Source organism: Oryzias latipes, chromosome 12 (genome assembly GCF_053564925.1).
Source record: "Oryzias latipes strain Hd-rR chromosome 12, Olatipes_Hd-rR_3.1".
Lineage (NCBI taxonomy): Eukaryota > Metazoa > Chordata > Actinopteri > Beloniformes > Adrianichthyidae > Oryzias > Oryzias latipes.
In genome coordinates this window covers 25,253,530-25,472,324 of record NC_136248.1, presented here as the reverse complement: position 1 = coordinate 25,472,324, position 218,795 = coordinate 25,253,530, and the positions used below count along the sequence as shown (strand labels likewise).

Below are 218,795 nucleotides of genomic sequence, written 5' to 3'. Positions count from 1 at the left end.
TAAATAGAATTTAGTAAATCTGAACCTTCATTCAATGCCAATGTTAGATTTTACAAAAATAGATTTGGAAAGTTAAGGTTGCATTTGCACATTATTATTATATGCATTATTATTATTATTACGATTATTTACAAGTCACAAAATGCCATGTTTGATTTGGCGTTTTTGCATTTTTAATTCAAGTAATGTTTTGCGAGATTTATTTGAATTATGCATCTTATTAGAAACGGGGTGTTTTTTTAATTTTGAAAGGAACTTGGAGGTTGACCTAAGGTATGATCTGTGTGATAAAATGTCTGAAAATCAAACCGCTGAAAAACACCGCTCCATTTCAAGTTTACATCAAAAAAGCTTTAGTTTTTGATGAGCTTCTCTATAAGCAGTAATGTTCAATAAGCCTTCACCTGGAATGAGACAAAGATCCCTGATAAAACTCAAACATGACTAATTAAGTAGAGAACAAGACATCAGTTTTGCAGGAATCAGGGATTCTTCTCTATATCCAGGTGTCTGTTGTCTACATTTATTCAAAGTACCACGTGCCTTTTGTGAATTCTACTCAACGTGTCCTTTTCGTGTGGCCCGGCAAAGCATACTTTCTCAGGCTTTTCTCGTTTAATAGTGTCTCAAAAATCTGCCCAGCAAATATGAAATTCTGGTTTGTGTTGCTTGAAGAAAGTTAGTTGATCTTCAGACTATTGTTGACCCTGAAGGAGATAACATAACCTCAGGTGCAGACTATTTCCTCTCTGCAGAAAGGTTTCTCTATAACATCAAGTGGAGAAAAAGTAATACCTCTCACAGCCTCTGCTTTTATGGGCCGCCCAGAAAGGTCAGCTGTAAGCTGAAAGCCACGAACTCTTTCTGTGAAGCTCATCATAGCGGCTGATGACAGAGAAGTGTTGCCTAAACTCATGAGTTTTTTTTTTTTTTTAATTTCAGTGAAAAAATGGATGTGTGGTTTGAGAAGCAAATAACTTCAAAACAAAAGATGGGTTGTGGTTATTAAAAAGTGTTAGGACGGAGAACATACGCAGAGGAAAACCCATGTGAATTACTATAGTGTGAGTAGCAATGCAAACATTTTTTTAAATCAAAATATCCTGTAGGACCCTGGGGTAAAACATAATTGATGGTTTGCACAGAAGGTTAGGAATATGGAGTTACAGCATAATATTATCCCTGGCAGCTCTGCATGTGAAGCCCTGCGGTTTTTCATGGCTGCCGTGGGTAGCAGCCTCTCATTTTTCTGCTGAACATCCAAGCAGACAAAGGAGTAAAGAGGGTTCCACTGTGCTGCGGAGAACTTAAAAAAAAACAAAAAACGCGTTGAGGCCAATGGCTCCCTGTGGTTTTTGTGAAGTGTAGCAAGGTGCTGAATAGTAAGGTAGTTTGTATTTTTCCTGTGGCTGATAATTCCTTAAGGACGCGTAAAGTTTGGGTTGTTAGATGTGGAGCATAGTGTTAGCTTCTGGAAGCCAAAAGTTCGGAATAAAAATTAGTTTGTGCAACTCATGGTAGCTGTCATGGAAAAAGCTTACTAGCCTGAAAATAAGAAAAGAACACTAATCTTCAGAAGAAAAGCACCAGAAAGTTGCAGCAAGTCAGTTTTGCTTAAGAAATGTTGCTATATCAAAATCTAGTTCCATACAAACATTTAAAAAGAGGAAAAATAATACAAACAAACTTAGATAGAATTACTTCAAATTGAATGTTATACAGCCCAATAAAACATGTTTTGCTATTTTTAAGCAAATGGTTTGTATTTTTCACTATGTACCTAATTGTAATTCCTTTTGATTACAGTGACATAAAACGTGTTTTCAAAGTGGAAATGACTCATTCTGCAACAAAATGTGAACAAGATGAGAATACAATCTTTGTACAAGTTGTCCCATCTTAATAAATCCTCTCAAACTCTAACTAGCACATATTCTTTGATCCTAAATCTGTATGTTTGATTTTAAAATAATGACAACGTATTAATACTTATTGAACTTTAAAATGTAAAACAAAAATTAGAGTGCATTTTAAGTCTTAAATCATGATTTTCTATTATCAAAAGCATGGAGGAAATGATTTTTGACTCATTTTAATTTTTAGTTTTCTTATTTCTAGATCCTAACAGATACTGTGGCAGTATTTTAATCCTGAGCTTAGACGTCCTCATCCGATCCTGGGGTTCAGATCATTTGGACACCAAACTGGAAACAAAGAATGTAGGGTGCAAAAAAAAAAGAAAGCAGAAAATAAAAGACAACAGAGACAGAAAAACACTCCAAAAGAACAAACATTGAGCCAGACAGTGGTCTCAACCAGAGACACAGTTATGGAATACACTGCCATAGCATAAAATACTGTGAAAACTATTCTACCTTCAAAACAGCTCTTAAACAATTGCTGGGGAAAAAACAGCCCTGCAGACATTGATGATTTTATTGTTTTTCTTGGGTTCTTTAGAATCATGTTTTATTGTAAATAACCTTTGCAAATGTATTCATCACTAATATTGTGCTATTGTGTCGTGTTGTAAATATAATTGTTGAACCTTTTATCCTGCCCTAGGACAACGGATGAAATTTAGCTCCTGTGCTATTAAACTTTGGCATGTTTATGCTAAAGCAGCTGCTGAAACATTAATTAATACGCACTGTGCTAATTAAAAAATAAAAACAATATTATGGCCTCAGCCGTAACAGAAGGCTTTAAATTTGTTTTCAAGTATCAAATAGTTTGCTGTGTAGTGATGAATACTGGATTAACGTGAAAATGTATTCTAAACAGATGTTACATGAAGTGTGAATCATGCTGATGTTTGCTGAAAAGATGTAAGAATGGTTCCTGATAATACTTACTTGATAAATAATCTGCACTCGATGTGCCCAGAGTTGGATTATGGAAATTATGCAAGAATGAATACATAAAAGAAATAACTCAATAAGGGACATTTTTTAAAATTTGATTTTTTTCAATAAACTATTTTACTTTTTTTTGTTAATCATATTTAAATAATCGAATACTGTGTGTGTTGTGTATGCATTACTGCAAAAAAGTCCATCATTATAGGAAATTACACTGTTAAAAAGATGGCATCATCTTCTAACAACTTTGTTGGTTTGTTTTTATTTTATAATCAAACTATTACTTCATATCTGAAATGGGTTTGATATTTTGTTGTTCTGTTACTTTTTCAATTGTTTTATTCCATTCATTTAATTCTTGACATAGACCAATTAATCAAAATCAAATGACAACAAAAAGGAAAATCACAAAACCAGAACCAAAACTAAGAAGCAGAGAAGTCTTCTGTTAGCATCTTTTTTCTGATTTGCTGAAACAAAAAGAAATAAAAAAAACTAAGATGAAATAGAATTATGAATCTTATGTCAACTTTTCAGGTTAATTCTTTTTGTAATATATGTCTAAAGTCATTGCAAACAGCGGTTGCTATTTAAAAATATGGACACATCTTTTGATTCAAATATATTTATTCCCCTTGATGGTGATTCAAGCAAAGGGCAGTTGTGAAAAGTCAAGAAGAAAGTTCTATCAGAACCATGACTATCTCCCTTACAAACTGCCACAGACTGATTACATTGTGCATTTTGCCGTTTGCCACCATCAATTAAATAAGTCAGAAAATTGCTGCAGGATCAAGCATAACAAGCGTGCAGCTTGCATGCCCCTTTCTATTAACGGAAAACTTGTTAGAGCTGAGCGTTTTAATGACATCCCCACACACACCCTCACATCAGCTGGAGACCTTTCCATAGAATTAGATGAGTTCTGGCTAAAGAAAAAAAAACACTGTTCCTGTGTGAAAGTCATTATCTAGTGCAGTCATACTATCCTGTCATCACCTCCTCTGCTTTCACCTGTTTGCAGCAGCCTTTCAACATTTTTTTCATACTGACATTTCTGTCCTAAACATTTTTCTTTTGATGCAGGCACAAAAAAAAAGGAATTTAAATGATTGGTTTGTATCAGTCAGTTTTCAGCGATTAAAACAAAGGAAAAGACTTTAAAAATACATAGCTATATTAAATCTATTTAAGATATTTTTTTTTATAAATTGGTTAGAAGGTGTGGGACAGTGACAGTAAAGCGCTGAGGTCCTTTGCGGAAGGTAGCATAGCACTATACAAGTACACGCCATTGACCATTCTTTATTGTGAGCCTCTTTGGAGTTAAATGAACTTGACAACGTTCTCACAGCAGATCTTATTATCTCTGTAGCAACCAGGCTTCCCCAACCCCTACAAGCTATTTAAACTGCTCATGTATACGTTTATTGTTTGCTTTTAACAGGGAAAGTGATATGGACCAGTCCAACAGATGGAAATCTAAGTCTGCATACATATAATATAGAATCCAATCTGTTTGTTTATATATGCAGATTTTCATTACTCATGCTTTGATCTGTATCATCTCGTGTGTACATATCAGACATCAGTTTTTCTCAGCAAACACTCATAAGTTACAGCATCCACACAGAAAAATCCTCTGGCTACAATAATTAAAAAGAGTTACAGAGCCTCAAAGTCTGTGTGAACAGAGGATTGTCCTGTTAAAACAGGAAATTTCAAAAAAGCCTCAAAACCTTGTTCCTTTTAACAGACAGATGAACTGGATTTTATTTGTTGACATCTTTCAGCCCATATCTGTGAACTTATATGAATTCCTTGTGCAAATGCTGCTAATTAACAAAAAGTTTCCATCCTATTGCTGAGACTCTCTAACGAGAAACACATTTTCTTACTTTTATTCTGAAAACAATGTTGGTTAATATTAAATCTTTTAAAAAACTACCAATCGTGAAAAAAAAAGTTGAAGTTCACTTAAGTGATCCTGATAAGATGTTATCAACCACAAAGATAAAAACGAGTTTCTAACATTACAAGTGAAATTGGGTGAAACAGATATGATTATAACTTGTCAACCAAAATTTTCATTTGGGGAAGAAATACTCTGAAATGAAATACTCTGCTTAATTTTCTTTATATATGTACTTAACGAAAAGAAAAACACAGGAACATGAAAAAACACCAAAACCACTTTTTTTAATTTTTTTTTTATCAGAGTCGGCTTTAAAAGTTTAGATCAGACTGAAGTTCACAGTCAATAAAGGTGTATTGGAAAGTGTACATTAATATCCATGCCTGAGAATTTGACATTTTAATTAAATTAAGTGAAACATATTCCCTTTTCACTCAAAACAGTTAGAAGTGAAGTGCGATTAGCTTTAAAGATCTATTAAGGAAGCATTTAATTTTACGGTTTACATTTGATTCAGGCTTGACGTGTCCCCTACAGGCTACCATAGTTACACGTTGATGTAAAAGGAGGAAATAAATGTGTGTTTTAAACAAATTCATGGGTCCATAGTGATGAAAATATAACCATTTTCTCATTGTTTACCACAAAAGAATCACAATAATCTTTGCTTAAACTGTGTATGTAGTGGATAACAGAGTATTGTGCTTCTGTTTTCTGAAAACTGAGTTGTTATTTTTTAATAGACCATCAGAAGGTGAGATGTCAGTGAGTTAGACATGCAGTGTTCACTCAGCTGACTACATTTAAGAAATCAAACCCTTCTAAAGGAAGAATATTAAGGTACACAAAGTTTAAAAAATATCACAGAGAAGAGCAATTTTTTTATACATTTATTTCTCCAAAAAACTCCATCATGTTCTTTCCTTTTAAATTTTGAAAAAGCAGAAATACCTTTTTCAGTAGTTAAATTAACTTTCCATTCGCTGCTCCATCTATTGTCAGCTCCACTCAACTCAAATGGGACCTTATTTTTCATTGCTGCTTTCCATTTTATTTATACCATTAACATTAGTTCATAACTGACCATTAAATTGAAGCAGAGGAGCAGACCTGCATGGATTTTTGCAGCGGTGGGGAATCACTCTATTAGGATTCACTGCGGTTATCTCTGTGTGTGACCTTGACTATAATCTGCCATCTGGACAAAGTGCTCAGTAGAGCCTTCACACACAAATGTTTTTTGGGCAGGGGGTGCAAGTCATTTCAGTGGAAACTGAGTGTTGGTAAAATGCTTCATATGAAGTTCACCTTTACAAGGTCTTCTCCATCCATAAAGCTTCTGCCTGAACTTTGATATGAAGAATCACAGTCTAGGAGGCGTTACTAGCTATTTGGTCAGATCAATCGTGTTCCAAACCAGCGTTTAAGCCTTTTTGGGTTTGCTGACTTTAGCATTTTAATCAGTACTTTGAACTTAATGGTCTGATAAGCATAAAAACAGTTAGATTATAGTTCATGATTTCATAATATTTCTTGTTCTTTTTGACTCATAGCAACTAATTTTAGCATAAATCCAAACATATTTGTACGTTATGTTTAGCACAAATGCTACACGACAAACTACAATATGAAAATGAAATGGTTCCTGTGCAAGAGCATCCCGAAAATGGTGTTTGTGCATCAGTTTCTGACACCGCCCTGCATATCGTTATGATTGCTTCCCTAAAGATTGTTTTTAAATTGATAGGGGGTTTGCAGCCACAATATCAAGGACAGTGTAAACAACAACCATAAGACCCATGCAGCAGCAGCAGCATAACACCGTTTGCAGGACGCTAACGCACAGAAAAATCTGTTTTACTGAGGTTTTTTTAAGGATGTGGCTGATTTCTAAGCTTGCAGCCAGTGAACTTTTTTCTTGGTCTAACTTAATTTAAATGCTGAAAATGTGTGGCTTAATATAGCTGCACTTAAAATATTCATTGTACCACTTGGTAAGCATTCCTTTTTTACTATTACCCCTAAAAATAGGTACAACAAACAAAAAAATTAAACCTTGGTTGCATTTAAAATACGTCCGGGCAATGCAGCAATGTGCATCTTGGTCGCATGGATTATGTGCAGCCAACATGAATTTCCATCAGATTTTGTGCTTTTTTTTATAAAATACCTTATTTGGGTTACGATCCAGTACAAAAACAAAAAGCCCAAAAACTAAAAAAAAATATATATATAATAATAATAATAGTAATTATATTATATTATATTATTATATTATATTATTATTATATTACATTAATATATTATTATTATTATTAATTATATTATTATAATATATATATATATATATATATATATATATATATATATATATATATATATATATATATATATATATATATATATATATATATATATATATATTTTTTATCAAGACAAGATAATGTCTAGACATTGTCACCTTGTGCATAATATTTTCCTATACTATCCACAAAGGTTAATAAAAGTCAGAGGAAGGAACCTGGAGAAAGAGTTCACCTAAGACAATCTCAAGAATAAAAAAGAAAAACTTATATTTACACTTACCTTTTACCCTATAGGACCACATTGCTGTCTGAACATTAATGCAACAGAACATTATTTAATTTTGCAATATTGATGTGGAAAATTTTTTCTGATATAGCTATACATCTTTATCAGCTAAAGGAGTAACTTCAAATTGAGCTGTTATCTCCACAGACTATTTGACTATTCTGTATTCTGTTGGCTCAGCAGTAAAAAAAAAAAACATACATTGTCGTAATATAAGAAAATAAAAATTTAAAGGTAGAATTATTGATCTTTTTGACTTTATTTAAGATGAAGCTTCACCCCACTAAAATGTGTTTATACATTTTAGGAATCTAATGTAAAGCCTGGTAAGCTCTCCCATTTCTTAAATGAATTCCTGCCAGCTGGAGATCAATCTGATTACCAGCACAGCAGTGACAGATTGACTGGAGTCATGCTCAAGCAGCATGAATGCCAATATCCAGAGAGGTGTAGACCGAAGAGCATCCCCACTCATTTGCAATACTCAATCTTCTCCTCGTCACGAAGGCGCGCTAGCACAACAGCAACACACAAACGCACACAAGAACGCATCAAGCTGAAGATGGACCTGTACTGAGGAGCATTGATTTATCAGTTTCTGCCTGAGTTATGACTTTTAATTTCCTTTCCTATTTTTATGAGGGGTGTGTGTGTGTTGTTGTGTGTGTGTGGATCGGGGGGACTCTTATTGTTGAAAGGTGATCATATTGCCAGCCAGCAGTTGCACTTAATGGTCCATTTACTCACCATCTTTGCATAAACAGTGAGTGTTAAATTTTTCATGGTGTCCCTCTATCTCTTATTGTGCTGACCTTCTCAAATGGGAGAGTAATACCTTGGTTTCTGCCAATATAGGAAGCTCTGAATGTTTTTCCTCATCTTCCATCATATATGTCTTCCCTCTGTCTGCACTCCATCCTACCCATGAATGTATATATCAAGGGACTGCAACCTTTAATGTTAAAAGAACCATCTGGTCCAGTTTCTTATTAGCTGAAATTCAGTAAAAGCTACAAATTCCCAATTAAGAAAAATAAACTTTATGTTTTTATGTCCCTTTATAAAATGTTGTTTTGAAATATTTACAATAATTGTATAATAGTGATATAATATATGGATAAAGTGATATACCTTTCTATTTCTAACAATTGTGGTAATTCTGACAGCAGCAAAACAAGTTTCTTTCAAAATAAAAATACAATATCAAATAAAACAGATCTGCTGACTGCAGCAGATTTACAGAATTAAAAAGGCAAAAAAAAAACAATTATTCGTGATATTCTCAAAACATCATGACCTTGGTGCACATTCATTCATGTCCTCCTTTAACTATCAACTATAATCATGCCATCAATGGTATAGAATAAAACAAAAAGCATTCTAAAATTTGACTAAAAGCCAGACCAGGAGGAGGAGTGTTTTGGTGAATCGACCCCATAAGGGAAATAAATAACAGGGAATCTTCACAAAAACATGCTTTTATTTTGATTGAAATGTAATATATATATTCTAAAATAGAAAATTATGGAGTTTTTATATCAAAGCTGTAGCTTTTGCTCTCATTTTAGTGCCAATTGCACCATTGTTTTAATGCCCCTCAGGGAAATAAGCAAATTTAAAGAACTGCTGCATTCATACAATGTTGGAATAATCAAAAAAAATGACTGTCCCACTCGGAAAACACGCATGAATTTTAGAAAAACAACAAACCTTCCAAAACCACATGAATGTATCTAAACAAAGATCGATTTATTTGTAGTGTGCCATCTATGGTTAGACATCAGAATTACAGTTTGGCAGGCCAAATGAAAAAGTTTTACGTGCCGCATAAGTTGTTTGGCCACACCTGAACTAGACAGTACTGTGCAGCAGAAGATATGAATATATGCTTTAAGTTGAAAATCTAAACATAAGTGAACTTAAATAAATACATTTAAAGAGCCACAATGTAAGGATAATAGCTTTATGTCTCTCTGGAGCTACAGGTTACAGACCCCTGATGTAGATCAGTGATGCAGTTACTAATTTTGCTTTCTCTAGCAGATGTTCCAGTGCTTTTGAGTTTGTCTCCTTTCTGCACACTCACAGTTGCACTTAAACCACTTTAGTCATTAAACAGATGTTTGGGGGGCGTTATGTTGGTTTACTTCATGTGCAGTGACTGAATTCTCCCATAAGGTACAGAGGCAGCTGTGTTTGTCTGACTACGATGTTGGACCCTTCGGGACTTCTCATTAATGAAATGGATCTGTCTCTGCTTGTCATCCCCTCTAGCTTTTTCTTGCATCATCTCAGCCCCTTCTTTTGGTTTACCTTGTTTCCTGGTCTCTGATGTCTCATCTGAAGCAAAAAGCTTCTACTTTGTTGCAACACACAGCTTCCTTTCATCTCAATTGCATTTCCTCCCCCTCCTGACGTTTCTTTGCAGGTTCAGCCAGCAGTTGCATCCTGAGGCAGAGATCATGAGTCAAAAATAACATCCACTAGTTGGGGTGTTTTATTAATTTTTTTCTAAATGTTTGTAAGAACTTCTAAAAAAGCTTACAGAATCAATATGAAAAAAGAATCTTTTTTTCTCAAAGGTCATGTTTTTGCAATTGACTCCCCCAAATATTGATGTTAACTTTATAAACCTGAAACTCTCGTTTCGTTTGCTGTTGATTATCCATACTTTGGCTTACCATCGGCAAGAGGACCGCCATGGTGAATCCGTCTTTGCTGCTGTGGGGATGCAGGATTAGAGATGGGCAATGAGGAAACAGATGATCTGTGTTTGTTTTGAAGAATCCCAACTACCCTCTCTGGCAGGACTGATAGAGGGTCTGTTAAGGGATGCTGGCTGTCATAATGGAAGCCACCCACTGAGAATCGCTTGGCTGACCTCAGCGGGATGACTGAGCAACAGTTACAAATGGAGAGCACATCTGGAATCCAGCAGATGGTGAAGCGTCTGTTCCGTTCTCGGGCTTGGACTCCATTGCTGTTGATTCTGTCATTGGATTCATCAGGTTTGTGTGCAAACTGTGCGTCATTTGAATGCTGTTTTTAAATTCAATGAAAGTAGCATTTTTAGCATGTTCTTGTGGCAATTTTTTGATGATGGAGGTTATATATTAAGAAAATTAAGCTCGAACTAGCATTTCTTTACTCAAATTGTGGTGGATCAGAAGCAGACGAAAAAACGGAATTTTGAAAAGAGCTTATTTTTAACGTAGAAAATACGCTGGGCAGGCGTCAAGCTCCCTGCTCCGCTCTGCAATGGGGAAGGGATGGGGGAATAGAGAATGGGGGAGTGAGGTTGCTCCGCGACAATGGTCCTGCCCACAATTCAAACTGCCGCTATGCAGAAACTATGTCCTAGAAAATGACACAGGTTTGTGGATTTTGGCTAAAAACAGCACATTCATAACTAAAAGACTGCGGATGCTTTAGCCATTGTGCTATCCTAGGCACTTTAACATTGGGAGTGGGGTCATCTAGACCCCACAAGACACTAGACCTTTGTTCTTCAAAGATTTGTGATCTTCACTGGTGTCCATGGATTACATGAAATCCTCTTCACCTTTATTCACCTTTGTCATGGTAGGGATAACACGTCAATGTAAGGGTGGGATCATAGGAAAGCACAAGGGTTAAATCAGCAGCTAATCGGAGTGAGACTTTAGGATGCAGCCCAAATATCTGAAATGAAACATCTCCACAGAACAATTTAAATCAAATCTGGGTAAAATTAGTTTGAGAAAAGCCTGAGGAAAAGAAAGCATTTTTATGTCAGTGACACAGCATCAAAGATGAGGTTCTGGATGTTGGATTTCTTTGAGTGAATTGAAAACTCACATGAAATTTTACACTGCATCCTTGTTGCATCTTACAGCATGAAAATAAAAAAACTGGTAATCTATTTGAATGGCTTAACTGAGAACATTTTTCAATCTGCATCTGTGCAATCTATGTGTTATTTAAGTCTACAAACAAAAGTCTTTGTGGTTGTGCGAGTAACAGATGCTCACCACCTCCACATTGCGTGTTCCTGGGAATGATGCTAAAATAGAAAATGAATTTTCATAAAGGCTTCTGAGAAATTGAAAGCCTGATTCTAAGAGGAGTTTTTGCAAAAAAAAAAAAAAAAACCTTTTTTTTAAAGGATGGCACATCAGACCAATTCCAGTAATGATTCAGAGCTTATTGTTTCTTTAACATTTAATTTGATTCTAAATTGGACAATGATATCTGACCTCTAAGAAAAGCTTTAGTTTATTCTGTTCAGCATAACTACAGTTCTACACTGGACACTTTTCTGATATCTGAAGAGCAAAATTAAGCCTGAAGTGCGGCCGCCATGATGGACCTCATGATGGACCACTCAACAATGTCTCTAGAATGGTTGATTGGACAGAACAACATAAAATAAAAATTGTGTTGAGCCCAATACACCTGCCAATCAAAACAAAAACTGAGCTTGTCCAAAAACTAGCCGATTTGACCCGCCCACTCCCTGAAGCAATATGCTTTAGAAGGCTCTACACGTTTTTTATTTGGTGGGGATTTTTAGGACTAATGGGATATTCCTTGGCTGTATGCTGGTGTAGTGGTTAGCACTCTCACCTCACAATGAGAAGGCTCTTGTTCAAATCCCAGCTGGGATCTTTTTGCAGCTCCTCTTTGTGCATGCATGGGTTTCTCCGTGATCTCCAGCTTCCTCCTACAGACTAAAAACATGCACCTTGGGTTAATTGGTTTACTTTGTCCCTGGGTGTCAATTTGTGTGTACAGTATAATTGTGCCGTCTTGCAACAGACAGGGAACCTGTCCAGGGTGTACCCCACCTTTTCCCATAGCTGGGATAGGCTCCAGCAACCCAACACATCTGAAAGGGATTTGGCAGGTTTGGAAGATACATTTTTGAAACTTTTGAAACCAGCCTCTAGTGGTCATATGGGGGACTGCAACAAGTGTTCTTTGTGGGATTTCTTTAGATATGGGAACAGAAGGTGAGGGCTTGGCCTTAAACAAAGACGGAAAAGGGGATGGACAACAGATGAGACTATTTTACACTGTACATGTATGAGGAAACCTAGGAACAGTTTAGCTTTGCAGTTGTTGACATCTTGGGCATCAAATGAAGTAGTGCTACTCAGACCCAGAAGGTGAAACCAACAAAGCATAATTTTGTTGCAAAAAGCCTTTTTTTTCTTTTTGTTTTAGTTTTGTGTTGGATAGATTTTACTGTCACAACCTTGATTGTGTTGTTTTTGGTGCATAACTGAATTAACTTGTTTTGTGTTTGAGTCTAAACGTTGCTTTTTATTATTTCTTAAATTATTTAACCTGTTCCTTCTTAGTTTCAGACTGGATGGAAGAGGTAGAGAGAGTGAGGGGATGTTTGATGAAATGTGAATCATAATAACCTTTAAGGAATGGTGTAATCAGCCGCCTGCTTGAGTTTGTTTTTGATTAATTTAGATTTTCAGCCCTCAGATTATTCTTAATCAAGTTGGGCTTTTTTCTTATATGGCTGGGGAGAGAGGTGGAGCACTGCTAATCCCTGGGATGCGGAGGTCTAAAACCAAGGCTCTCTTTGCTTTCTCAGATTTAGAGGGATTAAGGGGCTAAATCTACCTGCTCTACACCTCCAGTCTTGGCAAACCCAAATGATGAGATATGAGAGAAAACCTGTGTGTGTTTCCAACTACCCTTATAGTAAGTAGTTGGAAGTGAGAAACTACACATTATACAAAATAAAGTCAATAAAATACAAATTGCAAGAAAAGTTTACTGAAATTAGATATAGAAACTCACATTTACATAAATATAACAAGACAGACACAAAAAAGTAACACATAAGGCAAGTATTCAATGCAAAAGAGGAAAAAAAATGTTAGTTACACTGGTAAAAAATAAACAAACCAACAAAATTTAAAGTAAAACTCTTGCCCTCACAGTCATAATGATAATAATAATAATGGATTTGATTTATCTGCGCTTTTCCGGACACTCAACGGACTTACAATGTGTCCATTATTAATTCACTCCTCATGTATACTTGGTGATGGTCTGGCTCTGATATATTCATACGGATTCCCACACCAGTGGAGCCGCCCTGGAGGCAGGGAGGGTGAAGTGTCTTGCCCAAGGACACAGCGACAGTTGACTGGGGGGAGCGGGGATCGAACCACTGACCCTTCGATCACTGGACGACCTGCTCAACCTCCTGAGCCTCTGCATTATATGAACTGGGGCTTAAATCCACCCATCTTCTAAACCCACTTTGTCCTAGTCAAGGTCACAGGGTTGCTGGAGACCATTCAGCTACTTTCTGGCAAAGGTGGAGCACATTCTGGACGGCATCCCCATCAACTGCAGGGCCATGCAACCACACCAAAAATACTATTTTTGGAACCACCAATGAACCCATGAAGCAAGTTTTTGGATTGTAAAAGGAAGCCAGAGTGCCAGGAAAAACTCCTCACATGCACGAGGAGAGCGTGCACATTCCACACAGATGGAGCCTAACTAGGATTTGAATTGTGAGGCCAGAGCTCTAAACACCACACTACTGTGCAGCCCCCCAAAAACGCCATCAATACAGCAGAACAAAATATAATATGTAAATAGACCCCTTGCATATGATGTCACAGCCACTGTGTTAAGGCACTCTCAGCCATTTTGGGAGTCAAATTGAAGCAGTCAAAAGGAGATCTTCACTGCCATGGATCTTTGTCCTGTCAACCTTTTGTTGTGCCTTAGATCAGTTCCCTCCGTGTTGTCTGCAAGATAAAATAAAGGCTGCAAGGTTGTTAGTAAGAGGTGATGGTGTGCATGTTAAAAGACTGGGTTACAAAATTGACAAAATACAAAAAGCATATTCCAATAATAATGATTCATCATCCACATGATGCAGGTGAGGATTAAGGAGACTAACAGAAACAAACACCTCTGGCACATTCAGGCTCTGCAGGAACCTGTGATGCTGCTTTCTCACATTTGCATGTTTTTGGGAAAAACTTTGAGTGTTTTCTGTTATTCCATCACCATTAAAAACAAAAGCAAGTACAGGTTCAAGTACAGTGTAACCCTTGTGCTATCCTAGGCACTTTAACATTGGGAGTTGGGTCATCTAGACCCACTAGACAGTGCACTGAACCTTTTTTCTTCAATGATTTGTGAACCTCACTGGTGTCCATGGATTACATTAAATCTTTATTAAATCACCTTTATCCACCTTTGTCATGGTAGGGAGAACACGTCAATGCAAGGGTGGGGTCATCTAAGATAGCACAAAGGTTAAGTACCAGCACCTTTACAAAAGGAACAGATTGGCACCTCCATTAGATAAAACCCAAACGGTACCAATCCCCTAAATATCACTTTTAAGACACATATAATGTGTGACCATGAGCCTATCTGATATAAAAAGTTCACAATAGAGTCTGCTGGTATCTGTAGACTGCCACCCTACCTGTTTTTCTGTGGCGAACCATTATTGTTTTCAGTCTTCATCCCATGGAAATCGGTTAAAAGAGACGCTAGAGTTAGGAGTGTTTCTGTCGTGACAACCAACAGCAACGCATTTGTACCATGTTGAGGTTTGGTGGCTATTTGTCCACATCAAAGCCACTGATTTTACTTGTCAGATATATGAAAACTATGTGTGCTTGACTCCCGAAATGGCGGACAACGGCGGGTGCATGATGTCACTGCAAGTGGTCTATAGCATATTTAAATGAATAACAAAAATAAAAGAATCATTTTGTGAAGGTGAAAGAATTTAGATGGGAGTTGCTCCAAAAATGGCTTCTTTTTTTTCAAGATTGTTAAATTTGTTTTATAATCAAAACTGACATTTTATTTTGGGAGACTCAGCCTATGTCTGCATTCTTTCCCTATCCCTCCAACTGTAGGGGCATTTTGAGGGAGGGATAGAGGGTGTATGAAATAGTTTTTTGTATGGGAAACCCCCATGGCAAAGGGGTTTGTATCCCTCCGCCACAAGGGATACTGTGCTCTGAAGCACAGAAATTTACATGTAAAAGTGAGTAATGGCTTTTAGTTTTAGCATGACTTTTTAATCGTATAAAACTGATGTTGCTATGCATTCTCTGGGCGCTGACAGCTACTCGCTAATGTGGATGACCGGCGACTTTTGATGATGTCATAGAGTGGGAGTGACGTCCGAATTAGAAGACGCATTTTTTCCATAACTCTACGTTTGGAGGGATAAATGTAGGGGTACAGGGAAGAATTCGGATTCTGCTTTATTTTTTGATTTTTAGAAACAATTTTTTCTGTCTTCCCAGTTAAACAAGAGCGATTTTTTTTCTGCCAAGACAGCTTGATTTGGAGGTTTTTAATGAAAATAAGTCTCACAGTAGGACAATAAGAGAACAAAACGGGGATATTGAGGCCAAGACTCTGAGTCTCTATGACCTCCAACCAGGAAACGTGCAAAGAGCACAAACATATTCACCATCAAGAACTGGCCATGGGTTTTTTTTGGCCTGATTTTTGAACCAATAATTTTTGAGGAAGAAAAATATTTGGCAGTTTGTTGCGATCTTTTGGGGGATTCTGGACTCCTACTTAAGATATAAACTTAGTATGTATAAGCACGCAGCTTTCACAGAATTGATGACTGGCATCAGAACCAAGTAGCCCTCTTTGCAGAAACAGAAGCTCAAGCACTTCCAAGAAGATCAGCTTTGATGAGGCGGAAGTTTGAGAGGTGGAATTAAAATACAAAGAGGGTGACAGTCTGTGAGATTCTGCATAATTGTGCGTGCAAATGGAGAAAAAGATGTTCTCCCATGGGAAATGGAGATGCGAGGCATTTACTGAGTCATCACAATGCACAACATGACACAGCGTTTAGATTAATCAGTGGAATTAGAGGTAATCCATGTGCACGCCAGGATTATTCTAAATCTCATTTGGGGAACGGCGGATCAAAAGTGGATGGGTATTTTTTAATTGTTCTGTTTTTGTGTGGCGGCTGTTAGATGTGTCGGTGAGGAGCAGCAGGATCGGGTGGGAGTCCAGACGGTTTTAATGTTTGGAGCAAAATGGTGCTTTCATGAAAGCTACTTTCCAATTTTAAGATGCTAATGTCTCCGCAAAGCCTCCAGCGTGCTGTCAGAGCTCCTTAAGTGTGACATGATTATTTCAGCTGTGATTGCTGAGCAAACGGCTGCAGAACATCAGTATTCAGACACTTCGTTGGGTCTGATTGCAGGCAGTTTCAGACGGCGTGTTTTCATTGTTGTTATCCGCTACATTTGTTGGGGATTTTTTCTAGTTGCTGATCAAGACCAACACTTGAAGTCTCATTTTGTTGCGCCTGGACATTGCTTCTCTGATTGGACGTGTGATCTTTTAATCAGAGGGCAGACGCTTCTGTTTGTTCAACATAATTCTCCCAATTTGTTTACATATTTTAACATCAAATCAAAGTTTTACAATAAAACACATTCTCTATTTTTTTTTTAATTTCACTGATTTGAAGATGAGTTGTGATATAATTGGAGCACTTTTGAATGAAGCAAGAAATGTGAAGTGACCTGACTAGTTCAAAGTCCTACCTAATAAAAAGGTTTCTACAGAGAGTGGGTGCTGCAGCTTAGAAAGTGTACTCTTGTGCATCCCTGAAATCACAGCATGGTTACTGCACAGCTCAACATTACCATTTAAAAGACAAGGGCAGCTTTAACAGACGTCTGATTGTTCAGTCACTCAAACTTTTTGACTTCGGTAGGAGCCTAAAACCAGCTCAAACATATTTCTCTGCAGCATTTTGCTTCAGGATTTGATTTCAACTTGTGCTTCAAACCAGGAGCATTTCTAGGATTGCGCCATTTTAGGACCTTAACCCCCCCACACATAATTTTGTCCATCATAAATGGGAATGCACATACATAGTTGTTAGTAATGTAAAGATAATTCCCTTTATTTAATTGAATGTGATGATATATGTTAATTTTGGTGCCTTTTCATAAACCAACCTCGAAATGTTCTGTTTCTGTTTTTGTATAATCCCAAAAAATCTTTCAGAATTCTTCCTTTTATTTTAAAACATCACAAATTTACAACAAATTTTTGTTCTTTGTGATTTATTTTAACCCTCTAATTATGGAAAATTCTAGTGGTAACAAAGTAACTTTAGTCACTTGTCACAATATTGGTGTCTTTTTAAGTTCCTCCAGACCATGTAGATATTTTTGTCATGATCTCTGTTGCTTGTTTTATCGTTTAAATTCATTTTTTGGGCTGTTTGTCTTTTGGTTTTGGTTTAAGTTCTGCTCATGCAAAACCTTTTATTTCTCCTGTTTATTTAAGACATTCTCCTCCCTTTCTTCCTGCCCTCCCTGAGCTTCTGCATTTGGGATATTTTCCATGACATCACACCGTTTGGGCTGGACTCTTCTTCAGCACAGAAGATCTGATTCCCCTTAATACTGAATCAGCCTCTAAACCCAAAAAGTGGATTAAAAAGCTTTTTGTTGAAGTGAATACATATAAACATAAACAATAAGATAGAGCTCCATCTCATATAATATGATTGCTATGGAGTGAGACGCCACATTTGAAGATCAGAAGAATTTTTTGCAGAGATGAAAAAGCTTCTGCTGCCTGTCATTAAAGTTCTTTCACCTCTGATCAAACCCTGTGATTTGACACAAAGCTTTTGCTTTAATCTGATTCCAAAGTGTTTTTCTGATTTGTCTGCCATCGTCTTCTGGCTTCGGAACATGGATGCAGCTGGTCTGTGTGCGACATCCAGGTTGGGGTGTTTCATAGGAATCAGTGCTTTTATGGGCAGATCAGTCCTGACTTTGTGTGGCTGCAACAAGGTGCAGAAATGCACAACTTTTAGGGATTTGACTTTTTTCACCCACACTGTTACACGCTAATTAAAAATGGTTTCCAGAACAGAGAGACAGACCGTAAAGCCAATGTTAGGAAGTGATCTGCTCTTTATCTGGGATAAAACACTTTTTATATACGTTTAGAAAAAGGCAGAGACATTAAGTCACTTTTTACTTTCTTTGGTTTTATTTGATTTCATGATCTGTTTGTGTCCTGTTTTGTTCCTGCGTCTGCCATTTTAAACAGGAAGTAAGGAAAGACAGGCCTCACCAGCAGCTTTTTTAGGGGTCTGTCTGTGTTTTTGTTTAGAGACATGAATGTATGTTAAATGATCAAACTTCAGCTGTTACTAGGATTTTTTGTAATGCTTTGTATAGAAAATACTGTGATGCTTTGTGTCATATTTTCCAAAGTAAATGTTGTAAAATGCCTCTTTTCCCCCCAACTATCAGCAGGTGTGAAGTGGGTGTGGCCAATTTTTTATCGAAACAGGAACTGAGAAGTGAGAAGAGGAAGAGTTGTTGGGAAAATGGAATTTACCGGTCAAAATAAACTACAATGCAGGGCATTCGGGTTACGTGACACTCAAATGAGCTATACACTTTATGTCAGTGGAACACATCATAACTTGAATTAATGGAAAAGTTTGCAACGAGTATGAGACTATAAAATATTTATTATTATAATCAATATATTTTAAAATAAATCTATTTATATTTTATTATTATTGTCAAAGACAAATACTTAAACAACTTGCTAGGATAAAAATAAAATGGGAAATAAATGACATTTTGAGGAATTAGTGTATTTATAAATGTACTGTTATATTTTTGAGGAAAACAAAGATGATTAGAAATATTCTCTTTGCAATAAAGCACATTAAAGAATAAAAGAAAAGAATAAGACTTTTGATCCACACTCTATACCTGTAGGTGGTGGAAATGCACCCCAAAAGTTGTGTGCCATAAAACAAAAGAAGAAGAAAAAGTGATGAAGTCAGTAATCAGTAAGCATGTAAATGGCAATTACTGTCAGGATGTCATCACAGTGGAAAATGTAATATGGAAAAGTAAATATTGTGCACGGCAAAGAGATACACTGAAAAAAAGGTTGAAGAACTAAAATTCCATGGAATATTGATTAAATTTAAAAAAACAAGCAGCATAGGTATAAAGAGAGGTATATTTAATTCGATTTTTTAGGAAGACACGCGTGATGGGATGATTACAAGTTGCCTTCAGTAACACAATTAATCCATTGAACCCTCCACCCACACTCCAGACCAGGTGGTGGCAGTATATGCACCATTCTGTTGTTTCCCAACCGCCATAAAACCACACAAGAAGAAGTAATAAATGGAGATAAGTGATTGTGATGCTGGTGAGCTGTGGCCCCTGGACTCTGCCCTGGTTGGTGAAGCATTTAGATAAAAGAAATTCTCTCAGAAGCTTCAACCTGACTTTTCTTGTAGTGGGGCTCTTGCAATACCTGCTAGGATTCAAATGTTTGGTATAGAAATCTTTGTCAGGAGGAGTGGTTAAAGTGGCAGAAATGTGTTCTCTTTGTTGTAGAAGAAGTTAAAGATTTGGTAGACACACAGGGGAACCCAGTCTGTCAAAACATCATCTGTATTTCAAATTATTAACCCCTTGTGCTATCTTAGATGACCCCACCCTTCCATTGATGTGTTCTCCCTATGACAAAGGTGGATAAAGGTGGAAAGATTTCATGTAATCCACGGACACCAGTGAAGATCACAAATCATTGAAGAAAAAAGGTTCAGTGCACTGTCTAGTGGGTCTAGATGACCCAACTCCCAATATTAAAGTGCCTAGGATAGCACAAGGGTTAAAGAAATTGATATTAGTTTTTATCAAACCTAAAGACGTTTTATTTCAATTTCATCCCCATTAAGTAAAACGGCGTAAATCCTGGCAGGTATCTATATTGTTGGCTACTTGACAGTTGATAAATCTTTATTCCTTCAGGACTTTAAAGGTTTTGATTTACAAACCTTCCTCTGATGCCCCTAAATCTACAGATCATTTACCCTTGTCTCAGTTTCCATTTTTATCTCTCCTCTTAGCCTGCTGCCACATGCCGTCATGTCAGAGTCCTCTGTCGCCTCTTAAGTAATTAAACCTTCTCCAGGAATTGCACTCTCAACCTGGACGGACCTGAGATCTTCATCTGGAAGAGGCCGCTCTGCCATAATCCGAGCATGAAGCTGACTGCAGCCTACGAGGGATCCTCTGCTGATGGTAGAAAGGTGAGTCAATCAGACCATTGTGTCTAAATCTGATGACATAAAAATCCCTTTGGGTAAATAAGATTAAAGCACTGCTGAGATATGGACACTATTCTTAGAGAATCTTCTTGTACATTGGTTTTAGAATAGCTCAAGGCTCATAAGCCAGAGCTGAGGTCATACAGTCTTAAAGAAACAACCTATTTTTTTTATTTACCCACATAACAATTTTGTGGTTTTCTTTTAAATATGTTGTTATTTATCCCCTAAAAAGACCCACTCTGATCATTTTTTGAGCTCTTCAAAAAGCATTCCCAGTGGTCTTTTAATTACGATTATGCCGTTTTTAGCCAAAATCTAAAAATGTGTGTCATTTTCTAAGACATAGTTTCTGTAGAGCAACAGTGGTATATCAAAAATTCACCTCACCTGTGGGTTGGCCTGGTGGAGCTATCCAGCCATACAGCTTTGATTCAGATGAGAAAATTGAAGACATACATGATCTAGTCATCTCCAAGTGGATGCATCAGAATGGAGCGGAACAGGGGGCTTGTGGTGTATTTCCAACAAACAAGCTCCTGTTTATACGGCCTTTCCCCCCCCCATCTGATTTAGAACAATTTGGATAAAATCATACTCAGAAATGCAATTTTAAGCTTATTTTTCTATTATTTGTCATCCATGATCCTAAAAATGCCAATAGAACATGTTAAAAACACCAAAAAGATCAATTTCATCAGAGTTGGTCTTTAAAGGTTGACTACTTGGAGCTTATGCTTTTTCTATGGCATGTCCACAGCAGGGACTTCATTAAACAACAATCTAGCTTGTAGCCACATAATTTAACTATGAAGAAAAAAGCAAAGACACAGCCAATACTTTGATTGTGGTGAAAAATTAAAAGCTTCAGGAAAAAGAAAACCCTGTTTGTCATTTATTCATCTGTCAGATATAAGCATTTGCAAATGGAAGAACCTCCATCAACTGCCTGAGGTTGGATTTCTAAAGCTAAGCATTTAACATCTTAACTTAATAATGACATAGAATGAGATCTCAAACAGATGCATGTTAATTTAGCTCACTCTAAAATAAAATGATAATATTCGTGACGACAGTGATCACTGCTGTGTCTCTGCCTTTGATTTTGCTAATATTTCTATTGCATGACTGTCATGTTTGGAATAATCCCATCACAGTCTATTTGGTTTTGTTTTCACCACTACTTGTGTCACATTTTTAAGCCTAAAAAACAACTCTGGTGCTATTTCAGTGAATGGCTGCATGTGTTGCTAACATCAGTTTGACCAACAATGTAACGTTGCGCTGGAGTTAAGAGATAATGGAGCCTTTGAAGATTTGTCCTTCTTTAAATTTGCACAGTTTTTAAGTCTTATCTCTGTCTCCTATATTCTTTGTTTACATAGATATGCAGCAAAGTGACTTGATTTGGGATAAAACAAGATCTACTTTAGGAGAAAGCTTTATTCAGGACTGAGACACGAGTCTCTCTCTGCTTTTTTGAGCATTTTTTTTCTCTTTTTTTGTGTCTGTGTGATCATAGTGATTCATATATAATCGTTCAGCCGACACATTCATCCACAGTAAATTATAGGCTTCTTTGAAGGCTATGATGTGGGATTGGATGTTTTGCCCAAGGACACAATGTGTGTCAAGCTTGGGATTTGAACTCTCAATCAACCAACAACTCAAAAAGCTTCACCGCAGAAAGTTTGCATTTACAGCAATTCCTAGCATTTAATATGTCTTTTGATTAACAAGTAGTCATTTTAATGGAGCGTTTGCCAAATGTGAATGGAAAACCTTTTTCCCCTGCATTTAATCATAAAGCAGTTATCGTCCTTTTGAAAGGTTTTTGAATCTTCGTGATTTCATGTGTCGACAACTCTCCAGCTGTGTTTGGCTTTAATCTGTGGCGGTTAAGAAATGTGGCCTTAAAGTGTGAAGGCTGATGAAACAAACATCAGATGACAGCGAGGTCTTCCCCTAAGGAATCCCAGCGAGCGGCATCATTAACCTGCTGATCTCCAGGGGCGTGTTTGAAGCCAGACTCACAAGTCAAAGCGCGGGTCAGTCACCTTCATTTGCATGTGACCAAAATCATTTGTGGAAAAAAACTCCTCTTTTAGAAAAAAAAAAGGAAAACTTGTTTTCTGTTTTCCACCTGCTGACCTTTGTCACAGCTCAGGTCAGGTGCAGAAAAACACCATTTAGCGTCTGTTTTCCAGTCCTGCTCACTGCTCGGCTTTCACCTACGACTTAAGAGCTCTAATGAGGCTGCTGTGGCCCTTACCTTCCCAGCACCAATCACCTGGACACTTAGCTTGTGAACACAGCTCAGCAATTTGTCATTGGAGAGTCAGATGTCTCCCTTAGAAGCAGGTGGGGAGAAAAAAACAGTGATTACTGCAGTTCAGGAAATTTCCAATGTGCACAGAGCTGCTGAAGGATGTCATTCGTTGTTGTTTTTTTTCAGAGCCAGCTGCAGTTGGCAGACATGTAGTGATGGCCCATGTCCCCCAAGAATTTAGTCATATTTAAGGTTTATTTTCTTATTTATTTATCTATTTTAAAAAATACCTTTTCTGAACTGGATCATTTCCTCAACACAGAAGTACCATGTAAAATTGTTCCGTTCAAGAGTTGCAGCTATTTAAAGACTCCAGTCGGATCTGTTGAATCACGGTGAGTCGGAGGGTTTGAGCAGCAAAACCAGTCCAACCAATGGCACAAACATGCAGCTGTGAGTCACTCTGAGGGAATGCTTCATCTAAACACCCGGGCCTGTGTTGTGAACCATGTGTGTTTATATGGAAGTTGTCCGCTCACTTCTGCTGGACGGAAAATGTGAAGCATAAAACCTACGAGTACCCATGGCAGGACTTTTTAATCAGAGTGGAGACTGCCGGACTCAATCTCCTGATGTATCTTTCTTCTGGAGTTATGGTCACAGCAGGTTTGCAGCCTTGTGTCAAAGTAGTTGCACAAAGGACAATTTTTAACCCCAAGAACTCCAACTTTGCAACAATTTTGTCATCTTTTAACACTCCCATCTTTTCAATTCAAATTATTTAAAGTATATGAAATAAAAGATGCTTCCTGTTTATCTAAAAGTATTTTTTCCTCCAAAAGGGTTAAAGTAGATGTTTTATTATACATTTTTTCCTAGGTTTATGAAGCTTAGGTGTGTAGATATATCTTATTTTATCAATGAAATATTGCATGCCCCAACTAGGCACCCATTTTTGCAAGCATATGTGGATGAACAGTCTCCTACTTTGCAAATAAAAAAAAAAAAAAACAAGGCTGGCACAACAACCGAATGAAAACAGCTGCAAAGACGACATACAGTTTATTCAAAAACATCCATCCGTATAAAAAATCCTTTTAATGGGTTTTGGAGACTGAAAGCAACGAAAGCGGTTATCAGTTCTGCAAGTGCAAAGCAGAGTCGCAGTTGCATTACAAATGAGGAGAAAATATGTTCATTACCTCACAAACGGAGAAAATCTGAGTCCCACTGGAAGAAACAGAAACCAGAAAATATTGTTTGTTTTCAATCTTGATTTGTCCTTTTATGGATTTGCACTGTAGACTCTTTTTTTTTTCTTTGACTCAATCTGTGGCAATTACATAACTGTCTTTTTGTGTTTTTTAAGCTACTTTTGCATTTTTAATCTCTTTAGTCTTTTAAAAATACCAAACTTACAGCTTGATTCTACAGCAAACATGGCAGTTTTTTTGTGTGTTTCTCTGCCTTTTTCTTGTCTCATCACTTCACTTACTAATTTGTCTTTGTGCCTTATAACTAATGTTTCAGCGTTTTTGTTAATTAGTACATTTTGGATCAACTTCATTTGGTTTCTATGTCATTTGTTTTGGTTAACTGTAGTGAATCACACCAGAGTTCATTTGCATATATTCATATTTTTACAATCTACATGAAGGATCTTTATTTGAATGTACTTCATATTTTTTACTTGATTTTTACTTTTTACTTGATTTTACTGTTTTAAATAGGTGTTTTAATATTTTTTTAGTTTAAAATGAAGTAGTTGGAGTGTAAAAAGGTTCAATTGAATTGAATTGAATTGAATTGAATTCAATTTTATTTTATAGCCCAAATTCACAACAACAGTCGTCTCGATGGGCTTACACCAATTAAGCCAAGTAAAAAGATGTTTTGTATTTTTGAATGTTCCAAATGTACACTGACCAAAAATATAAACGCAACACTTTTGTTTTTGCTCCCATTTTTTGTGGTATGAACTCAAAGATGTGAATCATTTTCCACATACACAAAATAACCAGTTCTCTGAAATATTGTTCACAAATCTGTTTAAATCTGTGATAGTGAGCACTTCTCCTTTGCCAAGACAATCCATCCCACCTCACAGGTGTGCCATATCAAGATGCTGATAAGACAGCATGATTATTGCACAGGTGTGCCTTAGACTGGCCTGTTTCCAGTTCCTTTTGATTACCTGGAAGTATAAGTCCTAACTTTTTCTCTTGGTGGAAGCAAGCTACACTGTTATGGAAAACAGCAGTGATGCAAGGCTTCGATTTTTAAACTTTACAACCTTTTCGAATCGTTTTCCAGGAACAAAAGAGATCATTCATACACCAGTACTACGCTGAATGCAACATTAAACAACAACAGATGTTTTTTCTTAATCACACCCTTAATGACTGGAGTAAATGATATTTCTTTGGAGGGCTGTGCTCCTGGTGGTGTGGTTAGTGCCATGCATCGAAGCTCTGCCACCATCAGTGAATGTGTCAGAATATGACTATGCTAGTAAAACACTTAGCCCTTCTTTGCATGCATAGCCTTTTATTTGAGGATTGTTAAAGGATAGGGCTAAGGAGTTTCATCTATTGCCTCCACGATGGACCACACAGATCTGCATCATAATTAAAATTAAAAGCTTGATTATAAAAGCTTGAGCCTCAGTCACATGCGAGCTTTTGGGATGGGAGCACTAGTGTGTTTTGCAGTTTCCCAAAGGGTCATGCGGCCACCTTAAGGGACCTCATGAAAATATGACTGTTGTGCGTGTGTGTCAATTAGTATTTGTGAGGATAATGTAAGTTGTACACACTTATGACATATGGGGGGATGCTGTTAGTGCCCCTATGCCACTCTAGTTGCAGGTGAGGTGTGCACACTGGCTCCTTGCTGACCACGGGAAAATGCTGCACCCACCAGGTGTGCGGGCAAGTGTCCATGACTCTGTGTTTAATTTCATCAATTCAAAAAGTCAGGCTTGTCCCACTTTTCCCACGAATAGGATTTCACGGGAAAAGTGTGCAGGATTTGGGGGGTTGAAATAAGGAAAAACCGGTATGACACGCCTGCAACTCTCCTACTTCACCCTTACTTACCCTTGCGTTTTGTACAAGTGTTCCACAGCATACCCGAAGAAAAATAAATGTACACAAGCATTTTCACTCCACAGGCTCACCGAGCGGTCTATAACCAAGATATTTTGTGGGGCCACAGGTTTGCCCATTTTATTTGTCTGCAAACAGCCGGCATTCACCAGTAGTTGCAGTTGTGACTAAGGCTTTAGATGAGAATTAAACCAGAAGCATCAGTAAGATAGTTTTTTAAGGAAAAGTTTGAAGCCCACTGAGCTGCCTTTGTCAGATCCATGGCGGGGAGGACAGTTCTATTCTTCTTGGTCTCAGTTTCCTATGAGTCACCTGCTTGATGTCCCACCCAGCTGAAGTAAGATGCACACTCAGCCCACATTGTCATATTTTTAGAACTCTTTTTTCCCCCCGCACCGATTGGCTAATCTATATTTCAGCGCAGCTGGGTGCACTTGCAGTTGAGAGCTGCAGCAGCACCATGAAGGCCCTTCCATGGTCTTGTCTTTCACTCACTGTAGGCTGTGATATCTTGTGGAAAGTTTTACCTGGTGAAGCTGCCCCCTGTTTTATTTTTGTGGGTTGTTGAAGTGAACACCAAAAGACGTTGAGGCTAATATTCACCTCCGAGTCTGTTCACAGATTCCTGAGTCATGTTGCCATTCCAACTAGAAGCACTGTGAGAACTACTTTTAAAGTCAAGCTGGATTTTACGCTCCGTGAGAGGATGCCACTGAGGTCAAGCTTCATGACATTTCATCCCTTCCGGATGTCTCCTGTAATCTAGGTAGTATTGTAGAATAGAGTGAAAGAGTGTTTTTTGTATAACTTGTGTAACTTACAGTGAACAAAGATTGGCCTTTTGACCCCTCCCTAATGCTTTTCTGCATCCAGCTGCAGACACACCAATGCAGCTCAGAGTACACTCCTGATAAACCAATTAGAATCAGACCCTGCATTTGCAGCAGGGTTCGAACACATTGGCAACATTGAAATTTGTATGACTCAGGGCAACACCATGTCTGTTCCTTAAGAGAGACATTGGTTTGGTCCAGCGTGCTGATGGTATACTAATTCTCTTTATAACCTGAATTGTGGAATTTGACATTTTATTAAACATTGTTAATCTTTTAATGTGTCATTTCTTCATTTTGTGGAACTCAATCTTGTCCCTGGAGCAGAACAGCAGAAAACCAAATGGGTTTTGAAGAAAAAAAACCCAACTGGGAAAAACACATTTGACACTAACTCACTCAAGGAGAGCTAGAAAGCATTAACCCTTTAACAGCAGACCTAAATAACACACCCTCTTTGACCATTTTTGCAATCAACGCAAATCAGCTGCTTCTGACATTGAGAAAACCAGCTGTGCACCGATATGCAACATTTTTTAAATGTTGCATATCGGTGCACAGCCGCTACTTTGGATAACAAAATCTGCTGAATTACATTGAAGCATTTCAGTGGCCCGAAAAATGTCAACACTGGAGCTAAAGCTTTGGTGTTCAAAAGGGAAAGATATGGAGATATATTCTTTTCAATATGATGTCCACGCATGTTGTTACATTTTGCATCTGGAAATAGAATTTAGTAAAAAACGTTCTTAAAGTGCACAATAGATTTGTGCTTCTTTTTTTCTTGAGTGAAACAAATGTGAGCATGCAAGTTATGACGGCTTCTTTCTCATATTTATTGAAAGAGTTGCTATAGAAAATTCTACAGTGTTACCCGGGCAGATCTATTTTGATATAAGAAGTATAACATTTGGGAATCTGGTTGGTCCAAGAGCAGTGACATATTGATTGGCTGCAGACAGGAGAAATGATTGGTTGATTAGTTGAGGTAGAATACCTTGAGTTTGTGCCTATACATGTGCATAGGAAGAGCAAATACTTTTCTGTCTGTTTTGTCTCATCAGGAGGTAGAGTCACAGAACAAAAGTATGGTTTAGATTTTAAAGACTGCTCCGACTTATGTGGCCTGACCACAGATTTTCAGTGAGAGTTCAGTTCTCTACCTCCGTGAGTTTCTTATAGGTTCCTATACCTCCTCATGGCTTAGGATAAATATAGCAGATATTATTTCCCCTCGTGGTTTGAATATTTATTATTGTTGGTTTGGCTTTAACCCCCGTCTTTTTGACATTTTTTGTATTAGATTTTCCCTCTCTTTAAATGCCTCTCCATTAGATTTTTCAGGAATATATTGATTTTACAGCCTTCTACATCATCATAAGAGGAACAAATCGCAGGACTATCAGAGGCTTTTCAGCTTAGTTTCTCCTCCTTTCTCAGGAGCAGAGTGAGAAATTCAGTCACAGACACGCTCAGCCGCCTGTAACCTCACATCTCTCTCCTCCTCCTCCACCTCCTCCTCCTCCTCCTGGAGTCTCTGCGCCGCAGCTTCAGTGTGGGGCTGAAGCTGAGGGAGCGCATTCTCTCCGGACTCTCATGAGCCTCCATCTCCAGCAACATGCACCCAACCTCAACGGGCATCCGCATCCTGATTCAAACCTAACCCGACGGGGGGGAAAAGTGTCAGCCTTCGCTCTCCACTGAGGTGACCCGTGCGTCAGGATCTTTTGGTTTTTCCTTTTTTGATTTTTGGTGTCGCCTCTCGTCCTCTTCCCTCCTCCTTCCATCTCGGTCCACTTGGTTTTTCGATCTGCACTCATGAATTCAGACAAAAATGTGAACCTCGGCAGAGACAAGGCTCTCATGCGGAAGAGAGCGCAGCTCCTTCGGAAAGGTTGCAGCTTCGAGATTACCAGGAGGTAGGTCCTTTCTGCCTATTTTCGTTTCTTTTCTTTTCTTTTCACGAGTGAATGACTTTATTTATGTCTGGGACGAGATAGGATCTGCTATAATGACCGCTCTGTCCGACACTCTGCGTGGTGGAATTCGCCTGGTGGTTTTCTGTGACTGCTCCGCGCGCGAACAGAGGAGGGATGTCCCAAAACATGTTAGGAGGAGCGTCTCGGATTCCCCCGTTTAACTGTATAAATAATACGCAGCACTTTTCGTTTTTTTTTTCCCTATGTCGTTTTCTTGTTTTGTCTGTGCGTCCATTACCGGACGCTGTGCGCACAGATGGATTTGCGCCTAAACGGCTGTGCGCTTAGTCTTCATTTTTCAAACAAATGTTGATATTTTCTCCGTTGTAGTGCGCAGGTTTTTTGCTTCAGGCGTGCAAAAGATGGTTCGACATTACCTGATGTGGTTCCATTCCAGGCACGCGCAGCAGGGCAGAGTTTAACACACATGAGGAGGGAGACAGGGTGAGGACATGGGGGGGGGTCTCAGTGACAAATGGACCACATAATGCGCAGCTGGTGGGGCTGCACTGCATGACAGGACTGGCTTACCCAGTAGGGGTACCCCTATGACATACTGTCAGCTTGTCTGGTGCTTTCCTAACAAACTACTTTTTGATGTACAATTTTCTGCATTTTCAATCAACTGTCTGGAAAAAAGTCAGAACTAGAGCTGCTTTATGTTGCACCAGAGAGCTTCTTCAGCAGGCCTGCAACTATAAGAAGGTGCAGTTTCCTTTGTTTTTCATTTGAGAACCAGTTTTGTTCAGAATTGGTCATGAATCTCCCTCCACTGGTCTGGTGATGCTGTGCTTTGTCTCAGTTTGTGAGGCGGAAGATTTCTGCACCCCGGCTGCCAAGTCAGTCTCTGTGTTTATTTTCTTCCTAAAACACAGTCCTCAAGGTGATCTGTGCATGCGGGGGTGACATTTGGCCAGCTCACCGCCAACCACTTACTTTCAAATTATACATCCCTTCAAATTAGCCTGATCTGCTTATAGACGGAGCTCGCCTTGTCTCTGCACTCCCAGAGTTTCACTGAAAGCTTCCTGGCAGTCTGTTTCTCAGGCAGGAAAGCTTCAACGGACAATCAATCAGTGCTGGAGATGCAACTGGATGTAGAAATGAATTCCCCTCTATAAAGACACTGAAGTAAAAGGGCTAAAAGATTGGTGTAAAACTGCAGACAAACAAACAAAAGACCTAGACGCAGTTTCATGGAGAGCATTCCTCCCTATGTGTTTCCCTCAAGCTCACCTGTAGAAGTGAGCGTTAGATGTTAGCGCTAAAAGAGTTCTTTGAGATGATAAATTGTTGCAGTTGAGGTAACATTTCGCATAAAAAAACTCAATCTGCCATCATCCATTCTGATCTCCTGCAGCTGATCCGTTAGTATACAATCACAATGCAGCTCATTGTTGTTTCCAGCCATGTTTTGGGCAGCGTATCATGATGACTAAGCCTTATCTAACAAAGTCAGCAGACTGCCAGCTGGCCTGCTCTCCTGGACAGCAGGTTACCTGCATAGTTGCAGGTGGAAGCAGAAACTTCAATAAATAACTGGAAACATTTATCAGGTCTTTTTCCTCCGCTTTGAAGGCTGCAAATAATTTAATGATTGTTTACTGTGGTCTCTATTTAAAGTCTGTTCAGAAATGGAATGACTACTATGATTGAGCTGAGTGAAACTGGACCCCATAGTGACATAATTTGGAAGTTAGAGAGCAAACGTTAAAATTTTGGAAGAACCTCTTATGAAAAAAAATCAGGTTATGCAGAAAACAATTAAAGCGACTCCGGTAAAGTTTTATTTTTTTAATTGTTGTTCAATTGAGCTTTTAGGATGCTGAATATAAAGTAATCATTATTGTGAAAAGACTGATTGATCAGAGAGAAATCTCTGACTACCGACAGTCAATACCGGTGAATCATTTGAAAATCACACATTTGAGAGCCACTGGTCTACTCCTTTTTCAGATACTCTCGCTTCAATGAGGCAATAGTAATAAATTACTAATTGCCTGATTGGTAGCCTGGTCTGCTGTTGCAGCTTAGTGAAATAAAACCATAGTTATGCCACAGAAATGTCAGCTGGACCACCACCTTACAGGTTAAACACCAGTTTAGTTTGAGGTACTGTACTTTAAAAGTTCTATACCAATTCAATTGGATACAAATAAATCAGTTCATTTACTACTTATTAAATGTATTTGAACTTTCTTTTGTGACATCTTTATACATATTTTATTTGGTTTAGTTAAACAGACCAGAGTTCATTTCCCACATCACACCGGTCCATGTGTGCATTTGTGAATGCACTCTGCAAAGTTCTGGTCCGGATCAAACAATTCTACTTCCAAACCCACTCGGCTTGGTTCGGTTTGCTTATGGTACAAATATGAGCTGTCCCAAACCAGCCCAACTCCAAACGTCAACAGCTTACAACAGCTGGATGTTAAAGTAATAAACAGCAGTTAAAGTCCTGCTGAAAGCCACAGACAAACCTGGAACACAGGAGATCCAGCACCTTCTTTCTGTTTCGCTAACTGCACATACTGTAGTGATACGCATTCTTTGCCATGTTTATTAAAAAGATGAAGAAACTCTTGAACAGTGGTGTGTTCTAATGAAAAAAGAAGGTATGAGATGCATGAAAATAGAAAGTTCTAGTAAATAAAGACATGTTGGTGGTTTGACAAACTTGTTTGGATACCTGGAAAAAGGTCAGCTGACTTTCCCGTGGTCTGTTGGGAATAACATCACAACAGAGGAAGTTTCCTCATGTAAAGTTGCAAAATGTCAATCTATGTTGAAACTGAATTAGAAACTTGGATTTCAGAAAATTGTAACTGCGTGGGTTCTCTCCGGGGTCTCCGGCTTCCTCCCACCATCCAAAAACATGTTTCATAGGTTAATTGGCAACTATAAATTGTCCCTAGGTGTGAGTGTGAGAGTGAATGTGTGTGTGTTTGTGGACATTCTACCCTGCGACAGACTGGCGACCTGTCCAGGTTGTCCCCTGCCTTCGCCCACAAGTGGCCGGGATAGGCTCCGGCAGCCCCGTGACCCCGAAAGGGAAAAAACGGTTAAGAAAATGAATGAATGAATGAATGAATGAATGAATGAATGTAACTGGACAAATTATATAATCTTTCTGACAAAAAGTGCAGCACACAGAACCTCCATGACTGGTTTCCACATTTGTGTTGTCCCGCCCTCTTGATTTCTTGGCAATGGGTGCAGCCGTCGTCACACATGCTTCTAATTCAAAAATGTAGGCCTATTTGCAAAACGTTTGATGAAAATATTAATTTAAGTCATTTGGCCCCAAGTTTGACTGTAACAGCTTTTAATTTAGCAATTTCCTTGTTAAGATCATGGCCAGAAAGAGTTCCTTTGGTCACATATGTGTTATTATATTATGTAAGAAGATGATTAGTGTGTTTATACTCAGAAAACACACAGACTACAAGTGAAACTTATGATGTAAGCTTTAAATATTTGTGTATATGTTTAGCTTTATTTATATCACGCAAAACTGGCCTTTCCTAATAATCTAGGAGTCAAAACTCCTGGAGAATACATTTAATCTGGACGTTGAACTCCTGCCGATTTGCTTAAATTCTAATTCTAATCCATTAATGATGAACCATCAACATGATGCCCGTTCTCCAAATAATCAATAGTTTGCATACGGTGCATAACTAGTCAAATGGAAAAAGTAACACAATGACAAAGTGATGAATGTTAAACTCTGGGATGGACATACCCTGTTAAAAAAAAAAAGCCCAGGATTCATATGCTAGAACAAGGACAGCAGTGGAGGTCAAATAATAATGTTTCTTTATTTTAAAGGTCTGCTAATTTTCAATGAGAGGGAATTTATTCATTTTTTTCGTCAATGGCAATATATGGTCTTTCCATATGAAAAGTTGTTGCAATAAAATAAAATCTTTTTTTTTTTTTTAAGTTCATCTTGGAAAGTTTGTTTTAAAACATCAGTACTACATTACAAGTGGGCCTAATTAAAAAAATAAAAGCATAAAACACGCCTTTTTGGGGAAAAAAAGTTAAATAACATTAGTTTAGTATTTACAAATGCGTGTGGCTGTAAATTTAAATTTTGAGTTTTACAGTTAGCTGACAGGATATTAAAGAATTTGGACATCTGGTCGTCATTATTCTGACTGAATGTGAAAATGGAACCAAACACAGACAAATCTGCAGAAAAACAAGCCTGATAGTTGAAGACTTGCACTTCCTGTTTAGGGCTAGTTACAAAATAAAAGCAAAGCAGAGGTTATTTTGATCACCTTTAGTTACAATCATTTTTCATGACAATTATAGAAATGATGTAAATCTATTAGAACCCAAAGACTTTGGGTTTATGATCTATTATCCTAAAGACCCTGCTGAGTTTAAATAAAAACAGTCATACATTTGTACATTAAATAAAACTTACATTTAACATAAATCCTCATACCTTTCTATCTTCATTTGAAGTTAGTTGGTCATTTATGTCCTGAACAGAAGAGGTGTTTCATGTTGATTTATTAAAATCCCTCCATGAATTACTCAAAATATGAAATATTTTTAAATTATTTGCACATGAAGCTGTTTTTCTCCATATGTAGTTTTTCATTTTCAGAGTACAAAAAAAAGTTTTGACATTCATTTGTGAAAATAATAAATAAGTTACCCTTCATAGAACCATGATCTGTGAATAGTGGGCATCATTGAGCTAAATATTCTTTGAAGGGAATTAATGATTATGTATAAACAATGTTTTTGTGGCATTTTGGTTTCAGACACTTTCCTATAGTTAAATGTCCCCTGGGTCAAACTGACCTGAGAACATCGGTGTTGTTCCTCAACACTCTGACATAACAGGAGGGTTAAATACAATGAGAATTTACATTTTTTGTAAGTTAGTATTGAAATAATATCTAACCACAGAGATTGAATAAGGTTTTCGTGTCTTGTAAAATTAAGTTCGAAATTAAATGAAGTTTCCTTGGGACAAAGTACATAGGGTTTCCATGGTGAACCGCTCCGGGCTTAGTTACTTTCTTTCTTAAAGATGTTTCAATTCGGAAGTCAATTGCTAAATATCCAAGGACCAAGCTTCAGAGGTTTGAGACGAGCACAAACGACCCCTCCCAGAGTTGTTACTTCGTGGGTTTTTTTATTAATCGTCTAGTTCTGCAACCTAAAAGAGACATTTGGTTCCGTTTAATTCTGACCAGAAACCACTGAGAGCCACAAAGTCCCACTTTGCTGTAATTGATGTTTTTGTGACCATTAAACCATTCATTTAACAACATGTAGCGTTTACTCTAATTGATTTATAACAGTTTTATACTTTTCTTTAAATAAGAATTTTAACATTAAAAATGTAAGAAAGCCAAGTCAAACATGGATTTTTTTTATCACTATGACTTTAGTGAACTTTCATCCTTTTTCTCCTTTTACTATCAAATATAAACATGACAACAGTAAAAACATCTGCATGTGATTTTAGCTTTTTCTAATAATAAACCACTCTGACAACAGATGAATCCCTTTATCATCAATGGTAAAAATGTAAACATTGATGATTGATGACATTTATTCAAACTGATAGCATTTTATATTAAAGCCAAAGAGCTGCAATGAAGGGATGAAGGAGCTGCATGTGGCTCCAGAGCCTCAGGTTGCAGACCCCTTGGCTAGTTGGTTGACGGAAAAACGGCTTCATCTAACCAATATAACCTAGTCAGCTGTTTCTCTAACTCAGCTCCTGTTAGAATGTTAAGTCTGTAGCAGTCCAAATGTTTAGGATTTCATTACCTTTGTTAACTCATTGCCCCGCTGTGGTCTGATTTAGAGTCACAGTTTTATCATAAACAATAACAAAAAAATAAATAAAAATAAAAACTTCCTGGGAAAAAAATCATTTGATCAGTTTTCACGATAAATAAGTCATTACTATTTATTGGAATAGTCCTTCAAGAAATAGGAACATAGATGTATGGATCCAGTCCCAAAGCAAGCATGGATTTTTTTTCACATTAATGTCTTAAGTTTGATCTTTTAAGATGCTGGACATCCTCCAGGAAGAACAAATCCTAACCTGATTAGTGTCTCTTCCCAACATTTTCCCTGACACCAGCAGCTTGTCTCTTAGAGGTCTCTGCCTGTCGCTGAACTCTGTGTGCGAATGAGATCAAGCATCATGGTGACGCTCAAACGAGCCAAGAAAGCCTTGGCTCAACTATTGAGTCACGCCGGTTCATGAAAAAAAAAAAAAAACAGAGCTGGGCTAGAATTATGACAAGGCTCCTGTGCACGTTAGGATTCAACAAAAAGGACGGCTTCCTGCTTTAATCGAGCCTTCAAAAAAATTCAGTGAGTTCAGTGAGGCTAACAGACCTCTTTGTGTGGAATCAGTTGAATCCTCATCAGTCTTTCCTGGAACATTTGAGGCTCATTTAGGAAAAGGCATGTGCTGGCAGAGAGCGTTTGGAGGGGAGAAAAGCCAGTCCATCGCTCAGCTATGATCCCAACATGTGCACCGTTTGTTTTTATTCTCACAAATCTCCAAACAGGAAGAGATAAGGAGTCTGCTCACATTTCAACCAGCGCAGATTTGGTTTGATTGCACGGGTGGGTTGTTTCGAGATGTGCTCTGCTCTTTCATCATTGTACCCAGCCTGGTCATGTCACGCCGCTTTTCCACGCCAGCCTCCAGCAGTTGATTACGGGAAGCAGTTCAGGACAGAGCAGTTCACCTGCAACTGCAGTCAGATCACATCAGAGGGTGCACTCTGCGTTTCTGCAGCCTGTGAACTCCACGGCCTCCCTTTTTTCCTTTTGTATTTGCCTTGACATTTTACCAGTGGTGTCTTCCTCAACACTGCCTGCGGACTCATGCAAATGTTTTGGTGACTGCAGCTTACAGTGAGCCGCACTCACACTGCTCTGTGCTGCGTTCAAGTGAAATAGAACAGGAGTGGAAAAAAAAGTCAATATGTATTAATAATTGCTCTCTTGTGGTTTTATCCTTAAGCCTTTGCAGATGCTTTACAACTTCATGTTAATACAAAACACGTGTTGGAGATGTTTTTTGGATTTTCCAGCAGCTTGTTTATGTTTTCTCCAACACACACAGCTGACAGCTCACCGGGGTTTCGCTTTGCATTATGGTCCATCAGGAAGGATCCAACAGGGGGCTGCGTGATGCATCCACTTGTAGACGTCTAGATCCATCTTCGTTTTCCGTGTCTGAGCTGCCATCTGGTTAAAAACTGTACGACTGGATAGCTCCAATATTGCTCGCCAATTTTGTTGAACCGCTAATGATATTTTGGGGTTGCGAAAGCCCGTAAGATAGTGGGAGAGCATGTAAACAGATGGGTGATGGGAAAGGGGGCTGGGCTTACTCCACACCAACAGCCTAAAATTAGTTTGTTCTTAGAAGAACAAGTCTGCATTTCCTAAATATTTGAGCTCTATATTTGAAACACAAAGTAAATGATTCAAAGTCTTATGTTTCTGACAAACAGCATTTTGCATTTACATAATTTATCAATATCATAGAGGCATAACAAAATAAATTTCTCCATACTGCTTGGAGCCTCTAAGTATTTCTCTATTTCAACCTTGACTTGCTTCTTTTTCTCTGGAGGACGTTGAGGTCGGGAGGTTCTCTCCTCATCTCTGCTCTCTAATTCTTTCAGCAGATTCTGAATGGGAGCTGGGTTCAGGCTCTCGCTGAGCCATTCAAAATATTGTTCTCTGGTAAGCGTTTTTTGGCCACTTGAGCTGTATTTTTGGGATCGTGTGCACGCTGGAAGGACCAGCTCTTTTCTGAAGGCTGCCAGGAATCTTAATGAATGCTTCTTTTCTTATGATGCTTTAACTCTCATGGAGTTTAGATGAGTTGTTAAGATGATCTTTAAAGCTTTTTGCTTGGCCTCATTTGGCAGACCTCCTTTTAGTTTCAGCTTTCAGTTTTGGGAGATGTTGAAGCATTTGCTGATCCTTTGTTTGTGATCTGGCTCTTCAATAAATAAAATTCAGAATTTGTTTTCTAAAATCAAGCCCTTGTTCAAGTACTTATTTTTAAATAATTATTATTACTAATAGCTATCATCCTCATTCAGTATGTCATTACCTGGTGAGCTTTAGTTTCTATTTCTATATTGAAATTTTACAACATTACCACATAGGCTATATTATTATTCATTTAATTTTAGGTTGTTCAGTTTAAGACAATTCATGACTTCCATTAGAATCTATTTTCTTGTGTCACCATAGAGACATACATCACACAATGTTTAATTTTTTTGTTGTAAATGTCTAAATTTCTGAAAAAAGGTGGGAATCCCCTAAAAAAGCTGACATAAAAGCAATCACAAACAATAAAAAAGACTGAGTAACAAACGTTTTCAAATTAATTTGGAGCAGCCCTTCTTTTATTTTGCTAAATATTTTTGTCTCTTGCCTTTAATTTCCACTCTGATTAAACTGAACCTGAAACTAAAGTGAAACATGCCATTACTAAACCTATGAAATCAAATAATTAGGATTTTGTTTTAATTAAAGTTGTTCATGCTGTTAGCTGCCATGGCTCTTTTCACAAACTCACCATGAGAAAATAAAATATCACTTTATGGCAATCAGGAAAAATAAAACTGGTGCTGTTTATTTTTTTTTTAAGTTATTAAATCATTCCCCTTTTTGGTCCTCTTATTACCCATGATGCATGCTGGTATTCAGAAATCTCCTCAGCGATATTAATGTTTCATTTGCATATTGAAATCATTCTTAACATGTAAACAGTCGACTTTTCCACATAAACTGTCAACACAGAGAAAAAGTGATGAGTTGAGTAAGGAAGGTTTTACAATTTGGTTGCATTTTCGGTACGTCGGTTCTGCAGTTTTCTTCGGGAAAAAAGCCCTCAGCTGTACGCTGCATTGTTTTCTGATCTCCTTAGAAGGTTATAGGTGGAGAAAATGAAACGGTTCTGCTTCGCTCAGCCGCACAGTCGGTCCCTCAGCAAGGTCTGGTAAACACTGGACTGTAATCACTCCCATATGTGGCTACATAGTTCAGCTCACAATGCAGCTCAACCGACTCATTTAGACCAGCAGATAGACCTAAATTACAAGAGAAAAACTACAATGAAATGAAAGAAAGAAATTGCATTCCTGTGCAAACTTATGGTCTTTGGAAAGAAATCTGCTTGCATTTAAGACTTTAAGGCATACCTAAACATTACCCTCCTGCCCCCAGGCACATGTACAGGCTGGAAAAACATTTCAACGATAGTTGATTTGTAGTTAAAGCTGCCCGAGTGCGGCCACCTTCAGCTGAACCACAAGCCACATGCACTCCAGATTCCTAATGTGAAGAATGCATTTTCTTTTCTTGTGTAGTTTTGTAAATTTCCTTTTTTTTTTCTTACGGCTGGCCCCCTCAGGGATGTGCAAACGAGTGAGTTGAAGTGAGTGTGAGTTGAACTTCTACCAACAACAACCCAGATCAAAGATTGTCTGCTGAACAATGTTTTAGACGTTCCCAGTGCGTATATGTCACATCCAACCAGCGAGAAGGAAATGAAGCCTGTGAACGGTTGCACAGAAAGTCGGTCAAAGCGCTGTCTTGGTTTAGGAGACCAAGATGAGAAACAGATAGTTTTCAAAAGTTTCTGCAGTTTTTTTTAGATATGCATCTAAATGTAAGGAAAACACTGTTTTTTTAAGGGAAACACAGGTGCTCCACAGCAATTTGAGGTTAAAGCATTTTTGGAATATCACTGACCAATGGAAAAAGAAAAACAAGAGAAAACTCATTCTTTAAAGGACCTGCAGTATATTGTGCTTTTCTTAAGCTTTTCAGAGTAAACTATATTCATTTCTATGATAATATATAATCTTTCGCACACTAAAGAACGTTTCTTTTGTAAATACAAGTTATTTTCGCAGTTCATTTTCCAACCGGAAGGTTTTTTTTTTTTCCTACCTGGAAGTAAAACGACTCGATCTCTGAAGCACCGCCTTTCGCTCTGTGTGGTTGCCGGCCATGACCTTGAGTGGGCCTCAGCAGCGTGTCTGCGTTTAACCCACGAAAACAAACAACATCCAAACTTTTGCAAAGATTGATGTGCAAATAAACTTTTTGCAGAATACCGCTAGCTTCGCGAAGAAAGTGGGTGTGTTACCCTCGCTGCAGTGCTGACAGGGCAAACTCTTCTTGGAAGGGGCTGTTCTCATTTGTCTACGTCAAAATGCACAAAGAGGACGCTTGTTTTTTAAGATTGGGAGGGGCTGGTGTTCAGAGCACAGGTTTTTAGAAAGTTGATTTCAGCTGATGTAGGCCCTCTAAAGCAAAACACGGGATGCTGTGTGTGGATTCTTTTAGATTGTTTCTTGCAAATTGTTTATTCAATAAGTTTCTTCAATGTCGTTAATTTACGCTTATACAGAGATGGATTCACTTTTTATTAATGGGAGGTCAAAGCTCTGAGCAAAGTCCTCTTTCTCCAGCACATCCAGGAATCTAAGTGTGCTTCAGGTTTGGACTGCATTAATCATTGTTGAAAAGAATGTCATTCCACCTAAATCATCTTTTCACTCTTTGGAGCTCTGTGGATGCTGACGTTGTCATCTTGAACCTATTGAATAAATCTTCTATTGGTGGAGTATTCTTTTCATTCAGGGTAATAGGCAGTCAGCTGACCTCGTTCTTTAAATTCATAATCATACTGAACATAGACCAGACCAACTGCAAAAGGCCCAGATCATCACACTTCCTCCACAGGTGTGCTCAGAAGATGTCTGCCTTGTGTTATAGCATCACTATAGAGCTGCATAAATATTAATTGCTTATCATATACAAGATTTTTTTTCCCAAATAGGTAAATGTTCCATTCTCTTAAGTTCTCAAGTTCCCTCACACTGCATATGTGGAAACAGTCATTTTTAGCACTTTGAAACAGACTTAAGTTCAACTTTTTGGCTCAAATTTTTACCAAATGCTGGTAATATTCATTAAAAAAATATCCAATTCTAACTCTTCCCCGACGATGAGGATTTCCTAATATAGTTTCTGCAGACACACTATACACAGTTATACACAGTACCTCAACCAAGGACACTTGGATTTTAGAAATAATATTAGGACGATCCATTCTTACCAGAGTGGTTATTCTGACTTTTTAAAGAGGCGTTTCACACTTAAAAGTTATTTTCAGTTCAACACCCTTAATGTTTTAATATGCTTATGAGTCAAATGAGGAACTGAAAGACCGAATAAACAAAGAAACGCCCTGTCAGATAGCTGAGACAGTAAGAGCATCGCCTAGGGTCAGAAACAGTGACGTAACGCAAACACAAGAGTTTCAAAACTTAAGAGACGTTGTTGTGAAACCGCAAAAAGTCTAAATGCAGTCTATAGCGGAAAACAGGAGCCTCCTCTTTATCTTCGAGTCTTTTTTACTCAAAGTATCAAACACTTAGCAAAGTTTTCCTTAAATAATATTTACAATAAATGTTTTTCATTTACACCACAAGTCATGCAAACTGTGAGAACTTTAAAAAACAAGTGGCTTACAAAATTAAAGTTTAAAAATAAATGATAAGCTTAATTAAAACCTTTTTGTCTTATATGATTTGTGTATTTATCCTTACATTTAGTAGGCAGCCAAAGAGAACAGTATTTAATCATTGAATTCCCCTCCCCTTTTTTTGTTGTTGTTTTTTTTTAAATTGCCTCCTTCCCTTCACTATTAGCTCTTTTTTTATTTTCCTTATAACGGTGCAGGGTTATAACAGCAGCTGCTGGTTTTCTGGTTGTCCATATGTCTATCTTTATACCTATACAATTATTTTGCATTATTTAGTTGAAAGGAAGAAAATGCATGTTTCCATTGTGTGTTAAAATCCAGGAGCACACAAGTCCCTGGTTTGGTCAACCATCCATCAAAGAGGAAAACGATTAAAAGCACTGAGACTTAAAAAATCAGTTTACAGGAGTTGCAACTTAAGCTGTTTTAAGCACTCTATCTCCACTCATTTGAATGTTGTAACCTACTTGGATCAGATGGTGCGCACAGTTTGTGCATCCTCTCTTTTGACATATTGCGAAATTAGTGATAATTAAAGAAAAGTCAGAGGTTTTCAGCAGATGATGATATTTGCAGCTTGCATAAAAATGCATAAAACTGTGCTTTTATTGAGAGAAAAAAGGAAGCCTTATGCTCTGAGAAGTTCTATAAAGGGCTTCTCATCTTTAACATGAATCTCCTCTTTGGCCACAAGAGGGCAGACTTTTTCTATAGAAACACCTGTGGTAGATTGGTCAAGGGTAAAGGAGACTAAAAATGAATGAATTAGACAAATTGCTTTAACAATTTAAAGGTATTCTGGCTTATAAAGCGTATGCTGGTGAAATTTAATGTATGGTAGCTTGTATAGGTTTTTGAACTCACAGAGTTCCACTATGCTGGAGAAGTATGAGCATGAGGAATCATCTGTGTTAGGAGCTTTCCATAGAAGATGGGATCACTTTTTTGTTTAAATGTTCTCAGGGGGAGGTTACTTTTTCTTCTCTTCAAATGTAACATTTTAAAAGCATATGTTTAAAAACGAAATGTGACATGCACACAGGGAGAGGGTCAAAGCAGAACGGCTTCCAAAAGACTGGCCGATCCGTATGGACAAAAGGTTAATTCAGCAGATCACATTTAATGAGATCACCATTATCAATCGTTGCAGCCTGACATTGTGACATTTCGCAGAGGCCACATGGTGACTCGCTGGCATTTAAGATGCAGCAGAAACAGGCCAAGGTCTGAATCAAAATCGTCAGTGCATGCGTCTGTTTGCCTGTGTGGGGTCAACGGGGAAAAGCTCTGAGGCAAATGGAGCAGCTCTTGCCGAAAAGAATCCCTGAAAATACCTGGAAACAGAGAAATACCTGAAAAACTTCCAAAATCCGCTTTTATGTATTCTAAAAACAAACTGCTAAAGTTTCCTGCTGTTTTATATATGTCTTCAAACCTTACTCTGCAGATTATATGCAACCAGATTATGTTTGACTTTTATGCAACTAAGTGACAGATTTATGTATTTTCTTTGTTGAAAATGTCATTCTCAGTTGCCAATAATAGGAAATTAGGAAACAAACATTGAAGAACATCTTATATTTTTGTGATATATCTGACTCTTTACAATCAATGGGAAAGTGGTCTTTTTGCAATTTCCCTCGTGGGGTCTCTTAACAATTCTAAACCCACAGTGCCCACAGTTGTTCATTTTATTGGCCCTATGGTTCACAGGATAACCCATGTCTACATTCACACTGTAGTAAATGCGCCAGGGTTCACTTGCAAGTGAATTTAAGTCCTTTTGGGTCAGGGTTCATGTGTTTTGCCTCCTATTTAGATTACCCAGGGAAATGACCCAGACAGCCTTTTCTTCAATAAACTGTATTCTAATGTGGCATCCCTGACAGTTGTTGGTGAAGGTAGTGTAAATACAAGTACTTGAAACAAAACAGTTTGCACTTAAATTTGTTTGTTTTTTTAAACAGAAAATGTGAAATTAAACTAAAAATTAACTTATGTTTCTGTTATAGCAGGCTTAACACATGTTACATGTTAACTAAAAACACCCATTAGTTTGCATGTTGCTGCAGATAAAACCCCCACTTTTCTGTATGAAATTATTCACTTTGCATAGGACTGTGTGCAGAATATTTGTTTAACTATCTGCCCAATAATTGGATGATCCGGCGTCGCCTGCTGAATGGAACCTCTTTCCTGTTAAATGTCTGCTGTCAGTCAGCTCTTTCTTGTGACATATGTGGGAAAGGTGCAGTGAGCCTGATGGCAGCCGTCCAGAGAGAAGCGCAGAGGGATTATCACACCACCAGGTCAAGAGCTCCTGATCGGCGTTGTGCAGCCCCATGTGCTTCAGTTGCACCTTGTTAGTGCCTGCAGATGATGTGTGCACCAAAAACACCACTGGCACAGGCACTGTAAAAGAAAACCTACACATTCTAATCCTACACCTACAGTTAAATCCTTACCTTTGAAGTTGCATTTTCTCCTGAGACCCAAGAGCCTGGGATAGTTCAGCACAGTCTGGCTCCACGCACGCTCATCAACCAGGCAGAAAAGGCTTAAGCTTGGTCTCTCCATCCAATTAATTCATACTCGTAAGAAGTGCTTATTTCTTTCATTGAAACTGATTCACCTAAATGCATATTTAAACCATGTTTTCAATCATCTTTTCTTATTTTCTTGACCAACGTATGGTGCATCCAGAACATTTTACTTTCCGTATACAAAAAATGTTTGCAGGATAGATTTTATGTGACTTTGCCTTTTTTTGTTACATTTTTTTCTGTATGTTAGCACCACCGATTAAGCATTTATGGAACACCATTAAAAAATTCATGCCTTTATGATGAAAAAGTCGCAAAGGAAAACCAAGAAAGAACAACTCCTGATACTATTTACACTATTGTTTACTCTACTGTATGTTGTCCACTTACATTTGGTCAAGGTGTTTTTTTAAAAAAACAGCAAGAACAGTTTTTACATTTTTATTTATTTATAAGTTTTCAGCTCTACAGTACAAAACAGTTCAATAAACATTATAATTTGGATTTGCATAGAATTTCTTAATACACAAACATTGAAGTAAAAAAAGTTTTTTTTTAAATAAAATATAAGAACAGTAAACTATTTGGAGTGACCAGTGTTTATCCATTTGTTTGTATCTTTGAAATAATATGTGGCATATGTAAATTAGCATATTGGACCCACTTTTTCCAGCATAACATAAACCAGCTTTCTTTGTTAAACATAATCATTTTTTTTTTAGCTGCTTTTTTCAAGAGCAACCTGAGTAAATCAACTTACCTCCATCCAACCCTACCTTCTGCAACATCCAATTAAAAAGCCAAATTTAAAATAATAACTGTATTGGGATATAGTGCAAGTTTATCACCGTTTCGTAAATAACGTACTACTTACCAGTACTTTTATGAAGGAAAAAAAGCCATCATAGAATCCAGTTTGAAAGCATCCTCCATGGAGTTTCATTCAAAATGAATTTGTTTCACTGTTTTTAGCATGTATGGAGCAGGTATGGAGATGTTACAGGTAATGTAAGTCTAAAATGTACAACTATAGTGTCTCGCAGCAAAATTGGGGTTTAAGGAAACCTTTTAATCATTTCTTTCCTACAACTTTATTCCACATTTTTAGTTTTGGAGTCAAAACTCATGTGTGTATTTGAGAATTTAAAGACATTCCCCAGCACTTTTTTTTTTGCATGGATTATCCCTCCTTACGTCTTTGGAACCCACTGAACCCCTTTCTGGACCACGGGGTTCCTGGAGCCTATCGCAGCTACTATTGGAGAACATCATGAATGAGTCATCAGTTTGTTGCAGGGCCACACCCTCACATGCTCACCTAGGAGCAATTTAGGAATATCAATTAACCTATGAAGCATGTTTTTGGACTGTGGGAGGAATCCAGTGTCTGAAGAAAAAAAACAGACGTCACATGGAGAACATGCAAACTCCACAAAGAAAAGTTCCAGCAGGGATTTAAACTAGAGCCCGATCACTGTGAGCCGAAAGGGCTAACCCCCACACCAGTGTGCGGCCCTCAAAACAAATCAGTTAGTCAAGAAGGGCATCACTTCCCTGTTTATCTTAATTTTCTTGGAGGAAGTCTTCCCTGTGTTCGCTCTGCTAGTCTGACCTCATGAGTTATACGGTTCCAACAGCAGGCACCTGTATGCAAAACTGCAGGATGACAAAGAGCGTCGGCGGGAGAGTTGTGTTTATGTAAAATGCATGATTGTTTTTGTGAGACTTATCAGCTCCTGGGCTCTAATTGGGGCGTTCGGGTGTCTCGTTTGTAACCCGATCGCAGGTCAAACAAAGCCTTTTACTGGTTTACTTTGAAAAAGACACTGAGGTGTTTCAGCCGCATTTCCAACCTGCTAATAATTTTCAAAGGATGGTCACTTTGAGAGGAGGAAAAAAAAACACACAACACCTCTTGGTGGCTTTGCTTCCCGCAGCAGGGAAGGCCACAGATGAGTGGTGGTGGATGGGGAGGCGGGTTGTTGTGTGTATTACAAATTAATGAGCAGCTGAGTGGTGTGAAGCCTGAGCCAAGCATTCCTGCACTATTTCATGCTGTGTGTGTTTTTGTAGACGGAGCTGCAGACTCAAGCCGTTGTACTGGTATCAGATTGACCTCAGTTCATATTTCAGCTGTGGTGTGAGGGAGTGTGTGTCATCACCAAAACACTAAGGAAACCACCACCACATTAACACAACCTTCAGTCAGTCTTGACATCTGTGTGTCTGCTCGCTTTAATTTCCTCTGTGAGGAAAGCTTTCCTAATTCTGTAACTTTTCCTCTAAGGTTTCTCCTCGAACTGCAGCTCCCATCGCTGCAAACGTTCTCTATAAATGCATTTGTTTCAGTTTCAGTCAAATTAACTGATCATATAGGGTTTTTTTTAATAATACATGAGTCATTTTTAATGGAAAATGGCCAAAAAGAATCTCCCAGCAGAACAAGAAATTAATGAGTTTATTTTCATGTTGCAATTTAAAGTATCTCGCTCCGTTATTTTGCCTATTTCTAGTACAAAAGAAATTCAAATTTCTGGATGTGATGTGTCAAATTTCCTCTCAGAAGAATTATTGAGAAGGAGGGTTTTAGGGCAGGGATGTTCAGTTTAGCTCAGTCTATTTAGTTTTGTTTAGCAATCAGCTATGTATTTGATGACGAACTTTATGTTGCTGTACTACTACTATTGCCAAGCCCGTTGAGACAAATGTGTTGTGATAATGGGCTATATAAATAAATTAAAGTCAATGTGCTTCATAGAAAGTGACATTAATTTACTAGAAATTAGACAAAAAGGATTCAGAATTTTTGCAGGAATTGATTTTCAGCTCTTTTTCATGTAGACGTTTTTAGACAGGCTTTTATTTTGTAACTGTATATCTACTTAACACCAATCCCTCTGACAAAACATAACCAGCCTAGTATTAAACCAGTGTTTCGTCATATGTGTTTAGGACAGCACTTCCTCTTTTGTCCTCACTGTTGAGTTTCCTCTTTTTATTCTGAGGACACCATGCAGGGAGAAGGTCTAGGCTATAGTCACCTTGTTGAGACTTCAGTATTTCTGTCATACTGAGGCGTGTTTTTTAGATTCAGCTAAAAACAAGGAGATGAATAACTTCAGAGACAGGCTGAAAATAAAAAAATAAAAATGCTCAAAATTAGAGTATGGGGATGAATCTTTGGTTACTTGTTGGCACAATACATTTCTGCTTTTAATAGTTTAAAGACCCACTCTGATGAAAATTGTGTTTTTGGTGTTTTTTAACACTTTCTTGTGGCATTTTTCTGATGATGGAGGATACTTGGTGAACTGCTTTTGGATTTTTGTTCTTACACCTGCTACACACTGGAAGTCATGGAGTTGATGTAAACTAAATTAAAGAAAACATTTTTAAGAAACCACTGAAAAGGCCTTCTTTGTAAAGACCCACTATGATAAAGTGTTTTTAAACATGTTGTTGGGTTTATTCTGAGGATGGAGGACATATAAAAAAAATTTGGCTCAAAATTACATTTGAGTTTTTCTTTATTCAAATCATTGTGTATAAAGAGCAGATAAAAAAGTTCCATTTGACAAAGATTATATTTGATGCAGAAAATATGCTGGGTGGGGCCACAAGCTCCCTGCTCTGCTCCATTCCAATAAATCCAGACTAGATCCATGTACGTCTTGGTTTTCCTTGTCTGAGCTGGTATCTGGAAGTGTTGGAGGTGTTAAGAGCTGTAAGCTAGCAGGAGAGCATGTAAACAGAAAGCTCTCAGTAACAGGCAGGAGGAGGTGTGTGGCGGGGTGTTGCCCGTAATTCTGAAATAACTAAAACAGGTTTCCTAAAATATAACTCCAGCACAGCTCTTTTGGCTACTAGTTACCACAGAAGGTATGAACAGGGTGTCTCAAGCTCAGAAAATGTATATTTATGTTTATTTGGACAGTTGACTTTGAAGTAAGTGGAGGCAGACCATTTTTTTAACAAGCCCCCTGTGGTTTTCTTGTGAACTGCACTGGCTCCAGTTATTTAAGTTTTTGTTTTTTTAACTTAACCAGTTTTCTATTTTAAAAACCCATAGACCTTTATAATATAGCTGTAATGAGACTTTTTAAAGTATTTTCTGGCACAAATAGGGATTTTTAGGTTTTTTCAAAAACTATTGAGCATTTTGATTAATCAGTTGGAAATTATTTATGCTTTAAACTGCTTTTATTTTCGGTTTAGTCTCTTTATCTGTTTTCCTGTCTTCCCTCGCTAGTCACATGAAAACTTGTGACTTAGATGAGACTTCAGTCTATTTTAGGAGATTTCAAAGATGCAGAAGTTTAGTTTTCCTCTTTTCCAAAACTAAGAAAAAAGAAAAGGCTATTTTTTTAATCAACATATTGGTTGGATATCTTCCCTGCAGTTATTAATCAAATTTTTTTTAAAACTGTTTCTTATGACTTTGTTTTGGGGCCTTAAAGAGACATTTTTAATCAAAAGCAGACTTCTCCTAACATTAAAGTTAGTTTCAGATCAGCAGAAAAGTTTTTATTAATGAGAGTAAGGAGACGTTGGAGAGGTGAGATGATGAGTGAAGGAGGACAATGATCCAACAGGTTTCTGAGCTAAACTGCAACAGAAGTGCAGAAGCTGAAGAAAAGGTCTTTTGTTTACCAGACAGCTAATTTTTGAACAATTAGGCATTTATTACATTAGAGTCTGCAGACATATGAGCTGCTGCACACTAAGAGGATATGGAAATATTGGTGAATTATTAAAGAATCTGCTCACAGCTGTGAGGTTCAGGCGGTGAACCCTCCAGAAACTGTGACTGGAAACTTACAAGCAAATCTGATCCTGATTTCACAGCCTGATTACTAACCGGCTTGTAAGCATGGTCCTGATTAGATGACATCTAAAACTAAGAGGAATGAGTTATAAGTGAGCAGATTATTATTACTTGTGTTTTTTTGTTAACTTGGATGCAGGAGGGGAAGTTGTCCCCCTCTGTGGTTGTCCAGCAGGGGCTACCAAGCTCAGTTGGATCTGCTCGCAACGCCTCATTCATTCTTGCTGGATGTCCAAATCACCTTAATTGGCTGCTCTTGATGTGGAGGAGGAGCTGTTCCTCCCGAAGGGCGGTGCTTTGCTCCCTGTTTCTAAGGAAGCTCATTTCTGCTGCTTGTGTCTGTGATCTGAACCGCTCATTCACAAATCCACAGCTGAGCGGTGTTTTCTTACTAAGCTCTCTCTTCACCACAGTGGACCACTGGAAACTCCCCACTATTAGAGATGCACTGATCCATCCTTTGCTTGTAAACATAACCTTCATACTTCAGTTCCTCCACCTAGAGAGTGGATCCTTCCTTACTTGGAGGGGAATGCCCTCTAAGCGGAGAACCATGACTTTAAATGTTGAGGTTCTGAACTTAGCTCCTTCACACTAATCTGTAACAGATGTGCTTAGAGCCGATGGACAAAGCTTGAAGAAGCACATCATCTGCAAAAAGCAGAACTGGGATTGTAGCTTTCCAAAGATCCTCATCTATTCTTTGAGCTGATTGCAAGTCATCATAGTCTTAGTCTCTGTGACCTAACAATGTAAAACAAGGCCCCTTAGAAATAAGTCAAAAATGTCTTACCCCATTAGCAGATTTTCTTTAAATAGGCAAAATAAAAAAAATAAAAAATCTGCCAGTGGGGTAAGAAAAATGGTCTGACCAAGAATTTCTATAAAAACAATTCTAGTCTCCAAGACATGTTTTCTCAAACTGAGATTACTTTTGCTGGAGAAAAATGTTTTAAATAGGATTATTTTCCTTTCATTACATAAAATACGACAATTTTTCTTGAAACAAGAATCTTTTTACTTTCTTAAGATTTGATTTTTTCACGGGTATGCTCTTCCTGCTGCACCCGGAGCCAGTACCTATTGAACTCTATGACTCTATGTTCTTTATGATTCCATGTTTATTATACATTACCGGTATGAAGCCCAATGAGACGACTATTGCTGTAGTATTGGGCTATATAAATCAAATTTACGGTAATTGAATTGAAATGAATTGAATTGAGTTCCTTCTCCGGCTCTTGCTCGTGAAGTTAGAGGATTGTTGTCATAGCGAGCATCAGTAGCCTTGCAGCCACAGCTATGATCAGCCGCCTTGACAATGGAGGTGTGAAACAAGTCCCTGTAAGACTTAACTACGCAGACCTTCCTTGGGATTGAAGCACTCCCAAAGTGGCAGTTAAAACTCCGTCTGACAGGTGTCTCTGTCAGATGTTCCCCTTGAATTAATGCGTGTGCAAAGTCTAAACATAAGGTGTTTTTAGGGCACATAAAATAAAACAAACTTGCATTTTGGATATAATAACTTGTGTTCATGCAAAACAGGGAATTTTATGAAGAGTAAGTTGAAAGAGCAAAATAAACACCAAAAATAAAATTAAATTAAATTAAAAATAAAATGATGTGTTTATGCAGTTTTTTGATTGATGGATCTATTTGTCTACCAGTGGGTGTATTGGAATGATGCATAGAGATGGGATTTATGACTCTTTGGAGAGAGCCAAATATTTGGAATTAGTTATTTTCAAAGAACCAGATTTCCTACCAATTATTGAGTTTGAATTATTTTTGAAATATCAATCATAGCTTCATTTAACATGTATGGACAAGATGTATAGTTCTGATATGGATTCATTGTAAATATTCCACTACCATAGCCCTCTGAGTTGATAGTGAGATCAATATTTACCCTATAATGAGTGTGCATATTCTTTGAATTATGTTATTAATGGAAATGCTATCAGAGGTCTGCAACTTTTGACACTATGGACCATCTGGTCAGTTTCTTACTGACAAAACCAAGTGAGACCCGCAAAATCTCACTAAACTGTTTTAATAAAAGGCAATTTATTTACTCCCTTGGTTTGATTAAACCAATTATTTGTATCATATAGCTTTTAAATATTTACAATAATCACATTATAAGAGTGTTATATCTTTCAATGGGCTATATTACAGTTTTGATTTCTTTTACTCTTACAGCAGCACGTAAACAAGTTCCTTTCAAAATAAAATTGTGTCAAAACAGCAGATTTACTTTCAGTTATCAATATAATGTAATTATGTAATTTAGAAAGAACTTTGCTTCTAAACAAAAATTAGACTGCTGTGACAGAGAAGATAAAGAACATGTGTTTAATCTTATTCTGATACTTACAATAATTGAATTGTCAGTTTTAAAGAATTGTCAGTTTTGACAATAGATATAGTCATCGTTTTACTTAGTAGTCTGCTGTGTGTATTTTGGGGGATTGATAAAACACATGAGGTCCCTTAATTTAGTGGAATGTCAGGAGTGGGTTTAAACAAGTTTAGTTTGCCACTACAAGATCACCTAATTTAAAAAGAAACTTGAATGACAAAATTTAACTAACAAACTCATATAACTCATGTATTAATGCACAATAATATAAAAATATCAAATCAGTCTCCATGAAAAGACTTCTTGTGTGATACTTTTGAAAACGAGAACATTTTGCACCCCACCGCTTCAATGCTGATGACTGCACGCCCTGCAACTGTCAGTCCCTCTTTTTTCCTTTTTCCACAGAGGTAGGCCTACTCTTGTGGATCGGGTTTAAAGGTGAGCTTCCTTTAGCATTTGTGTAAACGTGTGAAATTCAGGAGAGTCAGGGAGGGAAAATTGAACAAAAAATGTAAAAGATTCGGTTTGTGAACGCCACATCTCTATTGGAGCCCCCTTAACTGTAGTACTTACGTCACTGCTACAGGTTTTTTCCAAAGGCATTTTTTCATCTGCTTCTGATTCACAGCAATTTGAATAGAGAAATCCTCAGAAATGCTGTTTTAAGCGTAATTCTTTTTTATATATGTCCTCCAGCATGAGAAAAATGCCTCAAAAAGATGTTAAAAACACCCGGAACATGTTTTTTTGTTTGTTTGTTTTTGCTGTGGGTCTTTAAAGTAATAACAAATGGACATTAGATTTGAACTCATGTATCTGCACAAAATGAGTTTTTAAAGAAAAACTGAAACATTCTTTTTCGGGACTAAAGAGACTCCGTGGAGTTTATTCTTTCTGTTCCCTGGCATTCTGACTCCTGAACATGAACAAGCCTCCAAGGAAGCGCAGTAACTTCACATGTTGTTTGTAACAATACACAGATCTGAATAGAGCTTTTTGCTGCGCAGAGCCTCCAGCCAAACATGGGGGAAAGTGACTTGAACTGCGCCGTCTGAGTGAGGGAGGGGAGGAGAGAGATAAGACAGCAAGCCCGCTCCGGTGGGAGCGCCGTTCCGCCTCACCACTGCGCTCTGAGTGGACGCGCTGACAGAACTAGAAGGTGGTCGAACCATCAACCCGGGGTCAGCTTCTGCGGAGAGCTTTTGGTGATGTTCCTGCGCTTTTAGAGGCAGAGCGGAAGACAAGGACCGCTTCTTCTTCTTCTTCTTTCTGTTTTATTTATTTTTATTTGTTGTTGTTGCTGCCGCCACGTCCGCTGGACTGACACCGCATGGGGACATGAACAGCGCGGATCCAGCCTCTAACAAACTGTTGACTTTCAATCAGCGGTAAAAACTTCCCCCGCTCTGCGTGCATGCGTGTCGGTGTTCATCTGTTGAATGCATGGCTCTCTGCTTTGTCCCTGCAGCATTTTTACGCAGCGCAGTAGACAAAGCATCTTTTCTGCATCCATCTGTGGTGGAGCGCAATTCATTCGCTGATCGTTACTGTGTCTAAGTATTTTTTACAACATGCAGTAGTTTCTATAGACTACTTCATCTTGGTTTTGCTACTTATTGTTTGAGGAAAAACTGTGCGCCACTCTATCCCCCAGTCTCCAATTTGGAAGCGTTTACGCGCAGCTATTAGTAGTTTTTGCCTTCTTTCTATAGATTTACGACAAATAACCCTTAAGTGATCTGTCTTTTTGTCTGACAATAGACGCAGGCTTCGGTGTGTTCATGGAAATAATCTGAATTATTCATGTCATGCCTTTGAGTTCAAAGTAGAGTGGAGGCGGCGGCAGAATAAAGCTGAATACGGACATCTGGCTGAAATTGTACAGCAGCGCAGTTCAGATGTGATCCAAGGCTGCAGGGAGTGTTCACTTCCAGCTTCTTCCTCTTCTTCTTGAATCTTGTAAATGCCACCACTGCAGCTCCCCAGCAGATTAGGAGCAAAGCTCCTGTCAGACTGCAGCAGCAGCAGCAGCAGCAGCACAGAGGCGTTAGGAAAACCATTAATGTGGGGCTTCAATGACTGCTCTCAAATAAAACGTTTTAGGGGCTTAATGTTCCTGTCACAGCTTTTTGTTTTACTTTAACTCACACTTGTGCAAATTCCGTCGCTTTTATTGTTGCTTAATAATTCAGAGGATGGAAGAACATTGTGATTTGATGCAGCAACAAGGTTCAGATCTGCAGAGGCATCAAGCCTTGATCCACATGAAATTTACAGCTGTTCTTTTTCACTTACTGAGATATTAACTTTACATTTCTCCATAGAAGCTGTTTAGTGGCCACTTGTCACTGTGTTGTAACAGAGATTGCAATTTCTTCTGCAGAAGGTTGCAGCCTCATGAAAGCCTTCTTTCTATGGGTTTTTTTCCCCCTCTTTGCTCTGAGGTTTCAGTCGTTTTTCATTGGTGAACATCCATTAGGCGGCTGGACGGGGAATGCTTAGATGCTGGAGTGACACTTCAAGCAATGATATTGAACCATTATATTTAATTTGATGATTTCATCTTGTAGAAAGCTGCCTTAAACCAGCATGCAGGACTAGGAAGTCAAAAGATCAAACCAGTTTGTAGGGATTTCCATCCATATAATTTAAGATAAATGTGTTTTTGCATGATAAATAATTATGTTTTAACACTTTCTTAGTGGTGACTACAACAAATGTGGCACGGATGACGTTTGGATAGCAATAAAACTGCTTTACACATCAGTGAACAAGGTGGAATGACCTATTTCTCACCTGTAGACAGTGGTTATAATGGGTACTACACCCTGTATTTAAAGCACCATAACATGTTTTCATGTTTTGGTATCCGCAGATGCACTTCTACATTTGGAGAATCTCCCAGCTTCTTCTGTTTGAGCTGCTGAGTAATTCAAACTAAAAGAGGAACGACCATAACAAATGTGTATAGTTATCACGCATTGGTGCTCAGTCTCCAGTGTCTCAAATATGTAAACAAATATCAAAATCCATACAAAATTAAAACTTTCTGTTGAATTTCTATACTTTTGTGTCATTCTGACTTAAATAAACTTTACATTCCTTAAATCCATTCTGCTTGTAGATCAACAGAAAAAATAATCAAGAAAGAATACATTTTTGTCAATTATTTATCAGTGATGATGCATGCTAATAGTTCAGTCCTGTTAATCAGGTTACATTCAGATTCACTTGAACATTATGTAAATTCATTTATGGTTTGATTCAATACTAATAAACTTTTTAATTACCTTTTCAAAGCTTGTTTTGCTTGATAAAAAACATACTTTACACAACAAAACTTGCAGATTTGCAAAAGTTCACGGTAATGTTAAAAAACTTACAGCCACGCTGTTTTCTTTGCAAAGTAAAATTAGTTGGCAGATTTTGTGCATCAATGTTACAAGCACATATGGAAAAAAAATCCTTTTTTTTTCATGATGTCCAGTCCTACTGCCATTTAAACAGGGTTTTCTTGTTGAATCAGACCAAAAAAAAAGTTCATATTTGGGATGAGATATATGTGTTGATTTCATTTTGAAACCTCTGGGACTATAAAAAAACACATTTAAAGGAGGTAATGTTTTTTTTTTCCCAAGGGTCTTTCTATCCCATGACAATTTACTCATGCAAAAATAATTTGTCATTTCTTTTATTTTAACTGTATAGACTAGGCTGAATGGTGGTTCAGTGGTTTGCATCTTCACCTGGTTTGGATCCCAACTGGGACTTTTCTGCATGGAGTTTGGGTTTTTTGGCTTTTATGGGTTTTGTTTGGGGATTCTGACTTCCTGTCACAGTCCAAAAACAGACTTCATATAATTTTTGGCTTTGAATTGTCCTTTATGTGTTGATTTGAGTGATTTTGGTTGTTTCACTCTGTGTTACCCTGGCAAACTGTCCAGGATGTACCCCACCTTCACTCTTCAGTTGCTGGGTAGACTCCGGTATTCCCGTGACCTAAAGTGAGAATTAAGCGGATTTGAAAATTCATGGATCTATGTCTAAACATAACAGAACTCTTTTGCTGTTACTGTTGTTAGAAAAAATACAATCAGCTTGACAAGAGCAAGACGGCAGACATTTTTTACAACTATAGTAATAGGAAGGAAAGAAAAATGTATGAGCTTATTTAAGGTAGAAGACCATGAGAATCTGACCACCAAGTTCAGACAATCGAAGATAACATTGTTTGCTTCCAATCAAATTGTGCTGGAATAAAAAAGAATCGGATTCTTGGAGCTGCAGCCCCGTTGGCTCCTCACCAGCCATAAAGCACATTAATCTCTCTTGTTCTTTAATTGGGTGTCAGCACAGCTGAAACTTTTTACCTGTTTGATCTGATAGAAACCACCATGTGCACTTTTGCTGCTTGGCTTACAAAGTTTGGTTTAAAGAGAAAAACTGCACAAAAAGGAGTCTTTTTCAGTTTGGAAACAGCTCTTGCCTTTGGGCTTTTTAGGGCCAAGATTTGAGGTTAAAGAAAAAATCTTGACAGTTTTAAGTTTCAATTAGAACAACTTGAAAGATTATCAGGAAACCTTGTACGAACCCCCCAAAGGACATTAACTTCTAGATAGAGTGGCTTAGTGGGAAAGGTGTGTGGTAAATCATGTCAGTGCCCTCCTCCAGCTTGCAGTCCCTTGACCCCCCCCCCCCCCCCCCCCTGAAATGCCTAGAGTAAAGGTGTGTGACCAGGATGCTGAGCTGCAAAAATGGAGCACAAAAAAAGGAGGACAAGATGTGAGGCGAGATGGTGAGGACAGAGTGAGCAAGGAAGCGCTGATGGGTACATCCTGTTGAAGGGACACTCAAATGCATCCTTATACCCTGAGTGCAAATTATGTATTAACAGCCTCACTCTGCTTTCAGTGAAACCTCACCAGAGAGGTAACAGTTAGCAGAGATGTAAGCAGGGTGGAAGATTTGGAGAAAGCAAAAAAGCCCTTTCAAGAATTGCACATGCAAGCAATATGCAGAAACCACAAACCCCGCAAAACAAAAAAGTGCAGGTCCTGTTCTGACTCTAACAGATGATAAAGGATTGAAAATCATTTCTCTGAAAGCAAATTATGTATTCCCATTTTTCACAAATGCATTTTGTATGTATAGTTGACATGAATGTGTTAGATTTACAGCACTAGACTTTTCTGTTTTTTTGTTTTTGTTTTCAAGCGATGCATCCATAACCGGGTGCAAACCTTAAAGACCCACTTCAATCAAAATGGTGTTTTTGGTGCTTTTAACATGTTCTTGTAGCATTTTATCACGATGCAGGACATGTATAAGGAAGATTAAGCTTAGTATTTCTTTATTCAAATCGAGAATCAGGAGCAGACAAAAAAAATGCAGAGCGGGCTCCCTGCTCTGCTTTAATAGAGACCTCTTGGCAACGGAGACGGGAAGAGGGGGTGGGGTTACTCTGCCCCAACAGCGCCCCCACAACTCAGAGGCAACTTTCTGATGAACTCCTGCCACTCTGCAGAAACTATGTCCTAGACCAGCGGTCCGCAACCTTTTTAAATCCACGGTGCGGTATGGCGTCACACAAAACTTTCACGCACCGGTCCTTCAAATATAGGCGGATGAATGTTATAGCAATACTACAATGAAGGAGGAGCAGAGACGGGCCAAGACGATATCTGAGCTTTTATTCTGACACGCATGACATTGTACATCGCACAGGTGTCATCATCCTCACCCCTTCCCACACTCATGGTCCAAAAAAGAAGTACTGTCTATTAAATGTACCTTTTTTTTTTTTGGAAGTCAAAGGCTCCTCTTCTGTCTCCTTGCTGGGTATTTCCCCTTGGCAAAGAAACTTTCCAAAGACGTTTGTTTTTACTCATTTTGCCAGCTCCTGGATTTGATTTTAGCGGTAAACTATCACGTGACCGAGAAGAGCGCCTTGGCCTGCGTCATGAGTGACATATATGGATGTAACAGAGAACCGGGCAATTTTTAAAAATAAAACATCTTTCAGATTCCGAAATAAATAAAATAGAAGTAATGCATTTATTTATTCTTTCTGTGTGGCCCGGTACCAAATGACCCACAGACCGGTACCGGTCCACGGCCTGGGGTTGGAGACCGCTGTCCTAGACAACGATGCAGGTTTTTATTTATTTTGGCCAAAAGCAAAATCATAATTAAAAGACCATTGGGAAGCTCAGATATCGTCTGCAACAGACTGGCGAACTGTCCAGGGTGTCCCCTACCTTCGCCCACAAGTAGCGGGGATAAGCTCCGGCAGCCCCGTGACCCCGAAAGGGATAAAACGGCTGAAGATGACTGAATGAATGAATGAATGAATGGGAACGCTTTTAAAGTAGCTCAAAAGATAATTGGAGTGGCACTTTAAGAACTACTTCAACAAGTTTAAAACTATATTTTTGTTTGGTTGAATTCCTATATATTCATTCTGCAAAAGGAAACCAGAAATGTAACTTTGGCTTTGTTTGTTTTGACATCCACATGAATGTTGCCGTTAATGGTTCTGTCTAGACATTTGGTTTTGTTTTAATGGAAACAGAAAGTGGAGATGTAAAAACAGCAACAACACAGTTTACTCCTTTATTATAGGAGGAGGCATGTGTTTGTGGAATTAGAGAGAGGACCTGCATCTCAGTGCCATGTGGGAGGTGTTCTGGGATCCTGAGTGTGAGGGCTGTTTCCCTGTAATATCTGGTCCCTGCATACTCAGCACAAAGTGCACAATCAGCATCGAGTCAGACCTCCTCAGATGTGTTGGACTGCATTTTGTCTGTCCCACTTTGTTTGTAATTTTAATAAGCCCTATTTCAAGGTGTTGCTATGGTGATAAGTCATCAGCTGGGTACAGGTCACACTTGTGCTTTTTGCAGATGGTTTTTTGTGGCACCATGGTAAGATGGCCTCCAGCGTTCACTTATTGCTAGTGTGAGCTGCAGCTTCAATGCAAATCTGTAGCTATTGTTTGGTCCAAAAGAAAATGTGCTCCCCTCAAATAAAGGAGCATTAGTCTTAGTGCAGGAGTGGTTGCCAAAGGTGTGTTGGATTGGCACAACTACTAAAGATTGCAGTTAATAAGGGATAGCAGAGCCATGAGGCAAATTTCTTAAGTTACCTAGTTACTCTGTCTTTAGTCTAAGTCGTGAGCTTTAAGGGGACAGACAGAAACACGATTCCAAGTAAAAGCACCTTAAATGCAGGTTTCTTCACATGGTGTCGGGCTCACGGCTGCAACACCTTTTAGAAATAGACTTGGCCTGTGGCCAGAGACCTCAGGGCTGGTATAGGATCTGATGGAAGGACAATATCCTTCAGGATAAAGTTGCAACAGACAGAGAGGCCTCAACGTGTTGTAAATGTCACAGCTACAAACCAGCTTTATGGTGCAGTGACTATCCAGTCCTACTGTTAGTCACCTGGGGTTGGGAGCAAATAAGCCATGCAATGTAGATAAATGTCCAGGGGAAAGTATTATTGATAGAAAACAGATAGAAAACAATGTGGTAAAATATGTTTAAGTGAAGCATAAAACCAGACATTTAGCTATTTTGCACTGCTCCTCTTGCACCTTTTCCCAACTCCCAATACATATAGGTGTTTTGAATGAAATGGATTAAAGTAACAGAAATTCCGCCAAAACACCTTTATCCTAAGTATTATTATGTAAAACCAGTAGAGAAATGTCAGCTTCTATAAATATATAGATGGAAGTGACTTCATTTGAGACATATATCCTTGCAGAAATAGATGAATTATCAGGTGATGTAGTATTTTACAATTCAGTAATTTTTATTTCTGACTAAAAGGACAAAAAAAGACAAAAGAATTGTCATTTTGGAAGTTTTTAGTGTATGTTAAACCATTTAAAAACGGTTTTAACTTTGTTTCAAGCTTTTGTTCTTGGTTTAAAATTTACTACTGCATTATGCTTTCGACACAACTGCCCTTACAGGTGGATATGGGCTGTCTGCTGGTTAAAAATGGGCAAACCTGTACAGGCATGGAGGTGGCCCGCACAAAATATCAAGGTCGTAGACCGCTCAGTGAGCCTGTGAAGCAAAAATGGTCATCCAAATTTTTCTTCTACAAGCATGCTGCAGGGACAGTTTGTAGTAAACAAACAGCACGTAGGATGAAGTGGGTGAAACGCAGACACATTGTACAGATTTTTCAGATTTTTAACCTTTCCTCAGACCTGCACACTTAGCAAGGGGACATTAGTGCTGTTCAATTTTCTGGTTGTTGCGTGCTCCTTGCACGCAGCCTGCCAGTTAGAGATGAGGAAATTAGACAATCATAGCATAATTTGTGCTACAGGCATTCTACGGGCACTTCACCTGTACACCCTGTGCATGCGGCATTTGCGTGCGGTCATTAAGTGACCAGTGCACCTTACTTATGGGCAGGGTGGCGTAAGGGCATCGTACAACAGCATCACCCGTCCGTCATAATTGCTTGTGACTCACATTAGGACTATGGTCCATTCCATGACTTCACTTAAGGTGTCTGCCTGAATCTCAAAAGAACTGCAAGACACATCTTATGATGCCTCCCTCCTCTCTACGACCTGCCACAGGCCCGGACACGAAAAAACCCAGTACCTGTACAGGTCAACCCCCCAAACAGGAGCATGTGACTGAAGTCTTAAAATAGTTTCTATATTTTAACACCACATTCAAATTCCAACTTGTATGAAACTTAAAAAACTAGTCAATTTGTGATATACTTTCCACAAAAGATTGGTCAACATTCATCACTAACACTTAAGATATCAAGTTTCTTTGCGATAACTATTTGGGATTATATCAACAAAACTGTCCCATATGCTTTTTTGTCTTCTGAATTTCTTCCTTCACACATTGTTGCAAGATTTCACTTCTTTCTCTGCTTTCTTGGTGTGATCTTTGTGTTGAGGCGCTTGTGAAGGAATGACTTTACATCTTTGTGTTTGAGGTGTTTGCATAAACCAACACCAACAGGTGTTTTTTTTTCTTACTCAGCTTTCTATCTTCACTTTTAATCTTCTTAATGCTCTTGTGTACTCGCTTTTCTTTCCTTGTCTTTCATTATGTAAAAGGAGAACTAATTTCAGCATGACATTTCGGTTCTCTCTGCAGTGATGTGCTTCACAAAGTGGGAGTATTACTGATAGGATTTGACCTTTATAAGGATTTTTAGGCTCAGTTTAAGAATGTGTAAAATATGTGGAATTCTAACAAAATATAACAGTTTTTTTAAAACTCAAGTCAACCAAGTATGTTGCTTTGGCGTCAACTTTTTAAAATATTGCTTTGTGCTAAAGCCATAAGAACCAACGCCTTCACATTTTTTAAATTGTACTAGTGTAATTTCAGTGGATGATTATCACTCTAAAATATAATTTACCGTTGTTTAACTGTTGCTGTCTTTACTTTGTTTTAAGATAAAACAAGAAAAATCTTTTCTTTTTTTTTTAAGTTATTTTCTTGCGATGATCTCATATTTCATATCTGTATGTGCTTCTCTTTCCTATGGGCTGCAGATTTCTACTAGAGGACCTCTTTTGTTTTTTTATGCCACACTTTCCAAAAAATACCATTTTGTCACCTTTAACTTCCTAAAATGCAGCCACTCCCCTCCTGACCAGCACTCTAAATAGACGTGTACAGCTGTTTTCGTCTCTCCAAGGCTGCAGGTGCATTTCAGACTCTATCTTGAACTATAAATGTATTTTGAAACCCTGTGTGGGCCTGCCCCACCTTTTTAAATGAGCTTTTAGTTCCATTTTTCCCAGGTGGAGCAAGAAGATCCAACAGAATGCAGACTGAAAGCTTTCGGGTGTGAATGTTTTGAGGGTCGAGCTGGTCAAAGACTTTCTAAGTTTCAGATAGTATTAGATCCTTGATAAAAACCTTTATTTCTTTGGCTTTTAAATCCTACTTAAATGTAGACTCGTATATTTTGCACAACTTAAATGTAACTTAAGTTATTAAATAGTTATTAAATTTCTTTTTTCATGTCTGAGGCACAACTTTTTTTTTCTTTCTAAGTGCTCAATAAGTAAATGATTGAGTTTTATTTTGTAATGACATATAATAAATATTTTAAGAAATCCCCATGAGATGCCATGGAGTGGGTTTGGTATGAGCTTGTGCTTGGGATTGTCACTCTAATAGGTGTGCACTTGTTCGTGGTAGCATTCGGCTGTCTCAGCAAGCCTCCATTCATCACTTTAATTCAATCAGGGCGCACTCTCAATCAGAACCGGGTTGCTCTTGGCAAGTCATGGCGCCGCCGTTAGCCACCAACAAAAAAGCAAAGCAAGAAGGGGTGGGGGTAAATAAATTGTGGAATTAGTGGGATGAAAGCAAAAATAGGCATATTTCTTTGTTTTGTCTTTGATATGTGATGTCGGTTACGCAGGCCGCCCGTGTGACCATGTGCTTTCGTTACAGTTCTGCCTCTGAGGACTTGGGCTGCAGGCGTGGAGACTTCAGCAGGAAACACTATGGTTCAGTTGAGCTGGTGAGTCTCACCCAACATGCACTTGTTTGTGTGCTGCTCTCTTTGTGTCTGAGCATCTCCTCATCTTCCCCATTGATTGTCCTTTTTATGGCCCCCCTCCCTCCTTTTATTCTCTCCGTCTGTTGGCATGGACAGACAACAGAGAGGTGCTGATGAGTCATGACATGCTTGGCCAGCCCGGGTCGCAGCCGGTTCTTCTCCAGCAGTGACGTATGCGATGCTGTTTGCCGCTTTGAAACCGCATTTGTTTTGCCTGTCCGCCTTTAAAAGTATTACTCATTGTGTGCTGTGACTTATATTTGGAGTTCCTGCAGAGGTCTGTGAGAGGTTGATGCCAGCTGAGTCTGTACTTCCAGATAGCTCACTATGGCAGGAAGTCCTGCTTGGCGATTGTACCTCCAGAGTCATGTTGTGGGTTTGTCTGTGATAGCTGCACATTGGATGAGTGACAAATTAATTTTGAGGAGAAGCCACAAGTTGCATATCAGGACCAGCAGACAGAGGCTACACACTGATGTGACATATAAGTGCGGGAGCATGTGAGAAAACCATAAAGTGCTGCAAGGCAGGAGGTTTAGACAAGAAAAAAAAAACTGGCAAAACTGTTCCTGTATGTCACATGACCATTTTGTTTTTAAATTGCAGACTACTGTGTCCCTGTGGGGTGGGTTCTGGTCCTTGCCCCCGGGTGCTGGGCCTTGCCAAATTTCCAACAGTGGCCGAGCCTGGTCGGGCCACATTTACAACAACCCTCGTGGGCCCCATTCTCCCCTGGGTGCCCCCCTCCTGGGCGGGGGCGGCTGGCCCCTGTCTTGCTCCTTTCTGGACCAACCGTAGGCCTGGTGGGTGGCTGGCTGGAGCGCGGAGCGGGTCTCCCTTGGGGGATCCTGGCTCGTACCTGGGGTTGGGGCGGGGGGATGCCCAGAACTCCTGGGTGGTGATGGGGTGCTCGTCTGGGGCTGTGGGCGCCCCTGTCGGGTGGGGCCCGGCGTTGGGCCCTCCTGGCGCTGCGGGGGGGCTGCTCTCCTGGTTGGGCTGGGGTTGCACTCTCTTTCCCCCCATGACTCCCTACTCTGGCTCTGGGGGCCTCGCGGCGGTCCTGCTGGCCCTGGCCTGGGTGGCGGATGCGATCGCCCGGGGGGCGGTTGTTCTCTACCTGCTGCCGTGTGGCGTTGGGGGCTTCTGGCTGCTGCGGCTGCTGCGGCAGGGGTCTTGGTGTGGGGGTGGCTGGTCACTCTCCCTCCTTCTTTTCACATTCCACCATCCATTTTAGAAGAACATAAACACTCACCTGAGCACAGGTGTTAGCTCACCTTTGCACTAATAGATTGCGTGATTGAATGAATGAAACAATTCACACTAATTGGTTTGAAGGCATAAGTGTGCATGTGTGAACACTATCTGTATTGCGAACATGTTGACTTGTGGACATTTTTGCAACTAACAGGTGTGTTTGTAACGTTTGGGTGTGTGTGGACGGACCCAGCTCCTTTGGGATTTGTATTACATCTGAACCTTACCGTAATGATAAACATCCAGCAGTTTGTTGCTCTATGCCGCTTCATGGTTTTACCCCCCCCCCTCCTTTGATCACTCTCCCTCTCTTTTCTCCCCTCCTTTCCTTTTCCTTCCGGTCCAACACCAAAGATTTTTAAAAACGATCAGAACGAATAAAGTTTGGCCTTGATTACAAAAGGGGGTTTATTCAGACATACCTCTGGTTTGTCAGAAGATTCATAACCCCTGTTGTTAAAGTAAAATAGGTCCGACACAAGAGGCCTTCAGTTCTCATCTGTCTGCCCAGCTATTGGACACGACAAGTTAAAAAAAAAAAAGGAATTGCAGACCACTTGAGTTTTAACTTCTTAGCTACACTGAAAAAAGAAGTATGTTGGATTTACGTAAAAAAAATATGTACGTCGGTTGCGTGTAATTAAGTTATGTTTTTAAAACATTACTTTAGTATGTTTTTAAAACGTAACATTATGTTTTTTAAGCAAAGCTTTGGGGTCCTTGGTGGCCAGAAAGGAACCCCTGGTGGCTTAAGAGAAGTTATTTTATGTAAGCAATTCTTGACTGTCTGAATGAATTTTTGCAGTTTTTTACAGTGTTTTTCTCTTTCATATTGGATGCTGCATATTGGATGCTGCTCTGCTTTTGAAAAAGTTCAGATCATTAAGACATAAAACTACATTGAACTATCTTAATGTGTTTTCACAATAAAAGTATTGTTATCTGGAAAGGTTTTTGGCCCTAATAAACCACAAAAAAAACCATGAGTTTACTTTTTATATATAAAAGGTGCTGAAACTGTTTGGCCTTTTTTTCTTATGTATGTACAAACATTTGCTTCTTTTCTTTAAAAAAAAATGACAGAAACAAAAGATATAAAATTAAGTTCTTTGGCAACCTGAGGTTATGTGCGATGATATCTATGAGCTTATTAAGCTCTCATTAATTTTTCACCATCCACAACTAATAAACACCATACGGCCCTCCAGGAACTGACCTGCAGCAAGCTGACTCATGCTGGAAAGGATTACTGTCAATTATTTTACTGAATAAAATGCTGCTTCGCTGAAGATGTTTGAAATGAGGTGGTCTTTATTTATTTTATTTATTTTTTTAGTTTGACTTCTCCACATTGTCAGACTTGACAACAGATACCCCACAGCATCTGTGGGGTGCAGACAAAGTGTCAGCCTTTGTTAAGAAATGTTGTTAGGTCTGGTTTGCTTGAGTTTTCTTTCAATAGGAAGGCATTTGTTTGACATTTTATTGTTAAAATAGAACACTTTGTTTATTCTTAGGCTCGTCTGGATTGTGTTTTATATTGCTTTAAATGTTTGTATCAAACTATTTTTAAGTTTGTCTTGTTTAACAGTTTTTTGTTAAAACTAATCTATAAAATTCTTATCGGATTCCCTAATGGAATCCCTCTTTTAAACTGCATTTCTATTCCAAAAATGGCCATGAATTTATAGAAAAGAACAGAACAGAACAATATAGAATACAATAGAAACGTTAACATAATCTCTCTCTGAGAATGATAATTAGAAAAAAGAAAGGATTACACACAAGGATATACATACAGTAAACTCATACATTTATATAACGTTTAAAAACCAAAACAGGCTGTACCTTCAACAGAAAATTGATGTTTTGCTCTGATCTGTAACATAACAGAAGCATTTTTGAAACATATAGTACATTGCTGACAGCAACATTGCAGAAATTATTATTTTGTGAAATTTGATTGTCCCACTGGACGACAGCAGCTGTCATTCCAATCTTTCTCAAATCGTTCTTTTGGTTTGTTTTCCATGAGAATGTGGGCAACTTTGCTGGGGGGGCGGAGTTATATGAAAATACGTTTTTTTGCCCGATAACAAAAAACACAGAACAGAAACTTTGGACTTTCAGTATGTAAGTGGAAGGAGCATAGGTAAAAATATCTGCAGGTTTTTTTGCAATCCCCATTATGTGCGAGTATTATGGGTAAATAGGGGTGATGTAATGTAATGTACATTTTTGTGAGTCATTAAAGCCAATTGAATGAAGAGCTTTAGAATTGGGGGCTTCAACACAAAAAACCCTGAAGATGAAAATGTGATGGAAAAACAACAACAAAGCTATTAGGGCCAATGTGATAGTGAGAGAGGTGAAGAAAATGTGTTTTTTAATAATCAAATATTTGTAAGGATGCCAAGCTCATTTAATTGTTCTTTATTTTTCCATCTGTGTTTAATTTCATACTGTACTTCCAAACTGTAAAAGACACTGTTGTTGTTTTTTTAAACGTAATCCCTTACTTTACAGAATTACAATTTTAGAAACCAAAAATAAAAAAATCAAACAAAAGTTTCAGTGTATGAAGCCTAATAAAAAACATGTGGCCACTTAATTCAGTTGAATTTAGCAAAGTAAATTTTATTTGACCTTTTTTTTCTAATGTTTCTTGGTCTTGCAGCTTTCAAAAATAAAATTTTGAAGGGTTATTCTGTCATAATACAGAAATGTGAAAAAGGAAGGAGTAAACTCCAAAAATAGTCTATATAGTAAGAGAACTTTTACTCAAACAGTGGCTAAATACTTTTTTAAGAAACATTTCAATAGTTCTTTACATATAATTTACTGAATACAAATTCAAAAACAGGAGCTATTCTTTTTTATTTCCTACTGTGAAGACCACAGCCCATGTTATTGTGACAGAAAAACAGAAAATAGCAATCTTCTTTCTCTGGGTATTACTGTCTCATAAAAACTTGACCTCCACTGGACAACATTTGAACAAAGTCTGGACTCAAACAGGAAATATTGATCCAAAGCATGGCCTCCCTAATAAGACCAGCATAAGCAGAGCTCTGACTCACTTTGTCTGTTTTATATTGGGTGTCAGCGGTTGAAGTTACCAATATGTCTCCCTGTAGATTCCTTAATAAAGATGTGATTCACTCCAGTCCACACACACAAACACACACACTGCGTGTCAAGGCATACACTGCTGTGATTTGATATGAAAATAAAACAAGTTCTTTAGTAACACATGAAACACAACTGCTGTCTTTTGATAAGAATTTATTAATATATTCTGTATGCTCAAGCTAAGAAAATTGTTGTTAAAAAAAGACAAAATGATAATCATTTCAGTTGTTTTATGGTTCAAAATCAAGGAAGTACGGTGGCCCTAAAGTGCAACAAATCACTCAATGCAAAAACATAAAAATCACTTAAATTAAGAAAAATGAGAAAACCAGTACTAAAAAAGAAGCATTACATTTTAGAAATCAAAACAAAATTCCAGAAAGTAAAATACAAAACTACCCCATCTGAAAAAACAAACAAACATATTTTTAGCAATCTAAATGTAATGTTAAAACATAAAACAAATAAAGAAACCAGAAAAAGTAGATATTATGGGACATCACAGATTAAATAATGACAGTTTTGAAGAAAACGGAAAGCGAAAGGATGTTTTGCCCGAACCAATTAGTTGATCAATTACCAAACCTTTACAGTGGCTGCGACCAGAAGCTTAAAGAAATATGGTCTGTCGGATGATGTTGTCATGCCAAATAACTTCCAATGAATTGAAAGGTGAACGAATGTTATCATCCAATCAATGACGTCCTATAATAGCTACCTTTTCTGTGTGTCATTTATTTTGTCATTTTTTACCATTTCATTTTGATTTCTGGAAATTACTTTTGTTTTTCAAAATTTTTCATTTTTATTGTTTTTTTTAATTATATTTTGTTTTCTAAAATGTAACGCTGCTTTTTTGTTATTTGCTTTACTTTTTTTATTGTATTTTTGTTTTTAATATGATTTTACCTTGAGTGATATGTCAATGTGATTTTGACTTCAGTGCCACCGTACCTTGTTGTCCTCCAGCTGGTGATTGATGGAAAAAACATCAGATATTTGTATGATTTAACACCAAAGACTCAGCAGTGATCTAAAAAATGATCATTTCTTTATAGAAATGCCCACAAAATAATTTCCAAACAACATGAAATACATTTTCCTTCTGTGTGAAGGATTGTTGTCAATCCTTCAAAATGATTCCATCCCAAAAAAACTTTACTTATCATGATAAAGTTGTACATTTTTGCAAAGAACTGCAGGATTCTTTTGCTAGTAAAAGGAAGGTAAAAACATTAAAAGGGGTTTGAAGTTCACCAAAATGTGAAAAATTCAGCCTCCTGCACTGGTTGCAGACCCTCTTATACAAACTGGCCTTTTGTTAACATGAAATGCCGCCGTCTCTGGGATCAGCAGACGTCAGCTTGTTCTTATCCTCTGAGCCCGGGCATTTAAAGTCTCGTGTTCAAACATTTGAGCAGAAAACGCCTCTGACAGCATCTGCCTTCATGTTGGGAGACAGATGTCACAAAGGCGAAAACTTCAACGTGCGTTATGTGCAAACACTGAATCCTGGAGCAATTAAAGCCGTTTTCATTCTGACACAGGAGCACATGTTGACGTAAAGGCGGCAAGAGAGCGGCTGCCTGACGCTAGCAAAATAAAACACTTTGGAGGTAAAACCCTTCATACGCAGGCTGATATTGATTTTTTTTTCTCCCTGTGTAGGCATGTGCATCTGTTTTGTTTGGTGTGCCGCAGTGCACAGCCATGAATGCAAATGACGCCACCATCAGAAATTTGCTTGTGTGTGAGAAAAACACTGTTGAGGGGTTAGCTGTCAGTCCTGCACAGCAACTGGTGAGCAGACCGTTCCACTCCCACCTGCCCACCAGTGTTAATATCAGTGCCTCAGAGGCTTTTGACTGTGCTGCCACATTGAATTTATTCCCACTCTTGATTTGTGCCTCACACTGTGTTTGACTGCCTCTCTGTGTGCCTTCGAGCTGCATAAATTAGGCTGACAGCAGCAACAGTGACCACACGCACTAATTACAAGATGATCCAAGCCTGATGTGTTTTTCCGTCTGTTTTTGCAATGCACCAAAGGAAATGTTTACGTTCAACAGCTTGAGACAAAGACAAGGCATCAAGAGCTCGAGCGCTTATATTCATATAGGAAGTAATTAAAATTCATCTTAATCTATACTGACCTCACAGAGGAAAGATTAATTAGCTGGAAATGTTTGTCCAACCTTTTGACTTCCATGTTGAAGCTTGTTTAGAAACAAGAGTAACTGGGGTAAGATGCAGTTCACTGAATAGCCACTTGGGGCTTTCTATTCAATTAAGTCTATACTCACTCCCATGTCAAATGGCTCAAAGAAATATGTGCACCCTGATTTCACAGGGACATTCTACCTTTCATACCCTGGGGGTATTTTTTATTTATTTATTTTTTCTGTTTAGTTTTTGTATTTTTGTAAGAAGTGGCACACAAACCTTCAATGCTCAGCTTCAGGTTCAGGGTTCTGCGAGACATCTGATCACCTGTGGCTCAAATGACAACAACCACAGAAGCTGCATCCAACATCCATTAATTAGTTGCTCAGAAACTGCTTATCCTTGAGTTCTTATATAGCCACACATTGTCCACAAATTTCCTAATGGGAAAATTGCCAAAGCATTCAACCCTCCCTAAGCTAATTAAAGTAAAGCAGGAGGTAAAAAAAAAAATTAAATAAAGTAAATGTTTTATCTGCTGTTATTTATCGGCTTGCAGCTTTTTTCCACCACAGGAACTCAAACATTAAAGACCATATTTTTAACAGGTTCTTGTGACATTTTTCTGATGAAGGAGGACATATATTAAGAAAATTAAGCTCACAATTGCGTTTCTGAGTATTTTGATATGCAAATTTTTGTGAATTAGGAGTAGATGAATATTGTCATTTGGGTCTTTAAAGAGTCTGCTTATTTTAAAACTTTATCTTGTTTGGTTAGTGACAGCGTTTAGCTGAGTATGTTACTTCTTCATTTCGCTTGTATATATATTTATACAGTGGTGGACAAAATTGTTGGTACTCTTTAGTTAAAGAAAGAAAGTCCACAATGCTCACTGAAATGACTTGAAACCGTCTAAAGCACATGTGTCAAACTCGAGGCCCGGGGGCCAAATGTGGCCCTCCATGTCATTTTATGTGGCCCGCGAGGGCATAAAAGTTTTTAATTTCTTAAAATAAAATAAAAAATTAGTGTGCATATATTCACATCTAGGGGGAATTGGACTTGAAATATGGGATTGGGCAACTATACATTAGGATTTAAACACTGTCCATATAACCTAACCTGACAGAATCAAATGTAAAAGGATTTATGCTAGAGTAACAAGCAAACATATGTTTCTATGCAACTGTAAATGTCACTTTAAAAAGTTATAATACATAGATTAATGAGTAATTTTACATTAAGGAGTAGTTACATTTATTTTTCATTACATTTAGTTACATCTATAAATTATATCTGGCCCTTTGAGGACAGACACTATGCTGATGTGTCTCTCAGTGAAAATGAGTTTGACACCCCTGGTCTAAAGTAACAATACATTAAAATTTATTGAAAATTAAATAATCAAAATCAGCCAATAGTTGTTTATTAACAGAATTATTTATAAAAACAAACTAATGAAATGTGCCTGGACAAAAACGATGGTACCCATAACTTAATATTTTGTTGCACAATCTTTTGAGGCAATCACTGCAGTTAAACGGCTTCTGTATTTGTCAATGAGCCTTCTGCTCCTGTCCACAGGTATTTTGGCCCACTCCTCATGAGCAAACTGCTCCAGTTGTCTCAGGTTTAACGGGTGTCTTCTCCAAATGGCATGTTTCAGCTCCTTCCACAGATGTTTAATGGGATTCAGATCTGGGCTCATAGAAGGCCACTTCAGAATAGTCCAACGCTTTTCTCTTAGCCATTCTTGGGGGTTTTTGGCTGTGTGTTTTGATCGTTGCCCTGTTGGAAGACCAATGACCTGCGACTGAGACCAAGCTTTCTGACACTAGGCAGCACATTTCTATCCAGAATGCCTTGATGATCTTTAGATTTCATTTTACCTTGTACAACTTCAAGACACCCTGTGTCAGATGCAGCAAAGCAGCCCCAAAACAGAACTGTGCCTCCTCAATGTTTCACAGTAGGGACAGTGTTCTTTTGGTTTTATGTTTCATAGAGCTGATGTGCCTTACCAAAAAGCTCCAGTTTTGTCTCATCTGTCCAAAGGACATTTTCCCAGAAGCTTTGTGGCTTGTCAAGAAGCATTTTTGCAAATTCCAGTCTCACTTTTTCATGATTTCCTTTCAACAATGGTGTCCTCCTTGGTCGTCTCCCATGAAGTTCACTCTGGCTCAAACAACGAGGGATGGTCCGATCTGACACTGATGTACCTTGATCTAGGAGTTCACCTTTAACATCTTTGGAGGTTGTTCTGGGCCCTTTGGATACATTTCCAACTATCCGTCTCCTCAATTTGTCATCAATTTTCCTCTTTCAGCCACGTTCAGGGAGGTTGGCTACTGTCCCGTGGGTGTTAAACTTCTGAATAATATGTGCCACTGTCGTCACAGGAACTTCAAGCTGCTTAGAGATGGTTTTATAACCTTTACCTTTACGATGTTTGTCTATGATTTTGTTTCTAATGTCCTGGGCAATTCTCTCCTTGGTTTTCTGTTGTCCATGTTCTGTGTGGTACACACCTTTTCACCAAACAGCAACGTGAATATTTGTCTCCCTTTAAATAGGCAGACTGACTGATTATGGGTATGAAAACAGCTGTGATGTCAATTAAAGGACACACCTGAGTTCATCATGACCCCCTGGACAATTAGTTCTCAGTATTTTATGGAGGTACCATCATTTTTGTCCAGCCCTATTTCTTTAGTTTGTTTTTTTTCAATAATTCTGTCAATCAAAAACTTAAACTGATTATTTAATTTTCAATAAATTATTATTTATTGTTACTTTTGAACGTTTCAAGTCATTTCAGTGAGCAATGTGGACTTTCTTTCTTTAACTGAGGGGTACCAACAATTTTGTCCACCACTGCATGTATATATCTATATATACATAGATATAGATATATATACATATAGATATATATTTATATATATGAGGGAAAATTAAATGAATGTTAAAACTATTATCTACTAAACTATAAGAACGAGAAATAACGAATAAGAATAAGAAATTGTGCAAACTGTCTTTATTCTGAATTATATATTTTAATGGTAAGGAAAAGAAATCTGCATTTCTATTCAAAATCCACAAATTACAGCTGGTGGAGAGTAGATCTTAATTCTTTCTTGCAATCCTTTTTTTTTCTTAATTTTTTGCTTTCATGTCACTTTTTTAATACCCATCACTGTCTCCTTACGATCTGGTACCTTGTCTCCGCTTGTGTGCTTTCAACAGTGTTTCATAAATAAAATAATGCTTTTAAAAAACCCTCCAAGCTCTCGTGAAAAGAAAAGACGAGCATGGCTCTGCGCATCCTTCTACCATTCAGTTCAAAGATGCTGTCGGTGCAGGTGCATTGCCAAAGAAACACATTTCAATAGAATCTATTATTCTTCCATTTTCCTTAGATTTATTTTATGTGAAGGGAACCGTATATTAAGCAGATCCCAGTGTTGAACGGAAAAATCCCCCTGCAGCTCCTGCACCACCTTAAATCTATTTAACTCTACATGACCCTCCGGTGGGAGTCCATATTCTGACGCCTTTAGTCCGAGTCAGCACGTTAGTCATAGATGCTGCTATATAAAAACATATATATCAATTTAGTGGGGTCTGCTGGGCTTTGACTTCTCCACAAGTACAGATAATTGGGTGCTGTCAGCAACTACATGGCTAACAAAACATTTTCTTTGATTCCAGCTCAAGTTTTCTGTTCCACAGCTTATTATTTTTTGTCAATAATGCCACATTATGCATCATTACCTGCACTGGAGGTTTGCTTAAACTTCTTTGCCTCTGCATGTTTACCCTTGGCCAGCAGTGATGTAAATTGCATGCTTGCAGAGAAAAGTAATGTCTAATCGTGTTGGGGGAAAAAGAGAAAGAGGAGAAACGATTCGGCTTACACGAAAAAGCCAGATATTTTGTAATCCTGTGTGCTTTGTGGAACATAAATAAATAAAAGGAAGCGGGCAGGATGTGGAAAACTATAGATGTTTGAAGCGAAGATAAAGGAAGCTTTAAAGTGCACAATCAATATGTCTTAAAGCTCTGAAATGATTTTGAAAAGTGAAGATCAAAGAGTCTCTGTTTGTTGAAGCATCAAGCAGGTTTATGGAAAAACAAAGCAGAATCCACATTTGGGTCGTAATGGATTTGCTGAAAGAAAAGAATGGATTATTTAAATAAAATAGAAAATTAAATTAGCTTTGCTCTGTAAAAATCGGACTCATCAGAAGGTCTGACGTGATATTTCTGTGGATGGATATCTCTGGAACCTTTTCCCTGAACCCGTGTTCCAGCTTTTCGCTGTCTGGACTTTCAAATGCTGTCTGGTTTTTACAGTTTAAGAGAACATTTGGTTTTTCTCTGCAGTGGGTTGCTTTGAGTGCTCACAGATAATTAATATATATGGGGATTTTTTTCCGTTGAGTGGACCAAAGCTGCTCTTTAAAGCAATTATTAGGCACCCAGTCGACAAATCTGATTGAAAAGCAGAAAAATAAAATAAAAATATTGGCCTAAACTTATCATTTTTAAGGGGAAAAATAATTCTAAAGACAATTTTTTCAGAGACCCCTATTGTTACGTTCTGATTAACTTGATTGACCTGTTTCACTACCAACTGAGTTAATGGGTGTTTTTGATTAAAAAAAAATTTTAAATTCTGCCATGTGAGATACTTTTTATTGTTCTTTTATGTTGCAAAAATATTAAACTTAGAAAACAAGTTTTTCTCAACAACATTTTGTCAAGATGGTAGCCTATCATATTAGCAAACACTTATCTGTCATCGTGTTTTATGAGAAAGTTTCCAAAAGTAAATCCCAATATTCCTGACTTAGACGTCAGACTTCTAAACTTTTTCATTTATTTTTATTTTTAAAGCAAGTTTTCTTTTGGGAAATATTAACAGAGTGACTGTCACCCCAAAAAAAACTCTGGATTTAATTCCCAGAAGTCAGAAAGTGCAAAATTGTGAAACTGAAATGTGAGTAGAGAACTGAAAAAAGGGACCTACATGGCTCAGTCAGTACAACTCGCCGCAAAGTAATTTAATATTTGCAAAGAATTAAAACCTTTTTTTTAGACATTCAAGATATTCTACACCTTTCCAAGCTTTTCTCAAAATTAGCACAGTCAGGAATTTTGTCTCATTAAGAGCTAGGATCTAGAAATAGGGAAATTATTATTAAAACAAGTCGAAATCCTTTTGCTCCATACTCTTGACAAGAGAAAAACTTAACTTAAAACTCAAATTGCACTGTTTTTGATTACAGTTTATAGATGATATTCTAAAGTTGTGTAAACAAGTTAGACATTGATTGTCATTATTTTGTAAACAGAAATTTAGATTTATGTTCTAAGAATAAGTGCTACCTTTAGATTTTATGAGGATTTATTAAGATGGCATTCTTATGCAAGTATTCTAAAGCAGTACATGAATGATCTGGGTCTCTGCGACGCGTGGCGCTCATGTCACCCAAGCACTAAAGGGTTCACCTTTTTTTCTCCAGTTCACTATTCACACTCCCGTTTAGACTATTTATTAATCAGTAACTCTCTTTTAAAAAATATTCAAAGCTCCAATATCCATCCAATTATTATCAGTGATCATGCACCAGTCTCTGTAAACATTTCTAGGGAAAAATCCACACCCTCTGGTACAACCTGGAGGTTTAATACGTCTCTGTTAAAGGACCAGGAATTTCTTGAATTCTTTAAAAAAGAGTGGGCAACCTTCTTAGACTTCAACAATACTCCAGACATCCCACCGTGCGTTCTTTGGGAAACAGCAAAGGCAGTCATGAGAGGGAAAATCATTTCTTATTCAACGCACAAAAAACGCAAAGAGAAAGCAGATTTATTAGAATTAGAAAATATAATCAAAACCCTGGAGACTGCTTATGCTGCTTCTGCACAGGAACACATTCTGGGAGATCTGAAAAATTCCATACTCTTGACAAGAGAAAAACTTAACTTAAAACTCAAATTGCACTGTTTTTGATTACAGTTTATAGATGATATTCTAAAGTTGTGTAAACAAGTTAGACATTGATTGTCATTATTTTGTAAACAGAAATTTAGATTTATGTTCTAAGAATAAGTGCTACCTTTAGATTTTATGAGGATTTATTAAGATGGCATTCTTATGCAAGTATTCTAAAGCAGTACATGAATGATCTGGGTCTCTGCGACGCGTGGCGCTCATGTCACCCAAGCACTAAAGGGTTCACCTTTTTTTCTCCAGTTCACTATTCACACTCCCGTTTAGACTATTTATTAATCAGTAACTCTCTTTTAAAAAATATTCAAAGCTCCAATATCCATCCAATTATTATCAGTGATCATGCACCAGTCTCTGTAAACATTTCTAGGGAAAAATCCACACCCTCTGGTACAACCTGGAGGTTTAATACGTCTCTGTTAAAGGACCAGGAATTTCTTGAATTCTTTAAAAAAGAGTGGGCAACCTTCTTAGACTTCAACAATACTCCAGACATCCCACCGTGCGTTCTTTGGGAAACAGCAAAGGCAGTCATGAGAGGGAAAATCATTTCTTATTCAACGCACAAAAAACGCAAAGAGAAAGCAGATTTATTAGAATTAGAAAATATAATCAAAACCCTGGAGACTGCTTATGCTGCTTCTGCACAGGAACACATTCTGGGAGATCTGAAAAATTTAAAGCTGCGGTTAAATGACATCATTAATAAACAAACACAATTTCAAATACAAAGGCTACGACTTGAAAGATTTGAAAACTCTAATAAATCTGGCAAATTTCTGGCTAATCAGCTTAAAATTAACAGAGAAAAATCATCAATCACCTCTATTATGGACCAAACAGGAAATGTCACTCATGACCCGGTCAAAATTAATAACGCATTTGAAAACTTTTATAAAAACCTGTACACACCGCAGATCAATCCGTCAGAGCAAAGTATTGACTCATTTCTTAATAATGTAAACCTACCCAGGCTAAATGAGGATCAAATCACAAACTTAGATTCTCCGCTCTCGCCGTCTGAACTTCATGAAGCTCTGTTACTTATGCCCAATGGTAAAGCACCAGGGCCTGACGGCTTTCCTGCTGAGTTTTATAAAGAATTCTGGGAACAACTGGCACCAACATTTTATAAAACTGTCACATCTATTAATGAGAACCAATCAATGCCACCTAACATGAACTCAGCCAGCATAATTCTTCTTCTAAAACCAGACAAAGATCCCACTAGTCCTTCAAGCTATCGCCCTATTTCTCTAATCAATGCAGATGTAAAAATTATCTGCAAAGCACTAGCACAGAGAATAGAAAAAATCACTCCTCACATAATTCACTTCGACCAGACTGGATTCATCAAAGGCAGACACTCGGATGATAATGTCCGTAGACTAGTTAATATAATAGACTTTGCCACCATTAAAAACCAGGAAATGACGGTACTATCGCTGGATGCTGAAAAAGCCTTTGACAGAGTTAATTGGAAGTTCCTTATTGCTGCCCTCTATAAGTTTGGTTTTGGAGAAGCATTCATCAATTGGATCAAAATATTATATCACAACCCCAATGCATCAGTTAGAACTAATAAACAGACTTCAAACAGGTTTTTTCTTGGAAGAGGAACCAGACAGGGCTGCCCACTCTCTCCTTCTCTTTTTGCTATATTCATTGAGCCTTTAGCTGCAGCAATAAGACAGAATGAGAGCACTATAGGAATAAAAACCAAACACAGCCATCATAAAATTAGTCTTTATGCGGATGACATATTACTGTTTTTAAGGAATTTACATTCTGTAAATGAAACAGCAATGATCATAAATGAATTCTCCTCCATATCAGACTATTCCATTAATTGGAATAAGTCTGTTTTATTACCACTCAACAGGAATATGGAACAAAGACTCACAATTCCAGTTAAAACAGGAAATATCAAATATCTGGGTATCTACTTTTCCCCCAAACTATCAGAACTGGTGCAGCTAAACCACACCCCATTACTGAAAAGCATACAGGACGATCTAACACGCTGGACCAACCTGCCTCTGTCCCTTATGGGCAAGGTAGCCACGGTTAAAATGAAAATCTTACCCAAAGTTAATTATCTCTTCTCAATGATTCCCACACAACCGCCATTAAAATGGTTCAAAACATTAGACTCATCCATATCAAGCTTTTTATGGAACAACAAACCTGCAAGAATTAGTCTAAAAACTTTAAAATCTGCAAAAAGCTGTGGAGGATTAGAACTACCTAATTTCCACAAATACTTTCTTGCAAATAGATTACAATATATCTTAAAATGGTTAAAAAATAATCCAGAAACCAACTCATGGTTAGACTTGGAACAGGTGTTATGTGGAAAGATCAACCTGTCACAGCTACCATTTATTAGCCAAACAGTTAAAAAACAGGATTGTTTCAAAAGCATTAATATAAATGCCACCTTAACAGCCTGGTGGGAATTTCTCAAAATATCAAAATCATCAATTCAACCGTGCAAAATGACACCCATCTGGAACAACCCGGACATCCTTATTAACAAAAAAATGATTCACTTCCCAGCTTGGCAAGCAGGGGGCATAAAACAACTAGAGCACGTAATTATTGATAGAAGATTCATAACCCCCCAGGAACTTCAAGACAAACATGGAATAAATAACTTCTTGGAATATCAGCAACTTAAATCAAGTATTACTAAAAAGTATAAAATTAAAGACGACGATTTAAAGCTACCAGATGTAGTTACCACTCTGATTAATTTTTCAATGAATAGAACTCTCTCCAAAATATACAAACTTTTATGTAATTTAGATAACAATATTGCCCTTCCAACAAAAAAATGGGATGCAGATTTGAGCATCAGCACAGATGAAAGCTTCTGGTCAGAACTTTGTCTAAACACCTTTAAACTGACAAAAAGTCCAAATCTGCAGCTAATCCATCTCAAAACTCTTCACAGAATTTACTACACTGGACAGAGGATGTTCAAGATGGGTCTCAGTAACTCAGACATTTGCGAGCACTGTGATAATAATCTACCCGACAGCTACATGCACGCACTGTGGTTCTGCACTCCTGTCCAGGCTCTCTGGCAGCAGGTATGTGCCGATTTATCAGTCTGGCTTAAGGTTTCAATCACTGCCTCACCGTCACTTTGTGTGCTTGGTGACATGAGTGCCATCGATATAGAAGAAGGATTAGCATCTATCATTTTCATAACTCTTTGTATTGCCAAAAAAACTATTTTAATAAATTGGAAAAACAAGAAAAATATAAACATAAGTCAACACAGAAATCTGCTGTTTGATCATATCAGCTTGGAAAAAATGTCAGCCCAAAGCTCAAGTAACTTTGAAAGAATTCAGTCTCTCTGGTCTCCTGTGGTTGACTCCATGACTTAGGGGGTGTGGGGCTTGGTCGTCGCTGCTCCTTGACCTTCTGCCGTGGTTTGGGGTGGGGGTCGGGGCTTCCGGTGCCTGGCGGGGGCGGTGGGGGGCTCCGTTGGTCGGGGGGTCGGGTCCGGTGCCTGGGTGGGGCGGGCTGGGGCGCTGCGTGGTCCTCTGGGCTTGGGTGTGGGGGTGCGTGGTGGGGGGGTGGGGTGGTGGTCTGGCTTGGCTTGGGGGGGGTGGTCCCTTTGCCTGTGCTGGGGGGGGTTGGCGGGGGGCCCTGCTCGGGTGGGGGGGGCCCAGCGGCGCCGGATGGGCTGCCCATCTGCACCTGGGGCTGGGATCGGCCCTTCCCTGGCTCTGGGACGGGACGGGACAACCCTCTCGGGGCCCCCGGTCGCTCTGGGTGTCACCCGCTTCGGCTGCGGGGTCTGGGGTGGGGTGGGGGGCTTGTCGGCCCTGTCCTGTGGGGGGGCGTTCTGGGGGGGAGGGGGGGGCCATTATTAGTACGGGTCGGGGGGGCTAGCGGGTCGGGGTCTCCGCTGAGGCAATCAGTGGTTGCCTCGGCCGGTTGGCCTCCTCGGTCCCGTCGAGGCCTGACCAGAGCTCTTCTAGGGCCGGCGTCTGGGGGTGGGGGCCTGGGCTTGCTCCGGGGGGGGGCGACACTTTCTGGCTCCGCTCTCTCTGTGTGGGGTGGGTGGTGCCGGGCCTGGAGTGTCGGCGCCTCCGGGGGTGGGCCCCTGGGCTGGGTGGCCCTGGCCCCTTTGCTGGGGGTGGGCTGGGGGACGGCTGTTTGACCACCGGGGGACAGTCTACCAGCTGTCCCCAACTTACCCCCTTCCTTATATAACCTCATATTAGGGTGAGGGGGTGGGGGGTCTAGCCTGCGATGCGCCTTGGGGGGGGGCTACTTGGGAGTGGCCCCCCTCCTATGGTTGCCGTATGGAGTGGGCCCCCCCTCTTTCGGTTTTATTTGCACCTTAGACATGTAGGGTCCTTGGTAGGGGGGGTGCTTGGACATCACTGCAAGCAAGCAGCAGATGTCCTCCTGGCACCCTACCCGCCAATTTTAACCGCACCTTAGACATTTAGGGGCCCCTTGGTGTGGAGGTTGAGGGGACATCACTGTGAGTAATCAGGAGATGTCCCCTTAGTGCCCTACTCGCCAATTTTAACTGCACCCCCCTAAGTACACACACCCCTCCCCCTTCAATATATACATTCAAACATAAACACACACACATGCACACAAACACCTTCTCAAACACCCATACACGCACACACATTTTACAAGGAAGGTGGGACCTGGGTCCATCTGTCCCCTACCCCTTCCCTGGTGGGGGGTGCGGGCCCCTTGGCGATGGCAGCCGTGTCCCTTGGGTGCCGGCTCCCTGGGCCCGGGGGTGCTCTCTCTGCACGGTGGGGGGGTTCATATTACACCTGAGCCGGGGGTGTTCGTGTCCCTGGGGGGTGGGTCCTGGTCCTTGCCCCTGGGCGCTGGGCCCCGCCAAACTTCCAACATGGCCGAGCCTGGTCGGGCCATATTTATAACATCCCTTGTGGGCCGCCCTTTTTTCCCCGGGGTTCCCCCCTCCTGGGCGGGGGCGGCGGGCCCCTGCCTTGCTCCTACCTGGACCAACCGTGGGCCGGGTGGGTGGCTGCCTGGAGTGCGGAGCGGGTCTCCCTTGGGGGGTCCTGGCTCGTACCTGGGGTCGGGGCGGGGGGATGCCCGGAACTCCTGGGTGGTGGTGGGGTGCTCGTCTGGGGCTGTGGGCGTCCCTCTCCGGTGGGGCCCTGCGTTGGGCTCTTCCGGCGCGGCGGGGGGCTGCTTTCCTGGCTGGGCTGGGGCGGCGCTCTCTTTCCCTCTGCGCCTCCCTGCTCTCTGGCTCTGGGGGCCTCGCGGCGGTCCTGCTGGCCCTGGCCTGGGTGGCGGTCTTGGTCGCCCGGGGGGCGGTTGTTCCCTGCCTGTTCCCGTGTGGCGTTGGGGGAATTCCGGCTGCCGCTGCTGCTGCGGCGGGGGTATGGGTGTGGGGGCGGCTGGGCGCTCCTCCTCCTTCTTTTCACATTCCACCATCCATTTTAGAAGAACATAAACACTCACCTGAGCACAGGTGTTAGCTCACCTTTGCACTAATAGTTTGCATGATTGAATGAATGAAAGATTTCACACTAGTTGGTTTAAAGGCATAGGTATGCGTTCGTGAACACTATCTGTTTTGTGTACATGTTGACATGTGGACATTTTTGCGGCTAGCAGGTGTGTTGATAATATCTGAGTGTGTGTGAACAGGCCCCGCCCTTTTTGTACTACATTTGAACCGTACCGTAACGATAAACAACCAGTAAACCTGTCTGCTCTATGCTGCTTCATGGTCTTACCCCCCTTCCCCTCCTATTATCACCCTCCTACCCCCCCCTCTCTCTAACGTCCCTCTCTCTTCTTCCCCTCTTTCCTTTTCCGTCCGGTCCAACACCAAAGATTTTCAAACACGATTGAAATTAATAAAGTTTGGCCTCAATTACAAAAGGGGTTTGTTCAGTCACATCTTTGGTTTGTCTGAAGATTAATAACCCCTCTTGTTAAAATAAAATATGTCCAACACAAGAGGCCCTCAGCTCTCATCTGTTTGCCTAGCTGTTGGACAGGACAAGTTAAAAGAAAAAAAAAAAAAAAAAGATGGCATTCTTATTTTGTTCTTATTTTGTTCTAAAATGAGTCATTTCCACTTATTACACTAGATTTTTGTCACTGTAATCTAAATGAACTACAATTGGGAACAAACGAAAACTTAAAACATATACATTTCAATTTAAAGTAACTTAGCAAACAGTTTTCCCCTTTTTGAACGCTTGTGTGGAACTCCTTGTTTCTAGATTTTGATATCTTATATAAGATTTCTTCTTTAGTAATGACTTACTGCATGGACAGATAACTTTACTGCTTTTAAGGGATTTTCTTCTTAAGCGTAGTGTTCTTTTCCTGTTTCTATGCTACCTCTTTGTGTTCACACAGGTGTTTGTGATGTACATATTATCACTTCAGACCCAAATATTGCTGTAAGTCTTTTGTGCAGCATAAAAATATTTAAATCTATAAAGGATCTCATTCGTCCCTGTTAATTCTGGAGTTTGGCTCCAAACGTCACTGCCAGCAGTTAGAGAGCATTAGAACCTACTCAAATGAGCAGCTCAATGTCTTCGGGGATATTTTTTTAAGTGCAGTTGCTCTATAGAATTGAAAACCTGTCAAGAACAAGAGGGAAAAAAATGAATAATAGAAAAAAAAGTGTTGCTTTCCAAGGAAATGTATCACATTTAGCTATTCACAACCTGGTAAATCCCATGTGAGATATTAGCCTAAGTTGAGTTAAACGTTGTCATATTATTCTAAATGACATATTTTAACTTTTTTTTTATTTAGATTTTGTTTGGCTAGCATTTTATGCATGACTTATAGACTGGCTCTTGTAACCAGCAGACTTAGGCTATGGTCACAATTCAGTGGTGTCATGTATCTGAATAAAAACTTTGGAATCAAAACATTATACAAATGATTTAATTCCCTTACAAGCACAAATGAAAAAAAATGATTGTATAAAAATTAAAAGGATTATAAGTGCCATTATGTTCCATTGTTCTCCTATTTATTCAGTCAAAATTGAAAGTATGTTATTATTAATAATTTACATGAGCAGGTTTTGCCCACCATGAGAACAAAAATGGCTTGTTTACATTTTTATTTAAATTTGAATAAGACTGAAAATATTATTTGCACATATTTATATAGAAACACAGTTTCCTACAGTTCCACCCCTGCTAACCCTGAACAGGATGTGTTAGGGAGGGAAAATGGACTGCTGGGTAGATATTTTCCGATGCATTGCACGTCTTTTGTGATGGTGATTGCACCAGGAGTGCTTGAAGTCACAGAGAAGCTTCAACTGTGCATTACATAATTTTTTTTTATGGAGAAAAAGATAAATGGGACTTTTATATTTAGAGCCAGAGGCGTCGATAGTCGCTCATCCCGTTTCCCATCTGGATGATTTGAATGAACATTCCGTTTAACAAAAAAGTTTAAAAATGGAAAGGAGGAAAAGGGAATAAAGAAGAGATTGCATTTTGGTAATTCCTCTTTTTGAACCTCTTTCCGTTTGAACTGAATGCTTCAATTTCATTTTCAAAAATCTCTTTTTTTTGTCTTTTGTCTCTTTTTCTCCATCATAACCCCCCCCCCCCTTTCTCTCTGCCTTTGCACCTGCCCCTCTCCCTTTCTCATGCTCTCCTTCCTCCTGCTCTGCTCCTCATTCTCTGTTTCCAGCCTTTCTGCAGGATTGTGAGAACGCTCTCATTAAGTCACAAAACTATTGCAGTCGAGAAAGTATTGATCGAGTTTTCTGACAAAGACCGCTACTTTATTCCTGGGACTTTATGTCATTTCCCAAAGTGGAAGCTAATAAAGCTGTTGCATAAGAAAGACTAATGTCTGTAAAGCTGCTCTTTTCCCAGGGGGGGTTATGCACTGGCTATTCGTCTTTTATTATTATCCTTTCTTCATTGCCATTACACATTACACATTTGCCCTGCTTTCACTCTGACCACGTCTTTCTGCCTCCTCTCTTCTGGCCATTATTCCTCTATCGCCCCCAGCACTAACAAGGTGTTTCATGGGTTGTTTGTTCAGACATAGAAGCCTGAAAGGGTCCCTCTATACCCCGCTGGCTCCTGCTAGCATCTGCGGGTCCACAGGGACTCGTTGGAGTGCAGCTTCCCCGTCTTTCCAACTCTTGGTTGGAAGTGATGGCTGTTCATGTGTGCGCCCACACAGCCTCCCCAGAGCACCCCATCTCTCCCCTCCAAAGCTTTTTCAATCTTTCTCCCCCAAATCCTATTTGCACCCTTCATAACAAACCCTCATCTGATGTTTCTTCTCAAGTGCAGCCGCATGCATACACCAGGGAGGCAGAGCACAGCTTTGTCCGACTGCGGCAGTGGTTTCCTCTCCATTATGCCGCTGCCGGACAGGTAATGTCGCTGGAGGCGAGAGAAATTGAGGGAGATGAAGTCCCTTGGCCTCGATATTTTGTTTTCCATTTTCTTGCAGGAGGCAAGAACAGGCGACAGCAGTAAATATGTTTGTTCTCAGACCCATTAATATGCGTCAGACAGGAGAAAGCGCTGCCGTTTCTGTTGCCACTCCAAAGGCGGATAATTATTTCACAGAAGCCTTTTTTTTTTATCAGAGTTTCACACCTGCAGTAAACATACTGAATTTACAGGTTCCTTGTACACAGTGAAGTTCACAAAGTAAACACAGCTTGCAAAACTTTTGTTTTTTACTGCCTGTATGACTGCACTTTTGTTTAGTGGCATTTAAATAGTAAAGTTTGGAAATTAATAATAATAAATAACACTTGTGATTTAGCTGTTTTGCAGCATATTTCAAACTGATTCATGTATCAAAAATCCTAAAATTAAAAGCAAAATTCACAAGTTGCTCAGTTTTCTAAATGACAACATTTAGAAAAAATTGAGTTAATTGATCTGTCTCTTGGGTTTAGTTTGACTGACTTTATTTGCTACCAGCTTAGACAGTTCTGTTTTAATATTTTCATTTTTGTGTGTCACAAGTGTTGTTTTTGGTTTTAGTTTAGCTGTAAAAGGAGATGTTTAGCACTGCGACTTTGAATAATGTAATGAAAGTAATACCTCTCTGGGCTGCGACAGCTTGCCATTAATTTGCAAGCACCAAAAGTCTCATTTGGTGAAGTTGGAATTTAAAAAAATATATAAAAACAAAATATTTAAAATGGATGCAATGGCCCCTGCGACCTGTGTTTGCTACCCTCATGCAGAAACAGCTGGGATAGACTCTGACCCCCATGGTCTCATCCTGTGACACATCCTGTGACACAGGATGAGACCGCTATAAAAAGGATTGATGGGAGTTTTAAAGTCCCATTCCGATCATCTGTTGATCTTTTTTAAAAAGTGTTCCCAGTAGTCATTTAATAATGTTTTTGCCGTTTATAGCCAAAATGAAAAACCTGTGTTGTTTTGTAGGCCACCATTTCTGCAAGGTGGCAGTGGTTTATTAGAAATTTGCCTCTGAGCAACCCCGCCCTCCCTTCCCGTCACCAATAACTGGGTTCTCTATCTACACACTCTGCTGATAGCTTACAGCCCCCTACCTCCTCCCCCCCAACCTAACATTGCGGGTGCAACAGATATGTCGAGCAATATTACGAATATAAAAAGATGTACATGGATCTATTTGTTTGCAAGTAGTTTTTCAAACAGCATTTTTTCGTTTGCCCCTGATTTACAATGGTTTGAATAAAGAAATATGATTTCTTTTGATTTCTAGTCAAATTGTCTTTATATGTTCCCTATCATCAGAAAAATACCACAAGAGTCCAGCTCCTCTTTTCAGAGATATGCACCTGCAATGTGTGCGCCTGGTTTATCAGATTTTTTTTCTTTTTAACCACTGGCACCTGGAGAGCTCAGTACTATTACGACAGATATGAACATTCTTACAGTTTGATATTTTTTTTCTACTCATGCAGTGATATTTAGTTTCCACAGTTGAAGCTGAGGGAAGTGTATTTTTATGAAACAACTCATTTCTTGTTTCTCTATATCTGAAATCAAATTTCTGCCAATTTTTTTTCCTACTATGATGTGGACAAATGTGACTTTTGAGCTCCTGATTTGATTGAAAGACAAAACACAAATCGATTATAGATTAAGCTTAGGTGTCAACAGGTCACGGTTAGGGTTCGAATTAGGTTGTAAAAGACCAATGGAAACCCATGAAATATTATAAGAATAGCCAGTATTTACAAATCCACCCAGAAACAGTTTATGATCTGACTGTTTTGTCAGAGAAAGGAACACCTTCACAGCCTTATGGTTTGTATTGTCTCATTATCTTGTTTGCTATTTTTGGAACCACTGGACATTTATTTTTTATTGCATTAGTTACGTTTGGATTTATTTGTCATCTACTGTTCTTTATGGAGTTGTCGTAACACATTAATTTTCCCATTGTGAGATCAATAAAGTTCTATTCTATTCTTCTATCTTACACTTTACTATATATTTTATATCTACTTTTATTTTTAAGCTTTTTCAGATTGCAAATGAACCATATACGGTATATAGGACATAAACAGAAAAGTCAAATAGATCACAAATTTTTATCGGGAGTGTAAAACTTTTAATGCAGGGATGTCTAGAATGTAGTCTCTGTTGTATGAGTGCGTTCTCATCACTCTTCCTGGTCACTGCACTGTCTGGCCTGGTAATGAGCTGCTGGAGAGGGCAGGGCACACCACCCACTCTTCCAGCTCATGAACACTGTGCTCTGCTTTTTCATACATGGTTTGGTACTGTTTATCAGACAAAGACTGTTGATTATTGGAATAGAAGTCTAATAAAGGAACTCTCAATGCATACCCACTTATTTTTTACTTTATTAGACAGTAGGTATTCCTTGGTGGGGTTTTTATAAGTGTTGAGGTTGGTTGCATTGAATACTATTTTGTTTTGTTCATCTTGCTTATATGACTTTCAGTTTCCTCAGATCCGTTTTTTAGCCAACTGGACAGTGTCTGCATGGTTGCACAACTGTTTATTTATTTATTTATTTATTTATTTGAAACATAGTGGCAAGAAAAAAAGCAAAGCATGACAGGCTATTGGGTCACAGAGTGAAGGGCAAAAAGACAGACAGACGGGTTGTAAATGCAGGAAGAAGGCCTGTTGCCAGGCAACAAATCATCAATCAGGAGGACAAATACGGGGGTTGAAAGTGATACGTGAATAGGAATATATTGTTTATGCAGATGTACATATGTTACAGATTAAACAAACAAAAAAAAACCCACATTTGCTATTTCAACATACTGGTAGATGTGACGGATCACCAAAGATAGAATACAAGTTTTTGTAGAGGTGAAACCAATACAAACCCATACTTATTTAAGCTGTGGTTTCCCAATATCTATTCTTTACTGTAAAACTAATCTATGACAGGGAAAATTTGAGATTACTTTACAATTTGTTTTTATATCTTTTTAGAAAAGATATGAAGAGCTATTTTATTTGCATGAATAAAAAACTAGTAAAAACTAGGGGGGAGCATTTGTGAAAACTTTAATTCACATCACTTAGAGAATCTAAAATCAAATTAGAATGTGGTCAGCAGAGACAAAACGATTTATGAGGCTATCAAACTTTTCCCATTGATCTATTACTTTGGCTTTCATAAAGTAGATGTTTACGTGCATTATTTTTCCTAAAATGACTAACTATTGATGGAAATACATTTAAATCCATATCCAAAGACTTTCGGGACATTTCTGTTGGCTTAAGAGCAGCACAGTTAATTTTGTAAATGTTCAATCTTAGGTAAATCTCCCCTGAGGAAAAGCTGATTTTCCCAGCAAACAGATGGCATCATTACTATGTTTGACAACAGCCTGGCAGCACGCCAAGAATTGTGTAAAATACTTTTAAGTTCTGTTGTTTATACTGACCTAAAATATAAAAAAATGTATAAAATTGCAAGGGATTTTTTATATAAGTTGTATTTTTATGTTTTATAACCCAAAAATGAATGATCATCTGCCAGTCTGTTGTCCATCTACTGCCACAACTTTGAAAGGCTTAAATTAACATTTGGACTGGGTCAAATTAATAGACTCTAGCTTTGCAATTACCAAAATGTTATGTTACGTTTACCAAAAAAAAAACCACATTTATTTTTCTGAAAATCCTTTCATGTCCTTTTTTTATGACGCTAACTAGAATACATTGTGTTCTTGTCCTCTGCCCCTTTTTTTCACTCACGAAAACCATTACTGTCCCATTTCCCTCTCTGGTGCTGTGGTGGCGGAGGTGAGTCAGCAAAACAGATAATTGGAGTGATAAGGTTCCTCGCTGAAGGTAGCTCCAACTCGGGAGAGTTCAGTGAGCAACAAGGACCTGAAACACATTTCCCAGTTTAGGGTTTGACACTAGAATTTAAATATGACTTCTATATCTAAAAAAAACATACTGAATGTTTGATGGAATTCTTAAGTTAAAAATGAGAAGAAACAAATTTCTACCTCACAAAAATCACTCCTGGCATTTGTGTCATGTAATGAAGAAATAAAAAACAGCTATGAAAATGTATATTTAAAGTTACTTGTAAGAAAAATTGCTTTGGTTTTCTAGCTATTTTCTACACACATTTATGGTGACAGAGCTAGTCAAGTGGCAAAACTACAATAGAAGTGAAGGAAGGAAGACTGATTTTGTCGCTGAAAGGCTTTGCATAACACAATAGCAGGTCGGTGTGAGTGCTTGCAGAGAAAACATTGTGTGCAGATGTTTTGATGCTCATCACAGGCCGCCGGCGTTCATCTGGATGAAAAGGCTGTCACAGACTCTGCTGTCCAGCGTCCACACAATCATACCCTCTCATATTGATCATTTCACAAATGCTTGGAGCTATTGGTATGATTTCATTGTCAGGTTAAAGATCTTTTTTTAAAATGTTCCCAGTTGTCTTTTATTTATGATTAAGCCATTTTTAGCCAACTTTTTTTTTTAAAGTCACTTTCTTAAACATGGTTTCTGCAGTAGTTCATTAGAAATTCACCCCTGAGTTGTGGGTGGAACCATCTTAGCAACTCCAACCCCCCCCCCCCCCCCCCCCTTCTTCCTTTACTTAGAGCTCTCTGTTTACCCTCCCTCCCACTAGCTTACAGTCCCTTACACCCCGAACCTAACATTACCAGTACATCAAAATGGCAACCAGGATTGAAGCCATCCAACCAAACAGTTTTGAGCCAGATGTCAACTTGGATGAGGAGATGTACAGCGAGCAGAGCAGGAAGCTTGTGGCCTCATTTTTTACATCACATGGAAGTTCAAATAAAGAAATGAAAGTCGAAAACACCCTGCCCTACTTTTTTTTTTTTTTTTTACAGTTTTGTTTTGAACGAAATTCGTTATCTCAAGATAACAAAATGAAGAATAAAGTGTAGCCTCGCCTTTTCCCTTTTCTGCACTGAGACGCCGAGACTTTACCTGTTTTAAGTTTCTGTATTTTGTGGTTAACAACAAAGACAGAAGAAGAAAGCACTCCCCAAAAGTTGTTTTTTTAGTCTGGGTTCTGTCATTGAACCTGTTTTCTGAGGTTTGGGGGAAATAAAGGGAGGGGGCTGGACTGTTCCATGAGAAGTAGATCCACTAATGCATACAAAAACAGTATGTTCTTCATCATCTCATTATCATGAGAAAAAATTCCGAAAGTTGGCTGTTTTTTGGCTTTTGTAGAAATCCAATTTTGAGTTGGATTTTTTAATATTTGTCCTCCATTATGAGAAAAATGTCACGAGAATAAACACAATTTTCATCAAAATGGGTCTTTAACAACATCTTTTAAAGACAAACTTCTAGATAACAGATGATTCCTTGAGCTTTGCTGTTTTATGTTGTTTCTTTAGAATTTCTGTGAATAGCTTCATCTGCAGAGGTTACTGTTTGAGCTGTTAAGCCAAAGTGTTTTTAACGAAATCACTAATTATCACTATTGATTAGTGATTATCAGATCACCAACAATGTTGTGGGATGTGTTGTTGTTGTCACATAGGAACTACTGTTTTGTCCACAAGCTCATCCAGCTTCTTTGTATTTATGAACTGTCTTCCACAAACAGATATAAAGATACTCAAATCTGTTTGTCTCTGTGTTCATCTCAGTTGATTTCCAGTGACGCAGACGGAGCCATTCAGAGAGCAGGACGCTTCAGGGTGGAGAATGGATCATCAGATGAGGTGTGTCCACTATAAAACATTTATGGGATCAAATTTTGAAGCACAAGACCGAAGAAACACATTTTTGTGATAAAAGTGTGGTAAAATGACACCCAAACAACAATAGCTGCACTTATGTTACAACAATTAGATTATGTCCCAAAAATGTCTGACCACAGTCATGATAGTAAATATTTCAAAACTGCAATGAGTACAAATTAAACTTTTATTCTTTATACCATATATTTCAGTTGCAAATTTATTTTGTTAATGTAGGACCATAATTTGCATAAAATGGTTAAAAAAAAAATCAAAAGTGACTCCAGTGTTGGTGACACAAAGTCTATAAACTCAAAAAAATGTCGAAACATCAACTAAAAAAACAGAGCTGAAGTCAATAGAGAAGTACACAAAGCAAAGAAACTTCAAAATAAAAAAATGTTAAAAAGCACAACATTGGACATATTTTTAAAAATAAAAAAACAATGTTTTGGACTATTTAGGATTATTTACTGGATTTAATAGGTATTTATTGTATTATTTATTTATTTTCTGAAGCAAACAAGCCATCTTTTTAGTCTTTCACAAACGTTTTATAATTTTATATTTATCATCTTTAACAAAATGACTAAATGAGGCAGCTCAAGTTCTGCTCTAACATTCCTGAATTCCTGCAGTGTCCCGCAGAGTCAAGTGGCGCTGTGTCTCGAGCATTGACCAACGCCATGACATTGCAGTGTGTGTCTTTGTGTGTGTGCGCCACCAACAGACTTCACCCTACACTCCAGGAAGCTGGAGGAGAACAGATGTCCATTTGGAGAATCCAGAGTACCACACCAGATGGTTTTTCAAATACTTTTTGGGAAAAGGTCAGTGCTGCTCTGTTCAAGCACAAAGGTAGTTTAAGGAGACAGATAACCATGAACGAGGTTAAGATGGAGGCTATTAGCCGAGGCTGCAGAAATCAAACATCCTCTAAATGTCTTCTCTGGTCCAGAGGAATCTTCTTATCTTTCAAAGACAGCCCCGTCGCCCTGCTGCACTGCTCTTCATTAAAGCTAAAACTTATTAGCATCCAGTCATTTTCCAAGTGGAAGCCTCCGCCTCTCTCTAATATCATGCAGCAGCCGGGGTGGAGGGGATGGGATATGGAACTACTACTGTAAGGTTTACTGTTAAAAATTCATCTGATATGTCCACTTCTGCAAAAATATATTTAGAATAAATCTGAATAAGCCTCGTGTTTTGTCAGAATTGCTGCATAAAATATTGAAGTGCTTCGAATCCTTTAAAAGGTTTAGAACCTAAAACGGATACAAATTTGGCACAAAACAATCCTGTTCTGCTGCACTCGTGGTGCACTGGCACATACCCTTTAAAGTGAGCCATGTCTCCATCATTTGGCTGGACCTGTTTGGACCACTGCTGAGCCACCTGTGCCTCACAGCCTGAACAGAGCTGGCTGCACGGCACGGCACACGACGAACCGGAGGCCGCCTCATGCGTGACAGAACACCGACAGTAACAGGAGGACTTCAGTCTCAGCTTCCTCCTGATTGAGTGTAGACACTTAAAAGTGTGTTTTTGATTCTCAAAGAACGAGGCTCAAGCTTTCACAGTTTAGAAAGTATCCGATTGCAGCACAGTCTTGTAAAGTAATTGCTTCCCCAAAGCATAAAAACAGAGCTAATGACAAATAAACAGGCCGGGAAAGCAGCTGGAGAAAGACAGTAGAACTGTGGAGTAAACACTCATTAGAGGAAGAGATGGTTTCAGACGAGGACAAAAACAGAGGCGGAAAAGATCTTGTGTCTAATTGGATTTGGATGACTGTACAGCATTGTTTCTGAAGATGTTGGCCTGTCAGCTGAAGAGGCAAAGAAGGGAATGTGTGACTGAATCTGGAAGAGCTGAATGATGGAGGGTCTAATGGCAGACTAAGGAGACATTTTTTAAACCAGAAACAAACGTAATTTCACCAGATTGAGTGAAAAAGTGAAAATAATTGAAGAAAACGTGTGAATGGATAACATTTATTTATTTTATTTTATGCCCTCAGTCCATCAGAACTATGTGGGTACCGATGCAGAGAAGAACCCTTTCTTTCTGTCCGTTGTTCTCTCGGATCAGAACAATCAGCGAGTCCCTCAGTATAGAGCCATCCTCTGGAGGAGATCGGTGAGTCTGCGGTCTGTTCGGCCCTAAAGCCAGCTGAAATGTTAAAGGATTCAAACTTTTAGCCTCCCTTTATTTTAAATTTGCCCTAAAAGGTTTTTACTTCTTCCTCTTTTTAAATAACCATGCACCTGTCGTTGCACGTGAGATGCCTGTTTATTGTGTTTGTTTGCTGTTTAGTGATTTAGTTACGCGAAGAAAAAGAAGATAGCTGAAATTTAATTTAGCCTTCAGCCTCGTCTGGAACCTGATTAGAGTGGTGCACCTCCGCTGTCTGATCACATTGATTTGTCTTGTTTCTGTCAGACTCTAACTGGTGCAATATGTTTGTGCTGCTGTTTGTGCAACAGACCAGATAGAAAACTTTTCCAACTTCTATCAAAGTTTACTTATTTGGTCTAAGTTACTTCTGGGATGTATTTAAATAGCGTTTCATCTTTGTAACTAAAATAAATCAATAATGAGGGTCATAACCTATCCTTAAAAAGGTTTCTTTTTGTTTGTGCTAAAGTGGTTAATGAGCCTAAGACCCGTTCTTGTCTTCTCAGGGCACGTTGAAGATCAGCCTCCCCTACAGCCCTACCAAAACACTATCAGTCAAGTCCATCCTCAGGTGAGGACTGCAGCCCGGAGACAGAAGCAGACAATTCATTACTTTTTGTGTGACTGATGCCGTTAGCTCATTCTTTTCTGATCATCCAGCGTTTCTGGGTGTTATTTAAGTCAGAGGCCAAAAACAAGGTCAAAACGACTTTTAAACTTCAGTTCTGGATCCTCTACAGGTTAAGTGTGCATTTGTCCTGTATAAATATTAGATGATTCAGTCTCTTTTGAACTAATTAAACAAATGCTGAAGTCTATTGCAAGTCTCCATTTCTGTTACCCCCCATACTCTACTTTAGTTTTAATACTCTTGAAAATAATAATACTTTTCATCTTCCTCCCTTTGGAGGCTGGGTATCAGCCTTAAAACTGCTGATCTCATAGGAAATCAGTCAATCTGCTCCCCTTTTACATCAAATATGAGCTCTGCCAAAACTGCATTTAAAAATGAAAGGATCTGCCCCATGTCAATATCTGGAGCTCTGTCCCCCTTCCATCAAAATCATTATTCTATCCCCCTCCTCTTACGTCAATGGGTTTTCTCGTTTTTGCCACAGTCTTCATCAGCCATCATTCTTAGACTATAGTAGGCAGCTAATCTTGTTAATTCTAAAGACGGGCATTTGACGTGTTTTAGCTCATGGTGTTCACACTGGACAAGCAGGGAGGGGCTTCTTCCTTTTTTTTTTTCTTGCTACTGTTTACTAATGCATGTCTGCCACCAGCAGTTGGAAGAAGTTTGGTGCAAATTTAGTGACTTTTGCTCTAGGTTGTTCTTTTACAGCTCTATTCCGATATATGAAAGACTTGGTGTTGTATAATTATTGCTAAATAATTTCTTTTCCCTGATCAATTTTCAAACAGTTGGCACTTCCGTGAATTACGTCATTACCAAATCCGAGTCCCTGATTCGTCATAGTTCGACCTGGTTTAAATTCTAACACATATTCAATGGACATGCACTTTGTAGGTAGAGTCCAAAAACTGGCATAGCTACGCTTGAACACGGGAATTTTAATTGCAGAAGCTGGAAATGCGCATTGACATAGACTTTTCACTGGACTGCTTGAACGCATGTTGCAGAGAACAGTGTGTGCTTGGCTTTGGTCACAAAACCCTTTTGCTAAACCCTCCATAACATGTTGACATTCTTCTTCGTGACATTTTTTCTTCCATCTATCTTTTTATTTTTATTTTTCGCTCACAGCAAACAGCTGCTGCGTAGCTCTCCTATTACATCTGTTTGGACTGAACTTATATGATCCTATTGTAGGTTTTCTTCTGCAGTTGTACCAGCAATCACAGATGTGATGAATATTCCACTGGTCCTTAGCGCAACCCCGACTGTTATGAAAAAATTGAGGTTATTCTACAAGACCCTGATTAAATTAAGAATTACTTAGGAGTTTCAATCATGTCTCAATAAGGGTTTTTCATAGAGTCATGGTAATTCTCATAAATCAGCTTCACCAAACCTCTTCCTTCTGCAATTTTTATTGGCTTCTCACATTCTAATGTTGATATTTAATTCCAATTTCCAATTGCTGTACAATTTATCACCTTGCACTTTTGCACTTGATTTGTCTTGTCTTTGTCATTTTCTCATGAATCTGTGAGGTTCAGCTGAACATCTTGAAAAACGCTCTTTCTTGCTCATCCACCACCAAATGTCTCTGAAACAAATCAGAGACTTTGATCATTTAAAACACTAAATCCACATTTCATCCCCTCCCATGTCTTTCTAGCAAGTACCAATGCATGCACAGTGGTACATTCCATAACGAAGCCTCACTTTTTGATCAACCAAAGGACCTCAAATAACAGCAAACCTCATTTACTGCTGCTGACAACCCACACAGGAAATGGTGACCTGGTTGTTTCTGACATAAACCTCTGGCTGTAGGTCTTCAGTTCAAATCCCAATACTGAGAGGAACTAACTGCAACTCAAAATATTGACAGGATTAGTCCCCTCCACTATGGTGCCCTCGAGCAAGTATTTTGACCCAAATTGCATTGTGTCAGTGGAGCTGCTAAGTCACCATATTTGTGGCTGTATTTGCTTCTATCTGAAACTGTAAGTAGGACATCTTTGACAAAGAGAGTTTGGTATCATTCCAAAAAAGTAGGTGAAAAATAGCTCCATAAACTTGTCACTGCTTTTTTCTTGCGCTTTTAGTGGCATATAACTGTCTGTTTTTGTTTTAAATTACCAACTAAAGCCAACCTCTCTGCTTTAGGCATCCTCTGAAAAGTAGCCTGTTCAGAAAACATCTTTCTCAGCCCAACGTTGCACTTCAGTCGAAGCTGAGCTTGTATTTGGTCATTTCGGCACATTTAGACAGATTTAGTGCCTTGCCACTTGGGTTTCATACCTTAACTGTGTTTCACTTGTAAGTCTCCTTGTTTAATGATCCTCAGATGAACAAATCCAAGCAACTAAATGGCTTGTCTTCCAGTGACTAATGTTATTGTTCACAAGTCCATCAGAAAAGCATTAGGGGAGAAAGTCTGGCAGGACTGAAAGGAGTGAAGCCACAGCTCTTCCAAAGTACAGAGATGTGCACTGTCTGTTAAAGATAAAGCTGATAAGTTTCTGGACTTACTTTAAATTGTGTTAAAAAATATATATTTTTGATAGTTTTGATTGAACAAATAGTAAGTATAGCAAGTTATTTTTTTCTATATTTAATGAAGAACTGATTTAATGACCTTCTCTGATCATCTTTTGATCTATTTTAAAAGTGTTCCCAGTCATCTTTTAATTTTATGCCCTTTTTGCCATCATTTTCGAACGTCCTTTTCTAGGACATAGTTTCTGCAGAGTGGCAGTAGTTCAATAGAAACTTGCCTCTAAATTGTGCAACAAAAAGGCATACATGGATCTATTTGTCTGCAAGTGGATGCATTGGAATAGAGCAGAGCAGGGGGCTTGTGGGTTCTATGTCACATAATCAAGATTTTTCAATGGCATTTTTTCATCTGCTCTTGATTCACACCAATTTGAAAAAATAATACTCAGAGCTCTGCAATTCCAAGCTTAATTTTCTTAATACATGTCTTCAATAATCAGGAAAATGGCAGAAGAACATTAAAAAAACAAACATCATTCTCATCAGAGTGGCTCCTCAAAGACATGAAAAGTGACTGATTGAAAGAATATTTTAGAACATATAAACCTGCCAAGTCTGGCATAATTTGTGTTTTGTGACAAAAAATGTTTCGTCCTATAGTAAATTATGTGGGTTTTTGTATCAGACATTGGGTTTCTTGTGGCAGATGTCGTGAGAGCTGTTGCAACAGGATATAAAGGAGGTGAATGGCCCAAATATAGTAAACTGTAAAGTCCTTAGGCTACACAGCTTTGCAGCTCAAATTCCAAATGAGTAGAAATGTAATAAGCTAGTTTAGAAAATCCCCATAACAAATGAGTCTTTTCTGCGTTAGGCTTCAGGCCATGTGTCTTCTACCAGCATCAAACTCCCCCATTTCTCTTGTGTTTTCTTGCTCCTCTTACAGTGCAATGAACATGGACAGGTTTGAGAGGGGCCCCAGGGAGATCATGAACCCAGAGATTCAGAAGGTGAGAATGACACCACAGACGTTCTTAGTGAAATACAGCAGAGGTCTGATCTGCAACACATAAACCATAATGTCCTCTAGCTGTGTCATCCTCGGATGTACTGTTGGTCAATGTGAATAATGGCCGTTATGTCGTCTTTTCCCAGGATCTGCTTGTGCTGGAAGAACAAGAGGTAGAAACAACTCATAAATCTCAGTTTCCTGCAATTATTTTTGAAGCATGTGCTATTCTAATAAGATTGCAACACCAATGATCATGTTTAATTCAACACTTTTAAATATTATTTTATAATGCATTTTGGTTGACATTTTGTTTGCATTTCTTTAAAGCCAAGTATAGATTATCTGTTGACTTGTGTGATCTAATGTTTATAGGGCTCTGTCAACTTTAAATTTGGTGTGCTGTATGCCAAAGATGGACAGCTCACAGATGACGAGATGTTTAGCAATGGTAACTTCTTTCACACTTTTCTTCCAGTTTTGACTTTTCTTAAGGCTGTGATACAGACAAAAGTCCATTGGAGCTCATTAGGAAGAAAAGTTAAGATAGCAGCAAAAGAACCTCACAAATACACTGCTTTTGGGGCTCCAAGAGTATTTGTTGTTTTAATACCGTTCTTCAACCTAATAAAGCCCGGTTGGATGGCTACTCTCTAAAAAATGAAGACATAAGTATGGCAAAATCACAAAAAAAGAGAAAGGTACAGTACAGTAAACTAATTGTGCAATTGAGCCCAGTGAGGTAAACTGATGACATCATCACCTGAAAGTCCCAAAAGATCAACTCCACCCCTGTTTAAAATCATAAACAGTCGAAGAGTTATGGTTGTTGAAAGAATATAAACACTGGAGATATGGCTCTGGTGTTAAAGGGTTAAGCAAGTTTGGAAACTAGGTGGAATTTATTTGTTTGCTGTATCAAGCAAAGAAATCCAACGTTACAAAAGTATATTTTTACAGAAAAACCATACAGTTTTTACACTAGTTTTAGGTAAAATTCTTAAAGTTATCCACACATAAGTTAAATAAGTGAACATCTAAAAGCTTTCAGGTGACTTAGTAGCTGCTTTCTGCCCCCTAAGTCTATATCAGAGGTGTCCAAGCTTTATGCATAGAGGGCCAGATTTGGTGAGGTGAAAATAATAGCCATTCAGCCTGACGTTCTTTGAGCCATTTTAATAGCATTTGAAGCAAATTAACTAATGAACAATTTATTGCAATTACATATTTTTCATTTCCTCACATAGAAAAAAAATTCATCTAAATATGTTTTTACCAAAATTACTGTCAATTTTTTGCAGCATTTTGTCCTTGTTTGCACGTCTCATCTGATTGACCCTTTTCTTATTGAACTTCTAGAAAACAGCCACAGTCTCTCGGCATATTAGACAGAAACTATTGTTTTGTATTTTACTGAAAAAGAAAGGAGCCAATTTCCACTTGTCCTGGAGGCGGTGGCCCTTATTGTCAACCTTTCTTTTCTTATTTTCAGTTGATATTTTAGACATGAGCTAGAAAGTGTTGCAGAAGGGTCACACGACCGTGTTGCCATGGCTTATTGTAATTTAGGCAACCACATCAAGAAATCCTACACACAGTTTTTAGAAAATGCTGGGGGCTGCATTATATTGATTTTTATGAAGAGTCTGCGGTCCGGTGGAAATTTGAATGTTTTGACATGCCTGATCTACATGCTAGTTAACCTAACCCATATGTAAAACATGCTTACTTTATGATTAGCAAAAAATGACCCAACCCACTATTTTAAAACTAAGTGAATTTTCTTTTATGTGTGTAGAGATGGGGAGTGAGAACTTTGAGAAGTTCCTAACTCTGCTGGGTGATACCATTACACTGCAGGGGTGGGCAGGATATCGCGGAGGATTAGACACCAAGAGTAAGACTGTTGACATTGTTGCATGATTTGAGATCATTTTAAATCTTTGTTTTAAATGTTTGTTGTGTGGTTTATTCATCTATAGATGACACTACAGGAATCAAGTCCATCTACACGGTTTATCAAGGCCATGAGCTCATGTTTCATGTGTCCACCATGTTACCTTACTCTAAAGAGAACAAACAGCAGGTATGTTTCTCAGAAAACACACATAATAATACAAGGAGCGCAGTTTCTTCACTTCAAAAAAGAGGTGAGAGGAAAAAAAGGACGCCAATGTTCTTCTTTACCTCACAAACATTAGCAGATTCAATGTAAAAGGGTCTTCACAAATCTGACACGTAATTGAATTTGTTTTGAAGAGCAAACACTCCTAAAGGTCGATTATGAGGAACAGTCTATGCTCGGGCTGCATCTCGCTTTGTCGCACGATTCTCTCCTACTTGTCCAGAAAGAAGTGCATTGATAAAAAATATCTCATCAGCTAATTTTTGTATTTTATTATTTTTTGCAGTAGCTATGTTCACTTCTGACTGCACTGAGCATGAAGGAAATGCCATTCAACAGTGAACAAAACATACAGAATGTTATCTAACACATTTCTTAATTTTCTAATTTGCATTGGACATTTTGGCTAGATTAAAGTTTCATGAAAATCTATTACATTTTTTAATATATTTTACGTCTAATTTGAATGATTTTATCCTTTCAGTTGGAATTTTTTAAATAAATTTAATCTTTCCTGTTTTTTTAGTCAAAGGTGTTATAGTAGTAGGTTTAAAGGCTGTCATCTGGACTTGGTTTTTAAACTTGAAGATGTTTCACCTCTTATCCAAAAGGCTTTGTCAATTCTGAAATAGCTGGTAAAAGAGCTGGTTTATATGTGCTCATGGGGGAGGAGTCAGACCTGAAACTGTGTAGTATTGTCTACTTAGACTCACATATAAACCAGCATATCAGCACATATAAACCAGCTCTTTTACCAGCTATTTCAGAATTGACAAAGCCTTTTGGATAAGAGGTGAAACATCTTCAAGTTTAAAAACCAAGTCCAGATGACAGCCTCTAAACCTACTACTATGATGGAATCTACCTGGATGAATGAGAGTCTTCATAGACATGTTTAAAGCTGTTAGAGAAACAATTAAATATGTAGCTCCTATAATTTTATTTATTCATTTTTTGCTGCATCCCTGTTTTTCCCCCCTAAACCTTATGTCTTTTTGTAGAACCACTGAGTCCAGATAAATGGAAACAGGCGGAAAATCTTAGGTTTGAATGACAGCAGCAGTTGCATCTGCTTTTCTCAAATACACAGTTTGATGCTTCAGACCAGCAAAGTGGGGAAAAAAAGCATTTATAGAATGACAAAAGAAAGGAAATCAAGGGATTTTCTCTCCTATTGGACTTCCTCTGCTTTTAAATTTATTTTATTTTATTTCCAATTCTTCCTTATGCTACAAAGATTCTCTTTGTTGCATTGTCCTGTCATTCCATTCAAATCCTGCAGTCAAATCTATAATGGGTTAAGGATCATCACTTTTTATGGTTTCTTCTGAACATTAACCTGTAATACTTCAAATTGGGTATTTTTCATTTCCTATAAGCAGCTATTGGAAAAATACTAAATGTTTGGCGATCTCAGATAAAATTCTCCATTCTTAGCTAAAACTGGTCTTGCTCCCTATGGCAGGTGGAGAGAAAGAGGCACATTGGAAACGACATTGTTACCATAGTATTCCAGGAGGGAGATGACACGTCGTCAACCTTCAAACCCTCGATGATCAGATCGCACTTCACCCGTATCCTTCATGCCGGCCCATGATAGTCACTGAGCAAGAGATCGGGAGATGTTTTTCAAATACCTCCTTAACTTTTCCTCTCAGATATCTTTGCATTAGTTAAATATAATAGCCAGAATGACAGTTACAGGTGAGTTTTAACTCCTAAGAATTCTCTATTCAAAGAAAAGAACACATTTGCTCCATTCCTGAGGACCTGTAGGTGTAGAAACATCTGCTGTCTGCCACAGGTTGAAGATTTTCTCAGAAGAGAGCGTGCCTCTGTTTGGACCCCCTCTCCCATCTCAACCTGTATTTACTGATCACCAAGAATTCAGGGACTTTTTACTAGTCAAGTGTAAGAAAACTTTCATGAACTATAACATTTATGCTGATAATTATTCCTCAATTAGGCTTTTTTTTTTCCAGTAATCAATGGAGAAAAAGCCACACTGGAGACGCCAACGTTTGCGCAGAAGCGTCAGCGGACTCTTGACATGTTGATCCGCTCTCTTTACCAGGACCTAACTCCTGACCTGCACAAGGTAACATATCTGAGCACATAACTTCTGTAGAGACAGATTTTGGGAGTTTGTTGTGCTGTATTTCAATGCATTCCTTGGCTTTGCCTCTGCATACTGCACCACACCGACAGGAAAACCCTGCAAAGCTGACTTTTCCAGCAGAGCACCTTCTGCTCACATCATTTTAAAAATTCTCCTGCTTTTTCTTTCAGTTTTCTCTCCAAAGGCGCTTCTTATAGTTCAAGCTGTGTTTGGCTGTTGCTTTCACCCCCTGCTGTGGCCACTCTCTAAGACCCTTTCTGTGCTTTCTCTTTTTGCGTGTGTGTGTGTGTGTTGCATTTCCTTTTTCCGCATTTAGGTTCCCTTCTCTCCCCAGAACATGTTGAACCGGCGGTCCTTTAGCGACGTGCTGCCGGAGTCTCCAAAGTCGGCACGGAAAAAGGAGGAGGCGCGGCAGGCGGAATTTGTTCGAATAGGGCAGGTAAACACATACAGATACCTGCAGATACAAGTGTGCGCACTGCACACACATCCAACACTGCAGCAAACATGTCACCAAACGCCACTGAACATCCAAACCCTACTGCTGTCAACACGGGTGGTTGAGATTAAAACCTGTTAAAGTATGCGCCCCATAATTAGAAATATTTTTGAATGCCTATTTAATTTGATTATTTATATGTCTGGTTTTATTAAAACTATAAAATGAATTAACTCAGTAGGGGTGGGATTATGTAAGCTAAATAAGCAAGAAATCAGGTTCTACATGACTTTAGTTAATGATCACTATATTTAAGTACGCAAATGTGATTTGAGTGTCTTTTTGTTTGTTTTATTTTTTGTTTTGTTTTATCTATGCATGTCATCATTTCTGTAATAAGTTTGATAAATCTGTGTAAATACTTTATTGCTCTGACTACAATGCTTTAAATAAATTGATCAAATCAAAATCTTGCCAATAAATTCTTGACATATCCTCAATAGAACTAATAAAAAAAATTTGAATAATTTGAAAATGATGGCAGTTATGATTATGCTGTTTTCAGCTATAATCAACATTTTCGAAGACATAATTTCTGCAGAGCGGCATGAGTTCCGAGAAATTCACCTCTGAGTTGTGGGGATGGTCACATAGAGCAACCCCGCCCCCTTTTCCTCCTCGTTGTGAAGCAGAGCAGGGAGCTTGTGGCACGACCACAGTAGTCACAAATATAGTTTTTTTTTTTTTTACAAGTTTCTTTTTTTTTACCCTACTTTTTACCATAGTTAGAGTATGACACACTTTGTAACACTATGGCCAAATGGGGGTCACTTTCCTCAAAAACTGCTTCTGATGTGTGAATGCATCAGTGGTCACTGCCAGCTTACAACACGAAAGTTCTTTCAGTTCGGTCATCATAATTTGCATTGCAGAGGGAGAAATAAATCCAACATGTAAAGCACCTTGAAAAAAAGAAGTATTTTTAATTTATACTGTCTGCAATTAAATTAGTCAAGTTTCTCAAAACAACAAAAAACTCTTTTGGAGCCTGCTTTTTCTTGAAAGAAGTGAATGAATTGCTTGACAGGCAGCTGACTAAACAAAGCATCCTCCAGAGAGAGGTTAAAGACTGAATAAAATTAGAATTTTTTGTCCGTCAAGTTTCCCCTGACATTTTGGAAATAATTTGTTTTTTTTCGCATGGTTAGCTGATTAAAAGGACTTTTTTTATGGCTGCTAAAACCTGATTAGTTTTGTGTTTGTTGCAACTTTGTCTCCATTCTCCTGACTATAAATCATGACCAAAACAGGTTTTAACCATAAAAGTTCCACTACTTATTAGGTAAAGAAAATCTCCAAACATAATCTCAAGAGGGTCAACGACTAAAAGCTAAGACAATGCTATGTTTAGTTGCCTCACAGCAAGAAAGGCTGCATTTGTTGTGTCAGTTTTGACACATTTTGCTCCCTAACTGTATATATCTTGTAGTTAATTTTCCCCAGCCACAAAACCTAATAGTCTTTGTAGGTTTGATCATATTTTTATGGGTGTTTTCTAAACAGTGGCACATTGCTGAAGCTCCCAACAGTTGGTTTGTGCGGGTTTTTATTATCTCCAGATTGGCTGTTTATGCAGACATGTGAGTGGTTATGGCTGACAGTGCAGCTTGAGTTGGCAGTGTTCAATGTTCTGATCAGATGGGCGCTACTTTATCATTCCCACAAACTGCTCGGTGCTTAAATTCTTCATTTTCTGGTTGTTATGAGGGCCTACCTGTGAAATTCCTGAGACTCGCATTTATTGCTGCATATCAGTTAAATTGATTTTAAGCAAATTTGGGGTCTGGAATCAGCATTTTTAACATCATTTTCAAAATTTCTGATCAGTAATGTCATTGAAAAATGATCAAAAATGTTTCTTTCCAATAAATAATGGGAATAAATTAAAAAAAGAATGCATCCGCAGATTTTCTTGCATCAGTGTTTTTCACTCAAATCAAGTGATTTTATTTGATGTCCAATTTTTTTCATTTAGGCTCTGAAACTGAAGACCATCGTAAGAGGAGATGCACCCACAAGCCTCGTCACCACGGGGCTCTGCAGAAAAGAGGTACTGACCACAAAAAGTTTATTCAACATATTTAAAGAAATAGTTTAAAAAGTTACTGGCTTTTGGAATGTAAACCCTTGTCTTATTCATGACTTAAATGTTCTTTTCTTTGAATTAATTTTGTTCATGAAAAGTATTAAAAATGAATCGGTTAGTTCAAAACGGGTCCAAGTCCACAATTCGTTCTATGGTCTTCAAGGGAAAAGCTATCTGATTATGTGCAAAAATGTCTCAAGTCCGTTGTAATCTTGACATTTAAAATGCATTAAGTGCAAAATTCCCTGACCTGGACTTCTGTTGCATGGGTTTTGCTTTATCCCATAGATGGCAGGACTAGTTATCCAATATGGCAGCGCCCTTGTTTAATTCAAGAAGGGCCCAAGTCCAGAGACTTTAGTTTGCTAGTCCTCTGAAATTATAAAAGTAAGGTGCTTCATATTGAAGGATTTGTAAGATATGAACTGGTGCTCAATCTGGGTAAAGTATTCATCATTTGGTGTTGCCTCCCTTTAAGCTATGCAATTTAAATCATTTCCTGGAAAAACAAACCTCTTGGACTTGGGCCCTTTTTGAACCAACCGATTGAAATTGATAAGACACCAGATATGCATTTAGATTTTCTGTTCAATTTAATTTAGGATTTTTGTCAAAATTGACTGTCTTCCCCTGTTTTCATCTTGTTTAAAGATGAAAACATTAATAAGGATTGTAAAGTTACTGTCAGCCTAGACTGAGGCAAGAAAATTAAGTTAATAGGAACTAATTTGACTTGAAATTGCATAAAATTCATGGTCAGAGCCCAATTTCATGGTGCTTACATTTGCTTCACACATTATGGGCATACAGTACTTTCTGACATGATCCATAAAATTCCACTTATAGGTCCATCCACTTACCAATCAGAAAAACCACAGCCCTAATAATGCATTAATGAGCTCTAACATACCGAAATAGGGGGTGGGGTTGGTTCACACGTATGTTCTCCCACAACATGAGAGAAAAGCTTTGAAGAACTCCTGAAATCTTTTTTGAGAAATTTTGGAAACGTCCCTTATGTTTTGTTGGGAGCCGTCTCAACCAAACGCAACTATCTAAGTTGTAACAAAAATGGAAAATGTTATAACTTTGTCAATGTCAAATAATCCAGAATCTTTGTCACTCATCTGGACACTAGTTTCTTTCGACAATTATTTTTTATGTCCCCCTGTTCTCAGAAGTTCAATGTTTCCCTTCTTATTTCCCCAAAACAATTTTATAATCTATAGGTGGGATACGTTTTATTTTATTTGTCTACAAAACCAAAAACTCTAAGTGCATATTACATGTCACAGAGTCACCTGGGTAATGGTTGAAACTGTTTTATGGTACGTGTTTAAAAATTCATCTTTAAAATCTGCAGGTCAGTGTATCCCTTAGCCGTTTCCTTTTACCCTCAAATCTGGGCTCGATAGTCAGACTTTTCATTCACCCACTTTACCTGAAAGCTAAAAAGGAAAACATTCTGGTTTCTCTGTGCATATTGTCTGTATTCTGCAGCCATGGGAGTCCCAATCTTTCTGCAGTACATTCCCTTATGAGATTGTGTGCGCTGACTCATGGGGTCAGTCTCTGCTGGTCGCCACTGACACAGCAGGAGTTGTGCTCCTGGAAGGTGAGATTCCTCCAAAAATAGTATTTTTTACCTACATTTTGCTTGAACCTGCGTTGCTACATATGCGTTCATTCCTTCCAATTTCAGGTCCTGATCCCGCTCTGACCAGTGCTGGTGAGTCTCGTTTTTTTTCTCCAAAAAATGAGTTGCATATTTCCTAGATTTTGCTTTTCATCTGATAACATAATTGGTGCCTTGCATTTCAGAGACGCAGACTCTTCCTCCGGTGCCGGTGTTTGATAAAACAATGGCGGTGAAGCAGATGCACGTTCTCGAGCCTCAAGACCTGTTGATCACCAGAGCTGATAAAGGTAAACCTGCACACCAGAGACTGCCTACCTCTGTTCTTTCCTTTCATTATATTCCCACTTGAATCAAAACAGGCACTTAAAGACCACCATCTTTCTCATTATGCTCCTAATTAATCTCTGTCATCTCTCTGTGTTTTTTAATTTGTACTCACTGCATCCTGCAGTCCAATGAGCACATTGATCTGTGGCTGTGATCTGCAGAAACACATGTGGAGACAGATCCCTGCCACAATTTACAAAAAAAAAAAATGCCTGGAAAGACCTCCAAAACCTTATAGGCACTTTGTGTTGTTTCTTTAAGTGGGTGCAGTCGTTGTGTATCCAAGTCGTGAAAAAGCTGCAGATGCTTAAAGCCCGAATGAGACAAATACAGAGTAATCTTTATCAAAAAAACACCAGAGGCGCTTGTTTTGTTTCCAGGAAAGGACGCTCGGCTTTACGTGTTCAAACTCGGCACAATCAAGAGAAGCCTGGAGGAAAAGCAGCTCATCAGGGGCAAATGTGACTGCAGGGAGAACAAGCTGGAGAAAACAAAAGGTACAGCTTTGAGAAGCTAAGCTGACAGTAAGCAAGAAACATGGCTTTTACTCATAGAAATGCCCTACAATAATGAGATCATTAGTTAGCATAATCTTTGTTGGAATGAAAGTCGGGTAAAAAGATCTTATTCTGAAAAGTGAGACTGCATTTATCTTATTTGGGTGAGTCATGCAGTCTTTTCTATCTCATAAATTTGCCTCATACTTTGGTCTTCTTCAATGAGTGAATATTTTTAATGAAAAATGAAAGTAATTAAGGAATTACCCACAAGGTTTATATTGATGTCTGGCTTCACACAAACTTTAGACAAACTGACAGACATGAATTACAACCACCTCACCTCACATTAAAACGCAGAAATTCACTGGTTGGATCATTTATTTATATAAGGAACATGTTCCACAGATGTTCCTCCATCATTCCAGCATTATATTTTTTCACTTGTTCTGGGGTTTAAGCCTACACCAGTGAGTCATAAAGATGATTTACCAGACTAAAGTAAATACCTTTATTTTACGTCATTTTTACTGCAGAAAACATGATTTTTTTAGGTAGTACTTTACACAAAAAATATTTCTGTTTTAAGTTAATTTTATTTTACAATAATCTGATTGTGATTACGTTTATTTTCATAGTTCATGAGAATAAAGGTTCTTCCTGCACTACAGGCACAGAGGAACCCTTTACAAAAAACAGTATACAAATATTGATTTAGACACAATAAAACTGTATGAATTAGCTGAAAGACCCACTCCAATTAAAAATTGCTTGCTGTTCTTGTGGCATTTTTCTTATTTAAAAATGAATTTCTGAGTACATCTTTATTCAAATCATTGTGAATCAGCAGCGGGGGGAAAAATACAGTTTAAAAAAGGTTGTATTTGTGACGTAGAAAATACTCTGGGTGGGACACAAGCTTCCTGCTCCATCCCACTGGGATACATTTGTAGACGTCTCTGTTTTCCTGGACTGAATTGGCAGGCAAAGAAAACTGTAAATTGGATAGCTCCAATTTTTGTTGCACCGGTAATTTTAGGTCGGGGTTGTAAGGGGGTGTAACCTGGCGGGAGACCGGGTAAACCTATGGGCGATGGGAAAGGGGGTGGGTTTGCTCCCCTCCAACAGTCCTGTCAACAACACAGAAGCATATTTCTGATGAACATCTGCTGCACTGCAGAAACGACTGCATAATCATAATTAAAAGGCCTCTGGGAACACTTTTATAATAGATCAAAAGATGATCGGAGTGGGTCTTTCATGTTATAGAAAGATGGTAAATGGGAAAAGACTTTAAAAAAAGACCAAATTTAACGGGTCAGAGGGCTGTTATGGAGGCCAGAAACAGGGTTTGCCACAAGATAGAGGATCACAGACATTTGAGTCAGCGGTGACCAAGAAAGGGCAGGAAAGATCTATAGCTCCAGGACCTGAGACCATGGCAGCTTCTTGATGATGCACAGCTAGCTTAACGAGGAGTTGGAAACCCCTGATCCAGAGTGGGCTGTGAGGGTTCAGATATTTAGAAAAAAAACACATCTCCCAAAAAAAAAACGGTCTCCATATCCAGAAAGTCATTGTAGAAATGGGAGTAAGGATCATTTTTAGCTTTCCTAGTTAACAGAGATGTCAAGTGGTTTGCAATGACAGCTCTGAGAAGGCGTTCTGTAGCCAAACCTGAAATTCTTTTAAGCTGAAGAAAGTGTTGGCATGCTATGGCTTTGTGAGGATAAAAACGTCGACAGACGGCATTGCGGCATAGCCCACATGTAATGAATTCCGCTTTCAATCTTTCCCCATCCCTCCTCCCCTTCTCCTGTGGCTCAGGTTGTCATTTGTACTCTATCAACACCCACCATGGCTCAGAGCTGAGAATAGTAGCAGCCATCAGAACCAAACTTCTCCTTATTACCAGGAAGCATCCACGTTTCAGCGCTGTTGCCTCTGGAGCCGACTCCCCGGTGGAGGAGTTTCAGTACATACGGGTACGGCAGACTCCACACCCATGAGGAAAGACTGTTGTTTCTTTTTAGAATGAAAAAACAAAACATTTTTTTAATAAATACATTTAATTCCGAATGAAGACATTCTAAAAATATCATTGCAGTGACATAAATCTATTAAATGGAACATTTCTTGGGATTTCTTTAGAATCCTGAGGATGACAGACTGCCTTAATAAGAGCCCTAACATCAAGCCTCCTCCCCCTCAGGAGATCTGTCTGTGTGACCCGCCGGTGGTGATGGCGCTGGTGGATGGTCCGACGGGGGAGAACGACAACATGATTTGTGTGGCCTATAAACACCAGTTTGACCTGATCAATGAGAGCACTGGGGATGCTTACCGGCTGCATCATGTAGACGCCAACAAGGTGAGATCCTCTTCTCCTCTGTGGAGTTCTAGGTGACGTTTATTGACGCTGTGACCTATGGCCAGTCCAGATGGTTGCTGTGTTTACCTGCTGGTTTCTGTTCTGCCCCAGTGAAATCACTGGGCTGTCAGTCACAGCCACCAGCTGACGGGGAGGTACAACAGAACAGCTGCTCAAATATTAGCCCAGATAAATAACAAACTGCTGTTGACATCTTGTACATCTCTTAGGTTAGCTTAAGGCTGTGTGACCTGACATTATTTTTAAGATCTTTTTCTCATGTCTGACCTTTGGATCAAGATGACATTCTCTCCTTAAAGTGACTTGACTTTGCCTGCAGGTGAACTTTGTGGCAGCCATCGACGTGTATGAAGACGGGGAGGCAGGTCTGCTGCTGTGTTACAACTGTGAGTTCGCCTTTAACTTTTAGCATTTCCGATGTTACACAGTGGGATTCAGGCCTGTCAGAGCTGTTTTCCTCTAAAAATCACAGCCACAAAGACTGAGTCACAGAGATTTTCCTTCAGACTTGCATTTAAAGAGCATTTCAGTTTCAAGCAGACACAAAGGATATTCAAAGAATTCCATCTGATACTTGATGTTGCTTTTTTTTCTCCAGATATTTGTCATTATAAGAAAGTTTGTCCGTTCAACGGCTCCACACCGATGATGCAGTCCAACACCCCAGACTTCCACTTCAGCTGGAACCAGATGCCCAATGCTATTGGTAGGTTGCTATGGCAGCAACAGTCTGGCCCCACCCTGGTCAAGCCGACAGCCTGGCTGGAGCTTGCGGTTACCGTGGAAACAGCATGTGCGACCGCAAGCATCCAGCTGGCCTGTGTGGCTATGTGTGTGTGTGTTTCTGTGGATGTTGTTATTAGCGCAGAGGGTGACGCATAGAATCTGTTACCTGACCCCAGTTGGCGATAAAAACACTTTATGCTTTTTATTTTGGTTTTACCTTTTTCTTTCCCTTAGGAATAAATATAATAAATTTCAAATATAACACAAATGAGTAAAGATCAAAAGAAGACAAACAGCTACAATAATAATATTAAATGTTAAATAATTAAGTAAGTTAATAATTTTTTAGAAAGTAAAAAAAAAACTTTTCAAATATGTTGCTATATTTGATCTGGATCGTAAGAATCAGTTTTTCTTAATTAATTATATATATAAATAAGTTAATTTTTAAATGAATGTGAATCAGACCAAAATCTATGATTATTTTCAAATTTAGAGGACAAGTGAGTTGTAAAGCTAAGAAAGATCTTTCAAAATATTGCTCAAAGAGGTATTTGATAAATGCTGTAAATAAGGCATGTCCAAAGTCTGGCCCATAGGCCAGATGTGGCCCACATGCAAATTGCCACCAGCCTGGCACAAAACCACTCATATGGGCCCTCAGAACTTTGCAAGAATTGTGTGTAAGATTTCCTGATTGTGATTGGCTAAATTACATTGTGAGCCATTGTTAACCTGTGGCAACAACCTGTGACTACTCGACCTTCAGAGCCTCATGGGCCAACAGAGAGGAACAGATTTATTTTGTTTCAATGATCCAAACCACAGTGGTTTTAGTTCGCAATAAGATACTATTCATAAAATGTCTCTGTTCACATGATTTAAATTTAGAAGTTTACATTGAGCATTTAATTGTTAACAATATTTTAACATATATTTCATATGAACCCAGATTTAATGTTGGCAAAAGTTATGTTTTCCTTTTTTACTAATACTTGTCTTCAAATATGAAATTCACAGAAATTTTGGTTAGAAAAAGCAGTATTCAGTTGTATTTTTGTTTTATTTAAAGTCATGAATAAAAATAGTTAATTATTATAACAATTAGAAACTTTATTTATAAAGCATTTACATTGTCCATAGAGACCCAAAGTTCTCTAAATGGACAGAAAAACAAAAAACGTATAGAATAGATTCAAAGTGTACAATGAAAAGCTTACATAGTTACACTTTTAAAACTAAACATTAAAAAAAAAAAACATTTCATCAAAGGGAATGAATTAAACTTTGTCATTAAAGTATTCCATTGCAATAAGAAAAGGGTTCAAAAAATGCTGTCTAAATGGTTGATCTGTCCACATTTTCACTTCATCAAAAAGTTTGGACACCCCTGTTACACATAATAAAGTTAGGATAGGTTTTAAGGGCAGTTTTTGTGACTGTCTGGAGCTTTTTAGCACCTGTCAAGCAGCACCTGTCGCCTAAATTGTTAGGTGATTTCAGGGCTTCTTTTTTACCTTCCAACATCATAGCTTCCATGCTGTGTCTCATCTTTCGCACCACGGAGCAGACAAAAGGACCCTCTGAAGTTCCCGACTTTTTGCTTTTTCTCGCCTGCAGATGCTAAAAAATGTCTTTCTATTTCAGGTTTTTTGACAGCTGCTTGTTTATACCTTTCTGTTTCTGTAAAATAAAAAAAGATGTATTTCAGACACGTATGTTGTCTTTGCAGTTTGTGCTTTCCCGTATATTCTGGCCTTCACGACAGACTCCATCGAGATTCGGCTGGTGGTTAACGGGAACCTCGTGTACACCGCCGTGGTCCCTGAACTGCAGCTGGCCGCTTCACGGGTCAGTGTGACTGACGTGACACCATCCTTTTTATCGCACTCTCTTCGCGCCGTTTACAGCTTGTTCTTTTATTTTCTCAAACTCCTTTTTTTCAATTAACTGTAACAAATTAGTTTCCGCTGTAGCAGAAGCTATTACTGTGATTTTGTTTTGTTTTTCTTTTCTCAGCTGTGGCTTCATGTCACGCCTCACTCTGTGCTGTTAAAGTAGCTGTTTCAGCTCACTGTCTGTTGAAGCAATCTTTATTACTCCAGTGGGAAATATGGCTGACAATCCGGATGTCTGCAGAGCAATAACTCTGTTATAATTTATACACAGAGATAATTTAAAACATGCTGCAGCTGGCATCCAACAAAAGCCTCCATCTCTTTGTTTTTCTCTGCTTCTCCTCGTTTCACCTCCTGCCTCCTAGCTCTCTGTGATATTTCCCGGCTTTTCTGTTTGCCCACCAGTTCTGCTTTCATCTCACTCATCTTCTGCATGTGTCTGTTTCCACAGTCGGACATCTATTTTGTCTCGTCTGCTCCGGTCAGCTCGGCCTCCAACTGCAGTTCAAGAGACACCAGTTCCCAGAGTTCCCCTCAGACGCCCACGGGCTACGAGATGCCGGTGTTTCCTTCGCCACTCGGTGATGGTAAGTCCTGAGGAGCAGAGTTTATCAGAAAGGGGTTCAAACTGAGCATCGTCATCTGATTAATAAACTGCAGCGTATGATGCAAACAAAAACACACTAGTAGGATTTTAATCACATATTTAACAATGTAAAGATGCAGAAAATGTGAATAAATCTTCTCATTGGTCCAAATAAAATCTGTTTGAGCTTCTTTGTGAATCAATCAGCAGAAGCTTAGTCTCGCGCCAATAGAGGTGAATTTCCAATGAACTCCTGCTGCTCTGCAAAAAGAAACAAAAGTTTTTTATTATTTTGGATAAAAGAAACTGCAAAATTATCATTACAAGAGCATCAATTTTGCAATGGCTAAAGATATTTTATTTTATTTTATTTTTTTTTTTCTCTTTTCTTTATTTTGCACATTTCTTTTGCACATCTCTTTACCTGCACTGTTATGTAAATAGCTCTTTAAATTATACCACATTTTCCTTGTTCTCTTTTTTATTTTTATTTATATTATTCTTACTCTTTTTTTTCCTGTCAGTTGTTATGGTAACGAACAAATTTCCCACGTGTGGGATCAATAAAGTATTTCTGATTCTGATTCTGATTCTGATATATATGGAGCGGGGCTTTAAAGGGTTTAATGGTTGTCTTTTGTCTATTTATGTCTCAATTTACTTTTACCTATTTTTAAACTCCTGTTGTCTGACAGCACTTCTGTGGTCCTCTTTTATTTATAATTATTTTACTACTAAATTGTGTGTAATACGTAAATAAAGTTGATTTGATTTTATATCAGAGTATTAGCTTTAAGAAATCGTTTTTTCAAGGTTTATTTAGAAGAAAAGCACTACAGAAACAACTTGATTCATGTGAGGAATTAAATTTCATCACAGACTTTAATATAGGTATAATTTCAGCTTTTAAAGCTGGTTGTGTTCAAGGACATCTGGTAATATGAAGCTTTATTACACTTAAGAACCCATTTGAATTGTTTTCTTAAACATAAAATTAAAAAATATATATAAACATACTGAGAGAAACAGTTCATCAATTGTTTACATATATTAAAGAAAGTTGATCTTAAGAAATATAACTCATTAGTTTTAATTGAGTTTAGAGGCCATATCGTTTAAAAATTGACACTGTAAATGTTATTAAAAGGTGAAAGATCTATTACAGGAGTTAAACACAACTAAATCCCTGTAAAAGAGCAGAAAAGGTAAGAGCACTGCTGTTTAAGTAGTCCATTAATACTTTTCACCACTGAGACCGTGTTAAGTGGACATGGTGAGCTCGTTCATTGTAATTAGATTGCAGTGATGGTTCCATCAGAGCGCATTTGGACCCAGAGATCACATGCAACTGAACACCCTGGGACTGCTTTTTCAAGGTACTTACAGATTATTTCAAAACTCAGTCTTCTGCACTTCCACTGAGGTCCAAAGGCAGGGGTATATTAGGCAAATGAAGAGTGCTGAAGTGTGAAACGTCTCTGTGCTGCAGTGTCAGGACTGCAGGGCTGGTCACAGCAGCTCCAACTCAGAGCAGGGAAGTGCTTCAGCTGCCTGGGCTCATAGTCATTAGATACTTCGCTTTACATTGCTGCAATATCTCAGTTTTAATTGTGCCATTACAAAAAATCACACTGCTTGTGATAGAGCAACATCTAGGGTGAAGCATTAAAACTGGATAAATGAAACAGAGAAAAGGCTTATATGATTACAACAAAAAGAAATGAGTAAAAGTAATGTTTTAGTATAAATTTTCCAAAAACTTGAAGATAGAAAGATACTTTAATCTGTGAAAGTCTGGATTTTTTAAAGACTCAATCTGATACAAACTGTGCTTTTGGTGTTTCTAAAATGTTCTTGTGGTATTTTTCTGATAATGGAGGACATTTATAAGGAAAATTAACCACAAAATTGCATTTCTGAGTATTTCTTTATCCAAATCGTTGTGAATCTGGAGCATACGGAGCAGATGCTGTTTAAAAAAAAGTTTACTTGTGACATAGACGATAAAATTTCTGTACATCTTTGTTTTCCTTGTCTGAGTTGCAACAGATGGGAGATGGGAAATGGGGTCGGGGTTGCTCTTCTTTTAACAGAGCTCAAAAAATGATCGGAGTGGGTCTTTAAACCAATGTGTTAAATTAGAAATTACGCTATTTTGATGGAGATGTAACTCAACTTCTGATACTTCCAATCTTTAAAAATGTAATTTTTAAAAATGCTCTTTTTGAAGCTTTAAAATGCCTATGATTTACAGAAATGTTGTAGTTCTGTTGTTTCATCCTTACATTGCTTTTGTCAATTCAAATTACGTCTAGTTAGGATGTTTTTCAAGGATCCTTGAACACACCAGCCTTTACCGCTGATGCTCTATTTGTTCCATGTGTAACACAGAGCATCAGAATGTTTTTATTAAGTCAATCAGAATGGATCAAGAACTGTCAGAAGGATTCCATAGTAAGTTGTAGGCAAAGGATTGGAGGCTGGATAGGTCTTTTTTGACTGTTAGATAATAAAACAACACATTCCTGAAGAAGAGACAAAGACCACCCATCAACCCCATTCAAGTCCACATAGGAGAATGCTTTCAGGGATGATTGAGGATCAATTTGAGCTCGTCTCTCCATCAAACCCACTTTCACTCTCCTCCATCTTTCCCTGAGTCCCTCCTCCTCCCCCCTTGGTCCTGACCTCCTCCAGACCGATACAGCTGCTGTTAATGCTGTTAACACGCCGCTCTGTTAGGCATTGTAAGGCAGTAGACGGATGGATGAAGGAGGTGTCAGCTCCTCTCTGTTCGTTAGACTCTGTCGTGGCTAAAATGTCCCCATTCTGTCCAGGTCATTACGGCACCTGTGGTGAAGATCGTGGGATTGAAAAACGCGATTATTAAATTGACTGTGTACCTGTGGCTACACCGTCAAACTGAGCTTTTCTTGAGGGAGAGCAGCTATTTACAGTTCCCATTAGGGCTCACATGGAGGAAAGTTGAAGCTGCAATTAGCAGATGATAGGATTTTAATTCCTTGGGTACTCCAGCCAATCATTTCCTTGACAGGGGTTCTCACTGTTTCAGCCTATGTTTGTTTGTTCTGTCCATCACCTGTATAATGCTGCATACGCACCTGGCATTTGATGCACGTTCACGAAAGCGTTGAACGGGCATTTGTTAACGCGATTTTAGCATACGACTTTCAAACTGGACTGTCGCTACCCGAGACTAGCACACGCACCCACAGTTGGAAGAGGCTTGGTGCCAAAACTCTAAATCTTGCCCCCGACTTTTTCTTTCACAGCTCCATTGCGATAAATGATTGACTTGGTTTCGTATAATTCTGGCCGGGCACAAACCTCAATTAATAATTCATGATCAATTTTCAAACTGTTGGCACTTCCGCATTTTGAAAAGGACACTACCCATACGTCAGCACCAAATCCGAGTTACTGATTAGTCAAAGGTCAACTGCATTTTGTACTTAAAGCCTAAAAAGTAGTGTGTGTGTGTGTGTTCTACTGTGTGTGTGTGTTCAGTCTGTGTAATCCTTTTCTTCATCCCTGGTTCAGATTCTATACGGATCCCCTATGGTACCAAGCTTTCCCTGTACATGTCTAAGGATGCTGAAGGTACTGCAGGATTCTCCCACACCTCATCCTCAGCTCATAAAAAAAAAAACACTCATAAAGCTGCCACACCGACACGCACATGCTCCCCGAGTGTTTCGCCCTGTCTGCTCCAAGGCGGCATGTTGACTTGGACGTCGGTTGAATGCTAAGTGAACCTCTTCCCCATCCTCCCCTTCTGTTTGCTCTAATTAAAGCGTCAGGGGTTAAAGAGGTGACAGAGCACAAAGTGAAAAGTGAGTTGATAATGTCAGTCAACGTGGAAGGATTCAGCATCAGAGGAAGGGATGGATGGGGAGGGGGGGTGCAGAGCAGATATGCATGAGCAAAAGAGAGGGAAAGGAGGGGTCGAGGACATTCAGGAGGGTGGGAGAAAAGAGGGAAGAAGACGCTTTTGCCGCAGCATGATTTACAGATTGCACTGTCGCCATGGAGACTTTTGTCAGCCCTCTCTTCGATCCAAAGTGGGAGTCCAAACAGTGGTGCCACAGTCTGATACTGGGTGGGAGGTGGGGTTGATGAAGGGTTGGGCGGTTTGAAGGGCTGCTGACAAAAATCCCATCACCTTAACTGCCTGTGGGTTCGCCGTATCTGCTCCTTGGGAGGTTTTAATTTGATGTTATCGCATCAGTAATGTGAATGAAACGCTGGTCTACCTGCACTGGCCTAAACACAAAAAACACTAACCCACAGCAAAACAGCTGGGGACAATTTGTCTTCAATTACGGTACATCTCCGACTCTGAAGTCTCGTTGATCAGCCGGTGTCGTGAAAACTGATGCTTCCCCTGGTCCAGAAACAAATGCATGTGGAATATATCGATCACTCTGTGATTATATATTCCAGAGAACAGCATGCTTTCTAACATTTTGTTTATCTCTGCTGTGTGACAGGACAGGTCTCTAACGGTACCAACACAGTGTACCTGTCAAGCATAAACAGTGACCCTCCATTTTTCTCCATGGCTCTTTACTCTCCTCTCAGCCACTGGCATTTCAGATGAGACAGTCGTCTTTGTGCACCATAGCCCCCACTTTGATCCATTCTCATCAGTGTTACCCCCACCAGCCTGCCTCAAACTAAGCTGTGCCAACTGATTTACAGCAATACTGCCCCACTGTGGTATTAAAAGGAACTGCATCTACAATAAACATCTCTGAGCTTTGACTGTTTTTATGTCTGCAAATGTCCTGCTTCAAACAAAAACTTTAGGATAACTGTTTTCTAGGATTTTGTGTGTCAGTAAATTAAAGCAAATTCCTTTAAAGTGTCTCAGATTTAATACAAACATCTGTTCTTGTTCTTTTAAATAAGCTTCCTGACTTTTTCCAATTAAAATTTCAAATTTTCATCATGATTTTTTTATTTTTTTGTTTTGCTGAACTTCAAATTGGTTACAATTTACAATCCCTTCCCTATATCATTTTAAAGTAATTAATACATTTTGATGCATTTGCAATTTATTTGTTTTTCTTTTCTCTTTTTTACTCCCAGTTTCTTGTCAGATTTGTGCTTTCTTGTGTGCTTTGGAATATAGTTCTGTCCAGTATTTAATGAGTTTGTTAAGCAGAAAAACAAACTGAGTGACTGCAGGTATCTCTCAAGTCTCCAAAAGTACATTTGGAAATCACTCACGTTTTTTCTGACTTTAACTTAAAGTAAACATATAAAAGCCAAACTATTACCTCCATTCATCTTGTGGATTTCTATCTACCCATACAAACAACCACTGATAAATTAATTTAAATAACTTTCTTGCAATATTGCCTAAAATAAAGTAGGTTTAAACTGGAATATTTTCAGGAAATATCAGAGCTAAACCACAAAACATGTCACATCGCTTTAGGCCCGGAGATTATACATTTTTTATCAACCCTTCTTTTTATTTCCCCTCTCTGACCATCTGATCCTGTCTTTGTTTTTCTTTAATCTCTCCCATATCACTCCTTCAATTTCCTGACTATTTTTTTATTTGTTTTTTATTCCTCTCTATTTCTTCTCTTTCAAATTTCCTCCTGCCAGGTGAGGTGACATGTAAGCACATCTTCAAGATTCCTTTGTGTAACTTGGTGGGCCGGAGCATCGAGAGACCCCTGAAGTCTCCACTGGTCAACAAAGTGCTCACAGCGCCGACCCCAGCTATGGCGCCCCCAACACCGCTCATCTCTGCCACTCACTCGCTGTCTTTGTCCCGCATGGAGATTAAAGAGATAGCCAGCCGCACACGGAAGGAGCTGCTCGGTAGGAAGGGAAATCACCACAATCCTTTGTAAAATATCTCTGAGTGTGTTCACTGTAAACCTGTTTAATCCGGAGTTTGTTTCCTCAAAGAGTCCACTTCATTTATCAAGTGTGAAAGCTACACTGAAGTCTAGTTCAAACCAAAGAAGCCAACCCCAATCAAACCTGTAAGGATCTCAATTTGTTGACAGAAGAAGCACAACTCACAGACAGATGTTATTCGCACGTATTTACATGCGACCAAGCACAAAAATTGATGGAAATTCACGTTGCCTGCATGTGTTTTAAGTGCGTCCTAGGCTAAATTTTTTTGTTGGTCACATGTATAGACCTAACCCTGACCATAACCCTAACCCTAACCCTTCCCCTGGTTACGTGAAGCCAAGAAAAAGGTTCAGCGCTGGCTCCACACATTTAGAAAATTCCAGTCACTACATTACATTACAGTCACTTTCCAAATCAAAACAAGAGTTTTAAACGCTCAAAATGTCTCGTAGAACTGCAGAAAGGTGGAGATATTTATTTACATACAGAATTCAAACAACTTTATGTTAATATATGGCTTCTTTTATGAGTTTTTCGCACTACCAAGTGCTTTTTTTAGGCAACACTGCCCCCTAACAAGCAGCTGTTGTAACTGCACAAAAGTGTTATGGTAAGACGCATTCTGGTGAAAATTGTGCTTTTGGTGTTTTTAACGTGTTCTTATGGCATTTTTCTGATGATGGAGGACGTAAATTCCAAAAATTAGGCTTCAAATCGTGGTAAATCAGAAGTAGACAAAAATAAAGTGTATTTGTGACGTAGAAAATATGCTGGCTGGGCCGCAAGCTCCCTACTTCGCTCCTTTGTGATACGTCCACCTGCAGACGACTAGATCCACGTATTTGTGCATTTTCCTCGTCTGAGCTGGCATCTGGCTCAAAACTGTTAGGCTGAATAGCTCCAATATTGCTCACCATTTTTGTTGCACCATTAAAATTAGGTTGAGGGTATGAGGGGCTGTAAGAGCGCATAAATAGCGAACTACGTCGTAGAAAAAGACAGCATAATCATACTTAAAAGACCACTAGAAACGCTTTGAAAATAGATCAAAAGGTAATTGGAGATGGACTTTAAAGCAAACTAAATTCTTTTCAGTAATCCCTTTTCATGCCAACATTTAGTCTAAACGTACACTAGTTCATTTTTGTCTCTGTCCTTGTTGAGGCTTGACAGAGGAGCCGAGTGGAAAGTCGGACAGTGGATCGGTCAAACACAGAAAGATGAGCAAGAAGAACACAGATGAGGATCCCAAAGCACGAGTGCTAACATCAGCATACAGTGACAGGTGAGGCCTTCAACGCTTTAATCATTTTTAATAATTTAATATGAATGTCATTTTTGATGTCCTTTTTTGATGTTATATTATATAGATTCTTTCTGAATGTCGTTTTTGCTGCCACAGATAAATGAAACTTCCCCATTGTGGGATTAATGAAGTCATCTATCTATCTAATACGTAAATGATGTGTGTGTTGGTGTGCAGCAGGCCAACATCCGAATCTTCCGGAGCAGACTCTGATGTCCAGCTGCACTGTCCGTCCAGTCTGGATGCCGAGCCGGAGAAGGCGCTGCTGCAAGAGGAGTGTCCGCCTCTCACAGATGTGTTCACACTCCCATCTACCTTTGAAGAAGATGTCCTGGACTTAAAGTGAAGACAATCCCATTGTGCACTTCTCGACTCATCCACTCCTGTACTGTCACTGTCATGTTATAGTTTTTGGCTTTGCTTCAGGTTGGTTTGTTCATTTTTTCACCTGGTGTTTTTCTTAATTTAATGAACATGCCAACGTCTCCCTGCTCATTCGACAGGAAGGGTGCGGTGGGAGTTCAGAGAGATTCCCGTGTTTTTGTGTGAGTGTGTGTGTTTGCTTTTGCGAGCAGTCCCCTTAACCTCTGTGCTGACTGCTTGTGTTGCCCTGTGGCAATCCACCCAAAGAGGAAGTGAGCTTGCGGGAGCTGGTGTGGTGTCTTCAGATGTCGTCAACAGTTTTCAGAGAACCACTTGACCCCAAACCACAAAGTGAATGTAAATCTGTCTCCCAGAAAACCACTGAAACCTGCGCGTCCACAACTACCTGTGAAGTCGCTCAATGTGTGTCGTTCGTGATTATTTACAACCCACTTCCAAATGTTGTACAATATGTGTATGTGTACATGCAACCGCATCCAGAGGCAGGTGTACCGGCATGTCTGGCCTGTGAGGCCTATTTATAGAAATATTATAAAAATCTGTTCGCTTAGTAAAAGTTTTGATGCTCTCTGCACATTTCATGCTTCACCTTATTGACACTAAACAGATCAACAGGGCTGGAGGCTAAACCTCCCACAAGGGACATTTCCCAGCATTCTCTACGCAACTTGCTCTTAAAACAGCCGCCATGATCTTGCTTTGATCTTAATTTGATCGAAACCTATTTGGGATTGCAGCGAAAACATATAGATTAATTATCTGACTTTGGTTTTATCCGATATCCCTCACTATTCAGGACACTATATAGGGCATTCGCCATTTTGTCGGGTGTCTGAATCTACTACTTCAAAATCCAGAGGAAAGTCTCGATGCTCACTCGATTGTGAATATAAACCACAATGCATTGTGTTTGAACAATTTGTCATTTGAAAACATTTTAGTACATTTGGTTTTTTACAAATAGTTTGCATAAAATGTTCCTTTTTATTAGAATACACTTTAGCAATTGGATAACATCATATTTGGTGTTCAAAACAAAAAGGGAGTAGTGAGGGAATTCAGACACAACCTTTATAGGGCAGAGTAGACCTAAAATCCCCATGATGCACTTCTGCAAAACTGTGCACTGAGCCACAAAACAGCTGAAACGATGGGACCCACAGCATGAGCATGAAAAAACGCAGCAAACAAGTATGTTGTGTTTGTGTTTGTGCCGACATTTAGGTTGCAGCCAATTATACAAAAGTACATGGTTCAAAAGCATATTTTTCCTATACATACCACAAAAGAAAGTAAGAACTAAATTATTTTTGTAAGACTCCTGTTTTATATCCTCAGACCCTCTTTGTGTTTTTCTCTATTTTTTTCTTGTCTACAAAAATTTTAAGAAATATTTCTGATTGCTTCCGCTTGCTTTTGAGAAAATAAATACTGGATTATTGAAGTGGGCAAGCTCAGGTGGAACAACTTTTGTTAGTATTTATTAGACAGGACTGATATCTAGGTCATTTCAACAATTTAAACATTTCATGCTTACAAACCAGAGACTTCAAAGTTGACATTTGCTATAATTTCCTATTCATCCTCTGTAGGGTATCCTATCCTGTTTGGCCTACAGGATAAGACTGAACACTCAAGTTGAGCCACAGACCAACTAAAACTATTTGCAATCTGAGACCAGTTCATCCTGAACAAGCAGGTGAATTTAGGTATCTTTTTTTTCTTTGTTTTTGGCTTTTTTGTGATCCTCAGGAGTAGTGCACACTAGGCATCATTTCTTTGAACTGTGCACGAAAACATTAATTCCTCCCTACAAACTGCTATATTATTATTATTATAAGGACCAGATTATAGCTGTTAAATTTTATGATACTACTTTGGGTGGAAGCATGTAGAACCTTTGGTAATTTTATCATCTGTACATAATTGGAGAGAAGACAGCATTTTATGTGCTTATGTTGCTAGGAAGCAACGTTTTGGTCAGTCTTCTGGAGCACAATGCGCTTTACAGTTGTTTCCACTTTGGTTTGAGTGTTTTTTAGCAGATGAGACGTTGCTAAACTAATGTTTGAGATGGGAAGTTTGCTTAGCAATCCCATATCAGTGATGTTCAAACCATGCTCTCACCCACTTCTGTAAGGCTGCCATGAAATAGTTCCACACCTGAGCACACAACAACTAGCTTACACTAGCCAAACAAATCATTCTGGGTGAGACTGTGAAAGTCTGAGCGTAATTACACTCCAACAATCCTTGGCAAACTGTTGGGAAAAATGACTAAAACCTTACTGATATGTTTTAATAAAAGTTCACATTTCACTACAAATCTACAGCTTCACAAATAGAAAATTTAGATAAGAACATACTGTACACAGACACGCGTCACAAAAGACATTTTTATTTGTCCCTTTCAAACCAAGAATGTGGTTTCTTTGTGTGACATACTGTCCTCTGTGATGGTGTGATCATTAACTTTAGGAAGGCAATGACCACCTGAGCCAAGATGCTTGGTAAAATATCAAGTTGCGATGCTAATCTGGATTGTGAGTGCACCCACGTGGTTTTGTAACACAGCAGCTCTCAGATATTGCATGAGCTTCATCTCACTTTCTCCCCTTTAATTTGATGTGACATGTCTACCAACAGCAGAATTTTGAAAAAGGGAAAAAGATTAAATAGGGACTTTTTTTTCCCCAAAAGCACTCCAAACACAATGGATTGTGGTATTGCAGCTTCTCCTGCTTCTGTTGGTCCAATACTTCAAGCATTGATGTTGAGAAATTTTGATTTCTACCTCCCTTTGGCATTTTCACTGTTTTGTTTTTTGTAATTGAATCTATATTTCCTGTTAAGGTTGTTACTTAACCCTCTCTGTGATATCAAACTTAAAGAAGAAAATATATAAAAAAACAAAACAAAAAAAAACACCAAGTGTCTTAAAATATTGTATTGCCATTGTTTTTAATGCCAAGTAATACTTGTAAATGTTTGTGTATCAAATGTGGCCTCAAATGAAACTAAACTATATTATATTATTAATATTATTTGAGCAGTTATTTTAAACAAGTGCTGTAGACCACTGCTGTGAAAGTAGTTGATTCTGTTCATTGATATGTAATAAATATTTATTAAATTTAAACCTTGGAGAATTGTTTTAATTATCTGTATGAATGTATGCTTGTACTATCCATCTATAAATAAGAACATTTTCAAAGTATACACAGAATAGTAGATCGTTTTACATGCAGTGTATGATAGAATTGTTAAAAAAAAAAAAAAATTAAAAAAAAGTAGCAGCAGCTGCAATTTGATTGGCTGTTCCACGTTACAGGTTTATATGGCTGGCCGGGGGGTGTTAGGCGAACGTGATAACGACTACACCACGGTCACGTGTGGCATGCTGTCAAGTACCAGTAGAGACTATAAAATGTATGTAGTAATCGGATTACATTACATTTAGTCAATTGTTGTTTTTGTCCTACTACTTCTGTTACGTGGTATGCTATCCTATGCTAGGCTATGCTAACCCAGCTTTTGTTTCTCTAACCTTGTGCTATCCTATGACCCCACCCTTACATTGTCGTGTTATCCCTACCATGACAAAGAGGGATAATCCTTGTGCTATCTTAGATGACCCCACCCTTACATTTTCGTGTTATCCCTACCATGACAAAGGTGGATAAAGGTGGAAAGATTTCATGTAATCCATGGACACCAGTGAAGATCACAAATCATTGCATAAAAAAGGTTCAGCGCACTGTCTAGTGGGTCTAGATGACCCAATACCCAATGTTAACCCTTGTACTATCCTAGGCACTTTAACATTGGGAGTTGGTAGGGAGAACACGTCAATGTAAGGGTGGTGTCATCTAAGATAGCACAAGGGTTACAGGTGAAGAGGATTTCATGTAATCCATGGACACCAGTGAAGATCACAAATCATTGAAGAACAAGGTTCAGTGCACTGTAAGAACAACACGTCCTAACTACTTTGGCATTGAAAGACATACTATAATAGCATAATTACAATTTGATTGCAATCAAGTAAAACGTGACTAAGTTGTAAAACAAAAGTTTTGCGTTAAATTACAGTGACATTTTTACCATAATGACTTCAACTTCAGTGAGTCTTTCTGTAGTGAGACGATGGACTGAAACATACGGTAGGGGCCGCTTTACTAAGTTCTGGTTTATTTTAGTTTGTTTGATTTATGAATCGGAGATGCACCGAAAATGGTCAAATATACTGTTTTTGTAATTATTGTTTTACTGCTGACATTTCACTACCTCGCATACCATTTGCTGCATTGGGATGAGTGACACAGGATCTTTTATTTTGAAAGGAAGTCATGTGAACCACTGTCCAAAATTATAAACTATTTTATATTTTGAAAAAGACTATTTTCTCTTTTTGTGTTATTGATGAAAAAAAAGAACAATAGTAACAATAGCAAAAATCCTAATCAGTGTCTTGTTTTTTTCTAAAGGGGGAAATAATACTTGGATGAATGCTCCGGTGTCATCAGCAAGTATGAATTAGGAGTGAATGAATAGTGGACACACTGTGGTGCTTTGAGCGTCTGGAAAAGCGCACATAAATCTAATCCATTATTATTGTTATTATAACTGACTTTGGTCAGAGAAATTTTGACCTGAGTGGCTCTTTTAGTGTTGGAGGTTGCAGACCCCTGTTGTAGACATTGCAATGAAACAAAAGAAATACATTGGCAAACACCTGATTAAATTTAGCATTGTAAATATTGGCAATAATCTATTTTTGAGAAGTTCTATTTTATTCTATTCATCAGTAAAGGTTTTGCTTTGCCATAAAAATATTTTCTTTATTCAGTTTTATTAATTTTATAATCTAGAAATTAAGATAAAATTGTGTGTAGGCCAGTTTAGTTTTTTACTTAAACTTTTCCTTGTGTGGATATTCTTACCAAACCTTACTCCCAGAAGATTGTTATTTAAATAATTCTGAGTAGTTTTATTCTAAATTCCTAGTTTTACTTGAATATAATTTTTGAATACGTTACCTTTCTATGATTTAAGTAGAAAGTTTGAGATAAAGTAAAATATATGACTAAATTAAACTGTAATGAAAAAAACTTTTAATTTTGTTAAAATGTTTTAATTCCTGTTCCGGTTGTACTGCCTTCAAAAGGGCCACAAGGTGGCGGTAAAGACGAACTTTACAAAATAAAAAATGTTATTACTTGCCTGACATCTTTACAAGATATACCCCAATAGGAGAACGGGTTTTACAATAATGATCAAAATATTATGCAATGTAGGCGAGATGTCATGAAAGAATCCCGCTGTTTGTCGCCGACACACCCTTGTCAAATCCATTAGTCTTCCTGATTGCAGGTAAACTCATTCAGAGAAAAGGATTTTCCAGCCCGTCCCACTCCCTAGCACCACTGTACTCTTTTTTTTTTTTCATTCTAAAGAGAAGAGCTGAAATCACAAAAGATTCTATGTTTTTAAGTTATTTTCCATAGCTGGAAAATTACTCAGAGGCTGTCCCACAGGTGGAAAATTCATTTTCAAGGAAAGTGGTACCAAGTTTAACAAAAGCAGATGATGGAAAGGAAACTGCTTCAGTAGAGCCTCACAACTCCATAGTTGTGACTGAGTGCTGAGGTATTTCTTTCTACATACAGATATGGTTTGCTGGTGTCCTCCAGGCCTGTTAGTGTAAGGGTTAACAGCACGGCCTCAGTGTTTATGTAATACGTGCAGGAATGCTGGAACTTTGCCTCGGACTTCTGCAACATCTCATCCTCTCACACAAGGACCGGGGCCCCATCCCCCTAAATTACCAGCCTCCACAGAAACATGACTACAAATTGTTTTATTACCTAAAAGTGTTTCTGTAATGACACAGATTTAACCATACACACCAACAAAATAATAAATAAACATTAAAATATGATTTAAAAAAAAAACAGCCTTAAAATGTGTTTTCACAGATAGCACTGAAAAATGAGAGTTTTTCTCTGCAGGTTGCTGCAGAGCATTGATACGCCAGTCGTTCCTTCTTCTAAATTGGTCTGAAGACTGGAACTTTTGCTTACAAAGCCTGACAGTGGTGGAAAAGGACACATCTCATCAGCTACAGCATAGACAAGGGTTGACACTGCAAATGAAATTCCACAGGAACCAGATGAAACCATCATGAGGATCTGAAACCACAGAGGTGGCTGGGTGTAAACTTAAAATACATCGCCGTCAATATCAGGTCAGTGGAAACACTTTGATGGGGCTTTTGCGCTTACAGCTTCCCGCTTGCTCTCTATAAAATGAGCGCTAACCTTCATTTTGCTTCTTAAATACAGAATGTGCTCTGAAATACTTCAAATGTTGTTCAAGACATTCTCACATTCTACAAATATAGCATAAATACTGACAACACAATTAAACAGTGGACAGGAAACCCACCTATTGCCTTATTCTGGACACAGAAACGTTCAGTTGTTCACGTTCAGGCGTACGCCATAACTGACATTAAGATCTGCACAGCCATGGACACACAGGGGATTTGTGCGATGGTGTAGGCCACGGAGCGGGTGGGCGCCCTCAGAGCCAGCAGGTAGGCCAGGGTGTGCAGCAAACGGCTCAAGGAGAAGACCAGGAAGTGGAGGCGAGCCACAAAAAGCGAAGGTCCCATTAGGGAGTAGATGGCCCCCAAGAAGAGGAAGGGTAAGATGTTCTCCATGTCATTGATGTGGGCCCTGGAGGAGAGAAAAGTTTCACAACGTGAGCACTGACGACCTCCCCCCCTGCTTTTACTGGGCTCGTCTAGCTGGATTGTGGAAGCAATCAAGCAGGTTGAAGGGTGTATGCTTTCAGTATGTATGGGATTTCTGTGCCTTCCACCTAGCATGAAAAGCCCTTCTCTCAGGTTTTGCAATAGTCTCGGGTGGCGGTTACACCCCTTTTCAGTGAGATCGTGTGACTCTTTTGTCCATCCAAAACCCAGAGTTGGGATTTCCCAATTTTTTGGATGAAAAATTCCTATAAATAGAAGTTTATAAGGAAAAACTGTGAAGGGAATAAATTGTAATATAAAAGTAAACGAATGACTAGGCAAACCAGAGGAACCTGACACCTCTTCGTTTTTTGGAAACAAACAGAAAAACTCCAATTGTGCGTAACAGAAACTCAGAAAACGTTTGCTCTTTGAAAGTTTTTCCATGTCCCACTGATTAGTTTCCATTTCTGTGGATTTGGACTATATCTTTCTTTAGTTTATTTAGAGTTGCTTATTTTGTTTTTTGTTTTTAGCAAATATGGCATTATTATTTGCCAAAGTAAAAACTTGATAGATATGAACATTTTACAAATTATTTATGAATACACTAAGTTCTAATGATTATAACTTAGATGACTTGTAAAAAATGAATGTAAAGACATTTTTATTTAAATGACAAATCATTCAAACACAATGCATTGTGGTCTACGTTTGCCAACCTAATAAGCAACATATATTGCAGAGGCTCTGGATTTTGGACGTCCCGACGAAATGACGAACACCCTATATGGTGCGCAGAGTAGTTATAGCATTGACTGTAAATGAGAGCTGGACTGAGTGACTCCTCCCCCCCTTGCATTTCGAACATGAAGTACATGCTGGTTCCAAGAAGCTAAAATTCCATAGACTTCTAAAGAGAAATGAACAGCTATTACTCCATTCCATTTATCAGAATAACCCTTCTTTCTCTGATGCCTTTTGCAACCCTTGTGCTATCCTCGGCACTGTAACATTGGGAGTTGGGTCATCTAGACCCACTAGACAGTGCGCTGAACCTTTTTTCTTCAATGATTTGTGATCTTCACTGGTGTCCATAGATTACATGAAATCTTTCCACCTTTATCCACCTTTGTCATGGTAGGGAGAACACGTCAAAGTAAGGGTGGGGTCATCTAAGATAGTACAAGGGTTACTATGTCCCTGCTAATCCTAATTCTATTTTCATGATATTTTTGTCTTTATTGCAAGTTATTTAAGTTATAAACTGGTCAATCAAAGGCCTCAATAAAGGTGTGTAGTGCCTACTGGTCCCCACATCCAATTTTGTAACATTTGATTGACAAATTCTCCCAAGCCCACTTGCAGTGTGGCCTTTTAACCCTTTGTGCTTGGAAAGATTTCATGTAATCCATGGACACCAGTGAAGATCACAAATCATTGAAGAAAAAAGATTCAGCGCACTCTCTAGTGGGTCTAGATGACCCAACTCCCAATGTTACAGTGCCTAGGATAGGACAAGGGCTAAAAACGTTGTCTGGCTCCAACATGGTGGCGTCTGTATTGTGAAAAACTGGCGACGCAATTGTTTTTAGTGTGCAAAGAAAGCCACTTTCTACTAGTGACGTCCCAATCACTCGTTCCAGTTCGGATATACAGTCAATAGTTTATAGTGAGGGGAATTTGGGCACAATCAAGTTCTTACTCAGAGGGGAAAAAAACATGAAGAAGCCCTGTTACCTCACTAAACATTTACAGTACCTATAAGGCATTCTTCCGGCTTCTTCTCCTTGGTTTCCTTTTGGATCTGCTGGTAAACCTTTCTGCATTCACAGTGTCATCCATCATACTGGGATTTACTTTGAAGTTCCTCGTTTTCATGTGTTTTTCAGGCTGGTTTGATTTGCATTTTTGCACCCGCCAAATGAAAAGCTGCTCCAGACCAACTCCAGACCGGACAGGGCTCAGAGAATGACTACCTAAGGGCAAATCTTTCAGCATCTCATGAGTCCACAGTGAGGCAGTTAAACACTCATCTGGTTTTGAAGTCAAGCAGTGACTCATAATGCTTAACATCTTTCGTAATACATTTTTAGACTTCTGCAAGGCCTCCTTGCTGGCATAACTCTGGATTGTATCCAGATTGCTCAGAGTCAGTTTTTTTTTTTTTTTTTTTTTTTTTTTTTTAAAGAGTCAAATTGGTCAGACTACCTTCCGGCTTCCTCTCTTCCTGTTGCTGCAAGCCTTTAAGCACCTACTGTTATTTTAGGAAAAATGCCATTACATCAGTTTAAAAGAGCAGGAAGGAAAAAAGAAAAAGCAGCTCGTGCTGTGAAAAAGTTGTGGATTTTATGGGGAAAATTCAGTGGATGAAGACATCCAGATTTGCCTTTTTATGAATGGTTCAGGAAAAATAGAAGTAAGTCTTTTACAAGCAGGAAAAGTAAAACCATCTGCTTTTTCTCTTTAACAAACAACTAAAAACACAGCAGAGGAAGTTTTTTTTTTTTTGCTAAAAGTCAAATTGAATGAATAAGAATCAAACAGAAGTTGCTTACATGGGTTAGCCAAAAGCACTAATTTAAGTTAAAAGAATTTAAGGAGAGGTCTATGTATTCAAGTAAGCAAAAATTTTTGCAAAAGTTTGACCATTTAGCATCTCAACAGACCTCTAGCTGGAACACCAACATGCCCCACATAGTTTAAATATTTGTTCCTGGATCAATCAGCGCTAGGTATTTAGTGGCGTTCATGGCACCAGAAAATAGCTTAAAATCCTCATGTAGTCCACCGTTGTATTCCAACAGAAAAAAAATTCTGAGATTAAAACAAGCCTAAAGCCTAAAGGTTACCAGACTCGGAGGAAAATGAAATAATGCAATTCCAAATAACAGTCAAATCCTAATATAACCTGTTGAACCTGAAACATCAGAAAATACACAACGATGACTAATCCTCAGCGTACAAGACTGGACCTGCAAAACTCCCTAAATACAAAGATTATTAGCGGATGGATTTCAATTCTTTGTTTTTAAAGCAAATACAAAAGTGTGATGACTCACTTTTTTTTGTATAGTTATATTAATAGAATTTTTCTAAATGGGCTTTAATTATAGCATACAAAATAAACATTTATGTACTTTTGCACAAAAATACATTTAAAAACATTTTAATAAAAACTTTTTCTCCCAGCTGCCATATTCTTCTAGCGCCGATAGGGGATGCTAACTATTATTATCACAATATCTTCATCGTCTTTGAGATTTATATTCTATAATAATTTAAAAATAAAAATATTATTGCAAATGTGTATGGAAATGTTTTTTAACGGTAAAAGGATTTTTTACAACTTTTTTTATCGCGTTTTCAGGTTTTTTTTTTTTTTTTTTTTTTTTGGATGACTTAAGTAGTTTTTGAATAATATAACAGATCAGCTCCTTGTACCTCCGGCATCTTTCCACGTACGGATCTTCTCTGTGAAACTGCAAACCTCCATGTCTCAGAGCGTCCTCCGGGTTGGCAAAAGCCTATCAGAAAAAAGAAGAAAAAAAAACTTTCCATGACTATCAACAGCAAATGAGGATGAGCGTAAAAAGCGCGCAACTCACCTTCTTGCGCAGCCTCACTTGCCCCGTTATGATCGCGATCACGTACATTTTAATGACGAGGAGAACGGCATAGAAGAGGAAGCAGGAGAAGACCTCGTTTCTGATCATGACTGCGCGCGCGGGGAGGGCGGGGGCACACCGGGAGCTCCGGAGATGGTGCGTCTCTCTGCGTGAGTGCACTCACTCTGAGGCGGGGTAGGGGATGTGGAGGGCCTTTTCAGGACTCGGACGCGCCTCCATCCACCCACCTCCAAACCACAAGCGGAAATGTTTCACTCACGTTTCCTTGAATTTCCAGAATGAACAAGGAGAACCCCCATCATCACATTATTATCCCCCTCCGGAAATCGATTGTGAAACTTTTTCAACCACTGCTTCTGTTTTTTTTTGTTTGTTTTTTTTGGTTCTTTTAATTAACTGTAAGCTGGTATTCTACATTCTTACTTCTTTTGCGACTGTTTTAATTGAATACGAGCAACAAAACAAAAATTATGGTTGGACTTGAACACATACTTACCGTACGTAGATTTATTTTACTTTAGATTTGAGCCTAAACAATTATGAACATATTACATTCTTGCTCTTTTTCTATCATCCTGACTTCTCCCCTCTGCATTCTGTCTTATTTATTTCTCCTTTTTTTCTCCAGAATCCAAACATCTTTCCCAACCCTCATGCTATCTTAGATGACCCCACCCTTATATAACATGACAAAGGTGGATAAAGGTGGAAAGACTGTAATCCATGGACACCAGTGAAGAACAAGAATCATAGCAGAAAAAAGGTTCAGCGCACTGTCTAGTGGGTCTAGATGACCCAATACCCAATTTTAGAGTGCCTAGGATAGGCGGGAGGGATTTTTTTTCCCTCCAGAATTTTTGCTTTTCGTTTTACTCAAATCTTCTCTCCTGAGAATGCTGATAAAGAAAACCAAATCCAGAATTTCTTGTCAGTCCTGTTTTTTTTATGCCCCAAATCCTCTTCCATTCAGTTTCTGTCTAGAAAAAAATACTTACATGCAAAAAGCGTTTAAAAGTTTACACAATTAAGAACAGTAACTTATTGGAGAAAAAACCTCATAAAATAAATTTACTCTACTTTTTTGAGTGCTTTACTTTGATTTTCAGTTACAGTTTCAGTCTTTTTTCTCTTCTTTTCTGTTTTCTCTCTGTCATGAACTGGTGGTGTAGGACCCCATAAGCAGGAGTCCAGACTTGGCAGCGGAGACTTAACCCTTGTGCTATCCGAGGCACTTTAATATTGGGAGTTGGGTTATCTAGACCCAGTAGACAGTGCTCTGAACCTTTTTTCTTCAATGATTTGTGATCTTCACTGGTGTCCATGGATTACATGAAATCTTTCCACCTTTATCCACCTTTGTCATGGTAGGGAGAACACGTCAATGGGAGGGTGGGGTCATCTAAGATAGCACAAGGGTTAAACATTTCATAAATGCAACATTACTATTAAAACCCCTAGGGAGCAACAAAAGTGACAAAGCAGGTGACCTTAAACACACAAAAGACCATGAGCACAAATCAAGACAACTGTGAATAATGATTGATAACCTAAACCTAGTGTGATTTACAGAGGGAAAACAGCGAAAAGAACAGGAACAAAACCATCTATCCATTTTCTTTCATGTAATCTTTATTTTACCAGGAAGTCCCTTAAGATAAACCTCTTTTTTTTCCCTCCAGACAGACCTGGCCAAGAGGCATTGGCACACACACACACAAAACAAATAAACATAAAAACTATGAAAATAAAACAACTTAACCTGCTATATCCCATTCAGGGTCACAGGGTTTACAGAGCCTGTCCTGGTTCCTGTTGGGCAAAGGTGGGATACACCCTGGACAGGTCACATGACCAAAACCCAAACTAAAGCACTAAATCCACACACTTTTGCTTTTGGTTTTGTTCTTCTGTTCACCGTTATCACTTCTTCTAAAAATTCTAAAAAAATCCTAGGCACTTTAACATTGGGAGTTGGGTCATCTAGACCCACTAGACAGTGCACTGAACCTTTTTTATTCAATGATTTGTGATCTTCACTGGTGTCCATGGATTACATGAAATCTTTCCACCTTTATCCACCTTTCCACCTTTGTCATGGTAGGGAGAACACGTCAATGTAAGGGTGGGGTCATCTAAGAGGCTAATCAGATCTAAAGGCTTCGCAGTGGTTCCCCAGAAATTAGCCTGAGTTGTGGGCTGGACTGTTGGCAGGGAGTAGGTCTGTACTCATTTCCCATCATCCCTTTGTCTACACTCCTTCCCGCTAGCTTACAGATCCTCACATTCCCAACAAAAATGGCGAGCAATATCAGAGCTATTCAGCCGTTCATTTTTGAGCCAGATACCAGCTCAGACAAGGAAAACAAAAAATGTACATGGATCTATTTGTCTGCCAGTAGATGCATCGAAATGGAGCAGAGCCTGCCGATTGTAGATTGCATGCAACAACTACAACCTTTTTCGTGTGGTATTTTATCCTCTGCTCCAGATTGATGATTCAAATAAAGAAACACTTAGAAATGTAGTTGTAACCCTTGTGCTATCCTAGGCACTTTTGGGAGTTGGGTCATCTAGACCCACTAGACAGTGCACTGAACCTTTTTTCTTCAATGATTGATGATCTTCACTGGTGTCCATGGATTACATGAAATCTTTCCACCTTTATTCACCTTTGTCATGGTCAGGAGAACACGTCAATGTAAGGGTGGGGTCAGCTAAGATAGCAGAAGGGTTGAGCCGAATTTTCTTTATACGTTTCCTCCATCATGGGGAAAATGCAACAAGAACATGTTAAAATCACCAAAGACACAATTTTTATTGGAGTGGGTCTTAAAAGAAAATCTGCCAATGGGGTAAGACATTTTGACCTATTCCTACTATTTTATCAGTGTCTTATATATATAGTTTAAACATTGTTTTTGTTTGTTAGATTTATTACATTTTAACATGTATTGCTCAATCTTGTCTAACCTCTAGATAAAAAGTTTTAGTTGAACTTTTACTACAACCTGAATCACAGAGTCTGAGGATGACTACATTGATTATTCATTCTTAACCACAGTCTTGCTTACACTTTCTCACATACACACACGCACACACACACACACACATTCGTAATGATAACAAATGATTTCATGAGTCTGCTGGCATAATTTGGGTCGCAAGTTTATTTCAAAACACGAAAATTTCCACCGTCGCCAGCAGAGAAGCTGTGATGCGTTGCTCTAGTACAGTGACTCAATCTGTTATTATTCCACTCAATTAGAGATTATGAAAACACAAAAGAAGTGTTGGATTCAAACACAACCTGGAGGTAGTCATCACATGTCAAGAGCAATTATTGCACTTTTTTGGATTTTGCACAATAAAGCAACAGGGATTTAAGCATGTAATTATGTTTTTGACCTACATTTAACCACTAATCCCCAAAGAAATCAAAAACTCCAGATTAATGATTTAGGTGAAGCTTTACTTTGAAGCATAAAAAAAAGAAACCAACACATTTAAATTATATTTCAAAACAAAAGTCTGAATGCTAAATATTTCCTTACTGTTTCACAATATTTCCTGCATATTCTGTATTTGGTATTACTGGAACTTCTACACATACTACATAGTTTAAAATTTATTGGTAAGGGATCGTTTACCGAACTTTCCTCAAAGCGACTTGGCATTTCCAAGACACTGCATCATGACATGCCCCACGTGTGCATTATTTCTCGGCTAGGCGTCAGCCATCAGGAGCTTGTCTCTCCCAATCCAGTGTCAGCGAGCTGCCTGAGCTGGTGTCGTCGCAGCAGTCCTCAGTGTCAGAGAAGGAGGACATGTAGTGCAGGCCTGTCACTCTGTGGTACCCCCCTTGCAGCATGTGGGGGTAGGTGGCCAGCTCCATGGCCCTGCGACCTGTCCGTCTGGCCCTCACTGCCCACATATCAACCAGCTGGGAACACGCCACACAGCCCATAGTGTGTCCACACAGAAAATAAAGGTCTGCAGTCGACACAGACGTTATCACATCCTCACAGAGCAAAGATAAAGCATTAATCATTCCATTTCTAATATTTATATATAATAGAATTCATATTTGTAGATGTAAAGCTCAATGATTTTTATGAGACGAGGTTTTATCAAAATGTGAACTGCATTATAAATAAAATCTTATATTGTAAAAAGACTGTATAAATCCCTTTTTTCCCCTATAAAATGTAGTAAACAGAAATCAGTGAGTAGAAAACTAGAATTCCACTTTAGATATTCCAAGAGTGCTGGGCAACCACAAAGTCAAAATATTAAAAAACCAGACTCAACCTGTTCCTCGTCTCTAACAGCGGCAAGACATGGCATGAAAATATTTACACAGGCAACATTTGTCAAAAAGAAAGAGACAGGACATCAGAGAAGAGCCCCGTCTAAACGGTTGCATCAGGTTTTTCACCAGGACTGCAGGCAAAGAGGTTGAGATCTTTGTTCTTCTCTAGACTCAAACATCCACAAAACGTCCAGATTCACTTCCGATTTTCAACATGAAGTGTGTCCCAGCTTATTGGATGGAGCGAAGATGTCATCAGACCTTTAAAAAAGCAAGAAAAATGACAAAAAAAGTCAAGAAGGCAGAACAGTTCTCTTTGTTTAGCTTCAAGGACAAAAATTGGTCGATTCAGGGGGACACCTTTTAATTTGGGAAGGAGTGGCACATCTAAATACCAGACACCCACACAACTACATGTGGAACGTTGTTCCATGCCCTGACAGGTTAAAACGGTTGTAAAGTCATTAAAGGGGTGACAATTTCCTAAAGCTAATATCTCACACAGTAAACATCTGGCAGAGTGGATCAGTCTTCTAGAAAAAGTGTGGAAATAGTGTGGAAAATGCAGAGGCTGCATTGTCTGGATTCAAAGGTGCCAACGGAAGTCCCTGATGATGAAATCTGCAGTGACAGAGTAGCATACAAGCGGGCAGTTGAACATGTACAAGACGATGACAATCTGTGTAGGTGTGATTTAAGGTGAAGATGGACTGCCTCTGAACCCAGTCTTGTTTGCTATGGCTACAGACAGACCGGGGCAGACGGACACCTTCACGGGTGATCATGTTTGCAGATGATACTCTGATAGTAGCAGGGAGCAAGTTAAACAAAATCTTAACAGTAACAGATCAAACTGAAACAAAATGAATAAAACATTTAATCACTTAATTTTAGAGTAGGAAGGGATGTACAGAAGGTAAAAAGATGACTGAGAATGGAAGTGAGGGTGTTTTTTCCTGATATGAACACAAGAAGCAATTTGAACTTAAATCTTCTTAATGACGGCTCAAAGTAGGGATTCACACGAGGGACAAAAAATGTGATCACTGTATGAATATTTTTAAGCTTAATGCCAGAGCCTGCCGAGTGTAGTTTGTATGCAATGTATGAATATTTTTAAGCTTATTTTGAGTCTGAGGATGAAATGTATGTCATCTGAATCTTTAGATGATGAATTTAAGTTTTTCATATTCTTACAAATTAAAGCTGTGGGCTGGTAATGTCTTTCTTAAAAAAAAGAAAGAAAATTTACTTCAATAAAGTATTTTCTGAGCTGATCTAATTTATTTTCCTTTGTCTTATGCATTAATGAATAAGTAAAATGTTAGTGATGGTTTTTAGATGCTTTAACGTGGGTTTGTCTTTCCTTATATGAAACAAGAAATAATGGCTCAAAGGTGTTAAGTTTTTTCACATTAAAATATCTGCCAAAAAAGGCAAAAAAACAGATTTGGATCTTAAAAAACAAACAATATTGTAATTATTGTCCATTCATATGCATAATTAAATTGAACTAAATTAAAGCAGGATAATTTTAATTTCCTAGCCATTTCTGATACAATCTGTCTTCTTTTACCAAATGAATTGTACTATGTTCACTGAAAGATGAATCAAATGAGAAAATGAACCATTAATCAAACTAAAGTGTTTACTCTCTGAAACAACTGTATAAATCAGGAGGAATACCCCAAAAAAAAAAATACTGCTGCACACAGAGACCCCAATGAGGCTGCAAATGGCTAATGAGGACACAAAGGACAAGTGGGGTGCTGCTTCACGCCACACCCATCCTGTCCCGATGACTGGACGCAGCAGGAGCGACTCCTCTGCTGTCCCGTCACTTCACGCTCATTTGATTTGAAGTGTGATTTCTTAATAATTCATCGGAGCATCTGGTGACTCACCAGCAACCTGTAAAACCCACGAAGAATGAATGTCAATATTACTGTTGTCTGAGGGGATGCAGTCATGCCCGTGCTAAGACACACACACACACACACACACACTCTGCAGGCTTCATGTTGTCATAGTGCCGTTTGACAGAAGCAATGAAAGATTGCAGTCCAGGACCTTTTTTATGACTCCTACCTCCTTGAGAGAAAATGCCAGTCCCTCTTCTGCAGTCCCGTTGTGCATCACATCCTCCCAGCAGCCCGCTGTGCTCCTCTCCGTCTGCGCTCGATCCAGTTCAGCATCATTGGAAATGACATCACAGTCCACTAAAAAAAACAAACCCCTGCTGCCTTTCTGACCAAAAGTCTTCCTCAGCAATAGCTTTCAATAGACTTACATGAATTATTGTTTTATTTAATAGGAGTTTGTTTGGGCTTGAAAAAATGAAGTGCACCACAGCTTGAAATGCAGTCAAAGATGTGCAATTTGTTTGCGAAGAAGTGCCTTTTGCATTCCACCTTCAGTTTTCATTTTAGTTTTTGGTAAAAATGTAAACACAAAGCTTCATTGTGATCTGGACTTGTGCCTCAAAACAATCTGTGGCCCTTTTGTAAAAGTTAAACAAGAATAACACATAATAAATTACGCACATTTCAAACAAAAACCTTTAAAAATGTCCAGAGATTATAAACAACTGATGTATGTGATAAACAGTCTCCTATAAGAATGTCTATACAGCACTGTCACCTTTTAACCAGTGGAACTTTAACTTTGGACCTTGTTTGAGGATTTCTCTCTTTTGTGATTTTCCATTTCAAAGACACAGCAAATGTAGCTTGATATGAAATTAACCCTTGTGCTATCCTAGGCACTTTAACATTGGGAGTTGGGTCATCTAGACCCACTAGACAGTGCTCTGAACCTTTTTTCTTCAATGATTTGTGATCTTCGCTGGTGTCCATGGATTACATGAAATCTTTCCACCTTTATCCACCTTTGTCATGGTAGGGAGAACACGTCAAAGTAAGGGTGGGGTCACCTAAGATAGCACAAAGGGTTAAGTGAAGTTTAAGACAGAGACTTGATGCTTCTGTGATCTGGGTTTGTGATGTCACAGTGACTTGCACATTTCAAACAAAGGCTGCAGAAGTTTTTTTGTTTTTTTCTTCTTCTGTGCAGCAGTTTTAATTCTCAAACAAGCTCTTTGTTCGCCGTTCCCCATGTTTCTTGTGTACCTATTTTCATAGATACAAAAAAAAAGGAAAACACAAAAAAAAGAAAATACAGGTTTGTTCATTCGATTAATCAAATACACTGTAAAAAGGTGGAAATAAAGAATAATGAAACATGAACCATGTATTTCTGTAACGTTTTAAAACATCAAGAACTACTTCAACAATACAATTATACATCTCAAAAAACATGGGGAAAATTTTCAATTCAATGAAGTTTTTAAACTGAAAAAGAAAAAGTACTGACTTTTAACACCATTAAAAATCAACCAGTTCCCAATTTTGTAAAAACTTAAAACAGTAGTTTCAACTTTGATATTTAATTTGTTAAATATAGAATGCAAAAATTAAAAGACCCAAAATGTGTGTACTTTTGCAAAATAAATAAATAAATTATAGATAATTTTGTCATAAAAACCGTAAGAAGGATGCAGTCACGTAAGGGTTAATGGCCTACGAAGTTACTCAGTACTTCAAGTCATTTTGTCCTGTTATTAACTTTTAATGAAGTAGTCATTTCGACAACTTCTTTTTCTACTTGATCAATATTTTTTCTGGATAATGTTACTTTTTCTTAAGAGTCTCATTTTTGGATTATCTGTTACTTTTGGGAGGTGCTATAGTTCTGATCTTAATTTTAGACATGTTTTTTTTTTTTAACTTCTTAAAAAAAAAAGAAACTACAACTCAGTTTTGAAACTAATGTAATACCGTAAATGGGGTTTGCAGTGTAGAATGGGATTGCTACAGGAAGTAGTTTGTCAAGATCAGTTTCCTCACAAGTAAACCCCACTACGTGAAAAAAGGGAAAAAGAGACGATCAAATCCAAGCCCAAAAAGTTTTATTTATCAAACCAGCCATGTGTCTTTACACTAGTTATACAGAGATTAAGACATCACATAAACGTGTGATCAACTACAGTTTAAAGCATCACTATTGTCATGACAACGTACACTGTTCAATATTAGGAAAACATGTAAATAAAACACAAGAAGGGATGATTAAGTCACAACACCTCCAGATTTCTTAACATTGCACAGGAATATTCTGCACTGTCTGAGCATTTACATATTCATATTCTTCATATATTATTGTCTAAAAGTTTCGCAGAGCTCTCTAAAGCAATACGCTGGAGATTGCACAGAAGTTCATCTTTTATTTCATTGCACTTACCCCTCAAATGTACAAATAAAAACCTAGAGCAAACATGTCCAGAGCACTAAGAGGAGATCCTGCCATAAAAAAAGTCTTGAAATGTGTGAAAACCACGAAATTAAATGCAAAGAGAAAACTTTCCTTTTGTCTTCTGTGATATCATCACCTGACTTGAGTTAAAATCATTATATTGAATGAATTTAATGTGACGTAACTGCGTACAGTATGCAGCACTGCAAAAGTGCATTTATGACTGAGTAATTTTTTTGTTACATTTATGTACATTTTTTTTTAATCTATGCATTTTATTTTATTTCTGAAATGAGTTTGATATATCTGTGTGACTTTTTTTTTATTATATTGTCTACAATGAATGCTAAAAATAAACTTATAAATAAAATCATGGAGTTCAAAAATGGCCACAAAAACTGGAGCAACACATTTGCATGAGTCTGTACACATCATGAGTAACCAATTTGTTTTAGGCATTAAAAACAGAAAAATCCAAAAGAATTTTCTTTTTTATCATACTAAACAACAAAAAAGGAGTTTTTATGCATTTTCAAACTCTAAAACTGTGAGTCACTAATTGTTTTTCAGTTTTGCTCTGAAAGGAGCACAGATGCTGTGCCAAGATGCTACCTGTAACAGAATACCCCCAAACAACAACAAGAGCTATTAATTACATAAATGTAGTAATTACAACCCAATATATGGATTTCTGGCAAAGTTTTTAAATTTGCTGTTGTGTCAATACATTTTAAAAGGCTTTTTATTTTCCAAAATAAATTTGAATAATTCTTGCAAATGTCTTTTTTGCAGGGTTTCCAAAATAAAATGACATTCTAGGCGGTTTCTTTGTGCAGCTATAAACGACTCACAGATTCTGCATTTGAGGAAGTACAAAGCCCTGAATTTCATCAATACGATCACAGTTTAAAAACCTAAATTTAATTAAACACTATCGTAAAATAACAAGTCAAAATAATTACATAGTTGGATCTGTAAAGCTTTATTTCCTGAAAGTACCTGTAGTCAAATTGATCCAAATCTTTTCTGTTGGTGTCATTCTTTTGTTACAAGGAGAAATGTAATGCAGAACCTGGAGGGGAAAAAAAGTAATACAACCTTTACTTATTAATCTTAAATTCTAATTAAGATCTCTCTTAATCCAAGACTTTTTCATGTTTTTGCTTATTAAATTTAAGCCAAAAAAGGATAAACCTAAGGTTTTTTAGTAGTTCCAAAAAAAGTAATTTGTCAATTTTTAAGTCTTTTTAATCTTTATATTGACTTGGCTTAGATTTTATCCAAGGGGATCCAGTGCTGTAGTGAATTTAGTTTCCATTTAACATGGTTTAAAGAAAACAACAATTTTTTAACTACATTTAACAACAACAAGGCAGTACATTTTATTAATAAATGAACAAAACAGACTTAAATGTACTCTGAATTACTTTTGTTGATGTAGTTATAGGGGCAGATAAAACACGTTTTCTTCCTTCTGCTCCTTTTATCTTAAATTTAAAAAAAAAGAGCAAATTAAAACTGAAGTATTGATCAAGTTTTAGCTGGTAACAAGCCGTTTTTGATGATTACATACTTCCATCTGTACATTTTAGACAGTAACCCCAATATGATTTTTTTTAGGGATGAAAACATTTTAAACCCTCCTGTGACATTAAAACTGTAAACCTTCGGTCAGATTGCACCCTGAGAGTCATTTGAGTTGTGAACTTTATGTCAACTGAAAATGTGCATGCATATGCATATGCGCATATATATTTATAAAATAAATATTTTACAAGTATTTCTATATTTAAACAAACAAAACCAAAAAAAAGTGCTTCTTTTTTTCTTGTGCGATATCCATGATTGCAAGGTTATCCATGTCTAAGAGAACGCACGTCTCTGTGATTTGACACCAAGACAATGGAATTTGGTGGGAAAAGCCTAATCTCGTCTCAAAGATATCCACCTCTGTGAAGAAAAAACATTTAAAAATGTAACTAAGATTTCAATATTTACACATGCACATGTTTTTTTTTACAGGTGAAGACTGGGTGTTATTTGGGGCTCTTGTATGAGAACATGGAAATAAAAGAAAAGAGAAGAAAACATGTAATGTAGATCAAATTATTAAATATCTTTTGGGTATTTTAGGTTCCTTTTTTTTTTTTTTTTTTACAACACAGTGGTTAAGATTCTGTCAAATGAGTTGTTCAATCGTAAAAAAAAAAAAAAAAGGAAGTAGTTTGATTTAATGAAGAAGCACTGCATGCCATTTTTTTTTCTTTTGCAGTCATCTCAAAACTACTTTTAGTCATGTTCTAAAATGGAAAAGATTACCCTGTAAACTCTTCTAAAATGCACTTGCAGTAATACTTTGAAACAAAATGTTTTTCGTTGACTTTATACCTGTGAAAATCCTTATCCAGTGGTAACACTTGCATCAACAAAGCAGGAAAAACTTCAAGTAATAAATCGTTTTTATGCACAATGATCCTATCAATGTTATCTTAATTGCAAGGGCATGCATTCTGAGCCCCAAAAAAGGTCAAATTTAGTCTCGTGCATGCATCAATAGACAAACTCATGGTTATCTTACTGGCCAAACATAACCAAACGGATAAACCTCCAGTCTTTAGGGTTCAGTGCACATTTCAGGTTTACATCTTTCACGCCTGCGTTTGCAGCAACTTGTACAGACATACAACACAAAGCTTGTTAATGAACCCTTGTTGCTGTCGTTTACACTAAAGCAGATAAAAGTCTTGACTAAACTTTAGCGTTTAGTCCCCTGCAGCATTGTGGGTCGTAACGCAGGAGGCCGTCTGCCTGCCATAACCAGTAAAGCGGTACATGACGTATAGCCACTACAGCAGCCACGGAGACACCACATCTACCAACAACGTCTTAGTAATGGTTTGTTTTCCAAAATGCCCAAACACTGAAGATCAAACTGAAGGATTTGAAGGTTCCTCCTCTTATAGCCTGGCATCAACTTAACACGTTGCTACATTTACAAAGTGCTCACAATGCGGCTTCTTCACCAAGGTGCAAATTCCTCAGCTTCATGTAAGGGCTGGAATCAAGAAGGAACCAGAAGACCTGAAAAGATGAAAAAACAAATAACGCAAAATGAAAAACTAGGAGCCAACTTTCAACAAGTTCAGCTCTGTTTATTGGCCCCTTCTTGGAAACATCTGTAGAACTATTTCTCTCCGCTGGCAAGAAGGAATTTGTGAGCTGCAGAAAGTCGTAAAGTTTTTGCTTCAAGGTTACATGAAGCTCAGAGCAGCTCACAAATGCAAGTCACTCCACATGGAGATGTTCAGAGAAATGTGTGTTACTCTACTTTCACCTGCTCTGGAGTCATTTTTGCCTGAATTGTCTTGACTGCTAAGTTAGTAACTTCCATTCCTCCTTGCAGAGCTGGTAAACGTGAGTTAGAGGGCGTGTGTTATTCACACATGTCCTTTTCAAGGCTGCCCGTAAGCTTTCTATTTCTTTATGATTAAAGACATACTCCACGCACTATTTGATCTACTCTAAAAGCGCTCCCTCTGGTACTTCAAATGTGATTATGCTATTTTTAGCCAAGACAAAAAAATCCTGTGTTGTTTTCTAGGACAACTGCATAGCACCAGTAGTTAATCAGAAAATCACCCTCTGAGGGTGGGCGGGACCCTTGGCACGGGGCAATCCTACCCCACTTCCTGTCAACAATAAGGGAGCTCTCTGTGAGCAGTGCGACCTATCCAGGTGCACAGTTTGGAGCTCGGAAGAGGAAAACCAAGACGTACGTGTGGATGCATCAGAATGGAGCGGAGGAGGTAGGCTCCGGCCCGGCCAGCGTATTTTTTACGTCACAATTAAGCTATTTTTTGTCTCAGAATTGCAATTTTAAATCTTAATTTTCCTTTATTTTCCTATTGATTTTTTAATTTTCCTAATTTTCCTAACAAAAACATGCTTAAGAACACCAAATTATCATCGGAGTGGGTCTTTAAATGGAATTTTAGAAAATCGGAAAAGCTGTCCCTTTGTCTTGCTTCTCCACAAAGATTTATGGAGGCAGATTTTGGCACAAATTACTGTTTGTAATCAAATATTTTAAGTATTTTTTTCCTTTTGAGGTAAGTCCTAAAAAAGTTCAAAGTAAAAGCATTTTTCTACCTCTTAAGAACTTCTTCTCAAGGGCCTTTATGGATAAAAAGTTTTACATTTATGTCTTGAAAAGTTCACAAATGTGTCTTAATTTCAGTGTAAGAGCATCTAAAACCGTGCAGAAAACAAACTTCCAACCTCTGTATTTATTTCAAAGTGCTCTCGTCTCTGCTTCAATCTTCCTCTCTCCGTGGAGGCTGTCGGGGTCAGCTGGAGCCACGGTTTGCCTCACTGCAATCTCTGGTCCGCCTCCATAAATGCCCAAAAGGTACTGCCACGTCTCCTCTGAGATCTGACCATAATCTGCGCCTAATTAAGAAAAAATAAAAAAGTTATATCTTCATTTTTCACACATCAGTATCCATCGGTGCTGGTGTTCACCTTGCTTCAGCTGTATGTGTCCTCCCTTCATCACACAAATTTTACTATTGTCGATGGGACCAGGCGGCTCTGAGATGGCACACAAAAAATTCATTTATTTTTTTAAATTAAGAAAAGTAAAGAAATAGGATTGACAAATTCATTTGGAAGTGATACCGTTGTCTTTCCCCTTTACAAAACTCTCCCACTCCCTGAACCACTGCATACTGATGCACAAAATGACTGTGGGAGCCTCCTCAGCCTGGAACTCTTTGTTTAGCTACAAACAACAAAAACACGGTCAATGCAATAAAAAGCACTAAGATGGATTTAAAAAAAGAAAAACTCTCAGAAAACGGCAATTACCTTGATGAAAGTGTCTATTTCAGTTTTCCTGCGTTTGGCCAACGTTTCGATCTCTACCTGACAGATGCCACAAATGTACAGGTGGTTGACTGCTGGACCCCCCCCAAAACTGAAGGGAAAGAAAATACAGCTGAATGAAAAGCTGCTATTATCCGAGAAGAAATATGAACTGCCATGTATAATAAATTGCAAAATTATTGATCAATTTAAAGGGTAAGTCTATATTTATCCGTGTAAAACTTAAACTGCAGCTGAGAGAGGTAGTCTACATGTGCTTAAAGAGAAAAGGAGAACCGTGACAATAATATTAGTTACATTCTCTCAATTAATTAACTTTTATAGGAAAAGAAAACACTTTAAAAACAAAAGAATCCATTTTAAAGGGTGAGCAGACAGATTTTAACATACAGTATTTAGTTTGTTTGTTTTAGTATCTTACTATTTTAGACTTTACATTTAAGTCCATTTAAAACCAATGTCCAAATACGTTTCAATTTCCAGCTGCAAATGTTGCTTTTTCCATCACTTGCCTGTTGTAAAGATATTCCCACACATTCTGGGGGACAATCACCACCAGATCATCTATGTAGTGGTACTTATTCGGAGGAATGCCTGTGCAAAGGAAACATATGTGAAAGTTTAGCTAGATTTTCTTTTCCAGCCCTTAATCACGGCAAAACATCTGGTTTTGCTTTCTGGACAAAATTCCCACCTTCATTCTCACCAATCCTTTGGAAACATGTGGTTAACAAAACTTTGATTTTATAACCGTTTGGAATTTCTGGTTTTTGCTCTTCTAAAATGACTCAAAGGCAAAATGTTAAGTGTTTAAATTATACAAGTTAAATTATGGAAGGGGATCTATGTTCTAAAAATAACCACCAATAGGTGAAATCCACAAAAATAATGAGTTTACTTGATTTTGTACAATAATTAAAGATGGTTTAAGACTGTAAAACCCCTCACTACACACTTTATACACAAAGTGTGAACATTTTCACACTTTTCTCTCAAGCTTAAACTTTCAAAGTTTACTGGCTGATCTCGAGGACCAGGAAGGAGCACACCTTCTTTCGATACAGTTCATCCTGTTCATTTGCTTCTATGCAAAAATGTATTAACTTTACAACACAATAAAGGATGGGTAGGACAAAAATAAATCTACCTTGTGGTTAAATTTAATAACTATGACAAATATAAATTCTAAATTACTATATTTTATTTTTAGATCAAATTTGAACACAAATGGCAGAGTGCTCAAATCAACTCTAGAATGGCTTGTTCTGTGTATTTGCCACATATCCAGAAAAATCTGTGTTAGGTAGCAGTATTTCTGGATAAAAATGCCAACAACCAACTGGAACTGACCAGAAAGTTTTAATATTTTTGTTATTAAATGTGAAAAAAGCCCTTAACAAAAAAGCAAAATGGGAATCCTTTGCTCGAGTATGAAGCCCCCTAAAGGTTACTTGGTGAACTGCACTCAGTTTCACCCATTTCCTTTTTTAAACAAGCTTCAATCAAGAAGTCAAAGGGTCATCCCTTTTTGCTGTTGGCCTCTGACACAAAAGTGAGTGTTTTTGGGATTGGCAGACATGATCACACACCTCGGTGCTGACAAAGAAACGTCTGATTGCTGATCGGGCCCGGTTCTGCAAAGGTGTTGAACTTGTTGAGCCACTCTCTGGAGATGTAAAACTGCAGCAGACTGGGCTCCTTCATATTGGCTAAAGCCACCACCTTCTGCCTTTCTCGGACCGCCTCGTCGCTACTCTTCCTGTATCATTCCGTAAAAAAAAAAAAAAAAAAAAAAGTCAGAAACAATACTAGAAAGAAAAACGCAGTCTTAAATCCTACTCACCTATAGAACAACACATAGGCCTCTGCGTTCTGCACCACCGTCTCATGGACTTCTGTGACATACTGGTCATCAAACTCATACCACTGTCCATTTATTACATTCTGACAGTAAGCTATGTAGTGTCCACCTGCGTCAATAGAAAAGATGAGAGAACGTTAAGACTTTCAAACATAGAGCGATCGTGTGAATCATGCCGTCGTCTCTTACTTCCTGCCGTGCCGTGGTGGCAAATGACTGACAGCAGATCATAAGTGGTGACCTGAGACGGGCTCTCTTTGGCCAGGAAAGGCCGCATGTCAAGACCCTCCAGCGGGAAGGAAACGTGGCTGCTTATCTTAAACGAATACATGACTTCGTGCCGGAAGCGCTTCAGATGAATGCACAGAATCTATGCAGGACAGAGATTCATAAACACGCAACCAAACTGCTTATCTGCAGCAAGAAAGATCAGATAACATGTTTAATAAATGTTGTTGTTTTTTTTAAATTACCTCTGGAAGTTTGAGCACTTTGCAGTATTTAATGCCGTTTCGCAACCTGCACAAAAACGTCCGTCAATAACCATATTTTTGAATCTGATGTACTTTAACGATGAGCATACTCACTTTTTACATCTCTCACAGCTGTACATGTTGTCTCCTGAACATAGAGCAAGCAGAAATAGAAGCTTAAACAGTAAATGGAGCCGCATCAGTCGAGAGCAGCGCATTTCTGTACCTTTGAGCTCATCTGCAGCAAAAAAGGCAGCGAGGCAGTCCTCCAAGGTCACCATGGGGCCCCAAAACCAAGTGGGGATACATGAGACAACAAACCTGTGGAAGGACAGAATTTCAGAACATTAAGATTCTGTTAAACTGCTGGATGTTTGCCAACTGAGCCCTATAGTTATCTGTGCATGCTTGGAGATGCTCAGATATACTGAAGTGGGATTAATCAGACTTCATGCTTAAAAAAGGAGCTGATAAGACAAATGTGATGCCACTAAAACACACGGTTTCTTAAAGATTCCCAATGTGGTCAAGTCTGGACTTAAGTGGATGTTTCTTGTGTGAAAATGTTGCTCCCTGAACCCTTCTTTCCCAATCTGAGGCACGTGAATCCTGACATTTTCATCTTGGAGAATTAGAAAAGAAAAAGTAGATCGATTAAAAAAAATCTGGTTGCTCAGCTGACCTTGTATGGCCATGACCATGTCTGGTTAAGTAATAGTTACCCAACACCATGAGCGATATGTTTGGGACTCATCAGATAACAGAAACTTCTTTACTTCATGCTAAAGGATTTTTTTTTCATCAGCTAGCATAACTAACAAGTGTTTTTTTTTAAGTTGTTTTATCTCAGTTTGCAAAGTTCCCCTCCCTTTTAAGATTAAACATCGTCGTATAAAATACGGTGATTTCTGATTTGAAATGATCAGCAATCAGACATTTAATATTTTGTTCCAAATACATTCATAGGTGGTACATTTCTGTTGGATACAAAGTGTAAACACAGTGAATGGCGGAATGCTGAACATTAATAATACTAAAACAAACAAAACTAATATATATATATATATATATATATATATATATATATATATATATATATATATAAAAATTAAAATCACAATTATTTCTACTGAAATCCCATAAAGACACCTGATGTTAAATCCCACAAGTCTAAAAACTTCTTTTTTTTTTAATTTGCATTCCTGTCTAAGAAATAGTGTCTCACATGTTTTGTACTATGTTCATGTGATTACACAGAATTTTGATCTTTCAAACCTGTACATAAACCAGCACAAAGGCAGCATAAACCCATCAGAACACATGAGAAGTAGGTGGCAGCATTTGGATTATTTTGGTCGGATCCCCTTTTCATTTGTGTGTCTACAGTATGTCCTATGACTACCACGTCAACAAAGATCGGCTTTTGATTTGACCTTTTCACATTCAGATCATTGTTGTTTTACAGAAATTAAAACAATTAAAAAATAAATATAAGTCTGACTGATAATGCATGTATTGACTTTACAGAGTAAAACTGTTTGGTTCTCTGAAATAGAAATAAACTTTTTCATGAGAAATAAGATTAATAACAATAATAATAATAATAATCCTTTTTTGGGAAGAAGTTATGAAAACCTTTTAATTAAAAATGTTCCAAAAAGAATCATCTCTCAAGACAAAAGCTGGATTTTTATGAAAATTCTTAACATTGCTGTAGCAAAATTGAATTGAATTGTTGTTGAACACTTTGTGGGCGATGGTTAAAGTGTAACCGAATGCGATACGCTTTTATAAAAACAGAACAAGCCTCAGACCACATGTGCAAGCTTATTCCCTTTCAAAGGGTATCTGTTAGTTTTAAATCAGAAAGTGTTTGCAACTAGACCATGAGTGAAGGTAAAAACAGGATGTGATTTTACCACTAAACCTTTTTTTCCCCATAACACATCAGAGCCTGCATACTTACAGATTGTTCTGATAATTGACCTAAATCCTCAACTAACTCTTGAACCAAATTCAAAGAAATTCTCCCTTTGAGGAGTGAGGAGTCTCCATTTCTCAGATGGGGCTTCCTTTCTTTTTCAGTCGGAATGTCTTTAAACTTGAAGGAGCTGATTCTCATCTCAACCTGACACCTTCACGTTGAGCAGCAAATTGCTCCAGTAACATGTCAGAGCTTGATAACACAAAACGACATCATCTGCAAACAGATCAACCCCTCCCTACCTTTTTCTGCTGAGCAACTATGTGCATAGAAGTTATGAAAGCTGCAGAACGTATACCTCCAAAGTTAAACTTTGAAGCAGAAACTGCACTTGTGTTCATTCGGATGGGGAAGGAAAGGTTTTGTTTTAGTTTTTCCTTTTATTCCTCCTTAAGGTGGCTTATCAGACAAGGTCACCAGATCCTGCGTGCTTCACCTGCGTCACCTCCACTATCAACACCAACACAACTTCATGCACAGTAACCACATTTTCCTTTTCCTTTCATTTACTTACTAGGCGGAGTTCTTTTTTGGCACTCAAACAAGCTGGAAAGTGGGCATGACAACTCAAGATGCTACTTGTCCACAGTTTTGTATAAACGTTAACCTCTTATCTCTCCTAAGATCTGGCAATAAAGCTAAAATGAAAACACGTTTTTCCTTAATCCATCATGAGATATTACTTTCTTAAGACAATTGGAAACAGCTGTGTGACCTGCGTATAGAATCCATGATGAAGGAGATCCACCCCTGCGAGCTGTACGAGTCAGGACACACACCAGTCTTGACTGGAAGGTTTTGATGGATGGAGGAGTGAAGCTTGGCCAAGTCTTCTTTTCCCGGAATAGGGAGAGATAAGTCCTGGAAGGTTTCTACAGTGGTAGAAACCTGTAACATTCACAGACAGTTGGGTTACACTGCATGCCTCTAGCAGAGAGAACAGTATCAAACACCATTCAGTAGATTCAACTTTTTTAATTTTAATCTGGTAGATGATATTCTTGCACTGAGATTTGGATTTGTGTTACTAGAGACATAAAATCCTAAAAAAATGTGCATACTTCTTTCTGAATTCATTGATTTTTATTATTCTACCCCAAAAACGTAATTATTTACATTACTTTTTGCATAAATAGAATAAGTAAATGTAGAAGAATGTAAAGAATAAAATATAATGTTTTAAACCCAGCAGTTAGGCTGAAGTGCACTCTGATAGAATTAGTAAGTAGCCCCCTCTAGTGTTCAAAGGTGTGAAGTGCACCTCACCCTGTCACAGGTTAAACACTGGACCAAGCTGAGAATGGAACCGTCAAAGATGTCAGAGATCACGCTCCGATAGTGAGACTGCTTCTTCTTCCTGGAACTGAGCAGCAACTGAGCTGAAAGACAACATGATGGGTAAAGACCAACTCTGAGTACTGCGAACAAAGGACCAAAAGAAGAGTTACTTCCTCCTCTGGTTCCTTACAGATTCACAGATGCGGTCCTGAGCATTGAATTTCATCCAGTCCATTTGAACATAACATAGATAAATAATTGTTTTAATCTGACATGGGAGGAAGAGCCAGCTCCTTGCACACAGTCGACTATAGGTTACTGCACTGTTTTCCCATCGTCTATCAAACTTTTGTGCCAGTTATCACTTGCCTTTTTTTAATGAGTATGCAGGACCTGCCGAGCGGAGGGGGCTGGAGCGTGGAGGGCTTGATGAAAGCTTGTGGTGAAGCTCCTGCAGGGTTCGCACAGGGCTGCAGGGAGTAGACTGAGGTTGGGTCATTGGTGCTTCGTTGTTTGGCTCTAAAAAGCAGGAAGTTAATGTTTTATTGATTCCCGGTTGAAGTAAAACTTTCTCTTTTATCCTGCCTTCTACCTGACGTGTTGTTCCTCTGGACCTGTCCTGTGTTTGATATTTGGTTGTTGTCCTGGTTTTGGATGTCTGCGTTTGAGGGTGGTCCCGGCTCCTCCTCCTCCTCCTCCTCCTCCTCCTCCTCCCCTCTCTCAGGAGCTCCCTCCTCAGCAGCCGTGTCCACATCGGCGTCCTCGTCCATCTCCTGCGAGGCTCCCCGAAGAGGTGACCCCGACACTCTCTTCTCCTTTAGCCTCTCTTTCTCTGAGATGAGCGTGGCAGAACCGCCTAACCCTACAGAGGGAGACCTCACTCCATCGCAATCGTCCAGCAGGAGGAGCTCTCCATCCCCTACGCCTCCTCCCTCTCCCCGATCACTGCTGGAGCCGGAGTCACAGGACAGGAACTCGTCCTCTGATGGGGAACAGTCCCCGTCTCTCCTGTCCTCGCCGTCGCTTCCCTCCCCGCTCATGTTGCACTCGGTCAGAGGTTCCTTCAGTTCCTCGTGTAACTGGTCCATCAGACAGCGCAGGAACTCCTGGGTGTCCTGGAGGAAGAAAATAGCCCAAAATAAAGACCTTTCCATTTTTAATAAGAATTAGAAATAAGAAAATTCAATTCACATTTATTGGCAAAAAATAACTTTTAATAAAATGGGGATTCATTTTTTATTTCTAACACCAGACTTCAGAGTATACGTGCTCAACAAATATTCTGATTTCTACACGGTGTTCTCAGTCTAAATGCTAATCTGCAGGTCAGCTGTTTTGCCGGGCATGTGCATTAATCTTCTCTGGATATGTGCCGCCATTTTTCTAGACAATATCAGGGCGTTAATCTCTAAGCATGTATGCAAGTTTGGTCAATAAAAAGTCAGGTTTGCACTGAGTAAAGCTGAGAGGTGGAACAATGCTTTCTATATAGTCTGAGGAGGCAGAAGAAACCTTTTTTTATTTAGAAAGAACATTGAGAGGGAGGTGTTTAGAGTCTGAGCTACAGACTTTATATTACAGCAAGGTAATTTTTTGTGAAAAAGACAAATGAAACTTCATTTTTGAAATATTTTTTCTTTGTAAACTCCAGCAGACTGTTTAGGTAAGAGGGGGAAGTTTTTTCTTACAACTCTACATCCACAGAGCTACATGGTTGTTTTCCTGGTTTATCCTCATTTGTCTCTCTGCTGGATAGTCTCTATGGAATCAAACTGTAAGTGAACCGCACCGCAGTTCACTCGAAACTCAACCGAGGTGCTCCAGTTTGCTTCTACAAAAACATTTAGGTCGATTTTACGTCAAACAAGCTTCTGATCTAAGCCCAAAAGAAAAAAAGGCAAATCAAAAGTCATCAGAACCTTTCCTGAGATGTGAGGAAGTGGCTGCTGAAGGTGAGAGGGAAAACACTGGTTGTGCATCAGGAAGCAGGTGCCAGTCTTAAATGACGGGAGTGTCAGTCATGACAAATGTTTCATTCATCTGTGCAGAGTTCGTCACCATGAACCAAAATAGACGTGGTACTGTGTTTAATTTATGAGCCAAGTGCCAATTAGGACACTTTGCTTTAATTGACCTCAAGTGACTGCAATCATTTGGATTTCCATTGCTGATGATGGGTCACACTAACTTATTAACCTCAATGAAGAGGATTTTGATCAATATATTAATCCCTTAAGTGCAAAATGATACTCGTGTGTCCATTGAAGTTTTCTCACGCAGTGTTTTTGTTACCTTATAACAGATTTATCCGATGCTTCATTAGTATAGTTTTTCTGCCAATACTGCTTAGAAAGCATCACCTTTTCCCAGAGTTTTCTTAGAAAGATAAAAACCGACCCTCACAATTCTTTCGTGTGCGGCAGCCCTTACAAACTGGGACAAATCTGGGCGTTTCTATCCATGGATCTGCTAAAAATAAATAGCTAAATTAGTTAGAAAGTGTGCAAGGCTTTCAGGATTGTGCAACAAGCCAAATAATAAGCCATAAAGAACATGGAAGAAAATAGATTCATAATAGGAAAAAGAAAGAAAAGTCAGTCAAGCAGCTGCAGTTACCTGCTGTGCATAACCTCGAAACATGGGGTTAACTAGTTTGATACCGTGGGAGAGGCTGGTAGGCACGACATAGCTGGGCCTGAAAGGGCAAACATCATAAACTATTTTAATCTGAATGAATACTGAGTAAATTTTATCCTTAGGTCACCATTTAAATAGTATAATAACTTTTTTTGGCTTTTCGTTACCTTTTCTTATGCCAGAGCTCTGAGATGAGTTTCTGGTAGCTCTTGCACAGAGCAGGCTTCTTATCAGTCCGGACCAGACCGCTGCAGTCCAGGAAAAACTGGGTGAGGGGAGGGCTAGTGAAAAAAGAAGAGAGGAAAAATCTCATTAAAGGGTTTATACCATGAAAAATCAATTTTTTTGAGCTTTTATGTGTGTTTTAATGTTCATTTCTCATGAAAAGAAACCCCAAAGCTGTATTTTTGGTTCCTTCACACATTTCTGAGTATTCCTCTAAAAACCTGCTCTATGAGCACCAGCCCATCCCAACCCACAAGTTTTCGCGGGCTGATGTAGACCCGCCCCTTCCAGGAAGAGTCTGCGCTGCCAGCACCGCCCCCAGAATAACGCATACACCCACTTTCTACACGGAGCCAGCGGTGATCGACAAAAACGCTTTCCTTTTATATGCACATTATTGCACATGAATCTTTGCAAAAGTTTGGATGTTGTTTGTTTTCCTTGGGAAGACGCTGACACACTGCTGAGACACGTCATGAAATGGGCGCCACCCTCACGAAGAGAAAGGCGGTGCCTCAGAGATCGAGTTGTCTTACTTTTGGGTTGGAAAAGAAGTCAGGAAAATAAGTAACATTTAATAAAAAATGTGTTCTTCAGTGTGCCAAAGGTCACATTGTTTACAATAAAAGGCTTAAGGATAGAATGGTACACAGCCTTTAAAGGACAAAGAATGAAGACAGAAAAATAGACGCATGCCTGATGGAGAACAGATTTAAGAAAAGCGAGTGAACGCACCAGTTGGACAAAGCTTGCAGAGCAGCATTCATGTAGCAGGAGTTTCCAATATTCTTCATTCCTGTTAGACCTGCAGTCAACAACAAAAACAAAGATGAAACCCTTCATCCATCCTCTAACACTTGTTCACTAACAGACCATGATGCCGGCAGTCTAAGCAAAGATGCCTAGATCTCCTCCTCCACAGGAACTTCTTCAAGTTCTATCGGAGCGACCCCAAGACGCTCCTAACCTGAAAGACATAGTCCCATCGGGGCATCCATGGTCTTCTCTGTGGTCTCCTCCTGATGCCCAGAATACCACCCCACACGTGAAATACAACCTCAACTGGCTTCACCTATTCTGGAGGAGCAGCGACTTTACTCTTTACTATAACAGTAGATCCCTTTAAGTTGGAGCACACCCTCCTCATAATGTCTGGTGCCGCGCCAGTCTGGACGCCCTGCACCAGACATTGTTTAGCTACTCAATGTTGCAAAGGCGTGTCACCCTGGACACCCCCCATTCAGAGACTCAAGGAACTCAGGGTGGACTTAATCTGCCTGCGGTGCCTTCCCCTGAGGGAGCTCTTTGACAACCTCAGAGGCTTTAGCTTGAGTGATGGACTGCTATGCCTCAGCCAAAACCTGCACTGCATGCTGCTTGGACTGTGTTCATCAGTCAGCCACTTCAAGAGTACCACAAACCAAGCTTTACGTGATCCCTTACATCAGGGGTGTCAAACTCAATTGCACAGGGGCCAAAATCCAAAGCAGAATACATTAACTTCAACCTGCAATAACATCTGGCAACACTGGTGTTCGCCAAGGGAGCTGACTCGGTGATTGATGGGATCTGTCCTAAATGTGTTACCAGGGCATCATTTCCCCGGGCCACCAATACCAATAATATAAAAGGGTTTCGTAGGTCAGATATATTTACATGGGGCCAGATGGGGCCCACAGGCCTTTGACACATGTACCTTACATGCTGCGATCACCACTAGGTTCATGGACTGCATCCCCGACAGGCACCAGAGACCTTAGGGCCACAAGGTCAACCGACCTAATTAACAAAGAAGGCAGAAAATGTGGTCTTTATCTGACTCAGTGTCTCCAGCTTCTCTTGCTACCTGGTTTAAGCTCTCTTAGGTATGGGAGTTGAAGACCCTTCTGACATTTGGTTCAACCAAACATTCTTAGCGTGTTTGTGACGGCCACGTCTGTACAACTTCCTCCTCTCCTCTGGAAGCAAATCCAACTCACCACCAGGTGGAAATCGGTTGAAAACTGCCTAAAGCTTCTCTAAAGTGTCCAAGACACATGACAGGAGGTCAGATGACATGACCACAAAGTGGATCATTGAACTCCTGCCAAGGGTGTCCTGGTGCTGCGAGCACCGATAAACACCAGACTCAAACATAGTTTGTTAAGGACAGACTGTGACTGACACTGAAGTTCTACAAGAAAACTCTGGTTCAGATCAGGGAGGATGTTCCTCCTGATCACATCCTTCCAGGAATCACTGTCATTGACCAAATGGGTGATTACGTCTCTCAGAAGAACAATGGAGTCCCCAGTCTGAGTATTTTCCAGGAATCCTCCTTGAGATTTTAACAAGGTCGAGGAACTGAGCTGATAACTGCTATTACACCAAAAGCAAAAAAAAAAAACCTCAGTAAGAAAACGGTTACTTTGTGCTGCTGTTTGACTCATAAACCAAAAACAAAGTTAAAGCCCTCTCCCTGGAGCTGGAGACACAGAGACACCAATTCTCTACTCGATTCAAGGAGAAGCTCAACATGTGATGAGTGAGCTATAAGCAAACCACGTCTCTTAGTTCTGCTTTAGAGTGGAAGTGGAAATCCAGGTTCTTTCAAGAAGTTGGATTTCAAGGGCCCAAAGTGTGCATGGAGACAAGGCTGACTGTCATTAGCCAGTACCGCTCAACCTACTGCACAAGCTCAGGCTCTTTCCCACTCAGTGTGGGTGACATTCCATCAGTCAATTTCTATGGCTTGCCCTCTGAAGGAGAGCCTGGGCCGGGTTTCAAAGCAGGACCCCAGTGATGCGAGTCAGAGAAAAGTAGCACACCTTATTTTTAAGAGTTAGGGCTCCCTTTTTATGTTTTTCATTTGGAGGAACTTCCTTTTTTTCCCTTGCAACTTTTACCTTCAAGGGTCGCCACAGTGAATCAGCTTTGACCATTTAACCCTGTCTTCCGCATCCTCTATTCTAACGCCAGCCACCTTCATATCTTCATTTACTGCATTCAGAAACATCCTCTTTGGTTTTTTTCCCTAGACCTCTTGCCTGGAAGCTCTAGAGTCAGCATCCTTCTATCAATATAGTCACAAATTCTCCTCTGGACAAGTCTCGGCCATCTCAGTCTTGCCTCTCTGACTTTATCTGCCAAACCTCTGACATGTCCTGTCCCCCTGTCATGTACCAAATTTGGACAAACGGTTAAATTAATATTTTTGTTGTGCTTCTACTGCCTGTTTGAAATTTTTTCTGATCTTTAAACACAACATTCACTTCGTTTAACTGGGCTTTTTTAGTAGGAAAAGTACTAAGAGGAGATCCACCTCTAGGTTTTAGCTCATCTTCTTCTGATTCTGAGCCGTCTTCTTCTGCCACGGCAATTGGAACAGCTTTCAGTGGGCGACATCCAGACTGTGGAGCTCCATCCTAAATAAAACATAAATCATTAGGAGTTTTTTTTATAGTGAAAATCATGTGCGGCCCTGGTGTGGCTCCAGACCTGCTCTGCAGCTTTGCAGTGGTGAGGTGCAGAAGGCACAGGGACCAGGGCTGGTCTCTGGTCTAGAAAGACCTCCCGCTCACATGTGTAACACCAGATCCTGAAGGTTGTTAGGTTCACCGTCAGATTATGCTTTTTTGCCTGCAAGCAGATGCCAAAAAAAAGAAAAAAAGACAGTTTTAATCCATTTAAAGTGTGAAAAAGGTGGAGAATTGATGGTATGATCACTTTACCTGTGCATGCAAGGTGCTGTGATCAGAATGAGACTCTCCACATCCAACGTAAGGACAGTCACTCTACATATCAGAAACACTGAGATCAGATCTAGCAGAACTGGATCTTTCAATTTGCAAATAAAGAAAAACAATTAAAGTTTTAAGATTTGCAATTTGAGAAATGTCGTGTTAAAGTAGCCACTGATTGCAGAAGGTGCACTTTGAGTGCAACTTTTCATAGGAGTTGTACAAGTTAAACCATCACAATGGAATATTTGAAGCATACCTGCAGACAGGCCCACAGGTTTGGCCCCCCAGCACCACATGACTGACAAGTCCCCTAAAGAAATGTTTAAAAAATTGGGAAATCAGGCAGATTACGTCAAATGATAAGCTAGTGAGATCTACTATGGCATCCATTTTATTTAGCAACAAAAATGGAAACTCACCTTTGATTTCTTCAGTAGATCATCCTTGGTCACCTCACCTATGGAGTCCAGGTGAGGACAAACGTCTTGCTCTGCCATAACTATTCTTCAATGGTGCGTCTGTTAGGTTGACAGCAGACATGTTATAAGAGGCTCTTAGCTAGCTCCATTATCACAACACCAAGCCGAACTGCAGTCACAAACACAAGCGATCGGTCTCTCTGACTGCTAGCTTAAACATGATAAACGTTGAAATGACCGTCCCCCCACAGAACCAACCGGGAGTCGGCAAAGTGACAGGCCCAATGTTTACCCTCGAAAAGCTCATCCCGTTCTGTCGTCTGCAGCGATAACAGTTGTCACGAATAATTCCTTATTACCACAGAAGAAGAGCGGCTACCGCAGGCGAAACAATTATTTCTCATCTTCTAAGAAAGCTCTCGAGTTGACTCCGAACAGCTAGCAAGTAGAGGAGCCAGGCGACGTTGGCAGCTGACCCACAATCCTCGATCTGACACCCACCCCCTCCCGCTCCGCCGCGCGGCTCAATGTAACTTCTGTGAGCCACAGCGGGCGCTACCAATCGTTGAAAACGGGGGACTAAACGGGGAGGAGTCTGATGACGTAAGCAGGTAATATCGGCAGAAAAAAAAAGATTTATATCGCTAGAGGAGACATCACGTGGTTCCTCATGGGAGGAGAGCACCGCCATCTTAGTGAGGTCAGTGTATGCATGTGAACACATTTTTTGCAAAATGCCAGTTCATTGTCCGGGTTTCAACTGCCAAAATCGGAGAAATTAGTCCACGAAGGAGGAAGTGCTTTACAGTCACACAAACATTCACACACTGGTGGTGGCTCTGCTGCTGAACACTGGCGCCAACCCACCACCAGAGGCAAGGTGGGGTACAGTGTCTTGCCAAAGGACACTTTGACACATGGGTGTGCAAGGCGGGAATTGAACCTGCAATCTTATGATCGACTGCCCTGCCGCTGCCCCACGGCCGCCCAAGGTATACTGAATTCAATTCTAAATACAATCTTGTTGTATACCATTGTGTTTGATGCTGTTTCCAAAGAAATATGTCAAATGTTTAAGATAACTGTTAGGAATAAAGAAATGCCCTCTATGGATACAAATGACACCACCACAGGAAAAATCTGTTTTACCCCACAAGAACAACAACAAAAAAGTACATGCCTTGTTTCAAAGGGATGTCATTTCTGTACCATGTATGTAAAACTACACCAGACGGTTTGCTCCCAACAGTTTTTGGAGAAAAGGCTGGAGTGTGACCCAAAAATGTATGATAAATATTCAAATGAAAGAGGTTTCTTTTAAAATAATTCACAAAATCTACCCCAGCAATCAATTCATGCTGAGATATGTTAAAACAATTGACCCTAACTGTAATGTTTGCAAATGACATCCAGAAACAATTGACCATCTTTTTTGGAACTTTAATGAAAATTGAATTTTTTGGAAAAAGTGTTTACAATTTATCAAAAAACATATTCACCCCAACTTCACTCTGAAATTTGAATATATAATTTTTTGCTTTCAAAATAAAAACTTGGGGTCAAGTAAAAAATGTCATATTCATAAATGCAAATTTTCTTCAACTTCTATTTTCCCCATATTAATCAAACAAATTGAAATATATCTCAGTACCATCTCTAAAAGCCTTCGCCAGAAAGCTGTATGTTTCTATGAAAGTTGTAAAAACTTGAATGTTTTTATGTAAAATGCATGTAATAAGTATGCTCCCCTGGCCTATTTGAAGTTTATTTTGTAAAAATGTGCTTTGTACTATACTTCTGTTTTGCACAAAAAATTAAAAAAAAAAAGATATGACTTATTTTATTTTTTATTTAATGTACACTTCAAGGACACTAATATAGAAATCTATATTATAGATTATATTTTAAAAAACAGGATTTATTTTCAAAATAAATGAAATGAATGAAACTTGTCACAGCAGTGAGGTATTGACATTTTTAAAACGTTTTCCACAAGTTTAGGTGTGTCTTGATGGGAATGTTTGACCATTCTTCCAGGAATGCATTTGTGACAAAGATGTTGAACGTGAACAGCTGACTCACTCCATATAATCTCAACCTGACCTCCATCAATTAAAGGTCAGGACTGCCAAGCAAGATCTTGGACCTTGCTTTGTGCACTAGCCACAATCTCATTAGAACAGCGAAGGCATCATTATATATTTTACACAAAATGAAGAGCAAAAAATTAACCAAAATATCTTGGCATGCTATAGCATGTCAAATTAATTTCGGTAAAATTAAGGGAGTGAGTCAAGCTGCTGAAAAAGTCACCATGGTGACACATATATACACTATAATATCCCTTCCACCAAACTTCATTCTTGGTACAATGCAGTAAAAAAAAAAAAACTACCAACAAATGAAGCTGTTTCACTGCTTAAGCCAGGAAACTAATCCTTGAAGATTTCGTTAATGTTTTGGCAAAAAACTTGTGTTACCCCGCAAACCTTTAATTAAAAATGTAATGCCACCGATAACTCTCTGGTGTGGTTTCTAATTGGTACACAAATAAAGGTTAAAGTAAACAAATGAAAAATCAGATCCTGGATCGAGGCAGCAAACGCAGCATGTTGATGCTCCAAGCCTCGCGGTATTTCCGTTACCCAGAATCCTTTGGTCCTCCTTTCTGCCTGAACCAACATGGTGGGTACATACTTGCTTTTTCCGACGAAAACTTATGCCTGATAAATCTCGTTGCATCTGTGTTTGTATACCTCCTATGTCCTCATCTAATGTCAATTCATAATGTAGTAATCCTTAATATTCATTCTAGGTGGATATTGAAGCATGATTTGACGTGGATAATGGTTAAAATTGAGTTTGATTTAGTGAAACGTACCCGGCAGCAGCGCTTAGGCGAAGTAGCTAACGCACGTTTAAAAAACGACCAGCTCTTTGGACATTTTTCTATTCTAAACATTTTTTGTTTTTAATTTGCTGTCTCGTTTATTGCTAAACTAATACTGAAGTGTGAAGAACTACTAGGCTGTTGTTTATCAGTTTTGAGTGAATGGACCTTAGCTTCAACATGCTAATTGTACTGTTGTGTCATGACTCTGGTTGCTTCGTGTCGTACTATTGTCATAATTAATATAGACTGAACGTGGAGATCCGAGTTTTGTACAGTTATGGGTAATTTAGGGTCCCAATTTTGAGCAGTGCTGCCCAATCCTGGTCCTCGGGAAACACGGCATGCATGATGAACACACCTGGCTTGAGCAGAGCTTGATAGGTAGAATCAAACGTCTTAACTTAAGGAGAGTAACATGGAAAACTTGCAGGACAGTTTTTCCAGAAGACCAGGGTTGGGAACCACTGGTTGACATGTCTTTGCATTGACCTCATTGTCGAATCAGGATTGAAATACAGACTAACAACTGTGTTGCTTTTTTAAATGGCATGATCTGTTAAATTACTTTTTGGTTAAGTTACTTGACTGTTTCAACGGGTGCAGCTTGTATTGAAGAGAATTTCACAAAATTAAATTGATGTCTTTTATTCCAACTTGGTAATGAACTTGATTAACGTTGAACAATGTTCTTTTCAGCCCAAGGGAAAGAAGGCTAAGGGGAAGAAGGTGGCACCTGCCCCTTCCGTGGCCAAAAAACATGAGGCCAAGAAAGTCGTCAACCCCCTGTTTGAGAAGAGGCCCAAAAACTTTGGCATTGGTACGTATCCACTGCTCCTGGTATGGGAGAAACGGTTCTGATGCAGATGATGTGACTGAATATTTGCTAACTTGATATTAATGATGACGACCTTCCACCAAGATCGCTGATGCATTTTTAAAAGTTCAATTCTAATGGGTTTGTGTGTTTATTGCTCTTCTTATTCTTGGGTTTTGTCGTCCACAGGCCAGGATATTCAGCCGAAGCGTGATTTGACCCGCTTTGTTAAATGGCCTCGTTATGTGCGCCTGCAGAGGCAGCGCTCCATCCTCTACAAGCGTCTTAAGGTTCCTCCTGCAATCAACCAGTTCACTCAGGCTCTGGACCGCCAGACAGGTAACACTTTGTAATGATCTTTGGTAAAGTGTCACTATTGGGTGATATTTTCCCTTTGACAATAAAGTTTTTACTTTGCAAGTGATGTAAACGAATATTTGCTATCTGATGATAATGCTGACGCATTTCCACCAAGATCGCTGATGCAGTTTCCTTGTAGCAACAAGTAGTGCTTAATACGTTGGTCAGACTTGTAATGTAAAGTTTATTTTTAGCCACTCAGCTCTTCAAGTTGGCACACAAGTACCGGCCAGAGACCAAGCAGGAGAAGAAGCAGAGGCTGCTGGCTCGTGCTGAACAGAAGGCTGCTGGGAAAGGAGACACGCCCACCAAGAGGCCTCCTGTTCTCCGTGCAGGTAAAATTCAGAGAAAATGTGCCAAATAGTTCATAAAAAAATCAGTTTTGATGTTTTGGCTGTTATGCAATGATGTTCAGAATTTCTTCACCTGAAACTTTCTATGATGGTTTTTGAGCTTTTTAACCCTGAGCATTGGCCATTATCCATAGTGAATGAATGGACGGTTTGTTTTCATGGAACAGGTAAATGTCATGATTCCCTTTTGTTTCCAGGTGTAAACACTGTCACAACTCTGGTGGAGAGCAAGAAGGCTCAGCTGGTTGTCATCGCCCACGATGTTGATCCAATTGAGGTGAGATTAGTGTCAGGTTTTTGTCGCGCTGCGGTCGCTGGCAATGATGTCTGAATTTCTTCACCTGAATCCTCCGTGTGGATCCAAACATACGAGCTTTTTAACCCTGAGCAGCGACCATCAGTTCTAAAAATTGACTGAACCTTACAGCCACTGATGTGGATATTTGTAACATATTGTCACTTTTCGGATGTTCTGCTTCAGCTGGTCGTGTTCTTGCCTGCTCTCTGCCGCAAGATGGGTGTCCCATATTGTATCGTCAAGGGCAAGGCCAGACTGGGCCGACTGGTGCACAGAAAGACGTGCACTTCTGTGGCTTTCACACAAGTTAACCCGTAAGTATCAGCAAAAGCTAAACTTTTATCTCGGGGCACAACCCTAACCTTTAGGTTTTGAAATGCTTGTCTAGAATGTGTATAAAAAGTTGTTTTTACATGTAAATAATGCAAAAACACTGCATGTTGGAGCTGCATTAACATTTGTTCTCGTCACAGTGAGGATAAAGGGGCACTTGCTAAACTCGTGGAAGCCATCAAAACCAACTACAATGACAGATTTGAGGAGGTGAGGTCCAAATCTGTTATTTACAGCATCTGCATCATATTTTTCCCTTAACCTCCTGAAATTCTTTTTTCTTAGATCCGTCGTCATTGGGGAGGCAATCTCATGGGTCCCAAATCCACAGCCCGCATTGCTAAGTTGGAGAAGGCTAAGGCCAAGGAACTGGCTACCAAGCTTGGTTAATATGTTTGGAATAAAAAATCTATGTCCTAATTTAAGACTCTGCTTTGGTCATTTAATCCTCAGTTGTTGGTTCTGTTACTAAAATACCAAGATTCTTTCTTTCTGCCTTCAGCAAAGGTTGGGGTTGTCACATGACAACTTGAGGTAAATAGATATAAAGAAATTAGTATTTATACAAAATTGATACACAGTTCTTACAAAAGTTTATTTCTAATTAGAATTCAGACATAGCTGTTAGAATACCAGCTACTTTTATGATCTGCAGCAATATTAAGAACCTTTAGGACACATTTAAGGTCTAACTAGTCCTGGTTAGAGGAATTCATGTCAACTGAAAAACTAAACTCACCTGTGTTCTCCAATACAGTTTTATTGAGTGATTACAATCTTATTTTTACAAGATCAAAGTTTAATCTTCTTGATGAACTTTATGTACCACATGTAGGTAGTAGCTGCACACAAGCCATACCTGAAAAACATGGAACTATTAGTGATCGTTTTACATTCATACATGTTTAACATAACATTCCCCACCTACCATGTTATGATGTACTGCATGTGTTCATTCCTTAGTGTGACTCTGGTCTGTCCTCCAACTGGACCTCCAGGAATCGTGCTCCCTGCACGATGAAGAAAAAATGTCTTCAAATATCAGTAAATGGCGTAAACTTCAACAGCGCTTTTCTAACTTTCTTTAAGGCCACAGTCCCATTCACACACTGAGGGCGGCTCTAATGCATGACACCGGTGCCAGCCTTTAACCACAAGAGCAATGTGGGGCTCTGTGTTTTGCCCAAGGTCATGTCAACACAGGGGTGGGCAAGGCAGGAACCAAACTTCAGGTCAACCGCTCTAGCCCTGTTACAGTACTCTCACATCTACTGATTTTAAAATGGTGGGATGAAAACACCAGATTAGTTACCAAAGTCTGCATCGATTAAGATGGGAGCGGCTCCAGTGACGTGGCTCATGGCTTCCAGGTCCCGGTAATGCCAGCGGTTTCTTTCCACGTCATTGTTTGGTACGAACGGCTTCCGGTTCTCCGACAGCCTGATGATGCCGACCACCTCCACCTCATCCTCCACCTGTGTGGAGAACCAGAAAAACTTGATTGACAGTGCAAGAATCTGCAAAAACTATACAGCATTTATCAGACTATTTTCAATAAACCATTTAAAAAATGGGAACATAAATATTTTAGGATCTATGATTTATGTAAAGCATGTGTAGAACACTCTACTTTTTCTACATATTTCAATGCAACAGCCTATTTTACTAAATATTTTTCAAAATTCTATTTAACACCACACAGCAAAGGTAAAATATTGCTTTAAAAGGTGTTCAGTTATACTCAATTAGTAGATTCTATTATTTTTCCCTTTTCTAGCTGAACAGTTTTCACTGTCTTTATGGAGTTTCATGATCAGAAATCTGAGATTAAAAAGACCCCCCCCCCCCCCCATTTTGTGTAACGTTGTTGCAAGAAAAAGTTCAGTTAAACTTGAGATGTACGTGGTTAACTGAGGAAGCTCAGTGACTTTCACAATAAAAGCAAAGCTTTAGAAATGCTTCAGAGCACAACTGTATTAGCTTGTATTAAAATCACATGTTAAACGTATTTTTCTTCAAGAACATCACTCAGACCTGCCCCTTCATCCTGGTCTCTGGTCTGATCTTCTGCCTGGGGACGTATCCTCTGTTCACCAGAATCGTGATGCTGCAGCGACAACACAAACGGAGCAGAACTTGTAGCATCTGTGTGCGTTCGGTTCCGTGACGGCTTTTGCAGCTCCTTACCCGAGGTCGATGCACTGGAATGGTGTGACGACGTTGGCACCGGTCTCTCCACTTGAAGACAGGCTGCCAGCCTCTCTGGCCTCCTTCTCTGGGTCGACAGGGGAGCGCGGCATGATGTAGAGCTCCTTTGAATGATCATAGCGCCCACGCACCCTCACTCTCCGGTACTCCAGCTTATTCACCTCATTAGGACTGAGACACAGGATGAGAAAGGAAAGTAAAACCGGCTAAAGGGAACACAAAATTTACATACTTGCTTTTATTTTGATAATATTAATGAATGTTAAAATATCTGTAAAAGATTGAGATATTTAGACACTTTGACAACTTTGTGGGGAAAATTTACATGCAAGTAGTACATATAGCCTCGATCTCAGAAACGACGTTGTGATCATCTATTTATGCGAACCCAGATCTGAGTACTTACTCAAGTGGAAGTGGAATGGGTTCTTCTGTGGTGAGGCGGTGCAGATCATCGATCAGTCCCATTTTCCACTGACGCCGTTTCACCTGCACGAACATGATCAAATCATTTTATAAAACATCTACACATCAGAGGGGAAAACAAGTTCAGTAAAAACTAAATCTGGATGTACCTGCCATGTACCGAGGCCGAAAGTAGTGGCAGGGATGAGCAGCAGAAACCACTTGAGGAACGAGTCTTCAGTTTTGTCTGCTTTGACTGCTGTAGAGCTGCACAGACGCCCAAAGCTGAAAACCCTGCCTACATAGCATGAAAAAACAGAAATGATACATAAATGGGGAAAGATTACAGAATGTAATTTGTTCAAATAAAACAACAAAAACTGATCTATTTGGTAGATTGGTTGTAACAATACTTCTTGGCAAAAGTATATTATTAGACCATATTAAACTTATAACCCCCTTTAGTGATACCACATTTGCAAATAACATTTTCCAACTTTAAAAATAAAAAACCTCTAAAAACACAATCTACATCCTCTTTATCAGTAGCAATAATTGTATATATATTTTTGGTTTATTTTTAGTTTTTTGTCAGATCTGCTGCTCATCCCACAAGTGCTTGATTTCAATTCCAATAAGAAACAAATTTCAAGTATAAAACCTGGTTTTCAAAGTAAAAGCTTTATTTACATGATACATTCTAACAACCTGTAAAGAGACTTACCAAAAACAAATTTACTTACTTTTTTTGCTATGTTACATTTTGCATATTTATAAAGTAATAATATTTGCTTTTTGTAGACGTTCTAACTTAATCCCCACCAATATGCCACCACAAAAACAATAAATGTAGAGATATAAAGGATTTACGCTACAGAGGGAGTAGATAGAAACCAAATCATACAGGCAAAACATTTCCTAGCATTCTAAAAACCCACATAAAATCATCTGGTAAAATATCATAATAGTAATAAATGTATTACCGTTTGAACGCTTCAAGAGTTTGGGCAGAAAAAGGTTCCTCTGGATGTAAACAACATGATGGGACTAAATTTAATATAACACAAATTGAAATTAGATGCACTCTTTTCGTGTATCATCATGACTTTGAAATTGACGGTGATTAAAAAAACACCCAAAATTAAGGTTAAGCATAAAAAACTCACCTGTTTGTGAAGAAGCCTGTTCGAAAAGGCTACTAGGGATTTAATATAAGCCATGGTTGATCATAATTATGAATATAATCAAGAAAAGGTTTGAAGATCAACTACATAACAGCTACATTGATGTGTTTGTGCCCGGAGTTTTTCTCGGTGTTACTACTTCCGGTGTGTTTGTTCGTCCCTCCCACTTGTCGAAGGTTCCCACGTGCGCACAGGAATGTGTTCGTGACTATCAAATGTACTTATTTTCCCACTCCTACGTCTGATTTAAACAATTTAGATCTGTTTTTTAACATGGACCTCGCTGCGAAGGACGCGTACATTCAGAAATTTGCAAGTAAAGTCTTTCATCAGCACCAGGAATCTAAAGAGAGACCGTTTGGTAAGTTCAACTAACCATTTATTTACTAAAACGTTTTAACGGAAGAACGGAGGAAAGTTAGCTTGTTGTTCTTTTATAAACATTGAGTTAGTCCATAATGCACTTCTGGTGTGATACCCATGTTAACCAAAAGAGGCGCCAAATTCCTTTAATGCTTTACTGTAATTTCACTTTTACCTACTTGGAGGAAAGACATTTTATTTTTTTAATTAAATAAACTTTTTTTTAGGTTACTTGTCGAATGTTTTGCTGGTGATTTTTTTTGTCATGTTTATTTTGAAATCCTAATAATAACTTAAAAAAACCTATTGCAAAACCTATGAAATTGTTATGTTATCAGAAATTAATTACATTGTTAAATAAATTCTTGATGTTGGGAACAAACTACTTGGAAAATTCCTATTTTTCTGCAGCATTATGAATAAAAATAGCCTTATAAAAATGAGATAAGACATTTTTCACACCTTTATTTAAACTACTAAAATCATCCCAGTTTCGGTAACAGAAATGCAGAATATGATATAAGGCAAAAAATACAAAGCTAAAACGTTTTAAAAGAAAAACAAATATTCATATTTAAAAGACTATTTGTCATTACCCATCAATATTGTTAATATTTTTATTATTAGGCTGATTGATTAGAGAGTCCTGCTGCCTCTTGGATCCCTCCACAGTGTGGTCCAAAGGATGTGAGGCATTGTTCCTAACGTATGTAAAGGTTGACCTCTGACCTCGATTTTCTTAATAAGGTCCAACAGGCAGTCCAAGACAGAACTGACTTTCTTTTTCACTAGTGTGAGTCATTTGTCTGCTCCGCCATCAGCCCAACACCCAGAAAATATGACTTTTATAAAAACAGAAGCTGTTTCCAATAAATTCCATCTCTGAATGGGGGAAAAGTCAAACACAGTGTGACCTGCCACTGCTGGTAATTGAGGAACATTATCTGAATATTATTATTATCTGAATTATTCCTGTCAGTCTGATGGTGCAGCCGAACACATCAGTTTTTTGTATGAAATGTGTTTTAATTGTTTTTGTTGTAAATATGCATTATTTGAGCATAAAAGGTTTTTTGTTTGTGTGTTTTAAGTTTATTACAGAGGTAAAAGCACAACTGATCCTCAAAAGAAGAAGAAGAAGAATAAAAAGAAAAATATTCAAGACAAGAATGATGACAAAAAGACTCCTAAACCTCAACAGAAATCTTCTCCTTCGCCATCCACGCAAAAAGGAGCCGCTCCAGCAGAAAAGAATAAACCCAAACATATCATAAGCACTAATGGAGCCACAACACGCATGACTGAAGGTGCAGCCATTTAACTCAAATGTAAAAACCATGCAATGAATTTCAGGAAGTTGGTCTCATTGCATTGTTGTTGTTTCTTTCTTGAATGTAGAGAAATCCCTCGCCAGCTTCTCCTCTGTAGATCTGTTGCGAAAGAGGCTACATGAGAAGATTGAAGAGTCCAGAGGCCAGGTATGTAGATGTTTGGATCTCTGCACACAGGAACACAGAAGGGGATGGTGCACTATACTGTTCACTGAGCTTGTTTACATACCAGCTGTCCAATTATCATCAGATTTACTGTGACATGAGGTTAGAATAATCTGATGCTCTGCATCAGCAGCTGTTTTAAGATTTGTCTGGTATATTCCACAATTTTACATTCACTATAAACAAACATGCATTGCACGGTTTCCAAGGCAGCTGCAATTTTTTCCTTGCGGAGTACACCAGACCAGCAGCAACATCTTTGTTATGTAATCTTAGTTCCCACATTAGCAAAGCTAATGCTCTGGTTGTTTGTGCTGCCATGTTTACAACGAAAAGATATGCAAAAGTTTAGAAAGTAACAGTAAGTTAATTCCTTATTAAACATGCGCAGTCCTCTGATAGAAATAGATGTATTATGTGCTCCAAGATTTTCCTCATCATTCCTGTAGTCACTTTCTGAATTAAAATGATTTTCTAAGCAGGTAAATATGGTCTTGTACTAAAAGGGCTATAAATTGTCTCAGGTTAATCTAAAACAGTATTAAAACTCAATTATCCACCTTTACTTTAATTACCCACAGAGCTGTGCCATTTTCTTTATCGACCCAGACGTAACACATGCTGATTCGGTTTCTGTTTTGCCACCAGACTTATGATATTTCAAGCACATTTATAGCGAAGTAAGCCTCAAATTGTTTCATCGGTGAAACTGTCTTCTGCTGTAGAAACATTGAGAACCTTTACAGCTGAAAAATAAACTGCATCCACTGCTACTTGGCATTGACATCCTTTACAGCAGAAGCCACACTACCTAAATATTATTGATCATTCTAAAACGTTATAACTTTGTCTCAACAGCACAGGTGACCTTTTTAGGAATTTCTCAGGACTTGTTTAAAAACAACCAACTGTGCTGTGCTGTCCCCTGTGGAATCCTTGGCCTGTAACAGTCTGAGGTTTCCTGAGATGTTTTGTTCGCCACATTAAACCAAACAAAATGTGCCAAATTTAAAGAATTCAAAATTTAAAAAGTTTTTTGGGGTGTTCAGTGCAAAAAAGGGGTTTTTACATATATATTTACAATAAAATTTTAATATTTTATTGTAAATATATATGTAAAAACTAAAGCTTTACTTTAAAATTGTTGTCAATCTTGATATGCCTCTATTTAATTTAAAAATATTGCTTGTCCTTTATTTTTTTCAACAACTGATCTTTTCTATGTCACTGTGGTCACAGTATTGCATTACTGGAAAAAAACTGCAGTGGATGAAACACTATAAATTATATTATATAGCATATGTTTAAAAAAATACTCCAAATGCTCTATATAGCAGAGTATTATAAGATATTCCTTTTTGTTTTTGTCTTGTTCCAGTACTGGATGTATGTCTGTATATGTGACAAATTAAATTTGAATGAGCCTTTTTATTGTTTTTTAATGAAGATTTTCATGCTATTTTTCATCTTTTATCAGGGAGCTCCTCAGGATGCATTATCAGAAGCTGTCCAAGCAAAGCGTGCAAAGCGAAAGCTGGAGCGAGAACGCAAAAAGAGGAAGAAGAAAGAATTTCAGATGAAGAAACTGGCTGAGAAAAGTGACAAAGTGCCTCCAGTTGAGGTGAAAAAGGAGGAAGAGCAAGCACCTGCCCCCAAAAAAAGAGACGAGGCAGCTATTGTCTTTAACACAGTGCAAATAGTAGAGGAGGCATACGTTGATAAAATGCTGAAAAAGAAAGAAAAGAAACAAAAGGTGAAGGGCAAGTTGACGCCCCTCACAGGAAAGAACTACAAGCAGCTGCTGAGCCGCGTGGAGGCTCGCAAAGCAAAGCTTGAGCAGCTGAAGGAAAAAGACGAAGCCAAGGCTCTCGACTTTGAGAAGAAGATGAAATGGACCAACGTGCTTTACAAAGCAGAGGGCCTCAAAATTAAAGACGACGAAGACATGTTGCGCACCTCTTTGATGAAGAAGGAAAAGAGACGGACGCAAAAGCAAAAGAAGTGGGACCAGCGGTGTGAAAGCGTCGTGGAAAAGATGCAGCATAGGCAGGACAAGAGGAAAAAGAACCTCCAGAAACGCAAAGAAGTGAAAATAGAAAAGAAGAAAAACAGAGCTCGAAAGAGGGGAAGGGTGCTTCCAGAAGATCTGAAAAAAGCCGCAGTTTAGAGGACGAGAAATCTCAGTACACGTGAAGAAACGACACGATGAGTCAGCGCTCAAGTGGGATAATTTAATGTCTACTGGTGATCCCCATAGTATTCATCTCTTTAATGTGCAGGAGGTTTTTTTCTGTTAATAAAATCTCATCTTTTTATTATGAATTGTAGTAGCTTTCTTTTTCACTTTTCATTAACTGAAAAAAAAAATTATCCAATTTTCTGAACTGTTGCGTTCACTGCTCTGTGAAGAGTAGGAATTTGACTCAAGAAAGAGTCTTTATTAGGAAATGTGTTTCTAAATATAAAATAAATTGGTTATTAAGGGATTCAGACCATACATGGATAAAGTGCTTTACTGTGGAATATTCTATTTAAAAAAAAAACTAAGACTGACGAGGAACTTCAACATAACAGGAAAACTCAAGTGTCCCAAGTGCAGTTAAATGCAACATTTGAAAACATTCGAAAAGTCTCGAGAAACTGATTACGTCATTAAATACGTTGTTAAATTTAATAACACTTTATAAGCGCTGCTCCAGTGAACCTTATAAATATATATTTTAAAGTGGAATTATTTTATCGGGCCAGTTTTCGATTTGTCGTCATCTGCTATACTGCAATGATATTATTAGTGAAGCGCATATGTTTAAAACAATTTTTATTTATTTATTTTATTGAACAATTGCAGGATACAAAAAACACAAATGCATTATTTATGCAAATATAATGTACAATAAAGTTCTGAATACAGAATAAACTTGTTATAACCTTGAGAAAATCTTAATTAAGATCATTCACAGAAGGAAAAAAAGAACAAACTAAAAATAAATAAAAAATAAATAAACGTAGACAAATGGAAATGCGAGAGTAAAGTTATGTCCAAAAGATTTACAGATGTTAATCGTTTTTTGAACCTTTGTATTTTTTGAAGCTGAAATTAAATTTATATATTACTGCATTTCCAGTTTGAACACGAAGAAATCAGGTTTTTCATTAGAAAATTTATTTTTTTGAATAGAAATTTATCCATTAATAACAACAAGTTAATAAAAAAGAAAGCTTCACGATCTGTGAGTTCAAAAATATGAAAACCAAATATAACGTTTTTATAATAGAGTTGTAAATTTGCAAAAAATAGAATCGCTGAGATCATAGGTGGATATTTCTCCAAAATGTGTATTTGAATTCATAAGACCAGAATAAATGAGAGCACGTTTCTGGCAGAAAGTACAGCTGGTGTTTATGTCAGCTTTAAATTCAGTTAAGTAATTTTTTACTTGGTAAAATCTGTGTATAAGTTTAAATGAGATTGAGTTTGAAACAAAATGCGTTTTGATTGACCCAAACCCCCTGCGTTGACGCTGTTGGTATCGTCTGGTTCCGCCCACACCGGAAGTGGAATCAAAACATTGAGAGGTTGCAGGGGGTTATTTATTTATTACGAGTCAATGGCAGAAACAGTTATCGCTTGATGGGAATAATCAGGAATCTGTCCGCGAATTTGACAGTAATTCGTCAAAGTTTATTTAAAAATCACCAAAAAGTAAGTACACCCCCGATTCAACTGAAGCTGTTATTTAGTAACGAGAGTGGCTCAGCTGAGATTAATACGTTTTCTATTTTAGACAATCATCATGTCCAGAAAAGTTCATGCCAGCAGGACTGAAGGGGTTGATAAAAATGTCTGGTGAGTGATTTCTTTTAAAGCATTCATTGGGTCATAAGACGCGTTTTGTTACTATATTGTTTAAACAAGCTTTTGGCAGTAAACAGTCGTGCTATCACAGAAAAGAAAAATGACAATTCAATTCAATGGCGGAATCCGCAAAAAAAGAAGAAAAAAAAGACATTATTTCTAAATTTTGGAAACCAAGTTTCTTTCATGAATTGCCAGTTTTAAGGAAGGAAGTCGTTGATTGGTGGAGCACAGAGGAGGAACTGAGATCAAAGTCCCCCCAAGAACATTTTAAGGAGATCATAGTGAACTTAAACTTTTACCCTCAGAGAGGAATTTATACTATCACACTTCTAAAATTAACAAAACACCCAATTCATGTGTTGTTCTTGTTGTTATTATTATTATTATTATTTTTACCATTATTATTATTAAAATTGATTGGGTCCTAGTTCAAATCCCATTTGGGTCCATTCTTTGTTGAGTTTGCATTTTCTCCTTGTGCATTTGAGCTTTTCCTCCAGGCAAACCGGCTTCTTCTTACAGTTCAAAATCATGGTCCATGGTTTAATTTGGGTGTCGAAATTGCCCCTAGGTGTGCATGTGAGTGTGTGGTCCTGCAACCTATTCAGGGTGTACCTCGCCTTCACCCAATAGTAGTTAAATGGACTTCAGCAACCCTGTGACCCCCAAAAGGGGTTAAGTAGGTTCTGCAGATGGATGGACAAGAACTATTCTTTGATTGAAGTTAACTTTAGTTTACAGTTCCTGAAAAATAAGAAAATTCAAGCCAGGTCTTCACAGCTCAAATCGTCTCCACTTCTGTAGCTTGATCATACTTACATTTCAAAATCTCCTCTTTTTTTCTCACTCTGATTTTTGCTCACACATAATTTGAATTTCTTCAGTTAAAATTTGGCTCAAATGTTTGACATTGAGTCAAAAACGTGCAACTAACCACAAAGACTCTGCTGTGATGTTCAGATTGAAAACTTATTTTTACATTTTTTTTCTGATTCTTTTGTCTGACCAACCAGTATTTTATCACTGTCAGTAATACGTTTTTGCCTCTCGTCAACAAAGATTGTTGCTTGCATCACTTGGATCACTTTTCCACCCACAGGGTTGAATTTACCCAGCTTGCTGCAGACTACAAAGCTGTGAACCTCGGTCAGGGGTTCCCTGACTTTTCTCCCCCTGAGTTCATCCGAGAGGCTTTCTGTGATGCTTTGAAAGGAGGACCTGCCATGCACCAGTACACTCGGGCTTTTGTGAGTAAAACAATCCCCAGGGGGTGTGTCTGCCTCCCCATCAGCATGGTTTTTTATCTGTGTCTGGTCGCTATCTTTTTCTTTGTCCAGGGACACCCTCCCCTTGTAAAGATCCTGGCCAAATTTTTCAGCAGGATTGTGGGACATGAGATCGATCCTCTGGAGGACATTTTGGTGACAGTCGGAGCTTATCAGGCCCTTTTCTGTGCTTTTCAGGCTCTGATTGATGAGGAAGATGAGGTATAGATATCTACTATCTAGTCAGATTAGAATGAAAAATTACAAAGCAAACTAATTTGAATAAAAACTCAAAATAATTGAAATGTTCTGATCTTTTAGGTCATAATTGTTGAACCGTTCTTTGACTGCTACCAGCCGATGGTGGTGATGGCTGGAGGGAAACCAGTGTACATACCTCTAAGACCTGTAAGTTTGACAACTTTACTTTTGTTTTCAACCTAATACTTGCTTTGCTTAGTATACATTTCTAAACCAGTGAAGCACCTTTCTACTGGTCATTTTTAGAGAGAGGGCCGTGCCGTCTTGTCGAGTGGAGATTGGGTTTTATCCCCCGAGGAGCTGGCCAGTAAAGTCACTCCACGAACAAAAGCCATCGTCATCAACACCCCAAACAACCCTTTAGGAAAAGTAAGTCTTGTGTGGAATCATAGGGGTATTCCAAAAAGCAAGGTTAACTTACCTTGACCTTAACCCTGAACTCTCGGTTAACTAACCCTAAACTTGCTCACTCTGGGTTTGTCGGTTCCAAAACACCGGTTTTGAGTTTGGTTAATTAACCTCCTCTCAGTATCCCTGAGTTAATGCGCGTTCACGGCGAGTACAACAAGGCGTGGAGATAAAAGAGAGCTTCATACTTCAGTGAGACAGAGTCAGAGGTTTTAATGACTGTGTATAAAGAGTATACCCCCATCATAACTAAAAAAAGTAATACGGCTGCATCTGCAAAAGAAAGAGTTTCTGCTTGGCAAAGAATAACGGACAGAGTACAGCCATGAGTTTCTAACCTTATTTCCAGTTCATTGTGATGCAAAAAACTTTCGGGATTTATCCAACTCAATTATTGTTTCTACAACTCAAATTGACATATTTATATAACTGAATGTCATATTACTCCACCTCAATTTAATGTTTTTCCAACTTAATTTATTGTATTTCTTGAACTTTCCTTTGTCTAACCATGCTCCGTCACCTCTCTGAAACCAACTAATCTTCAACTAAACCTGCTCCAGACCAGGTTACGTTCTGAGCACAAGTTGCTATGGCAACTTAACCGACCCTGAAACATACCTCCGCTTTTGGAACCGAAAGCTGAGGTTAATTGTTCCTTACCCAACTTACAGAGGTAACTCGCATACCCTGCTTTCTGGAACAGGCCCCATGTGTATAAAATAAAATAAAAAGTGAAGTAGAAGCTTAGTTTAAGTGATGTCAGTGTTGCACTGATACATTCATAATGTACCTTTTGTGCTGTTTTATTCTTTAAAAATGGATTTTTTGACCAAATATGTGCAGGTTTATAAGCTCGAGGAACTACAGATGATCGCAGATCTTTGCATCAAGCACGACCTGGTGTGTTTCAGCGACGAAGTGTACGAGTGGCTCACCTATGATGGTGCCAAGCATGTAAAAATCGGTAAAAATGTTTACAAAATCAGCAGATGTCCTACAAAAAACATTTGAGAATCTTTTCTGATGGGGGATTTTGTTTGTGACAGCTAGCCTTCCTGGCATGTGGGAGCGAACCATCACTATTGGGAGTGCTGGAAAGAGCTTCAGTGCTACTGGCTGGAAGGTGAGGCTCAGAGAATGACATATATAATGTTTAATCTGCGTTGTTTCATGTTATTACATTCTTTTACGTTCTTCATTTTTCTGTTTAGGTCGGCTGGGCCATCGGCTCGAGAGATGTCATCAAACACTTAAAAATTATTCATCAAAACTCTATTTACCACTGTGCAACAGCGGCTCAGGTAAATCCATGAGTTTTTATAATGAATCAGTAAAACCGACTTCTTTGCATGCATTTACTCCTAGACCTGTGTTTTAATTTGAATTTGGAACTCTGCAAAGTTTGTTTTTTAGATTTATCTTTCTATCCATCTATCGATCGATCGATCGATCGATCGATCGATCGATAGATGGATAGAGAGATTTGCAGAGTTACAGATTAGGGATTTTTTTAAACAAATATTCTGGTCAAGTTTGTATAACATTTGATTTATAATGTAAAATATGTCAGGGGGTAAAAAAACAAAAGTGAATTCGACTTTTTTAATTTAAACTGAACTGCAGTATTTTCTGTATGTAATTAAAAAAACAACAACCTGCTTTTGTCCTGTCAGAATTCTACTTTCTTCTCTACAAATATCCCAGAGTCCTCTGTCATCATTCCTTTTCCCCAGGAAGCCGTGGCTCGTGGGTTTGAGAGAGAGTACGAGGTATTTGGTGCTCCAGACAGCTACTTCCAGCAGCTGCCTGCCATGCTGCACAACAAGAGACAGAAGCTGGCCACGTGTCTGCAGAGCGTCGGTCTGAACCCAATCATGCCAGAGGGAGGATATTTTATGATTGCAGATATTTCCTCTGTCAGTAAGTAACAAGTAAGCCCCTTAACCGAATGGTTTAGCCAACATCCAGCTGTAAATAACCGGGGTTTTTGTATTTGAAACAGAAGTGGATCTGAATGATGAGAGTAATAAGGATGAATCACGCGACTTTAGATTTGTCAAATGGTTAATTAAAGAAAAGGTAAAGACTACTTATATCATTTTAAAGTTATTAATTGTTTAAGTGTAATTTAAGAGTGTAACGAAACATTATTTACCGCAGGGCCTGGCGACAATCCCCGTCTCTGCTTTTTACAGTCCGGAGCATGGGAAGGAATTTGACAAATATATCCGTTTCTGTTTTGTAAAGGTAAATGTCTGCAATTTCAACTCGCTTTTTCACTTTGGTGCAAACTTGTCATGCAAACATTGTTTTATATGCCAACAGGAGGACTCTACACTAAAAGCAGCAGAGGATATCTTAAAGAAATGGAGTCAAAGAGAATAAAATTACCCGTCCAACCTCCTCCCACCAGCTCTTTTCAGGTGGCGTGATCAGCTGTCTCAGGAAAACATAATAAATACTTTTTTGTTTCCACTCTGTCCCAACAAACCTATACAACTTCCATCCACTTACCGTAATTAAGCATCTATAAAAGCCATATGTACATCATATACGTGCAGTTTTGTTTTAGAAATTCTTCATTTTACCTGCTCTCAAATTCGATTGAAATAAACTCTTAATGAAGCTTTTGAAATGATTCCGCTGTATTTTTAAGTTTATATGCTTTGTGTGTTCACCACCGTCACTATCAGCAACTTTATTCAAAGACAATAGGCCATTACAAACAAAAATACAAGACAAACTGTCAAAAAAACACAAATCTGATAAAAGGAACAAGCTCATCTCACCAACCAGACCAGTGTTTCCACATTAAAGACTGATTTTGTTTAAATGTACAATGACTGAGTAAGGTAAGGGAAAAGCAAGATGTTTTAATAAAAATCGCTTAATTTGACCTTGAGTGTTTAGTTTAGTTTAGTTTAGTTTATTTTTCCACAATGTGTCAAAAGCAAACAAATCCCCTCACAATACAGAATGTGGAAAAAATGGACATCCTCGAAGCAGCTGCTTATTATTAGGGGTCCAGCATATTAAACAAGCATAAAAGTACAGAAGATGAGTGGCGGAAGAAAAGAAAAAGAAAAGAAAATAATTACATAAATAAAATGCAATAATGGTATGAAAAATGATGGTAATATAGTGGAAAGCGTTGGAAAATGGAACAATGAATTTGAACAACATAAACTCTGGCTTGTGGCCATATAAGTGTCAACAAACAGAGAGAAATCACAAACACATTAATAGGTGGTTTCGGTCGGAGCAGCATTTGTACAGTATGTTGACAATAATAGCAATTTCAGTTTCCTTTTAAACATATATATTGTAGCAGACTGTTTAACGTCATTGTCTAAAGTATTCCAAGTTTGTGGACCTCTAGTACAGACAGAGAAGCTTGTACATTGTAACTTTCTGTTTTTGCCTTTTAGCATATGCTTTCCCCTGGTGTCATGGTGATAAGAGGGCGAAAAAAGTGGTATAAGGTCACACAAACGACTATTTAATTTATTAACAACACTGTACATTGTGCTTGCATTATGATCCGTGTTGAGTTCCGGTAACTTAAGGAGGCTGTATCTGTGAAAGAGTGGATCTGTTGGAGAATTTGGCGTGGACCAGGTTATTGCTCTTATTGCTTTTTTTGTGTAATCTGGAGTTTTGCCGTGTAGGTAGAATATGTGTTATTCCACATGAAGTTACAGTAATTCGGGTGAGGCTCAAACAGGGATCTGTACAATGTTAGCAATGCATCTGATGGGAGCATGTGCCGAATCTTATAGAATAAACCAACAAATTTGGATAATTTTTAAAACTAGTTCATCTATGTGTTTTTTAAAATTTATAAATTGATCTATATGGATTCCAAGAAATTTTATTGAGTCCACCTTTTGTAGAGATCGCCCATCTATATTTATGTTTAATTTCCTGTAGGTGGATTTGTGTCTGGATGTGTGGAATATGATAAAAAAAAGTTTTGCTAGTGTTTAATGACAATTTATTGCATTTGAACCAAGTATCTACTTTTACCAGTTGTTCATTTAAGAATTTTTCTAATAGGTCCATATTTCTATGTGCCAGAAATAAACTAGTATCGTCTGCAAAAAGTATTTTGTGGATGGCGCCGGAACAGTTAACAAAATCATTTATATAAATTATGAAGAGGAGTGGTCCCATTATGGATCCTTGTGGCAGTGTGATTTTAAACAACAAAAACATGAACATTTTATCTTTCAAAGATATATTATAATTTAATATACTTTTTAAATGACAAAAAAAAAAATCATTCCACAAACAAAAGAGGACATTGATTAAAATTTGCTGTGGAAACTGTGGAATTTTAATTTTTAAATAAAGGTTTAGGTGGGGAAAAAATATCTACAAATAAACTAAGTACTATGCATAGTTCAAATAAATATAAACATTTTAAAATGAGATAAGAACACATAATCTTCTTCCCACACTTTATACTGTTTGGTTTTATTGCCGTCAAATATGTAGCTTATTCTGTTTCAAAAGTGTAATGTATCTTTAAATAAATCTTAAAATGCGAAAGGTCAACCCGGAAGTAAAAAGTCACACGCGCTCGAGAACATCATGTCGCTAAACGGAACAGCAAAAAATCCCAAACCTGGGGCTTTTCAGGTACAATTACACATGTGTTTTCATAAGTGTCAGACTGTGAGCTGCGGTAATGATCGTTTCATTTCTTACAGTCTGAAGATAGAATTTGCTGGAGGAAAAGGAAAAATGAACGTGAGTGTAATCTGCTTTATTCTGCTAATACAAAAGTCAAGCTAACCATTAGCTGCGATTTATTAAAAAATGTATTTTCTGTTTGTTAAACAAATTAAAGCAATTAGTTGCACCGAATGTAAAATGTAATTATTAAAAACAATGAATGCAGTTAATGCATTGTAGGACCAAAGCTACTTTGATAACATTGTTGTATCTTGGCAAGACAAGAAAAGCATGTGTTCTTTTATTTTTAAAATTTGGTGTACTTTAGTTTTTTTTTTTTCAATATAATTAAATGGAGAAACAGTAAAAAATAAAACTTTTAAAAAGCAAGCTGTTCTTTATGTTTAGAATGTTTTTGCACTGAGATGATGGAGAAAACTTATCAACCCAGAATAAATTAAAAAGAATAAATTAAAACTTCACTTATGTGAAAACTATCAATTTAACTACCTTACATTGGTCTTTATCCATCATATATCCAACTTTTTAAATGCTTGATTGATCAGACCCTGGTTTGTCTTTTTTGCACGTTTTTTTGTGTGTTTGTGTGCACAATATAGCAAAGTTTGTTTGCTGGAGGCTTTATAAAGAATTATTTCCCAAATAATGTTTATTTTTATCTAAGTGAAGTTCAAAATCTGTCATTTCAATTTAATTAAAGAAAAGGTTTAACCGAGTATGAATGAATGAATGATTTGACATGCAGGCTGATGACAGAATACATACTTTATACACATCATGTTTCTTAATACATCTCATCTTTGAATTGCAGTCAAGGAGAGTAAAAAGGAGCGGAAAATGGCCAAACTTATTAAAACATTGGAAAAGGAGCGACAACAAGAGGTTGAAGAGGACAGCAAACAGGAAGAAAGCCAAAGTGACAAAGGTAATAACTTCAGCATCAGCATTGTACTGAGTTCTCCAGGTCTCTTTGGGATCTAAAAGTGGGGGAATGTATTTTCTGCAGGTCGGGCTTACACAGTTAGTGTGGCGCTACCAGGGTCTGTCCTTGACAACGCTCAGTCCCCAGAACTCCGTACGTACTTGGCGGGACAGATCGCCAGAGCCTGCGCGGTGTTTTGTGTGGATGAAATAATTGTTTTTGATGAGCAAGGCGAAGATGTGAAGTAAGTCTTTGCAGAATTTGAACATCCGAATCATATGGGAAGCTAAAAAGCTTTTGTTTTTCCTGTCACACAGGAGCGTTGAAGGAGATTTTAAAGGTGTTGGGAAAAAAGGCCAAGCTTGTATTCAGCTTGCACGAATTCTTCAGTATGTTGAATGTCCACAGTAAGTGCAGAAATATTCAGGGGTGTCATCTGTGCTTTTTTTTATGTTCTCATTGAAATCCCAGCTTCACTTCCTTTCCTCAGGTATCTTCGCAAATGTTTTTTCCCAGTGCATAAAGATTTACAATATGCAGGTACTTTCATTTTCTCGTGTGTGAAATTAAATATGTTCTGAGTATCGTTGTTCTTGTTGAGAAAGCAGATGACTTCAAAGAAAACCTTAAAGGAAAGGAGGTTTTTGTTTTTAGGTTTGCTAAATCCTCTGGACAGTCCTCACCACATGAGGATGGACGAGGAGTCGGACTATCGGGAAGGAGTCGTCCTCAACAGACCGCCGAAACAAGGAAAAGGCTCATTAGTCAATTGTGGGATGAGAAAAGTGAGCCTGACTCTACAGAGAACTCCATCTTTATCTGCTCATTAGTAATATCATGCCAACTGTTTGCCTTTCTAGGAGGTTCGCATTGATAAGCAACTGCAGTCGGGGTTACGAGTCACAGTGAAGCTCAATAAGATGCAAAATCAAGGTAGTTCTCTCCATGTTTTACTAATGCATAGCACATATACAGCATTCCCTGCTTAAGTCATTGATGAAACTTTCTCTCTTTGCAGACAGTAAACTTTACAAAGGAGTTGTTGTGCCTCCACACGTGCCTAGAACAGAAGCTGCTCTCTACTGGGGTTACACGGTCCGGCTCGCTTCTTGCCTCAGTGGGTTCGCCGTTGTCTTAATGCGTCCCAATCGGGTCCTTTTCTGAGTCAGAACCCTCACCCTGCTTGCCTCTGAAACCGCAGGTGCAGTTTTCACTGAGGGCCCACATAAAGGAGGATACGATCTGACAGTTGGAACCTCGGAGAAAGGCAACACCTTGGAACAAACCACACTGTCACCATTCAAGTAAGTCCCTAACCGTGATGATGACCCTGCTCAGTTTCAGTTTGGACTCCAGGAACTGCTGTGCTCCTCCAGGCATCTCTTGGTGGTCTTTGGAGGTCTTCATGGTTTGGAAGCGAGCGTGGATGCCGACCAGAACCTGAATGTGACAGACCCCAGTCTCTTATTTGACCTTTATCTCAACACGTGTCCCGGTCAGGGCAGCAGGACTATCAGAACTGAGGTGAGGACAAACTTAATTCAAAGACCTGCTCTGATGGAAATTCCTGTTTCTGGTGTTTTTAACGCGTCCGTTTAACTTAATTCTGAGGAAATGTTTCAAGAAAATTAAACTTAAAATTGCGTTTGTGAGTATTTCTTTATTCAAATATTGTGTAACAGGAGTAGACACTGCTTACATCTTACGTAGAAAATACACCTGGCAGGCCTCAAGCTCCCTGCTCTGAGCTCTGTCATGGCGAGGGCAAAAGGGGGCGGTGTTGCTCAAGTAAGGTTTGAATGAACTACTGCCGCTCTGTAAAAACTTTGGCCTAAAAACAACAGAAAGTTTTTGGAAATTTGGCGAAAACGGCATAACCATAATCAAATGACCACCTGGAACAATAGATCAAAGATGACTGGAGTGTGACTGAAAGACGTTTTCTGTGAAATCCAGCTGTGCTTCAAAACTGTTTTTCTGTCGCCAACAGGAGGCCATCTTGATTTCTATGGCAGCGTTGCAGCCGAAGATTGCAGCTGCTTTCTGAAATATTTTCCCATCAATGGTAAAAGAAATAGCTGTAAATAAACAGAATCATTCCTCTCAGGAGTTTCATGGGAGTTCTTTATTATCCATATATGCACTTTGGAACATTGTTTTGTTTTTAAAGCACTCGGTTAATAAGTGATTCAGTGCCGTTGATTAACATTCCCTTTGTTTCTAAATATCTGCACAAAATGTATGTTTATTAAATACAAACCCACATGCTTTAAACTCACTCTGTGTTTTTAAAGAATCATAAGTTCAGACAGGAATCTTAAAAGCAGCACAAAGAGAACAAACTTAACGCCGAGCTACTGAATTTAAAGTTTCACCTTTCTGATTTAGTGGAGGAGTCTCTGCTGCTTTTTCCAAACTGATAACAGTAAAAGCTGATTGTCTTCATGATGCAGTCTCATTCCAGTTGCATGCATCTGATAGTACAAAGTAGACCTCTGAATTTGTGTAGAGGCAATGGGAAGTAATTGTGTAGCAAATAACAGGCTGTTTAATTCAACAGCCATGCAAATCCTTTATTATTAAATAACAGCTACATTTGTGTTTTTAGCCTCTACCTGGATATCATGACAGAAGGGTCATTATGCTTCACAACTATGAAAGTGTTCATCTGTTGCTATTCTCAGCTTTTCTATATCCACAGAAATAAAGGTATTTGATGGTGATAATGGAGTCCTACAGTGTTAGAGCTTCTACCTATTCAGCATCAATAAAGTCACAGCAGTAAACTGTTTGCATGTGGGAAACGTAAATATAAAAGGCAACACGGTATCAAACAAAATCCACTTTTGCTTCCAACTTGTGCCGTTTTGCGTTCCGGACACTGATGGACGTGAGGTTTAAGTGAAGTGTAGGTTATGGCACCTAGAAGCAGCTTTTTGTTTTTGACCCCTTCCCGCTGTATGTCCCTAAATCACAACAAAATCCTGGTATCCGCTTAATTTAGCATCAGATTGAAAAGAAACATTGAAGGATATTGTTTTATATAACTGAAGGTGACTATAATTGAAGGTTAGGACATTCGAATATTAGCCCCAGCTACAATGCATCTGCCAGATTTTACCCACAATCCTTTTCTGGTTTTATTCTGCTAAAGCTGTCAGCGTCACTCATTGGCATCAAAATAAGGGAAACAAGCGTTTTGATTGTTTTTCTTTTTAGCCAAATTTGCATTAATAATGGATCTTGCTGCAAATGTCCTTTTTCAGCAGCCAATGAAAAGAAGAGGACAGAAAACAGGAATTAGAATTAAGAGGAAAAGAAGTTGGGGGACTGTCAAAACAATGGCAAATATTAGGAAGCAAATGGAAAAGATCATCTATGACTGGCTGTGTGTCATTTCTAAGGTTGGCTGCTGTGTTTTTTGTCTTCCGGGGAAGGGGTTGCCTCCCCAATGCACACCTATGCCTCTGATGTATTCTGGCCTTGGCTGCAGCAACTGTAGAAGGATGGGATCTTTGAAATGAGTGGTTACAAAAAAAAAAACATATCCATTCATAGGCCACTTAACATCCTTATTAAAGGTACTTGCTGATATAATAAACCAACTATGTGTTCATACATAATAAAAATTATATAAATACGTAGAAAATTCTTAAAATTTCGTATTTCTATTTACAAATCTGTTTTGTCAGACAGGTTCCACAATGCAGCAAAACCAAAAACTGGCTCCTCTGCAAGATCCAACATCCTTTTTGCCTCCTTAAAGTCACTTCTTGTGATTTATATATATCTTTTTTACGTTTCCTAGTCTTTGAAGGCTCTGAAAATGTAGCCACCACTTGTTTAGCATCAATTGTCTGACCGAGCAGTGTCCTGGTGGTTTTTTATCTTCCTCCTCTCACCATTTGGGATGCGTAAAAGTGATGTTGTACTGCTTAGCCCAGCGTGCAAACACCTGCTTCTCAGTGATGAAGCGATGGTGGTTTCCTCGTCGGCCGCCCTCGTTCTGCATGTACATTACACATTCGTCACCCCCTCTTGGTTTGTAGTAGTGGTACGGCATCTTCTTGGATGTGGTGTTTTTTCTACAGGAAGATTTGAGATGTGATGGACTGAGCCGTCTCGATGTCACTTGTTATGCAGCAGTTCAAAACGGGATCTCTGTACTCACCCACAATAATTGGGCGGAACCATCCCGTATACTTTGATGTTGTCACATATTTCAATGGCGATGACCATTGTGAACCAGCCGGTGCTCAGCCATGAGTGAGATTTTTGCCTAAAATAAAAAATGGAAAAACAAGCTGAGGCAATGAATGTGACCCTTTCTAAAGGTGGAAATGAGCAGCAGCGTCTTTAAAACTCACCGGTCTCGTCCGGTTTCTCTTTGAAACAGATTATCAAACTTGCGCATCTTGTTTGGCGAAATACTGAAGAAGGTCACGTTTCTGTAGGTCATGCTGACCCTCTGGATCAGCCTGTAGAGTGTCCCCTTGGCGTCCTTCCCGATCTTATTCGGCGGCCCCCAGAAGATGATGGTGGAGTTGCTGCCCAGGTTCTGCAGGAAGTCGGTTGGCCTTCGGACCACCCTAAACACGCTGGCGTGAGCTACGACCCTCAGTGTGGTCCGGTTACCGACATCAGAGCCGTACCCTAACGTGGGGGCGTCATTCATGCGAATGACGCACTCCGTTTGATCGATCTCATTTCCAGCTTGACTGCCCAGGACGTGGCTGGAGCTCGTTATCAGAGCACAGTTGTGACAGCGAAGGCTGTGAGTCTGGAAAAACACATTGAATACTTAGGAGCAAGTTAGCAAAAGTACACAGACAGTGAATGCAGCAAAACAACACCAAAACATATTTTTGATGCAAGAGGGGTTAAACTTTTAACCTCATAATCAAATGATATTTGAAAACAAAAGTATAGTCTGGTGTACAGGTCACATGTTTGTGTGATTCAATTGAAAGTCACTGTCAAAACGAATGCAGGATGCTGAAATCTTCATTGTGTAACACTCATTTCATTCAAATTGGAGCTAAAAACTTCCTGAAATGCAGCATGAATGAATATTCTTTACCAGGTAGATGACTCTACAATCAATGTTGGTAAGGACCCACCTCTGTTTAAAACATGGATGACATTCCCCATAATGCAAGTTCTTCTGTATTTGTTTTTTACAATACTGAAAATAAATATACCTAGTATTGTAGTATAAATACTGCCTCATGATCCAAACATTTATAAAAAATAAAATAAAGTAATGGGGGAGGAAAAGTTCTGAAAAATATTTCTCAAACATTTTCTGGTGATGTTTTTTTCTTTTCACTTAAGTTGAGAAGCAGTGTTCATAAAGGGTGTCTACTCCTGCTATATTAAAAGCTGAAACAATATTTTTTTGTGATTTAGAAAAAAAGAACAAACAAATGAGAAAATGTCTTTTAATCTAGAATGTTCTGCCTTTTTGAAAATCCTACACTTGTTTTATTTAAACATCATTTTGAGCGTTCAATACTTGCTTATGTGAAATTTTGGTTGTTAGCGTTCACACCGGGTGTTCACTTACACTGAACTTTCTTATTTAGTCGAAAGTCAGACAGTAAAACAGCAAACAGTATTAAAGAGTAATCCCTTGTTTTCATGCAACTGTATTTAAAATACTCTCTTCAAATTGTAACCGTAGTGGAGCGGAATTACTCACATTTTTGATTTCAGATGTGGACCACATTTAACTACAAAATTAAAGCCTTTAAAAATGGCAGCAAATCCACTGTTCCAACTTTCCTTCTAGTATGGTCATTTGTCCCATAGCGGGTTAAATTTCAACATGTTTTTTAATGTGTTCTTTTCAATAGCAGGTTATATTCAAACTCTACTAAAGCCTAACATCTTTGTACAGCTGTCAAGCTTGTTCGCTCCATTTTTTCTCCATTTTTTTGGGCAAAATGGCAACGACACAGCAAGAAAACGTGACATAGACTAAGACACCAAAGGTTTAATCAGTTTTACTTCTGCTTTCCTTGTTATATATAACCATGAATGCTCAGGAAAAGCAAAGTCTCACACTTCCGGACTACAACAGCTCTTGACCCTTTCAAAATAAAGTATTGAATCAGACTACAGAACAGTTACTCTCTCGCGTTCTGCATCTATCTGACATCCTGACATATATTTTTGTCTGCCAACATTTTCTGCCTGCTGCAGCAATAATGGATACCACCCCTTCCCCGCTATTTATAGGAACATATCCTGTTACAACCATAGCAGATCCTGAAGGCAAACTGGTCTGGGTGAATAATATCAGCCTTTCAGGTCACACTGAAGCTTCAGTGCTCGTGCTTGTTGTGAAACGTACTTTGTTTCCGTAAAGTGGCACATAGTCATCCTTCCAAGCCCACTTTTTGAGGTCTGTTGTTTTGAGGGCGTGGTTTTCTGCCACATGGAAGGGAGGGTAGATGGCGTCTGGGCTGTTGTTGGAGCCGTATAGAATCAGGAGCGTCATCAGAATGAGGATGGCAAACAAGATGGCCAAACTGCGGCTCCTTTGACCCTGGAAAGCCAAAGACATTTCTTTATTTTTAGGAAAATATTTCAACTAAACGCAAAAATTGCAGGACATTATTTTTTATTTTGGTACACCTAAAACGTGTTACTCACTAAATGCTCTTCATTTTTGTTTAATCAGCTGATGTAAAACATAAAAAGAGACTAAATTACTAAGTATTGTTTCACAAAATAATAGAAAATGATAACAACATAAACTAGAAGGAGCTGCATTTCCAAAAAGAAAATGCAGGGTTGAATGCTTTATGGCTGAATGAAAATTGAACTTAAAGGGTAAAAATTGGAAAGAAAAAAAAAGAAAGAAAGAAATGATCAAAGTTGACCATAAATAAAGTGAAAACAGCACAATATCAAAAAAGATATATCTGTGACAAATGCCAGCGCCGGGTATCGAACCAGCGAGCTTCTTCACCAAGGATTCCCCGTGTATTTCAATGGAGGCAAAAATCCTGGAAGTCTTTGAATATCTTGAAAAGTTCAAGGATTTGAAGGACCAAAAGTCATAGCTGGAAAAAGCTAAACATTTTAATAGTTGAATGATTAAAATAGCTGAAAAATTGTAGAAGGAGTTAAGCGGCAAGAAATGGCGGAAGATACTATAGTAAAGAAATAAAGAGAAACAGAAAAACAATGGGTTGAATGCTTTATAGCTCTATAGCTTTCAAACAATAAATGCTGTTTATTATAGTATAATAAACTCAAACCTGGTTGTCAATGTTTAACTAAAAGGTCCAAAGATCGGTTTACGACTTAAGGAAGCTTTAATTTTTCTTTTATTCTTTATTTCTTTGTGTACGTTTCCTGTCAAGTCAATAGTAAGAAAAGGTCAAAACTAAAATGTTTCTGTTTTAGTTCACTTGATCTCTTGCTTTTATTGAGAATTGCCTGTAATTTGTGTTATAATACTTTCATTTTACAGCAGCTATAGTGTGCAAGTCATTTCCCTTACTTAAAGGGACAAGATAAGGGTACTTTGTTAGAAAATACATTTATTTTCAGTCATAACATTTTAAAGCTCATAAAAATGGTACATTCAGGGGCCTGTTTCTCCAAAAACACCTCAGCTATTTAAATCCATGGGGTTTTCTTTAAAGCTCGCAGTTAGCCTCTAAAATAAAATAAAAAGTATTATTATAGTGCCAGCAAAGAGGTAACACTTATATTGCTATGTGATAAAATTTTACAAAGTATGATTTTTTTTATTTTTTTAGAAAACTACAGAATTAGATTTTATTGAAACATTTCTAACGTACAAATAAACTTTGTAGTTAAGAGTGAAAATATCCTGCTAGGGGAATAAACAAATTATTGTGAAGCACATGAAAAAGACTATTTTAATGAGAAATTCTGTTAAAATAGAAGTATTATGATTTGAACTAACATATATAGGTTTTTCCTCGTGCGTTAATAATATGTCTGTTTCAACCAGCATAGATATATATTATTTTGACATTAACTTCCTGAAAAATCGGTTTCAGTTTGGTCTTTTCTCAAATAAAAACACAATTTCATTCCAATAAAATACCTTTCCGCTGAGCTTGATCCCCATGCTTCCCGATCAGACGCGTCCGTCATCACACCTGACAGGAGAAACACGGATATCATTTACGACTCCTGTTTATCCGAGCGTTCATCATTCTTAAAGGACACAGAGAGACACACAAATAAAATAAATGTACGACTTAGGGGCTCAAATGTCGCACACACCGGACGCGCTGACAGCGCTGACATGTAAATATTAGGCTAGAAACACCATCTTGCGCATCCATTTATCGCCCGTTGTTGTTTTTTCCGGTTTTTTTCCCCCCACCGGGGGCGTTTTCAGCACAAACCCGGTTGGTGAACCGCAGATTTAAGCATGGCGGCGCGTTGGAGCGCTTTAAAGAGCAGTGGCGTCCCCCCAGTGCAGGTTTGATCGGTTTGAGGTGTCCGCGCGCGTGACGGTTTCCTCATCCTTCCAGTCCCCCATCTTCCTGCGCCACTTGGTGACGTCATGGCGGGTTCCCGACTGCAGCTGGGCACCAGCAAAACTTTCCCCTGTCGAGCTCTTTAGCTGTGTTTAGCTGTGTTGTTGATACAAAGTATCTGAAAAAATACACCAAAGATGGGACGTCAAAGAGAATGGACAAACTGTGGGAGCAGTGAGTAGAACATTGGATGAAGACTAAAGCACTGACAATCTCTCTCCACCTGGAGCTGCATGCAAGATCTCACCTAGTGGGGAACAATGGTACAAATGATCTTGAGAGTGGCGAGGGAACAGCCAAGAACTACTCAGAGGGAACTATTCAGTACCCTGAAGAGAGCTGGGATCACAGTAACAAAGGTTACTGTTAGCAACCTTTGGGTAACCTCGTGCTTTGAGGCTTCTTTTCTGCAAAGGGGACAGGATGATGGATCTGTATTAAGGAAATGAATGAAACCATGTTTTGGCAAAAATCTCCTTCCATCAGTGAGATCATTGAGAATGAAACGCATCCCAAACACGTCGCCCAGGCAACCAAGGATTGGCGACCTAAAAAGCATTTTTAGGTTCTGGAGTTGCCTAGCTGGTCTCTGAACCTCAATCCAATAGAGAATCTGTGGAGGAAGTCAGAAGTCCATGCTGTCCAAAAACATCCCCAAAACATCAGAGCTCTAGAGATGAGCTGCATGGAAGAATGGACCAAAATAGCAGTTACAGTCTTTACAATCCTGCTGAAGACCAACAATTGATGTTTGACCTCTACCATTGACAACCAGGGTTACATTAGAAAGTATCAAGATGAACTTTTGTTATTGACCAAATACTTTTTTTTCCTGCGCCATTATAAAAAGAATAAAAAAAAAACCTCAATCTTGAATTTAAAGACAACTTGGAGAATTGGTGACTCTCTAATACGTTTTTTGTCCCAGATGCATAAAAAACTCCAACCCAAAACCAAATCACAAATTATAACTCTTTTTACTAAACAAAATCATAATGATGGATTGGATTTTTCTGCTCTTTTCCAGATACTCAAAGTGCGTATCCATCATTCATTCACTCCTCATTCAGACGGTACTTGGTGATGGTAGGCTACTGATCAGTGACGTGCGGTGAGGTTAATGGCTGGTGAGGCACTGACGTCATCAGTCAGATTTACAAACATATGAACCATTATGGCAGGCCATTTTAACTAACTTATTCACCATTTGATTGACAACGGTTAACGTGTTTTGTTTAAAATATCATTTCAACATGTTTTTTTCATATACAAACTGCAGCATAGGAAAAAGCACAAACGTTATTATCGTCTTACCTTTACTTGTAAATAAAGTCCATACGCCACTCCTTCTGAAGAAAATGACTTGCTGCTTGCTATCTCTTCTTCTATTATTTTTTAGCGTCATAATCTCAGGGCTCACCGGCGCCACCTAACATGAGGCATGAGAACTGCTGGCCTCACCCAGAAGCTTTTTTGCCGGCGTTTAGCGCTCAGCACAAGAAACACGTCCCTCACATACAGTTATTTATAAAAACAAACACTGTACATCATATACATCTGCTAAATTATGTAAACTCAGCTCATATAGTACAAGTGATTGAACCGACACACAGAGAGACAGCAGTACCGTCTGACTGCATAGGTATTGCGCAATCCAAGGTGAGGCTCAGCGGGCTGGTGCCTCATCGCACGTCACTTAGTATCTGAACAGCAAATGCAGAAATTCAGCGATTTTGAAAAGAAAAAACACCCAAAAATGGGACATTTAAATGGAAAATGACTGCAAAACACAAATTACTGATTAAATATAATAATTGAATTTATTTTTTCTCTTTTCTTCCCATAATGACAGACAGGAGAGGCAGGTGAGGCACAGCCTCACCTGCCTCTCCTGACTGCACGTCACTGCTACTGATGTATCCACAGCTGCCCTGGGGCAGACTGACAGAGGTGTGGCTGCCTCTATGCGCCTATACAGCCCCTCTGACAATCATTCACACCCCAGTGGAGCCACACTGGAGGCAGGATGGTGTCCAACAATCACAGTTGACTGAGGAGATAGAGAATCAAATGACTGATCTTTCAATCATTGACTGACCTGCACAACGACCTGAGCCACCAAATAGAACAAGAGAAACATTTACTGACTTTTTCTACCAACAACCCTGATGAATAATGTACCACATCATCTTCCCATAACATGTTTGGTTTATCAAATCAGAGGTTGGAAAGAAATGTGCCAAATCCAAACAAGGTCATTTCAGGAGGTCTGTGGTGGGCAACTTCATTCTCAAAAACACAACAAACTTAGAGGTTCATCTTTGGACCGTGTTTATTGTAAATACAAAACAATAAAGCAAAATAAAAAGCTCCAAAACACAAATCATGGCACACTACCTTTAAGTTGTCTGAATTTTGGTTAATCAAACATCATTTAAAGCCAAAATCACACATGCAAACACGAAAAATGTGCAGGCAGTAGTAGTTTTATTCAAGTGGACACAGATCTCACCGTTGCTGTCCAGGTTCAAGTCAACTTTTATAATGGTGCTCAGCAGAACACACATGCAGCAAAACCCACAGTGCAAATACAGTTACATCTCTTTGGATTTCCTCACAAAGTAACATGTTGTAACTTAGAAGGCAGCGCTGTTTTCCAATGTCAGGAGGCAAAAAATAACAAGGACACTTGAAGATGAGAAAAGTCGGTTCCACAACGGAGTAATAGGGCCACCATTAAGGATTATATATAAAATAAAGTTGTAAAATTATTAGAAAAGTTAAAATTTTAATTTTACAAGAAAAAAGTCATGCTTATTTAAAAATGAAGTTGTAAACTTAAAAAAAGTAAAGAGGGTCCAGCAATTCTCGAGCACTGCGATTTCTCTGAATTGTCTGCAACATAAATTAAAAAGGTATTGTTCGATCATCTTACTCGAAGCATTTTAAAAGCTAAATGTAACATTTTGTTTTCAAAAAAGCATGACTTTTTCCTTGTAAAACCGACTTTGTGAAGCATAATTTGTAACTTGTTGAAATGTTTCTCATATTTTTACAGCTTCATTCTCACACATTTGTTTTGTTTGCTTTTCTTTTACGGAGGCCCTAATACTCCGTTGTGTGTTTCTGTTGTGTTTCACAGTTCCTAAAAATGAATTGTCTTGTTTGACGCAGTCTGTGGAGTTTAACAGTCATGACATTCCCAAAAAAACATGCCAAATGGACTTTAATCTGCCTTATTTATAAAAAAGAGATGAGTCAAGCACTAAGAATCATTCATCTGATTCTCTGATGACTTAGCACGCTAACATTTCATACATTAAATACTAATAGCAACCCTGTACAACAAAATAAAAAATATAAAGGTGCAGTACTGTAGCTTTAAATGACACAGGTGGGTTAAAGTAAGGCACAGAGACAAAAGAATAACGGGGTCTCAGTATGAGCTCTGTAAAAGTGTCTTTTTTGACATGGTTGAGTTTCTAAGCAGGAAATAAAAGTCTGTGACCCTCAAAGGCTCCAGGATGGATGTTTAAACTGGATGTTGTGCCGCGCTGCCCATCTGGCATAGATGAGCTTCTCGGTGATGAAGCGGTGTCCGCCGCGCCGCGTGCTCTCATGAACTTGGTACATCCTGCACTCGCTGACTCGGTTTTGTTCGTAGTAGTGGTACGGAACGACGCTGCGATTGGCTCGACTGCGGTGAAGAGGACAAACGGCGGGTGAAGGTTTTTCTGAAGGAGCAGAGATGGAAGCTCAGAGCAGATCCCGGGGATCCTCCGAGATCCTCTCACCTGCAGTGGTTGTTGTCGATCATTCCGAATACCGTGACGCCGTCGCATATGTCCATGGCCAGAATCATCGTGAAGAACCCAGTGCTGAGGAACGCTCCTGTTTTCATCCTGTGGTTTAATAAATGAAAATTTTCAGAAAACATTTTCAGGGAACCAATTTTTAAAACTAATATTTCTTTATGTATTCTTTTAACCAATAACTAAAGCAAACAAAACACTATCCCCTGAAAGTTAGACATAAACATTAATAATGTTAAAAATTTGCTCATAGTGGCCTTATTTAATCATAAATATCTATCAGTTTTACATTTTCACCGGTGTTATAACTATTGGTGATTTAATTCAAGAAAGGAAAACATCTTCTGGCCTTCAAAAAGGCAAATATTATGTCAATTGCTGATGTTTCAAAAATGGAAAGAGCATGAAAAAAAGAGCCCTGCGACAGACTGGCGACCCAGTCAGACATATCGCAGAAATGAAGACAAAACCAGATGAAGGTTGTTACAGCAGGATATGATGTCTGTGATGTGAAAACCTTGTTGTGTCTATAACTGCCTCCAAAAGTCCTTGCTGATTACTAGTTCGGTATTTTTATTTTTTCCTTTTGCACATAGAACTCTACTAAAAGACTATATAGCGTATTTTAAAGCTATTTGGACACATAATGACCATGTGTTTTTTAATGGCAAATATGACATCATCTATTTGCCACGGTAAAAATCTAATAAGACCATTTTACGAAGAAAATGTAGGAATCCAATGATGTCTGATGATAAAAACTTGGTTGAATTGCAAAAAAAAAAAGTATTTTTTAATTAAATCATTCAAATGCAGTGCATTGTGGTCTATATTTGATAATCTAAGGAGCACCGATGTTTGCTGGTTTTTCCCAGAGACTTCTGGGAAATTCTTAGGGCACTTGATTTTCAAAATGTAGATTTGGACAGCCTAACAAAAGGGCAAATGCCCTGTGTAGAGCCTGTGTAGATTAAATTCCCTGATACCCATTTAGCAGGATAAGCTAACTTAACAAACGTCTTCAAATTAAATTATAAATACAGTATGTATATATTTTAACTATGAGTTAAGTTCTAGAGTATAACTTGTGGTCATTTCAGTTTATTAACGAAGATAAAGGTTTTTAAACAACGTTATCCTGTCCTGTCTAACACTTTTACATCACATTAAACTAAAAGCAAAACATTTATTTATTGAAAACATTAAAAATCCAACCTGTTTTTCCCAGTTTCATTCTGAAACACATTATCACAGTCTTGAATCTTCTCCCTAGTTATGGCAAAGATTCTGGCTTTTGGATACTTGGTGGCCATTTTCAGGAGGAGGTTAAAGACGGGCCCTTTGCCATCTTGTCTCATGTTCCTCTCGGGACCCCAAATGACGTAGGTGGTGTCTGCTTCCTGTCGGAAGTAATACTGTTCGTTTTTCACGAGCAGGGGAACGCTGGTGTGGGACACGACCCGAACACTGGTACGGCTCCCCACGTCCTTCTCGAACCCGCTGGTGGGCGCGTTGTTCATGCGGATCACGCAACCGATTTGGTCGATCTCCTCTCCAGCACCGGCGTTGAGCATCTGACCGGAGCTGGAGACCAAGGCACAGCTGTCACAGTGAATGTCCAGAAACTAGTAGGAAGGGAAGACAAAAAAAAAAAAAAAAAGCCTAAAATAAACCAAGACGCAGCTTAATAAAAAAGCATTAAAAACATATATGTTTTTATTGATGAAGCCATGTGGCTTCATCAAAAAAATAAATAAATATACATTTATATATCCCTCTTAATATTTCTTATATTAGAAATGGCAAGTGTGAACTATCCTGTCTGCAATACATTTCTTTTATAGCATCTGATGGCAACATGTGATGCATTAATGAACCAAAAATAAAAAAAACCAGAAGCAATTATTATTAAGGTGTAATTTAACATTTTAAAACATTTTAAGATTAATGCATTTTTAGCAGATTGCACCTTTAAAATAAAAGCTAAAATCGTTGCTGTGACTTGCAAGAAAAGATGAATCTTTAGCCTGAAATTCCATGCATGGACATTAGCAGCAGGATGCCAAGCAGCAGGCCTCCTCGCACCTGGGATTTGCCATCAGGTCGGATCCTCGTGTAGCCTCTGAGCCCGGAGCTCTGCCCCGATGGATAATCGTCTTCCCGCATGATCAAATGTCCGAACCAGAACAGCAGCGGAAGGCTCAGCAGGCTGAGCAGGCAGATCCAGCGTCGGAACATCTGCACGTGCGACTAAAATAGTCGCGAAGTCGATGGTTAAAACTGGACGTTTTTCAAGAGGGTTTTTCACTGTGGCGTGCAATGTTCCTACCTGAAATTTCATATCAAAGTTTCCTGGCTTCCTCCCGGCATTTTTTACCTGTTCAGTTTGTCCGTGAAAGACGACGAAGAGTCAAGAGAAGAAGAAGGTGCGAGACTCAGACTGCCATGTTTACACTGACACCCAGAGGTTTCTCCTCACTTCTCTGTGCCAAGTGGTATTTGTTTTGATTAAAGACAACATTTTCATTATTACGGTGTAATTCCGCACGTTTACATCAACTATTAGCTGTCTTTTCACTGTTCAACCATGTCTCATTCGAAAATGCCTAATGACGCATAAAAAACGGAAACAAACAACATCCGGATTGTATTTTCACAATAAAATTTCCTCTAACCAAGAAATAGTTTTGATTTACCAAACAGTTTAATTGCACACATTCATCAGTGATTTATGGTGGGTAAAGTTGATTAATTTTATATCGAAATACAAGACGTTACTTTCCTTCTTTTGATGTATAGCATTCTGTCTAAAAGTATTGTAGGTTACTTGTTTTTCATTTTAGACAAATGAAAGCATACATAATTTAATTAAAAAAATATTAAAAGTATTATATTTTACATGACTGTTTGAAACAGCAAGATTCCAATAAAAATCAAGTTAGACAAGTTAACTTGGTAAATGGCAGTGTATTCTATTTAAAAAGTGAAATCGCTTTTATTATGAAAGATGTCTGTCCAAACCGGATATGTAAAATTTGCGACACTTCCCTGTTCACTTTTTTTTAATATATAAAAAACGTTGTCCTCATAACTTTTCGGTTCATAGAAAAAAATGGTGTACATTTTTATTTGCAAGTTATTGTATATTTCAAGTTATTTCTTTAAGAAAAAGTCTTGATCCGTGTTAATATATTTTTAATTGATTTTAATACCATCTATAAATACATTGTTAGGTATACAAAACGTAACATTTGTATTTTGTATTAAGGTGTTCACCAAACTAAGAAACTTTTTGGATTTTGCTTTAGATCGTTGTTTCTTTCTGAATGGAACAATGGTTAAACAGCAACAAGATGAATGGTTTTTTTTTTTGCGAACTTGCCCCGCCCTTTATCCATCCGATTGGTCAATCGGAAGAGAAACGAAATGCGATTGGTTAAATTTAACGTCACTATCTACGTGCTTCTAAAGTCCCGCCCCTTCATAAAGCATACAGTGCCGCTTTTCCTGACGGTGACACGGGAATGTCCTCTGACGTCTTGTGTGCTCCGGGTATGTGAGAAGGATTATCTTATTAGTTGTGCGTAAGGTGAGCTGAACACAAAGCCGTCGCCGAAGCCCGTGAGTTGTCAGTCTAAAGCTCCACAGTCACGTCAGCTGGACTTTTGATGCTATGATGTTAACTGACAGATCGTGCTGGGCCAGGCTTGGTAAATGAGCTGGCTAGCATTAGCATGCTTTACAGGAAGGATTTTCCTGAAATAAGATGCTAAGTTAGACATTTATCCTACAACTAAGTTTTAAAAACAGACGAAGGCTTAATGTGGTTTTTATAAGTAAAAAAGAAATGCAATAATGTAAATTGATGGCCTCGGGCTCCTAACGAAAGAATAGCTTAGTTTAAGGGTTTACTTCACGTTAAGGCTCTTCCCAACTGAACTACCTGTTTGTGGCATGTTTTGTGTGGAACACTTTTTGAGCATTATTCAGTATTTCATGTGATCTGATAACTGGTTGATAAGATTTTTGTGACAGTTACAGGTTCATCCATTCTCTTCACACACAGAAAGCCAAGCAGCAAACCTAGTTTTCTCTCCCTCTTATCTTTTAATTAAAAAAAATGCTTAAAAGTGGCTTTTGTGGTTCTGATCCTGCAGTTGCAAAGTTCAATGACTTTTTGCATTGTTGTCTAAGTTTATTTGATATGGGGTGGCATTAAATCTCCTTGAGATTGAGGAATTCAACCACAATGTTTGTCATTTTTTATTTTGTGTTATTAGGCAAATAACTAAAAAACAAATCAAAAGGTCACATGTTTATCTGTTAACAGTGTCTGGCACCAAGTCCACATCCAGGACTGAATGACAGCTGACTGCAAGGCCTGCATTTGATCCAAGAGCCGGGGGGAACTCTCACTTTGGGTTGATGTGAGGGAGTTTGAAGAACTGCTCCGTGGAGGCTTTTCCAATCTCAAAATGTCTCTGAAACAAGCAGAAGGCATGTCCATCGCTCAGGCTTTGGCCATGACTGTAGCTGAGATCCCAGTCTTTCTTTATTCCACGTTTGGACAGGTGAGTAGTAAATGAAATACTGAAATTCCTAGTAAAACAATTAAAAAGAGACTTTAATCGGGTCCTCATTCTTCCTCTTCTAGTCAATATTTTCCCAGCTAAAGCTATCTCCAAGCTTGAAGAAAGTGCTGTTTGCTACAGCCCTCGGCAGCGTGGCTTTAGCTCTAACTGCTCATCATCTGAAAAGGCGAGGGAGAAAAAGGAAGCAGGCAGCACAAGAGAAGGAAGGCCATAGAGTAGTGGGAATTCCTGAGGCGCTGCTGAAGACAGGAAGGCCGTCATCATTAAAAAGAGGTGTGCACTAAAGCTGGAGTTTTTGAGGGGTCATTTCAAGCATTTTCCAGCACCTTTTATTTTCGTTTCAGGTCCATTTACTGGTCGGCAGATGATGAGCCCCAGCTCTCGGAGCAACGACACCATGAGTGGCATTTCCTCCCTGGCTCCCAGCAAACACTCCAGCTCCTCACACAGCCTGGCTTCTGTCAGTTTACTATTTTCTGTTTTTCATCAAAGGTTTTATTTCACTGACAGTTGGTTTTTAACATGTTCATATTTCTGTCTCAGACTCGAGTCCCAAATTCTCCAAATCAGTCTGTTAATCCGCCCACCCCCTTGGAGGCCCAGTCAGTGATGGAAGAGTCAGGGAAAGTAGAGGATGCAAATGCAGAAAACTTATATTTAATGGGTAAGAATCTCCTATTATTTCAGCTTTCATGAATAAATATTCATTGAAATCTTAACCACTTTGTTTTTAATCCTTCTTAGTCCCAGAAATAAATAGATTTGAAGTTGCTGTTATCTGTTTAGATATACTGCAGTAGGTTATCTAATAGAAAGGTTCAAGGACTTTGTTTTTTTAATGATTTGTGTCGTAAAGAAAACCACACCTTATTATTTTAAATGAGCTCCATTAAAATATGACTTTTTTCATAATTTTTGATCAAATCATGCATGCTTTGGGACTAAAACCCTCACGTTTTGGACTGTTTCTGCTTATTAATGTTATGTTATATTTGCTTTGTTTCTGACTAGTTTTATCTCAAATTTGTGGTGTGTAATTTTTAGCAATATTCTGCTCTAATTAAAAAAATAAATAGAAAAATATGTATTATTTGGCACCTGAGCTATACCTTTTCAGAATAAATCACGCTTAAAATTTTGTAGACAAAGCGAAGTCTTATGGTTATATTATGTTTTATCATAAAGTAACTCTTGACTTTGTTTTTCACGTTAATATTTAATAGTAGTTAATATTGGTATCATGGTCTAAAAAAATGATTCCCCAATTAAAGCATTTTTGTGAAAGTACAATAAACAAGACTGGAACAGCTGCAAATGTATAAACTATGTGGAAAATGAAGAGAATATTTACATTTTTACTAAACTCTGTGTAAAAAAAAAAAAACTTTAGTAGAGATGCCAGTTTGAGTGCACTTTAAGTTATTTTTCATACGTCTACATTAGGTTTCTCATTTTAATCTCGTTGCCAAGATTACGATCTATTGACTCTCTTAAAAACTTTGATTTTATTGTCCAAACTTAAACTGTTCTGCATTAAAATTTAGCATCACACATTTTTTTTCCGTTAAGGTGGTCCTACTACTGTGTTTAGCATCTGAGCTGTTTGCTGCTGTAAAGCAAATTACAAAAATAGTCCAAAAACTGACAAGTAAAACAAATATTTTTGTGATGGAAGAGTTACTGTTTATTTATAGAACTATTTTTAGACATTTTACTGTTTTTTTTTTTTTACCCAACCAGGGATGGAGTTGTTTGAGGAAGCGCTACGAAAGTGGGAGCAAGCCCTGAACATTCGTCATCACACCCACTCAACCTCCAGCAACAGCAGCCTCATCCTGCAGGGGGCGGCATGCAGTGACTCTCCCACGGTAATGGTAGAATGAACATAAGTCCTTCATTTTCTTGTGAATATTCAATTCTATTTGAATTTTAGTTGCCCAACGCTGAATTGTGTACCTTAAAGATTGTTGTTTTGCCTAAAATTTCTACAGAACAGGTTTTTTTTTTTTTCTGGTTTTAGGGGGAAACGCATGATAAAGTGTTAGCTGAGAAGCTGGAGTCGCTGCTGCATAGGGCGTACCACCTACAGGAGGATTTCGGCAGCGGCCTCCCTGCAGACAGTGTGCTGGCAGACTTCGGTGAGACTCAATTTGAAAATGCGATTGTAGAAGATTGTCTTTTTTTTTACCTTATTAAAAATAACTCAAACAAAAAAGTTAATATTATTGATAAAGTCAACGACTGTTGTCTCATTCGAGGATCACAAAAGCTGTGTCCAAATTCCCACCCTAACTCCTAACTACTAAAAAACTATGTAGTGCCCTGGATTTTGAAAGCAATTTGGATACCATGCTCACTACTTTTTTTTTTTTTTCTTTAAACGGCGAATATGACGTGATTGATTTTATGAAGTTAAACTCTGATTGGTGTGAGCGTTTTGCGACGGTCATTTATGAATCCACTGGGTTCTAAAGATGATAACGTTTATATTTTATTAAAAAAAATACATTTAAATTATTTATTTTTTGGCAGAAATTGTTCAAACGCAATGCATTGTGGTCTATATTTGCGGATCTAGTGAGGATCAATGCACAGACCTCTGGGAAATTTCTAGGCTACTCGATTAGGGAATTGTAGATCATCACTACTAAATGGCGAACGCACTATAATGCAGCATTTAGTGAGTAGGGAAGGAATTCAGACACAGCTGTGTTTTTTCTTAGCGAGTGAAGGAACTCTTATCCTGCCTCAAGTGGAGAGTTTGTACAGACTGCAAGATGACGACGCCACCACCATTAGCTCTGATGACTCCTTTTTCTCAGCGGCAGAGGTGATTTATTTGCTCTTAAGATGGTCAGAAAATAGTAATGGTACACCAAGACTTGCCATTCTGTATATTTGCACTGCTGGATATTGAAGTCTGCTGCACTCCTCTAAAATCAATGTTTTTCTATGCAGATCTTTGATAAAATGACTCTAGAGGAGCTCTACCAGCCAATAAGGCCGGCAGCTCTTTATGAAGAAGCCTTAACTCTGGTCCGCGAAGGCAAAGTCCCCTTTAGATCCATGAGGTGATTATGATACTGATTGCAGTTTTGGTGCTTAAAGTAGCTGAATTTCATGTGCTTATATAGTGTGTTTGATTTTAATAATGTATTTTTTTTTTCAAATTTGAGGCCACTGCCTCTAAGGGGTCAAATATGTTCTTATATTTTTTTCTTGATTAGGTTTAGTCTCTCAAACTCTTTTTCTCTTTTACAGAACTGAATTGCTTGAATGTTACGGTGACCAAGACTTCCTCGCCAAGCTCCACTGTGTGAGACAAGCATTCCAGGTCTGTTCTTTGTGTAAAAAGAAAAAACATCTCTTTAAATGTGTGTGAGTGATTTGCAGAAGGTTTGAAACCCAAATTACCGTACAAGGAATTTTTTTATTTTTACTAATCTTTATCGTGATGCTTTCTTTTTTCTCCTTCACAGTAACGTAAATGTTAACAGCTTTTCTCTTAAGGCCAAAAACAGATGGTTGTTTGGCAGAACTTAAGAGTTTGCTGATTCAAATCTCAGTTTGCAGCTTTGTGCTCAGGCAAAAAAGCTCCAAGAAAGGCGACCTTTTAACATGCTGTCATTCAGTATAATGAAAGTTATTGTTTCTTAGCTACATTTAATCCTGTCTTTTGCATCCTTTTCTCTGAGGTAATCTATATTTATGTCCTCCCTCATTACATCCATGCATCTGCTCTTTGGGCCGGCTCTAACCTGTAGACATGTCCAAACCGCCTCAGTCTGGTTCATCTCCAAACATTCAACTATTTTTAAAACAGAATAAATAAAACAAATTGCTTTTTCTTTCTTTTTAGGTTCTATTGTTAGACGAAAGTCACCGCACATTTTTCATGGAGTTGGGGAAACAGATGATTGTCGGGTTAATGGTAAAGGCAAACAAGGTAAGTCGAGGGAATGGGGATGTGCAGTTTTTACTTTATTTAGATAGAGGGGCATGCTCTTTAAGCATGAACTAATTTATATGTTTATTCTTAATCAGAGCCCCAAAGCTTTTCTGGAAAGCTATGAAGACATGCTGCTTTACACTCAGAGGGAGGAAACGTGGCCCGTTACAAAGATGGAACTGGACGGTCGAGGGGTGAGTTCTGTTCAAGTCCGATGCTTTCTTTACTGACCTTTAACAAAGGAAGTAACATCTGGAATCGTTGGGAAATTCGGTTTCATCTTCTCTGACCTGAAAAGACGTGCTGCTCAAACGGTGACATTTATACAAATGATGGGCAAAGGTCTGGCTTTTGGAGTTCCACTCTCACACACTCAAATGTATGCTGTCGTGCAGAAACGATGCTCTTCATTGTTGAATAATCTTTAATAAGATCCTTTACTTTGCTGGAGCCTCAGTTACTTCACTTGTTTACAGTAGAATCGGGTGAAAATGTTAGTGTGGGAGTGACTGAAACCGACTGTATTTAGTTTAGTTTGAAAGATAACGAGTTTAACCAACTGTCTGCAACACATTGAGAGGCCGATTATCAAACCAGTGTTGTGTTTAATGATAAAAACCTGCTTGAAAGGCAGCAAATGTCAGAAATTTTTGATATTTTAAAGACCCACTCTGATTAAAAATTGTGTTTTTGTCTTTTAAGCATGTTTTTGTGGCATTTTCCAGATGTTGGAGGACATATATTAAGGAAATTAAGCTCAAAATTGCATTTCTGAGTATTTCTAAATTCAAATTGTTGTGAATCAGGGGGGAAAAAAAGAAAGTATTTGTGACGGAGACAGGCTTCCAGCTCCACTCCATTTTGATGCATCCATTTGCAGACACATGGATCCATGTGTCATTTTAGGTCCTAGAAAATAACAGTTTAAAAAAATAATAATTCTAAAATCGGCAAAATCTTAATTAAAAGAACACGCTTTTAAAATAGATGAAAAGATGATCAGAGTGGATCTTTAAGTCTGATAAAACTGAGATGCTCCTGTGTTCTCTGCAGGTGGTGTGCATGAACTTTTTCGACATAGTGTTAGATTTCATCTTAATGGATGCATTCGAAGACCTCGAGAGCCCTCCCTCCTCTGTCGTGGCTGTACTGAGGAACCGCTGGCTCTCCGACAGCTTCAAAGAGACGGTAAGTTGATGAAACATCAACACAAGTCAGAAATCTTTTTCTTTCTTTTTTTATTATTAGTACTTATTAACAGGGATGTCCTAGGTCAGTGTTTTTCAACCTTTTTTGAGCCAAGGCACACTTTGTCCTTGACAAAAATCCCACGACACACCAGCATCCAAAAATTAAAGAAAGGAGAAATTTAGTCTGTATTGATGTACAGTCCCTCCACAATCTCACATGCATTTTTGTGAGAATTGTGGCAGAAAAACCTGGAAGTTGCAGTCGTTTTTTCTAAAAGATGTAAAAATAATATTAAAAGTTAAGTTGTTTTTCTTTAATAGTTTTCAACTAAATTATTTTACTAAATTTTACTCTTGTAGTTGTTTTTCCCTCCAGTTTACGTTAACGTACAATTTTATGTAACCTCAAAAAAACCCCAAATATGTTCTCTTTAATTGTGATTTATTATTTTTTTTAATTTTTTATGTTGGTGCAAAGGCAACTGTAATTTTTGAACAATTATATGATCACAACATGTTTCATAAATTTTACACAAAAAGACTAATATTATATTTATGTTTTCTGTAGCTACACAAAAAGTGAACATGTTGAAGTTTTATTAGTTTTTCTCTTGTCATAAAAAAATAAAGTCTTTGAAAACTTTAACAACATTTTTTTATTTCTTTTTAGATGATTAAATTGTTTCAATTTAATTTATTTGTGTCTGTTGGCTACTTCACTTTAATCCTGTTGTTATTACTTCTTCTTAAATTTAACACATAAAATAATCCAGACCTTATTAGAAAACTGTTTCAGTTAGAAAGATGACTTGGACCAAACTCTGGGATGTTTGGCTGTTAATAAACACAAACCTTGAAGGAGAACTCTTCTGATTTCATCAAGAAGATTTAAAAACTGTTTGATGTGTGTTCGTTGTGGTTTCAAGACGTTTAACAGGGAAGACTCATTGTACGCTGAGACGCTGTCACTTTTACCCAATGCATCATGGGAGATGTAGTGCGAAGACTGCCCCAGATGGCAGACAGACTCGCATCTCTGAGCTTCATTGTTTTGTTCACTTTTTCCACGGTCTGATACCGGATTCTGTGGAAAGCTACACCGCTAAAGACGAGCTTTAACTGGTATTTTTGTTGAAACTGAGAGACTTTATGAGCAGAATCGGAACAAGGAAGTGAAGACTTTAACCACTTCTGATTGGCCAGATTGATGACGTATGATTAAGCCTCCAAGAATGATTGGTGGAGACAGTTAACCCTTGTGCTATCTTAGATGACCCCACCCTTGCATTGACGTGTTCTCCCTACCATGACAAAGGTGGAAAGATTTCATGGAATCCATGGACACCAGTGAGGTTCACAAATCATTGAAGAAAAAAGGTTCAGAGCACTGTCTAGTGGGTCTAGATGACCCAACTCCCAATGTTAAAGTGCGTAGGACAGCACAAGGGACTTTTCAGAAAACAGCTGAAGCTACGGCTAAATCACGGTACCGTCATTCTTATCAAAATGTATTTAATAGAATCAAATAAACACGAAGAAAAAAGTATTTTATGATCTTTCATATTCCTAACTACTCAATGTTAATTTCCCACGGCACACCTGACCATCTTTCATGGCAAACTAGTGTGCCGCGGCTCACCGGTTGAAAAACACTGTCCTAGATAAACAGAAAGCAGCACAGAGATGTAGAACGGAACAAAATATAGCATCAGTTAAAGAAAAAAACACAATAAAGGTTAAAGAATCTTATAATTTGTGTTTACTCGTGACAATAATCTGATTATTTATTCAGTCACAACAGCAAAAAAAGATGCTCTATTCCTCTGGTGCAGATTATTTATAATTTCGGTTAATTCTTTATCCTTTTTGGGCAAAATTTACCTTTGGGTTGCTACTAATAAAATGATATATTTTAAAAGGTTTATTACTACATTGCACCAAAAAGATTTTGTCCAATCACAGAGTTTTGTGTTTTTCTATCAGGCTTTGGCAACGGCTTGCTGGTCTGTCTTAAAAGCAAAAAGGCGCCTTCTTATGGTGAGTTTTCACAGTTCAACATTCAAGTTTTCTCTAAATAAACATGTGAGGCTCACATAATTTGTTTGTCATGACTCTTCACAGGTGCCTGATGGGTTCATCTCCCACTTCTACGCCATATCGGAACATGTAAGCCCAGTCTTAGCGTTTGGGTTTTTGGGGCCTCGTCAGCATCTGAGTGACGTTTGCATGATTTTCAAAGTAAGTAACTGCAATATTCCTCACAAACGTACCTAGTCATTGTATTGCATATAGAATAAAATAAATAAGTGGGTCATAATCCAAAAAACTTGTAGGGTTTTTAAGTTTTTAGGTACTATCCATTCAGCTACTTACAGTTTGCAGCTTTGAGCAGCAGATGTCACTAAGTCTTATGGGGTTTGACCTCTTAACCCGTTTATATTTAGCTTAAAACACTGTACAATAACATATGTGAAATCTCATCTTTATTTAAGTCATAAAATTCTAAAAGAAAAATGTATTTCCTTTCGTAGCAACAAATCGTCCAGTACCTTAAGGACATGTTTGATCACGACAAGGTCCGCTTCACGTCAGTGCAGTGCCTGGCTGAGGACATCCTGAAGCTTTCCCATAGGAGGAGTGAGATCCTACTGGGGTACTTGGGCATAAACAGCCTTCTGGAGCTGAACAATGATCTGCCCAGAGGCATAGAGGCCTCCCCAGGTGCCAGCTAGGGTCACAGAGGGCTTTGTTTGGCTGATGTGTAATGAGGACAAGAAACAAAAGTCTTGGTCTTTACAAGCGTGGATTCCTGCTTCTGTGATGCACCGAGAACCAGCATCATTCGTCTGTGTTCGCCCGACTCAGCTGCTGCTCACCCACAGCCTCTCTAGGAATGAGCGAAGCCGTTGGGATCACGTGATTCCACCCTTCCCTTTTTGTTGCTGCTTTGTTGCATCTCCAGAATGCAGACCATAATCATGCATAATCGCAGACATGTGAGGACTTGTCTCTGCCTTGTTGGGTAGTTGTAAAAAAACAAGTCCCTTCCAACTTCAGCCTATACATGAGGCCAGCCTTTTTAGTGAGTACTATGGATACACATGGTATTCATTAGTTCCCCCTACTATGTGTTTTGATGATTTATATTATAAATTGAAGGAATTGTGCTAAACTGATCAATCTCTTACATAAGAAGGCCAGTGCAGTATACAGGTTTGTCCTTTTTTACTCCACTCTGTTATCGTAGTTTTTTTTTTTCCAATGAATTTTATTTTTTTTCTTGTAAAGAATTGTTAAATACAACCAGATGTCATATTAAAACATGTGTCTATGAAGCAACAGTCCATAAACAGGTGAAATGGAACTTGAAATCTGAATGAACTTTGGATCTACTTTTGAAAATGTTCTGTTCGTTGCATCAAAGTTTCCGAGCTTCATGTGAGGACATTTGCTTGCGTGGGTTGTCGATCCTAATGTGAGCACGTTTTCTTCAAGTCATCCTGGTTAAAGAAGAAAGAAACCTGCAGAACATTTTCAACTTTTGTTGAAAACGCCTTACTTTATTCCGACATTCTCAACTCAAAATGCCTAATTATATTTGATTTACATGATTGAATGCACTGTCTAATGGTTTTGGTTCATTCATTGTGGTCCCAGCTGCTGTTCTCTCAGTAAAAATGACTGAAACTTTCTAGGTTTGAACTTGTCAAATAGTCACTGTTCAACACAAATGATTGGATTTGTTTTTTTATTTTGAAATGGTGCCATCCAGTATTTAACTGAGGGAATTTTTGATTACTTTCAGAACTGTGGTGAAAAACATTTGTACAGTTTGACTTATCAAAAATCTCAGACCGTATGTGGGTTTTTTTTTGTTTTTTTTTAAATAAAGTGACATTAAGATGCCAAGTTAAAACTCTTTATTGAACAAAAACAAGAAAAAACTTTGAAATGCTTGTACCTGCTTGCATGTGGGGAGAATTTCAGAAGTAGTGGCTTGGTTTTTTCCCTGTTTCTATCATTTATAATTTATAACATCAACTCATTCAAATTTATTATTTGTGTTTTCTGGCATTAATGATTAGAGTTTTGCTATTGTTTAAAAAAAAATCTATTCGATTTTAACTTCAGAAGTATTTTTTTAAACCCGACAGTTGCTGCAAAAAGGTCGCCCTGGCATCTAAAATGAATTTGTGTCCAAGTACACATTTATTTAGATCCTGACTCGATTCCTTGGTGTGCAGCTTTACTCTTTATTTTTTTTTTATTATTTTTGCAGCATTTTGCACTTTAGCAGAAAGATGGGGGGAATGTCAAGGATTTTATTTTAATGATCATTTTAAGAGTAATGACGTACAGATACTAAACTACTTACTGCATCGCATGACTTTGTTTGTACGATACAATATACTGTACAGTAGAGAAGTTATCTTTCCAAAAAGGCTCTATTATGAAATGTTTTGTCACTGTTTTTTTTTTTTTTGTATTTTTGCTTTAGATTAATCCCTCACTTCTCTTGAACTGCTGGAGTTTAACTGCTAATCAGCTGCTTTGTCATCAGTTCTTCAGTGTTTGAATCATATTTTAGAATCCTGACAGGTTTAAATAGTTAAAACATTCACCAAAATGAATTCCTCTTGCATGTTGATATTGTAGATTATGTCATTGGTGTATTATGCAAAATGTTGACATAAGCTTTTTCTGTGCTTTTAAACAACAACAACAAAAGATTTGGCAGATTGCAATCATCCCCATAGGGCAGGAATTCTGACAAAAAAAAAATTCAGATGGCCAAAACGGATCTTGTTTTTTTTTATTGTTGTAAGTGTGCTCACAACCTTTGTTATTTTTCTTCCTACCGTCACTTCTGGCAGCACAATCTGTAGATTGGTTTAAATTCTCCATAATAAATATTATTTTTAATATTAAATTTGTCCTTTATTGCCTTTTTCCTAAAAAAACAGTCTTGCAATTTATTATTCAAAAGAAATTTATTCAAAATTTACTTCAGTTGAATTTTGAAGATCCACTTTGATCATCTTTTGACTAATTTAAAAATTGTCCCTGTGGTCTTTAAATTATGATTACGCCATTTTAAGGACAAATGAAAAATGAGAAAAGCCCGTATCATTTTTTAGGATATAGTTTCTGCAGAGCGACAGTAAAAAATGGCCTCGAAGTTGTGGGTGGGACCCCGTGCCCCCTCTTCCTGATGCAGAGAGCTCTATGTTTACATGCTCTCCCAATGTTACAGCCCCTCATAACCCCAACCTAACACGACCAATGCAACAAAAAGGGCTAACGATATGGGTGCTATTCAGCCGTACAGTTTAGAGCCAGATGCCAGCTCAGACGAAGAAAACCAAGATAGATCTATTTATCTACAAATTGATGCATCAGAATGGAGTGGAGCAGGGAGCTTGTGGCCCACCCAGCTTATTTGTGACATCACAAATATACGGTGGACGATTTTTTTGTCTGCTCCTTATTCAAAGTCATTTGAATAAACAAATACTTAAAAATACAATTTTAAGATTAATTCCATCGTTAGAAAAATGCCACAAGAACATGTTAAAAACGCCAAAAACATCACTCATCAGAGTGGATCTTTATCAGAAACTAATCTTTTGGTACATTTTAAAACTGTCCCATTCCCGAAAACAATCTTCACGCCTCCTCCACCCTGTGTTGTTGTAATCACACACAGTAGTTGGAATTCAGTTGTGACACATGCGCACATGAAAAGTTTTGGAATCAGTTTGGAAATCTAAATTTTCAGGTCCCTTGAGTCAGTTTTCTGTTTCCTGTCTAACTGCATTGTGTTGGTTTAACATCTATTGTGATGCCATTTGAAAAAGTCTGTTTGTATCTGTCCATTCTAGAAATCAGACTACCTTTTTTGGATCTACTTATTTACTGTTGCCTCAGAGAAGTTGCTCTGTGACATTTTTTGGTAACATATCAATTAGTAACTAGTTGGATCTGTGACAGACTGGTGACCTGTCCAGGGTGTCCTCGAGTGCCCGGGATAGGCTCCGGAGGCCTGTGACCCCGAAAGGGATAAAACGCATTAGAAAATGAATAGAAAAAAAAGTACTTTAGTATCAGTACTCTATTACACACACACACACAGGTACAGGTGTGTCTGTTTTGATTATAATTCATGCAGGATTTAGTTTGTATTGTTTATTAGGAGTGTGCTGGTAAAACTATTTTGTAAATAGACTTAAACCCAGTGTCATTTATTTAATTTTAAATAACAGAAGTCAATCAATTTTAATTAATTTTGTGTTATTTTAAATTCAAATTGAGTAAATCTGTAAGCTTTTAAGCAGACAACCATCTTTTTTTAAATTTTTTCCAATGAGTGAAATTTTAAAAATGTACGCAGGGTGCTGGACTTGATTTTTTATTTTCATTCAATATTTCTTCTCTATGGGCAGAATCCCCCCTCAACAATGCGCGGCCCGGATTGGTCGGCTCGCCTGCTACCGAGGCCCCTTTGAACGCTCAACTCCGCTCTCTATTGGTCAGACTCGGGTCTGGGGCGTTTCACCAAAGCTGCCCCGGTTGTGTCCGGGTAAGATGGCGTTGGAAGAGCAGTGCTCGGCACCACCTCGATGGCAGGCCATATCAGCGACACACGTAGAGTTTCCCGAGGGTACGTAAAGTCAGTCGTGCTGTGTGCCGAATGAGCTTTAGATAACCGCCTGCAGCTCAGCGCTTTTCCGGTAGCGCGTCTTCTGTTTTGCTGCTGGAATGAACGCGGCCGTCAATACTTGCTAAATAGTGAGCTGCCGGTGAACCCCGACCGCAGCGAGGACTGCGAAATTATGAGACACTGCCGCATGCGCAGTTTGAAATATTGTTCACAATGAAGGCTAGCTAGACTACTAGCCGATTTTATGTGCTTTTATACCAGATTCTTTCGAAAATTAACCGGAATGAGTTGTGTGAAATATTTTAAAGTACATATTCAACTTTAATTTAATCACAAACTCTAAAATATGGTACCTAAGCAATATTCTCATCTATGGCAGTGTTGTTCAGGGCTGATGATGCTAATGGTAACTACTAGCTCCCTGGCCTAATATCTCAACTAGCATGACCCACATTGTGCCGAGTGGTCTAATTTTGATTTAATTTAACCCATTTTGGTCGGTTTTGTCGACACCACTCGAATATAGCTTCCTATCTGTTTATTCTATCAGTTTATTTACTGTACGAGATCGCAGGGATCCATGGTTGAGGGCTTTACAGGTTTTTATATTTTATGTGTGTGTGTCAATGTTTTTCAGGAGATCTGACGGGACGTCTACTAGCTTACATCAGTCTCCTGCCCATAGCTATTCTCGTGGGCTTTGTCACGCTCATAGTGTTTAAACGGGAATTGCACACGGTGAGTCGAGCTTTTGTGGTTTTGGATTTAAAGTCAGCCTGCCCTGTCGCGTGTCAGGTCAGGGGATGTAAATGCGCAGGTGAGAGTCTGGCGCGTGCTCACGTCTAGTTTGTGTTTCAGATTTCCTTCTTTGGCGGGATCCTCCTGAACGAAGGCTTGAACTGGCTGCTGAAGCACATTCTCAGAGAGCCACGCCCCTGTGCAGGTGAGTTTCAGAACCCCTTGACTGGGCTGAGCTCCCTTTCATATTTATGTAATATTTTGTTTTTGTCTTAATCGAATGTGTTAAAATGTGCATCACATACATGTGACTACTTTTATTTTCAAGCAAGTTCTGCTTTTGGAATCTTGTTCTTCTACATTTCAAGTTAAACCAGCTTCTGCAAAGGAAACTACACTCTATTTAGCTAAAAATAAAAACATCTCTTTAAGACATTTTCTTTTGCACTTTTCAAAAACGTTTTTCTTTAAATACTCAACTCAAATTTGGATTTATTTTAAGACGTAGTCTATCAAAGACTTGTTGGCGTTTTGCAGGAATATAGAGCATACATGTACCATAGATTACTTCTGTCGTAATATTAAAATGCTTAGTGTCTACAACTTGTCAAATTACAGGTTTATTGACTTTTGCACAACCTTATTTATGAACCCTAAAATGATTCAAAAATGACTCCACATAAACTGATTGTAATATTAATATTTGTTTATTTCCTGTTTTTCTCCATAGGAGCTCACACAACCCTGCACACAGAATATGGAATGCCCTCCAGCCATTCCCAGCTTATCTGGTTCTTTGTTGTTTACTTCTTTCTTTTCCTTTATTTAAGGTCAGTTTCTTATTAGTTGCTTTTTGAAAATGAAAATAAAATAAAGATTTTTTCTCTCTGCATAAATGAAGTTCTCAACTGAGCATTTTGAAGATGAAACAATTGTAAGATATGTTTGAATTTATTATTCAGCAAATATATTTTCCTTTATGTTGACATGCTGTTGAGTTAGTCTATCACAGTTTACTGGGTATATTGAGTTAAAGGCAGGATTTCAAAGATTCTTCCTCGTTTACATGAACTGAATGTTGTGATGGACTCCGTCTCTTTCAGAATGCATCAAACAAACAATGCTCGATGTGTGGACTTGCTATGGAGACACATCCTGTCCATTTTCCTATTGGCCGTAGCCTTTTCAGTATCATACAGCAGGTCAGAAAGTAAACCTTTGAATTTACTATAGAAATGTTTGAACGGTTTGATGTTTTTTTGAGATTGTGTGAAAACACGTCGGATTGTCAGATTGTTGCGGACATAACTTTGTTCACAATATTTACACTGGTAAAATGTGAGATAAATTAACCTAAGGGTAAAGGAGACCGCAATGTGGTGTTAATAAACAAGCAGAAAGCAAAAAAATGTTTTCCTTTCCCCCCAAATGAAGTGACATTTCTCAGTGCATTCTGCTCTGTCAGATAAGTTTAGGTTAATTTCACACTTTCAAATAGAATAAGAATATGTTTTATGCAATGGAGATAATTTCTCTGTCATCACTGAGAGATGGAGAGTCAGGGCTCCAAAAAATATCTGAACAAAATACAGTCAAAGCTATGGTTGATAAATCATTAATAATAATAATTTTGTAACCTCAGTCACTTGAGTAATAGAACAAAAATGGTGGTATTGGTGTAAAATTGATTTTTTTTTTTCATCATACTGTATAGTTTGCCTGTAATTTGGCAACAAACTGCTCTAAACATTTAATTTGGCTGCATTTATAAATGTCTACCACCTCAGATGTGACTTGTATCCTCCTTTTTTATGGTCTTTTATTTAAATCTGTATTAAAAAGGTCTTAAATTGAATGTCTCTTAATCTGTAGGCGCCTTGCTGGATAAGTTTTAAGATCGGAGTTGAGCCAAAAGGCAGAAATTGTGAATTAAAAATGTTAATATGTTGTTGCAACATCCTTGGGAAATAAAGGGAGCAGTTGAAGGCAGCCAATCAGCTAAACCTTGTATGAAACTATCTATTCTGCCCTTTTAATATTGCAGGATTTCTGTTGGCATATTATTTATGTTGATGTTTTTAGTTATAAAGCTAAAATATGGCATGTAAAGTGGAAAACATTCAGGCCATTTTTCCAGCAGTGAATTGCATAGTGACCCTTTTTGAACTTAAAAATAGCTGAGTGTAGTCAAAATGTCTCTAAAGTTGGAGAAAATTGTTGAATCTGTTAGAGACGAACTTGTGGTGAGAGTTTCTTTTCTCGTTTGACGAATGGCTGAGTTTTCCTGACATGCTTTACGTCTGTCATTCTCAGGGTCTACCTGTTGTATCACACCTGGAGTCAGGTATTTTATGGAGGGGTAGCCGGCAGCACGATGGCCATAATCTGGTTCTTTTTCACACAGGAGATGTTGACACCGTTATTCCCCAAAATTGCTGCCTGGTAAGTGTTGGCCTCATTTCAAAGCGTCTGTCGAACCACCCAGGAGGACGTGTCCACCTCATCTGGAGGAAGTGGACAGAAGTGAGCGTTTCTGTTTTCTCATGGACTCGTCACTGTTGTGTGTTCCTCTTTGCAGGCCAGTGTCAGAGTACTTTCTGGTGAGAGACACAAGCCTGATCCCCAACATCTTATGGTTTGAATATACAGTTACCAGATCAGAAGCAAGGTAAGAGGCTTTTGGGTTGCCAAGCAAAGTTCTGTTTTGTTCTAGTTGGGTTGACGGCCTGACCTCCTAGAAAGGTGAAGCAGGTGCAACCGGATTGGCTAGAACAGCCTCTGACCCCGCCTCAAATAGAAAACTTTATTTACGCAAAGAAAAAAGCCCTACAAAGCCAAGCACCGTCATTTGACTTTCTCATTAGATTTAATATTTAGCCAGTAATTAGTTGGTTCATTTCTGTAAATGTAAAAATATTTACAGTTTTTGCTGTTTGTATTTGCTGATTTCACTTCTCATTGATCCATTTTTTCCTCTTCTTCTGTTGTCATTCAACAGAAACTGTTCAGAATTTGTGCAGCAGATAAAACATTTTGACAGGCTCCCCTTTCTCACCTTTTGAGTTGCTTTTTGGGTTTGGGTTTCTGTGGGAGGTCAGCAGACAGATCTGACCAGAACATCCAGAGAATGACTTTGAGCTCGATTTGATGGATTTACTGCATTTAGAAATAAGAAAGAACTTTCCTATATTCAGCCTTACAATTACAAAGCTGAGTTTACACTAAGGCAGTAGTTTGTGTGTTTTTGTCATTTATGTGACACTAGTGTTCTTTATGTAACAATAACTTTTTTTATTTTAAGAGTCATATTTTCTATTTTAAAGAAGCCAACATACTAATGTTTGCTTGTATAATGTCAATAAATCATATATGTATTGTTTAGAAGCTACTGATAGCAATGGGAAGTGTAAACAGAGAGCTCTCAGCAACAGGAGTAGAAAAGAGGGCGGGTTGCCTTGCACAAACAGAATTTATGTTCTAGACTTTTTTTTTTGATAAAGTCATAATGGTAAAGACCACTACTCGTGAGATGTTTAAAGTATAATTGATTTTGCAAAGTGTAAGAGTCCTACATACGGTACTCGTTTTTTGTGTGGTATCCTCTTTTCCTGCTTTATTTTCTTATATTATTATAATCTTTTATGAAAGCATGCTTAAGAAATGACCTCCTTTAGGGGAAGTTACCTCAATATTGCTGTTGAAAGCTGCAAGTGAATTCACCGCTCCCTAAAATCGCATTTTTCTCTTTTTTTTTTTCTCTTTTAGGAACAGACAACGAAAGCTTGGAACAAAACTTCAGTGACTGCCACAGTTCTTTAGTGTAACAGAGTTTAGGATCACCACGCACACACTCACACACATGCACACATTAAGCGACACAAGCAGCGGCTCTAGGGGGCGGAAGAGAAGCCGGGACCTGACCAGGAGCCCCTAGCTTAAGCGAGCCCGTCCACACGCCTTCCCTCCTTGAACAGCTTGCCCAAAAATGCCCTTCAAAGCATGCAAGACTGTGCAAGAGGCCTATTTTACCGGTAAAAGCATGCCACAGGAACCGTTCACTGGAAGGAACCAAGTAACGGAGACTGTGGTCAAGCGGCCAACGAGTCAGCGGGCGTCATTACAGCATGTCTTTAATGGTTGTTTTATAAAATGTTCTGACAGGTAGCAGCTGAGAATGGGTTGGGTTGGGGGTGGGGGGTTAGATTTGTTGGTAATCTGTTAAATTCACCATTTTTTCTTTGTTATATATAAAAAAAGACAATTTCTAAAATTGGTCATAGTGTAATATGCTTGAAAATTTGCACTTTGTGAAATTTACAAGTAAGAAATAAAAACAAAGCGCTGGTTTCTTGTTGAGGACCCCCCCCCCCTCCACACTTCTGAAGGTTTTGTCTTGAACTGCCAGTCCTCATATATATTAGACCCCAAAGCTGATCTCAATCCATACCAATCGATGTGCCCTGATCCTGATTGATCCATGAGGCTGTGGCTCCGCTTCACAGGCTAAATCAAAGCTAGGATGACATATTTTCCCGGGACTGGGTTTTTCGCAACGCCCCAGATACGGTAGCAACCGGGGAACAGAAATCAGTTTTTTTCTTCTTCTTCTTTTTTTTATTGGTTTATCTTGTTTCCTGCCGCTCCAGAGCACTTTCCCTCCTTACCTGCATTTCCAGTTTAACATTCCACATCATTCCATGTAAAAACGTTCCGACTGTGGAGGGAAAGGCTTTACTTTATTTGTATGGTTTTTTATTTTATTGTTGAAGAATGGTCACAAACACGCCTCAGGTCAGTGGCAGCATGTGATTCTGCTTTTCCCTTGTGGCCTAAGGCAGCTGACGTGAAAAGCTGTCAAAAGGGGATCTGAAGCTGGTTGAAAACGGTCATTAGCTCCAACAAAGGGAAGTAGTTCTCCTAGACGTTGATTTTTCTTTTTTTTTTTTTCATGTGTAACCTATATCAAACAGAAAATAAAAGTGTGTTTATGTACAAACCTGAATCCAGTGTGATGCTTTAAAAACAGCTTTTTCTTGTTTCTTCAAAATACTTTTAACTGAAGGTAAATGCATTTTTGTTTTTGTCAGTTATTTTTGCTACTTTAGCTGCTGTTTAGGATGAAAATATAAATGTAGTTTAGACTTTAGTAGAAATGGAGCTGCATTTGAAATTACAAACTTTCTGTGCACATTTTTTAAAGCCATGAATCCCTTTAAATCTGATCATCAGTGGTTTTCATTAAGCTTCAGAACAGACAGAATTCACTGGCTGTTAATTAAAGAAAATAAATATTTACTTTAAAAAAAAATTAACGTGAAGTTAAAAGGAAAAAAAAAGTGGCTATCCCGATCACAATCAGCGTAACAGAGAAAGAGGTTAAACCACAGATGGACTCAAAGCTTCACATTTTTATGAATTGGGTTACTCATGGTGGCGATTAGGCCAACCTCAAACCAGCAGGATTTACACCAAAACAGGTAAACGCAGAACCACCTACAAAACCATAAAAAGAATTCATGAAGTGAAGCATGTTATGCTTGAAATCAAAATTACAAAAGGTTAAAGAGATAATAAAAACTGATGCAATGGATATAATTATAAAGTAAAAAAAAACTTCCACAGGAGTTACAAAAACTGTTTCTGGAAAGGGAAGGAGAACATCTACTAAAGAGAAAAATTTGATTCAATTTTATTTACGCAGCCCAATATTACAATAGTCGTCTCTATGGGCTTCATACCGTTAATTGTATAATAAACATAATAAAAAATGACATCCAACAACACAAAAAAGTCTCTGCATTTCTGTCTGTGTGGTGAGATGGGGAACAACATAGAGGAAAGTTTTAAAATGAGTGAAAGAGAACACAATAAAAAAAAAACAACTAAAAGTTTCTTAATTAGAAAATGAGAAGGCTAATGAAACAATATACTTTGTGACTTTTTGATACCTTGAACCCTTTTTTCCTTAATTCCTTTGTATTTTATGTGAATGTATGCATAAAATATCACAAGATTGGGGGTGGGAATTAATATTATTACTCTTCTACCCACTCCTTTTTCAAAGCACTCTATCCCTTCTGTGTACTTTTGTTTTTTTTATTTTGTGTTTGAAGATAAAAGGAAATCAATCAATCAAAGCTCAGCATGAAAATCTTTTTTGCATGCTGCCAAATTCCAGGCAATGAGGGCCGGCCTCCTGCTGGTTTTCCAGAAATCCAGCCCCTATCTGCTGCTGATTACCTGGATCAGGTGTGTTTAGCCAATGAGGAGCTTCAATGGCAGACTGGTTGGAAAACATGTAGGTCACCGTTCCTCAAGGCCTTGAGTTTGACACCCCTGATCTAGACCTCAACCTGTGGTTCAAATGCTCTATAAAAAGTCCAGAAACAAACGTTTTACCATACCTTTTTAGACGGGTTGTAAAAAAAACCATTCAAGAACCTGCTCTGGTTACTCTGGCATATTTTATCCACTCATAAACTTTTAAATACGCTAAGTTTCTTATCGTTCTGTTTGCTTTTCTTTATGCTTCCTGTACAAATACAATCAGCGGAGTTGCAAATTTCACTTGGAATTATGATTTCCTTGTACATTTTTTGTATTAATGGCATTTCTTTGCTGATTTATAAATCACAGCAAGTTAAGATTATGATGAGTAAATGTCATGAAAAGCAACATTTTTACATCTCCGTGCTCTTTCACAGACTCTGCTGCTGTTCAGAGAAAATCTTTGGACCTCTCTCTGACTAGCTGGAGAAAAAAGGGCCATTTAACCTATTTAAACCATCATTTCAGTTTTAATTTCAGGTCTCTCCCAGAACACCTGTCATGTAGCCTAGATAGAAACTCTGAAGCTCTCCTCCTTCTGTTTTTCTTGTTCCAATGAGATGGAGTCAGAGCATTTCTGTTTCCAGGGTTTCAAAACGTTTTCTTGTGGTTTCGTTTCGGATTTTATTACTGAAAGGTCACTGCCTTCATTGGCCCTAACATTCCACATGGACTGTAAACGGTGCAGAGCTCCCAGGAATTCAAAAACAAAGGAGGACTGGCATCTGCAGGATCTGGCCTCTGAGGATGAGGATGCTGCTCATTTAGTTACAGAAATCAGAGAAAATTCAAAGAAGGCCTTTTTCCAGAGCAAAAACAAAAGTTTAGTCCAAATGTTACCAATGTTCCTAATGTTTGGTTATCGTGATTTGTAGTGTCTTTGTCAAACATGCCACAAATTAAGTTGTAAAGGTTTTTTCTGGTTAGAATAACGGTTTTAATGTCAAGAGTATTGCTTGTCTGCACTATTTTAGATTATGGCTAAGAGGAATGTAAATTCAAGAAATGCAAATTTATTAAATGTCTTAAACTGGTAGTATAATCAAAAGATAAGCCTGGTAAGGGATTTTGTAAAGCCTTTCATTTTTTACTTGTTTACCACTAAAATAAATAATCATTTCTTATTTACCTAAATATATTAAAAGATTCCTGAATGTCGTGAATAATTTATCCATATTTTAGTTTTCTCACTGTTCTTTATTGTTTGATTGAAGAAGTTCTGCCAAAAACCCACTTTTTTTGTAAGTTCTTCCGTATTATATAATGGGGAGTCTTTAAAACAAAAACCCTAAAACAGAATCTGAAGCAGATCTGTTGTTTGTTTGAATCAAATTTCTGTAAAAACATTTAAACAACTCATAAAACCTGAATCAGTTCTTTAACATTTTGGAGTTTTTGCTAAAGCCTGGTGTCTGAGGTAAAATGGAATGGTTCTGATTTCTAATTTCGGCTGTTAAACTGTAAGAAGTATGTTGTTTTTGCAGTTGGAAAACAGATATGAAATTCTTTTTTTTATTTTTTACATATATAATTTGTATTAAGGCAGCCGAATAAATGTACATTTCATAATTTTCAAATTTAAATTCAACAGCACAAAAAAATTTTATTCAGGAAATTTTCTTACATCCAGTTAGGCCAAGATTGAACAGGACAGATTTCAAACATTCTTTAATTTTTTTAAATTAAACACGTCTTTGGCAGTCAAAACAGTTTCATTTATTACTCAAACATTAAAACCACGAAAAAAACGTGTACATTTTATTCTACAATTTTGCTTTGACTAATGACAAATTTACATCTAAACAAGTTTGTATTTTTGAGCAACTACATGTTTACAGGATAATTTCCCACTAAATGATGATGATTGCAGTGCTGAAGAAAAACCACCAGATGGCGCTCAGCATCCACAAGACGTTTGTTTTTGTTTGGATTAAATTTAGATGCAAACTCGTATTTTTACAATGAGAAGACAAGTTATCAAGTATAAAAAAAAATCTTTCTTAAACCTTTTATTATTTAATTGTGTGGCAGAGAAGATAAAATTAAGTTGTAATTTCCTGAAAATGCCTATAAACCCATCGTATATTAATATAATTTTTGACAAAAATACAAACTATTTCAATTAGGAAGTACATACATAAAAATCATCTGTATATTTCACCTTCAATAATTCAATATTTCACCTTCAATTCACCTTTTGAACTTAAGAAATGTTAATAAAACATATAAAAACAAATGTTTAAGGACTTTTTCCATTTAATTCTCTAGCATTATTTTTGTTATTTCTGTGCTCAAAAAGCAAAGCATTGATGCATGTAAATATTTGAGTCCTGCCTACATGTTTCCCTAATATTTTTAGTTTTGTTTTAGCCTAAAACAAAAGGCAATGTAACATATATATCAAGATTTCTTCTAAAATTCTTTCGATAATTGTCCGTCTGATAGTTTATTGTTCATATTTATTTATAAAAGCGGTACAAATACAGAATCTCTCCTCCATGTGATTGTAAATGTGGAAAATTAATGTTCACTTGATGTTTGTGTTGTCATACCTAAAAGTTTCCAATAGAGGGCAGCAAACCCTGATCTGTCAAAAGATGTAGATTGGTTCAAGGACAAAAGGTTTTACTAAAGGTCACAGCTGACAGTGAAATAGATTCAAAGCACATTTTTGCTTCTTTGAGATCATTTTGCTGACTAAAACAAACTAAAGATGTTTGATGTTTAATTGATTGACTTTGTTGTTTTTAAAAAAAAAAAAAAAAAACGACTCCACCGCTTAGAAACTAATTCTGATTTCCAAAAGTATGGCTGTCAAAGAGAAAAAAACTGATAGCCTTTAAAGTTTAAAAATCTTTTTTTGTTTCTGTCCTTTCACCCTGAATAGTTGAAAGTCTTTATTTAGACACAGACTGAATGGAGAAGCAAACAAATCAAACTCTGATAACAAGGTCAGACGTGGAACAGGAGGGGATATTTTTATCCAATGTGGAGTTCATGTTGAAATAATTTTTAAAAATGCAGAAATTAAACCTTCACTACAGTTTTCAAACTGCATCTTGGGACTATTTATGATTAATCATTTGTTGCGTTTACCTGTTTTGGTGTAAATCCTGCTGGTTTGAGGTAGGCCTAATTGCCACCATGAGTACCTTAATTCATAAAAATGTTTTTTTAAGTCCATCTGTGGTTTAATCTCTTACTCTGAACTTAATAATCAAAACGCAGTGTTCTTAAATTTTATTTTCTATAAATTAAGGATTAAACAGTCACGTAACACTGTTTTAATCAAATAAGGCATCTTTTGGTTCCTCACTCCTGCAATAACAAAATAGATTTTTTGGTTAATCAGTGTTTTCTGAAACTGATATCAGTTATGTTAACAGCTCCTTACACACCAACACACGCACTTGGAGCGATAGGGGTGTCCGAAATAGTTTTTTGAAGGGGAAACCCTCGCGGCGGAGGGGGTCTGTATTCTTTCATCGCGAGGGACATAGAGGAGAAACACTTTTCTTCACGCGGGTATGCTCTGAAGCACAGCAGTTTACATGTAAATGTAGGAAAAGACTTTTCCTTTTAGCATTACTTTTTAAATGTTGTTATGCATTTTCCGATTGCTGGTAGTTACTCACCAATGAAGAGAGACCATTAATGACATCACTGAGTGGGAGTGATGTCCGAATTAGAAGACCCTTTTTATCTATAACTCTCCATTTGGAGAGAGATGCACTATATATCTGTCAGTCAGCCAGACTTTATTAACTGTGTTCTTAGTAACCCTAGAACTTGTTTGTAACACGCAACACGTTAGCCATTTTAGAAGCATTAGCTGCATTATCATATCCATATTACCTGTAAAATCCCTTTGACATCACCAGGCACAACCAGAACAAATCCGTATTATAAAGCATACTGTAGTTTTTAAAAAAAGTTAAGGCTTTTAAGTGTGGAGAATATGGTAGTTTTATCCTAAAGGCGAGCTTTCTTTTGCATTTTTATTTGCAGAGTTAACAAATGGTAGTTTGCAGCAGCAGCAGAAGAAGGTTTTCTAAAGATTTGACCTTACGCTGAAGGTACTTTGTCAATTGTCCAAGCAAACCCATTAGCTTTGGTTTCAGACACTATAGATAAATGGCTTTTGTTAACTTGTTGGACTTTGTTTTCTAATGTTTCTAAAACTACGATGGGTTGATTTGTCCTTTAGTCAAAAGACAATAATATCAAATTCTCCTCCAAAACTTGAGGAAGCTTTCATTTTCTTACAACTCCCAGCCTGCCCCACTCTCACATCTGTCTTTCTAGTGGTTTTTATACAGACTTGCTTTAACTATCCACTTGCCATCTAACCAGCCTCAGGGTGCTGATACACCTGCCATCTAGTCTTTTATTTCTTGACAGTTTTTCCAAAATTGGCTCTTTTTGAACTGCTGCATTTTCTTCTCTAATCTCTCCTTAAAGCAGCATGAAAGTGTTTGACGTTTGGAGTTTGGAAAAGCCCCCCTAAGCTACACACCAAAAATGTAAAAAATGTCCAATTTGATTCAATTGTGCTTCATGTGTAAGAACACGAAAAGGCCAAAATGTGTTGTTAAAATATGTGTATGTGTGTCGCACAACAGTGAATTTATTCTGTATGCTTTCCCTCTGTGGTGTGCATTTCCTAGATTCAAATAAGGAAAACATTCAGATTCCAACATCTTGTTTCTATGTCAATTTTCTCTGAGGGCAAGGATCACGTTTGTGGAATTATTACATTCACACTCGACAAACATGATCCCCAAAACTGTGATAAATTTAAAAAGATGAATTTTGATCAACATGTAAATCTTCAAACAGGAAGGCCCTTTGCACGTTTTATTTTAGTTACCCATTCTGTGGCTCTGTGCTGATGAAGTTTGCGCTGTGGATGCTAAAGAAAGAGACTCTTTGCACCAAAACATAAACTTACAACAAAACAACCGCAAAAAATGTGTATTTTCTACAACTGAGTTTATTAATAGGAATAGATACTTTACAAGTGTTGGTAAAAACATTTTGGACTTAAAGTCTGATTTGAGATATTCTTACTTTGTTGGTTTTGCTTTGACAATTTGGATCAAAAACTCTGTGAACTCAGTGGCAACTCATGAACAAATTCAAAATCAAAGCAAATCTCAAATACAGCAGTTTTTAGAGTTTAGTTCTAACTAAAAGCTAAATTCACGTTGCAAAAACCAACCTTCTGGACATTCTAAATTAACAGTGAGCCAGTCGTTTTCTTTTCTGTTTGTAATAATAATAATAATAATGACAAAAGGGAAAGTTTGTTAACATTTACTGAATGGCTCAACAAAGTTTAACGAAACGGTGAATTCCTTGCAGGTTAACCATGATAATCACCTGGAAATCAATTTAGAGACAAAAAGACAGAATTAGTTGATTATGTTATTTCCCAGTCATCTTTGCATTCCATCCATCCATCCATCCATCCATCCATCCATCCATCCATCCATCCATCCATGAACCCCTCTGAATCCTTTTTAGGGTCATGGAGTTGCTGGAGCCTATCCCAGTTAATGTACACTCTGTAGTCAGTCTGTCATAGGGCCATACACTCAAGCTACGTTCACACCGCCCTTGGTAATGCCAGTTCAGGTGGCCACTTCCGATGAAAATTTGACAAAAATGGGCATAAACGCGTGTTTTGCACTTTTGCCTTCAAAACTCTCGCTTTCGCGGGTCGCTATCCAAGTTTGTACGACTATTTTCGGGCTGTACTTACAAAAGGTGTGGCCATTCAATGCAAGTTAAAACCTAGCTAATCTTGAACCCATCAGGGTGGTTGGCGTCCTTTTTAATTCACAGAAGTACCAACCGTTTGAAGACTAATCATGGAGGAAAAATTAATAATTGCAATTTGAGTCCAGACAGAATTATATAACACCAAAGCTTTTATATATCAGACTAGAGCTGTAAAAGAAAAAGCCTGGAACATGATTGGTGAGATTTGCACCGCTTTGAAATTTTTCACCCAGCCTCTTCAAACTGTAGGTGGCAGACATGTGCTAGTAAAGCAGCAAAAGAAGAACACCCTCCCTGGTTGTCCAGTGTGAATGCCATGGGCAAAGTGCAGGTTCTTGAAAGCTCAAAATATGCCCAGTGTGTATGTAGCTTCACACACAGACTCACATGCACACCCAAGAACAATTTTGAATCACCAATTAAGCGATTAAGCATGTTCTCAGACTGTGGGAGGAAGCTGAGGTGCCCGGAAAAAACACACGCATGCACGGAGAGAACAGGCAAACTCCTCAGGAACCAGCATAGGACCCAGGATTTGAACCAGGGGCTTCTCGCTGTGAGGCAAGAGCGCCAAACACTACACCCCAACTTTGCAATCCTTGGTATTTAATGGGATATTTAATTTTGTTTCATAGTTTTTCTCAAAACTATGTTCTAGTTCATTGGTCTGTTCTGTCTGATTATGCGTAGCAGTGCAACTTTCGGCCCAGGTTACTCCAGAAAACCATCACCAACAATGAGTTAGCTAGAAAACACGAGATTCCTGATAATTATAAGAAGTTTAAATAAAATACAAAAATGCAAGGTTCATACATGTCATGCCTGTGTAAATCATGTGACTTAGTTGACCAAACTTAGCAACCAAATGTGCAGCCTTTCATCACTTCTATTTTTTATATTGTTGCACTGGTTTACATTTGCGCAGCATTGTTTTGATTTGCAGCAACTATTGTATGACTCCCGAAAAGTGAATGTCCAAACAGTGTAGAAGATTGTAGAAATTGACAGTATAACCCAGAAAGAATGAGCAATAAGCCAGACCAGCACAAGCAGGTATCACATGTCTGTGTTAACCCATTTTAACCAAGAGGGACAAAATAAATTAGTACCGTACTTTTTAAAAGAAGCAGAAAATATCTGATTTTTCTCCAACTTCTTGACTGATCAGACCATAATCTTTTCATTTTGCACTTAGGACCCTGCAGCTCTTTAAAAAAAATTTTTTTCAAACTCCATGCTGCTGTATTCTGCCATCTGGCCACTCTCCCACACAGTCTAGATCTGTGAAGCACAGTACTGACTGTAGTCTTTCCAAAAATCTTCTCCTTTCAGCCAAGGGAAGCTGGTGTCAACTCAGACAGGTTTGATAACCAGGTATGGACAATTGCTTCCTATTACCTTTCAAAATTAGACACCTATTTTTTTTTGGGTGTATCATCGCAAAAAAAAAAAGCCAAAAGGAGCAATACTGGTGAAATATCTGACTTGAAGCGTTCCGTTCTGTAGTGGTTTGGTGCAGAGCGTCTGAACACAGCAGAACGTTTTCCTGAAGAGCTGCTTGTCCTGCTTTATGTTTAGCTGATGAAACAAGTAGCAAAGTGTGGTGTGATGGACGACAGTGATCCGTCTGAGAGCAGCAGGGTCCTCAGTCCGCATGCTTTTCTGATTTCCTGAGCTCCCTGACAGTATCATGAATATTTGCCTGCACTGACACTTCACACTGTGTCTGTTATTTATTTTTTTCTAAATGTCTCCTGACTCTCATTGAATTAGGAAAGCCCAAGGTGTGCACACAAGATGTTTTCGGTGAAGAGCAAGGCAGCAGTTTACAGTTTCTGGAGAGTAATAAAGGGATCAGTGAATCTTCATGGCCTCAACTTTGTTCATCAATCTTCTGTGCATTTGAACACATTTGAACACAAATGAGCACAAGGCTTAGTGCAGTGCAGCATGCTGATGGGTGGAGGACTTGTCTGAAAAATGTGTCTAGAAACAAGCAAACAGAAGTTAGATCCATTGCAGCAGGTCAAATGTCCTAAATTACTTACCCGGGGAATAAGTTAGTGCAGAACCGTAACTGATCCAGCCGTACTTTTTGGAGCCAGATGCCAGCTTAAAAACAAAGACATACATGGATCTAATCGTCAACAAGTGGATCATCGTATGGTCCTGTAGCTTTTTTCCCGCCTAGTTTATTTTTTCACAGAACAAATACGATCTTTTTCAATCAGCATTTTTATTCATCTGCTCCTGATTCACAATGATTTAAAGCAAAGAAATACTTAGAAATGCAATTTAAGCTTAATTTTCTTAATACATGTCCTCCATCATCAGAAAAATGCCACAAGAACACATTAAAAACACCAAAAAACACAATTAAAATTGTTAAAAA

At 38.4% G+C, this 218,795-nt stretch overlaps 11 protein-coding genes, 1 long non-coding RNA gene and 4 other non-coding genes across 41 annotated transcripts; 10 read left to right on the top strand and 6 right to left on the bottom strand.

Annotated features, from left to right (window-relative positions):
- The first annotated feature begins 19,589 nt into the window (after positions 1 to 19,589).
- garnl3 (GTPase activating Rap/RanGAP domain like 3) lies at positions 19,590 to 119,346 on the top strand. 12 transcript variants are annotated; one of them, XM_078956228.1, is made up of 32 exons: positions 19,590 to 19,637; positions 20,380 to 20,497; positions 60,490 to 60,559; positions 87,307 to 87,381; positions 88,130 to 88,229; positions 89,420 to 89,538; positions 90,084 to 90,148; positions 93,657 to 93,720; positions 93,866 to 93,892; positions 94,095 to 94,170; positions 95,518 to 95,616; positions 95,702 to 95,805; positions 97,310 to 97,418; positions 97,503 to 97,548; positions 97,649 to 97,755; positions 97,827 to 97,942; positions 98,298 to 98,402; positions 100,438 to 100,512; positions 102,049 to 102,163; positions 102,251 to 102,277; positions 102,370 to 102,474; positions 102,895 to 103,011; positions 104,839 to 104,996; positions 105,224 to 105,382; positions 105,723 to 105,789; positions 106,002 to 106,109; positions 107,862 to 107,980; positions 108,479 to 108,614; positions 112,175 to 112,234; positions 114,254 to 114,472; positions 115,682 to 115,802; positions 116,001 to 119,346. In XM_078956228.1, the coding sequence occupies exons 2-32, from the start codon at positions 20,487 to 20,489 to the stop codon at positions 116,167 to 116,169; spliced, it is 3,048 nt and encodes a 1,015-aa protein (XP_078812354.1). In that variant the 5' UTR covers positions 19,590 to 19,637; positions 20,380 to 20,486; the 3' UTR covers positions 116,170 to 119,346. The 12 variants fall into 12 exon arrangements, with proteins under 12 accessions (XP_078812354.1, XP_078812353.1, XP_078812352.1 ...); XM_078956227.1 differs by having other exon boundaries at positions 98,280 to 98,402; XM_078956226.1 differs by lacking the exon at positions 19,590 to 19,637 and having other exon boundaries at positions 20,314 to 20,497; positions 98,280 to 98,402.
- Positions 119,347 to 122,052: 2,706 nt separating this feature from the next.
- ptges (prostaglandin E synthase) lies at positions 122,053 to 126,793 on the bottom strand. Of its 2 annotated transcripts, XM_078956234.1 has the most exons (4): positions 126,573 to 126,793; positions 126,409 to 126,491; positions 122,655 to 122,947; positions 122,260 to 122,398 (listed from the first exon to the last, which is right to left on the bottom strand). In XM_078956234.1, the coding sequence occupies exons 1-3, from the start codon at positions 126,678 to 126,680 to the stop codon at positions 122,698 to 122,700; spliced, it is 441 nt and encodes a 146-aa protein (XP_078812360.1). In that variant the 5' UTR covers positions 126,681 to 126,793; the 3' UTR covers positions 122,260 to 122,398; positions 122,655 to 122,697. The 2 variants fall into 2 exon arrangements, with proteins under 2 accessions (XP_004074586.1, XP_078812360.1); XM_004074538.5 differs by having other exon boundaries at positions 122,053 to 122,947; positions 126,573 to 126,790.
- A 3,248-nt stretch (positions 126,794 to 130,041) lies between these two features.
- Positions 130,042 to 133,106, bottom strand: LOC110016044 (uncharacterized). Its single transcript, XR_002291303.3, has 2 exons — positions 132,991 to 133,106; positions 130,042 to 131,163 (listed from the first exon to the last, which is right to left on the bottom strand). It is a non-coding gene; the product is annotated as an uncharacterized LOC110016044 (long non-coding RNA).
- Positions 133,107 to 134,852: 1,746 nt separating this feature from the next.
- usp20 (ubiquitin specific peptidase 20) lies at positions 134,853 to 153,209 on the bottom strand. Of its 2 annotated transcripts, XR_002291304.3 has the most exons (26): positions 152,989 to 153,209; positions 152,697 to 152,795; positions 152,534 to 152,587; positions 152,266 to 152,328; positions 152,033 to 152,173; positions 151,857 to 151,959; positions 149,291 to 149,360; positions 148,498 to 148,611; positions 148,310 to 148,388; positions 146,286 to 146,808; positions 146,063 to 146,212; positions 145,682 to 145,794; positions 145,131 to 145,303; positions 142,658 to 142,752; positions 142,546 to 142,579; positions 142,432 to 142,477; positions 142,148 to 142,328; positions 141,941 to 142,067; positions 141,687 to 141,856; positions 140,610 to 140,691; positions 140,080 to 140,188; positions 139,891 to 139,993; positions 139,735 to 139,803; positions 139,492 to 139,662; positions 138,221 to 138,294; positions 134,853 to 137,163 (listed from the first exon to the last, which is right to left on the bottom strand). XR_002291304.3 is itself a non-coding variant. In XM_011481539.4 (25 exons), the coding sequence occupies exons 2-24, from the start codon at positions 152,772 to 152,774 to the stop codon at positions 139,505 to 139,507; spliced, it is 2,835 nt and encodes a 944-aa protein (XP_011479841.2). In that variant the 5' UTR covers positions 152,775 to 152,795; positions 152,989 to 153,209; the 3' UTR covers positions 134,853 to 138,294; positions 139,492 to 139,504. The 2 variants fall into 2 exon arrangements, 1 of the variants encoding a protein (XP_011479841.2); XM_011481539.4 differs by having other exon boundaries at positions 134,853 to 138,294.
- A 108-nt stretch (positions 153,210 to 153,317) lies between these two features.
- rpl7a (ribosomal protein L7a) lies at positions 153,318 to 158,167 on the top strand. Of its 4 annotated transcripts, none has more exons than XM_078956231.1 (8): positions 153,318 to 153,396; positions 156,286 to 156,406; positions 156,593 to 156,742; positions 156,958 to 157,098; positions 157,314 to 157,393; positions 157,598 to 157,728; positions 157,888 to 157,957; positions 158,033 to 158,167. In XM_078956231.1, the coding sequence occupies exons 1-8, from the start codon at positions 153,367 to 153,369 to the stop codon at positions 158,135 to 158,137; spliced, it is 828 nt and encodes a 275-aa protein (XP_078812357.1). In that variant the 5' UTR covers positions 153,318 to 153,366; the 3' UTR covers positions 158,138 to 158,167. The 4 variants fall into 4 exon arrangements, with proteins under 4 accessions (XP_078812357.1, XP_004074590.1, XP_078812358.1 ...); XM_004074542.3 differs by lacking the exon at positions 153,318 to 153,396 and adding an exon at positions 155,264 to 155,381; XM_078956232.1 differs by lacking the exon at positions 153,318 to 153,396 and adding an exon at positions 155,383 to 155,485.
- Positions 156,448 to 156,520, top strand: LOC111948399 (small nucleolar RNA SNORD24). The gene has a single exon (XR_002874391.1). It is a non-coding gene; the product is annotated as a small nucleolar RNA SNORD24 (small nucleolar RNA).
- LOC111948398 (small nucleolar RNA SNORD24) lies at positions 156,819 to 156,890 on the top strand. The gene has a single exon (XR_002874390.1). It is a non-coding gene; the product is annotated as a small nucleolar RNA SNORD24 (small nucleolar RNA).
- On the top strand, positions 157,163 to 157,235 carry LOC111948393 (small nucleolar RNA SNORD36). Its single transcript, XR_002874385.1, has one exon. It is a non-coding gene; the product is annotated as a small nucleolar RNA SNORD36 (small nucleolar RNA).
- Positions 157,432 to 157,508, top strand: LOC111948397 (small nucleolar RNA SNORD36). Its single transcript, XR_002874389.1, has one exon. It is a non-coding gene; the product is annotated as a small nucleolar RNA SNORD36 (small nucleolar RNA).
- Positions 158,168 to 158,489: 322 nt separating the features above from the next.
- Positions 158,490 to 161,667, bottom strand: surf1 (SURF1 cytochrome c oxidase assembly factor). The gene is made up of 9 exons (XM_004074540.4): positions 161,527 to 161,667; positions 161,344 to 161,407; positions 160,531 to 160,658; positions 160,362 to 160,444; positions 159,935 to 160,126; positions 159,782 to 159,854; positions 159,060 to 159,222; positions 158,676 to 158,757; positions 158,490 to 158,606 (listed from the first exon to the last, which is right to left on the bottom strand). The coding sequence occupies exons 1-9, from the start codon at positions 161,578 to 161,580 to the stop codon at positions 158,540 to 158,542; spliced, it is 906 nt and encodes a 301-aa protein (XP_004074588.1). The 5' UTR covers positions 161,581 to 161,667; the 3' UTR covers positions 158,490 to 158,539.
- surf6 (surfeit 6) lies at positions 161,666 to 165,725 on the top strand. Its single transcript, XM_004074543.4, has 4 exons — positions 161,666 to 161,905; positions 162,999 to 163,214; positions 163,306 to 163,385; positions 164,881 to 165,725. The coding sequence occupies exons 1-4, from the start codon at positions 161,818 to 161,820 to the stop codon at positions 165,568 to 165,570; spliced, it is 1,074 nt and encodes a 357-aa protein (XP_004074591.3). The 5' UTR covers positions 161,666 to 161,817; the 3' UTR covers positions 165,571 to 165,725.
- Positions 165,726 to 166,946: 1,221 nt separating this feature from the next.
- On the top strand, positions 166,947 to 176,925 carry LOC101164171 (kynurenine--oxoglutarate transaminase 1). The gene is made up of 25 exons (XM_011481540.4): positions 166,947 to 167,106; positions 167,189 to 167,250; positions 168,362 to 168,509; positions 168,600 to 168,749; positions 168,849 to 168,935; positions 169,035 to 169,157; positions 170,043 to 170,163; positions 170,246 to 170,322; positions 170,411 to 170,500; positions 170,933 to 171,119; positions 171,202 to 171,278; positions 171,360 to 171,446; positions 171,525 to 171,581; positions 173,742 to 173,840; positions 173,912 to 173,951; positions 174,709 to 174,822; positions 174,904 to 175,063; positions 175,137 to 175,226; positions 175,310 to 175,359; positions 175,474 to 175,604; positions 175,680 to 175,752; positions 175,838 to 175,936; positions 176,021 to 176,123; positions 176,196 to 176,343; positions 176,810 to 176,925. Exons 1-25 carry the CDS (start codon positions 167,035 to 167,037, stop codon positions 176,864 to 176,866), a joined length of 2,502 nt encoding a protein of 833 aa, XP_011479842.2. The 5' UTR covers positions 166,947 to 167,034; the 3' UTR covers positions 176,867 to 176,925.
- On the bottom strand, positions 176,926 to 184,836 carry st6galnac6 (ST6 (alpha-N-acetyl-neuraminyl-2,3-beta-galactosyl-1,3)-N-acetylgalactosaminide alpha-2,6-sialyltransferase 6). Of its 4 annotated transcripts, none has more exons than XM_078955463.1 (6): positions 184,665 to 184,836; positions 182,909 to 182,963; positions 181,175 to 181,369; positions 179,187 to 179,599; positions 178,991 to 179,098; positions 176,926 to 178,904 (listed from the first exon to the last, which is right to left on the bottom strand). In XM_078955463.1, exons 2-6 carry the CDS (start codon positions 182,930 to 182,932, stop codon positions 178,718 to 178,720), a joined length of 927 nt encoding a protein of 308 aa, XP_078811589.1. In that variant the 5' UTR covers positions 182,933 to 182,963; positions 184,665 to 184,836; the 3' UTR covers positions 176,926 to 178,717. The 4 variants fall into 4 exon arrangements, with proteins under 4 accessions (XP_078811589.1, XP_011479685.1, XP_078811588.1 ...); XM_011481383.4 differs by lacking the exon at positions 184,665 to 184,836 and adding an exon at positions 183,091 to 183,389; XM_078955462.1 differs by lacking the exon at positions 184,665 to 184,836 and adding an exon at positions 183,113 to 183,252 and having other exon boundaries at positions 182,909 to 183,021.
- Positions 184,837 to 186,860: 2,024 nt separating this feature from the next.
- On the bottom strand, positions 186,861 to 189,371 carry st6galnac4 (ST6 (alpha-N-acetyl-neuraminyl-2,3-beta-galactosyl-1,3)-N-acetylgalactosaminide alpha-2,6-sialyltransferase 4; the record flags this gene model as incomplete). The annotated part of the gene is given in 4 exon segments (NM_001278877.1): positions 186,861 to 187,047; positions 187,145 to 187,252; positions 188,378 to 188,787; positions 189,248 to 189,371. Coding segments are annotated over 4 exon segments (829 nt in total), but the record flags the coding sequence as incomplete, so codon positions are not given.
- A 1,251-nt stretch (positions 189,372 to 190,622) lies between these two features.
- On the top strand, positions 190,623 to 201,823 carry miga2 (mitoguardin 2). 6 transcript variants are annotated; one of them, XM_078956223.1, is made up of 16 exons: positions 190,623 to 190,714; positions 191,493 to 191,733; positions 191,817 to 192,027; positions 192,099 to 192,214; positions 192,298 to 192,418; positions 193,495 to 193,622; positions 193,775 to 193,892; positions 194,478 to 194,584; positions 194,713 to 194,825; positions 195,016 to 195,088; positions 195,614 to 195,700; positions 195,799 to 195,897; positions 196,757 to 196,891; positions 198,877 to 198,930; positions 199,015 to 199,131; positions 199,425 to 201,823. In XM_078956223.1, exons 2-16 carry the CDS (start codon positions 191,638 to 191,640, stop codon positions 199,623 to 199,625), a joined length of 1,776 nt encoding a protein of 591 aa, XP_078812349.1. In that variant the 5' UTR covers positions 190,623 to 190,714; positions 191,493 to 191,637; the 3' UTR covers positions 199,626 to 201,823. The 6 variants fall into 6 exon arrangements, with proteins under 6 accessions (XP_078812349.1, XP_020563215.1, XP_004074731.1 ...); XM_020707556.3 differs by having other exon boundaries at positions 193,495 to 193,628; XM_004074683.5 differs by having other exon boundaries at positions 190,634 to 190,751.
- Positions 201,824 to 203,395: 1,572 nt separating this feature from the next.
- Positions 203,396 to 209,288, top strand: dolpp1 (dolichyldiphosphatase 1). 2 transcript variants are annotated; one of them, XM_004074547.5, is made up of 8 exons: positions 203,396 to 203,554; positions 204,192 to 204,292; positions 204,413 to 204,497; positions 205,023 to 205,122; positions 205,396 to 205,494; positions 206,606 to 206,734; positions 206,871 to 206,960; positions 208,058 to 209,288. In XM_004074547.5, the coding sequence occupies exons 1-8, from the start codon at positions 203,479 to 203,481 to the stop codon at positions 208,092 to 208,094; spliced, it is 717 nt and encodes a 238-aa protein (XP_004074595.1). In that variant the 5' UTR covers positions 203,396 to 203,478; the 3' UTR covers positions 208,095 to 209,288. The 2 variants fall into 2 exon arrangements, with proteins under 2 accessions (XP_004074595.1, XP_078812350.1); XM_078956224.1 differs by lacking the exon at positions 203,396 to 203,554 and adding an exon at positions 203,731 to 203,960.
- The last annotated feature ends 9,507 nt before the right edge of the window (positions 209,289 to 218,795 follow it).

Coding starts and splice junctions, on each gene's coding strand:
- garnl3 (XM_011481532.4), top strand. CDS start 28,543: ATGAATTCAGACAAAAATGTGAACCTCGGCAGAGACAAGGCTCTCATG. Junction 60,560..87,306: donor ACTATGGTTCAGTTGAGCTG/GTGAGTCTCACC, acceptor TGTTCATCTCAG/TTGATTTCCAGTGACGCAGA. Junction 97,756..97,826: donor GGACTTTTTACTAGTCAAGT/GTAAGAAAACTT, acceptor TTTTTTTTCCAG/TAATCAATGGAGAAAAAGCC.
- ptges (XM_078956234.1), bottom strand. CDS start 126,680: ATGATCAGAAACGAGGTCTTCTCCTGCTTCCTCTTCTATGCCGTTCTC. Junction 126,492..126,572: donor AAGTGAGGCTGCGCAAGAAG/GTGAGTTGCGCG, acceptor TTTTTCTGATAG/GCTTTTGCCAACCCGGAGGA. Junction 122,948..126,408: donor TACGTGGAAAGATGCCGGAG/GTACAAGGAGCT, acceptor TCTCTCCTCCAG/GGCCCACATCAATGACATGG.
- usp20 (XM_011481539.4), bottom strand. CDS start 152,774: ATGGCAGAGCAAGACGTTTGTCCTCACCTGGACTCCATAGGTGAGGTG. Junction 146,809..148,309: donor TTCGAGGTTATGCACAGCAG/GTAACTGCAGCT, acceptor TTCTTCCTCCAG/GACACCCAGGAGTTCCTGCG. Junction 140,189..140,609: donor TGGGAATATCTTTACAACAG/GCAAGTGATGGA, acceptor CTTTCCCTTCAG/TTTTGGGGGGGGTCCAGCAG.
- rpl7a (XM_078956231.1), top strand. CDS start 153,367: ATGGGAGGAGAGCACCGCCATCTTAGTGAG. Junction 156,743..156,957: donor GGCTCTGGACCGCCAGACAG/GTAACACTTTGT, acceptor GTTTATTTTTAG/CCACTCAGCTCTTCAAGTTG. Junction 157,099..157,313: donor GCCTCCTGTTCTCCGTGCAG/GTAAAATTCAGA, acceptor TTTTGTTTCCAG/GTGTAAACACTGTCACAACT.
- surf1 (XM_004074540.4), bottom strand. CDS start 161,580: ATGGCTTATATTAAATCCCTAGTAGCCTTTTCGAACAGGCTTCTTCAC. Junction 158,758..159,059: donor CTTAATCGATGCAGACTTTG/GTAACTAATCTG, acceptor TTCATCGTGCAG/GGAGCACGATTCCTGGAGGT. Junction 158,607..158,675: donor ATGCAGTACATCATAACATG/GTAGGTGGGGAA, acceptor CATGTTTTTCAG/GTATGGCTTGTGTGCAGCTA.
- surf6 (XM_004074543.4), top strand. CDS start 161,818: ATGGACCTCGCTGCGAAGGACGCGTACATTCAGAAATTTGCAAGTAAA. Junction 161,906..162,998: donor ATCTAAAGAGAGACCGTTTG/GTAAGTTCAACT, acceptor GTGTGTTTTAAG/TTTATTACAGAGGTAAAAGC. Junction 163,386..164,880: donor TTGAAGAGTCCAGAGGCCAG/GTATGTAGATGT, acceptor ATCTTTTATCAG/GGAGCTCCTCAGGATGCATT.
- LOC101164171 (XM_011481540.4), top strand. CDS start 167,035: ATGGGAATAATCAGGAATCTGTCCGCGAATTTGACAGTAATTCGTCAA. Junction 167,251..168,361: donor GGGGTTGATAAAAATGTCTG/GTGAGTGATTTC, acceptor TTCCACCCACAG/GGTTGAATTTACCCAGCTTG. Junction 174,823..174,903: donor AGAAAGCCAAAGTGACAAAG/GTAATAACTTCA, acceptor TATTTTCTGCAG/GTCGGGCTTACACAGTTAGT.
- st6galnac6 (XM_078955463.1), bottom strand. CDS start 182,932: ATGGGGATCAAGCTCAGCGGAAAG. Junction 179,600..181,174: donor TGCCACTTTACGGAAACAAA/GTACGTTTCACA, acceptor GTGTTTTTCCAG/ACTCACAGCCTTCGCTGTCA. Junction 178,905..178,990: donor GTTCCGCCCAATTATTGTGG/GTGAGTACAGAG, acceptor ATCTTCCTGTAG/AAAAAACACCACATCCAAGA.
- miga2 (XM_020707556.3), top strand. CDS start 191,638: ATGTCTCTGAAACAAGCAGAAGGCATGTCCATCGCTCAGGCTTTGGCC. Junction 193,629..193,774: donor GTGACTCTCCCACGGTAATG/GTAGAATGAACA, acceptor TTCTGGTTTTAG/GGGGAAACGCATGATAAAGT. Junction 195,701..195,798: donor TAATGGTAAAGGCAAACAAG/GTAAGTCGAGGG, acceptor ATTCTTAATCAG/AGCCCCAAAGCTTTTCTGGA.
- dolpp1 (XM_004074547.5), top strand. CDS start 203,479: ATGGCGTTGGAAGAGCAGTGCTCGGCACCACCTCGATGGCAGGCCATA. Junction 204,498..205,022: donor AGAGCCACGCCCCTGTGCAG/GTGAGTTTCAGA, acceptor TTTTCTCCATAG/GAGCTCACACAACCCTGCAC. Junction 206,961..208,057: donor GTTACCAGATCAGAAGCAAG/GTAAGAGGCTTT, acceptor TTTCTCTTTTAG/GAACAGACAACGAAAGCTTG.